The sequence below is a fragment of the Cricetulus griseus genome, chromosome X, assembly GCF_003668045.3.
Source record: "Cricetulus griseus strain 17A/GY chromosome X, alternate assembly CriGri-PICRH-1.0, whole genome shotgun sequence".
Classification (NCBI taxonomy): domain Eukaryota; kingdom Metazoa; phylum Chordata; class Mammalia; order Rodentia; family Cricetidae; genus Cricetulus; species Cricetulus griseus.
In genome coordinates, this window is record NC_048604.1 from 118,599,212 (window position 1) to 118,887,569 (window position 288,358).

The 288,358-nt window shown below is 41.6% G+C and overlaps 1 protein-coding gene, 1 long non-coding RNA gene, 1 other non-coding gene and 1 pseudogene across 7 annotated transcripts; 3 read left to right on the forward strand and 1 right to left on the reverse strand.

Annotated features, from left to right (window-relative positions):
• Nucleotides 1–38,342: 38,342 nt before the first annotated feature.
• LOC103159892 lies at nt 38,343–40,884 on the forward strand. Its single transcript, XR_004771411.1, has 3 exons — nt 38,343–38,710; nt 39,545–39,722; nt 40,820–40,884. It is a non-coding gene; the product is annotated as an uncharacterized LOC103159892 (long non-coding RNA).
• Nucleotides 40,885–67,672: 26,788 nt separating this feature from the next.
• Nucleotides 67,673–177,690, forward strand: Usp9x (ubiquitin specific peptidase 9 X-linked). Of its 5 annotated transcripts, none has more exons than XM_027433144.2 (46): nt 70,878–71,045; nt 72,021–72,131; nt 97,099–97,352; nt 100,511–100,656; nt 103,183–103,262; nt 106,559–106,671; nt 107,526–107,744; nt 109,687–109,802; nt 110,230–110,481; nt 110,557–110,695; nt 112,832–112,984; nt 114,067–114,171; nt 116,923–117,129; nt 117,793–117,929; nt 120,229–120,377; nt 124,408–124,495; nt 124,919–125,261; nt 126,465–126,560; nt 127,113–127,324; nt 129,630–129,870; nt 130,588–130,737; nt 131,695–131,815; nt 137,203–137,333; nt 137,533–137,811; nt 140,879–141,004; nt 142,670–142,795; nt 144,268–144,434; nt 146,379–146,487; nt 146,678–146,824; nt 147,789–147,935; nt 148,644–148,866; nt 152,293–152,513; nt 155,716–155,906; nt 159,454–159,627; nt 161,647–161,788; nt 162,689–163,439; nt 164,615–164,738; nt 166,139–166,364; nt 167,662–167,791; nt 170,196–170,381; nt 170,774–170,994; nt 171,082–171,170; nt 173,315–173,471; nt 174,067–174,279; nt 175,201–175,296; nt 177,157–177,690. In XM_027433144.2, the coding sequence occupies exons 3-46, from the start codon at nt 97,257–97,259 to the stop codon at nt 177,292–177,294; spliced, it is 7,677 nt and encodes a 2,558-aa protein (XP_027288945.1). In that variant the 5' UTR covers nt 70,878–71,045; nt 72,021–72,131; nt 97,099–97,256; the 3' UTR covers nt 177,295–177,690. The 5 variants fall into 5 exon arrangements, with proteins under 5 accessions (XP_027288946.1, XP_027288945.1, XP_027288944.1 ...); XM_027433143.2 differs by lacking the exon at nt 70,878–71,045 and adding an exon at nt 71,431–71,836 and having other exon boundaries at nt 177,157–177,530; XM_027433145.2 differs by lacking the exons at nt 70,878–71,045; nt 72,021–72,131 and adding an exon at nt 67,673–67,814.
• Nucleotides 177,691–203,747: 26,057 nt separating this feature from the next.
• Nucleotides 203,748–204,095, forward strand: LOC100764010 (annotated as a pseudogene).
• Nucleotides 204,096–208,667: 4,572 nt separating this feature from the next.
• On the reverse strand, nt 208,668–208,774 carry LOC113837773. The gene has a single exon (XR_003488486.1). It is a non-coding gene; the product is annotated as a U6 spliceosomal RNA (small nuclear RNA).
• Between the last annotated feature and the right edge of the window lie 79,584 nt (nt 208,775–288,358).

Consider the following 288,358-nt stretch of genomic DNA (forward strand, 5'->3'; position numbering starts at 1 on the left):
TCCCGCCTAGCTATTGGCTGTTCTGCTTTTTATTACACCAATCACAGAAATACACCTTCACGAAGTGTACATGTGCATACACAGAAAAGCAGAGGCAGTGTGTTCTAGCCAAACTGCTGACTCTAAATGAAAGTAGATGATATGACATCCTTAGGGGTCCTACTGAATCCCTCATCCTGTCCATAAGTGATTTTAGAATGGCACCAAAGTATAATGTGGATTTCAGCATTCTATTATTCGTTTTTGTCCTTATGTTTCTGGGTCATTCTAGCACCTTCTGGCTAAACATATCTGCCAGGAGACAGAGTTGACAGTGACTATGTAGGCAATTCTAGTTTGCTAACCTTATTTCTTTTCAAAAACATTTTCACCATTACCTTGAGTCTAGTTTGGTGGTATGGTTTTTGTTTGTTTGTTTCTTTGTTTTATGGTGATCTTACTAAAAACAAACATTTTATTCTTAGGGGAGAATGACAATGGAATAACAGAACAGGAGAAGGGGCAGCAACAGGCTTTAATGAAAGGCAATTATGTTTAGAGAGGGAGGGTCTACCCTTGGATACCAATTAAAGAAAACAGCTGAGCTTCTCTTGGATTTCTGTCTGGTACAACTTGATTAAATCAAGCAGTCCCTAGCAGGCAGCCAGAAAGTGTTTAATTGTTCTTATGCGGGAGAAAGATGAATGAAGAAACAGTATCCTTAAGTAGGTGTCCTGGTTTGCTTTCTATTGCTGCAATAAACACCATAACCAAAAGCAATTTGGGAAGGAAAGAGTTTATTATAGTCCCTCACCAAGGAAAGTCAGGGCAGGAACTTGGAGGCAGGAGCTGATGCAGAGGCCACGAAGGAGTCCTGCTTCCTGCCCTGCTCTCCATGGCTTGCTCAGTCTGCTTTCTCATAGGACCACCAGACCAAGAAAGGCACTACCCACAATGGGCTGGGCCCTCCCCCCATCAATCACTAATCAAGAAAATACCCCACAGATTGGCCTACTGATGGAGGGATTTTTTTCAATTGAGATTTCTTCTTCCCAGAGAACCCCAGTTTTGTCAAGTTGACAAAAAAACAAAAAACAAAAAACAAAAACCTAACTGCATCAGTGGGACTCACAGGTCCCATATATGTATAGCACTTCAGAATTTATTTGGGCCAAATTCTGCAGCCATATACAAGAGGTAACTTGATTTACCCACACTGCAGGTTAAAGACTTGACTTTGTGACTCATTTTTTGTACCTATTTCCTCTGATTGAAACATTTTCTCTTGGACAGAGGAGACAGACTCATATGACCCAGGAAGCTAAAGAAACTTACAAGGAAATTTAGAAAGTTCGAGGAGTCATGAGCCTGTACCCCCAGGTTCTAGAAGCAATCAACAATTGCTGGTAGAGCTACCTGTAGTTGTGTAGGGTGGACTCTAGCTTTCATGAGTCACCACCCATAATGTGGTGAGCTTTTTGGAGATACAGCTGCCCTCAAGTCACCTATAAGTTACCCTAATAAAACACATTCACTAAGCTAGACTGGGATGGGATCATTTCCTGGGTCTGTTGTCTGTCCACACTACCCAGACTGAATAGACGTCTGTTCACATTGCCCCAGGAAAAGTCCTAACAAAAGATAACGAATATATGGACTAAAAGACTTGTTGGGCAATAGAGTGCAAACACACTCTCAAGAATGCTAGCTGAAATCCCAGCACACAGGGGGCTGAATCAGGCAGAGCATGAATTTGAGGCTAGCTTGGGCTACATAGCAAAATCTTAGTTTAAAAAAAGAAAAGTGGGGGAGGAATGGAGGGAGGGGAGAGGAAGGAAGAGGGAGGGAGGGAAGGAGAGGGGGGAGGAAGGGAAAGAAAATAATAGAGAAGAAAAAGAAGAATGTGTTAGTCAGTGTCCCATTTCTGTGGCAAAATATCAGAGACAATCAACTTAGGAAAAGGAAAGGGTTTTTTTAGACCAGTCTGTTGTAATCAATTTATGGTTGCTTGGTCCTGTTGCTTTGGGCCTGGGGTGATAGAGGAGGCCTGTTTATCTCCCGGAAGAGAAACAGAGATCACCATCCCAATATTTCCTTCAAGGTCATGCTCCCAGTAACCTTTCTCCAATTGGGTCCTACTTCTTGAAGGTTCTGATGTGTGAATGGACAGTAGGGTTAAAAGGAATACTAGGGTTAAAATGGCCAGGTCAGGAACACTGCAGAGAAGAAACAAGAGGCCTTGTAGCTGGATAAGAGGAAGGAAAAGGCTATGGGAAGACAGTCAGTGTGGGCAGACTCCAGCTGACTCCAACTCTCTATATCCCTCATGCCCCAGGAAACACAGGCAGCTAATTGTAACAGATGTAACTATGGGTAAGAACACCTTGTAGGCCGGTTGGTGGTGGCACATGCCTTTAATCCCAACACTTGGGAGGCAGAGGCAGGCAAATCTCTGTGAGTTTGAGGCCAGCCTGGTCTACAAAGGGAGTCCCAGAGCAGGCTCCAAAGCTACATAGAGAAACTCTGTCTCGAAAAACCAAAAACAAACAAACAAACAAAAAAACATGTATCCCAAACTAAGAGGCCCACAAACAATGAGCTGGGTAAGAGCTAATCAAGAAAGACCGCAGCTATATATCTTGGTAGATATGACATGAGTTAGTTCTCCATCCTGGTCAAACTACAGGATGGCCAAGTAACCATGAGAACAAAGACAGCCCAGTCTAATTAACAGCTAGCAGACCCAGCCCAGCCAAGAGCTAACAGGAGCAACACCTGTGTGGTCAGAGTTGCAATGTCAGCCAGGAGTAAAGGTCAGCCAAGCTCAAAAGCTAACAGAGCAGAAGTCAGAGATGGCCAGAGGGGGCCCTTCAGCCACTGCCTAACTGAGCAAGCCGCACGTGTTCGATGTGTAATCATCTTCCTGGTTGGGCCAAGGAGACATACCCAGAATGTGTGGGCCCTCCATTGGCTTAGAGAATTAACCAGTCTCCCTATAAATTACGTTGATCTTTGTCCACTTTCTGCCATAAACTCCTATGAAAATCCCTAGACAAGTGTACCAGCATCGACCCACTCAGGTCCCTGAACTACAGAATCTGTGTGGGTTTTCTATCTCAGGATTCCTCCCAACACTCCTGGGACTTTCTCTCATCTTTCTTTTTGTTTGTTTGTTTGTTTGTTTTTTGAGACATGGTTTCTCTGTAGCTTTAGAGCCTGTCCTGTAACTCACTTTGTAGACCAGGCTGGCCTTGAACTCACAGAGATCCAGAGATCTGCTTGCCTCTGTCCCCCCTTCCCCCAGTACTGGGATTAAAGGCATAGGCCACCAGTTTCATCTAACTGTCAAGCTCCAGGGTCAGTGAGAAACCCCGTCTCAAAAAGCAAGGTTGAGAAAGATAGAGGAAGATATTCACCATCAACCTGTGACCTCTGCACTCATATACAGGCACATACAAGTACACACATACACACACACACACAAACACACACACTTAAGTCAGAACTAGTGGGAACATTTATTAATGCAAACAGGAAGGAAATTGCAAGGCAATCAAGAAGAGGTGGGTGAGATTTAGTTAAGAAGACATCACAGCCAGGCGTTAGTGGCACACGCCTTTAGTCCCAGCACTCGGGAGGCAGAGGCAGGCAGATCTCTGTGAGTTCGAGGCCAGCCTGGTCTCCAGAGCGAGTGTCAGGATAGGCTCTAAAGCTACACAGAGAAACCCTGTCTCGGAAAAAAAAAAAAAGAAGAAGAAGACATCACAAACACATGGACATTTTTGTGGACAAGTATGAGTGTTCAGCTCGCTGAAGCTGCCACCCCAGGTACAAGGTCACTAAAAGCTTAATTACAGTCTGGAACCAGTGCTCAAGGGGGTGGATTGTCTCAAGTCACCAGCTCTAAGAGTTAGGTTGCTTGAGGGAAAAATAGACCAGAAATGAAAAAACACTGATATAACATCTTAGTTGTTCAAAGTTCGTGCAATTCACAGATCAACAAGATGGATCTTATAACCCAGACTTCTTCACCATTTGGTACAACCAGTGTGCCAGTAACCGAAACACAGAAGCTGGAGTCCTGAATAGACTGTAGGGCCACAGCTGACCAGATTAGTCCTGAGTCAAGTGTGTGAGCCTGTTATCTCAACAAATGGAAGGCTGAGGCCAGAGGATCATGAGTTCAAGGGTATCCTGGGCTATACAGCAAAACCTTGTCTCAAAAACCAAAAGAAAAAAGAAAGAAAGAAAGAAAGAAAGAAAGAAAGAAAGAAAGAAAGAAAGAAAGAAAGAAAGAGAGTAAACATAGCTCTTTAATTCTTCAGGCCCTGTGATAGAAAAGAGGCTGCCACATCAGGCCTTTGTCTGAAATCCACACTCCTAAAAATATTCTTTTCTCAGATTCTCCATAATTTTATTGTGTTTTGAAATTGTAATTCATTAATTTAAATAGGAGGGAAAGCTGGAGGTAAATAGTTAGATGGTTTTCCTACAGGGCTCTTGTTTTGTTTCGTGTTTGCTTTGCCTTGTTCTTAAGACAGGATCCCATGTGTCCCAGGTTGCTCTCAAACTCCCATGTTGCCAAGGATGGCCTCAAATTCCATATCCTGTCTCTACCCTTGAATGCTTGTATTACATACAGGTGTGTGGTGCCTCCCTGGGTTTATGAGGTGCTGGGGATGGAACCCAGGGCCTCCTACAGGCTAGGCAAGCACTCCCCTAACTGAGCCACACCCCCAGCTCCTGTATGAGTTTAAAGTCATTTTCTCACCAACTAGGCTTCACAGTCAAGTAATCATAGTAAGAAACACTTTGCACTCACACATTATTATTTTGGTTTGTTTGATTGCTTGAAACAGGGTCTCACTATGTAGATCAGGCTGGCCTTGAACTCGCAGAGATCTACCTGCCTATGCCTCCCAAGTCCTAGGATTAAAAACCTGCACCACCATGACTGGATACTTTCTTTAAAAAAAAAAAAAAACAAGTAATTTATCTTAGGGTGTATGTGCCTGAGTATAAGTGCACCATGTGAGTGTAGGAGTTGGGAGAGTTGGAAGGTGTTGGGTACCCTGGGACTGGAGTTATAGATGGTTATGAACTGCCATGTGGATTCTGGGAACCAAACCCAGTCCTCTGCAAGAGCAGTAAACACTCTTAACTGCTGAACCATCTCTCCTGCTCTCCCTACTCCATACTGGTTTCTTTTTTTTTTCTGAATCTATACAGCATATCAAAGCAGAGCATTGTGGTTCATGTCTGCATTCCCAGCACTTGGGATGGTAGGAGGCTCAGGAGTTCAGTCAGGCCAGCCTGCCTACATGACACCCTGTCTCAAAGCAAGACAAACAGTATTACACTTGTTGGTTTCCTGAAGTCCTTGTAAGGAAGTGACCGCCTAACACAGAAAACTTGAAAAAGGAGCTCATCAAGAAGGGGTCCCTGGGGCTGGAGAGACAGTTCAGCAGTTAAGAGTACTGACTACTCTTCCAGAGTTCAATTCCCAGCACCACATGGCAGCTCATGACTGCCTGTAACTCCAGTTCTAGGGGACCCAACACCCTCACACAGATAAACATGCAGGCAAAACACCAATGTAAGTAAAAACAAAAAAATTATAAAAATAGAGGGGGTCCCTTTGGAAGTTCCCACTATGCACTTGGAACCCAGAAGAAAGTCCCCACTCAGTGGCCTCCTTGGGAAAAGTCACAACCTTCTCTTAACGGAAGACAACACACATGGGAGAGAAAAACCATGGAAACTTGCTTCTCTGTCATCTTTGGATGTGTTGCTGGGGGCTCACCTTTGGTCAAAGCCAAGTAGGAGTTCAACAGGAACCAGGGTGGAACAGAACAGAGAGGAGAATGGGCCTGGAGGGGCAGCACAAGGTATTCTGAAGCACTTGGGGATTTTCACCAATGGAACCTTCAGTACCAATATGTCGCCTGCTGAACTGTCACGAGCCTTGCAGGTAAGAGGAACTTCCCCTGCTTTAGAAGTGGGAAAAGTGATAACCAAGAGATTGATGATTTAGGAGTTTGCTCTCTTCACCACTACCCTGTACAGCCTCCCCCGGTATAACTGGATCTTCCTTTGATTGTAAGAGCCAAAGCGATATCCTTACATGATAGTGTTTCTCCTGCTGTCCATTATACCAGACATAGACAGGCTTTCTTCATAGACCACAGTGGATGTGGCTAGTGGCTTTGGGGAGAAGGAATGACAGAGGAAGGGAAGCTGAACCACACAAGGAAGAAGAACCAATGGCTAACCTGGGACACTGAGGAGAGGAATGAAAATGCTTTGAGGGCAGCTTTTGAAATAGCTAGAGGGAAAAAGACAGAGGTGGGAAAACCAGAAAAGGAGTGAGCCCTGGGATTGCCACAAGCAAGTTCCATCTCTGGCTTTGTCCAGACAGCCAGCTGATAACATGAACCTCCCTCCTCTCCCCTCCCTTCCCCTCCCCTCCCTTCCCATCTCCTCTCCTCCCCTCCCCTCTCTTTTCCCCCTCTCTTTTCCTGCCCTCCCCATCTCTCTTTCCTCCTCTTTACCCTCCTCCTTCTTTTAGACAACATTTCCTGTAGCACAGGATGGCCTCCACTTTGAGCTCCTAATCCTCCAGCCTCAGCCTCCCAAGTGGTGAGATTACAGGCAAGTGCAGGAATCTTTTCTCAAAGGTAGGCTTGAGCTAACAATACTACAAAGTCACTAACAGAGTCAGGGACATGACTGAGGTGCCCTAATAGGAAAGAGCTGCCTGCCAAGTGCTGGCGCACACCTTTAATCCCAATACTCAGGAAGCAGAGGTGGACAGATCCCAGTGAATTCCAAGCCAGCCTGGTGTACATAGAGAGTTACAGGCCACCCAGGGCTACATAGTGAGAGCCTGTCTCAAAAGCAAATAGGAAGGAAGGAAGGAAGGAAGGAAGGAAGGAAGGAAGGAAGGAAGGGTTGTAGCCCAGGGGGCTTCTGTCGGGTTCAGCTGACTTGTCTGGGGAGGGGGAGTGTGGATTGAGGAAAGGAATAGACAAGAGACAAGAGATGGAATCGGGAGGGTGCCTGGTGAATACTAAGATCAGCAGCCCCAAGTTTATTATTCAAAGCTCTTTTATACCCCAATCAAAAGAGGGGGCAGCAAAAGACTTTCTTACCAAGATACAAGGAACAAACTAGTGTAATTAACTTCTCAGTACACAAAACAAACATTAAGTAACCACACTCTAAACCAGGTATCTTGTTTTCAAGGCAAGACACCCATTAGGCCAAATATCCTGTCATTTAACCTTGAAAGAGCAAAAGTGGGTTTGACTTCTCTGACCTTAAGTCAAGATGAAGCCAAGCCATTTTTATGTGCCCCTACAAGGAAGGAAGGGAGGGAGGGAGGAAAGAAGGAGCTACCTGACCCTGAGGATGGTTCTAGCAAGCTGGGGACAAAAGTACTTGCTGTAGAGGACCAGTCCTCTCCTAGGCTCACATTCAAATTTGACCTCTTACTGATGGATGAAAGAGCTCAGCTATGCAATTTTATACTATTCTCCCACAGTGTCAAGAAAGGAAGGAGTGGGCTTCCATTTGTGCAGCCCAGAGAGATGTGTTTTACACAATGTTTATTTAAATATCTCATCAAGCTATTTGGTCCATCATGGTGGAACTACGGAACTGGAGTTAGAGATAGTGCCATGTGGGTGCTAAGAATCTGTGAGAGCACTCAGGGTGTGCTCTTAACTGACAATCCACCTCTCCAGTCCTGCCCAGCACTTAACTCTAAGCACTCAGGAGGCAGAGGCAGACGGATCTCTGCAAGTTTGAGACGAGTCTGGTCTACAAGAGTGAGTTTCAGGACAGTCTCCAAAGCCACAGAGAAACCCTGTCTCGAATAAATAAATAAATAAATAAATAAATAAAAATAAAGTGACTCCAGAGTAGTACTTGGGAGGTAGAAAGATCAGGCGTTCAAGGACAATCTGGATTAAAGAAGTCCCTGTCTCAAAAAAAAAAAAAAAAAAAAAGATAAATCAATAGACTCTAGAGCCAGAACACAGTGGAATGCATCTGGAGTCCCAGCTATTCAGAAAGGTGACATTGAATCACTTGAAACCAGGCATTTGAAACCATCCTGAATGACAGAGTGAGACACACCACACACACACACAATAAATGCATGCATGCATGCACACAATCAATCAAAAGTAATAAAAATAAATCTTAAAACCCAAAACATTGGCCTGATGTGATGGAGCAGGCCTTTAAATCCTAGCACTTGGGAGGCAGAAGCAGGTGGATCTCTGTGTGTTGGAGGCCTTCATGGTCTCCATATCAAGTTCCATAGGGCCAGCCAGGGATATATACATACTATCTTAAAACAATGAGAACAAAAACCGACCAAATACATACAAATTGATGCTAGTACACATCCTGTTTCTAAACTTCACAAAAGGAAGCTCAAGAAGGGAAGTTCCATCTTGGGAAGAAATGGAAACAAAGAGTTCCTAACAGCCTGGGGGGGCGCTCTGGAGGCTGCACAGGGGACCATCCAATCTGAGATCTTTGGGGAGCACTGCCCCTGAGCTACAAAATGTATCAAGGTAGCTAGCTTCGCAAGACAGGGCTGCTTTGTCTTTACTATTGTCACTGGAAACTATGACCCCATATTGCTACCCCTGCCAGGACAATGGTCCGATACCACTGTTCGTAACTTTTCAGGAGGTGGTGGGCTCCTTGGGGTACATCCATGGATCTCCTGGGACATTTGGATTCCAGGTTAGCAGCCCGGAGCTGGACGAGTACAGCACCCTGGACACCATGCTGAGCTACAAGAGGACAGTACTCTGGACACTACATGGAGATGTACTCACATTCAGTGCCCCTAACAAGTCCGGGCACCTTGCAGATCATGCCTGCTGCCATTGGCATCTCCTGTTAGACTTCTGCTAAGAGCCTCCTGGGTGGTTTACTTCCTCCATGCTTGCCCACCTGACCAGCCACCCTTGACCCAGGCAGCATGCAGACAACCTAACCCAGACCATGGCATTTACCTGTTTGAAACCCAGATTTCCAGAAAAACCCAAAGATCTGACTTCCAGGGCCCTAGCGCCTTCCCACACCTCCACAATCAGCACCTCCTTCTCATCTGCACTATTGTCCAGTCACCTTAGACTTCTAGCGATACCAAGCTGTTCCCTGCCCCCAGGTCCTTTGCACTTAGTGTTTCCCAAGCTCAAAAGTAAAAATTTGGAAGAACTTTCCAGCTTTTCTTCCATAAACAGCTATGTTCACTGGGCTCCTTTGAAAGGCAGCTTCCATGCCACCTATTCCCTGACCACAGAACTAAAGTACCGGCCACTCTCACTCCCACATATATCCTGACTCCCTACCACAATATCTCACTTCTTTTCTTCAGGGTAACTACCATAGCTGGAATGAGTCTTAAGGATTTGTTTGATGATCATCAAGACTCCCTAGCTGCTTAAACCCCTGTCTCTTTGCTTTTTATTGCTGTGATAAAACATCCAGAACAAAACCAATTTAGGAATTTAGGATTTGTTTGGCTTACACTTCCACTGAACAGTGCATCAGGGAGGAAAGTCAGGGCACGAATCTGGAGGGGGAAAACTAAAGCACCAACCGACAGTGAGAGAGTGCTGCTCACAGGCGTGCTTCTTCTGGCTTGTTCAGCTTGCTTTCTTTTACTACCCAGGACCACCTGCCCAGGGTCGGCACCACCCACATTGGGCTGGGCCCTCCCACATTAATGAAGACTATGCCTCCACAGACTTATCTATAGACTAAGTTTTGTTTTTTGGGGGGGAGGGATTGTGGGTTTTTTGTTTGTTTTGTTTTGTTTTGTTTTTCGAGACAGGGTTTCGCTGTGTAGTTTTGGAGCCTATCCTGGCACTCGGTCTGGAGACCAGGCTGGCCTCAACCTCAGATATCCGCCTGCCTCTGCCTCCCGAGTGCTGGGATTAAAGACGTGCGCTGGGCTCCTACAGGCCAATCTTATGGAGACATTTTCTCAACTGAAGTTCCCCTTCTCAGATGACCTGATCTTGTGTCAATTTGACAAAAAAAAAAAAAACAAACAACAAAAAAAACCTAACCAGCAAGAACCCCAGGCCTCCTGTACCACAGAATGGGCACACAATAACTGTTTTGCTTATTGCTAAATTTGTGTCCTGCAGTTAGACATAATCCATGTCACATGGTGAAGAATCTGAAAATGCAGATGGGGGGCACTGGGGAAAATAATCAAAGATAATGGACTCCCTCAGACACACAACAAAGAACACTCACATGGTCTCCGGATGTGCATATGACTGCCATCAATCAATCAATCATTCATTCATAACAAACACCTGCTGAGTGCCCACTGGGTACCAAAAATATGGTGCTCAGCCTTGGGACACACACTAGCAAGGAGGAGAGAATAAACACAGAGACACCATGGTTCCCAGAAAGGAAGGGGCCCTCTGAAGGGCAGGAGGAAAGGGCATTAGACAACAAGAGAGACAAAGAAATGGGTTCTGCTGAGGGGAAGTGGCAAAGGCTCCTCAGATGACCAAGTGTTCACCAAATGGCAGAGTGAGGCCAAGTGTTCCAAACAACAGGATCAGAAATCCATGCATCTCCTTTCTTTCTTCCTTTTCTTTGCAAAAAGAAACATAGGGTGTTCATCCTACTATTTGGCAGGGTTTGCTTGCCACATCCCATAGTGTCTTCAAATGGTCAGACACCATCGTATATGCCTTTTCAGGGGGTGGTGGGTTCCTTGGGGTGCCAACCCCCACATCCCATGTAAACTATAAGCTTTTAATTTTTATTTTGTTTATTTATATATTTTGGTTGTCAAGACTATTTCACAGGTGAGGTTGCCAACTTCTATTGGAAAGTGGAATGGTTGATCTTAATTGCTGACTGCATTTAGAATCATCTAGAAAACACACCTCTGGGCATGCCTGTGAAAGCACTTCTGGAGTTGTTTACTGGAGGAGGAAAGAACCACCCTAAGTATTTCATAAACATAAATACATCATCCTTATCTTAATTATCATTATTCAGGATCACAAAGAACTTTATTTACATTGGTTTTATCTATTATATACCATGTTTAATGCTGAAAGTGCAACACTTTAGAACTTACTAGTTTATTTTAATATTGCTGGGTGTAGTGGTAAATGTCTTTAATCACAGAATATAAGAGGCAGAAGCAAACAGATCTCTGTGAGCTCTAGGCCAACCTGAACTACATAGTTCCAATCCAGCCAGGACTACATATTAAAACCCCATCTGAAAAAAAAATTAAGGTCTAGGGGGGTACTTGGTTGGTAGAGTTCTTGCCTAGGATGTACACTAGGTTTGATTTGATTCCCAGCACTACATAAAAAAGACTTTGGCTGGGCGTTGGTGGCACACACCTTTAATCCCAGCACTCGGAAGGCAGAGGCAGTTGGATCTCTGTGAGTTCAAAGCCAGCCTTGTCTACAGAGCAAGTTCCAGGACAGCCTCCAAAGCAATACAGAGAAACCCTGTCTCAAAAAAACAAACAAAAAAAAACCAAACAAAAACAAAAAACAGACTTTGTAGCTGGCTAGTAGTGGTGTACGCCTTTAATTCAAGCACTCAGGAGACAGAGACAGGTGGATCTTTATGAGTTCAAGGCCAGCCTGATCTACAAAGTGAATTCCTAGACCCTAGGACTGTTACACAGAGAAACCCTATCTTGAAAAAAAAAAAAAAACTCAGATGTGGTGGTCCTGTAATCCCAGCCTTCAGGGAGGATCAGCAATTCAAGACCATCCTAGGATACATAAAGTATTTGAGGCCAGCTTGGGCTACATACACCTTGTCTCAAATAACAAAAATATACATTAAAAATAATAAGTATAGCGTGAGTAATATAGTTTATGATATTCCCCAAAACAAAACAAAAAGTCATGGAGAAAAATTGGGACTATAAATTTGTATAAATCTCTTTAATCTGTGGCTTAGAAGATGGGTGGATTCTCATGTCTTTTATATTCAGTCTATTGGATCCATTGCTTTAGTTGAAGCATTAATATTAATATCTAAGGGATATGCAGATTTATAAGTAGTTGGAAAAAAAGGAACATTGTTTAAATTTATTCATATAGTCCTACACTGCTGGAGATGGAAGCCATGGTCTTGTTTTTTTGATTTATTTATTTTATTTTATATGTATGAGTGTTTTGCCTGCATGTTTGTCTGTGCTCATACAAGCCAGAAGAGGATCTCCCGGAACAGGATTTATAGACCGTTGGGAGCTACCACGTGAGTGCTAAGAACTGAACCTAGGTTCTCTGCAAGAGCAAGGGCTCTTCAGCACTGAGCCATCTCTCCAGCTTGAAGCCATGGTCTTGGAAATGCATATGCTCTGCTTTGCACCCACAGCCCCCGTTCAGGGGAAACATTCGGGGCATTCTTTTTAGAAGGAAGTGAGAGCATTTGAAAGGTTAATTGCAAAGTGGAACTTGAAACCTCACCAAGATACTTTTATATTGCTCCATTAAAATCTATCTTGTACTTTGAACAGATCTTTTATTCATCTACAGTTTTGTAATATCATGCATGAGTCATTTCAAAAGCAATAGTTCAGGGTCTCCCCATGTAGCCCTGGCTGTCCTAGAACTCTCTATATAAACCAGACTGGCTTGTTCTGGACCTCACAGAGATCCACCTGCCTCTGCCTCCAAGTGCTGAGATTAAAGTCATGCCCCGCCATGCACAACTACACCAATTCTGGAAAACCACATTGTGAATATCTCATCATTGCCAATCTCATCAGAAACAGTATTTAAATACTGAGAGAATACTAAAGTCATGGGAGTGGATACAAGATTTCTAAAATTGCATTTTTCTCTTAAAAGCTTGAATTTTATCATTGGCAACAACTACTGTCAAATTATTTTCCTTAAAATGACAGGCTCACTTAATTTTCAAGAAAATGCCTGCTAAATACTGACATCTGAATAATTAGAGTTTGCCTGTCAGTGGTTATTACAAGTAAAAATCATGCTTGACAAGAAAAGAGGCTGGGGACTGGAGAGGTGGTTCAGTGGTTAAGAGGACCCATGTTCGATAATCAGCACCTACAGGGTAGCTCACAGTCATCTGTAATTCCAACTTCAGAAGATCTGAAGTCCTCTTCTGGCCTCTAAGGGCACCAGACATAGACATACATGCATACAAAATACCTATTCACATAAAAATGAATTAATTTTTTAAAAAGAAAGATTGGTTTAGCTCTCAGCTTTGATGACCCAGCATTGCTTCTCCTGCAGATAAGTCTTCATACCTCAGAATTCTCTAGCATATTTCCTATTTCATTATATCAACTTCTTGTGCTGAAGCGTTCAGAGAAACACATCATAGGTCTGGGGAGATGGTTCAGTGGGCAAAGAGCTTGCCCCACAAGTGTGAGGACAGGATTTCAGACCCCCAGAACCCATGTGGTAGCTGAACAAGCATGATGACAGCCTACGATCCCAACACCAGGGAGGCAGAGACAGAAACTGGCCCAAGGCAAGTTGACTGGTAAGACTAGCCAGAATTGGCAGACTCCAAGTTCAGTGAGAAACACTGCCTCAGTAAATACAATTGAAGGTGATGGGAAAAGACACCCAACATCAAGTTAGGGGCTCTAGAAACATGTGCACATATGTGAAAAAACACAAAACTCCATGCACATTTGGACATGTACATACAAATACACATACACAAAGAAAATATCATTCATCCTGGTACTGCCAATTTAAAGGATCAAAGAATTTAATTTTATATTTTTCTCCCCTATGTTAAAAATCTTAACATAATTATAAGCTTTATAATTGTGGATATAAGTCGGGCAGTGGTGGTGCATGCCTTTAGTCCCAGCACTCCGGAGGCAGAGGCAGGTGGATCTCTGTGAGTTTGAGACCAGCCTGCTCTACAAGAGCTAGTTCCAGGACAGCCTCTAAAGCCACAGAGAAACCCTGTCTTGAAAAAAAATGTGGATATAATTTGTAGATATAATTATAAACTTTATATCCACATTTGAATTATCACATTATATATGACCTGTTTATATTACCAGGAAAACAAAAAACAATATTGGATTTTCTTTTTATAGTTACAGCATATCTCATTTGAAACAATGAATCAAATAACTATCTTTTAAAGTTCACCGAGGGACTGGAGAAATGGCTCAGTAGTTAAGAACACTGGCTACTCTTCCAGAGGTCCAGGATTCGATTTTCAGCACATATATGGTAGCTCAAAACCATCGTACTCTAGATCCATGGGCTTTGATATCCCTCTCTGGTCCCCTCAGGGACCCAGGCACAGACACCAGGCATGGGAAACAGACATGTGCGTGATACAGACACACATGCAGGCAAAACACCCAAAACATAAAATATAAATATTTTTTAAAGATAAAAAGTTTATTTGAAAGAATTTCTATTTGGCTAAGCCAACAACTCATTGCAAAAATCTATTTGTTTCATTCTGCTTTTGATTTAAAAAAATTCTATTACATTCATTTATTGGTGTGTGTGTGTGTGTGTGTCTGTCTGTGTCTGTGTCTGTGTGTGTGCACCTGCATGGGTTTTATAGACTGCATGTGATAGTCGGTTTACAACTTGGGGAAGTCAATTGTCTCCTTCTACCACGTAAGTTCAAACTCAAACTCCAGTGGCCAGGCTTGGCAGTAAGATCTTTTATTCCAGACCAGCCTGGTCTACAAGAGCTAGTTCCAGGACAGCCTCCAAAGCCACAGAGAAACCAAAAATAAAATAAAAAAGAGCCTTTATTACCTGAACCATCTCAGCAGTCCCCTGCTTTTGACTTTTAAATATTGCACTTGAATCAGTTTTCTAGTTTTTGCTTCATTTTATTATCACTTTATTTTGGGACTATTTCATATATGTGTATAATATATATTTGGTTAAGTTCACTTTATTACCCTCTCCCAGCTCTTACTCCAGGCAGCTGAAACCCTTCTTTGAAATTAGTCCCATTGGGTTTCCCTGACTTCCAGTTTTTGTGTGTGACCCAGAGTTTACTCAGAATCGTTTGCACGAGCATGGGTAGGAGGTTAATTATCAGCACTCCAGCCACTTACCAGTGGCCATTCCATTGAAGAAAGTGCTTCCCTCTCCCCTAGGAACCATTGACTGTCAATAACTTCTCTGGGAGGGATTTAGCCTCATGAGCCTCCCCCCCCCAATTCATGATGGACTATTGTTGAACCCAGTCTTATGCAGGTTTTTATTAAACATTTTCTGAAATGAAATATATTTACATCATTTTCCCCTTTCCTACCCCAACTCCTCCCATATACCATCCCACTTTGCTCTCTCTCAAATTCATGGCCTCGAACCTCATTTTCTTACACACACACACACACACACACACACACAGAGAGAGAGAGAGAGAGAGAGAGAGAGAGAGAGAGAGAGAGAGAGAGAGATCTGCTTAGTCCATATAATGTTACATATGGGGGACTCTTTCCCCAGAGGGAGATTATTTTCTCCAGCTCTCAACATTCCTCAACTGCATATAACTCTTTGTCTAGGGTTGGTGCCTTGTTCAAGTCTTGTTTAGGCAGCCATGATGTTGAAACTTCATGGGTGTGGCTTCCCTGGCATTTTTAGGAGACAGAGTCTCACAAGAGACATCCTGTTCCTCTGTCTTTTATAATCTCCTGCCCTCTCAGTGATTGGGGTGGTTTCCTGAGCCTTAGATTGCAGGAATTATTATAACACAGTTTTTAAAAGTTGTTACTAAATCAACAGACAAAGTCAGCAGTGAGTTCGATGTTACCTGCATAATTCTTTTTCTTTAAAATTAGGAACCAGATGACCAAGATGCCCCAGATGAGCATGAAAAGCCTCCACCAGAAGATGCTCTTTCATCCTCCAATCCTCCTGGATCCCAGTTGTGTTGGAGATCTATCAGTTCTACATTTTGATTGGTTGTGGTGTTTCTGAAATGGTCTCTTTTGCGAACAGAAGTTTCTTTAATGAGGGGTGATAGCTACACTTCTCTGTGGGTATAAGGACAAATATTTAGAATGCAATTAGGAATGATGCTCGATTAGTAAAACCGAAGTTGTAGGTTCTCTTTCAAGATCCGTGGCCTCGTTAGCCCTGAAGAGTTGTCTAGGTATCCAGTGCCAGGCATGATTTCCATTGTTTAGTGGACCTTAAATGCATTTAGAGAGCTATTGGTTGTGCTCAAGATGTGAGTGACAAACGCTGTTGCACCTTTAGAGTTGGCCATTGTAGTTCATGTATCACAACTGAGTGGGACTATTTGTTGCTTCCCTCCCTTGGAAGCTTGCATGACACCTTTTGTGACCATGAAAGTTAGTCCTCCATCTGTTCAACCATGTTCATAGCAGCACTATTTGTAATAGCCAGAAACTGGAAGCAGCCTAGATGCCCCTCAACCGAAGAATGAATAGAGAAAATGTGGTACATTTACACAATGGAGTACTACTCAGCAGAAAAAAAAAAACAATGGAATCTTGAAATTTGCAGGAAAATGGATGGAACTCGAAGAAACCATTCTGAGCGAGGTAACCCAATCACAAAAGGACAAACATGATATGTACTCACTGATATGTGGATTTTAGACATAGAGTAAAGGATTACCAGCCTACAATCCACACTGCCAGAGATACTAGTAAACAAGGAGGACCCTAAGAGAGACAAACTTTGTCCCCTGGAGAAGGGGAAAGGGTCACAATCCCCTGAGCAAATTGAGAACATAGGAAGAGGGGGGAGGAAGCTACGAGAATGAGAAAGGAAGAAAAAGAAGGATGCAGAGGTCATGAGGGAGCAGAAATTTTGAGTCAGGTGTAGATTAGAAGAAAGGATATATGATAGGTAGGATTTTAGTTGGGGGGGTTGGTAGAGGAGGAAGGGAGGGAGAAGGGAACTGGGATTGTCATGTACTTCAATTTTGTTTGTAATTCAAATATATAAAAAATAAAAATAAAAAAATCAAAGATAAAAAAAAAAGAAAAAGAAAGCTAATCCTCAGGGAGGAGGCATTCAGGTCAGATCCTCAGGATCCTTCAAGGTCTGGGAGTCAATCAAGGGTAACAGCAATAGCTTATAATGATTGGAGTTTCTTGGACTCCCCTGACCAACAACTCATAAGGGCTTCTCATGCCTGGTGTTGGGTTTTTTGTTAGATAGTCTATGACTCTTGGGGGAAGGGAGCATTACCACCCCAGGTGGGAAATTTTTACTTAAACTCTATGTATATGTAATTTTAGGTACTTACATAATAATATGACACCTTATGACTTATTCAGACATCCTTACTGATATTTTTACCCTTCTCCCTTCCTTCCTTCTCCTCTGTTGATCTTCAAACAATTCGCATGCAACACTTCCCACTCCCAATTAACTCCCCCCACCCATTTTTCCCATTTTTCCCTTCAGATTACTTTTGCCTTACTCTTCTCTCTATTGACACTGACCTATATCGCAAGCTCTTGATGCTGGTGATGGGCTGGGACGGGGGGGGGGGGGCAACAAAGTCTCACAGATCCTCTGCCTCCACCTCCTTAATGCTGGGATAAAAATGTGCTACTATGTCTGCCTTATGTGTTCTTCCCTTCCTTAACTAAACTAGTAAATTCCACCTTTTTTTCTTCTGCCCTGATTTTTTGGTGTATGCTTAACATTCTAGCCCAGAGAATATTTACAGGGATGCACAGATATATTCTTTATCCTCCTTTAGACTTAAATGGAACCCCCATTGAATAGATGTATCAGAATGTGTTCAACTAAGCCCACAATAGGGAGGGATGTTATTTCCAGTCTTTTGCTTCTATGCTGAATGCTAGAATATGTAGATTTGTGTTTTTATGTTTTCAAAATGTACCCTTGGAATAAATTCCTAAGAGGAAGAAATACCAACAGAAAAAGCTCTGAAACTTTTCAAGTCTTCTAACCTGATAAAAGAAGCCTAAATTTGCAATTCTCTTCCTGTGAATAAGACTGAAGACTTTCTACATGGCTCGGAGCCATTTGCATTTCTTTTGCTTTGACTCACTTCTCCTATTACTAGACCATTTCCTGGGATTATCAGTCTTCTCAGTTTTTAAAAGTTTCTCATGTACTGGGGATAGTAACCTTTCACTATTTTTCTCATTTTGTTATTTCTTTTGATCCTTTTGCAGGCATTTCGGCATTCAGTGGGTTATTTGAGTGCAACCAGGTTTATCAAACATTTTTCCTTATTGCTTTTGCACTTTGAGTCTTGGCTGTAAAAGCTTTATCCTGTCCCAGGTTATAGGGCAGGCACCCTTGCCATCCACGTGTGGCCCTCAGATAAACGGCAAGGTACCCATCACCTCTAGTCTATTAGAAATGTGGACTGGCAAGCTCCACCTGGGCCCATTGCAGTAGAGTCTGCATTTTAAGGAGAACACACAGGGGCTTAATTTCCACTGCAAAACTTAGGTCTGCTCTTGGGATGTAACTCAGTACTAATGAGTCATTGGCCACCGGTATTGGGGGAAAAAAAACAAGGAGGAAATGAGATCAAGTATTGGGTGTGACATGGCCCACACCTGTAATCCCAGCACTTGGGAGGCAGAGGCAGGTGAATCTGTGAATTCAGGGTTATCCTTGTGTCTGAGAAAAACAAAAACAAGGGCTTGGGATGTATATAGGTCAGTGGTAGACTTCAATAGCCTGGGCTCCACCTCCAACTACTGGCAAAAAAAGAAATAAGGCAAATCTGCATATAAGATATGAAGAAAGACTGTCTAGATTACTAGTATTATTAAATACAGATGTGGAACATTCTATTAAGAAGACCTTTAACAATATATCTTGTGCAGTCCTAGGATTACATGACTGATATATTAATTAAACCATCCATTTTCAGAAACATCTGGAGGGGCAATCACTCATGAAAAATGGGCTCTGGTTATTTTCCAAATGAATAAATAGCACTATGTGCTGCTGTGAGGCTTTTCAACAGCCTCGTGACCATGGACTCTACAAAAAAGGAAAAAAGAAACCTCTTTTAGGCTTGCTGTAGTGCACAAGCAAATTCTGTTTCTCTCCCACAAGCTGCAAAGACAGACACGTGACCTATGCTAAATAAATGGGTGGGTAAAAAAAAAATTCCATAGAAAGATTCTTGTCATGCCTTTTCTTCAAGAACCATGTAGCTGTTTGTCAGTAATGTTCATTTCTGCCAGAGTGTGTTTGTTACCAATCTCCTTTGCTGATGGGGTCCATAGAGCTTAATACGAAGGAGCACACTGGAGGATTAAACCTGAACTCAGCTGCTCCTATCTGCATTTTGCATTTTGCATTGTCTTGGAATGTGAAGAGGTTCTGCAAGAATGATTAAAGCAGGAGTCAGTTCTGATAATAGGGTACTGCCATTCATTTTGAATACATGGGCTAGGACTGAAGAGCCACTTGGAGTTCCAAACACTATTAGAAAAATAGCTGCTGCGAAGTACAGAACTGCGCCTGCGGACATGAGAGACATGCTGTCACACTCTGATGATTTCTTACTCCTTCATGCTCACTTTGGATTTTCCTAGCATTTCTAAGATGACATTCTTCATATCCAACATGCCAATTTAATCCTAGATTTCTGATTTGGAGATCCAACATGCCATTTTAATCCTAGATTTCTGATTTGGAGAAAGGTATGTTTAAAATATCTTGAAATGGCACAGTGGGTAAAGTACTAGCTGCCAAACCTAACCACCTGAGTTTGATCCCCAGAACCCACATGGTAAAAAAAGAGACTCCAGTTCCACAAGTTGTCCTATGACCTCCACACACATGGTGTGACACTCGTGTGCCCCACCCCATACACACACTAATAAAAAATAAGATTTAAAATTTGTATTTTGTTGTTTTAAAGGGTGTGTGTGTGTGTGTGTGTGTGTGTGTGTGTGTGTGTGTGTGTAAGTGTGTGCATGCATGTATGTGCTCGTAAACTATGCTCTTGGAAGCTAAAGAGAACAAACTCCCCCTGCAGCTAGAGTTACAGGCTGTGATGAGCTTCCTAACCTATGTGCTGGGAATTGAACTCAGGTCCTCTACAAGATCAGTATGTACTTTTTTTTTTCTTTCCTTTTTTTGGTTTTGGTTTTTTGAGACAGGGTTTCTGTGTAGCTTTGGAGCCTATCCTTGCACTTGCTCTGTAGACCAGGTTGGCCTCTAACTCATGGAGATCCACCTGTCTCTGCCTCCTGAGTGCTGGGATTAAAGGCGTGCGCCACCACTGTCTGGCCAGTAGTACTCGAAAATGATGAGCCATCTCTCCATCCCCTAAGTAAGATATTTTAACACATAAAACAAAATCCATGCAGGGACTATGGATTTAGCAGTTCAGTGGTGAGGCCTGTATTAACAGCACAAGGTCCTGGACTCAATCCCCAGCACCATCCCCCAAGAAAACAAGTCAATCTATCATCAATAAAAATGTGTGGGAAAACATTTTACAGGCTATAAAACACAGTATTTATTTTGGACATCATCATGGGGTTAGAGATCACATTTCAGCTTTACAGGATACTGGAAATATATTCTAGGAAATATAATATTCCAAACTATAAAGATTATTTAATGAGCTTCCATAAATAAAGTTAACAGCTTCATACAACTTCAGGAGAGATATGATCTAGCTGCCTGGCTTTGGGTGACCTGGCAACCTATGCTGGCAGGAAACATTTCCATGATCTGATTTCCTGTCGTCACAGTGTCAACCTTCTGACACAGACTAAATGTAGTGAAAATATTCATTTGTTAGATATTCTCAAAATTTGCCTGCGGGAGTGTAAATTGGTAAACTCCAGAGGTTCATTTTGTAAAAGTTATCAAGAATACAGAGCTGGGGAGGTGGCTCAGTGTGTATGAGCTCTTGCTGAACAAGAACATCTGTGTAAAAAGCCAGGCATGGCCAAGGAAACTGTAATGCTGGCACTGAAAGAAGGGGTTAGAGACAGGAGGAGTTCCAGGTTCAGTGAGAGACCTTGTTTCGAGGAAATAAGGCAAGAAGAGAAAGGAGGACATTTGGTGTCCTCCTCTGGCCTTAGCACATGTATACACCTGTGTATACATAAGTTCACACACACATACACCACATAACCCCCAAGTCACCAAACTCATAAACACACAAACCTTTTGACAGAGGTACTGCAAATTTTTACACAAACATGAGGGGCTGGAGAGATGGTCCAGTGGTTAGGAGAACTAACTGTTCTTCCAGAGGACCTGGGTTCAATTCCCAGCACCCACATGGCAGCCTACAACTGCCTGTAATCCTACCTCCAGAGGATCCCATGCCTTTAAACAGACATATGTGCAAGTAAAACACCAATGCACAACTGGGATCGTCATGTAATTCAATCTTGTTTGTAATTCAAATATATAAAAATTAAAAAACTAAAAAAAAAAAAATTAAAAGCTGAAACAAGGGGCTTGAGAGATTACTCAGCGGTTAAGAGCACTGTCTGCTCTTCCAAAGGTCCTGAGTTCAATTCCCAGTAACTGCATGTTGGCTCACAACCATCTGTAATGAGATTTGGTGCCGAACACTGTACACATAATAAATAAATAAGTCTTAAAAAAAAAAGATGATGGCGCACGCCTTTAATCCCAGCACTCTGGAGGCAGAGGCAAGCGGATCTCTGTGAGTTCGAGGCCAGCCTGGTCTCCAGAGCGAGTGCCAGGATAGGCTCCAAAGCTACACAGAGAAACCCTGTCTTGAAAAACAAAACAAACAAACAAACAAAAAAGATGAAACAAGATGTGTGGTGATGGCACATGCCTTTAATCCCAGCACTGGGGAGGCAGAGACAAAAAAAACCCACCAATGCACAAAATAAATAAATTGGGGTATTTTGGGGGGAGGTGCAGTTGAGACAGAGTTTCTCTGTGGCTTTCAAGGCTGCCCTGAAACTAGCTCTTGTAGACCAGGCTGGTCTTGAACAGTGCTGAGATTAAAGGCATGTGCCACTATTGCCTGGCAATAAATCAGTTTTTAAAAAAGAAAACATTGAGCACTAAAGACTGGAAATGATCTGAATGTCCTTTAGTGGGGACACAATTACCTAAGTTATGATCTAGTCATTAAGTAATCATAACTGCAAGGTGGGGTGAGAAACACCTATATAGCAGCATGGAAATACATCCGACATAAATTATTAACAAGAAAAAGCAGTATTGTATATACTGACATTTATTTACCTTGTTTGTTTGTTTTGAGACAGGGTTGCATGTAGCCCAGGCTAGCATTGAATTCACTTTGTAGCCAAGAATGACCGTGGGCCTTTTTCTTTTACCTGTGTGTGTGCTTGCATGTGTTCATGTGGGAGCCAGAGTCTGATAGTAACTCTTCATTTACTGAAGCATGAGTTTGCTGTGCTCAAGGCTTCAGCTGGCCCTGGAGTCTTGGGAGTTATCTTCTGCCCTCTTAATGAGAAACCCCAATGTTTGGTTCCCATGTTTCATCTCCTCCATGCTGACCATTTTATTTGTTTTGCCCCACCAGACTCCTTAGTACTGCCGCTATGCTGACTTCCATATGAAGTCATACCTCCTGGAATGAGGTCTGCCTAGAGCAAGAGTACAAGGTACAAAGGGCAGCTCAGCCCTTTTTAGTCTATCCCATTCCATTGTTTAAAACCAGACACAGGCCAGAAAAAGCCTACTGTTAAAAGCCTGTATCTCAGGGCTGGGGATGTAGCTTGGCAGGACAATGCTTGCTTCCCATGCACAGGAGCCAAGATTTGATCCCCAGCACATAAAAGAAAAACAAAAGTAATGGGCATCTCTTCTTTTTTCTTTCATGTGCATTGATGTTTTTGCCTGCATGTATGTCTGTGTGAGGGTGTCAGATTCTGGGAATCAAACCTGGGTCCTCTGGAAGAATAGTCAGTGCTCCCAACAGCTGAGCCTTCTCTCTAGCCCTATGGGTATCTTTTATTGGAGGGCCAGCCTCCAACAAAAGTCTGCTTGAAATTTTGTTCAAATATTTATAATCTGTTCATTGTTACACATGGGCTTCATAGACATTTAAGAGAGGCTTAACATTTTTATGTTTTGGAAGCAGTTTCATGGAGCTCAGGCTAGGCTCCCATTATAGAGCCAAGGATGTCCTGGAATTCTTGAATCTTCTTCCTCAAATTTGTCTAAGAAATGCACTACCATGAGTGGCTTAAGATAGCAACTTTTCATCACACAGTGGTAGTGCATGTCTTTAGTCCCAACACTTGGGAGGCAGAGGCAGGCGGATCTTTGTAAGTTGGAAACCAGTCTGATCTATAGGGTGAGTTCCAGGACAGCCAAGACTACAGAAAAATCCTGTCTCAGTAAATAAATAAATAAAGATTTCAACTTTTCCCCATAGACATGGCAGGGAAAATGGAAAATGCACCTATGAACTATCAACCATATGGTTGTTTAAACAAGGCCAGAATAATGACAATGCCAGTTAACAAGTCAATGTGAAGAGGAAAAATTGCACATGGTCCCACCCTTAGATGAAGAGCTTCAGATAGTTAATGGCTACTGAGAAAGGGAAAATCATTTTTTTCCAGAAATAAGCTCCCACATAGGTTGTCAAGTTATGGGTTGTTGCAATGGTCTTTCAGAACCTAATAAAGTGATTCCTTTAATTTACATACTAAGAATCATTATGTTTTTAAGGCAGATGTTAAAAGCCGTTGCCTACCGGCTCTTGCTTACTTGGGGGTCCTGAAACAAATTAAGACTGATAATGGCCCTGCCTTTAATCCCAGCACTAGGGAGACAGAGGCAGGTGGATCTCTGAGTTGGAGGCCAGCCTCGTCTACAGAGTGAGTTCCAGGATAGTCAGGGCTACACAGAGAAACCCTATCTCAAAAAACAGAAAGAAAGAAAGAAAGAAAGAAAGAAAGAAAGAAAGAAAGAAAGAAAGAAAGGAAAGAAATTCCCCCACAGGCATATGCAGCTGCTTGGGTTTTAGTTAATTCCAGATGTAGTCAAGTTGGCCACCAAGAATAGCCATCACAGTTGCCATAGACTGGCAACTATGAAGAGCAGTAATCACAGAGAAAGAATGGCTCACAGGCACAAGGGTGTCATTGGTGAGGAGGAAGAACCTTTAGTATTCTTTATCATGATGGGCAGGATAACTGTGACAGCAATCAGTTGTGTATTTCAAAGTATTTTGCTAAGAGAGATTTTGATTGTTCCCAACACAAAGAGGAAGCCAATAACCCTGATCTGATCATTATACACTGACAGTGTATTGGTGAAACTTGCAGTAAAAAACATGCAGTTTTTATATAGTTGTGAAGAATTAAAAACATATGGTCACCAGGCAGTGGTGGCGCACACCTTTAGTCCCAGCACTCGGGAGGCAGAGGCAGGCAGATCTCTGTGAGTTCAAGACCAGCCTAGTCTACAAGAGCTAGTTCCAGGACAGCCTCCAAAGCCACAGAGAAATCCTGTCTCAAAAAACAAAACAAAACAAAAAACCCATAAGGTCAGGGGTGTGGCTGGGCGGTGGAACACTTTGCTTAGTGAGTGCAGCAAGGCCCTGAGTTTGATTACAAGCACCTCAAGGATGGTATGTAAGTTAGTCATCAATCTCATTATCAGGGGAGGGCATTTAAGGAAGCCTCTCCTCTGTTGCTTAGATCATTAGTTGGTGTCATCCTTGTAGATCTCTGGACATTTCCCTAGTGACTGATTTCTCTTTAAACCTATAATGTCTCTATTATGGTATCTCTTATCTTGCTCTCCTCTATTCTTCCCCCAACCCTCCTTCCTGCCCCCTCATGTCCTCCTCACCCCTCTTCTCACCTTCTCATTCTCCTACCTCCCTCTTCCCTCTCCCCATGCTCCCAATTTGTTCAGGAGATCTTGATCTTGTCCCTTTCCCCTTCTCCCGGGGACCATGTATGTCTCTCTCTCTCTCTCTCTCTCTCTTTCGAGACAGGGTTTCCTGTGGCTTTGGAACTAGCTCTTGTAGACCAGGCTGGTCTCGAACCATGTATGTCTCTTTTAGAGTCCTCCTTGTTGCCTAGCTTCTCTGGTGGTGTCGATTATAGGCTGGCAATCCTTTGCTCTATGTGTAAAATCCATATATGAGTGAGTGCATACCATGTTTGTCTTTTGGTGACTGGGTTACCTCACTCAGAATGGTTTCTTCTAGTTCCATCCATTTGCCTGCGAATTTCAAGATTCCATTGTTTTTTTTTCCACTGTAGTACTCCATTGTGTAAATGTACCACATTTTCTCTATCCATTCTTCAGTTGAGGGGCATCTAGGTTGCTTCCAGGTTCTGGCTATTACAAATAGTGCTGCTATGACCATGGTTGAACAGATGTCCTTGCTGTATGAATGTGCTTCTTTTGGGTATATGCCTAGGAGTGGAATTGCTGGATCTTGTGGTAGACTGATTCCCATTTTCTTGAGGAGTTGCCATACTGATTTCCAAAGTGGCTGTACAAGTTGGCACTCCCACCAGCAGTGGAGGAGTGTTCTTCTTTCTCCACATCCTCTCCAGCATAAACTGTCATTGGTATTTTTGATTTTAGCCATTCTGACTGGAGTAAGATGATATCTCAGAGTTGTTTTGATTTGCATTTCCCTGATGGCTAAGGATGTTGAACACTTTCTCATGTGTCTTTCAGCCATTTTAGATTCCTCTGTTGAGAATTCTCTATTTAGTTCTGTACCCCACTTTTTAATTGGATTATTAGGTATTTTGGAAACTAGCTTCTTGAGTTCTTTGTAAATTTTGGAGATCAGCCCTCTGTCGGATATAGGGTTGGTGAATATCTTTTTCCAATCTGTGGGCTGCAGTTTTTTCTTGTTGACTGTGTTCTTTGCCTTACAGAAGCTTCTCAGTTTCAGGAGGTCCCATTTATTAATTGCAGATCTCAGTGTCTGTGCTACAGGTGTAATGTTCAGGAAGCAGTCTCCTGTACCAATTCGTTCAAGGGTACTTCCCACTTTCTCTTCTAAGAGGTTCATTGTGGCTGGATTTATGTTGAGGTCTTTGATCCATTTGGACTTAAGTTTTGTGCATGGTGATAGACATGGATCTATCTGCAGTCTTCTACATGCCAGTATCCAGTTATGCTAGCACCATTTGTTGAAGATGCTTTCTTTATTCCATTGTATATCTTTAGCTTTTTTGTCAAAAATCAGCTGTTTGTAGGTATGTGGGTTAGTATCAGGGTTTTCAATTCAATTCCATTGGTCTACCTGTCTATTTTTGTGCCAATACCAAGCTGTTTTCAGGACTATAGCTCTATAATAGAGCTTGAAGTCAGGGATGGTGATGCCTCCGGAAGTTCCTTTATTGTACAAGGTTGTTTTGGCCATCCTGGGTCTTTTATTTCTCCATATAAAGTTGAGAATTGTTCTTTCAAGGTCTGTGAAGAATTGTGCTGGTATTTTGATGGGGATTGAATTGAATCTGTAGATTGCTTTTGACAAGATTGCCATTTTTACTATGTTGATCCTACCTATCCAAGAGCATGGGAGATCTTTCCATTTTCTGATATCTTCTTTAATTTCTTTCTTTCTTTTTTGGGGGGTGGGGGTTTCGAGACAGGGTTTGCCTGTGTATCTTTGGACCCTATCCTGGCACTCAATCTGGAGACCAGGCTGGCCTCGAACTCACAGAGATTCACCTGCCTCTGCCTCCCAAGTGCATGCGCCACCAACACCCAGCTAATTTCTTTCTTTAAAGACTCCAAGTTCTTGCTATACAGGTCTTTCACTTGTTTGGTTAGTGTTACCCCAAGATAGTTTATGTTGTTTGTGGTTATTGTAAAGGGTGATGTTTCTCTGATTTCTTTCTCAGCCCTCTTATCATCTGTATATAGTAGGGCTACTGATTTTTTTTTTTTTAGTTCCTAGAGCATTCATCCAGCAGCTGATGGAAGTAGAAGCAGATACCCACAGCTAAAAACTGAACTGAACTAGAATCCAGTTGCAGAGAAGGAGGAGTGATGACCAAAGGGGTCAAGACCATGCTGGTGAAACCCACAGAAACAGCTGAACTGAACAAGTGGGAGCTCTTAGCCCCCAGACTGATTAGTGGGAAACCAGCATGGAACTGATCCAGACCCCATAAATTTGAGTGTCAGTGAGGAGGCCTCAGAAATATATGGGGCCTCTTGTAGTAGATCAGTACTTATCCCTAGCGTAGGAATGGACTTTGAGATCCCATTTCATATAAAGGGATACTCCCTCAGCCTAGACACAAGGAGGAGGGCCTAGGCCCTATCTCAAAGGATACGACAGACTCTGAAGGATTCCCCCATGGAAGGCCTCACTCTCCCTGGGGAGCAGAAATGGTATTGGGTAGGTAGGGTGGGGGACGGGGGAGAAGGGGAGGGAGAAGGACCAGGAATTGATGTTAAAACCATCTTGTTTCTAATTTAAATTAAAAAAATTTTAAAAGCACCTCAAAAGAATTAATTAAAATTAAAACTTACATACATATATATGTTTTTAAAGTGAATATTCAAGCCAGTCAGTGGTGGCACATGCCTTTAATCCCAGCACTCAGGAGGCAGAGGCAGGCAGATCTCTGTGAGTTTAAGGCCAGCCTGGTCTACAGAGTAAAGTTCCAGGATAGTCAGGGCTACAGAGAAACCCTGTCGAGAGAGAGAGAGAGAGAGAGAGAGATTAGCAGGTTCATGAAAGGCATGACTTGACTGAGACCAGTGGTTCTCAAGTTTGCTTCAAAACAAGGTGGAGAGTAACAGAGGAAGACACATGTGTATACACCCATATATCACACACAATCAAACTTAAGTGTGGATCAGAAGACAGGACTTGTGAAACCCCAGCATGTGTGACCTGGCCCCAGAAGTTCTAATTTTGGTAGTTGAAACCAAGAATATACACTTTTAAAAAAATCTCTAGGCCCCAATGCTAGATCCAGTCACAGAGGTTAAGGTGAGTTAGGCAGATTATGCAGTTTCCCAAAGTCACATAGTTCATGAGTGTCGGGAACATAGTTTTGAACCCAGAACTTTGACTCTAGACCCACCACAATACCATTATACTGTTTTTGATAAAAGCATATAATCAAATTATAAACTTGAAATCTATCATTATATTAGAATAATTATTGTGAGTGAGCATGATTAAATATTTTAGTAACATCTATTTTTTCCCAGAAGCCTGAGTCTTCTTGAAGGTCTAATGTTATGACCCATTAAATGATTCCTTTAAATAGTTACAATTATTCTCCACCTCTCTATATAATAAATTTATTTACCATCTGAGTGATAGTCAAAGATGGTAATTGTCAAAACTACAAACAACTCGCTAAGGAAAAGCTTCTATTCCACACAGTAAAATGTCAAATAATTTTAAACTTTATAGCTGAATTTTTAATAGCTTAATGCAAAACCCTCATTTCATTGGCAATGAATCTTAAAATGTTCCATGGTACCTTGCAACCCTTTTCACAGTGAAGTCTTTATGCATTTGCAAAACTGGAAGTGAGAAATGCAGATAAGGTAGCAACAGTCTTCACTCATACGGCTATGCATCTTGCCAGCAACATATCCCAACAATTACATGATTAAGCATAGTGAAATATAATTTCATCCTTGAGAAATGTGTCAAAAGTTATGGCATTATCAAACAGGTAAAGCAAACGTTTCTAGAGTATCATTAAATTATACCAATAGGTAAAGGAGTCATTCATGCATACAAGACGGAAAAATAATCTTTTATGTTTTAACTCTATCCTTTATCTATTAGTATATGTTTTATAAAGTGCAATCCCAGATGACTTCCTCATACTTGCAGCCAAGGATTGGCCAATCATTAATTTGCCTCTGGCACAATGCTTTATCTTTACTCCATCAACAAAGGCTTCAGAGTCATTTAGACTAACAGGCAAGTTTAGAAAGGCTCTGGAAACCACACTAATGAGTTGTAGGTAAGCTCTCTCCACACACAGCTCTGTTCAATGACAACAAGCTGGGCGGCTGGTACATGTATAACAAGTGTGATCTTTGGTGAAATGGATATTATGAATAATTCTAGTTTTATCCATAATGTGACCAAATGTGATACATCATGTGTTTGTGTTTTGTTTTCCTTGTACTATGGAACTTTGTCTACTAGTACTTAGAACATGAGAGACCAAAATGGCACTCTAAAAGAAACAACACGTTATTATTACTGGATATGCCATTAAATAGATAGTATAGAACATTGACAGAATGTCACCCTCACTGTAGTTCAGGTCAATAACCTATGAAAGAAAATCTGTAGGTTAATATAATAAGATAAAAGATTCTAGGAGTTCCAGAAATTTCCCTTGGCCTTCACATCCACAGGGCACAACTCATCAAGCAAAGAACAGCCATTATAAATATTCTCAATGAAGTAAAAAAGAGGAAATATAGTAAAAGGATATGAACACATTCAAAAAACAATAGTTGCTATGCAAAAATAACCAAATGGAAATTCTAAGTAGGAAAACTATAATACCTGAATTTGCAGTGTCTCTGGATGAGATTGAGAGCAAATACCTGGCTCCTAATCTGCTACTAATATCATTTGGTTGTTTTTGCAATAGCAACCATTTCTGTTTTTGAGACAAGGTCTCTCATTACACCTGGAGTTCATCAATTTGCCTACAATGGCTAGCCAACAAACTCCAGAGATGGCCTGGTCTCTACCTTCCCAGTACTGCGGTTATGGGAAGGTAGAGACCACCATGCCTAGCTTTTACATGGATGCTGGGGGTCAATATCGGGTTCTCATACTTGCATGCCCAGCATGTTATTGATAGAGCCACCTCCCCAGCCCACAGCACCAGCAATCTTAAATAGAAAGTATCTAAAATAAAGCAGAATGAGGGAAAAGGCTATAAAACAATTTGCAGATCCTCTGTGATGGTATCAAGTTTTGTGCATGTGCAATTAGAATTCCAAGAAAGGAGAAAAGCTGGGCACACAAAACTATTTAAAGAAAGCTGGGCAGTGGTGGCACACGCCTTTAATCCCAGCACTTGGGAGGCAGAGGCAGGTGGATCTCCGGGAGTTCGAGGGCAGCCTGGTCTACTGATATACAAAGCGAGTTCCAGGACAGCTGGGGCTGTTCAACAGAGAACCCCTATCTTGAAAAAGTCAAAGAAGGAAAGAAGGAAGGAAGGAAGGAAGGAAGGAAGGAAGGAAGGAAGGAAGGAAGGAAGGAAGGACCCAAAGTACTCTGTAATGGTCAGAAAATGATCTATGGCATCTACTTCAAGTTTTTCGTTTGATTTTTATTTGTTTTTGGTTTTTCAAGACAGGGTTTCTCTGTGTAGCCCTAGGTGTCCTGGAGTTAGTTCTATAGACCAGGCTGACCACAAATTCATAGAGATCCGCCTGCCTCTGCCTCCCAAGTGCTGGGATTAAAGGTGTACACCACCACGGCCTGGTGCTACTTTTGAATGAGTGAGTTTATTAAGTATGTAGTAAGCCAAAGTAAAAAGAATAAAATTCTAGTGATAGATGCATTGATAGATACAGAATAATGCCAACCCAGGTACTCAAAACATTCACCAGTCAGCTAGAGTTCCAGATCGAAAGATTCCTGGGCAGAAGAGAGTGTCCGCCTGGGGTGAGGCTTTCAAGTGAGAACTAAAAGCAACATAGAGATAACATCATCCAATTGGGTGCTCACAACATACAGCATGAATCAACTGGGGAAGTTGAGACAGTGGGCTGGAGTTCCCAATTGAGCTTTCTCTCCATGGATGGGCTTCCCACCACTGAGCTTCTGGCTTCTCTTGCCCACTGCAGGCAATTTTATACCATAAAGAACAGGAACTTGTGTAGGAAATGTTTTACCTTCTAGCTGTTCTAAAGGGCATGTTGTTTTTTACTCCTTGGGCTGTTTTGCTATTCTCTTCCTTCCCCGTCACACACACAGTTAGGGAGGACAACCTGTGCTCAGACAATCAGCTTTGAGGACACTGAGATAAACAGGCTTGGATCTGAAATGGGGGATGGGGGCTGCTTCTAGAGCCAGCTTCTCAGTCAGCACATGACAATTTACCAATATAATGTACATTACACAAACTTTCCAAATTTGATTTTTAAAATCCCATAAAGCCACCCATCTGAATTGCACAATGAATAACAACATAAAACACAAAGAAAACCACATCTAGACACATCCAGGGCCAGTTGCTGAAAACCACCAATAAAAAAAAATCTGAAAAGGTACATGGAGAGAAAGGTACATTATGGACAGGTGACCAAACTAGGAGTCACTGTAGACTTCTCTAACTGTGAAAGGCATTAAAAGAAGCTCGTTAATGAGCTGAAGAGAGCAAAATGTTTCTCTCCTCAGAAAACATAGCCTTCAAATACACAGGAGTGTTGGGCTGGGGAGAAGGCTCCAAGGGTAAAGTGCTTGCTGTGCAAACATAAAGGTCTAAGTTCAGATCCTCAGCACCCAAATGAAAACAGTCAAAGCTGGACCTAACCAGTTTGCAACCTGAGGGATGAGCGGTGAAGACAGACCAAGCCAGAGGGCTCACTGGACATCCAGTTTAGCCTGAACAGCGAGACCCTGCCTCAAAAAAGAAGGATGTATCGGCCTTTAGTTTCAGCTGAGGCAGGAGGAGTTTTGGGTCAGCCTGACTTACATAGTGAGTTCTAGGCCAGCCAAGGCTACATAGTGAGAGACTGTCTTTCAATCAATCAACTGAATTGAATGAACAAGGTAGAGAAGTGATTGATGAAGGCATTCTCATATCAACCTCTGGCCTCTACACTTGCCCAATGGTACGCACACCAGTACTCATACATACCACAAATAAACACACACATATCCAATTGTGGGGCTATAACTAAAGCAAACAGGGGAAAACCCATGAGGCCTCAAGCCTATACAAAGAACTACAGGCAACTAGGGAATGCTGAGAGGGAGAATTAGTCTTCCCCAGGAAAGAGCACAGCAATTGGTTATCCCATACCAAATGGTCAGCCTTCAAAACATATGTACAAGTAGCATTATATAGACTGGGGAAGTTATATTTATATATTTAGGAATACACATACACGTAACAACAATTAAACAAAAGGAGGCCATAAATATATAAATATGAAAGAGCAGGGGTGGCAGAGTACATGGGAGTGATTGGAGGGAGAAAAGGGAAGAGAAATATATATATATATATATATATATATATTATTATATATATAAAGACATATTAAATCTGGAGTTTAGAAGTCAAGAAAAGTCGCCAAGCAGTGGTGGCACATGCCTTTAATCCCGTCACTCGGGAGGCAGAGTGAGGCAGGCAGATCTCTGTGAGTTCGAGACCAGCCTGGTCTACAAGAGCAAGTTCCAGGACAGCCTCCAGAGCAATACAGAGAAACCCTGTCTCGAAAAACAAGAAGAAAAAAAAGAAGAAGAAGAAGAAGAAGAAGAAGAAGAAGAAGAAGAAGAAGAAGAAGAAGAAGAAGAAGAAGAAGAAGAAGAAGCCAAGAAAAAGTAAGTATGGCAGCTGAAAGCAATAAAATAGAAAATGGGGCTGATAAGATGGGGAAAAGTGCTTTTGGCCTAAGTCTGAAAAGTGATAACCCTCTAGGTATACTGATCGAGGAGAAAATTGAAGAAGATAGAAACAATAAATATCAGGAATAAAGGACATCATATAGATTTTATAGAGACTATATTGTATTGGTGTATGTGCTTTGTTATGTGTGTGTACCAATGCATGAGAAAAAAATTATAACTACAGTCATAATAAAAGGCTGGATAGCTGCATGGCTGTGGTGCATGCCTTTAGTCCCAAAACCGGGGAGGCAAAGGCACGCAGATCTCTGTGAATTCGAGGCCAGCCTGGTCTAGAGTGAGTTCCAGGACACTCGGGACTGTTACACAGAGAAACCCTGTCTCAAAAAACCAACGAAAGAAGGAAAGAAGGAAAGAAAGGTTGGGTAATTGTAGATCTGATTTTAAATTGAACAGACAGACACACCTGCACTATGCAGCAAACAACCTGGTAAAGCTTTTAAAGATTTTCCTGATTCAGGTTACTAGCTCTTAGAGAATGCATCTTCCACAAAATTCCAGCACATAATATCAAAAATATGCAAAGCTCTAGAGGGCTGCCACCATGAGTCATCACGACACAGCCTGGAAAGATCTGGCAAAGACCGCCTTTTATTTTTATATAAAAGGATATGTTTATTTCAGAAATGCAGGACTGGTGAACAATTTGAAAATAAGGCTATTCACATTAATAAAATAAAGGCCTTAAATGATGACTTTTATAAGATTCATTAAAAGCATCTGATACATCCATTCATGATTAGAAAAACCGTTCTTTGAAAACTCCAAAAGAGAGATGGGCTTCCTTCAGATGACACCACAAGTATCATGCATTGTGGGGGAAAAAAAACCCAGAAGCTTTGAAAACAAAATCAGACAAGCTCATGGAATGTAGTTCCTAGCCAGCAGACAGGGCAAGAATGTATTAGTGACAATACTCTGCCTAGCAAGGAAATAATGATGGCCTGTATGGAAACTCTTGGATGCAAAAGATTGGCAAGGGCCAGGGGATAATAACAATATTCAAAATCAGTTATGTTTTATACTTTATCAAAAATAATCGAGAAATGAAATTCCGAGAGAAACCATTTTCTTTTTTCTTTTTTTGGTTTTTCATGACAGGGTTTCTCTGTGTAGCTTTGGAGCCTATCCTAGCACTCGCTCTGGAGACCGGGCTGGCCTCGAACTCAGAGATCCGCCTGCCTCTACCTCCCGAGTGCTGGGATTAAAGGCATGCACCACCAACGCCCGGTGAGAGAAACCATTTTCAATGACAACAACAAAAACACTAAATACTTAAAATGAAGTCTACTATAAGGGTGTAAAACCTCTACAGGAAAAGTTATAAAATGTTAATATTCCCAAAACAAATGTTAAGAAAGATGGACTGGAAAACTTTGTATTGGGAAAATAACAATTTTCCATGAATCTGCTCTATTTGGTCATTTCTATATTGTGTCTATAGAGAGAGATTAGCTATATTATTCTTTTGAATTGATTTACTTTTGTTTTGAGACAGTCTCTCCCTTTTTATATAACCATTGCTGGTCTGAAACTTTCTATATAGATTAGGCTGGTCTCTAATTTGTAGTAATCCTTCTGCCTACTGAGCGCTAGGTTTACAGGTGTGAGCCACCGCACCCAGTTGGATTCTTTTTTCTTTTACTGAAAGAGATCTCAATATTTGCAGATAACGGTAACACTATCAGAAGTTTTGAGGTGCTTTTATGTCCACCTGATAAAAATCGCATTTGGAATAATGAATGCTTGTCTTGTATTAATAGTCTGTCTGGCCACCTTTTCTTTTTCTTGTTTTTTAAAGACTGTTTTGGATTTGTTTATTTTGGCATGAATGAGGAAGATAGAGGACAACTTGTGAGAATCAGTTATTTCCTTCCACCACGTGGGTTTTGGGGATCCAACTCAGGTTTTCAGGCTCAGCAGCAAGTTCCATCTTAATTTTCCCTTTTTCAAAAGTATAAAAATTAGAAATAACTTTATGAAAATTCTTTAGAGGTGTTCTTCTGGGAGATCAAGGATTGGAGAAGCCAGAAACATAGGCTCAATAGGTCATAGAAGGTGGTCTACTACTAGATTTGGAGCTCACCTCTTAGTAGGAACTATCAGATACCCTGTCTTCAATAGCATGAACAGGTTGATTTCCTCCAGGGTTCAGTTCACATTTTCTTCTGAGTGGCTCCAAGAGTGAAGATGCCTGCTAAAATGGGTCTTTATATCTAGAAGCTAGAGTTTGCCAAGATTGCCTGATTTGGATCAGGGCAGAGCTCCAAATGTATTGAATTTGCCTCTAACCCTTGCCAAAGTTGTATCAGGCTCTTTTCAGAGCCATTTTCATTCCATTTTACCAGCACTGTAGGTCACACACACACATAGTGGTACTTTGGGCTTTTGTAATCAAAAAACAGCAGTGCCATGCTGCCCCGGCAGGGATCCCTTACGGTGCTGAAGTTAGATGAGCCCACGCCTTGGCAAGGAGCCCCTTATGGTGTGATGGAGGATTGGAGAAGAGCCCTTCCTTGAGTACTAGTGTAAACAGCCCTGCTGGGAACCAATTGGCCAATACACAGCTCTGTGGAAGAGGCTGGCAGGTTCTTTCTTTCCACATTTCTGATGTATACCAAAGACAAGATAGACTGTGCTCTAGTGGACAAAAGGGTTACCCTTGACCCTCTCCCTCACCTCCATCACCCTCTGGTTTGCTCCTTCACCTGCCTTCCTCATGTGTTACTTAAAGAAAATTTGCAATTCCATGTTGATTTAGCTATAGTGTTCTTTGGATATATTTTTTTTGTCCCTTTGTTTCAGATAGGGTTTTGTGTAGCCCAGGTTGGCATTGAATTCATGATGTATCCCAGGATGACCTTGAGTATCTTATTCCTGGCTCTACTTCCTGAGTGGGGGGTTACAGACATATACCACAATGCCTGGCATGTTTCTCTTGTTCTCATTCTTGCTCTATCTCTTTCTCTCAAGAAATGGGCGAGTCTCCTACACTCCCAAGTTCACATCATTCTCCTGATGCAGCTTCATGAACGGCTGGAACTACAAGTTCATGTCAATGTGCCCTGGGTATATTGTTGTATGGTGCTTTTAATGTCTAAGTATTGCATTATATATACACAAGTTAATCTACAGAAATGCCAATTTTAACAGTTTGAATCAAGTATAGAAATCTTAATTCTTTTTAGAACTCAACCTTCCTCCATTTATAATTGTGTTAAAGATTTTCTCTACATGTAAGAACTACAAAAGCCAGTGCTATAATTATTACTTTAACTGTCAAGCATGATTTTGAAAGGCCAAGAAGAGAAGAAAAAATGTCTACTGTATTCCCTTTTATTCCCTTTTATTCTGTCATTCTTCCTTCCTGATAAACTAAGACTTCTGTTGTCATTTATGTTTATTAAGATTATCATGAGACGTGTGGTAGTGGCACACGCCTTTGATTCCAGAACTTGGGAGGCAGAGACAGGCAGATCTCTGTGAGTTCAAGACCAGCCCTGATCTACAGAGTAAGTCCCAGGACAGCCTCCAAAGCTATAGAAAAACCCTGTCTCAACAAACAAACAAACAACAACAAAAAAGAGATTATCATGGTTAGTATTTGCTATTCTGGGAAATCAAACCCAGGGTCTTGTGCATGTGAGGCCAAGTTCTACCACTGAGCCCTACCTGGGTTTTTTGTTTGTTTGTTTGTTTGTTTGTTTTTTGTCAAAAAAGATTTCTTCAGACATTTATTAGGATCTGTATGTCAGCAAATTCTCTTCATTATTTTGGTTTTTGTTTTTGTCATAAGAGAATATATCTTGATTTCCCTTTCATTCCTGAAGAATATGTTTGCAAACTATATAATTCTACATAAAATACTGTTTTTGTTCTTGTTTTTATGCAGGGTCTCACTATGTAGCCCATGTTGGTTTCTTACTTGAGAGCTTCCTGCCTCAGACTGCCATGAGACTGACCATGCCTGACTAAATTTCTTTTCAGCACTTAAAGAACACGGCAGTCTTCTACTGTCTTTGCTTCCTGATATTTTTCCTCTATAGATACCATGTTTTCCTCTGGGTTAGACTATTTTGTCTTAAGTTTTAGAAGCGTGGCTCTGCTAAACCATGGATTTTTGTTGTTGTTTATCCTGGCTAATTTAATTTTTCTCAGGTGTGCCAGGCAGTGGTCCACACAGAGGCTGTCCAAACTCTGTGAGTTCAAGGCCTGCCTGATCTATACAGAGCAAGTTCCAGCCAAGGCTACAGAGAGAAACCCTGCCTCAAAAAAAATTCCCTCAGGTTCTCTTTGTTTTTCAGGACAGGGTTTCTCTGTGCAACAGCTTTGCCTGTCCTGGGACTTACTTTGAAGACCAGGCTGGCCTCAAACTCAGAGATCCACTTGCCTCTGCCTCCCAAGTGTGTAAAGACATGCACCACCACTGCCCTCAGGTTCTTGAATCTGTACATGTAAGCCTTTTGGCCAAATTTCAGAAAATTTTAGGCTTTAATTCTTTTACTACTATTTTGGTTCCATTTTCTTTCTCTCCTGAAACTCTCATGATCAAAAAATTGATTTTAAAAATATTGTATTCCATGTTCCTGGAGGTCTGTTCTTTTTTTCCCAGTCTATTTTCTCTCCTTGCTTAAACAGAGTAAATTATATTCTAACCTCCAATTCTCTCCCAGCCCTTTAGATTCAGCTATTAAGTCTAGTTATTTTTACCTGAATGCTATTGTAATTTTCAGTTCAAAAAATTGCATTTGAGTTTCCTTGAGATTTTCCTCCCCATTTGTTTCAAACAAGCATGCTTATTGTTTGCCAATGCATTTTTTTTAATGACAGCTGTTTTTAAATCCTGGTCAGTGAATTCTAACAATTCTGTCATCTTAATGAATTGTCAAGAGGAGAACTCCTCGATTCTTAGTTTGGAGAGCAATTTTTTTGGGGGGGGTGAAGACAGGGTTTCTCTGTGGCTTTGGAGGCTGTCCTGGAACTAGCTCTGAGAGTAAGTTTTTAATTGACGTTATTATTAGTCAAATATTATGCTTTAGCAAGTTCCCCCAGATGCTGCTCAAACTACCGGACTAAGGGCAGGGGAGGGTTAAGTTCCAGATTCTGCAATCAGCGTTTGCTGACGTGTGCGCACGCGTGCGCCTGCACCTGCGCCTGCGCTCCTGGAGTACGTGTGACTGCGGGGCGGGCCGGGGCGGGGCGAGCCGGGATGGGATGCTGGCTCCACACTAGGCCTCGGCCGCCAACCACCAGTAGTGGTGCTCTGAGGCGCCTCGGCTCTGCCTCCAGTTATGTGGTGCGAGCCGGGATCGCGTCAGCGCTGCGAGCCGGGTGAAAGTTCAGCCTCTGGGCTGGGTGACGTCAGCGAAGGGGGCGGGACGCCTCGCTAGTTCTCGGCCGAGGGGAAAGTCCGGGCTGTTTCAGTGGAAGCCAGGAATGGGAGGCTCCTTAGCCTCCCCTTGGGCCACAGCCTTGTGAATCCAGCCTTCCCCAGACCTCCCTGAGGCAAGGGGTGTTTGGGCCTTTCCTGCTAAGGGGTGGCCCCACACAGGCTTTGGGTTTTTTTCTCCCCCTGTAGTGTTTGGTTGATATAGAGCCATCATCGTGCAGTTTTCTGTCCAGATAGAAAGAGCAGACTTGTTTTGTTGTTGTTGTTTTGGGGGGTGGGATTTCTTTGGCTTTGTACTGTTTTTAATTTTTCTGGCTGTGCCTGCCTCTTCCGGGGTACTAGCCAGTCTGGAAACCCACAGCCAGGTCTAGTAGCCCTCTTTGCCACCTTATTTTATATTATATCTAAAACTAAGCATTCTGGGTGTTCTCGGTTCTGGGGACGGTACAGTCACTCCATTTTCCCAGAAGCACAGGGCCCTAACGCTGCTTTTTTTCATACGTCATCATAACAGAAAGGATGTGTACAGGCTTGCTAGGCCTTTTCTACTGTATGGAAAGCCATAAGTGAATAGGAAGGCATCTTAGAAAATCAGTTACTTATTTTTGTTTTGTTTTTTAAAACTTGAAAAGATACATCCCTGCCAACAATTTTCTGTTTCCCTTCTTTCAAGATGATGTAAGGAAAGAACCATGGCTTCAGAGAAAGGACAATAAAGACGGCTCTGGGAGTTTGTGTGTTTTTGCTAAGGTGTGATTAGGATAAGGATGTGCACATATTTAAAATATATGATTACTGAAAAAAATACAACATGATTACATACAACACACACATACCACTACAGGATTGCCACAATCAAAACTGAACAAATCTATCACCCTCAAAATTTCCTAGTGCTTCTATGAAACTCCTCTTCAGTCTTCCCTACGTAACCTTCACCTCAGGCAACCAGGGCTCAGGCTCTTGCTATGTAGCCCAAGCTGGCCTCCAACTCACCATCGTCAGGCTTCAGCCTCCAGGGTGTTGTGATTACAGGTTTGCCCTACCACACCTATCTCACTGGTCTACTTCCTCTCACAAAAACTAATTATGTATTGTTTAGAGTTTTGTATAACTGTACCAATTATTGACTGACTTCTTTCACATGTGATAACTCACTTGGAAGTCATCCATATTATTATATCTATTGATAGTTTTTCTCCGTGTGTGGCTGTATGACAATTTGGTTATCCTTTTATTTGCTGATGGATATTCCAGTTGTTCCCAATTTGGTGTTGTTTTAAATAAATTGGCTCTAAACATTCACATACAATGTGAATTTAGCCGGGTGTTGTTGGCGCACGCCTTTAATCCTAGGACTTGGGAGGTAGAGGCAGGTGGATCTCTGTGAGTTCGAAACCAGCCTGGTCTCCAGAGCAAGTGCTAGGATAGGCTCCAAAGCTACACAGAGAAACCCTGTCTCGAAAAACCAAAAAAAAAAATGTGAATTTATGTGTAGTTTATGCTTTCTTTGCATAGGAATAAAATGGCTGAATCACAACATAGGCACATGTTTAACATTTTTCTTTTTTCCTGTGTGTATAGGTCAGAGGTTAACATCGAGTGTTTCTCAATCGGTCTCCACCTTACATTGTAAGACATGATGTGTCACTGAACCTGGAGCTCACAGATTCGATTAGACTGGGTAGCCATCAAGCCACAGAGATCCTCCCATCTCTGCCTCCCCAGCAATGGTATTACAGGAATTTAACACCATGCTCAGGTTTGTTATTTTGCTTTGTTTTTTGATGAGGTCTCACTCTGTAGCACTGGATGTCCTGGAACTTGGTGTGTAGACCAGGACTATGCCTCCTGAGTGCTGACATTAAAAGCATATACCACTTACGGGCAGGTTTTTTACTTGGGTCCTTGGGAACAAACTTGGGTCCTCATGCTTACATAGCAAGCACTTTACCAACTGCTAAATACTTTACAGCATGATTATTTAATTTGACACTTGTACCAACAATGTAGGAGAGTTCACATTGTTTCTGTATCTTTCTTTGCCACACCCCACATAGTCCTTTGCATTTTTGCCATTATAAGTCACAGTGGTATCTTGTGCTTTTTACATTTCCCTAATGATTGTAATGATACCAAGCATTACAGTAGCCCAAAGGTAGATGCAATCTAAGTGCTTATAAATCCATAAATATCTAAAGAAAATGTGCTGTGACCATACAACACTTTTTCTTTTTTTAAGATACTGTATTTAACTTTATTTTATGTGCATTGGTGTAAGGATACCAGATCCCCTGAAACTGGAGTTACAGACAGTTGTGAGCTGCCATGTGGGTGCTGGGAATAGAACTCGGGTCCTCTGGAAGAGCAGCCACTGCTCTTAACTACTCAGCCATCTCTCCAGCCCCAACAACACTATTTCTGTTTTGTTTTGTTTTTTAAGGGAGTTCTGACACATGCTATAGCATAGATGAACCTTGAGGGCATTATGCCAAATGAAATAAGCCAGTGACAAAATGACAAATGTTATGATCACACTCAAGCGAGTTAACTAGTGTCGTCAAATTCTTAGAGACGAGGGGAGTGTAGGGAGGGAAGAATGGAGGAGAGTTGTTGTTTAATAGATGTAAAGTTTCAGTTTTGCAAAAGGAAAAGATGAGACTTGGAACAAAGCTCACTAAAATAACACTTGCTTAGCATGTCTGAAACCTGGGTTCAATGTCCAGCAGCTCATGCACATGAATACACACACACACACACACACACACACACACACACACACACACACACACACACACACACACAGAAGGAAGGAAAGGAAGTTACTTTTCAATAAAGATTAATTTATTTTTATTTTAGGTGTGTGTGCCTGAGTTGCAAGTGCCCACTGAGTCCAGAAGAAGGTGTTGGATCCCCTGGAACTGGAGTTACATGTGTTTGTGAGCCACCTGATATAGTTCTGAGAACTAGACTCAGGTCCTCTGCAAGAGCAGCAAGCGCTCTTAAATGCTAAGCCATTTCTCCAGCCCATTTTATGTGTTTTGGACCCTGAAATACATCATAATGACTTTTGTTTAGATATCCAACTATCTTTTTAAGATAGTTACACAAATAAAAGATATTTTGAAAATTCTTATGGGGCTCAGCTGTGGCTCAGTGGTAAAACACTTGACTAGCATACACAAAGCCATGGGTTTCATCCTCAGCATTGCAAAAATAAATAAATGATCTTATATTTAACATTTTTGTTAAACATTTCCGGCTTCATTCATTTCTATAGATCCAGACTTCCATCTGGTATAAATTTCCTTCTGCCTGAAGGAAACATGAACACTTCTTGAACTGTAAATACTCTGGTGATGAATTCTTCCAGCAATTTCAGATGTGGAAGAATGTGTTCATCTTGCCTGACATTATGAAACATTTTCCCATATATAAAATTCTAATTTTCTTTATGATTCTTGTGTTTGGAACTTGTTGAGTTCCTATGATATATTTATAATTTGCATCATATTTAATTGCTTTGGCATGATTTTGTCAATTTTTTTCTGTTCTCCTTCCCTTTCATGAGGGAAACTCAGTTTTACTTTGATACACTACCAGAAAACAATTACAAAGTAAAATATTTAAATAACATTTCAGGTCTAATATCATTAAAACCCTAAGTTATAGCAATTCAACCACTTGAAGTTGACATCTCATTGATGCTCAGAAATTTTTAAAAGATTCATTTATTTTTGTTTCATGTATATGAGTGTTTGCCTACATATATGTATATATACTACAAGAGTGCCTAGTACCTGAGGAGGCCATTGGAGTCCCTGAAACTGGAGCTGGGAAACAAACCCAAGACCTTTTCAAGAGCAGCCAGTGCTCTTAAACGCTGAGCCATCTCTCCATGCCCCACTCTTCATTTTTGTTTATTTGTTTTGTTTTTTGAGATAGGTTTCCTTCCTGGTTTTTGTGAAACTTGTTATATAGACCAGGCTGGCCTTGAACTCACAGAGATCCGTCTGCCTCTGCCTCTCAAGTGCTGGGATTAAAGGTGTGTGCCACCACTGTCATCACCACCACCACCACTGTCTAGCCTGCTCTTAATTTTTAATGCTCCTTTTCTTTTTTTCTCTTCTTTTCAAAAGACTATTATTTTTATTTTATGTATATAGGTGTTTTGCCTACATGAATGTCTGTACATGTGCTGGTATCGGCTGAAGACAGTGTCAGATCCCTTGGAACTGGAGTTACAGAATGGTGTTAGCAGCTATGAGGGTGCTGGGAATTGAACCACAGTCCTCTAGAAGAGCAGCCAGTGCTCTTAACAACAGAGCCATTTCTTCAGACCCGCTTTTTCTTTTCCTTTCTTTTGAGACCAGAGTCTCAGGCCTTGAAGTTGCTAGGTAGCTGTGGATAACTTTGAACGTCTGATCTTCTTCCCTCTACTGCTGAGTACTGAGATTACAGGCATGTATCACAGGGCTTATGTGGTGCTTCAGATGTAGCCAAGGGCCTTGTGCTTGCTAGATAAATACTCTGCCAGCTGAGCTATATGCTCAGCCCTAATTCTCATCTATTTTTGTGTTTCAATTTTGAAAGTTTATATCTTCAAGTACACTAATTTTGTCTTTCTCAAGACACCTACAAACACACACACACACACACACACACACACACACACACACACACACACACACACAAAGAAAGAAAGAAACAAAACCCTTATAGCTAGCATTAAGTTAATAGTGAAATATTGGACATTTTCTCCTTAATTTAGGAGTCTGGCAACAATGTCCATTCTTCCCATTTCTTTTCAACATAGTACTAGATGTTTTACTTTGAGGAAGAGTACAAGGGAATAAAAGCATGCAGATCAGAAAGGAAGTTTCTATTTGCATATGACATGACTGTTTCTTTAGAAAACCTTTACAGATATATCCAACAACTGCTGACTAAAATTTTAAAGTCACAGAATACAAAGTTCATGTTTTCAAAGTTCAGTTTTACTTTGACAGGCTACCAAAAACACAACTGAAAAATAAAAATTTTAAAATGACACTTCATGTATAATACCATCAAAACCATAAAAGGCAGATGTCTGTGAGTTCTCGACCAGCCTGGTCTACAAGAACTTGTTCCAGGACAGCTTCCAAAGCCATAGAGAAACCCTGTCTCGGAAAAACAAAAAACAAAACAAAACAAAACAAAAAACAACAACAACATAAAATGCTTAAATAAATTTAACATGTGTAAATCTCTATGTGACTTTTTTGTTTGTTTGTTCTTCAAGACAGGATTTCTCTGTGTAGTTTTGGAGTCTGTCCTGGAACTTACTCTGTAGACCAGGCTGGCCTCAAACTCACAGAGATTCACCCGCTTCTGCCTCCTTGAGTGCTGGGATTAAAGGCATGCACCACCATCACCTGGCTTGTTTTAATATTCTTGCCTTTTAAAACTTTTTTTGTTTTGTTTTTTTGAGACAGGGTTTCTCTGTGTAGCTTTGAAGGCTATCCTGGAACTAGCTCTTGTAGACCAGGCTGGTCTTGAACTCACAGAGATCCGCCTGCCTCTGCCTCCTGAGTGCTGGAATTAAAGGCGTGTGTGCCACCAATGCCTGGCTTTTAAAAAATTGTTTATTTATTTATTTTATTTTATGCATTTTATTATATGCATTGGTATTTTGCCTGCATGTGTGTCTATGTGAGGGTGTCAGGTCTTCTTGGAATTATAGTTATGAGCTGCCATGTGGGTGGTGGGAATTGAATCCAGGTCCTATGGAAGAGCAGTTGGTGCTCTTAACTACTGAGCCATCTCTCCAGCTTAGATAAAACACTTTCGAGAAACACCAAAGGAAAATGAAGTAGATAACAAGATAGTCTATACCTACAAATTGAAAGCCCCAACAATGTTAATATGCCAGTTCCCCCTAAATTGATCTCTAGAGTCAAGGTAATGCATATCCAGGTATCAACAGTTGTTTTGATAAATACTAAAAAATCTAGTTCTAAAGTTTATATGGAAATGTAAAGGACCTAGAATGTGCAAAAACTTCTTTTGAAAAAGAATACAGGCATATTTGTGGAGTAGTGGTACAATGGGGGATTGAACTGAGAGATGAAACAAACTCAGAAGGTCCCTTAAATGACCACCTCTCACCACAAGATCCCCTTAACATCCCTTTCAGAAACCATTGCTATCAATAGTTTGGTAGATTATCATTCAACAAAATTTTCTCTTGGATTTGCCTCTATGTATATATTGAAGTATGTGGTGATCACTTGAAAGTATAAATGGAAGTAGTAGACTGCTTCCCTGCTTAGATGAGGCCCTAGGTTCAATCCCCAGAACCTCTGAAAGAAAGGAAGGATAAATGGGATTATACTATGCACATGCTGAATAACTTGTTTTATTCTCTTGACATCTTTGTCAATTTTGCCAATCCATTCATGAGAGCACATGAACATTTTTTTTGTTAACTGATACATACTGCCCCATAGGACATGCTACAGTTCCTTCATTCTCCAATAGAAATTCAGTTGTTTAAATGTTTTTGCCATTAACAATTATTCTCAGCCAGGGAGATGGCTCAATGGGTAAAGGGGACAGCTGCCAAGCTGGATCCTGGGGCCCACATGGTAGAAAGGAAAGACAAGTTGTCTTCTGACTTCTATACACATTCATGGCATACTTATACATTGCACATGTTTTACACATACACACACCCCAAATAAATAAAATGTTATGCCGGGCAGTGATATTGCACACCTTAATCCCAGCACTTGGGAGGCAGAGGCAGAGACAGGCCCATCTCTGTGAGTTTGAGGCCAGCCTGATCTACAAAGTGAGTTGAGAAACCCCCATCTCAAAAAAGAAAATAATAATAATAATAATAATAATAATAATAATAATTTAAAATTACTCTCCAAACAAACTGGGTCAAATTATCTACTTTTTAAAAACTTTAAAATGTTACCTGATTCTCTACAGTCTCCGTAACTCTGGGTGTTATCAATATTTTATTCATCTGATGTTTGAAAAATGTTTTGAATTTTTCTGGTGAAGTTGAGAGTCTTAAAATATTTTATTAGCAATATGGTTATTTTCTTTTGTAAAATACTTTTTTATTGTAAAAATTCTATGCCTTTTCTTCTGACCTTAGTTTTTTTTTTTGCTAATTTATTCTTTAAATACTGTAGACTCAATCTTTTGTCAGTTCTGTTGAAGATACAAAACACTGGGCCTTAAAGGCTGGTTTCACAAGTAAAGACAAAAGATTGCTTTCAGAGGGTGGCTTAGGTTTTGCTTTGTTTGTTTGTTTGTTTGTTTTTGTTTTCTGATACAGTGGCTCACTGTGTAGCTCTAGCTGGCTTGAATCCCCCCCCCCCGCCCCCGCTTCCTGAGGTCACACCACCACATCCAGCTGAAGGTTTTGATTTTAAAGCATCCTGTGGTTAACATCATTTTTAAACCTAAATGTATAAATGTATAAGCCTCTCTGTATGGCTGCCACTTTTTAAGTCTTATTTAAGAAATTATCCCCTAACTGCCAGGCCTAGTGAAGCAGGTTTGTAATCCTAGAACTTTCAGGTGGAGATAGGGGTTCAAGGTCACTTGCTGCTCGTGGGGAGTTTAAGGTTGGCTTGAGCTGCATGAGACCCTGTCTCAAGAAAACAAAAATCCAAACCAGAAACGAAATCCCATGTCACAAGTCAAAAAGACATTCTTAGATTATCTCCTAAAATGTTTCCCAGATGTCTTTTCTGTGCAAATAGAGAAAAGACTGTATAAGACAAAAACAGGATGACATCATGCATATTGCCTTATAACCTGTTGTTATGTAGCAATATATTTTGAACATCTTTTCATTTGAATAAATGTATCGCTAGTGTTGTGGGTGGGGTTTCCCGGGAAACAGACTCTGGAGACAAGAGATTTGTGTGCAGGAAGCTTATCCGGGAGTGCTTACAAGAGGAACGCGCGCGCGACGTGGGGGAAGGGAGTGAAATAGGATTAGACAGGAGAGGACATTAGGCGGTGCTGCAGTCGTCACAAGGGCTAGAGCTTGGCGGTTTAGAATTCCCTTCATCATTGTCCCAGTTCGAAGAGAGAACGCTGGGGCGTTTGTTTGATGCGGGCTGCCCCTGGGGAAGAGCTGGGGGTGTCACTGGGCAGGGCAACTGCCTTCTTGTGAGTATCATTCCCAGAGCCAGCAATTGGCGGCTTAGGGCTGTTGAAGGCTGGTAACCCTCCTGATAGCTAAGGAGCCTTAAAGGAGGGGAATCTGAACAGCGTCTCACAGCGCACCACCATTAAGGACACTGTTTGCTCCAAATCGCAGAAAACACCCACCACTCACTTATCAGGTCTGTAATAAGTGATTGTTGGCAGAAAAGTATCCGTCCCTTTCATGAAGAAAGCAAAAACTTCTGGAGAGGTGCCTAGTAGGTTCTCACATTTCATTGACCTTAACTAAAATGTTAGGTGCAGGGGGAGCTGGGAAAGTGGGGTCAGGGTTGTCCTGATTTTGTGCCTTGAGCAGACAACACTGCTGCTGCTCAGAACAATACTTGAGCGTAGAAGAACATAAAGGATTTCTGACAGTATCTGCCACAAAATGGACTCCTATACACATCCTTTGAATAGTTACATCTGCTTTAATCAAACAGTTTTCACATTGACCGGCATTTGGGTGTCTATAACATTATGTTGTGGTCTGCTGTGTTGAAATTAACAGCCTAGTAATGCTTCCCTGCCCATATCTTCCATTGTTTCTTCAGAATTGTCTTAGTTTGCTTTCTGTTGCTGTGACAAACACTGTGAGCAAAATCAACTTGGATAGGAACTAATTATTTTATTTTATTTTTATTTCTGTGTTTTCCAGCCAGGGTTTCTTTGTGTAGCCCTGGCTGTCCTGGAACTCGATCAGGGAGGATTTATTTTTGATTTCAGGTTGTAGTCATTGAGAGAAACAGACAGGAACCCAGAAGCAGGAACTGAAGCTGAGGCCCTGTAGGAACACTGCTTTCTTATACCATCTAGGACCACCTGCTCCAGGGTGGTGCCACAATGGTGGGATCAGCCATCCCACCTCATTCACTAATCGAGAAAATGCCCCATAGACTTGCTTACCAGGCCAATCTGATGGAGGCAATTCCTCAGTTGAGGTTTCCTCTTCCCAAGTAGTTCAGTTTGTATCTGGTTGACAAAAAGTAATCAGGACAAGAATGAAATGTTAACTATCATTGGGAAGTGCACTTTTTTTGTTTTAGTTTTTTTGTTTGTTTGTTTTTGTTTTTCGAGACAGGATTTCTCTGTGTAGCTTTGGAGCCTATCCTGGAACTCGATCTGTAGACCAGGTTGGCCTGGAACTCATAGAGATCCACCTGCCTCTGCCTCCCAAGTGCTGGGATTAAAGGCATGCACCACCAATGCCCAGCTTTTTTTTCTTTTTTAAAGTATCCTGCCTTTACTCTCATTTTGGTTATTGGCTGTATGTGCTTGTTTTTGTTTGTTATTTTGTTGGCATTATGGTCCAAAAACGTGCCAGCTCTGGACAACTTTGAGACACCATCTACATTGTGTTCTTTGTGATACAAGGGTTAATTCCAGCTGGCCTGCCTGGTTTTAGTGGTCAGACATGAAACATGCTAATTAACAGTGCTTCTTTTTAATCATTGGACCAAGAAATTTCAGGGCATTTCGACCTAGTTTGTTATACTTGTTTATGGATAATAATGAGATTGATGATTAATTAATCCATGATCTTAGTGCTACAAGCCCCCATCCCCACAGGGCTCTAGTGTTCAGAAAAATAGCTAGATGCCAAAATACTAAGACCTAAATATATATTCTCAAGATTGATGGTAGTGGCAGCACAACTGTGTAGAAGTACTTTGCAACATGAGTAGTTCTTTTCTGACTTATAAGTTAGACTCTGAATAGCTAGCTAATGTGTGCTGGAGATATTTGGGAAACATCAGTCTGAAAAGTAAAAGGAGAAGTTATTCTGCTACTCCAGTGAAGAATGGGAACACATGAACTTAGAAACAGCCAGCCATAACTATCCCAATGGGGAACATGACAGTGCTGTTTCAAAAATAATTTACTGGATGTAAAGTTTATGAATAATAGGTCTTTAACCCTAGCTTGAATTTTCTTAGTAAGAAGGTATTAACAGCCATTATTATAATCAAAATAAAACCGTGATGCCATAAATCTAACAAGAAACTTCAGATATTTTCCTATCTATTAGCATACAACTATATCATATTACAATTATAGAAATAATTTGTATTGGATTTTATTTTTTCTTGCATAATCATTGCACTTCATAGTTTTTGCACACATTACAGTCTTGCATACAAATTCTAAATACTGGCTCAGAAAAATATTCTTGCTGGGTAGTGGTCGTGCACACCTTTAATTACAGCACTTAGGAGGCAAAGGCAGGTGGATCTCTGTTAGTTGGAAGTCAACCTGGTATACAGAGTGAGTTCCAAGACAGCCAAGGCTACAAAGAGAAACCCTGTCTCGAAAAACAAAAAGAAAAAATTTTGGAGTCCACATGCACTTTAGATTAAATGCATAGAAAAATAAATTAAATGGTATTTGCTATGTGTGTGTGAATTTGAAAAATAATGAATTATTGAAATGTGTAGTGATAAGGTAAACCCCGTATTAAAACATGGTGTGGAAATGTATGACCCTACAGGAATATACTTAGCTATCTCTGTCAAAAGTGTAAAGATTAACCCAGTGCAGATAAGAATGCAGACAAGACCAGCCTGGTCTACAGAGCTGGCTCCAGGACAGCCAGAACTACACAGAGATCCTATCTCGAAAAACAAAAATCAAATAAACAAAAGAGAATGCAGAGTCAGGTGGGTCTTTGAGTTTGAGGCCACCCTGGTTTACAGAGCAAGGTCCAGGACATCCAGAGCTACACAGAGAAACTGTCTCAAAAACCAACCCCCCCCCCAAAAAAAAGAAAAAAAAAACCAAACAAACAAAACAAAAAGAATGCAGACAAAATTGAACACTCTATTGTATGTAGAAACACCATGGGGGTGTAATGTAAGTAATGTTTAATGTGGATCAATTTGGCATTGCATAAGCGGGCACAAAGTAGACCTTGGACTTAATAAATCTGTACCTTTAAGTCAAGTTGTGTAAGATAATCTTATATCCAGAAAATCTTCCTACACAAGGATATTCACTGTAGCATTACTTATAATGACAAAAATTTATAAGCAATTGAGACACTCTGGATGAAGAATAATTGAGAAATGGTGAAAGCATTGAAACACTAAATTGTAGTGACTAAAGGACAGTATAGTTACACATCAGAATTGAATGAAGCTCCACAGTGGCCTGACAACATCTGTATGCTGCTGTTTTAAACGCATGGTGCTGAGAAAAAGCAAGGTGCACAAGTGTTCTGTAGCAAATCATCTTTGGGGGCTGTAAGTATGTGCCTATTTTTTGACATTTTTCAAAAAAATACTGGGAAGATAAAGGAAGAACTAATAAAAGTGCTTTCCTCCTCCTAAAGATGGATGAGGAAATTCAGAATGTACAAAGGCAGGAACTATATTTCTCTGAATGTATTTTGTTTCATACTTTCTGTTCTTTGTGTCTTAGTTTGGTATAAAATATAGCCTCCAATGATAACCATCTCTCAGTTTTCATACCCTTGTGATGTCCCACCACCAGGGTGGCATGGTTGGGCTGTGTGATCCCTTCCACAATTAGGTTTTAGACATACGTGGCTTCCATTTTACTCGTTCTCTTTCCTGGATAATTTGTTCTCTGGGAAATTCTTTGCCTGTTCAAGTGGTTCCATGTGAGGAGAATCTGAGGCCCAATGAGAGCCATGTGAGGGGGCCATCTTGGAAGCCACACCTGCAGCCCTGGACAAGCCTTGAGGTGCTTGCGACTTAAGAGTCTGCCTTGAGCGTCTCTAAACCAGAACTACTAACTAAGCTGCTCTGAGTTTCTGACCACCGAAAACTGTGAGAGACTACATATTTGTTATTTTATGGCACTGGTATTTTATATAAGCTGTTAAACAGCGGTTCATCACTAATTCGAGAACTGTAAAATTGGTTTTTAATAATTTAAAAACCGAATATAAACAAAAAAGAAAAAAGAGATAGTTCTTTAAAAATTAAAGATGAACGGGGAAAAAAGGAGCCCAACTATAAAGCTGGTGGCTAAAGTACATAGTAATTATTTCAAGTAACTTATATATAGACAGAGTATTTTTACGTATCCCCAGTGGCTGGGTCCCAAGGACAAAAACAACTAGATAAATCTTAAATGGCACTCAGTGATCTAATTGTCACTAATAACATTGATATTATTACCTTGGAACTGTATCTGTGTAGTGAAATAAATCAGATAAATTATTATGTTAGCATCAGTAAGAACTAAGATTTTACACATGAGAGGAAAGATACAAATCAAGAAAATAAACTTTTACTCCTTAGATTGGAAATAGCAGTACTTAGTCATAATTTCTTTTTCTAAAAGGAACAGCTTTCTTAGTCCTGTTCAATGAAGAGATGAGAAAGAAATTATACTAAAATGTCAGTCAAGACTGCATGCAGATTGGGATGATTAAAAGTCATTTAAAACAAACAAACGTTCAGAGCTCCTTGGAGAATGGCTAATTCCAGTTCTGAGGCAGAATGGATTCAAGACAAACCTGGAAGATTCTCTGACTAGAAATTAAGGATGAAATTAAGACTCTACACTTTCTACAGAGCTCTTACTGGCCTGGGATCGAACAAAGGATAACTGTTGTTAGTGTGGTTCAGTGGAAGAGAGCTTGCTTGCCTAGCTTGTGCAAGGCCAAGGTTCAAATTCTAGCACCCTTCCCCCCTAAAACAAAGCTTGTGACTGTGAGACACTCTACATATTTATACATCTTTTTCTTAACTCATGGGGTTCAAAATGATGCTAACTAACTAGGGTGCCAAGCTAGTAATTATAAGATTGGCAGATGAAGGGGAAGAAGACTGCATGTTACCTTCTTTTATAAACTCTAGGCGCATCCAGAATGATAGTTTTATTTTAAAAGAATTCACACTGAGAAAGAGTATCAGGGTTGGGAGATACCCAAAAGGTGTAATTGAGATATGCAAATGCTTCTGTCATCAGTGTGGGCAGTCCATGCCCATACAATACATAAACATTCATCCAGTCATTTTCTTAGTATTTATTATGTGTTTTATTGTAGATAAAGCAACCTGGCTTTTTGTTGTTACCATACAAAATAATGGGCTTCATTTGGACACTCTTGCATATATAACATTGTACTAAACACACCAGCCCTTGGTCCTCTCCTGTCCCTCTTGTTGGTCGCCTTCTTCCTTGAAAATAGTCTCCTTTCTACTTTTAGATAAAGTATAACTTAGTAATTTCACCTCATTTCTAAAAATTACAGACCTGTGTCACCATGCCCACTTTTGGGGGAAGAGAGCTGGAACCCGGGACCTCTCATTGGCTAGGCACACATGAGGCACTGCTATCATGGTGTGTTCCAGTGCCTGTAGTCTCAGTTTTGACTAGAAACACTGTAAGCCACATATCTGCCTTGCTGGTGGCTTCCCATTTGGCTCAAGTTACGAGGGGCAGAGGAGACTGACAGTCTGGAGAAGGGTGAAGGAACTTAAATGCTTTCTTTTCTTCCTTCCTGTCAGCTTCCTGTGCCTCTGAGCTACCCCAGAGACACTTCGCCTAGGTACCAGCTGTGCCTTCTCTGGGTCTCCAGCTGAGTGGCTTGCAGTTAACCAACCTGAGAGATGTCAGCATGAGGTGAGCAGCATCCCTTCATGGAGCCTGGTGCCCAGCCCCATGGACCCCTCCCCTCAGTTTTTAAGTTTTACTATTTCCATCCTTTTTGTGAACCTCCTTCCTGAGACAGTCATTGCTTCTTGTAGTCACTGCCTCCAGAATACCATAGAGTGCTTCTTTTACCCCTTGACTAATTACTTAAAGCTATGAATATGGCCTCCTGTCCTTGACTAGCTTTTGACTGACAGACACAGCCTCCCATTAGTCACTGGTGAGCTGCATTAACCCCGGAGAATTCCTACTAGCAGTTGCAAGTTGCACCAGTGTATGTTAAATTGATAAGGGAGAGGGACAATGTCTACAGCATAGCCAAATGGCTCTTATAAAAGAATTGATTCCTTTTTTAATTTTTTATTTGAATTAGAAACAAGATTGTTTTACACATCAATTCCAGTTCCCTCTCCCTCTCCTCCTCCCCTACCACCCCCCAACTAAAACCTTATTATCCCATACCCTTTCTGCTCCCCAGGGAGAGTGAGGCCCTCCATAGGGGGTCTTCAGAGTCTGTTATATCCTTTGGGATAGGGCCTAGGCCAACCCCCTTGTGTCTAGGCTCAGGGAGTATCCCTCCATGTGGGATGGGCTCCCAAAGTCCATTCCTATGCTAGGGATAAGTACTGATCTACTACAAGGGGCCCCCTTAGATTTCCAAGGTCTTCTCACTGACACCCACGTTCATGGGGTCTGGATCAGTTCCATGCTGGTTTCCCACTAATCAGTCTGGGAACCAAGAGTTCCCCCTTGTTCAGGTCAGCTGTTTCTGTGGGTTTCACCAGCTTGGTCTTGACCCCTTGGCTCATCACTCCTCCTTCTCTGCAACTGGATTCCTGTTCAGTTCAGTGTTTAGCTGTGGGTGTCTGTGTCTACTTCTACCAGCTGCTGGATGAAAGCTATAGGATGGGATATATGTTAGTCGTCAATCTCATTATCAGGGGAGGGTTTTGAAGGTAGCCTCTCCTCTGTTGCTTAGATCATTAGTTGGTGTCATCTTTATAGATATCTAGACATTTCCCTAGTGCCTGAATTCTCTTTAAGTCATTACATATAGTTCATTTCTTTTTAACTACTGAATAATAGTCTGCAGCATGGTTTATTTTGCTTTCTGCTCTGTTTTGATCATTACAAAGGCTCTATGATTTATACTAGTGTCATGGTTGTTTTTCTAGGGTAGATTCAGAGTAGTAGAAATGCTGGGTCATAAAGAATGCATATTTTAAAAATTTCATCACCTGGTATTGGTGGCTCATGCCTTTAATCCCAGCACTTGGGAGGCAGAGGCAGGCGATCTCTGTGAGTTCGAGGACAGCTTGGTCTACACATCGAGTTCCAGGACAACCTCCAAAACCATACAGAGAAACCCTGTCTCGAAAACAAAATTGCATTAAATGTTAACAAATATGTTCTCTTGCTGGATGGTGATGGCAGACACCTTTAATCCCAATACTTGGGAGGCAGAGGCATGCAGATCTTATTCAAGAATAGCCTGGTTTACAGAGCCAGTATCAGGACAGACAGGGCTACACAGAGAAACCCTGTCTTGAAAAACCACAGAACAAACCAACAAACAAAAGCCAAATATGTTCTCTTAAAATACAGTTCCAGAAGCCGGGGGTTGGTGGTGCATGCCTTTAGTCCCAGCACTCAAGAGGCAGAGGCAGGCGGATCTCTGTGAGTTCGAGACTAGCCTGGTCTACAAGAGCTAGTTCCAGGACAGCCTCCAAAGCCACAGAGAAACCCTGTCTCGAAAAACCAAAAAAATATAGTTTTAGGGGCTGGAGAAATGGCTCATCAGTTAAGAGCACTGACTGCTCTTCCAGAGGACCCAGGTTCAATTCTCAGCAAATACATGGCAGCTTGATAGTACTGTGTAACTTGAGTTCTGAGGGATCTGGCACCCTCCCACAGACATGCATGCAGGCAAAAACACCAATGCACACAAAATTTAAAAAGATACAGTTCCAGTTTTCAAGTATACCAAGAGACTGCCAAGTTCCTTCTTCTCAGGGGACTTCCATGGATGCTTACATTTCCCATCTAGCACTGCTCTGGGCATCTTTAGCTGACACATCTTTTATATCTTTAGTGAGGAGACAGCTGTTCATCATCATCATCATCAATCAGTAGGGTATTGAGCCCAGGGTACTGTATCAATGAGATACATCCCTAGCCCTCCTTTTCCTTTTTATTTGGAGACAGGGTCTTACTAAGATGTTCAGGTTGTCCTTGAATTCACTCTGTAACTCAAGCAGGCTTCTGATCCTTCTCTGCCAGCCTCCCAAGTAGCTAGGATTATAGGTCCATGTCAACAGACCTGGCTTTAAGCATTGTTTTAAACCTCACAGCTCTATGTTTCTTTGGTAGAGATTATTTTCTCCAAAATCACATAAAGTATCAAATTTGTTTTCTTCCGGACTCTTCTGTGATCTGTAATCATACCCAAAGTTCTTCTCTATGCATACTCATCTTTTTTTCTAGAGAAGTCCATGTGTAGTTACATACCAATTTTTTTTCTATACACAATCTGTTTGCCTCTATGTAGTTCCATATGCTGTAGCCATACCCAAACTTCTTGTCTAGACTTGCTTGGGAAGTCAGCTTTCTGTGTGTATTCACTTACTTGCTCCCAGGACTTTCTCCCTTACAAGTTAATGCTGGTACCCTGATGCCATTTCAGAAAGCGGGCTTTGATGGGAAGGTTATCACCTCCTATAATCTGACTTTTGCTTCAGGGCTGAATCCTTGGTTTACCAGAGGGGCCCCAATGGTAGTACTGGGGCTGGTCCTGCTACAGTTTTTAGGTTGGCTTGCTACCCTTCTACTGGCTTGGCTGGTACTACATAACAATCACAAATGGATAGGAATGACATTATATGTAAATGAGCTATGAAAGATCAACATGGTGTCAATGCTGTACACTGAATTCCACTGAATAGCACCTAACCTAAGGAGCCAAAGAACAAACCACCCGAGTGGTAGGTAGGTTATTCAGCCATGTAGAAGCCAGGTCTCAGTGCAGAATATCAGTGTCCTAGCTTGCCACAGAAGCCTGCAGTTGCTCTTGAGCTGGATGAGAAATGGCCTTGTGGCAGTCTCCCACAAGATAGGGACAAGAAACTCACTTGCAGCAGCTCCTGTCCTTATCTCTGCCTGTTCCAGGAGCAATCACAGGGCACTCTGCCAACCCACCCTTCAGACTGCAGTTAAACCTTGTTCATGGAACCTAGATGAAGATGTGCAAAGTCACCAGCATGTCACACAGGGGCCATTCCCCTACACTTGGTTACACAAAGCTCTTCTCAGACTTCTTTTGGGATTTTGGATGAAAGGGCAGGTCACTCTTTAAACCCAGTCCCAAAATTTCCCAACTCTGGCTTCTGACTTCTCCTTTTAACCAGCCAGTTCTTCCCTGGGCCTGCCCCACCTTTCTCTCTCTCTCCCCTTCCTTTGCTAAACACAACAAATAACCACCAATGCACACCTCACATTGTCTCCTGTCCATTTTCTATGAAGTTATTGGTGCAGGAGGCATTTTGTATGGCTTCCAATTTATCACAGGTGACATTTTAATCAAGAATTTTGCTGCTTTTTAACGTGGCTTTCCATCTTTCTGACCTCCAATATCAGTTCCCTCACTGCCCACTGCTCAGAAGCCTCACTTCAAAAATGTGATTGCTCATCTTATTGTACTGGGGAGGTGAGAAGGCCAAAGGGCAACTCTCCTCTAAACAGTCAGAAACACTGGCTGATGGGGTGGGGGATGTGGGGGGTGTGGGGGTGGTGGGTGGGTGGGTAGGGGGATGGGGGCGTGGGGGTGGGGAGGGGGGTGGGGTGGGAGTGGGAGTGGGGGTGGGGGGAGGAGGTTTAACACTGAACAACCAAAGTCATCACTGAGAGGAAGGTGCAGTCATAGCCATTGCAGCAAGCTGGAAGGGGAGAAAAGCTGCTAAGGGTATTGGAGTTTTATGGGAGCAGGGTCATGAGATTTCTTTTCATATTTTACCATTGATCATCTCATTATATGGGCTGGGGAATGTGACTTGGTTGGTAGAGTGCTTGCCTAGCATGCTTAAAGCTCTGGCTTCCATCCTGCAGTGCTTATATTGGAGCACTGTAATCTCAGTGCTTTGAGGGTGAAGGCAGGAGGATCAGACATTCACAGGTATCTTGATGTATATATCAAATTCCAAGCCAGACAGCCTGGGCTACATGAGACCCTTGTCTCAACACACACACAAAACAAAACCATAATTCCATCATGTGGCTTCATCTCCCTGCAAGGGAGGCTGGGAAATGTGTGCCCAGGAGGAAGAGGCAGGTATAGGCATTCTGAGCCGCTAGTGTCTCTGCTACAGGAGCGCTGGTGTATTGGCAATAATGGTGAAATGCCCAAACTATGCGATTATGCTGAAAGTGGGAGCATAAGAACCTGTTGACTCCAAGGTATCTAGTCTGCATAATTGGGAAGAATAGAGTTACCATTTAACAAGATAGTAGATAATGAAAACTCACTTTTTGGAATGGAATTTTTGAGATAGCTATAAATATGCACATCAGATAGGCAGTTAAATAAGCAAGTCTACCATTCAAAGGCACACTCAAAACTGAATATGTAGGACAGTGGTGACTTATGCCTTTAATCCCAGCACTCAGGAGGCAGAGGCAGGTGGATCTCTGTGAGTTCGAGACCAGCCTGGTCTACAAAAGTGAGTTCCAGGACAGCCTCCAAAGCCACAGAGAAACCCTGTTTTGAAAAAACAAAAACAAAAACAACAACAAAAAAAGAGTAGGGACTGTTGGAGAAGGACAGTTGTTAAAACCATTGCATTCTAAACAGGAACTTGTATTTCTTTTTCTTTATTTGGTTTTTCGAGACAGGGTTTCTCTTTTAACAGCTGTGTCTGTCCTGGAACTCACTCTGTAGACCAGGCTGGCCTCAAACTCATGGAGATCCACTTGCCTCTGCCTCCTGAGTACTGGGATTAAAGGTGTGCGTCACCACCACCTAGCTAAAAATTTAAAAACTTAATGAACAAAAAAAGATGGATAGATCCTGAGGAGCCACACTCAGGGCTGTACTCTGACTTCCATATGAAATACACACACACACACACACACACACACACACACACACACGGAACTTGTGATCCTCCTGTTTCCTCAGTGCTGGGGTTAGATGTAGGCCTCTGCCTTGCTCAGTTTCAGTTTTATAGGAATGCTTGGGATGGAACCTGGGCCTTTGTGTGTGCTAGGTAAACACTCTACGAACTGACTGAGCTATAACTACAACCCAAATTCTGTCTTCTAAATTAGAGCCAGAGAATTAGGATTACTAATATTCATTGAGACATTTTTGTTTGAAATGAATGTCGCAGATTTCTTTTTTTTAATTTTCAAGATTTATTTATTTTTATTTTATGTTCATTGGTGTTTTGCCTGCATGTATGTCTGTGTAAGGGTGTCAGGTCTCCTAGAACTGGAGTTACAGACAGCTATAAGCTGCCATGTGGGTGCTGGGAACTGAACCCCAGTCTTCTGGAAGAGTAGTCAGTGTTCTTCACTGCTGAGTCATCTCTCCAACCCTCAGGTTTCTTTTGATTAGTGTTAGGAAAACAAAAATGCCTCCTTTTATTTTTGTTGTTGTTTGTTTTGCTTTGCTTTTGAGACAAGGTTTTACTTTGTAGCTGTGGCTGGCCTGGAACACCCTTTTGTTCTTTGACCTTGCTCTTTGTTATCTTCAACTCTTTTCTACCCTTTCTGGTGTTAATTGAGCATTTTATATGATTCCATTTTCCCTCCTTTCTTAGCCTGTCAATTAGACTTAAAAGCATAATACCCTCGGGGCAGTGGTGGTGGTGCACACCTTTAATCCCAGATCTCCAGAGGCAGAGACAGGTGGATTTCTATGAGTTTGAGGCCAGCCTGATCTACTGAGTGAGTTCCAGGACAGCCTCCAAGGCTACAGAGAAACCCTATCTGGGGTGGGGGTACCTTATGGAGGAGCTCATGAGCCCCACCTCAACTGATGGCTTCTTGGGGAGGAAGAGAAGGTTTTTAAAAAGGGTGTGATTCCTGGTAGGTCAGCCATGCTCCAGTGGATGGCCCCACACCCAGGGTTATATAATTAGCACAAACTGGGCTTGATGGGTTATTTTTAAAAAAGGAAAAAAAGAGGTCAGAAAGTTGGGAGGGGGTGTCAAGGTGGAGTTGTGTATCTGGGAGGAGTTAGAAGGAGGAGCAGGGGTGATTATGATCAAAGTACTTTATATGAACTTCTCAAAGAATAAATAAAAATACCACATGTTAGGGGAGCAGAGGGGAGGAAATGGGAGGAGAGGAAGGAGGAGAAACTATGGTCAGGATGTTAAATAAATAAATAAATTTAATTAATACAATTTTAAAAAACATATATTTAAAAACATCCCCCAAACCCAAGATTGAAACATCCTATCCTGTAAGGAAGCTCTTTAAACAGAAAGGTAAAAAACTTCAGGAAGTCCTTGAAACTGACCAGATTCACTAGACACCCCTCTCTACCAGAGTAAGCAATAAAAGCAGAGAGTTGCTTCGATGGGCATCGGTGGTGCACGCCTTTAGTCCCAGCACTCGGGAGGCAGAGGCAGGGGGATCTCTGTGAGTTCGAGGCCAGCCTGGTCTACAGAGCGAGTTCCAGGACAGCATCCAAAGCCACCCAGAAACCCTGTCTCGAAAAAAAAAAACAAAAAAAGCAGAGAGTCCCCCTCAGACCAGGAAGCTGATCTCCAAAGAAGACTCTGTGAGCATACCAGCTGCCTAGAAGAACCAGAAACTGGACCAGGTGCTTAGAAGAAGCAGAAACCAGACCAGCTGCTTAGGAAAGGACACTCTTCAATCTGTTGATCTGCCCGCAAGCTGTGTAGTGTGCTCCAGGCTCCCAGCTTTGTGAGCTGTTATTCATGTTGGGGTGGGCTTTGGTGATGTAACTGTCTTTGAGTCATTTCTGTTCCTGTAAGTAACCCCTCACCCATATTCCTGTAGGTAACCCTGATAAAAACTCGTTGCTTTACCACACTGGACTTTGGTGGTATCGGTACTTGGATCTGTCATTTTTTCTAGATAATTCTACCAACTATAAATCTTTGTTTGAGAAAAATTCTTAATTGTCCTTCACATTTAAAGAGTAATTTGGCTGGACACAGAATTCTAGTTTGTGTGCCTACTCTAACACTTTAAATATTTCATTCCACTCTCATTTGCAAGGGTTCCAAAGAGAAGCTTAACACTATTTTTCCTCTTGTTCCTCTGCAACTAAGATGCTTTCTCTCCGTGATTTACTTAAAAATTTCTACAATGAAATTATATGATTGAATATGATACCCAGATGCTGATTTTTTTAGTATTTATTTTGCTTAGTGTTTTCTAATCATCTTGGATCTGTGGTTCTGTGTCTGTCGTTAATACTGGGGAATTCAGGGATAGAGAGATGGCTCAACAGTTAGGAGCACCGCTGCTCTTACAGAGGACCCCGGTATGGACCCAGTAACCACATGGCAGCTTACAACTCTTGTTTTCCTTACAAAGAAAGTATGGCTTCCATAACTCCTATTCCAGGGGATCTCATTCTTTCTTCTGGCCTCCGTTGGTACCAAGCACAGATGGGGTGTGTATACATGCATGCATAAATGAAGGTAGTCACATACATAAAATAAATATTTGTAAATACTTTTAAATTCTCAGCCGTTATTATGGTAAACCTTTTTTTCTGTTCTTTCTCTCCTTTTAGTTTCTTTCTTTCCTTTTTTTTTTTATACAGTGTTTCTCTATGGCTTTGGAGGCTGTCCTGAAACTAGCTCTTGTAGACCAGGCTGGTCTCCAACTCACAGAGATCCACCTTCCTCTGCCTCCCTAGTGCTGGGATCAAAGGCGTGTACCACCACCAGCCGGCTAGTTTCTTTTTAAAAAATGATTTATTTGTATATTATGTGCATTGGCATTTTGCTACATGTATATACTCTGTCTCCAAATATCTGAGTATAGTCCCAGCCAGCTGGAATGAACTATATGAAGAATATTAACTTTCAATTAACTGTAAACTGAGTCTGAGTGGTCAACCCTGGTCGGCTCCCCATAACAGTCCAACAAGAAGATGCTGACATTGAAGACGAATGATGCGTCACCACTCCAGGGCCTTTTTAGGTTGAGCTGTGCTTAGCCCACCGCCCAAGACGGCTTAGGTTTGCCATTGAAGATAAGGAAAAAGCATCATGCCTAGACACAGCACAGAGAGAATTCTTTTTTTTTTTTTTTTTTTTTTTTTTTTTTTGGTTTTTCGAGACAGGGTTTCTCTGTGTAGCTTTGGAGCCTATCCTGGCACTCGGTCTGGAGACCAGGCAAGAGAATTCTTATTTACAAAAAACTGGGGCTGCAGAGATGGCTCAGGGGTTAAGAGCACTGGCTGCTCTTTCAAAGGTCCCAGGTTCAATTCTCAGCACTCACATGGCAGCTCACAACTGCCTGTAACTCCAGAAAATCCTTTGATACCCTATCTGGCCTTTGAGGGCACCAGGCATGCATGAGGCATACATGTAGAAAAAGCATCCATACACATACATTTTCTCTTTAAAAATAATTTATTTAACTTTATTTTAAGGGTGTAAGGGTGTCAGATCTCCTGAAACTGGAGTTACAGACAGTAGTGAGCTGCCATGTGGGTTCTGGGAATTGAACCCCGGTCCTCTACAAGAGAACCCAGTGCTCTTAACTACTGAGCCATCTTTCTAGCCCCTCAATTTCTTTCTTTTTTTGCATTAATATCTTAGAGGTTTTATTGGTATACCTTCACATTCTCTGACATTTTCCTTGACTGCACACCCAGGCTTCAGTTGAGCTTGTCAAAGGTGTGCTTGATTTCTGCTACAGCTGTTTGGAGGGGGGAGGGGGAAGAGAGAGGAGGAGAGAGGAGGGAGGGGGAAAGGTAGAAGAAGGGACAGAGAGAGAGAAAGAGAGAGGGAGAGAGAGAAAGAGAGAGGGAGAGAGAGGGGGTAGAGAGAGAGAGAATGTGTATGTTTGTATGTACATGCTGGGTATTGAATATAGAGCTCTGTTCATGCTAAGTCTACAGTCTGACTGTCCTACATCTGTAGCCCCTGTTTTGATATCTAGCATTTTCTATTTTTCTTAGAGTTCCTGTCTGTTTTGAATGTGATCCAGTTTTTCATTAGCTCCCTTAGTATATTGTAGTGGTTTTAAATTCCTGCTGATATAACCAGTATCTCTCCAACATCTGAATGTGCTCCTGATGCTTAGCTCTTCAAACTGCTCATTTTTTTCAGTATGCTTTTAATGTTCTTATTGACAGACAGACATGATGTAAAGCGTAGAAGTTGCTGGAGTGAGTCTTCACTGATGTGGTTGCAGTGTTGGGGAGAAGGGAAGGGTGGTACACTCTTGTACATTAGGTGTTATTCTTTTAGTAGCTTCTGTAGCTGGATGGCTGGGTTAGGGATTTGGCATTTGCTTCTTCCCCTCCCCATCTGTGTTGACAGGCTGGAGAGGGCTGAGTCTGACATTCTTTTCCCCTGTGTCAAAGGTTAGAGAGCCCTCCAGTTTGGTTAGAGTGATAACACCCAAGGTGATTAGACTTGGGCAAAATCCTTTTCCTTGCAGGCATTCATTAAGGAGAACAAAATCCTCTAAGAATATTTCAGAATAGTTTCTTCTCCTATTTGACTGAGAAGCAGGTGGTACCCCTCTTGAAACATCCTCAAAGGCACACCCTCAGAACCTGGTAGGTTCCTATATAAAATTCAAAACAATTGTATAGAACCCCTCATCAGTTGGTGTTTTTTGCTCTGAAAGTTGTCTGCACACACTTTCAGCCATTCATCAATTACAGTTTAACCTTTCCTATTGTGGTTCTAGCTCTAGCTGGCAGGCTTCTAGTCCAAAGCTTCTGCTTTGGTAAGCTGTGATTTTTCTAAATTTGCCTGTGTCTCTGTAGTGTGTGGGGGGAGGGCGGGAGGGGAGGGAGAGTGGTGGTGGCAACAGTTAACCTTGTGACCTCAATTTTCTGATTGATCTAAAAGAAGTTGTTGACTTTAAGATTGTTTTGCTTTTCTGTTATTGTAAGGTCAGGAGTGATGACTTCCAAGGTCCTTCTGTGCTGGGTCAGAAACTGGAAGTCAGCATTTTCTTATCATAGCAAACAGATTAAATAACATGCCAAATATTTATCTGTAAAGGACTGGCTATCCAAGATGTACAGCATTCACCTAGTGGGGTACTATGGATCAAAAATAGTCAGTTCTAAATACCCTGATGTGAAATGATGTGCAATACATTTAAAAGTTTTTTTAAAATTAAGTGGGCAAAGCCACTCATCTTTAATTCTAGCACTCGGGAGGCAGAGGCAGGCAGATAGATCTCTGTGAGTTCGAGGCCAGCCTTATCCACAGAGCAACTTTCAGGATGGCCAGGGCTACACAGAGAAACCCTGTCTTGAAAACAAAACAAATAAGTGAAGAAAAATAAAGAGCTTGCTGACATTTGCTCAGCACTCTGTAAAGTAAATCAATGTTCCTTTAAAAATAGGTATTCATATATACCTACTGTTTCTCAAAATAAAGACAATTCAAAGATTAGTAAAAAAAATACATATATACCAAATCATAGCAGTTGTGTTTTGTAAAAAATATTTTTGTTTCTCAATTTTCCAAACTTAATCTAGATGTGCCAAGGCTTGCCTGTAATCTCAGCATTCAAGAGGTGAAGGCAGTAGGATTAATGGTTCAAGGTCCAGCCTCAGCTACATAGCAAATTTGAGGTCAGCCTGGGTTACATGTGACCTTATTTCAAAAACAAAACAAAATCCTTCCAAATGTTTTTAATTTTGTTATATTATTTCAAGAGCTAATTTTTAGAAATTTTTAGAAAAACTGCCCATTCAAATGAACATGAAAGGAGATATGTTAAAATGATAACAGTTGTTGATTTTGGTGGTAGAATATAAGACAATTTCTCCTCTAATAGCCAGACATTTTGTAATGCCGTCATATTCCAATAAATGCTGTTTGTGTGCGACACATAGAGATTTTGTTTGCTTTGAGCCTCCATTGCCCAGATGTTAAAGTAAATGGAAAACCCTTTTCCAGAACACTGCTTGGGCCAAGCTGCTTCTGTTGGCCATGCTACTTGTTCCATTGCCATTTGCAGCACACATTTAAAAGCTGTCGTACGTCACTCTTTCAATAAGTAGTTCCATGTTTGTTGAAGGACTTGACCAAGGAAAAAGGCTGGCTGAGTGCTTAAGCAAACTGAGAGTGAACAGGCAGCCTCCAACAGCAGCACCTCCTGTAAACACCATATGGGCTGGCAAAGCCAAGGGCAGAGGTGTCATGTCTGCTGTCCTGCCCCTCTCACTCCCCCAAAGAAGCAAGAGGTCCGGGAATGAACCGAAGAGTGAAAAGGAGACAATTTATGTTAAACAGCTGACAAAGTCGAAGCTTGTGTTTTTCCAAGAAGAAATCTTTATTTAAAAAAATAAAGGAGGAAAGATGCTTAAGAGCCACGAAAGAATGGTTGTTTTTAAGATAAAAACATACAATGTATCGAGGCAGTGGAGGCGCAAACCTTTAATCCCAGCACTTGGGAAGCAGAAGCAGGTGGATCTCAGAATTTGAGGTCTGCCTAGTCTACACAGTGAGACCTTGTCTCAAAAAAACAAAAAACAAAAACGCAGGGTTGGAGAGATGACTCAGTGGTTAAGAGCACTGGCTGCTCTTCCAGAGGACCTGAGTTCAATTCCCAGCACCCACATGGTGACTCACAACCATCTGTACCTCCAGTCCCAAGGATCCAACACAACGGGCACCAGGGAATGCATGTGGTATACAGACATACATGCAGGCAAAACATCTACAATGAAAACATTTTTAAATGCAATGCTTAGAATACAAACATAAACACACACCACAATCCTACTAGTGTTAATTGAAAGGGAAAAAGGGACCTCTTTGAATTAGCAAAAAGTTCTGAATTGCAGGATGCCTTTAATAAAATATCACTATATAAACACACTCTCAAACATATGGATTTAGTTAATGAATTCTGTCTTAGAAATTCTGAAATAAGTAGAACCACACTTTAGTAGCCTGCCATGGAATTATCTGGGAAATATCTCTTTTAATTGGATTCATGACACCACCAGTCTCAATTCTAGAAAGTTCTGTGGAAAACAGAGCATTTGGGTCATTGCTATGTTATTTCCAAAAGCTGTTAAAAAGTTGTTTCAATTACTAAGAATGATTTTGGATCTTAATGATTTAAAATAGTTAAATAAGTATGTAGTCATATGTTTCTAAAAATTTCAAACCAAGTCTATTAGGAAACCAGATTATAAAAAAATCCCTTATAATTTTGTTAATGCTATGAATTTCAAGAATGGTTTCTTTTTTTTAAAAAAGGTTTATTTTTATCTTATGTGTGCATTTTGCCTGCACGTATGTATGTGTACCATGTGCATGCCTGCTGCCCATGTTGGAAGATAGCATTGGATCCCCTGGGACTGGAACTACAGAGAGTGGTGAGCTGCCATGTGGGTGCTGGGAAGTAAACCTGGGTCCTCTGCAAGAGCAGCAAGTGCTCTAAACTGTTGAGCCAATTCTCAAGCCCAAATCTTTTTCTCTTTTCCCCAATGACAAGGCAAGCATAAAGATCAAAACAGTGGTCATGTACAAATCATATTTTGAGAGTGAAAATGAGAATCATGCTTTTTTCTGTGTATAATAAACTTAGGACGATTATATTTTCAACAGGGAAGACCTGGAAAATTCAGAGTATTCCAGATAATTATGTGAGCTATAACTCTGTGAGGAGCTAGGAGTTATTAGAACATGCTAGGGTCAGGAGCAAGGCATAATCTGTGCCACAATATGATACTCCCTTTCACACTAAAGAAATATGTACTTCTTAGAACCACACAGAATTATGTTATGCTTCCAAGAAAAACACAAAAGATCCAATTATTTTACATTGTAGTGGTTTACACAAAGTATATAAAATAGAACTCTTCAAATTTTAAGCAAGCATCCACAGATCCCCATAATCTAAAGTAAAAGGAGTGTCCTAACACTTTTAATGAAGACTAATAGACTCACTGGAGAAATATTAACTGATGCTTCCTGCTGGGAGTCGGGTGAGTCAGCTCTGGGATTCAGCCAGCCCTCTCCCGTCTCAATTTTCAAATCTTGAATGCCTACAAGCTGTCCAGTCTCTGGTGAGAACTGCATGCTAGCCAAATGCAGACAAATCTAACATACAGATCACAACTGAAAGTGTTCATTCCTAAAGGAAGAGATCCCTTCTTATTAACAATGGTAGGGCATTAATTAACCGAGGGCCCTGCTAAATAGTATCAACATTTTGAAAAGCTACTTCTGAGTGAAATAGGTGTCTGTCCCCTGTGCTTTTATGTGGCTTCTTACCTCTGGAGGTCTGGCCTGCTGCCTCGTGATTCCTCCGGGTTTGTTTGTTCATTGGGACCCTTCTTTGGGCATCCTGCAGAGCCATGCACCTCCCTGCACAGGCTCACAGCACTGGTCTTTCAAATCACCAGCTTTGAAAGTTCTTTTGAAATACCAAGATGAGGTGAATATAGTGTCCCATGCCTTTAATCCCAGTACTGGGGAGGCAGAGGATCTCTGTAAGTTTGAGACTAGTCTCGTGTACATAGTGAATTCCAGGACAGCCAGGGCTATGGAGAGAGACCCTGGCTCAAAACAAACAAGCAAACAAATAGAAAAGAAAAAAATAAAAGAAAGAAAATCAAAGTAAAAAAGTATTTCATATTGTTACACTTGTTTATGTTGTGTTTTTCTTGGCTTTTTTAAGGTTTCTAGGGACAGCTTTGCGTTTATTATCCAGAAGAAGCTATAGAAAAACATGCACAAGCTTTCTTTTACCACCGACACTGAGTTAGTTATATTTCGTGTTTGTTTGTTTTTTGTTTTTCGAGACAGGGTTTCTCTGTGTAACAGCCCTGGAACTTGCTCTGTAGTTCCAGATCTTGAACTCAGAGATCCACCTGCTTCTGCCTCCTGAGCACTTTGATTAAAGGCATTCGCCACCACAACTGGTTTGCTTTCTATTTTATGCAGTCCAGGAGCCCAGCCCAGGAAATGGTACCACCCCCACCCAGGTTGAGTTTTCCTTTTTGCATTAAACCTCTCTGGGAAATGCCCCTGTAGACACACCTAGAGAGGTTTGTCTCCTAAGTGATTCAGAATTCTCATCAAGTTGACAATCACAGACACCGTCATACTTTGGTCTTTTATTGCTATCAATTTGTTGTGATTTTTCTTACCTTTTTTTTTCTGAGACATGGTTTCTCTGTGTAGTGGTAGCTGTTCTGGAAACTTTGTAGATCATGCTGGCCTCCAACTCAGAGATCCGCCTGCCTCTGCCTCTCAAGTGCTGAGATTAAAGACATGTGCCACCATCACCCAGTTTCTCTTACCTCTTTTAATGTGGACAACTCTGGGCTTTGTGAAGTCTGACATACAATCTGGGAAGCTTTCTGAAAAAATTGTTTCAAATTAAAATATAAAATTAGATACAAAAGGTAATATTTACAATGAGAAAAAGAATCACTACAAATTGCAAGTTGTAAAATAGCACAAAATCCAGGAGAGTGGAAAATGTGGTTGATTAAAATGTCTTTATTTCTTATTAATAGTTTAGAAACCTTTTTTCAATCTCACAGCTTAATACTATCAATAACATTAAGGTTATTATGAAATTTGAGACAACTATCCAGTGTTATATATGAACTGTAAATTCCTAAAACTTATTTAATAGCTAATCTTAAATATTCTTTGATTTGATAATACTCATTAACTATTTTGTCCTTGATGTTCTCATTGTAATGACTATGATATTCATTGGTGACTCTGATGCAGATACCAAGATTAAAACATTTACTTTAGGCCAGGTGGTGGTGGCACATACCTTTAGTCCCAGCACTTGGGAGGCAGAGGTAGGTGGATCTCTGTGAGTTTGAGACCAGCCTGCTCTACAAGAGCTAGTTTCAGAACAGCCTCCAAAGCCACATAGAAACCCTGTCTTGAAAAACCAAAAAAAAAAAAAAAATTACTTTAACTCTCTCAAGTAGGTAAGTATCGGACAATTCTCCTTTGGAACTGTGTATATGCCCCTGAGACAAAAAGGTGATCCAAAGCCAGGGTTACTCTTGGTGTCCTTGCTGAACTTTGTATCCAAGTCCTTGACTGGAAATAGATTAGTTTCAGAGAAGCACCAACAGAGCAAAATGGACAGACCATTTTCTAACTTTTTGGTTTTGGTTTTGTTTTTTTGTTTGGATTTTATGTATGTATTTATTTATTTGAGACAAGGTTTCTCTGTAGTCTTAGCTGTCCTGGAACTCACTCTGTAAGACCAGAGTGGTCTTGAACTCAGAGATACTCCTTTCTCTGCCTCCTGAGTGCTGGGATTCAAGGCATGTACCACCACTTTTATAGGGAGAAGCATTTAACCCCTAACCTACAGAACTTCTTTGAAATTTGTCTTCAAGAAGTCCTATATTTTAAGATGTATGCTAGTAAGCAGTGAATATACTTAGCAAATATTTTTTGGGAAGAATGGAGAGGGACAGAGTGCAATGGGAAACTTTATGAGGAAATGAAATATAATAAGGTTCTGTTCTGATGGCAAAGAACCAGGAAGTTAAAAAAAAAAAAAAAAACTACAGTCCTCGGCCTGAAAGGACAACTGTTAGAAAAGAGAAACCAAAACAAAGGAAGTGAGAAGAGAGGGCTGGACTACAGTGAATTTTTATCTCAGTTGCACTGCGATGTTGAACTCACTCTCTTAACCCAGCACTCTTCATTTCCTGTCTCATGAACTGAATGGAAGATGTCTAAGTGGGCAGTTCTGTAGCCACACCCACCCTGGGAGCCAAGTGTACACTTACCTCTGAAGAGATGCTGGAGAAGAGTTAAAACTAGAACTGCTGGTAAGGGTGTAATATATAGATTCCCATAGGAAATTACCAGTATTTGATTGGAATTGTTTCCTCTTCGGATGGGGGTGGGAGAGCACTGAGGATTGACTCTGGAGCTTCATTTGTGCTAAGCATTACTGAGCTTTTACCCTTAAAAAATACATAGTAAAATATATGTAACATTTGCCATTGTAATTACCTTAAGTGTATTGTTCTGTGGCATTAAGTACATTAACAGTATTGCAGAGCCATCACTATTTCCCACTGCCCAAACTTTTTTTTGTCATATCCATTGAAATCCTGTTTCCCCTAAACCATCCCTCCCATCTTCCTCACCCAGCTCCAGCATCCTCTATCCTACTTTGTCTCTATAAACTTGTCTACTCTAGGTACCACACAGAAGTGAAATCAGATGGGAGCTTTTGTGTCTGGCTTATTTTACTTAGAAGGTTCCCAGGTTCATACATGTTTTAGTGTCTATCAAAAGTCTTATTCCTTTGTAAGGAAGAATAACATTCCATTGTGTATGTCTACCACATTTTCTTTATCTATTTATTAGGGTCATTTCCACATTTTGGCTATTGTGACTAATGCTGCTATGAACATTGGTATATAAGCATTTGTTTGGGTCCCTGCTTTCAATTCTTTAGGCTTTACCTAGGAGTGGAATTGGCTGGGTCATGTGATAATGTTTATCTTTTTAAGGACCAGCCCTATTGCTTTCAGTAGCAGCTGCATAATTTTACTTTTCTATCAGCAAGGTAGAATTTCAATTTCTCTGCATCCAGGCTTATACTTGTTATCCCCTTGCTTTTTCTGTAATAGTCTTCCTAACCACTATGAAGTGTTATCTCATTTGGCTTTGATTGCTTTTCTCTAATGAATGGTGATGTTAAGTATTTTTTCATGTATTTATTGGCCATTCATATATTTGATGAAAGAGTGTTCAAATCCTTTGCCTATTTTTATTTTAAAATATTATCATCATTATTATTATTATTTGAGATAGAGTCTGACTATATAGCCCAGGGTGGACTCAAACTGAAAATTCTCCTGACTGCCTCTGCCTCTAGAGTGCTGGGATTATAGGCAACTGCTGCCTAACTCCAGTTTCCTTTGCTTAGTTTTACATTTTTGTTTTGTTTTGTTTTTTCGAGACAGGGTTTCTCTGTGTAGCTTTGGAACCTATCCTGGCACTCTCTCAGGAGACCAGGCTGGCCTCGAACTCACAGAGATCCACCTGCCTCTGCCTCCGAGTGCTGGGATTAAAGGCATGCGCCACCAACGCCCGGCTTTTTTACATTTAAAAGTGTGTTTGTGTGTGTGTGTGTGTGTGTGTGTGTGTGTGTGTGTGTGTGTGTGTGTGTGTGTGAAGAGATCAGAGGACAACTTGCACAAGACCATTTACCCCTTCTACCACGTGGGTTCCAAGGATCAAACTCAGGTTGTCAGACTTGACAGTAAGCACTTTTACCCACAGAGACATCGCGGCATCTCACCATCCCCTTTTGCTTATTTTTATATTGAAGGGTTTTGTTTATTTGTTTTGCTGTTTGAGCTGAAGTTTTTTTATATATTGTGAATTTTAATTCATTTGATAAATGATTTACAGAAATTTTTGTTTTGTTTTGTTTTTCGAGACAGGGTTTCTCTGTGGCTTTGGAGAACTAGCTGTTCTACACCAGGCTGGTCTCGAACTCACAGAGATCTGCCTGCCTCTGTCTCCCGAGTGCTGGGACTAAAGGCATGTGCCTTTCTGGCCCCACTACAGAGATCTTTTAAAACATTCTGTAGGTTGCCTTTTTACTCTGTTGATTATTATTTTAAATTGACACATAATAATCATAAATATTTATGGGGTATAATGTGATTGAACTTTTTTTTAGAGGATTGGGAGAGGTAGACAGATTTCTGTCCTCGGTCTTACTAAAAGCATGTATTAGTTTTATTACATGTATTAGTATTATACAAACAATATTGTATGTGTTAAGAGTTATAAGGACTGTAACTGTGTTTGGGGGCACACTATTAGTTGTGAAAACTTTGTAAACAGTCTTGTGTCGCATAGAGAAAAATGGTTTTAAAAAATTACATCAGTCACCTAAATTCTTTGGGATTTCATTTAAAATGCTCCTTTATTAGAAACGAATGTATTTATAGCATAAGTTCAACAATCCTATACACGAAATAGAATAGATTTTATAGGACTTTGTTATGATTTTGCATTCGAGTTGTTGCCCACAGGCATTATGTCAAAATGAAATGTGATAGATCAGTAGTTGTATTTATAGCTTCTTCATTTGTACATTTTAGGTAAACCATAGAATTGTTTCAAACTCCCATTCCCCCGCTCCCCCTTCGCCGTTTGAGATTGCCCTGATAAATTTTTCCTCTGCAGCCTGCACTTTAGAGTCTCAATATGCAGAAAATAGTCCCTGATGTAGCGGATGGTTTCGTTAAGTCCCTTCCAGGTTCTCACCCTGAATGCTGCTGATACGGCAATATTGTGTTCATTTTGCTACATTTAGTATTACCGAGTAGCTATGCTGTGTGGTACGGTGTACAATTTTTGTCTTTACTGTTTTAAGAATTCCTGTGTCCAAAATGTCCTCGTTCCCAGTCTGTGTGCCTTTAAGGCTTACGAAATGCTTTCAGGTACTGATGCGGCAGGACCGTGTGAATGAGCTGCTTAAAGAGCCTGCCTCAAAGAGTGGGAAGGAGGCCCTGACTCTGAAGGAGTTCTAGCCACGCCTTCCCCCTATCGGCCTGGAGCAGGTGGCCAAACCCTGGGGACCTGGCACCACCGCTCGGTGGCCTGTCCCGTCCTCGTGCCACGTGACGCCGATCAGCTGCGCAGTCAGGACCCTCGAGCAAGGCGCCTGCAACCGCCTAGCACTGGGACCCAGGAATCTCGTTTTTTACTGTTCCCCCTCCCCCGCACCATCCCGGAAAAGGGGGAGGCCGGTGACGTCATCATCCGGGCACCAGGCGGCGGGGCCACAGTTCACAATGGAACAAAAACAAGCAGCCCCAGTCAAGCTCGGCGACGCGGCCGCAGCTCAGGCTTAACCCTCTCTTGTCCACATTCCCCGCACTCCAGAACCTCGGGCCTCTTTCCCTTCCCCCACCCCACCCTCCTCATTGGAGGCGAGCATCAGCTCTCGGTCGGGTCCTCAAGCTGAAGGGTATGGAAGAGTCTCTGGCCCTCGCGTGACCCCCTGCGGGGGCCGTCCGGAAGGCACGGTACGGCCGAACACTCCACTCTTTCCCTAGCATTGTCTTCCCCTCCCCCACCCAGTTCGCAGAGTTCCAGGCGGCCACCGCCTGGTCAGGCCCCCTAGCGGTGCGCGTCGTTCTTCCCGCTCCCCCACCAGCCCGAGGTGGACAGAGAGGGGAAGGGGCAGCTGGCCGAGAGGGGACTGGGCAGGGGGAGGAGCGGGCCGAGCGCTGAAGGGCGGAGCTTGGAAGGGGCGGGTCTTGACGGGGGCGGAGAAGCTGAGCCTTGGGCGGCGCTCGGACTAGTGGGAGTCTGCGCTGGCTGCCGTCGCTGCTGTTGCTGCCGCTGCTGCCGCCGCTGCCACTAGTCCCTGCCGTCGCCGGCACTAGCCGTGCGGGTTTTTTCTTTTTCTGTCTTTTTTTTCGTTTTTGACTTATTGAATCCGCCATATTGACGAGGCCGTGGTATCCAAGGCTGCGGAACCTATTCTCCGCCGGTGGCGGAGCCGCAACCTCTTGGTAGCCGGCCCGTTCGGGCCCTCCGCTGCCCCACCGAACCCCCTCCCTGCCTCGCACCGGCTCCCAGGCCTCGCGGGAGCCGGCCGCCGCCGTCTCTCCGTCACGGGAGGCGGCTGCCTCTAGCGCCCCGGGACTTGGGGTCGGTGACGGGGGTGAGGAGCGGAGCCGCAGCCAGCGAGCAGGCCCGAAGTGGGGGGACAGAGGCGGCGACTAGGGGAAGGTGAAACTGCCGCTGCAGGAGGAGGAGCAGGAGGAGGTGACGCAGGAGAAACGTACGGCCCGGAGCTTCAGTGAGCTCAGTGAGCGCCCCAGCCTAAGGGGAGAAGGGGGAAGAGGGCCGCCGCCGGCTAAGAGGGAGGAGGAGGCGGCCGCAGGCGTCGCTGCCCTAGGGCGGCTGGGGTGAGGAGCGGACCCTCGTGTGCACGCGGACAGCGCCGCGAGCCCGGCAGCCGCAGCCTCTTCTCACATTTTGTCCCTCGTCAGCCCCTAGCTTGGGATGCTCTCAGGTTAGGCCTGATCCCGGAATCGAGCTTTCGCATCGCGCCTCCCGCCTCCGCGTGTCCTGCTTCTTAGAAGACGCCAGTGTTGTGCTCGGTGAGTAGTCCGTCAGCTTGCCGGGCCGGGGCCGGAGCCGGGGCCGGGGGCCGGGCCACTCGCTTTTCTGGGGTCGACAGCTGGCTGGAGGGGTGGGGAGGAAGGAGCGAGGGGGTGTGCGTGTATGAGAGGTCCCTCCCTCGGGGGCCGCTGGCTGGCTGGCTGGGGGGGGCTTCCTTAGCGCCCGGGGCTGGACCAACGCAAACGCGCGCGACCGTCCGTCGTGCCCACAGCCGGTGTCCCGTGAGTGTGTGTGTGTGTGTGTGTGTATGTATGTGTGTGTGTGTGTGTGTTTTGGACTGGCAGGGAAAATGGCTGACGGCTCTGGCCCTCCCCTTCCCGTCCTGACTGGAGTGGAGAGGAGGAGGAGGAGGAGGAGGAAGAGTCCGGGCGCGGCGTGCCGCCCCTCCACCCGCGCGCTAGGTCGGCTCGGAGCCGCGGGGCGTGGGGGGGGCAGGTTCGCGCGCCCCTTAACCCCGCTGCGGACGCCCTCAGCCTGTTCCACTTGACACCAAACGCCATTACTGAGGTGGAGTGATTTGGAGCGGGAGAGCTAGGCCTTGGCGACGCCGGCTATCGGGCTTGCCTACTTGGCCACCTCCCCTCCGCCCTCCCGTGATAACCCGCAGTGCTCGGCGCCCCGTGCCCTGCAAAGTCCGAGCTGGTTATCTGTCTCCCACACCTCCCGCGCCCCCCTGCATTTGCTCACGGCCAAAGGCCAGGAAGGGTGTTTTGATGCCGAAATCGCATCCAAGGGAGAGTAGACCTACCGCCTTTCTATTTTTAACTGTTCCTGAAGAAGAAGAAGAAATATTAGCATGTGCGAGTTTGTGACTAATAAAACCTTCAGATGCTTGTGATGCGAGGCTTCAGGCTTGATAAATGGCTTGTTTTTCATTCATTGTGAAATATTTAACTTAAACATGGGGGAAGCCGGGGTTTTGTTATTGTTTGGGTTTCTTCAGCGACAGGAATTTTAAGATTTTTTAATACAACCTGCTTAAATTAAGCACGTTATTATTTTTGGAAGTTCTGTAGTTACACCGTTAATTGCATTTTCACGGGCGCAGTTTACAGGTGTGTGTAATTGCCGCAGAGTGTCGTTGAAAGTAAGTGAGGGAATTGTGGGTTTAGGTTAAATTTTCATGCTTCTGTTGGTAGAAGAGGAATTTAATTATTTTCACCTTAAAACCCACCAACCTTCCATATCTATCCTTTGTATAATTTCACTAACGAAAAAGAATTTTGGGTGTACTGATGTGGAAACTTTGCAGCCGGTATCTATTAGAGTTCATTAGCTCCCTTTATTATAAGGACTGGTTAACTATGACTAGGTTGCCTTTTTAACCCGTACATTTGAACTTAAAAATAGGGACTGTGAACTCTAATTTAGATCGTTTTAGTCTACTGAATCGCCAGGCTGCCATTTTGGCTTCAGTAAAATGCCTTCCAATTCCTTATAAGATTTAAGTATTAATAAATATACGGAGATACCAACATTTGTTTTTACAATGTTTAAACTTACCTGCTTTGCCATACTGTAACTTGAACCTTCTAAACTTTATTGTTCCAGTGTTTGGGTAGAGTGAAAGCCGCAAGTATTTGGAATTGATGTTCCAAGGCTGAGATTTTTTTTTAAAGTATGTTTTGCTTTCTCTCACTTAAATTCTGTGTTTTAAAACTATATGAATACCTTCGTGGTTTTTCTTACAGATACCTACCTGCCCCCGCCCCCGAAAATATGCTGTTACCTTATTGTTCTCATACTGTTTCTTTTATTTGCTGACCTTAGTAGATTTTAAGAGAATATCTGTAGGGATTAAGAACAAAAACAGTATGGTCAAGAACCTCAGTTTTTTTTTTTGAAAGTAACTTTAAAAAGTAGGTTTTTATCCTTAAATTATGAAGCATTTCATGAGGTCCTTCATTTTCCTCCTATCAGTGGAATGCTCAAGTATGATTTACTTTGGTTCTTTTGTCTACTAGGATTTGTTAATCTCTAGAATAATTTAGTGGAGTCTCTTTAGAAATTTTTTGACATAATATTAATAATGCTACTTAGGGATGTTTGTCAGAATCTCCCAGTCATTTAGTTATTAATTAGTTGGGCACAAGAAAACATCTATTCATTTACTTTTCTTATTTAATGGATCAATTTTTAAAGTTTTTATATTTCCTGAGTTTTATTATTGGGACCAGTCTTCGTTTAAAACAGGTGATAGGGCTGGAGAAATGGCTCGGTGGTTAAGAGTACATGTAGTTCTTGCAGAGGACCCAAGTTGGATTCCCAGCACCCACATTAGGCAAACCACAACTGTGTGAATCCAGTTCCAGGGGATCTGACACCCCTCTGACCTACACTCTCTCTCTCTCTCCCTCTCTCTCCCTCTCTCTCTCTCTCTCTCTCTCTCTCTCTCTCTCTCTCTCTCTCTCTCTCTCTCTCTCTCTCTCTCAATGTGTGCTAGTCTTTGACTTTGAGACCCCAAGCTGGGGAAGTGAGATATTCCTGTGGTTATTGAGCTTGAGTTTTGTTTTAGAATTTATAATTCTTTTTATTACTTTGCACATTATATTTTCTTTCTTGCTGGTATGTTTTCTCAATCTTTAAATGTTCTTCAAAAATGGACACTAGGTTTCCATTTCATTGTTTTAGGATCTGAATCTTTGAAAACCATCATTTGTTGCTAAGTGTCTTGTAGTTTTACGCATTATAATAGTGTTTGAGAAAGAGTTACTGCATTGATCCTCAACTCCAGATGTTAGAATTACTTGGGAGGGTTTTTGTTATATGTGATATGGGCCTGGATAAAAGGTATATTTTAAAGAGTACTGTGTATGATTCCTGTACAACATCAGATATAAAATCTTGGGGCTATTGTAGAACTTGTGAAGATGAATGAGAAGATGGATTTTTCTAACTGCTTTCCATTTTCAGCGTAATTAACACTAAACATTTATTATAAGTCAACACTGCTAAAAAACTTTCTCATTTATTACATTATATAGGTATTATTTTCCTTATACCAGTGGCCTTCCATCTGTCATACTCAGCTAGTGGTACTTTAACTTATGTGCCATAGTAGTGAAATGTTAGGGGTTTTTTTTTTGGTTGGGTGTTTTTTGTTTGTTTCTTTTGTTTTGAGACAGCCTCGAGAGTGCTGGGATTAAAGGAGTGTGCCACCACTGCCTGGCTACTATTTTTTTATTTTTAATTTAGAGCCTTTAGTTTGATGGGTGTACCAGAGTAGCTTTAGATTAGTTTTGTTTGTAATACTATCAAAATAGTCTGACATTTGAAAAATAACTTGTTAGCCATGGAAGATAGAGTAGGTATCTTTCATATGTCTAACAACATGTTCAGAGTGATAGGTTAGTTAATTTATGACTAGAATAATATGGGGCAATTTTTACATTCCTGAAATGAAATCAGAAATTTGTTTCCTGGAAATTCATATTATCTCATTAATGATCATACAGTGAAATTGTTACCTCAATTTGAGAATTCAGAATTTTATTTAATTGAAAATTTTATTTTCATTATAAATTTTAAGACTAAGGGTTTCATCTAGCACTTTATAGCCTTGGTTGATTATGGAATGAAAATGGCCAAAACAGACATACAGTGTATGTGCCCTGCTTCCTTAGGGCCTCATGCATGCTGGGATAGTAGAATGCTACCACCAGTTACATCTGTATCCCTTTGATCATTTTTTGTTTTGTTTTTTGAGACAGGGTTTCTCTGTGTCTCTGGCTGTCCTGGAACTTGCTTTGTAGACCAGGCTGACCTTGAACTCACAGAGGTGTGACTGCTTCTGCCTCCCAAGTGCTGAAATTTAAAAGGTATGCACTACCACCATCTGACCTCTGTAATCATTCATAATATGACACAAGAATCCTCAAATATCTTTAGTGAAATTTTAGAAAATGGGATTTAATGATCTTTAAAGTTATTTTGTATTATTTATGTTTCAGTGTTTTGAGACAGGAGCTCACAAATCTAGGCTGGACTCAAGATGGCAATATAGCCAAAGATGGTTTTAAACTCCCCATCCTTCTGCCTCTACCTTCCAAGTGCTGGGATTACAGGTACTTACTGCCACAGCATCTGGTTCTGAATTGTGTTATATAGACAAAACAAAAAAAAGACTGAAGTTTTCTGACATGTTATTGATGCAAAAATGATGACTACTATAGTATATTTTTAGAGAAAAGGAATGGGAAAGTATTGCATTGTTATATAATTTACTTAAAATTATACTTGATCATTGCCAAAAGGCTGAGAAGTGATTAAGATTTTTTTCAAACACACCTATGCTCAGTTCTGTGTCTTCATTATATGTATATGTGTACCTTACATGTGTATTCAACAAATGACTTTTGGTTGTTGTATAGTTTAGCATTTCAGACTGGGTCTCTGCACAGCACAGATGGGTCTCAGCCTCCTAAACACTTGAGACTACAGACCTGCCATGCCCCATCAAGAAGTTTCCAATTTTATTCTGGATGATTGCCTAACAGTTATTTATTTCTCTGTGTGTTAGAATCATTTATGGAACTTTTAAAAAGTATGTTTACTTTAGTCTTATTTTCTAATTGGAGCAGGAACTGGGCATTTAAAGGAAAAAAAGTAGGGCAGAGTAAAAAAGTACTTGAAGTACAAGCCTGATGACCAGAGTTCCCTCTCAAGAGCCCAGACAGGGAGGGGTTTTTTTTGCAGTTCATTTTAGGAAAAGGAAACATTTGTAGCCCTGTGCATTTTGTGTTTTGTTAGATAGCAGTACTCTTGAACCTAATTTTGTCAATCAAACCCAAACTTAGGGAGACGTTCAGGAATTAAATTGGTAGGTGTATGAGACAATTATTTCACAGGCATGACTCACTCACATACATACATACATACATACATACATACATACATACATACATACATGTTTCACACATCCATCAGTTCTGAGTACCTTCTCAAGAGTTAAGGTTTCTGGCTCCAGAATTAATGTTTTAAATATCTTTTAAGGCATCAATTTAATCTATCACAGATATTTATTTGGTATCTACTTTGTGCTAGGCATTGTTCTAGCAACTACTATTATGTGAAAGGAGAGGCACAGGATTAGTCGTCTCGAAAGTCCTTCCTAGACCTTAACTTGTTTTCTCTAGTGAAAGATATTATCAAGGATAGTGTAAATGAGTTTTTGTTTTTGAGACAGGGTGTCACTGTGTGTAGCCTTGACTGTCCTTGAACTTGCTGTGTAGACCAGGATGGTCTCAAACTCAGAGATCCACTTGCCTCTGCCTCTCAGTGCTAGGATACTACACCCTGCCAGAAATGGATTCTTGGCATATGGGCTTTAGGAATTGATTCTCTTTTTTCCTACACTATATGATTTTGTTTCATTAATTTAGTTGCTTTGATTATTCTTGTCTTCCCACAGCCCTGCCCATACCTGTAGTCACAGCCCTTGGGAACCTGAGACAGGAGTGGAAGAGATAGACCAATATAGGGAGGGCCTGTCTCAAAAACTGTTTTTTGTTTTGTTTGGTCCTTACAGGTTTTTTTTTAGATTGGTAGATTATATCTTTCCTAAGTCACTCACTCACTGATAGATCCTTAGCCCACAGAAAACATCTGGCAATGCATACTTAGTAACCATTTGGTGAACATAGTTCTCTGTATTCCATTACATTTATTTATGGGGAAGAGTACTTGTGAAGGAATCTTCTCTCCTACCATTTAGGTTCCTTGGATGAAACTCAAGATAGTCAGGCTTGGTGGCAAATAGCAAATACCTTTCTTTATCCACTGAACCATCTTACCAACCAACCCTCAACATGTTTGTTTCCCCCCCCCCCACACACACACAGGGTTTTTCCTGTATAACAGCCCTAGGCTGTCCTATAATTATCTTTGTAGATCAGGCTGGCCTTGAACTCAGACATCTGCCTGTCTCTGTCTCCCTAATGCTGGGATTAAAAAAAAAATTGGGGGGTGGGGGTGGTGGTGGTGGTGGTGGTGGTGGTGTGGTGGTGGTGGTGGTGGTGGTGGTGGGTGGTGGTGCACGCCTTTAATCCCAGAGTCAGATGTAGGTGGATCTCTGAGTTTGAGGCAAGCCATGTTTACAGAGCTGGTTCTAGGACAGCCAGGGCTACACAAACCCTTTCTTGGAAAAACAAAAAAAAGGTTATTTAGCTGCTTTCCCAGGGGACCTGGGTTCAGTTCCTTGTACCCACAAGGTGACTTACAACCATCCATAACTGTAGTTTCAGGGGATCCAATAGTGCTTTCTGTCCTGTGAGCACCAGGTGTGTACATGGTGAACATACATACATACACACGGGCAAAATCATGCACATTAATAAATCAATCTTTTAAAAATGTCTATTTTTGCCGGGTGGTGCTGGTGCACACCTTTAGTCCCAGCACTCGGGAGGCAGAGGCAGGCGGATCTCTGTGAGTTCAAGACCAGCCTAGTCTACAAGAGCTAGTTCCAGGACAGCTTCCAAAGCTACAGAGAAACCTGTCTCGAAAAAACAACAAAAAAAATTTTGCTGTTTTGATTTTTCTCTTTACTACTTAGAGGAATCATTTGACCTAATCATTTTTATTGTATGAGAGAGGGGGAGGGAGAGTGGTGTGTGTGTGGGGGTAACACTATGTAACTTTGGTTGGCCTGGAACTTGCTGCTGTGTATGCCACCAGGCTGGTCTTGAACTCACTGAGATCTGCCTCCTGGAGAGCTGGGATTAAAAGGCATGGTCACCACACTTGGGTTCCTTTTTTTTTTCTTCTTTAAGTTTTATGTATATAAGTGTTAAGTGCACACAGGGATTCAGTGCCCTTAGAACCAAAAGAAGGCTTACAAAAAAAAACAACCAAACCCAGGTCCTCTGCAAAAGCCAAGTACTTTTAACCACTGAGCCATCTCTCCAGCCCCAATAGTCCTTTTATGATGAATTTTTTAATGGATCTTGTCTATGTCTGTCTGTCTCTGTCTCCCCTCTCCTCCCCCTCTAGTTTCTCTGTGTGTACAGCCGTGGTTGTCCTGGGATTTGTTCTGTAGACCAGGTTATAGAGATCTGCCTCCCAAGTGCTGAGATTAAAAGTGGGCCACCACTGCCCTACTTAATCTAGTCATTTTTAGTGAAGAAAGTGGTCCAGTGAGATGAAGAAACATCCATAATTAACAAATCCTATCAGTTGTTTTCTAAACCATTACCTTTGCCATCATCAGTTAATGGATAATAAGATCAGGGATTTTGTCCTTTACCTTTGTGTATTTATAGAACACGTACAACAATGCTGTTTATATAACTACTTATTGATTACCTGAATGGCAAGATTGGGATACTATTTGATTTGCATAGCAGGGATTGTAAACAGGGCCTTGAACATGGTCTAACAAGTGTTCTCTCAGCCCCTAAACTCTCTGTGTGTGTGTGTGTGTGTGTGTGTGTGTGTGTGTGTGTGTGTGTGTGTGTGTGTCTGTATGCCACCCCTCCCTCCTTTGTTTACTTTTTATTTTGAGACGGTCTCACAGAGTTGCCCAGGCTGTCTTAAAGTAGCTGTGTAGCCCACACAGACCTTGAACTTCCTGCCTTAATTTCCAGAGTAGCTGGGATAACTGGGGTGGGGAAAGCACAACACCTGAAGGTTGTGTGAATTTTAAGTTTTTAAAAATTACTGTATTTTTTGCTGGGCAGTGGTGGTACATGCCTTTAATCCTAGCACTCTGGAGGCAGAGGCAGGCAGATCTCTTGAGTTTGAGGCCAGCCTGGTCCACAGAGCTAGTTCCAGGACAGCCAGGGCTACACAGAGAAACCCTGTCTTGAAAAACAAAATAGAAAAAAGAAAAATTGTTGTGCTTTATTATACAAAATGAGTTTCATTATGATTCCTAAATGTTTCTTATGTACTTTGAGCATTATTCACTTCTTTATATTATCCCTCCTTGCTTCCCTCTGCCCCCATCTTATCCTTTTCCCTAATAGTTGCCCTTCTACTTTCATGATTTTTTTATAATTTAGTTTTTCTTCTAAATGTCATGTTTGTGTTGGCTTCCCTATTGAAAGTATTTTAATTTTTAATATCAAAGCATCACTTGAGATTGTGGGGTAAGGGCTATTGTCATTACTTTTACAGCCTAAGAAACTGAGGCACTGAAGTGACTGATAGCCAGGATCACTGGGTCAGTACAATGCTTAGGAAGAGTAGGCACAGAGTAAGCCTTCAAGCTATGTCTGCTTGAAGCCCTGCTCCTTTAATTCAAATCCCACTTGTGGCCAAGTTGAAACTCTTCCCCCAACATCTCCCTCCATACAGATGCATCATTATTTTATGACATTTTACTTTATTTTTTTCTGTTACTTACCACTTATGTGAACTTTGAACATGTGAGATCCAGGTTAATCAAATGTTATGGAAGGAATTGTTTTCCTTGGGATGATTTTGAGCTGCTAGTTGGAATATTAGATCCCAATCTGTACATTATGACTATGGCAGGGAAAATAATGAGGAAAAAGGGAGAGAAGGGGAACACTCCTACTCCTGTCTTAGAGCCTCATGCTTTGCTGACTGGTGACTATTGAGAGTCGTATTTTTTTTTTTACAGGCTAACAATTTTATTTTATTTTATTTTTTCTCCCTCCCCCACCCCCAGCCTACCCCCCACCCCATCCACCCACCACTCCCCAGGCAGGGTAGGGCCCTCAACAGGGGCTCTGCAAAGTCCACCAAATCTTCCTGTGCTGGTCCTGGACCCTTCCCCATGTGTCCAGGGCCAGAGTGTAACCCTTCACGTGGGATGGGCTCTCAAAGTCCCTTCTTGCACCAGGGAAAAATAACTAATCCACCATCAGAGGCTCCCTGGAGTGCAGAGGCCTCCTTATTGGCATCCATGTTCAGGGGTCTGGATCAGTCTTGTACTGGTCTCCCCGACAGCATCTGGGGTCCATGTGCTCTCCCTTGTTCAGGTCAACTGTTCCCTGTGGGTTTCTCCAACCTGGTACAGACCCCTTCATTCCTCCCTCTCTTCAACTAAATTCCCGATTTCGGCTCAGTGTATATCTGTGGATATCTGTCTCTGCTTCCTTCAGCCACTGGGTGAGGGCTCTAGGATGGCATAAAGAGAAGTCATCAATCTCATTTTAGGGGAAGGGCTTTTGGTTTATCCTCTCCACCATTGCCTGGATTGTCAGATCGTGTCATCCTTGTAGGTCTCTGGAGATCTCCCTGGTTCCAGATCTCTTCTCGGACCTATAGAGAGTCGTAATTTTTAGTAGCTGGTCACAGGCCTCTCTTGATTTTCCTCTCACCTAATTATATGAGCTTCTTTTTTTGTGGGGGTGGTGGTGAGACAGGGTTTCTCTATAGGTTTGGAGATTGTCCTGGAACTCTCTTTGTAGACCAGGCTGGCCTCAAACTCACAGAGATCCGCCTGCCTCTGCCTCCTGAGTGCTGGGATTTAAAGGCATGCACCACCACCCCCCAGCTTATATGAGCTTCTTAATTCAAAGTTACTACTAACTGATACAGAGAACATGTCAATTCATGTTTAGACCCATATTCTAAACTTAACAGAGTTGTTTGTTTCTTAGCACAATCTCGTAAAAGCATTATGTTGCTCTCCTTGATAACTCGGGTCAAAGGAAAGATTAGCTAAACCTTTTCTGTAAAAAGCAAGTTATTAGCCAGGCAGTGGTGGCACACACCTTTAGTCCCAGCACTCGGAAGGCAGAGGCCAAGAGGCAAAATTGATGACATTGAAATTGTACATTGAAATAAAAATGTAACTAGACACAGTTAAGTAATTCAGGTCTAATGGGGGGGGGAATGGAATTTGGTTTGGGAGTATAGTACAGTATTTTGTATAATTGGAATTTAAAGTCTGTGTTCTCTCAATCGGTTGCAAGTATTTCTGTGTTAAGTCCATTCTTAGCTTGTAGGACAAACAAACAAAAACCCAGTAAAACAAAACAAAACAAAAACCCACAAACCCAGAGGTTGGATTTAGTTTGATCCTAGTTTGCCTGTCCTTGTTTAAAGAGAAGTAGTTCCCAAACCTGGAGGAGGACTTGTCAAAAGATTTCTCTGCTCACTTCCAGAGTTTAGTTCAGCTAGTCTGCAGTGGAGGTCTAGAGTATGTGCATCTAAATAATCCCCGGTAGGGAATTACCTCTAGATAACTGCTTAGTTAATTCTAGCATACCGTACTTCATCAGTCTATTAAGGTCTAAATTTGAATATTTTGCTTTGTGCTTAATTTAAAATTTGATTATATAGTAAATGCCTGCTATGTACTGGGTTGTGCTGTGTATTAGGTATTTCCAGGTAATAGGAATGCAAGGTTTAAAAAAACAGAATTGTCTCATTCTGTATTAAAATGAATTTAAAATTAGTCTCTGTATACACTTATCTTTGAGATCAAACGCCATTTTGAAAGCAGGCCAGTGAGTGGTATAAGCTAAATTGGAAAAGTGTATTGTCGAATACAGTAATACTTCATTTGGTATAAATGTTTAGAACATTAAAGCTCTCTTTCATTAAGCTGTAATTTAATATTTGATGGAAAGCTTTCAGGAGCATTATATATTTTATAATTTTATCTGGTTATGATATTAATATCTTATGGGGGGCTACAAATGGGCATCTGCCATCATTCTTTCCAGTCATTAGTTTTATCTCCACTTTTTCAGATACTATTTTGGTTCAAAACTTTAAGTTGATTTTAATATGACTATACAACTTTATTTCCCACTTTTTGTTTGTTTGAGATAGGGTGTCTGTCTCTGTGTAGCCCTGGCTGTCCTGTAACTCATTCTGTAGACCAGGCTGGCCTTGAACTCATAAAGACCCACCTTTAAATGCCCTATTTACTTTTTAAACACTTACTTTCCATATGCTCTGTTTTCCAGTACCTTTTTAAAGAGGTTGTAGTAGTAGTAGTAGTAGTTTGTTTTTTGAGACATAGTTTTATGTGGTCCATGCTAGGCTATAACTCACTTTGTACTTGAATATGACCTTAAACCTCCTCCTATTGTGTTAGCATTACAAGTGTGTGTTGCCATACAGGATTTATGCAGTGCTGGGTATCAAACTCAGGGCTTTACTAATACCAGGTACGTACTCCACTAACTGAGCTATATCCCCATCCCATGCTTCTATTTGGCAGGTGAAGGTAATTGGGAATTTTATAATTCCCTGCATTATGAGAGTAGGAAATTCTTTGAAAGAGGATAAAGTCTACTTGAGGAAGTTGTATTTTTTTTTATTAGTTTTATTTTTGTTGTTAACTGTTTGAGACAGGCTCTCTGGCCTCAGACTCTCCTGCCTCAGCTTCCCAAGTGCTGGTAAGGAATACAGGCTTGCACCACCATGCCTACCTGTTTTCATTTTTCTTTGGAGGAGTATCTGATTTATCTCAGCTGGCCTCCAGCTCCCTATGATCTTCTTGCTTCAGCATCAAGAGTGGTAGGATTACCATGAGCCACCAAATCTGACTGGGGAAAGTGATTGTGGTTGTGCAGCTGAATGAAGACCAATGACCCTTCCCATTATTTTCCTTTCACTGAGAGCTTCCCCTTCTTTTTGAACGTAAGCTAGGTGTTGTTTCAATGTCCTTATTCTTGTTCCCGCCCAGATACTGCTCAAAATGCTTAGTGTGCCAATTCCATGAAAACGGTTTGCAAGGTTCATTCTCATTTTCCCAGCTAACCAAATGGTCAATAGCTGGCATGGTACTCAGCCTTTCAAAACCCTCCCTGCCTCCTCACCCTTTCCTCTGTGTATCAGGCATTGTACCAGATAATAAGAATGTCTTTCTCACCTAACACCCCCCCCCCCACACACACAATTCCAAAGGCTTGGATTGTAGTTGTAACTGCTAAGTGGTGTGCAAGTATTTGAACTTGGTGAAATTGTAAAAAAGAAAAAAAATCAAACTTAAACCCTGATTACTGCTTTGCTGTGATGATGATTTAAATTCATTCACTTGACACCATTATAGGTGTAGGGGGATATAAAGATGGTTATTAATGTTTACCTTCAAGACTCTAGGATGTTGGGCCAGACAGTTACATGAGAACTGTATTTGGTGTAAGGAACTTGGGGGTGTGGCTAAGTGATAGTGTGCTTTGCATTTGCTAGCCATGAGGCTCTGAGATCAATCCTCCTGCACCAAACAAAACAAAACAAAAAACAAAAACCACAAAAAGTGTGGGAAATGTAGAGGTAGGAGAGATTGCTTAGTTTGGATTTGAATGAGGCTTGCAGATCTTCAGAGATGCCGCTTTGATGGCGCTGTGAATTAGAGCAGGGACCGTCAAGCATTGTTTCTCAACCTTTGTTATTGACCAAATACTATTTGGCCAGGCAATTCTTTGTGGCATGCTGTACTCCTAGTCATCTCTGACCTCCACCGATAAAATTCCAGTAGTACCCTTCTTCCTATTGTGACAACTAATAATGGCTTTAGGAATTGCAAAATGTGCACCAAATGCAAAGTTGAGAACCATTACTTGAAATGGTACAATGGCAGAATGAAGAGTGGTTTTAGAGGAAAAACTACTAGAGTGTAGAAGAAACAGTGGGGGAGAGTGAGTTATGGCAGGGTTATGGGAAATGAGACTTAAAAGTAGTTTAAGGCTAAGGTTACAAGGTACATGTCAGGGCACTTAAGTTTGGGTTTTAGAGTAACTGAGCCAGACAGTGGTGGCACATGCTTTTAATCCCAGCACTGAGGAGGCAGAGGCAGGGAGATCTCTGTGAGTTTGAGGCCAGCCTGGTCTACATAGCTAGCTCCCTGACAGCCAAGGCTATGTAAATCCTGTCTTGAAACAACTACAAAAGAATAATAAGCAAATGGTCTTTATGTGAAAGACAGTAGTTTTTGGGTTTTCTTTCTTTTTTGGTTTTTCGAGACAGGGTTTCTCTGTGTAGCTTTGGAGGCTGTCCTGGAGCTTGTAGACCAGGCTGGCATCAAACTCAGAGGTCTGTCTGCCTCTGCCTCCCTCCCGAGTGCTGGGACTAAAGGCATGTGCCACCACTGCTGGGCTGGGTTTTCTTTTTAAAGATAATTATGAGAAAACTGGGGAGGTAGGCCAATCATTAAAGCATGAAGACCTGAGTTAAATCCCCAGAAACCACATAAAAACGTCAGGCACAGCATGTATCTATTAATTTCAGCAATGAGGAAATGGAGATAGATGGATCCCTTGGGCTCACTAGGTAAGTAACAAACACCTAATGAACTATACACAACAAGATTGTCCTCTGGCCTACATATGCACTCACCTGCATGCATAAAAAAGATTCTGAGCATGTCATGGTGGACATAATTGAAATAAAGAGGGAACAGGGAATTGAGATTATAATAGCACTATTATAATAAAGATTTTGAGAATGAAGTAAAAGAATGGGGTTCACAAGACTCTTTGTCTCTTTATAGAGACTAGAGCAAAACACCTCTGTTTTAACTTCTCCTAGCTCCAATTCCTTCTCTCCCACTGGGAGCTGCTGTCTGCTGAGATGTGTTGAAAGGTCACAGAACAGAATATGACCACTCTTGGAATGGGTGCCTTTACATTAAAGGGTAGATTATCTAAATATGTTTATCGCCCTCATCTTCTACATGTAAGGGGGCCAGGATCTGGCACCAGAGAGCAATAACTGTAGGCTCTTCTTGTTTTGTGTAGGTGTCATTTTGCTACTTTAAAAATAATTGAATCAGTAAAAGTAGGTGAACCTGCATAAGGTAGCTGCAATTTTATTGCTTACTATTTTGTAGGGTTTGTTTTCCCAGACCTCTCTTTTCAATTTAAGTGAGAATGGGGGCAGTCAGTGGAAGTTAGTTGAACCAGTTAGGACTGTTTCACACATTCAGCTATCCTGATCTTTTTTGGTTTTTCGAGACAGGGTTTCTCTGTGTAGTTTTGGAGCCTATCCTGGCACTCGCTCTGGAGACCAGGCTGGCCTTGAACTCACAGAGATCCGCCTGCCTCTGCCTCCCGAGTGCTGGGACTAAAGGCATGCAGCCACCAACGCCCGACTGCTATCCTGATCTATTACAGATCATTATATGAACCTTTTGGGTCTTTTGACTTGTCTGTAAAGCCAAGGGTACTGTACAGAGATTGTTTTTTTGTTTGTAAGTTCTTGAATCTTTTTCTTCTTTTTTTTTTTCTTCTTCCCAAGACAGGGTTTCTCTGTAACAGCCCTAGCTGTCCTGGAACTAGCTTTGTAGACCAGGCTGGCCTCAAACTCACTGAGATCCTCCTGCCTTTTCCTCCCAAGTCCTGGGATCACAGGCTCGAGAGTCACCACTTGGCATTTTTTTTCTTTTCTTTTCTTTTTAGTTTTTTTTTTATTTTTTTGGTTTGTTTTTCCGAGATAGGGTTTCTCTGTATAGCACTGGCTGTCTTGGAATTCATGCTGGCCTCGAACTCAGAGATTCACTTGTTTCTGCCTCCAAAGTGCTGGGATCAAAGGTTTGCACCACCACACTACCACTGCCCAGCTAGCAGGTAATGTCTTACCGAGGAAAAAATTGTGACCTCTTGCAGGGAGGGGATCTTATATAAGCCAGGGAACCCTCCAGATCATGCTTGGAGAACCAGTAACTTATTAGACTGCTGTTTCCAAGAAAGTTTAGATGTTTAGAATGGCTTATCTAATCTAAAATTTTACTTTTTAACAGATAACTGACCTGTATATGAATCAAGTTATGATATAGAATGGTTTTAGTAGTCTAGAAGGTTCCTTTATTACTCCAAAAAACATATTTGACTTCTATTTTTCAATTAGAGTTGTTTTGCTTAATGCATGGTTCACTTATTTCTTTCATTACTGTGAAATGTGCATTTTATGAAATGTTTCTTGTTTCATTTGTCCATTCTGTTGGACACTCAGATTTCAGTGATCTCTTCTCCCTCCCTCCAAAAGTTGGCACAGAGCCTGGCATGGTGGGACGGACCTTTAATCCCAGCACTCAGGAGGCAGAGGTCAGACATAAGGTCACACATAAGGTCAGCGAGGCCTACACAGTGAGACTGTCTTAAAAAAGAGTACACAAACATTTTTGTGCATGTCTTTGGTAGTTAACTAAATTTACATGTAAGTATGTATATAATTTTATCATTATGATCTCCATTTTGTGAAATAAAACTCTTAACGAATTTTTTGTTGTGGTTCTACCTAGTCCTTTTCTTTGTTTCTTAATAATAGTGCTAGGAGTGTGGCAGTAAGCTGTGGCTTGATAGACTTAACTGGGGGGTGGGGTGGGGTGGGGTGGGGTGGGGATGTGTTTCAGATTAGACTGGGTAATATTGGGAGACTTTGTCTTATTTTAAATTCTGCACACTACATACACATTTTAAATTGTGAGTTCCCATGTTTTGCTTGAACATGGTATTCATTTTTGGTAACTTACAACTTCCATTTGGACTTTCCTTTTAAGAAATATTAATCTTTCCAGGTGGTTGTGGCTCACTCCTTTGCAGGCGGATCTGAGTTCGAGGCCAGCCTGGTCTACAGAATGAGTTGCCAGGAATCAGAGAAGCCCTGTCTCGAAAAACCAGAGAGAGATGGGGGGTGGGGGGGAGGAAGAGAGAGACGTAATTTGAAATTAGTTTCCTTTGTCAGATGCTTTACTCTTCTACTTTTGTGACTTTCCTTTACTCGTCTACTTTTGTGATTTGTTGAAAAGAGACCCAGAACTATATATACAATAAGTCCAAGTTTTTTTGGAGAAAGATGATGATGATGGCAGATAATGGTGAATATTTAGCTTTATGTTATGTTTTGGGAGGCAGAACTGTAACTAATAAACCCAGTGGCATAGGGAAATAGCTTTTTGACTGTTAAAAAAAAAAAAGAAAACTTTTTGCTGGCAGCAAGGAACATTGCAATGTTCAAAATGTCCAGGGGAAGAGTAGTAGGTGAATCTCTCTCATTATTAGCTGGTTATTTTCAAATCTTAAATGTACTTTGAGCCATTCCTCACTGATTGCTTACAAGGTTCTGGCTTTCTGTGTATTTCTTTGGCATCCTTTTCATTAAACAAAAGTAGTTAATCTGTTTTCATCCATTGATTTATGGAATAATAGGAATAGCTGGCGGACTTAATACATGAATGATGTGTTGGTACCAAGGGCAAAGATATCATAGCATACCATGTGTACAGAGTGGTGTGGTAATTGAAATAAAAGTGGGAAAACTGTCCCCCACATGGCATATGAAGGTTGTGGTATACCCATGCAAAATTCAAAGGAACTCAAGCCTAGCAGTCACAACTATTCTGACATCTGTTATGTTAATATTAATAGGTTTGTTTGTGCTTAATTAATACACATATTTTAGGTTTATAGCTATATATTTTTATTCACATAACCAAAATAAGTTTAATCCTAATTTTGTTTCTGTATATTTAAGTTTTATTTATTCATTTTGGGTTTTTCAGGACAAAGTTTCTCTGTGTAGTCCTGGTTGTCCTGAAACTTGCTTTGTAGACTGGGTTGGCCTTGAACTCCTCAAACTCTACTCTGTCTCATGTGGTGCTGAGATTAAAAGGATGTGCTATCATGCATGGCTCTCATAATTAACATTTGTAACAGGAAGTAATTAAAAGTTTCTCTTCATGTTGAACTAGAATTAGCAAATTTGAGCCAGTTTAGTATTGATACAGACCTAGTAGGTATAGTCACATGATCTGGGACCACAATTGCATACTTATTACTAAGTCATTTTTCTATTAGAGTTAGAACAAACTCTGATAGGAATATTATGACACTGTGAATTATATTGCAGAGGGTAAGCTTGCCTTTTTTTTTTACTTGAAATTCAGTTTTCACAAAGGACAGTGTTAACTATCAATATAGTAGAGTTTTGGGTTAATGCAGTATAATGTTAATAGCTATATTATGTCAAGCTTATTGAAGTTGTGTATTTCACAAATCATCCATAGCAATTGTGACAGTGTATATCAGAAGCAGAAAATCTTGGTGATGTGTATAGAGTTTGGAGACTTTTCCTTTGTCAGTCTAGAGATCATATTTTTTCTGGTTTTTTTTTTTATTTTTTATTCATTTTACATACCATCCACAGTCGTTGTCCCCCACCTCCTGAGATCATATACTTAAGGAACCTTTGAAGGCTTAAAAATAAGAATTGTTAAGGGTGAGTAATAATCTTAATCAGTATTTTGAGAAATGACCAGCACTTGCTAAATCACCCACTGTTTTCTGGGTCCCTTCTGTGTGTTCCTGGCACTTGCACATTCTCTTATTAAAGCTTTCTAATACTCTCTGGAGTTGTTAGCCACCTTGAGAGAGCAAGATGATACTTGGAGATAGAACTTTTTTGTGGACCTGTTGTTTTAACACTGTATACATTGCTGAAAAAAACCTATGTTCTGCAAAATCATCCTTGAAAAGGTAATGGGATTTGTGGAAAACAGTGCAGTTAAAAGCAATTTGATTACCTGAAAGTAACCATTAAAAATTCCAATACAACAAGCTGCGCATTTGAGAAGGTCCTAAATTCCTGAACCTATTGTAAATACAAGACTTTTTTTTTTTTTAAGGTAACATAATGGAAGTGAATGGGTATATGGAAGGGTTGAAGTTACTGAGTTAGGATACGAGATTAAAATGCATATAAAGATCAGGTAGAACTGCAAAAACAGCATGTGACTGGACATACCAAAAGAATGTGGGACAATAAGCTTGTGGCTACAAAATAGTATGATTGAAGAAGGCTGGCAATCACCACAATTCTACTTTTATGAATTTGATGAGTATATGTGCCTCATAAATGAAACCATACGTTGTTGTTGTTGTTGTTGTTGTTGTCGTCCTCCTTTTCTGGTTGGCTTAGTTGATAAAATAATGCAATCAAATCTTCATGCATGTTACAACTTACCAAAATTTACTTTAAAAAATTTACTTTTTCTTTTTTTTTCTTTTTCTGTTTTTTGAGACAGTGTTGTCTGGAACTTTGTTGTATGTAGACTAGGTTAGCCTCAAACTGATGACCTCTGCCTCCAGAGTGCTGGGATTAAAGGTGTGTGCCACCACACCTGGTAAAATTTCCTTCTTTAAAAGCAACACATAAAGGTTCCAATTTCTCCCTGTCCTTAACACCATTTCCCCCCCTATCTTTATTACAGCCATCCTGTGGGATATGTGATACACATTTGTGGTTTTGATATGTATTTCCCTTGTGACTAATGTTGGGTAATTTTTCATGTGCTTATCGACTATATATCTCTTAGAGAACTATTTCTAGATCTTTTGCTCATCTCTCAGCTAGGTTATCTATTGAGTTGGACAAATAATTGTCTGTTCTAAATACAAGTCCTAATTAGATAGATTATTTATCACTTTCTTCCTCTATTTAGTTGGTTTCCCCTTTGTCTTTTGGGTATCATTTAAACTCTGATTATTACATTTATTTAAGGGGTGTCTGTCTGTGGGCCATAGTGCTCAGTGTGGAGGTCAGAGGATAACTTACTGGGAGTCTCTCCTGTCTACCTTGTGAATGAGTTCCAGGCAGGGATTGAATTTAGGTTGTCAAGTGTGGTGGCCTTTGACCCACTCAGGCATCTTGCTGGCCCTTTAATTTTTTTTTTTTATTTTTGGTGCTGGAGATTGAGCTTAGTGCCTATTTACATACAGTGCTTGCATTCTCCCACTGTGCTACACCTCAAGCCTTCAAAGTTTGTCATTTTAGTTAAGTCTGTTTCTTTTGTTGCTTTTGCTGTTAGAAGAATCCATTGTCAAATCCTCAACCATTGAGATTTGCCTTTTTGCTTTAAATCAGTTAAGAAGAGGCAAAATAATATATATTCAAATATTATTATATTTATATAATAATATAAATTCACCAAATTTTCTGTTTCAGGATGCATTAGAATTTTGTCAGTTTGATTATTGAGATTTGATTATTGAGATTCCAAGTGGAATCTTTACATGTATTCCACTTGGAATTTGTTGAAAGACTTAGACGTTTTTCATTAATTTGGGGGTTAGGTTTTGACCATAATTTCATCACAGATCTTTTCTTTTTCATTAATCTATGTTGATGTGTGTCATATCACTCTGATAATCTGTTCATGTTTTTCTTGCTCTTTCAGATTGCTATCTAACAACCTGCAAGTTTGCTGATTGTTTCTTGTGACAGTGGATTTTTAATTTCACTTGTACTTTTCAAGTCCAGACCTTTTACTTTGCTCTTGGATTTTGTTTTTTTAATGTCTTTTTTGGCCTTTTTATTGATAGTTCATTTTTTAGGATATAAACATTCTTTCCTTTACTAGTAGCATGCTTTCCTTGAATTCTTTGTGAGAATACAAATAATAGCTGTTTTGAAAGCCTTCTAAGTTGTATATTTGGACTCTCTGAAAGCCAGTTTTTCCTGTAGGTGGCCCACACATTCCTGTTTTCATGTATTGTAATTTTTGATATAAAACTGGACCCTTCATACAACACAGTAAGTTGGGTAATAATTTTTACTTCACTGCCACCAGGACTTTTTTCTTATTTATGTAATAACTAGCTGAACAACTTTAATCTTTCTTGCCATTCCCTAATACATTGCCTATAGGACCCTATGTAGTCATGTACACAGTCACTTGGGGGTGACACACAGCAAGGCTTTCTGAGTCTCTCTGTCTCTGTTTAGTGTTTCAACAAGCACTGTGTGTGTCTTGTCTTTGCCTGCCCACTCTTCCACCCAACTATTAGCTTTTACTAATTAATTACCTACTGATTGTTCTGTTGTTTCACATGATATTTTGGGTTATAAAATTCCCCACAGCTTGATGCTTGATTCATAATCCAATTAAGTTCTCATTTTTCAGGGATTATCCTTTGTGCTGGTTCTTAAGGTTCTATTCTGACCCAGGGTGGTTGTTAGTAGCTTCATTTCCCTTGTTCTCTTTTATAAACTGCTAGCTGGGTAGTTTAATATACTGACTTTTATGGAACTACCAACATCTTAATCGAAATAAAGCCAGTTTATTATGAGAAAACTTAGGTTTCTGTTCTTTCTTTCCCGCTGGTGGAACCTTTACACAACTTTAGAACTGAAGCAGCAGACTGTAGCTAGCTAGCTAGCATCTGTCATAGTTAAAGCCCCTACTTCTCCTGAGCAGAGTGCTTCATGGAGGCAGCATCTACTCTTGTCACTGTCAGCCTGTCTCCTGCCTTGGAACCTTGACCCTTTGGATGAATTGGGGTGAGAGACATTAGGACTGTTGTATTCTTGGCTTGCTGTCCTTGAAATAGAACTGTGTCCCACAAGTGGGCCCTGAGTGGAACAAAAGAGCCCAGAGCTCTAAATTTCTTCCCTGCAGTAGTGCCTTTTGCTGGATTGATGAGAAATCTAGCTGCTTTCTTCTCCCCAGGAAATACCATTAACTCTAGAAGGGGAGAGCCCCCTATTTTTTGGTGTGCTCCTCTGGGACAAAATGGTGGTGGTTTGAATGCCAGGCTTTGTTCTTACCTTGATATGGTAGGTAGATTTTTCTTGATCAAAAGTTTTATAGTTTGTTATATGTCCTTATGGCAATTTACAGAGACTTATTTTTTTCCACCTGCTGTTGGTGGTTTTACTGAGGAAACTGCCAGACAGAACTTCTGATGTCAGCATTCTTGAAGTCACTTTTAGTTTAGAATTCATCAAATTAACAATAGCCACTCTAAAGTTGGTTTTGAAAATGCCTAGAAAAGGGCTGGAGAGATGGCTCAGAGGTTAAGAGCACTGACTGCTCTTCCAAAGGTCCTGAGTTCAATTCCCAGCAACCACATGGTGGCGCACAACCATCCGTTATGAGATCTGGTGCCATCTTCTGATATGCAGATATACATGGAAGCAGAATGTTGTACACATAATAAATAAATAAAATCTTTAAAAAAGGAAAGAAAATGCCTAGAAAGGATGCTAACATTTACTGAAGCTTTCAGTGCCATAATTGTATATGTAGAACTTGACAGACCTCACTATGGAGAAATCCTGAATAAGAGAATTTGGCTATTAAGCATTTCTAAGTTCAGTACATTTCTATTGCCATAAGGAATTTCAAGTGCGGGGTGCAGGTTTATTGCTATGACTTCTAGGAAGTTATCCTTAGGAAAGAGTCATAGATAGATGGCAGTGACTTAGTTAAAAAATATATGTGGAGGGCTTTAAATAGTGTTGAAAATAGAATGTGAATATTTAGTTGACACATACCAAAGAGTAATTGAACATCTTCATTTGCATTTTCTGAATTGATTGTGAAGTTGTCTAGAACTGGCTTCACACTTGGAACCTTGTTCTTAATGTTTTGAACCATAAGAATTCAGAATGATGAGGTCATATACTGATAACTACGGGGTACTGGGAGCTAGGACAATGAGATATTTTATTCTTGAGGAAAGGATGTTTAAAAGTTGCTTAGAGAGGGGCCAGTGAGATGACTCAGCAGATAAAGGTCCTTGCCTCCAAAACCTGACCACCCAAGTTCAATGCCCAAGACTTACATACATGGAGGAAGGTAAGACCTGAGTCTTAGCAATTGTCCCCTGAGGTTTGTTTATGCACAACATGCCCACCAAAGAAAATTAAAATGTAACTTAAGATTTTTTCCCTTTTTTGTTTTTTGTTGTTTTGTTTTTCTTCAGACAGGGTTTCCTCTGTGCCAGGCAACTTTAAAAATTTGTAAATAAAGCTAGGTGGTGGTGGTGGTGGTGCTGCTGCTGCAGCAGCACACCTTTAATCCCAGAACTCAGGATGAAGAGGTGGATGGATCTCTGAGTTCGAGGCCAGGCTGGTCTACAGAATGAGTTCCAGGACAGGCTCCAAAGCTACACAGAAACCCTGTCTTGGGGAAAAAAACATTTTAAAAATAAGATTGCTTAGAGATGTTTGTGTTAATGGCTATGGGCTAAATTGTTAATTCATAAATATACTGTCAAAACTCCATAGCATGACCTTTCATGTACCCATTGAATAATAATTTTTATAAATTTTTGTGTGTCTTTGTGGGTACCAGAGGTCAGTGTTGGCTTATCTTCCTTAATTACGCTCCACCTTATTAATGTTTTAAAATTTATTTTTAATTAAATTGTGTCTGGGTGTTTTGTCTGCATATGTATCTGTATATCACATGCATGCCTGGTTTTTGAGAAAGCCAGGGAAGGTTATCTGATCCCCCGGGAGTTACAGAGGATTATGAACTGCCTTGTGGATACTGGGAATCTAACCTGAATCCTCTACAAGAGCAACCAGTACTTTTAACTGGTTTTATCTCTCAATCCCCTTTAAATTTTTTCTTTTCTTTTTTGGTTTTTTGAGACAGGGTTTCGCTGTGGCTTTGGAGGCTGTCCTGGAGTAGCTCTTGTAGACCAGGCTGGTTTCAAACTCAGAGAGATCCACCTGCCTCTGCCTCCCAGTGCTGGGATTAAAGGCATGCACTTTCGGGGTTGGGAGGGGGGCTTTAAATTTCTTATTGCATGTGTGCCACAGCATGTGTGTGGAGGTAAGAGGACAGCCTGCAAAAATTGGATCGATCTTTCCACCATGTGGATCCCAGGGATCAAACTCAAGTTGTCAGGCTTGGTAGCAAGCACCTGCACTAACTGAACTATAACTCAAAGATTGAGCAAACCCCAGGGATTCTCCTACCTCTATCTCCCAGTACTGAGATCACAAGTATGTGCTGCTTTTCCTGGCTATTAGGGAGGTGCTAAGATTAAACTCAGGTCCTCCTGCTTGTGTAGCAGGTATTTTATGCACTGAGCTATCTCCCTAGTTTATTTTTGAATAATTTTAAAAATGTCATTTTTTATGAATATAACTAGCTAAGTTTTAGACAAATACTTAATATGAGGGAATAATTCATTGAAAAGTTCAATTTTATGAAGCATCTCTTTATCAAATTTTTTATTGATAGATCTATAGTTTTGCCCCTTGGTAATCTATGTGTGGTACTTTTTCTGGGATGATTTTCTCTTCACTTTTGCCAAATAGTTTTGGTTTGACTATAGGTTAGGACTTTGGAATACATACATAAGGAAGGAGGTATGTCTTCTCTGTGTGTCTGTGTGTATGATGGGCAAGAGAGATGACTTGATGTGGTTTACTGATCTTTCAGAGGTTCTGGTTCAATTCCCAGGACCCACATGAGAGATCACAACAGTTCCAGGAGATCAGAGAGAGCTTCCTGGGTGTTTCCTAGAACTCATTGTGGCTAAGTCTTAGCTCCAGTTTCAAGGGATCTGTCTCCCTCTTCTGGCCTCTGAGGTCATTTCTTGCACAGGCAAAAACAGCCTTACATATGAAATATTGAGGAATTTTTCTATCAGAGACTCATAACCAGTCACCATTTCATTTTCCTCATTAACCCACTGATAAAGGTACACGTTTTTCTTTTTTACTTTAAGAAGGTATAATGTAGAGACAGATACAAATTAGATTTGACTCTGAATAGGTTTGGATAAATTACAGCTCTTATTTTGACTCTGAAAGGGGGAGAACAATAAATACTTAACCTTCTGTAGTACACAGATGGGAGAAACAAATAAATGAGTGTATAAAGTGCTTGAAAGCCTGGCCTGGAAGTGGTGACACACACCTTTAGTCCCAGCACTCGGGAGGCAGAGGCAAGCAGATCTCTGAGTTTGAGACCAGCTTGGTCTACAAGAGTTACTTCCAGGACAGCTTCCAAAGCCACAGAGAAACCCTGTCTCAGAACTCCCCCCCCCCAAAAAAAAGAAAAGTGCTTGAAAGCCTCTTGTACTTTATAGCTATGATGCTGCAGCAAAGAGCCAATGAGTTAACTGGGTTAGGTGATACTTGAATTTTAGGGTACATGGACTGTTATGGGCAAAGTAAAAGGGGTGAAAATTAGACCCAAATACAGGTTAAGACTCAGTTTCTCAATCTGGAAGACTCAGTTTCTCAATCTGGTGGCACATTAGACTCAATCACAAGAGAGATTTTTGTTTTTAAAATGCAGTATAGGCCTTACTCCACCTGATGAGGAACCTGGACATCAGTGCCATTAAAAACACCTCTTGAAAAAACACCAGAGGTGCTTTTACTCTGCAGACCAAAAGAAACTTGGTGGTCTGATGAATATGGAATTAAAGTTTTGGTAGTATTCTGTGCACTCTTATTAGTTTGCAAAGAATGCTTATTTTTTTTTTTAAGTGGTTGGGACCTGTTGCCTTGATAGGATGCCAGGGGTGCTTGAGATGAGAACCTTATCAAAAGTTAAAAAACTAAGGTTACTTGATGAATTCAGTTGTATTAGGGTAGTACATTACAATTTACTCTAAAAGAAAAATCCCCCCCAAAAATGTGATGAGGTTTGAGGTCTTTTGGTTTGGGAACGAGGATGGGACATAAACCATAGAGCTTGGATTTCTCACAATACAGAATCTGAAATCCAAGGTCTAGGTGTTAATAGGTTCGTGTGCGTGCATGTGTGTCTCTGTGTATGGGTGTGTGTTGGAGAACTTGTTGCTAACTTTGTTATATGACTAGACTTTCTTAGAATTTACAAGTCAGTTTGTGCTTTATATCCCGAGTAGACATGATTTGGCAGTATACTTAAGGTATTAGCCAGGTAAGGACAGTTTACCATTCCATGATTTAACTGAGTGGCAACTAACTCTTGATACTATGCTGCCTTTGGAGTTAGTTCCAGGAAGAAATTGAAATATTACTTGATAAAGGTAGACTTGTATGGCTTTATGGTATAGTAGCTACGGAACCAATATTAAGTTGAATGTGGATTTTTCACTTTTCACCTATTCATTTGTATTTTTTAATTATTTTTATTTAAATTAGAAACAAGCCTGCTTCACATTCACCTATCAAATATAATTATGCTCTCTTGACCTGATTCACTGGTGATACTAAACTTGAATAGTTTTTTTAGTTCATTTTAATTATATCTAAAATAAAATGTTCTCTTTTCCCTTTTATTTATAGGTTATGCAATGGTCTCTGCAAGATGTTTTATTCTTGAATTGGAGCTTTTTAAGACTGACAAATGCTGGTACTTCATCTTCTATAAGTGGACTATAATTTCTTTTCTTAAGACAACTACATAAGCAGACAAAATTGCAAAGATCTGCCCTGTGTCGAGTATGACAGCCACGACTCGTGGCTCTCCAGTTGGAGGGAATGACAACCAGGGCCAAGCTCCTGATGGACAGTCTCAACCCCCCCTCCAACAGAATCAGGTAAGACATTAAAGATTCTAGCAAAGACACATTGGTATATCTCCTATACTCTTGAGTGTGGAAACATGATAGAAATGATTCTGAAGCAACCATAAAATGAATGTTTTGTTTAAGAAAAGTAAGTACAGGTCTTTGGCACTAACCAAAAAAAAAAAAAAAAAAAAAAACTCAAGCGCTAAAAGCAACATTGATTTTTTTTTCCTGTCTTTTTCAGATGTCTTACATTGTCAGTCTTCAATAAAATGAACGATTTTAAACCTTGTGTTGATTCTAGGAGACACCATTGTATTGTGTAGTATAGCCTATGGGACCAAGTAAATCATAGCTCCATTTTATATGCGATATACATAAAATCATAAATTGTTAATGGGCTAAAGTATTTTTTTGTTGTTGTTTTGTTATTCGAGACAAGGTTTCTCTGTGTAGCTTTGGAAGTAGCTCTTGTAGACCATGCTGGTCTGGAACTCACAGAGATCTGCTTGCTTCTGCCTCCCAAGTGCTAGGATTAAAGGCGTGTGCCATCACTGACCTGCTAAAGAGTATGGACTAAAGTCTTATTATGATGTTTAAATATCACCTTTACACTATACCAGCTTTATGACTGGGTAAATTATATAATTGCTAAGCCCTGGTTTCTTCATTTATGCGATAAGGATAACAATAATGGAGCTTCATGGCATTGTTTGAGTAGTAATGAGGCTTTTTTGTTTGGATTTTTTTTTTTTTTGGAGGCACAGGGTCTTTTCTATGCAAGCCCTGGCTGTCCTGGAACTTATAATGTAGACCCGGTTAGCCTCAAGCTTAGAGATCCACCTACTTTTGCTTCCCAAGTGCTGGGCTAAAGGTGTGCACCACTATGACCAGCCTAGATCCGTCTTTTTAAAGAAGGGTTTTCTAAAAAAATAAATAAAATTTGCCCAATTCATCTATAATGCCAACTTTATTCAGATGCAGTTGTTTATAATGCCTGCCTGTGCCCTTGTGTGCTGGGATAGAGCTAGGGTTCTTGCATATACTAAGTGTGTACTATATAACTTGAAACTGCTTCTCACCCCACATCCTGTAATACCCTTTTCACAATTCTTTTTAGTATATTCGGGGCTTGTGGCAGTGTGTCTTTGTTCATCTCTGATACTTACTGCTAATTTGTATTCTCTCTCCTTATCATTAATGCCCCCCCAATATTTTGGGACTTTTGATGACCCACCTAAAACCACATGCTTTTACCCCAGCTGATTGTTCTCTACTTTCCTTGGATTTGATTTTCTTGTTTTCATTTCCTGAGATTTATTTCAGCTCTTTCTAATCTATACAGTTTCATACTTTGGAGAATTAAATTAAATAATACAAAGAGTAATATTTGTGATAATGCAGCAACTGTAGTACTGTGATGAGTAAACTAGTTGACATTGTGTATACATAAGTAACAGACATACTGTTTACAGATGCACACATTTTGGGGGGTTTGTATGGGTAAGTTTTTAAAGCAAAAGTATTACTGGGCTGGGATTTTACTTTTCAGCTGTTGCAGGTTAGATATTCTATCATTAGTCTGATAGAAAAGAACTTTTTCTCTCTGCCTCCCCTTCCTCTGCCATTTGAGAGAAATGAGCAAGTCAGGTTCTCCCACCCAAATGTGCCAACTTTGTTAATTCATTTCCTTTTCCAGTTCCCATGTTTGATTCATAAAATGTAATATTGTGGTCACAAAACTTAACATAGTCTTTCCTGTCCCATAAATTTGAAGGGCCAGTATTTAAGTTTCTTTAAATATAGTCAAAGGGCTGTTGGATACCAATGATTACTATTTTTAAACTAGGAGCTAGTAGTTTATCTTTCTCTTTGCTGCTTTTATTACCTGTATATCGTGTGCGTGCGTGCCTGCGTATTCTAACCTCTTTTGGTTTTGCAGGGCTTTCAGTGAAAAGTCCTGTTTGTTAACATTACACTTGTTTTGAGACAGGGTGTCAGTCACTATGTAACTCTGGCTGGAACTCCCTATATAAACCAGGCTGGCCTTAAACCCAGAGATCCTTTGTCTTTGCCTCCCAAGTGCTGGAATTAAAAACATGTGTTGTGGGGCTAGAGAGGTGAGGTGGCTTAGAGGTTAAAAGCACTGGCTTTTCAATTCCCAGCAACCACATGGTGGCTCAAAAACCATCTATAATGAGATTTGGTCCTCTCTTAATGACCCATAAATTTTTAACTTTAAAATATGTGCCTATAGAATAAATTTTAAGACTTATTGTATGTCATAAAAAACAGTGACAAGTAGGATGAACATTTCTCAGATGTGTTATCTGAGACAGTTCTGGACAGTGTATATGACTAGTTTTTAAAAAGAAGTTGTCTATACTGTTGTAGCTAATATTTCTAGTGTCTTGTCCCAAAGAAAAAAATGTTTTCTATAAGTTTTTTGGTTTTTCAAGATAGGGTTTCTCCTTATTGCTTTGGACCCTGTTCTGGAACTGACTTTGTAGACCAGGCTGGCTTTGAACTCACAAGAGACCTGACTGCCTCTGCCTCCTGAGTGCTGGGATTAAAGGCATACGCCACCAAGGCCCAGCTTGTTTTCCACAAGATAACATGACAAAGACTCACTATATTACATTAGTTTTAATTTATGTAATGCTGAAAATTTTGACTACATAGTGAATGAAAAGGGACAGATATAGTCCCAATTTTATTCAAAATTTATACGTGGATATTTCCTTTTTAGCTCATAAAAAGATCACAAGAAGGCAATTATAATGTCATTCCTGATGTTTTATTTGTTGGTGTGGTATTAAAGATGTTTAAAATTGGTTTTGTCTGTATTTTCTGTGAGCATATAAATACAGGATAAACTGCTTGGTTTGTTGTTTAAAATAAAACAAGTTTCTAAAGTTACAGACTTCAAATGAGCTATTTGTATGGGGCTTCCAGCTCTTGAGTTCTCTACCTGGTGACTTAGCTATGTGGTAACCACAGTGTTCTCCATCTTAAGTGTAAAAGTCCTTCATTAGGTTGCTAATTCATCTTGTAATTCAGATCATATTATAAGCTTTCAATGATATTTTGTAAAATTTTTAAAAATAATGCTAATCTCTTAGTCTTTGGACTGTGTGTGTGTGTGTGTTACATAGAAACTTATGTGGAATGTTTAATTTTTAATCAAGACTTCGTCGCCTGATTCTTCCAATGAGAATTCCCCGGCAACTCCTCCTGATGAGCAAGGTCAAGGTGATGCCCCTCCCCAGATTGAAGATGAGGAACCTGCATTTCCACATACTGACTTGGCAAAGTTAGATGATATGATTAACAGGTCAGTTGGTTTTGTTTCTAGTGTGTATAATGCATAAGAAAAACAAGATTTTTAGCATTATTTTTGATGGGTAACACAAAGACAGTGAAGAGGAATCTGCTAGCTTAATCTTCCCATCATAGTCACTGCCAAGTACTTGATAACTCACGTTTCTTGGTGGGTATAATGAAAAAGAACAAAAACAACAGTGAAGTTTTTTAGGTTAACAACATGACTCTAGCTATTTGTTTCCAAAATAGAACTGTTTATGTAGTTTGCCTTTTTAAGAGTTGATGAGCTTCTTTTCAATTGGCATATTGGTTCTTAACTAACTATAGGGTAACCCTGATGGAAACCAGTTCATAAGGAGTTTCTCAGAGCATGCCCTTCTTGCTGACTCAAGAGAGTGACATTTTAGGGCTAGAGAGATGGCTCAGAGGTTAAGAGCACTGACTGCTCTTCCAGAGGTCCTGAGTTCAATTCCCAGCAACCACATGGTGGCTCACAACCATCTGTAATGAGATCTGGTGCCCTCTTCTGGCCTGCAGGGACACATGCAGACAAAACTATGTATATAATATTAAAAAAAGAGAGAGAGGGAGAATGAATGACATTTTAAAGATGTTCTTTAGCCGGGCGTTGGTGGCGCACGCCTTTAATCCCAGCACTCGGGAGGCAAAGGCAGGCGGATCTTTGTGAGTTCTGGGCCAGCCTGGTCTCCAGAGCAAGTGCCAGGATAGGCTCCAAAGCTACCAGAGAAACCCTGTCTCGGAAAAAAAAAATCAAAAAAAAAAAAAAAGAAGATGTTCTTCAGAGTAAGGAAAGGTTGTAAAGAAACAGAAGAGCATGTCAAAAAACCCTCTCTTAGTGTAGTCCTAACTGAGCTCAACAAGGGCCCCTCAGAAAGAATAGTGGGCATTGGAGCAATGGCTGAGCCTTTAAGCTCACTTGCTGCTTTTCCAGAGGACTCAGTTCTATTCCTGGCATCCACATGACAGCTCATAGCTGTCATCTGTTATTCCACACCCAGGAACTCCAGTGGCTTCTTCTGGCCTCCAACAGCACCAATCATACATGCAGACATAATACTCATACACAAAATAAACTATTTAAAAATGAACATTTTCAAAAGAATAATGAAAATGTACTCTCTTAGAGGCATTTTGCTTTACTTTTTGTTGTATTTTTACATAATAAAAGTCTAAACTATCAAATACATGTGTGGAGAAATAAAAATCCTTTGCATTTAAAGAGAAACTGAGCTGGGTGTGGTAGCACTTGAGAGGTGAAAGCAGGCAGATCTCTTCGTTCAAGGCCAGCCTGTTCAACATAGTAAGTTCTAGGACAGCCAGAGCCACATAGTGAGACCCTATCTGGAAAAAAAATCTCAATTCCTTTAGTAATAAGTATGCATTGTTAAGCATAGAAGTATGTTATGTAATATATACTAAATAGGTAAAATTTACCTAACTCCTCCCCAGCCTTACCCCCCACATATCCCAACCAACAGTTTCTTTTAATGTAAATCAGTACATTTTTCTATATTTGTGTTTACTATTATATATGTATTGATTTTTCTATAAATATAAATTTTTTTAATTTTTACTTGTTTGAAATATTCTCTCAATTGACTCGTTTAAAGGGAATGTTTAACAAAATATATATGCTTCTAGTGTAGCCTGTAACAATCATATGTAATGAATTATTGTCAAGTCAATGTTAAGAATATTTATAATGGTCCTTGATTGTTCTTAATTGTAGAGATGACATAACATGACATAACAGAAAGTTGCATTTATTGTTTGTTTGTTTTTTTAGTTTTTTAGTTTTGTCCAGTGGTTAGTAAAATATGCAGGCTAGATAACAAGGTTGCATAAAAACAATTCTTTATAGAAGAAAATACAAAGGATGTTTATATATAAATGATGGGTAGTTATTTATTTCTATAGACTGCTTTTATTAAATAAAGGGTCAAGAGCAGTTGGGAATTTTACTAGCTCTTAGAGATTTCAGTGGTTGGCTAGAAGAAGGTTTACTAACTCTTCTGGGGAACATTGGGTGAATTAAATGATGATGATTGGATGGCCAGATGGTTGGGTCAACACTGAAACTAGAGAGAAGGCTGCATCCTCCTTTGAGGGAGGGTCACCTGTGGATTCTGCAGCTCCTTTAGAAAAAGTTGATTGATTATGAGGCATAAATCAGTCTTGGCCTCCTGAAGTTTTTGTTTTTGCGAAGAAGTTCAAAACATGCCTCTTCTAATCTTAATTCTGAAAGCCCTGGGAAGATTTAATAATAGGCTTCTGTGATGCCTAATTGATACATTAGTTTCTTATTTTGTATTTTTTTAAAAGTCTGCTTGTAGAGACAACAAATGATACTCAATTTTTAAAAACCATTCACCCAGCCCCACTGTTTTAATATTTAATGTTATTTTAGTTAATCCTTAATATTTTCATAGTGAAATAAATGTACTTAGTAACTGACTATAGTACCTCTTTTATTTAGTGCATAACCTGTAAGCCTCTTTATTTTATAAATTCCTAGGCCTCGATGGGTCGTTCCAGTTTTGCCGAAAGGGGAATTAGAAGTGCTTTTAGAAGCTGCTATTGATCTTAGTAAGAAAGGTATGTCTCAGTGTCATGCTTTTCTAATTGCGTGCTACTAGATAACATTTTCACTTTTTTACTGAAAACTTTATTTTCCTGTTAAAACACAAGTGCATAGTAAGCTTACAGATAGAGCTCACATTTGTTTAAAAAGGACAGCCCTCAAGAATGCTAGACAGGGGCTGGAGAGATGGCTCAGAGGTTAAGAGCACTGACTGCTCTTCCAAAGGTCCTGAGTTCAATTCCCAGCAACCACATGATGGCTCACAACCATCCGTTATGAGATCTGGTGCCCTCTTCTGATGTGCAGATATACATGGAAGCAGAATGTTGTATACATAATAAATAAATGAAATCTTAAAAAGTTGCATATAACATTATCTAGTATTATTAAGAAACAAAGAATGCTAGACAGAAAATGTATTTGTTTTCATAGTTCTAAAGAAGCAAGTCCATTGTGTAGGTTTGCAATCACTCAAAGATTTATTCCTGTTTTGGGGATTCCATAATATGCACAAAAGTTTTTACAATTAAGTAGGAAATGCCTACTACAAATAAATATCATTTGGGTTTAAATAGCTGTGGAAGTGGGAGAAGGGAGATGTGTTGAGTAGCATAAGACACGTTTGGTCTTGAGATAAATAATGTGCAAACCTGCAAATTACTAACTTTCCTGAAGCAAAGGGTGCATGACTCTTAATATGTGATACTTTGAATAAAGAATTTTGGTGATTTCTTTTTATTTGTTGATTGTGTATGGGGTTGTGATATACGTGGCAATCAAGAACTTACAAGAGTTGATTCTTTTCCTCCCACCATATGGTTCCTAGAAACTGAATGGTTTTCAGCCTTGGTTTACTTTTTACAGGCGGAGACATATGACTGGCCCAGCAAAGTGTTTTTTTAAAGAGGGGGAGCTTTTTAATATTATTTATATATATTATAGACTTGTAAAGTGGTTCTATGTAAAAAGAAATAGTTAAAAATCTAGTAAGAGGAGTCTGGTGCTCAGTTGTCCAGAAGTAAAAAGGTTAATGTTAGAACTGAACAATATTAAATTATTCTGGTGTATTTCTGATATGGCTGATTTCTCTTAGTAGAGGACTATGGTTGTGGAACTCTTGTTTTTTAAGGCACTGGGATTTGGGGGAGGGGTTTCAAGACAGGGTTTTTCTTGAGTAGCCCTGTCTGTGTCCTGGAACTCACTCTGTAGACCAGGCCACCTGCCTCTGCCTCCCAAGTGCTGGGTACTGGAGTTAAAGATGTGTGCTGCCACTGCCTGGCTAAGGCACTAGAAATTAAAAGGAGCAATATTTGTTTTCTAAAATAGTCTTTTGTATTATTTTTATTACTGTGACAAATAATAAACAGCTTATAAATAGAAAAGATTTATTTTGGCTCACAGTTTTGGATATTTCATAGTGTTTGGGCCAAGGGAAAGTGTGGGTAGAGCAAAGCTGCTCATCTTTTGGTATCCCAGAAGTAAGAGAAAGATCTCACAATCACCTTTGAAGGCAAACCCCCTACTATTTTCAGATTTCTCACTAGATTCTATCTTTTACAAGGGTTTGCCAAGTCCCCATATCACCAGAGTGGTGACCAAACCTTTGGAGGACATGTACCTAAAACATAACCATCCTGAGTATATCATAACTAGCGATAAGCAGTTTATATTAATTATTATCAAAGTTAACATTTTTCCCTGGCCAGGGGAAATTTTATTTTACATCAGTTACTCCTCTGTTTAAAGAATGCTTGCTATGACTTAATCAATCTTGAAAAGCTATGAAAGTTAATCAGATTATGATTGTTTTTCACAATTTAAATGAACTTTGCTAGTTATAATCTAAACATTAACTATGTAATAAAAACATGGTATTTCATTTAATACTGTTGACATTTCAGTGGATTTGTATCCCTCTCCCATATGTATTGTGAGCACCATATTTTATTTTAGATGAGGCTTAATTTTTAAAGTTTAATGTCACTCATATTGTACAATCAACATCAATTTTTATGTACAAATTGAGATACTAAAGGTGTTCTTTGCATTTGGTGAGGCATGGCTTTGTTGTCTTTCTTAAATCAGATGAGATGAAGTAAAGATAAAATAGAGCTGGCAAAATGGCCTGGTGATCTGGATTCAATTCCTGGAGCCCACTTAAAGGTGGCAGGATCAAGCTGGGTGCTGGTGGCACAAGCCTTTAATAATCGCAGCACTCAGGAGGCAGAGGCAGTGAGTTTGAGGCCAGCCAGGTGTACAAAGCTACACAGAGAAACCCTGTCTCAAAAAATCCCAAAAAGGGGCGGGGGGGGGCGGGGAGGGGGTGTCAAGATCAAACTGGCTCCACAGAAGTTGTCCTCTGACTTCCATATGCACTCCATAGCACCACCCTCCAATTATGCATGTGTGCATGTAGACACACAAATGCATTTTTAAAAAAAAAGACAAAAGAAAAAAATATGTTCTTGGCTTGGAAGAAGAGAGATGTATAGATAGTGAAACAATTCATCTTACTTGGTTACTTGGTGAATAGTAAAGATATGACTGGGTGCTAAGTACATAGTTTGCAAACCAATATTTTAAAAATAATTGTGATGTAAAATTTAAGGCTTATTTTCAGGAAAAAATGCTATGAAATATTTAGCATTTTTAGCAGTCACATGGTAATGACCATCATTTTGGGGTTTAAGATAGTGTCATAATTTGCAGCATTTTTAATTAAATTTTTTATTTCCCTTTTTTTTTTTTTTTTACTTCATTGATGTTTTACATAAGATCCTTGTGCATGTTAGACTAGGTGCCCTTGCACTGAGCTCTAGCCCTGAGGTATTGTTAATATTGTCACATTGAATAAACTTTTGTATAATTATTTTAGAATTTGATTTGGAAGGCCTGAAGAGATAGCTTAGCAGCTATGAATGTTTGGTGCTCTTGGAGTGGGGACCCAGAATTTAGTTCCTAGCACCCATGACTGGTGGCCCATAACTAGCTGTAATGCCAGTTTCTGGGAATCAGACACTGCCTTCTGACCTCTTAATAGTACCTGCATGAAACATGATATACACTCAGGCCCCTCACATAGATTTGTGTGTGTTTCTATAAATGATAATCTTAAAAAATTTATTTCTGAATTAAGTTTCCTTTCTGACATGTAAAATCTTTGAAATAACAACAGTGTTATGATAATACTGTGGACTTTTTCTAGAAGTACTCTTCAACTTTAGCCTGTCATCTATGTTTCCAGTTACATCTTTCATCACATAGTTAGGCATTATGAAATAATGTTTATATTTTTTCTCCCTTTTCTTAGGTCTTGATGTTAAAAGTGAAGCATGTCAGCGATTTTTCAGAGATGGGCTAACAATCTCATTCACAAAAATCCTTACAGATGAAGCAGTGAGTGGTTGGAAGTTTGAGATTCATGTGAGTTTTTCATTTGACTTTTAAAAAGCACATTATATAATGATCCTTTGGGAGGACGTGTGTGTGTGTGTGTGTGTGTGTGTGTGTGTGTGTGTGTGTGTGTGTGTGTGTGTGTGTGTTTAAGTATTTAAGCCATGAGTTACTGTTTAAACAGTTCTATAGTCTGAATTCAGTTTACAATTTTCATCCCTTTTAAGTAGACTACTTAAAGTGATCTCAGGGCCCTGGTATGTCCAAACAATGAACAGAAGCAAATGCAAATACTTTAGTGCTTGTTAGGATGTGATCAGATTTTGCTTAAAGAGTGAAAAAAGTTGTATCTGGATTAATAAGATGTTATAAATGCTACATTACATACCTGTTACTTGTTTCATTTTGGAAATAGCCATAGAGCATATGATGCTTTTGTGGGTGGTCTGAACATTTTTTCAATTACAATGATGAGGTAAAAATCCCATAGTAACAATTTCTCAGATTTAGAAATACAGAGCTTGTCAGTATATAGTCTTCCATCTGGGGTAACTGATATTTCAATTTTAGAACTGTTGCTTCTAGTGTAAGAATTCCAAAGAGGGGGAAAAATTGGTGATTTGTATCTTGTCTGAAGACGAAGAGTAGAATTTGGCAACTCATACTACCTATTTCATTTTTAAGCAAGAAGCTTTTTGAAAGTGCAAACCATATAAATTATAAAGCAAATTAATTTGGTACTAGTGGAATAGATATAATTCAAGTAATCAGTATAAAAATGGGGAGTTCAGTTAATATTAAGGTAATGGTAATTAGGATTACAACTTCTGTTTGAAATTGGGATGTTTCACATTCTAAATCAACCTTTCTCCCATATATAACAGAGATGTATTATTAACAATACTCATCGCCTGGTGGAGCTGTGTGTGGCTAAGTTGGCCCAAGACTGGTTTCCACTTCTAGAACTTCTTGCCATGGCCTTAAATCCTCATTGCAAGTTCCATATCTACAATGGTACACGTCCATGTGAATCAGTGTCTGCAAGTGCCCAGGTGCCTGAAGATGAACTCTTCGCTCGTTCTCCAGACCCTCGATCACCAAAAGTATGTTGGTTTATTATTTTCAAAATTAAATATTAAGGTTGTTTGGTTCTACCACAGAACTTTTAAATAATTTCAATCTCATATTAACATTGAAAAACACTAATTTAATTGTACTCTGAAAGGGATTTTGCATTATGGTTTGAATTCTTTATACCAAAGCTATGTCTGTTTTATTGTATTCTATCTACTACTGTTAAGTTTTTCTGTGTAGTAATGGTTGAGATCTGACAACCAAATGGACTTTAAGACTTAAATGAGACTTAGGAGCCTTTTTGCATAGTCATAGTATTGTAGTTCAGAGTTTATGGATCTCTTCCCCCCCTTGTATAGTTAATCCCTATTATCTTCTACTCAATGTGGAAATTCATAATTTGGTTAATATAAAAATATGTTTCCTTTATAATAATAACAATATTAATGATAGAGCTATGACTGCTTAAAGACTTCAAGTATGGATCAGTAAGGCCATGGATGGTTTTTTTAAACTCCAAAATAGGTATATGTTATACATGCTTAGTAATACATCACAAAAGTAAAATAATAGAAATTATAAAATAGAAGCAGGATGGTAAATGTTACTAAAATATATACTTGAAAACAAATATACATTTCCTACAATAATATAAACAGACTATAGTTTCTTACTATATACTTGGGGTGGGAGGTGGGGTCCGAGGCAGAGTTCCCCTTGAAACAGTCTTGGCTGTCCTGGAACTCACTCTGGAGACCAGGCTGGCCTTAATCTCACAGAGATCTGCCTGCCTCTGCCTCCTGAGTGCTGGTATTAAAGGCGTGCACCACCACCGCATAGCTTACTATATACTTTTAAATTTATTTATACTTTTATAATTTTTATTTCCTTTAGTAAGTACTAGTAATACATAGTTCCTAAAGTTTAGACTTTAGGGAAATGTTAAGATTTGTTTATATTGCATGTGCATGAGTAATTTGCGTGTATATTTGTATACCATATGCACACCCGGTGCCCTTCAGAGGCCAGAAGAGGGCACTAGATCCCCTAGAACCAGAGTTACAGACACCATGTGGGTGCTTGGAATTGAACTTAATTTGCCTATAAAAGTATGCAGTGCATAACAGCAGTCACCTATCTAGTCCCTAGGAGATTTGGGGATTGTTTTCCCTTTTCCTAACCAGCCAAAAAAAAAAAAAATTGAAAGTCATATGAGAGCTTGAAATCACCAGCAATGTGTTGAACTTGGAACTGTTATTTTTCAAGTTCATATTGTTGTCACTAGATGGCTTAGTTTGCTTGAGTAGGATCCAGTTACCATCAAAGTAAAGATAATCTTTAAACAAGTTACATCTAGCCAGGCATGATGGTGCACACCTTTGATCCCAGAGACAGAGATAGACAGGTCTCAAGGTTTGAGTCTAGCTTGGTCTAGAAAGTGAATTACACAGAGAAACCGCATGTGTGTGATGATGGTGGCTTATGCCTTTAATCCTAGCACTCGGGAGGCAGAGGCAAGCAGATCCCTGTGAGTTCAAGGCCAGCCTAGTCTACAGGGTATATTCCAGGACAGCCAGGGCTACACCAAGAAACCCTGTCTTGGATATGAGAGGATTTACTCAGAATTTTTAATACTAGATTATTAAATAGCTTTTCCTTGATCTATTACTTGAGCCTTTTAACCTCATAAATTAATATAGGTGTTTTTAGGTGCTTAGGAAAGCCACATTCTCTTACAGTGTGATTGCTGAGACAGAAACATGGTTTTAATTCTTCATTAGCAGTGTTGATACAAGCAGTGTGTTTTGGTAATTTAATTTGTGCTTGCTACTTACGATTCATCACAGGTGGATTACTGAATGTTTTGAAGTCTTTTCATGAATGATTTGACATTAATTGGTTTTAATATATTAGTCAAAATTATTTTTCTTAAAGTCAAAAAACGTAAACTTTCTTCTTAATGTATTGCAGGGTTGGCTGGTAGATCTGCTCAACAAATTTGGCACTTTAAATGGATTCCAGATATTGCATGATCGTTTTATTAATGGATCAGCATTAAACGTTCAGATAATTGCAGCCCTTATTAAGTAAGTTATATTTTAAAATGAAATGTTCAGTGCTCTTAGTTTCTGATTTTATTGTGGTTCAATTAAGAAGTGGAGTAATTGGGGCTGGAGAGATGTCTCAGTGGTTAAGTGGCTGTTTTTCAAATGATATGAATTCTATTCCCAGAACCTACAGCAAGTGGCTCACAACTGTCTTTAACACCAACTCCCAGGGGATCTGATATCTCTGTCCTCTGAGGAACACACACACACACACACACACACACACACACACACACACACACACACACACACACACACAAAAAAAAAAAAAAAAACTAAAAACAGTTCAAATGGAGATTTTTTATCTCTTAACTAGATGTTTTTAAAAATAATACATGTACTGTGAGAATGAACTAAATTGATTTTAAGAAATTGGTATTTACAGAAGTTTCCCATCTCATTTCAGACCATTTGGACAGTGCTACGAGTTTCTCACTCTTCACACAGTGAAAAAGTACTTTCTTCCAATAATAGAAATGGTTCCACAGTTTTTAGAAAACTTAACTGATGAAGAACTGAAAAAGGAAGCAAAGAATGAAGCCAAAAATGATGCTCTTTCAATGATTATTAAATCTTTGAAGAATTTAGCTTCCCGGGTTCCTGGACAAGAAGAAACTGTAAAGAACTTAGAAATATTTAGATTAAAAATGATACTTAGGTAAGTTCCTTATCTTCGGAAATAATCATGCACATAAATTTTTAGATTCAATTTAAAACTGAATTTCTCTTACAGATTATTACAAATTTCTTCTTTCAATGGAAAAATGAATGCACTGAATGAAGTTAATAAAGTAATTTCTAGTGTGTCATACTATACCCATCGGCATGGCAATCCTGAGGAAGAAGAGTGGCTCACGGCAGAGAGGATGGCTGTGAGTCCTTTTACTTTATTTATTTTTTAAGTAAATACTTAAACCTAGAATGGCTGTCACTTAAATTATTAATGTTAGCATTCTAAATTAAAGTTGACAATTGAATGTTTTGATTAATTTACAAGATTGTTAATCTCAAACTTTCTTTTCTTGTTTTTGAGACGGGGTTTCTCTGTGGCTTTGGAGGCTGTCCTAGAACTAGCTCTTGTAGACCAGATTGGTCTTGAACTCATAGAGATGTGCCTGCCTCTGCCTCCTGAGTGGCTGGGACTAAAGGCATTCGTCACCAATGCCCAGCTAATCTAAAGTTTCTAAAGTAGCATAATTATTTGGTAGCTGAGCATGTGTTTAATAAATTAATTTATTGTTGAATGTAATGATTAGCTTATTGTAAGATTTGCTATAGACTGGGAAATTGATTAAAATGAGATAATATTTGAACAAAATTGAAGAAGGGTCCTGTTCATATGACTGATTCTAGTTAATGGCTTGAAAATAGGTGGGTGTGGTGGTACACAACTGGAATCTCAGCACTGGGGAAGCAGAGGCAGGAAGATTTGATATAAGCTTGAGGCTAGCAAGGGCTACATATGTCTCAATATGTAGACTAAGAGCTGCACAAATTACCCTATTATCTTGATTTTTGAGAATTTGTTTTTAAAGTGCTTAAGTTTGTATCATTTTTGCATTAAATACTTAGAAAACTGTTTCCTGTATATATTTTATGAATTGCAGCTTTAATGAATAAGTTACCATTGAAATTATAAAACCCATGTTACTTGAGTACATATCTTTACCTCCAAGGATCTCCCCTGTTAATAGGGGAAATCATTAAAATGTGATTTTAAAAAAAAAACTATGGACAGGTTAGAGATATATTCAGTGAGGCCTTAGGTTCAGTAGTCAACAAAAAGAAAAATATGAACATTTAGGATATTTAGATATTTAGACCTTGTCCCTGGGTGGGGAGGACAGGTGATGTCTAATTTTGTGTCTGTCATGTGCCTGTCTGCATTGGTAATGTTGGTCCTTGAGCGGTGTGACTCACCCTAGAACATACAGAAAATGGCATTAAATATCAAAAAATTTTTGTAGTAGTTTGACAATTAATATATATTATTATATCTTAGGGGAAAAATCCCTTTTACAAGTTGGGAAGTTTTAAAACTCCTTTACTAGCTAAAAACTCATTTATGGTGCATTTTGGTTCCACCTACCTTTATTCTCAGGAAGTTGAATACTGTAGAGTCAGAATGACAGTCAAGCTATAGCCTAGCCTAGCACCGTGTTATGGAAACAGACAATGAAAGCATGCAGACTTGATTCAGGTATCAGTGCCAGTATCTCTACAGTGTATATCTGACTTGGATTGTTTAAAAGACAAAAGAGGTGGTGGATCACATTAGGGTCCGGTACATGGCAATTAATTAATAAAAGTCTTTTTAAAAACTATGTTTTGACCTAAGTTTAAAACCATTCTGGGACAGAATTAGAATTTTTTTTTTTTTTTTGAAGATTTTAGTGTTCTGTCTGCATATATGTCTGCAGGCCAGAAGAGGGCACCAGATCTTGTTACAGATGGTTGTGAGCCACCATGTGGTTGGTGGGAATTGAACACAGACCTCTGGAAGAAAAGCCAGTGCTCTTAACCACTGAGCCATCATCTCTCCAGCCCCCAGGATTAGAATTCATGCAAGAAACCTAAACATATCAAAGTTGGCCTCATTATGCTCATTCTACCTAAACCTTAGTGTTTTATTGCATTTAAATGATATTTTTGTGAGCTAAAAGGAGTTATTTTAAATATTTTTAATGATTTGAGTATAATTTATGGAGATACTTACTGATAAATTACTATGTCAAATATGGTAGCTTGTACCTTTAAACCAGTTTAATCCCAGCACTTAGGATGGAGGTGGAGGCAAGAGGATATCAAATTTAAGATTAGTCTGTACTATACATCAAGATTACATTTCAGGGGTAAAAACTAGATTTTTAAAATAATTTTCTATTCTGAAAATGCATCCTTGCACATTATTTTGTAAATATGCTTTAGGATGCCTCCATATTGTTACATTATGGTACTTTCAAAAAGTCTTTGTGATTTAATTTGTTTTGAAATCTCTCTCTCTTTAGGAATGGATACAACAGAATAATATTTTATCCATAGTTTTAAGAGATAGTCTTCATCAACCACAGTATGTAGAGAAACTAGAAAAGATCCTTCGTTTTGTCATCAAAGAAAAAGCTCTCACCTTGGAAGACCTTGATAATATCTGGGCAGCACAGGTAAGAATTTTGAAACCTTTAAATACTTCTTATAGAAATTCTTCTAGAAACTTCTAAAATTGACAGTAATGCTTAAATATGCAACAATTCATACTTATTAAAAGTTAAAGAGGCAAAAAGTAAAATAATAGGGAAGTTGATTGTGCTTGTGTATATCTGCAGTCTCAGCACATGGGAAGTAGAAAAGGGGGAGAATCATGAATTGGAAATTAGCATAGGCTACAAAGCAAGATTCTGACCCAGAAAACAAGGGCTAGGGATCACAAAATAATCTATATCTGTTGGAAAAATGTATATCATTGACTTTAAGACTTAGAAAACCCTTTAGCATAGTTAAATCGCTCAATTATTCATTATTAAATGACTTTTCAGGAGGATTAGCAACCTTTTTGAAAAGTTTTTAAGAGCCAGAATCTACATAAATATTGCTGAGTTCTAATTTACAAAGCTTTAGTCTTTTTTAGCTTATAGAAATAGAGAAAATAGCCTTGCTATTTTAAGTATTTAAACTTCCAGTTTGGGAAAAAAATAATGTATTTTATTTATGGCATTAATATCTTAGTTCATTCAATAAGCTGTATTACAAAAATTAAGCTGGGCAGTGTTGGCGAACACCTAGTGCTCAGGGCAAAGGCCGGTGGATGGATCTCTTGAGTTGGAGGGCAGCCAGGGCTACACAGAGCAACCCTAACAAGTTGATAAAGAATTTCTAAAATACATATTAACTATGTGTATGCAGAAATGGAATTGTCAGGTTTTAGGTCTAAAGAATTAATGATGTGGGGCTGGAGAGATGGCTCAGAGGTTAAGAGCACTGGCTGCTCTTCCAGAGGTCCTGAATTCAATTCCCAGCAACCATATGGTGACTCACAACCATCTATAATGAGATCCTGATTTTTGTCCTGTTCTGACAAGTATATGCATAATAAATAATTTATTTAAAAATTAATAATGTTAAGAATTTTATGTAATAATGGAGATTGTAGTAACTTCCTGAGGGTCATCAGCAATCACTGTATATAATGTTTCTGTTATTCACAGCCTAGTGTGCAATAATCTTCTTTGTTTTTATTTTTCAATAGGCAGGGAAACATGAAGCCATTGTGAAGAATGTACATGATCTACTGGCCAAATTGGCTTGGGATTTTTCTCCTGAACAACTTGATCATCTTTTTGATTGCTTTAAGGTAATTATTAATACGGGGAGGCTATTACTATTTTAATTTTAGAAAGAATTGATTCATTAGAACTACAAATTGTTCTTAGCCAACAAATAATTAAAATCTCATAAGATAGTCTTTGAAGTGTGAAGGACTTTATCTGGTGTGAAGGATTTTGTTAGTGTTTTCTTTGCCTATAAGAACTTGATTTTGCTGGGCATTGGTTGTGCATGCCTTTAATCCCAGCACTTGAGGCAGAGGCAGGTGGATCTCTGAGTTCAAGACCAGCCTAGTCTACAAGAGCTAGTTTTAGGACAGCCTCCAAAGCCACAGAGAAACCCTGTCGAAAAAACAAAAAAAAAAAAAAAAAAAAAAACCAAAAAAAAACTCGATTTTGAGCTAAGTGGTGATGGCAGCGGCGCACACTTTTAATCCCAGCTCATGGGAGACAGAAGCAGGCAGATCTCTGAATTCGAGGCCGGCCTGGTCTATAGATCAAGTTCCAGGACAGCCTCCAAAGCTAAAGAGAAATTCTTGTCTCAAGAAAGCAAAAAAAAAAAAAACTTGATTTTTATAATAGTGCTAATAGCCCTGATAAGGAGTGTCATTCATTTTCAAAATTCATGTTATCATTTTGGATTTCTTTTCCCATATTGTATTTTGGAAATAGGTTGAAGTAAACTATAGAAAAGTAGGAAAGGATGATTATGAGAAACTCAAGAAATGACAGGAAAAAGGAATTTCTAATATCATGGTGTTCTGGGGACATGTGCTTATTATTAAAAGCATAACTTAATAGAAATGTAATAGTTTATAAGGTAGCGCCAAGATCATACAATTACATTTGTATTGGTCGAGTCATGTACCTTCCAAGTTATGTAGTATTAATAGTCTCTTGCATCAGTTGCTGAAACTCAGTGAATGCTTAATTGGTTAGTGAACTTGTGGATTAAGAATATAAGATTATGACTGTGTTCACAAAGGGAGGTCCTATTAACAGTTGGCATTAGATCAAGTATTACTACTAAAAATAATGGCTTCTGACTGGGAATATAAGTTGTTGCAACACTTTGGAAGGTTAAGGGGTGTTTTTGATGAAGTACAGTACTCTTGGGACTAGTAGTATAGCTCAGCAGTAGAATTGCAGGGTAGCGTTACAAGGCTCTCATTCATCCCCAAACATCACAAGATTCTTGCATATGTGCACCAGAGTGCATGTTCAAAACTACTTTAACTGAAGTGTTTTATATAATAGCTATAAACCGCTATGTAGAAAGGAAATGTAAGGGATGCCCATATAATGAATACTTCATGGCAAACTGGAATGATTTAGCAACATGGATGAATATTAATAATCTTATTGCCTTGATTAAATTAACATAAACTCCAGAAATAGTTCCAGATGGCTTCTTGGGTTCTGTTTACCACATATGGTTTTTAATGGTTATATTGATGTCTGTGATGTTTGTTTGTTTGTGACTCTTGATGAAATGTGTTTACATCTTTTTTTCCCCAGATAAAGACCAATTTAAACTTTATTGTTAATATGCTTACTCAATATGATTTCTCCTCAGAGAGAGGCTTTGATCTAGAACAATCATTACCAGAGTGAACAATGTATTCCATAATTTCACATTATGATTTCTATGTACATAGGATTTTCCCCCCTAGATAACAGGGATCTTTATATTTAGAAAATGTTTCTTCGTGTTTGAAAATATTCATTCACCTATTTACTATCTGGTGGTCTAGGTTTACATCTTCGTAAATGTATATTTCACAGTAGGGGGAACAAATTACCCTCTTTCCCAGGCATATTAAGTCAGTCACTAGGTTTTTTGAGATAGGGTTTCTCTGTGTATCCCTGGCTGTCCTGTCTTGGAACTTGCTCTATAACTAGGGTGGCCTTGAATGCAGAGATGCACCTGCCCCTGCTGAGATTAAAGGCATGCACCTCCTGTCTCTAGAAGTCCGTATTTTCAGTAAGCTTCTAGGTTGTAAATTGGTGTCTTGAAAATTTCACTGCTTTCAAGGGAACAAAGTATAAAATGTATGTTTTTTGTATTTTTAAGTATCATCTTACACATTTCACACATGCAAAGATAAGCTTGCTGTATACATTCTCCCCTTCTATTTGAAGTATGTAAAAGACAGCTGAGAAAATAATGTATGCCGGGCGTTGGTGGCTTACGCCTTTAATCCCAGCACTTGGGAGGCAGAGGCAGGAGGATCTCTGTGAGTTCGAGACCAGCCTGGTCTACAAGAGCTAGTTCCAGGACAGCCTCCAAAGCCACAGAGAAACCCTGCCTCGAAAAACCAAAAAAAAAAAAAAACTGAGAAAATATGTAATGTAATCAGTTACTGTGAATGCCCTAAAGTTAATAGTCATTCATCCTTGATCTTGCGATGACTCTTCAGATGTCAGTGATACATAACCAGTGACATACTTGTATGAAGGAAATAAATAGAACAATTGTTATATCTCTTGGGACCTCTTCCTCCCAGGATAATCTTTAGATAATTTCTTAATGATTGGTTCTCTAATGATTGTTTGATTCCCCATTTGGAGTAATAAATACTTATCAAGAAGTTACTAAATAATAAGTACTTTTGTATTGAGTTGGGGATAACGTGTCTCACTGTATCCCTGGCTGGCTTGGAACTCAATGTGTAGACCATGCTGAACCCAAATTCAGAGAGATCTTCAACTCTACCCACACAGACACTTAGAGAAGAAAACCAAATATGAATTTTCTTGTCACTTAAATGTCTTTCTAGGCCAGTTGGACAAATGCAAGTAAAAAACAACGTGAAAAGCTCCTTGAGCTGATTCGCCGTCTTGCAGAGGATGATAAAGATGGTGTAATGGCGCATAAAGTATTGAACCTTCTGTGGAATCTAGCCCATAGTGATGATGTTCCTGTAGATATCATGGACCTGGCTCTCAGTGCTCATATCAAAATACTAGATTATAGTTGCTCCCAGGTAAGAGGGTGCTGTATAGCTTAGTTTTATGGCTTTCCTGCACCTTCACTGTTAGGATGGCTTAAATATAGGAGAATTTTAAGTAATTCTGGCATTATCTTTTAAATGATATCAAGAACTGATTTCTCATGTAAGTCTGCCTTAACGTTTCTAAAATAACTTTTTATGAACTATCTGAGTCTCAGGGAGAAAGTACAAACTACATCATTTAGTGATAGTGTTGTCTAATATATGGTAAAGGAATGTTAGTTTCAAATAGATCATAGAGTATTAAAGCTGAGTTAGGGACTTTGGAGATAAAATGTTTTATTTGCTCATAAAAGATTAAGAATAATTAGTAGAATTTCCTAAATAGATCATTTCATCAGGGTGTTACATGACTCTGTAGTGAGGTAAAATCTCTTAATTTAAAACGTTAAACTCAAGCCTGGCAAGTTTTAACTCAAATTATACTGAATGTATGTAGTTAATTTCTGTTTTGCTTTTTAGAGTTTGGTAGTAAATATGAAGTTAAGACATACAGAATTTTTTTTAAAAAAACATTAAACTCTTTATGTACCATTTATCATGTTAATATAAGAAAAACTGATTATTGGAATTTAGCTTAATTTCACTGTAGTATACATTTATCATTGATCTATTTAAACATTGGAATTGTTTAAGGACCGGGACACACAAAAGATCCAGTGGATAGATCGCTTTATAGAAGAACTTCGCACAAATGACAAATGGGTCATTCCTGCACTGAAACAAATTAGAGAAATTTGTAGTTTGTTTGGTGAAGCGCCTCAAAATTTGAGGTAAGACTTTTAAAACTAAACAATATATTTTTATTTATATGTTTTGTCAATAAATTTCAGTTGGTAAAAGCAAACTTTAAAAAAAAATTAATGGGAGTTGGAGAGATGGCTCTTCCAAAGGTTCTGAGTTCAATTCCCAGCAATCACATGGTGGCTCACAACCATTTATATTGGGATTTGTTGCCCTTTTCTGGCATAAAGGTGTACATGCAAATAGAGAACCCATATACATAAAATAAATAAATCTTTAAAAAAAATTAGGGGCTGGAGAGATGGCTCAGAGGTTAAGAGCATTGGCTGCTCTTCCAGAGGTCCTGAGTTCAATTCCCAGCAACCACGTGGTGGGTCAGAACCATCTGTAATGAGTGCCCTCTTCTGGCCTGCAGGCATACATACAGACAGAACACTGTATACATAATAAATAAATAAATCTTTAAAAAGAAAATTAATGGAGTGATAGAAAACAGAGAAAATGGCTCATTTGGAACAAAAGAATCTTTGTCGTTCTTACCTCCTTTGTTTCATTGATGAGGAAAGTGATCAGTATCAGAAACAAGGTGAAACTGCTGTTTCAGGCTGTCATGTGATAGTTTTCAAAAGAATTTTTCTTAGTTGTCAATTTTTAAAGTTAGGAGATTGAATTACATGAAAATTTAAATAGTAGTAGATGGCATGATGGAGCACTAAACTTTTTTTTTTAAGATTTTATTTATTATGCATACAACATTCTGCTTCCATGTGTATCTGCACACCAGAAGAGGGCGCCAGATCTCATAATGGATGGTTGTGAGCCACTATGTGGTTGTTGGGAATTGAACTCAGGACCTCTGGAAGAGCAGGCAGTGCTCTGAACCTCTGAGCCATCTCTCCAGACCAAGCACTAAACTTTTTAATATCTGTCCTTAAGTATATTACCTTAGGCCAGTCATGGTGGTGCCCAACCATTCAGGAAACAGTGATAGATGGATTTCTGTGGGTCAAGGCCAGGCTGGTTTACACAGTGAGTTCCAGGCCAGCCAGGATGAAACAGTAAAACCTTATTTCAAATAAACAAAACTAGGGACTGGAGAGATGGTACAGTGGTTAAGAGTACGTCAGCACACAACCATCTGTAACTCCAGTTTCAAAGGATTCCATGCCCACTTCTTGCCTCAATAGGCACTGCACATACATTGGTGCGCAGACAAATATAGGCAAATACTCATACACATGTAATGAAAATAAATATTTTTAAAGGAAGAAACAAAGTAATTAGTGAGTGAGATAAATGCACTATCTTAGCTTCCAAAATCTGGTTACTGAAATAAATGTGGGAATGGAGTTAGAGTGGTTGGTATAGAAATAAAGAGCTGAATGTAGTGGAACTGATATTCATTAATCAAATGTGAACAATACAGTCAATTAATCTCCATTCTCTAGATCATAATTTCTCTGTGTAATAGATAATACAGATGGGGGGTGTTGATGTTTGTCAAAGTAGTCTATTTTGAGTGTATTTGGCCCAGTGTGCATAACACCACTTGACCTTTCTCAAATTCATTGATTCCAGGATGACATAGTAAATTAGCTACTCTCCTAGAAATTAATGACCTTCTCTATGCTAGAATAATAGTACCTCTGAAAGTTGGCTACTTTCAAAGAATGTGACAAAACAAATTGGAAAGGAATTATCTTTCTAGTGACAAGAACAACTGTTACAAACCAAATGTTCCCAGTGTAAAACTTAAATAGCTAATTTAAATTTTTTTTACACTTTTTATTTGAATGGGATGGGGACTCGTGCTTCATTGTTTGTGTGGCAGTTGAAGGGCAACCTGTGGGGGGTTCTTGCCTTCCATAGTGAGAGAGTGTAATGAGGATCAGACTCGGGTTTTCAAGCTGGTGTCGAGTGCCTTTTCCTGCTAAGCCATCTCTCTACCCTCTAATAAAAATTTATAAAATTGCCATTATTAGGTGGCAATTACAATTCTAATTATACAATGAAGTTTAGATTTTTGTAATTTTCAAATAACCCTTTGTTCTAACACAAATGCTTTGCTACTACCATATTATGAGAATAGACATAGTCATTGAAGTAGACTCCTTGTGAAGTAAATAGAAACAGATGCTTGATTCTCAAGTAATATAATCTTTTATTTTTGACACATTAATTTCTTTTAAATTGCTTAATATTACCATTAAAGAAAGTAAATGAGCAAAACTGCCTTTTGAGGTTTTTTTTTTTAATTAGTAGCTAAGAATTTAGTTGTGATAAACTCTTGATTGCAACAGAGTTTAATTGCCTAATTATATTGTTAAGTTCTTCTCGTTTCAGTCAAACTCAGCGAAGCCCCCATGTATTTTATCGTCATGACTTAATTAATCAACTTCAGCACAATCATGCCCTAGTTACTTTGGTAGCAGAAAACCTTGCAACTTACATGGAAAGCATGAGATTGTATGCCAGAGGTATGTATTGTAAGATAACTGAATGATGGAAAGTAACAGTGATTACTGTTTTCCATTGATTACCTTAGAAATGACAATTATATTTAAAAAATACAGTTGGTCTTATTAATTCTTATTTTGTGACGCCCAGATCTTTTTTGTTTGTTTGTTTTTGTTTTTTCAAGATAGGGTTTCTCTGTGGCTTTGGAGGCTGTCCTTGAGAGGCAGAGGCAGGCAGATCTCTTGAGTTCAAGGCCAGCCTGATCTACGGAGCAAGTTCTAGAACAGCTAGGGCTATTCCACAGAGAAACCCTGTCTCAAAAAACAAAAAAGAAAAGAAAGAAAACATGTTTTCTGTAAGTCTTTTTAAGTGTCTTCCATATGTGGAGCCTTTGTCAATATTTTGCCTTCTAAGTTAGCCATGTCAGAATCTCTTCACTAGTGTGCTTCTTAGTACACATTCTCCTCTGTTTTATATCAGATTTATGGTAAAGCACTCCCAAAAGAAAAGTCATCTTACAGGTTCTTATTTGGTTTCTATATATGCCATTCATTGGTATTTTATAGGCTCTTCAGTGGTGTATATTAAAAATGAAGCTAATTGTAACACTATTTCAGTAGAATGGACTTAGCATTGCATCAAATTCATGGCACTTAGAAATCACCAAACTTTTAACACTAAAAATTCAGATAAATGTATTTAATGAAGCAACTCTTAAGATAAGCCTACTGATTTTGTTGACTCTGCTCTTAAATTTTGGGCCAGGTAAGTCCTAGATGAGTGAGGTTCCATAAAAGCAGTTAAAGCATCAGTCAGCTGAGGAGCACCAAATAGTGATATTTCATCCTGTTAGTCTTAAGTTTCTTCTCATCACCACATTGAAAGCCATATAGGCATAAAACCATATGGTATAAATGTTCTATACCAAAGAAAACCAAATTCATTGAGAAATAAGACTGTCATAAGCACTATACACAGACATTTAAACTTTGGAATTTAATCCATCAGACTCTTTCTATGATCTCTTGGTTATATAGAGACATTGTAATTTTCCCTGCAGTCTTTGCCCCAAGGAAAGAGTCATACAGGTTATGTGTGCTTTGTTGCTGATTTTTATGTATTTCTTCACCATCACCTTTGTATTTCATTGTCAGAGGTTGGGAACTCTGCTTTTGGGTACTTAGGTGGTACATGTGTAGTTTGGTGTCTACTCTATTTGAATCAAATTTTACGTGAATTACTGCCTCATCTTAGTTTTATGATCACAAGAATGCTTGCATTCTTCACTTTTTTCTGATATTGTCTATTTCTGTGTTTGAATACATGTCAGTCTGCATATATATTATCCAGAATCTGAAATAATGACCCAAAAGTAGTATCTGTTATGACCTTGAACAAGTTATTCATGCTAAAACAATATCTGGCACACAGTAAGCACTGGAATTTTTTTCCCTCTAAATTCATTGGTATTACATACCTTCTCTTTGTCCTAATCAGTCTTCGGATCATTTCTTCTAACTCACAGCACTGTTAACTAGTCTGTAGATGTTTCAATATGAGTAACAGGTAATTTTTTTGTAACAGGTAATTTTTAAAGCTACTAAAATCCTATTTAACTCACATTAAGTTACTTTTGTGATATTATCTGCCAACATTTCTTAGGGTTGGGTATGGGGAGGAAAAGGAGATTTGTATAGGAGATGATTTGTATAGTCTTTGAGGTTGAAAAAAAATATAGTATACTACAAGACTGATGCTGATTACACAACTCTCCTAAAAACCTAAAAATTTAAGTTGGTAAGTTGATAATTGAAATATATTTCATTAAGTCTTTTTAACAGGAGAATTTGATTGTTTTGGGTGTATTTTATTATTTTATGTAAATGAATGTTTTGCCTGCATGTATGCCTGAAGAGGTCAGAAGAGTGCATCAGATCTCCCCCAAACTGGAGTTACAGGCAGTTTGAGCCACCATGCTGTGCTGGGAATTGAACCCAGCTCATATAAGAGCAACAAGTGATCTCATCCACTGAGCCAATTCTCTAGCTACAACTTAGTTTTTTATAATGCATTCTGAAGTGGCTCTCACAACTAGGTACTTAAAATAACAAGAACTGATTATGTTGGCTCCCAGCTGTGATTGATTTGTTTATTTGTTTGTTTTGGGGGGTGTTTGAGACAGGGTTTCTCTGTGTCTTTAGAGGCTGTCCTAGAACTAGCTCTTGTCCACCAGGCTAGTGTCTAACTTGCAGAGATCCACCCACCTCTGCCTCCCAAGTGCTGGGACTAAAGGCATGCCACCACGGCCCAGCTAAGAATATTTATTTTTATTCTATTAGTGTCTCCCCCGAGGGCCCGCCCCCCCCCCGCCCCTTTGTTAGTTCCCCCAACAGGGTTTCTCTGTAGGTTTTGAGCCTGTCCTGGAACTCTTTGAAGACCAGGCTGGCCTTGAACTCGCAGAGATCCACCTGCCTCTGCTTCCCAGTGCTGGGATTAAAGGCATGTGTCACTATCACCCAGCTAAAATATTTATTTATTTATTTATTTATTTATTTATTTATTTATTATGTATGCAGTGTTCTGCCCAGGCCAGAAGGGGGCACCAGGTGGCATTACAGATGGTTGTGAGTCACCTTGTGGTTGCTGGGAATTGAACTCAGGACCTCTGGAAGAGTAGCCAGTGCTCTTAACCTCTGTGCTTTCTCTCCAGCCCCCCAACTGTGATTTATTACCACTTCCCACCCATTTTCAAAGATACCTGAATTGATCATATATTTTCTCCACGGGATACCTGCCACATAGACAACACAAATCAGCAGTGGGTTGTCTTATTTATTTGCTAACAAATCAAGGAATTGTTAGGACTGAATATTTACAGTTCAAGTATAGACTTTTGTTTGTTTGGTGTTTTGTTTTTGAGACAGGAGCTCTGTATATATCCCTGCCTGGCCTGGAACTCAACTCTGTGGACCAACTGAACTAAAACTCTCAAAGATCTGCCTGCCTCTGCCTCCCCACTGCTGAGACTAAACATGTACACCACCATGCCATACTCAACTATGTTCTTTTTTTTTTTTTTCTTCCCCGAGACAGGGTTTCTCTGTGTAGCTTTGGAGCCTATTTTGGCACTCGCTCTGGAGACCAGGCTGACCTTGAACTCACAGAGATCCGCCTGCCTCTGCCTCCAGTGTGCTGGGACTAAAGGCGTGCGCCACCAATGCCCGGCTCAACTATGTTCTTAATAGGCTTCTCTGTAGAAGGCCTCTCTTACATGTAGCACTAAGCTACTGTCATATTTCTTAACTTTTCTTGATTATTTGGCTTTCATTGAATTTTTCCAGAGCTCTGTGTCCAAGGTATTAGGAATTAAACACAGAGTAGAGCAGGGCTGGTGCTAAAAAATTACTGGGGAAAAATAGATAGCATCTTGATAGTGGAAAAGCCTGGTGGAAACCGTTTCAACTATGTAATCAAATGAGGATTGACACAAAGTGACATGATCTGCCTTCTGATTGTAATACCAAGAGGATGTAGCTTAACTTTTCTAATATTCTTGGCCAGAATTTATAGTATATAAAAGAGGAAGAGGATTGTGCTAAAGAATTTTAATAGAATATTTAAGGATCATTTACTTTGGGTTATCTCAAAGGAAAATATATTTTGTTAGGATATTAGATGGGTTGGAAAGCCCCGACTATCAATGTACCAATTATTAGTAGATCTTCAGTTGCCTTCTATAATGATGATAGAAGATTAATGATTTGTTTTGGTTTGTGGGGGGTTCAATACAGGGTTTCTCTGTGTAGCCTTGGCTGTCTGGAACTCACTCTGTAGACTAGGTTGGCCTCAAACTCATAGAAATCAATCCACCTGCCTCTACTCTCAGAAATTTGCCTGCCTCTGCCTACTGAATGCTGGGATAAAGGTGTACACTACCACCACCCCAGCCAGATTAGTGTTTTTTTTTTTTTTAACTGAGAGACCATTGCTTGACCTATGGTGGTATGATTATCCATATGAATAATGCTTTATATTTTTCCTAATTTACAGATCATGAAGATTATGACCCACAAACTGTGAGACTGGGAAGTAGATATAGTCATGTTCAAGAAGTCCAAGAACGGCTTAACTTTCTTAGGTTTGTTTGATATTTGAATATACTGTCTTTGGTGGGATTTTTATTTCATTTATTTTGTTTTTGCTTTTGCCACATCTTATTTTCCCACATTAAAAAAAAATCCAATGTATTCCTGTGTTTCTGAATGCTTTAAGATTAGTCCCTGGGTTGTAACATTCACTTCATTATTTTAAGCTTTAGGGTAGACTTCTAATATTGGTTTATGCTAGAAATGCTTGCTCTTATTAAAGGACTTTTGTTTGTATTTGAGACAGTTTCTCTGTAACCCTGGCTGTCTTGGAACTCTCAGATAAAAACTGACAATTTCTTCTAAAAAACTGACATTTGTAATTAAAAATACAGTTGTGATAAGAGATATTATTTCATACATAAGCAAGTAGGTTGTGTTGTATCAAATGAATTAATTTTTAATTTTTTTCTAAGATTTTTATTGAAGGATGGCCAACTGTGGCTGTGTGCTCCTCAGGCAAAACAAATATGGAAGTGCTTAGCTGAAAATGCAGTTTACCTCTGTGATCGTGAAGCCTGTTTTAAGTGGTATTCCAAATTAATGGGGGACGAACCAGACTTAGATCCTGATATCAATAAGGACTTCTTTGAAAGTAATGTGCTTCAGCTTGATCCTTCCTTGTTAACTGAGAATGGGATGAAATGCTTTGAGAGATTCTTCAAAGCTGTGAATTGTCGAGAAGGAAAACTGGTAGCAAAAAGAAGAGCCTATATGATGGATGATTTGGAGTTGATAGGATTAGACTATCTTTGGAGGGTAAGTCAAATATAGGAGCTCTGTCAGCATTTGTAGCTGATGTTCTTGGAATAAGTAACTATAACTAAATGTGGAATATAAATTATGTGTATATATTATCTGATGCTTGTCCCAGGAGTCTGAGATTCATAGTTATCTTCTTGCATTTGTGTGTTTAACATTTTTTAAATCCAATAAAAGTATATAATGTTAATCTATTTAAGGCTAAATTGTCTTTTATGATGTTTAATATTCTGTCTTTAAAAATTAGGTTGGTTATATGTAATTGTTTCTGTTTCTCACTTAATGTTTTAAATATCTACATACATAGATGTTTAAATTCACATACATAGATAATGGTGTTTTGTGTGATATTTTAGTGCTTAACAACTTTTCAAATAAGTAAAGCTTTTTTTTTGTTTTGTTTTTGCTTTTTTGCTTATAAGCAATGGAAGGGCTTGAGAGGTAGTGCATACTTAACCATGGATTTAGCCTAGGGTTCAGTCTCCAGCATGTATTTAAATATTAGATACAGTGAGTGGGGTGGTTACAACAAGCTCTTCTGTTAATCCAAATTGGCACTTTAGATACAGGGAGTGGGGTAGTATATACTTGGAAGGTGGAATATTTTGAGTTCTAAGGTACCCTGAGGATACAGATGCATATTTGAGATCCTGATTTCCAAAGATAATAATAACAGTAATCAAACTTGACATAATAATCTAAAATTGTAAACATAGTTGAGTAGAGGAAGTCTGTGTTTTTTTGTTCATTGTCCCCAGGCTTCTTCATTTTGCCCTCTCCAAGTCTCTTTAACGGGTCAGCCCTGACACACTTCATCTAAACCCTACAGTTTGAAACAGAGTTTGAAAACCACCAGTGTAATAAGGTGTGAATTGTAAATATTATGGAACTGAGAGACAAAAGGGAAAATTTTTATACTAAACTATATGTAGCATCTTGTTTTCTTCTAACTACTTTGAATCCCTCCTTGAAAGTCTCAGTTTGGTCAAAGCATATTTTATTTGTAGTAAAATGTCATTTATTCTTAAATTTCTTTATTCAAAAAGTTGTATCTTTGTGTTGTCTGTATGTCTCAAGTTTACTTAGTCAACCATTACGTTGTTAGTGTATTTAAAATAACTAAGGATATGATTTGAATTTAAATGTTCAGCTAAAACATTTCTTGAGAAACATTAATAATCCTTTTTTTCTTTAATGCAGGTTGTAATTCAGAGTAATGATGATATTGCCAGCCGAGCTATAGATCTTCTTAAAGAGATATACACAAACCTTGGTCCAAGGCTGCAGGTCAATCAGGTGAGAATGGATCAGTTTGCATTAAAACTTCCACAAGCTAGAATTCCAGTTGATAGAACTGTAATGCTTGTAAGATTCTTTTAATTCAGAAATAACTGGAAATTGTTTTGTTTTAGCTCTTGAAAACATAAAAACTGGTTGTGGTGGTATATACCTGTAATGTTAGCATCTGAGAGTCTGAGGCAGGAGAATTACAGGTTTTAAGCCAGCTTGGACTATAGTGACACTTTTCCTCAAAATACGTACATTTGTAAAATACCAAGTTTTTATATCTCCTGTATCGAATACTAAGTGAATTTTGCCGTGAAAATGATCTTGAAATCGTTGGAATTTGAGTGTTGATTATTATATTGAAATAGTAAAGACTGTGCTGAGTTTATTTTCATAACCAGTATCATAATCCTCTAAATTTCTTTATATCTCATTTGTCTTTAACTTATTTGACACTAACTTCCTTTTAAAACAGACTATGCTTAAATATGATTTATTGTTTAGAGCAATGTTGTTAGATATTCTCATCTTGGTCTTTTATTTGTCCCATTATATTTGTAGGTGGTGATCCACGAAGACTTCATTCAGTCTTGCTTTGATCGTTTGAAAGCCTCTTATGACACGTTGTGTGTTTTGGATGGTGACAAAGACAGTATTAATTGTGCAAGACAGGAAGCTGTTCGAATGGTTCGAGTATTAACTGTTCTAAGAGAATATATAAATGAATGTGACAGTGATTATCATGAAGAAAGAACAATTTTGCCTATGTCAAGGTATGTGAATAACTGATCAATGGATTAATTTTTAGTTATTTGATATTTTCCTAACCATTCATTTTTTTAAATGTGTACAAGGAAAAGAGATTTATCTTCTTGAGAATGTCTTACCCCCTTTAAAAAAAATAAGTATCTTATGGAAACATTTGCTTATTTTTTGTGGTAGAACAGTTTATTAGGGAAGTAAGTACCCCCCAAAAGAGGAAGTGGGTCAAAGCTTATTTGGCTTTTTAAAGAAGTTTTGGGGATTGTTTGTTTCATTTAAACATGTTCTCACTGTGTAGCAAATTATTTTTGTATGTGTGGCCATGTGCATACAATGGTTTGAGTGTGAAGATCTGATTACCATTTAAAGGATTCAGTTTTGTCTTAACCATTTGGGTCCTTGGGTCCTAGGAACCAAATTTGGATCCTCAAGTTTGGTAGCAAGCCCCTTTACATGCTGAGCCACCTCATAGGCCCCAAATTTCAATATAATTGTGGGTTATATACACATGTATGTGTATAGATGCACCCACCATGCCTACTCATGGAAGCCAGAGGTGGATTTTGGATGTCCTGTTTGTCACTTTCTGCCTTATTATATTCCCTTCAGACAAGGTCTCTCACTGAACCTGGAGCTAGACTGGCAACAAACTCCTAATCTTTGCCATTCACATTTCTAGAGTTACAAGTGCTTCTAACTTTTTAATGTAGATGCTGGGAATTTGAGCTTGGATCCTCACGCTTGGTGCTTGTACATACATACACCAAGCACTCTTAAGAACTGAGCTATCCCTTTAGTCTCAGTTTGTTTTTAATAATTTTATATTTATTTTATTACATTGATGTGTTGTTTTCATGTATGTATGTGTGAGGGTGTCAGGTCCCCTGGAACGGGAGTTTAGAAAGACAGAGTTGTGAGCTGCCATGTGGGGTCTGGGAATTGAACCCAGCTCCTCTGGTAAAGCAGCTTGTGCTCTTTACTGCTGAGCCATTTCTCCAGCTCCCAGCCTCAGTTTTTATACTTGTTTATACTTTTAAACATTATAGCATAGCTGTTAGCCCAATGCTCAGGAGACAGGCAGGGGAGTTTGAGACTGACTTACCCTGGTCAATATAATAATGAGCTATAGACCAACCAATAGTGAGATTCTATTACTAAAAAAAGAAAAAGGAGAAAGAACATAGTTCGTAGTTACTTTCTTTCTTCTTTTTTCTTTTTCTTTTAATTTTCTGTGTATGAGTGTTTGCCTACAAATATGTATGTGTTCATGTGTGTACCTTGAAGGTAAGAAACAAGCATTAGATCTCCTGGGACTGGAGTTACATACACTTGAACCATGTGAGATGAGCTGTCATGCAGGTACTAGGACCCTAACCTGGTTGGTTCTTCTGTTCCCTGTGTCAAACAAACAGCAGCAAAATAGGATACTCAGATTGAAAAGTTGTTGTTGGTTTTTTTTTATTTTTCGAGACAAGGTTTCTCAATGTAGCTTTGAATCCTGTGCTGAAATTGTAAGACCAGCCTGGCTGAAAACTCACAGAAATCACCTGCCTCTGCCTCCCAAGTGCTGGGATTAAAGGTGTGGGCCACCACTGCCCGCCCTATTTCTTTTTAAGTTTTACCATTTAGTAATTCAAATGATATTTATGTAAAGTTGCTCCTTGATGAATATACTTTCCCTTTTTGGTATCATATCTTCAAGATAATATGCCAACATATTGTAGTTTGGAGTGAGTTGATAAAGAGTGGGGGGGGGCAATTCTGGGTAGTGGTGCATGCCTTTAATCCCAGCACTCAGAGGACAGCAGATCTCTGAGTTGAGGGCAACTTGGTCTAAATAGCAAGTTCCAGGCCAGCCAGAGCTACACAGTGAGACCCTGTCTCATACATAATAAAATTCAGGCAAAATGCATAACAACTTTATTGATGCTCTTTTAAGAATGAATTGAAATATTTCTGTCTGTGTCTTAATTTTGGCAGCTGGTTGGACAGAGTTACTTTGAATGCTCATTCTGGCCCTAAACTTGTAGTCCTTCTACTTCAGCAGTGGCTGAATTACTAGAATGAGGCACCATATCTGACATTTGTATAAATTTCTTATAGGTCAGTACATCATTTTATGCAGCCATGAGTATTATAAAAGTAATAACAATAAAATGTAGTCATTGTATATTGGGTATTGCAGTATTTATAAAATAATTTTTATTTTCCAGTTACTAAAAAGTCTTCTTCCTTTAGTAAGAAAATATTCAATGTTAAATTTCCATCTTTATTTTCTTGGCAGCTAAATAATTTTCCATTTCTTTTCCCCACCAGAGCTTTCCGTGGTAAACACCTCTCTTTTATAGTTCGATTTCCAAACCAGGGCAGACAAGTAGATGACTTGGAGGTCTGGTCTCATACAAATGATACAATTGGTTCAGTTCGACGATGTATTCTCAATCGCATTAAAGCTAATGTAGCTCATACAAAAATTGAACTCTTTGTGGGTGGTGAGCTGATTGATCCGGGAGATGACAGAAAATTGATTGGACAATTAAACCTAAAAGACAAATCAGTAAGTATATATATTTATATAGTTACAAAAGGAAAATTTTTAATAGAACTACAGCCTGATTTCATTGGCAGATATTTGTTATGTTAGATGTTAGTAGGGTTATAACTAACACTCAGATAAGTACTGGGATACTATGCTGGGCAGATACTATGCTGGATAGCACTGGGGCGGGGGTGGGGGGAGTGGAGGGGGTGGAGATGGGGCAGAGGCAGGTGGATCTCTTTGAGTTCTTGGCCAGCCTGGTCTACAGAGCAAGTTCCAGGGCAGGCTCCAAAGCTGCGGAGAAACCATGTCTGGAAAAACAAAAAAAGCATTGGGATATTTACAATATATCAAAACAAGTGATAATAATGAGAGTACTTTTAAATACACTTTATGAAAATAATAGCATCTAGTTTTTGTTTTATGTATATGAGTGTCTTACACATGTGTGTCTGTGTGCCATTTGTGTGCATGGTGCCCTTAAAGATCAGAAGAGAGGACATTGGATCCTCTGGAGTTGGAGTTACAGACAGTTGTGAACTGCTATGTGGGTGTTGGGAATTAAATCCAGGTCCCTGCAAAAGTAGACAGTGTTCTTAATCACTCAGGCAACTGTCCAGGTTCAGCATCTATAGTTTTTGGATTCACTTATTGGTATATCACTAGGTTCCATGTTTTCTGTTTTATGTGGCTTTTTTCTTTCTTGTCTTTGATTCTAATATGTATCATTTTCAGCTAATTACAGCCAAACTTACACAAATAAGCTCCAATATGCCTTCAAGTCCTGATAGCTCTTCTGATTCCTCAACTGGATCTCCTGGAAACCATGGTAATCATTACAGTGACGGCCCCAATCCAGAAGTGGAAAGCTGTTTGCCTGGAGTGGTAAGTAGATTCAGTTGTGTAAAGCCATTGTGCTAGAATTGTTGAATAGACAAGTACATAAAAAGGTTTTTTGGGGCGGGGGGGGTGGTTGTTGTTGTTTTTTGGTTTGGTTTGGTTTTTGCTGTTAAAACTTTTTTTTAATGAGGCAATCTACAAAATTATGCATATAAATTTCAGTCAAGCCCTCTGAAAGGTAATTAATTTTAAGTCAGTTGAAATTATAAACAAAAGCCGGGCGGTGGTGGTGCACGCCTTTTATCCCAGCACTTGGGAGGCAGAGAGACAGAGGCAGAGGATCTCTGTGAGTTCGAGACTAGCCTGGTCTACAAGAGCTAGTTCCAGGACAGCCTCCAAAGCCACAGGGAAACCCTGTCTTGGGATAAAAAAAAAAAATTAAAAAACAGAAATTATAAACAAAACTTCAATGAGGTACTTATTTTGTTATATTTGCATATAACTAATCTATTGGAGTTTGATTATAACATTTCAAAATACAGATTTAGAAAGCTACTACTGTCTTACACATTTGTCCTATAAAATGGATTCTTTAAAAGTTTTGTATGCAGCTGTAATCTTTCTCAGATGACAAAGACAGTGACATCTCCCATTCTTGACCTCTTCTTTCACCCCTCCTAAGAACTTGAATGTCTTCAATAACACCAGCCATTTGAGTGTAAGAACTAGCTGGTTAGGAATTTAGTAGTGGCATGGTGGCAGTTTTGCTATGCCCAGAGTCATCTTAAGTTATATGCAGGTGAGAAGAAACAGTTTAATAAAATAGAAAGCTATCACAAATGTGGCTCAGATGATGTGTTAGGTCTGCATCATGAAGAAATTGTAAAGGTAAGATAAGGAAGAATAACAGGAGCAAACTATGGAGTTTTCAAATTTTAGGGAGAGCTTTTTGAAGCCAAGGAATAATTTACAGGTAAATATTTTGTGTATTTTATATTCTAGATTATGTCACTGCATCCCAGATACATCTCTTTCCTTTGGCAAGTTGCAGACTTAGGGAGCAGCCTAAATATGCCACCTCTTAGAGATGGAGCAAGAGTGCTTATGAAACTTATGCCGCCAGGTAAGATGTTTTCAATGATGACATAATATATGCTAACCAATAAAAATGTATATTAACTCCCCCCCCAAGTGCTGGGATTAAAGGTATATGCCGCCAACACCCAGCAATAAAATTCTTTTTCTTTGAAAAATATTCAGTTAAGTTTGTGTTTGGTGTACACTTATATATGTGGATGTGCCATGGGCACACAAGTGGAGGTCGGAGAATAATTTGAAGAAATTTGTTCCTTCCTTCTACCCTTTACTGGTTTTTTTTTTTTTTTTTTTTACTATGTAGGTGAAAACTTAATTCTTACATCTTCCCAATATTTGCTTAAATTCATGTTCAGCATTTACATTTTCAAGATTCTGAAAAAATGTTTAAATTACTGATGAATTGTTCTGTGTTATTAATTGTTCACACATACATTTTAAGAATTTTAAGAATTTCTCAAAATGATTTTTCACTTTCTTACATAGTTTGTGAAGTTCAAATAGAGCACTAATAAAAGTATTATCTTCAAAGAATCTGGACATCCCAATAAAGTACCTGAGTGCGGCAGAGGTTGCCTGAAGAGAAAGTTAAAAGACATATATGTAACTAGTAGAGAGGAAGGGCTGGTTTGACAGTAATGAAGATGGCACAGATAGAATGGGACTCATAGGCTGCCATTTATTTAAGATAGGCACAAAAATAAGTAAATCCACCATTAATCAGGGTGGTCTTGTCATAGTCCACTTTCTATGATGAGACTGAGTTAGATACTCACTCTTCAGTTTTACTTAAAGAGTTGAGCAGGTTTCTCATAAGGCTAAAGGGGTTTTACTTGCTTGTTTTTGTTGCTGAAAAGTCTTGCCAGGGAGTGGTGGCCGTGGATCTCTGAGTTCGAGACCAGCATGGTCTGCAAAGTGAGTTCCAGGACAACCAGAGTGGTCACATAGAGAAACCCTGTCTCAAACAAAAAATAAGAAATATGTATACATAGTTCTTCCCTTGGTATTTTGGCTGCAGTTCCTGGATGAAATTACATACAAACAGAGTTACTTTCTGTGCTAATCTGAGTTGTATTTGCCAGTTAAATATGAGCTAGTTGTGATTATAGAAGTACATATTAACAGATTGTTTCGGTAGATTTTTTTTCTTCAGTTTCCAGTGTTCATTACTTTGAATTCCTTTATTATTCTTGATCTTAACTAAAAAAGCAGAGATAAAATCGAGTTCCTTTAAAAAGAAAATTAAAGCCTTTTTAATACTGAAATAAAATTTAACTCAGAAAAATCAATTTTCTTCATTGGATTGTTGCTCTGTGTGTATCAACTATGGCAAGCCCCATGTTTGCCAACACAAAATTAACTCCCATATGTTTTGATAGGCTTTTCCTTGGTTTGTTTTGTTTTGGCACCTTTTGTTTTACTGGTTTCTTTTTCTTTCTTTCTTTCTTTCTTTTTTTTTTTTTTTTTTTTTTTTTTTGTTAAGAGTTAGGGATGATGTGGGAGAAGTTGAAAAAATATGATCAAAGTATATTAGGTGTTTGGTTGGTTTAGTTTTTTCTTTTTTTTATCAGAATTAGAAACAAGATTGACAATCCCAGTTTCCTTCTCCCTCCCATCCTCCCCTACCACCTCCCCCCAACTAAAACCCTACCTATCACATACCTTTTCTTCTGAGCAAATTGAGAGCATGGGAAGAGGGGGGAGGGAGCTACGAGAATGAGAAAGGAAGAGGAGGAAGGATGCAGAGGTCATGAGGGAGCAAAACGGTTGGTTTACTTTTTTGGTTTTTCGAGACAGGGTTTCTCTGTGTAGCTTTGGAGCCTATCCTGGCACTCGCTCTGGAGACCAGGCTGGCCTCAACTCAGAGATCCGCCTGCCTCTGCCTCTGGAGTGCTGGGACTAAAGGCGTGCGCCACCAACGCCCGGCTTGGTTTACTTTTTTCACACAGGGTTTTTCTCTATAGCCCTTGACTGTCCTAGAATTAGGTGTATAGACCAGGCTGGCCTTAAACTCAACAGAGATCTGGCCATCTCTGCCTCCCAAGTGTTGGAATTAAAGGTGTGCCTCACCACTGCCTAAATAAAATATATTGTATTTAAAACAACAACAAAAATCCCCAAAATTGAATGATATTTACTGTAGTAGTAGTTCTCTGTCTGGTCTTTTTGTCCTGAGTGCATAAGTTGTAAACATTTTTTTGTTGTTGTTCATTCCCTCTACACCTTGGATAATTTGACAGCTCTACAGTGTTGGCTTCCTCTTGTTTGCACATTAGGTAAATATATCATAATTGGTCCACATAATTTTTTTAAAGATTTTATTTTATTATGTATAAAACATTCTGCTTCCATGTTTATCTGCACACCAGAAGAGGGCACCAGATCTCATAACTGATGGTTGTGAGCCACCATGAGGTTGCTGGGAATTGAACTCAGGACCTCTGGAAGAGCAGTGGTGCTCTTAACTTCTGAGCCATCTCTCCAGCTCCGGTCCACATAATTTTTGAAGCTATCTTGTGCTTCTCTTAACTCTTGTTTTCTAAAGTAAACACCGAGTTCTAAAGTAAGCACCTTGTTGTCTTTTTCATCTTGCTTTCTGGTTGCTATGGGACAGAGTAAATTCACATAATAGATTACTAGCCTGGACTCCTCAATTCAATTTAGTTCTGACCTGTCAATGACAGTTTTTACTTTATGTGTGCAGATTCAATCTTCACAACATAATTTAAAATTTAAAAACAAACCCACAGCAAAGCCTTGAGCTTGTGATTTGAACTTCCTGCCACCAGATGGAGACATTGAGCTCTTGCCAGGAATATTAAAGGTTACTTTTTCTTTCCTTCTTACAAAATCAAAATCTAGTACCTAAATTTGGGTCAGTAAGATACACAAGCCTGATGACCTGAATTACATCCCCAAAACGCACATAAAATGGAATCGAATAAACTGACTCCAAAAAATTGCACTCAGACTTCTACACATGAACGAACACACACACACACACACACACACACACACACACACACACACACACACACACACACACGAACGATTGACTTTTTAAAATCAAACTGTAGTGTCTAAATTTGAAACAGCCAACATTTGGTTAAAGTATGTATTGCTTTGCCAAGCACAATGAATTAATTGTATTTCCTAAGACCTACTTCCTTCACAGAATTTAATGTAAAGAATATTTTTAAGTATGCCAAAGTCTATTTTAAGCTTTTCATATTCTCTCTCTTCTTTGTGTGTGTGTCTCTCTCTCTCTCTCCCCTCCCCCTCCCTTTGTTTTTTGAGACAGGATCTTAACTATGTAGGTTTTGCTGGCCTATAATTCACAGAGATCCACTTCTGCCTCCTAGGTGCTTGGATTAAAAGCAACCACCACCATGCTTGGTTGAATTTACTTTTTTTAATGCATTGTTATAATTACATAATTAGTTGCATTTGGGTATTCATTAAAGAGGGGGGTCGGGCAATTAACCTAAGGTAGAAACTTACAGGCTGCAGGCAGGTACAGTTGGGAGCCTGCTTACTTTTCTGAATTGCTCCGAAAGCATAAGTTTTCCTTTACTTCTTTTCCAAGCATGCTTTCCCTAACATTTAGGCTTTCTTAATCTTTCTCTAAAGCTTCGTTCCCTGCCTTGTGGCTTCTTGTTTACCACATGTCTGACTTCCATGCCAGCTTAAATTGCATGACTTTTTTTCTTCATTTGCCTCCTCCAGGTAACTGCTGAGGTTTTACAGCTTGCCATCCCTGAGATTATAAGAAAATTGTCTTTCATCTTCCATAAAATAAGCAAGTGACCCAAGACCATAGCCATCTTTTGGTGGCAAGAATACGGGTGGATTAAGTTTTTCTCTCCATATTTTATAACAAGTTTGTGCATTATCAGAGACCTAAAATTATTTAGGTATACATATATGTACGAGCTGGAATGGCCACAAAGCAATCCTTTGGTTCAGACTCCTCAGATAGATGAACTAAAAGCCAACAGCATTAAATGATTCTTTTTAGCATTCATTGCTGCTTTTTGAGCTTTTTGTGACAGGGTGTTAATGTATATGTCTGGCTGACCTTTTACTTGCTATGTAGACTAGGCTAGCCTTGAACTCCGTTTGCCTGCCTCTGCCTCCTAAGTATTGGGACTTAAGGCATACACCACCATACTTGATCTTTAACTTTTTTTTTGTAGAATTTGTTGCATTTATGTACTCATTTTTTTGTGTAGCTACCACAATGTTTATGTGGAGGTCAGAGGATAACCTCAGAAATTAGTTTCCTCTTTCCACCATGTGGGTTTTAGGGATTGAAATCAGGTTATCCATCAGTTTGGCAAGGGCATTTACCTACTGAATCAGCTAGATTGAGCTTACTTCTTTCCTCCTACTTTTTTGTTTCCATCCTACATCCAAGGTTTTTGATTTGTGCTTTGTTTTGTTTTGTTTTTGTTTTTGTTTTGTTTTGTTTTGTTTTGTTTGAGACAGAGTATCCCTGTGTGTCTTTAGCTGTCCTCAAACTTGGAGATCTGCCTGCCTCTGTCTGCACTGAGATTAAAGGTATGCACCTGGTGCTGGGCTCCTCCTCCTCCTCCTCCTCTTCTTCCTCTTCTTCATCTTCAGTCAGTTTCTTGGGTACAGTCATGTCACTCAGTGAAACAAACTAGGTAGTATGTAATGTCATAAGGCAAGCAGTAAATTTGGAGGTAAGAACTGTTGCTGTAGTAGACTCATGTGGCCTGGGGGGGGTGTTTAATTCAATCAATTATCAACAATACTTAGGACATTCTCCTTCAGTTTTGTTTTTCTCCAGGGAAGAGACATTGGCTTCAGATCCTGTAAATATGAAGGTGTTGTGGAGAAATTGGCTGTGTGCTAGACAATGTCAAGGACACAATGATCTATTCTGGGGATGGAGATATATATATATATATATATATATGTTTCCATAGATACCAGAGTAAAAAGACTAATTATACAAACATCTCTTCCAAATGTATTTAAATTCCATCTCTGATTTGGTGAACCTCCCAACATCGTATTCAATTTCTTCATTTCTCTGTTAATAAAATGCAAATGCTTTACTAAAAAAAAAACTGTTGCTGTTGTTTATGCTTCCTTTGGAAGTGTTTTTTTAAATGGTCTCCTGCAGCTGAATAGAGCATGCTGACTGGAGGCTCCTGGATGACTCTTCCTTGAGTGATTAAAAACTTCTCCCTGGTTGGTGTTTTGTTTGTCTCACATTTGTTTGCTTTTAAATCAAGTCAAATATGGTTCTATATTACAGAAGCTCAGTTGAATGTATAGTTCAGCTGAATTGTTTGCTGTTCCATGCTCTTGAAAATGCTAGAAGTGATACAGATGTGAATTGTGTTTTATTTCAGACTATGCTTTCTCTCTCACTCTCCCTTACAGATAGTACAACGATAGAAAAATTAAGAGCTATTTGTTTGGACCATGCCAAACTTGGAGAAAGCAGCCTTAGTCCGTCTCTTGACTCACTTTTCTTTGGTCCTTCTGCCTCACAAGTGCTATACCTAACAGAGGTTGGTTTTTTTCCCTTATGAATTTGATTCTTGTTCTTTAAATTTGATCTTTGATGTATTATTGTGAAGAATGTGGATAAGATTATGAGATGGTTTAGAAATGGTCAAGAATGTCTTAGCAGTCTTTGAAATGGAGATTATGTGTTAAATCCCTTTTAATACAATCCTTCTCTTCTCCCCCTCCCCCTTTTATTTTCAGGTAGTCTATGCTTTGTTAATGCCTGCTGGTGCACCTCTGGCTGATGATTCCTCTGATTTTCAGTTTCACTTCTTGAAAAGTGGTGGTCTACCCCTTGTCTTGAGTATGCTAACCAGAAATAACTTCCTACCAAATGCAGATATGGAAACTCGAAGGGGTGCCTACCTCAATGCTCTTAAAATAGCCAAACTTTTACTAACTGCCATTGGCTATGGCCATGTTCGGGCTGTGGCAGAAGCTTGTCAGCCAGGTGTAGAAGGCGTGAATCCCATGACATCGGTAATATACAGACTGGTTTTCTTTCTTTTTTTTTCTTCTTTTTAATCTCTGATAGTAGATAGTAATTACTTTTAAGGTTAAATTTCTTAGCGATTCTAAAGTTCAACTGACTCAGTGTTGAAATTTTCTTTCCAGTGGTATTGAGTTGTAATTGATTTAGCCTTTTAGTACTTTTCTTTTGCACCTTCATTGGCCTAAACTCCAATTATGAAGTCGTTGTTAATTCTATTCTGTCTTTGCTTGGATGGCACCTTTAATCCATTTTGGTGAAGTTCTCAAGATATGTTAGAGCTTGATGCCTAGTTAAAGGTCAAACTGTGAATTTGATTTTTAATAATAGTTACTAAATTATTGCTATAAGACAAAAGTCTTTGGGGGATAGAGTCAAGAGATTGTTATATATTCAAGGCCAGCCTGGGCTACCAAATGAGATCCTCCCTTTACAAAAGTCTGAGAGTTTTTTTGTTTTTTAAAGAAATTATTTAGGGTGCCGGGCGTTGGTGGCGTACGCCTTTAATCCCAGTACTCGGGAAGCAGAGGCAGGCAGATCTCTGTGAGTTTGAGGCCAGCCTGGTCTCCAGAGCAAGTGCCAGGATAGGCTCCAAAGCTATACAGAGAAACCCTGTCTTGAAAAACCAAAAAAAAAAAAAATTACTTAGGTTATAATTGGGGAGGAATGGGATATTGGTGATTATTATGATATATGATTTTTATATTTGATAATACTGTGATTATTTAAAGGAAGAACCCTTTTATTTCTTTTCTTTTCTCTTTTTTTTTTTTTTTTTTTTAGGCTGTTCTGGTCTACAAGACCAGGATGGTCTCAAACTCACAGAGATCCATCTGCCTCCTGAGTGCTGAGACTAAAGGCATGCGCCACCACCGCTTGGCAAACCTTTTTATTTTGAAACAGTTTCCAAAGTAATTTATAAATGAAGTTTGGTTTGGTTTTTTATTTGTTTAGGGTTTTTTTTTTTTTCCGTCTTGTTTTAAGACATGGCTTCTCTGTGTGGCCCTGGCTGCCCTGGAATGTGCTCTGTATGCTAGGCTGCTCTTGAAGTCACAGACATTTACCTCTCTGTGTAGGTGGTGTGCCACTACCACCCAGCTATACATGAAGTTTTATAATATCCAAGATTTGCCTAACAGTAATCCTAGAGTAAGGAGCAATGGAATTGGAAAGTGAGAGGGAATTGATAAGTAAAAATGTCTCCCAGTAGTGGGTAACTCTGCTGTTACAATAAGCCATTCCAGCCAAATTAAAGTCCAGGTTTTAATCTGAGCAAAGCATTCCTAGGTGATCCAAGGGGAAGTCTGTGGGCCAGATCTTAAATACCCTCTGGGGGTATAACAGCTGCTTTCTTTGGGCAGGGTCTGGAGAGGGCTGCTCAAGGGTAGATCCCCAACCGGAGTAATTAAGTAATTGACAATGGTTTAAGCAGAATAATGAGCACCTTGGAAATAATTGTATTATTCTGACCACTTTCATATATCAGAAATTTTCTGTAAGCCAGCCAGGTGTGGTGGGAGATTGTAATCTCAGCATTTAAAATGCTAAATCAAAAGAATGGCTAGTTTAAGGTCATACTAGGCTACATAGTATCTATAAAAGATAAACAAAACAACAACAAAAAAAGAGGTGCTGGAGAGATAGCTCAGCGGGTAAGGCTGAGCTATAGAGGTCCTGAGTTTAATTCCCAACAACGACATGATGGGTCACAACCATCCACAATGAGATCTGGTGCACTCTTCTGGCCTACAGGCATATATGCAGACAGTACACTGTATACGCAATAAATATATAAATAAGTAAATAAGTCTTTTTTTAAAAAATACATTTTTTTCTTAGATTTTATTTATTTATTATGTATATAACATTCTGCTTCCATGTATATCTGCACACCAGAAGAGGGCAACAGATCTCATAAAGGATGGTTGTGCGCCACCATGTGGTTGCTGGGAATTGAACTCGGGACCTTTGGAAGAGCAGTCAGTGCTCTTAACCTCTGAGCCATCTCTCCAGCCCCTACAAAAAACATTTTAAAAAGATAAAAATGACTAAAATTATGTATATATATGTACATACATAGTATATTTATTTCAAAGTAATTCTTAATGGGTTAAAAGGAAAGACAGGTTCTTGTCAAGTGTGGTATTCTTACCTGTAATTCCAGCACTTGGAAGGAGGAAAGCCAAGAATTTAGAGACCCTGGGTTTTAATTGAGACACTGTATCTCACCCAATGAGGGAGAGCTCTCATTAGAATAAAAATAGATTCTTTAATCCATGACATAATTACTTAATGAAGTATACAATACACACAAAAGTCACTAACATGCTTCCTTTTCTATAATACTTATATAATATGCCATTATCCAGATGTAGATACTTTGGGCATTTGAAAAATGTAGGGATATCTTAAGACACTTACATAAGAAGACAGGCCGGGCATTGGTGGTGCACGCCTTTAATCCCAGCACTCGGGAGACAGAGGCAGACGGATCTCTGAGTTTGAGGCCAGCCTGGTCGCCAGAGTGAGTGCTAGGATAGGCTCCAAAACTACACAGAGAAACCCTGTCTCAGGAAAAAAAAAAAAAAAAAAAAGGAACCAAACAAACAAAAAAAGAATTGCTCAGTCCCTTCATCTGTTTCTCCTTGATTAAAAATCATAGTATACTGTTAAGTAAAAAACTGCTACCTTTTATATGTTTTAGTGTTTTGTTTTGTTTTGTTTTTTTGTCCTAATTTTTCTCATTTTCAAAGTAGAATTTGGTAACTGGAGATTATGAGCAGGCTCTGCCCAAAGGGTACACTTGTAAAAATTATGTCATGATTTACTGCATCTTTAGATGAAATTAGACTTGATCTGTTCTTACAGACAAGGTTAATATAGAATAAGAGATTGTAGAGAAATTGGTGCTACTTGGATGCCATGTGGCAGGGTAGAGTGCTTTGTGTATGAATTCAGAAAGAAAACATCTTCAGGGAATGTTGATGAGTAGAGTACAAATGTTTGGGTCAACTTATATACAGAATACTCAAATAAAATCGTTAATTTTTTTTTCAGGTCAACCAAGTAACTCATGATCAAGCAGTGGTGCTACAAAGTGCCCTTCAGAGCATTCCTAACCCATCATCTGAATGCATGCTTAGAAATGTATCTGTTCGTCTTGCTCAGCAGATTTCTGATGAGGTTAGTATTGTTAAGAGTAGTGTGTGTGTGAATGTTTGTATGTATGTATCTATGCATACACACATACATGTATATGTCATAAGTGTTATTACATGAAATTATATTGATATAAATATGTATTGTACATATTTTTATAGTATATATAATTTTGCATAGTAACAGTGGCATATATAATGTTTACATGTCATAAGTATCACTGCAAAAATTGTTAATTTTTATTTTATTATGTGTGCTTCACCTGTATGTTGTCTGTATACAACTTGGATGCCTTAATGCCCTTGGAGGCAAAAAGGAGAGTATTTAGATTCCCTAGAACTACTAGTACAGATGGTTATGAGCTGCCATTTGGATACTGGAAATTGAACACTGTATCATCTGGAAAAGCAGCCAGTGCTCCTAACCACAGAGCCATCTCTCTAATCACTCATTTTACTGATTCATTCTAGATGTTTTTCTAATGTCAGCTTAATATTATACATTATTTTTCACTAGCTTTTTATATAATAAATAGCATTCTTTCAAAGTGTGCATTCAATACATTTTTACATACATATAAACATTACACTGAATATTTTTTTTGGACTATTGGGACTCAAGATCAAATCCAGGATTTCACACCAATATTCCTAAGACAGAATATTTCTGTAATTCTTTTGCGTTTTTTTGCATTGCTTTCTTCCCAGACTCTAGTCCCAGTAATCAGTAATTTTTTTCCCCTATAAAAGAGGGTTGGAGGCTGGGCGTTGGTGGCACACGCCTTTAGTCCCAGTACTGGGAGCCAGAGGCAGGCGGATCTCTGAGCTCAAGACCAGCCTGGTCTACAAAAGCTAGTTCCAGGACAACTTCCAAAGCCTCAGAGAAACCCTGCCTCACTTCCCCCCTCCCAAAAAAAAAAGAGGGTTTTTGTTTTGTTTTTTTTGAGACAGGGTTTCTCTGTGTAACAGTCCTGGCGTCCTGGAACTCACTCTATAGACCAGGCTGACTTCATTCATAGAGATCCTCCTGCCTCTGCCTCCCGAGTGTGGAGATTAAAGGTGTGCACCACAATGCCCTACTAAAAGTTTTCATTTTCTTGAATTTTATTCAGTTGGATTGTGTTCCTATAATCCCAATACTTGGGAGGCTGAAGCAGAAGGATAACAAGGCTGGCAAACAAGATCAGGTCACAAGAAATAAATTTAAAATACAAGTTAATAATAGCTTTGTGACTTATTAATGTTCTACAGCTCCATAGTTCATTCCTTTTTGTTAAATAAAATCCCGTTATAAGCCAGTTGTGGTGGCACATAACATGCCTTTAGTCCTGCAGAGGCAGGTGGATCTCTTGAGTTTTAGGCCAGCCTTGTGTACGTAGTGACTTCTGGGACAGTCAGCTATATAGACTGTCTCAAAACAAACACACATACACACAATATGCATAGTCAGAAATACATCTTTTATATGTAAAATAAACTTAAAAATTTATATATCGTATTACGAATATGCCATAATTTTTATATATTCAGCAAAATATACTTGGTGGATTTTTTTTCCCTACCTTTTAGATATGAATAAAACTGCTTTTTTTCTCCTGTGGTAAACACCTGGGAGTGCAATGGTTGTCATTTTTGTGGTGATCAATACTAATAGCCTTAGCAACAATTTTAATTAATCATTATTTTATAGGCCTCAAGATATATGCCTGATATTTGTGTAATTAGAGCGATACAAAAAATTATTTGGACATCAGGATGTGGAGGATTGCAGCTGGTATTCAGCCCAAATGAAGAAATCACAAAAATTTATGAGAAGGTAAGAATTGTAAGAGAAATATATTCCTTATATTAAAGTGAATGTTAGTGAATTATGCATATGACTACACTTTTACTATGTTCATTTTTAAATGTCCAGTCACTTGCAGGCATAGTTGAATAAAGATTTACTTTGAAAATAAAGAGTTTAATCCTGCTGTGAGGCTGCTTTAAAATTAAAAAGGAGATTTTTCTGTTTGCACTGAAGTCAGGGTATCTCAAAGAATTTTCTTTTTCTCATTCCTTTTGATTTTTTTAATCTTTAAGTCCTATATAAATTAGGGTTCTGTCGCGTATACCTATCCCCTTGGATACTTCTACATTCTTAGGGTTTTTGTTTTGTTTTTTAGTTTTATTTTACTGTTTTATGTGTATGAGTATTTTGCCTACATGTGTCTATGTGTACCATGAATGCCTGGTCTCTCAGAGGTCAGAAGAGGATGTTGAATCCCCTGGCATTGGAGTTACTGACAATTAAAAGCCACCATGTAAATGCTATAAATTGAACCTGGTTCCTCTAGAAGTACAACAGTGCTCTTAACTGTTGAGCCAACTCCCCAGCCCACACTACTGGGAAAAAAAAGTTTTTGTTTTGTTTTGTTTTTTAAGAAAAACTTGTAGTAAGGACTCCCTAGCTCAGTAGAACTTCCCTTTATATCAAACACTCATTGTCCTTATTACTATTTCTGTGTTCCCTTATTTGTCTGATATAATCTTCAGTATTCATTCAGCAAAATAATTGAAAGCCTATAAAATCAGCATATTTGGGATTAGAAAAAAATTTTAAGCCCATACTGAGCAGTTATCCAAGGAGATTGATTTTTTTTAAATAAAATAGCACAATAAAAAAGCTAGATAGTGGATCTGTTTTAACATACCGTGGTTAATGGGGGTAGGAATGGCTGGTTCAAAGGTACATAATTGCCAGGCGATGGTGGCACACGCCTTTAGTCCCAGCACTCGGGAGGCAGAGGCAAGCGTATCTCTTGAGTTCGAGACAAACCTGGTATATAAGAGCTAGTTCCGGGACAGCCTCCAAAGCCACAGAGAAACGCTGCCTCGAAAAACAAAACAAAACAAATTACATAATTCAGGTCTCTAGGAGCTTATTACTACAAAGTGGTTAATGATACATGCTCAATATATGCCTTTTGGGTCATAACAAAATAATGATATTAGACTTCATTTTCTATTATAGTTGTTTCCAAACTGTTACAAAAGGCCTCAAGAGATGAGGGTAAAGAGAAGGACCATATAGTTTAACTGAGTAGATGAATTTTAAGCATGTTCTAAATTAATTTACAAATAATTAGATTTCTTTATTGCACTTTTTAAGCAAAATTTGTTTTTGTTGTTCCCTTGTTCTCTCTGTTCTGAAGCCCCCAGCCAGGAGTCTTCCTTTTTATGCTCTCATGTTATATATTATTTTTCTTTAAAAGATTCTTTAATTTGTTCCCAATTATAATTTTACAGACCAATGCAGGCAATGAGCCAGACCTGGAAGATGAGCAGGTTTGCTGTGAAGCGTTGGAAGTGATGACATTGTGTTTTGCCTTGATTCCAACAGCCTTAGATGCACTAAGTAAAGAAAAAGCTTGGCAGACATTCATTATTGACTTACTATTGCACTGTCAAAGCAAGTAAGTTTCTTTTTAATTTTAAACTTTATTCTGTTTTTGTAAGTAGAGTCAAATTTGTGTTAGCACAAGGTATCACTGAAGCCAAATACTCTTGGGATGTTTCAAGTTGCTTTTTATACAAATCATTTCAGCTTTAAGGCATTCAAATTGGTTTCCTTCCATTTATATCAGTCTTAGCCTGATCTTCACATATAAGGTAATTAAAAAAACTAATTCATCCAGGCATGTTGGCACACATCTTTAATCCTAGCACTCTGGAGGCAGAGGCATGGATACATTTGAGTTGCTTTATATATCAAGTTCCAGGACAACCAGAGCTACATAGTGAGGCTGTGTCTCAAAAAACTAATTGGTATTGCTGTTATATGTTAATGGCTCACATTCAACTTACTACTCCTAACTACACAATAATGTGATATAGTGGAATATCAAGGGAGAATTTCTTTCAGCACAGCTAGTGTGGCCAATTAAGAAACTTTTTCAGCCTGCTAGTGGTGGCAAATGCCTTTAATCAGTACTCAGGCAGGCAGTTCTCTGCAAGTTTGAGGCCAGCCTTATTTACAGAGTGAGTTTCAGGACTGCATGGAGAAACCTTGTCTTAAAAAAAAAAGAAGTCTTTCATGGGATCCAAACAGATGCAGAACAGGGAAAGCTTGCTGTCTCTTTGAGAAAACTTTACCATAGTTGAACCACTCTATACATTGAAAAGGAAAATAGGATGAAACTAGAATGCTAGTTCCATTTATAATTATGCATTTGGGTGCTTGTGGTGAAGGGAGGAAAGATGTTAAGTCAGTACTTTCAATGAGGTCAAACCTGGAGGTTGCAGATTTTTGTACCCTTGATTTTCTTTCCAAAATCCTTCAATTAGCAAGTTTTCCATGTTTAGGCTAAAGTGAATTTAGTGTAATAAGTTTTCTGCTTTTCTCCTGATAGAACTCCCACTAAGTTAAAAATATTTTGCCCCTCTTCACTTTTATTTGTGTAAGGTGGATGGCAAGATTTGTGTGGTACTATTGTTGAAACCCAGAGTTTTGGGGGTGACAAGGAAGCATTGTCTACCATTGAACTGTATCCACAGCCCCCATTTAACCCCTCTCTTTCTGAAACTTAGAGATAATGGGGCAAAGTACTGTAGGAAGCACTTCATTTCATTATTTTCTTAAGTTATCTGCACCAAGATTAGAATGCTTGTGAGATTCAGATGTCCAGTTTGCTCATTCATTCATTTATAAGTCATGTAATTTTCCCATTCTTTAATATAGAGAAAATCTCTCAGGTACCTACTACCATTTGCCTAGATTTTACCATTTGACCATTCCCTAATTTAAAAATCTTAAATTTAGGCCTCAGTCTGAAAGTTTTATTGTCATTGATTTAATTGTAACTGTTTTTTTGTTGGGTTATTTGGTTTCTAAGACAGTTTCCTATGTAGTCCTGGCTGTCCTGGAACTAGCTCTGTAGACCAGGCTGGCCTCATAGAGATCTGCCTGCCTCTGCCTCCCAAGTGCTAGAATTAAAGGCATGTGCCACTACTGCCCAGCTGTAACTGGATATTGAACACATACTCTGTCTCAAAACTCATTGAGGTTCAGAGATGTCTCTGTGCCTAGGAACATTTATTATAATGAAGTTTATGTAGTATATAAACCTTGGTGAAAGATTCATCCATAATAGTTATATAAAATTCCCATAATGTCATTAGTTCCCTTAGAGGACATATTGTATATAGTGGTTCTTTGTACTTAGAGAATATCAAAATCACTTGAAAGATTTGTTAGCACATTTTTGGCCAGGTCTACTACCATTTCTCATCAAATCTGAAAATTGACATTTCTAACAAATTTCCAGGTGAGAGTTTGTACCCTGTTTAGAGAAAGGTTAGAAGGCATGACTGCTTAAGTAGATGTTACTTTATGTTCTTAATTTCAATTTCCATTTCAGAACTGTTCGTCAAGTAGCACAAGAGCAATTCTTCTTAATGTGCACCAGATGTTGCATGGGACACAGGCCTCTACTTTTCTTCATTACTCTGCTCTTTACTGTTTTGGGGGTAAGACATTTAAAAATATGTTTAACAGCATAACTAATTCCATCAATAAGGATATTCAGAAATTTGTGAAATTAACTTGTGTCAATTAGGGTAATCTATACTTAATCAATGAAATATAAGTTAACTCAGTTTTGGGGAAAAAAATCCAACCATATACATACTGATTCATACTATATTTTATCATTTTCAGAGCACAGCCAGAGAGAGGGCTAAACATTCAGGCGACTACTTTACTCTTTTAAGGCACCTTCTTAATTATGCTTACAACAGTAACATTAATGTACCCAATGCTGAAGTTCTTCTCAATAATGAAATTGATTGGCTTAAAAGAATTAGGGTAAGTCACGGTTAATACTATGTTTGTTTATATCATTGTTGACTATGCTTCATTAATGGTTCATAGTTTAGAACATTTTGGTGAAGTGAGTAAACTCCAAACTTAAAGGGAAACAAAGAACATAGATTGTGTTGTTGGGGTGTGCTTTACAGAATGAATGTATTACTACTTCCAGAAAATGTGAGTTTAGGATTTAGAATACAGCTGGGAAGTGGTGGTGGCACTCGCCTTTAATCCCAGGTAGAGGCAGAGGCAGTCAGATCTCTGTGAATTCGAGGCTAGCCTTGTCTACAGAGCAAGTTCCAAGACAGGGTCCAGAGCTACATAGAGAAACCCTGTTTCGATAAATGAAAAAAAAAAAAAAGGAAAGAAAGAAAAGAAAATGCTGGTGCGCCACCACCACCACCGCCGCCACCACCACCACCACCCCCCAAAGTAAATACACTAATTTTGATCATAAGTCTTTTGAAGACTTGTATAAAGATTTATTCCTCAGAAGATCTATACTTTTCTGTTGCTATAATATATCCGAACAAGAGAAGGGAGGAGTTTTAAGAGTCCATCACATCAGGAAAGATACGGCAGCAGAAGCAGCTGACTAATCATTGAAACTGAAGAACCAGAGAGAGGCCAAAATTCAAAGCCAATAAACACTTCCTTCTAGTAACTAATGTATTTCCTCCAGCAGGATTCTACATCCTGAAGGTTTCTCAAGTGTCCCAAACAGCACTAAAAGCTATGGACCAGGTTTTAAAATTTAGAGTCCTAAGGGGGACATTTCACACCCAAACTGCAACAAATTTTAGTCTTTAAAATTAGCATTTCTTTAAGTCCGTAAAGACATTTCAAGATAATTTAATTTGTTTGAATGGAAAGGTTTAGAATAATCTCACATTCTTCTTGTTTTCTTATTTGGATTCCTCCATTTCATAAGTTAGTCGTTTAATTTTTTTCCCTTTGGCAGGATGATGTTAAAAGAACAGGTGAAACAGGTATTGAAGAGACAATCTTGGAAGGACACCTTGGGGTTACAAAAGAGCTACTGGCTTTTCAGACTCCTGAGAAAAAGTTTCATATTGGTTGTGAAAAGGGAGGTGCTAATCTCATTAAAGTAAGTTCTGTGTTCTTGATTTTAAACTACATATCAAGTGTTGTCATTGAATCTGATTGATAGTATAAGTCTTTGGTGTGTTAGTGTGACCTTTTATAAAACCTACCTTTTGGGGCTGGAGAGATGGCTCAGCAATTAAGAGCGAATTAAAGTAAATGTAAAATAGAATCTGGCACTAGGATCTCTTGAGATCAAGTTCAGCCAGTGCTACATAGATTCTGAGTGAGTATAAAATATAAGTTCTTCTCTGTGGCTTTGGAGGCTGTCCTGGAACTAGCTCTTGTAGACCAGGCTGGTCTTGAACTCACAGAGATCTGCCTGCCTCTGCCTCCTCCCAAGCGCTGGAACGAAATGCATGTGCCACCACTGCCTGGCTCAGTTCTGTCTTAATACCTAAAAGTAAATAAGAAAAAAATGTGGTATGTAAGCAAATAGTTTTTTAAAGTGGGCTATGTTTACTAGACATCCCACTATAAGTTTTCTGTGATATGAGGAAGTCCGAAGTAATCAATTAGTTTCTTAAAAGATAAATTTTGGCCAGGCAGAGCTCTGTGAATTTGAAGCCAGCCTGGTCTACAGAATGAGTTCTAGTATAGCCAGGGCTATACTGAGAAAGCCTGTCTTGAAAAACCAAAAGAAAAAAAAAGTCATTTTTTCCCTTTCCAGAATATGTCATTGTTAATTGTATCCTTTCTCTCAATTGTTTAGGAATTAATCGATGACTTCATCTTTCCTGCATCCAATGTTTACCTGCAGTATATGAGAAATGGAGAGCTCCCGGCTGAACAGGCTATTCCTGTCTGTGGTTCACCAGCTACGATTAATGCTGGTTTTGAGTTACTTGTAGCATTAGCTGTTGGCTGTGTGAGGAACCTCAAACAGATAGTAGATTCTTTGACTGAAATGTATTACATTGGTACAGCAATTACTAGTAAGTACTTTAAAATATAAGCTTGTGGTGATTCTGTTTTAAATTCATATTTTAGTTAGTAACTAGTCTAAGATTTTAACAATTAGATAGATATGGGAGCATAAGTGATAGTACAAGTGCAAGTATTTGGTAAATGTCATCTTTCAAATCTGAAATAAAACCTATCTCCATTGGAGTCAAGTAGCCACAATAAATGCAGCCAAAACCTAAATCTCATGACTCATAAAACCTTTCAGGCCCTCAGAGAAGTGATTTCACATTTTGTTTTTGTTCTTTTGTTTTTCAAGACAGGGTTTCTCTGTGTAGCCCTGTCTGTCCTGGAACTTGCTTTATAGACTAGACTGGCCTTGAATTCATTGAGATCCACCTGCCTCTGCCTTCTGAGTACTGGGATAAAAGGTATGTTCCACCACACCCATCAGAATTCATGGTTTTTTCCTTTTTTTAAGGCTCTCACTATGTAGCCCTGGTTGGTTGCAAACACATAAGAGATCTGCCTGCTTCTGCCTCCTAAGAGCTGGGGTTAAAAGCATGTTCCTTCACATACATACATACATACATACATACATACATACATACATACATACATACATACATACATACATTCCTCAGCTCTATATAAGTCTTTGAAAAGTGTAAAATGATTTTATTGTGTTTTAGAATAGAAATTTGACTGTTAAACAGCCTAATGAAGAGGTGTTTTCCTCTTGTAATACATTTGCCTGTTAAATTTAAGTACAAATTGGTTATGGCAATACACAGCTGTAATCCTAGTATCTGGAAGGGTTGCTGTGAGTTTGAAGCCAACCTGTTTGTATTAGTTACTTTTTAAAGATTTGTTTATTTATATTAATATAGTTTACTGCCTTCATGTACGCCTGCAAGCCAGAAGAGTATAACCAGAGTTAATAAAAACTCATCAGTAGAACATGAGACTCTTAATCTCAGAGTCACAAGTTCAGGCCCCATTTTGGGTGCCAATATATAACACGAATTAGTAAAAGACCCATAGACTCATATTCAGGTTCAAACTGCAAGTTAATATCAGAGAAGCAAAGCCGCTGGCCACTAGCTTCTTACCTCTACCTCAGATTTAATGGGCTGATTCTGTCTTCCACAAGTTCTCACTAAGCTTCAGACTGTAACCTCTCCTCAGCATGGCTTGAATGGAATGCCTCTACTGAGACCTTGTTTCTGTCTTAGATATTTCTCTGATGGCTGGGATTAAAGGTGTGAGCTATAATTCTCTTTTAGACTAATACACTCTTGTGTAGATCTGGATGGCCTAGGACTCACAGAGATCCATCTACCTCTTAATTCTGAGTACTGGAATTACAGGTGTGTGCCTGGCTTCTATAGTTTGTGGCTGACTTTGCTTTCTGAGTCTTCAGGCAAGCTTTATTAAATCATAAATAATATATCACTACAGAAGAGGGCACCAGATCTCATTGGTTGTGAGCCACCATGTGGTTGCTGGGAATTGAACTCATATCTCTGGAAGAGCAGCCAGTGTTCTTAACCACTGAACCATCTCTCCAGCCCATATTAGTTACTTTTCTATTAGTGTGGTAAAACACAGTGAACAAGGCAACTTATAGAAGGAAGAGTTTGTTTGAGCTAACATTTTCAGAGGGATAAAAGTCTGTCATGTTCTCAGCAAGAAAGCATGGCAGCAGGCGGGAACAGTAGAAGAGCTCACATCCTGGACCTGCAAGCGGTAACAGAATGAACTGGGAAGTGTACATAACTTTTGAAGCCTCAGAGCCTGCCCCAGCATATTCCTCTAATAATGCCACACCTAAACTTAACTCAAATAGTGCCCCAAACTAGGGACAAAGTTCAAATGCTCAAACTATGAGGTACACGTCATTCAAAAGGACCATAGTGACCTGCATAGCAAATTACAGAACACCCAGGACTGTATATTAAGGCTCTGTCTCTTAAAAATAAACATAAAATCAAACAGGTGCTAAAGAGAATATATACTGAAAGAGTACATTTCTACCCATCTGTTCCCCTGGTATTTTTGATAGCCATAATTATTATCATCATTCATATCTTCTCTGTATGTTTGGGTCCTCTAGAAGAGCAGCCAGTTTATTTAACTGCTGAGCCATCTCTCCAGCCACTTGATATTTATTCTTCACTTTGTGTTCCACTTAATATTGCTGTCATTATTCCTTGTCCAACACATAAAATGTTTTGCCTATTCATTTATTTGCTGTGCTCCTTTCACTTCAGCATATTGTCATTTTACTGTCCCCCTAGAAAATGATATTTATAGTTTCCAGCTTTATACTAAGTACAGAAACATGAGAATGTTAGTAAGTAGATCTACCAATCTCACAAAATTTTACATCCGCCATCTGGCTTGCTCCTCAAAATAGCACTGTGTGGATATAAGTAGAGCTAGTTTTAACTACATTTGCAAGTGTTGGGACTAGGACATAACCCTGACTTTTTGGGATTATTGAAACACAAACAAGAATGAATAAATTTCATTAAAGCTGAGAAAGCTACCATGTGTTATATATAAACTAAAAGTTAATAATGGGGTGGAAAGATAGCTCAGTGGTTAAGGAATGCTTGGTGTTATGGAAAGCTCAAGTTGGTTCCCAGAATCCACATTGGGTGGCTTACAAATACCTGTAACTCCTACTCCAAGGATTTTACGAAAACCTCTGACTTATGTATACACACACATGTATAAACTTATACAAACATACACATTAATAAAAATATTTTTCAAAAAGTAAATAATGACTAAATAGTACAGATTAAAACCAAGTTTAACAAGGAAATGTTACTTGTATGCCATCTTATGTGACTATATTAGAGACTGCCATAGAAGCAACACAAGATTAAAAATAATGGAGTTTGTTGGAGTAAGAAATGTAGCTCAGTTGGTAAAAAGCAGTGGTTTTAATTCCCCAGTACTAAATAAAGTAAGCATGGTGGTGCATACTTGTAATCCCATCACTTTGGGTTAGTAGTAAAAGCAGGAGAATCTTAAGTTCAAAATAACTAGTTTAGCTATATGAGACTGTGTCTCAAAAATACATAAACGGGTGTTGGTGGAGCACACCTTTAGTCCCAGCACTCGGGAGGCAGAGGCAGGTGGATCTCTGTGAGTTCGAGACCAGCCTGGTCTACAGAGCGAGTGCCAGGACAGCCTCCAAAGCCACAGAGAAACCCTGTCTCAACCAAAAAAAAAAAAAAAGAAGGATTTTAGATTGGTAGATGAAGGAGCATGCAGTGATCCATGTCGCTATCTGTCTGAAATGCATATATTAGTGGAGAAATGCCAAGTGAAGGCCCTTCCTCCCCAGTGGCTGTGCAAGTAGTAGTGTTACTGTTTTGTCAGCTTAACAGAGCTTTAAAAGGACAAAATGGTTTATGATCATGCTATATAACTCTATTTTTCAGCTTGTGAAGCACTTACTGAGTGGGAATACCTGCCACCTGTTGGACCCCGCCCACCAAAAGGATTTGTTGGGCTGAAAAATGCTGGTGCTACTTGTTACATGAATTCTGTGATTCAGCAGCTCTATATGATTCCCTCCATCAGGAATGGTATTCTTGCAATTGAAGGCACAGGTAGTGATGTAGATGATGATATGTCTGGGGATGAGAAGCAGGACAATGAGGTAAATTTTACTTCTATTACTTGTGATTTCTGTTTTGAAATTCTAATTACAGATACCATTCAATGGCTGCTGGGGGGTCAGTATAATATAGTCACCAATCAGTTTCCATAGAAGATTGGTCTCCAAAAATCCACCAACATGCAAGCAGTCTGAATAGAACCCACACAAATATGTTTTAGGTTATTTGTAGATTATATGTAATGCTTTATACAGTGTCAGTGCTGTATAGTTGTTGTATTACATAGAAAATAATTCTAAAAGTCTGTACATGTTTGGTGCAGAATCAATTTTTCTTCCAATATTTGCCTTCATGAATCCACAGATGCTGTCAGTGGCTATGAAAAGCAAATTGCTGTATTTTCCTCCCTCAGACTATTAAAAAACAATGTTTCAAAGTTGACATGGCCTCTCCCTCTTGGACTACTTCTTAGTGGAGTATGTCTCCAATACAAAAGTTAAAGTACCCATCTTTGTTTATGTAGTGTTTGATAGAAGTTGAACCTTGACTAGTTTAAATCAGAAGTGGACAATTTTGGGGGGGGGGGGTTCTCAGCCACATTAGACAAAGAATTGTCCTGGGCCACGCATCTTAAAATTGAATTGACTTTTCTTTTTTCCCATTTTTTCTGTGATTTGTTTGTTGTTGTTGTTGTTGTTGTTGTTGTTGTTGTTGTTGTTTGAGATACTCCTGTGCTGTTCAAGCTAGCCTCTGAAGGGTTTGCAGATGCAGATTATAGTATATACCACCACACTAGGCTATGTTTTAATACTTTTGTCTGTGTTTGCTTGCTTTTGCTTATAAATAAGACACACACACCACCCCGTTTTTAAGTCGGTACTTAAAAACAAAACTCTTTTATACTTCAAATATTGTTCACATGATCTTGAGACGAAATTTGAGCTTCCTTTAAAGTAGCCAAAGCAGAATAAAGCAATGAAAATCCTTAAGTGGTAGCTACAGGTAAACGTTTATAACTACAATGCAGCTTTTCAAAGAAGAGAATGTGGCAGTATTGAAGTTAGGTTATGTCTGTACCTACCCTGTGTGCCTTTGTTTTTAATTGTTTTATCTATCCCTGTTTGTAGTGTTAGTGGGAACTGAAGTGAGATGCCCAAGTATAGTATTCTCATTGTAAATATTTTCAGGTATTTCTTCCTTGCTTTCCTTCACTAAGCAAAATTGGATTTGTTCTGAAGAAGTAGTTTGCACTTCTGGGGCTTCTAAAACAATTCTTCCCCCCAGACCTATTGGACTGGACTTAAATGATCCAGGGGTGAGGACTGGGAATTTTAAAATTTTACCAAAGCTTCATAGGGAATGTTTACATCCAAATCTGGTTAGGATCTACATATTGTCTATTCCTATATCAAAAGTCAAACACAAGATGTCCATCAAACTATAAATTTTCTTCTGTAGCTCTTGTGCTTTTGAACATTGCTAATTTTCATATTATATCTTCTACCACTATTTGTTTGGTTTTGTTTAACTTTAGGATCTGGCTATGTTGCCCAGATTGCCCATTATTATTCCTTGGTTGGACTCAAGTGATCTGCCCAAGTAGCTGAGACTCCAGGCACATGCTGCATAGTACTCAATTCTATTTGTTTTCCAAGATTTTAAAACACACCTGATCGGGAGCTGGAGAGATGGCTCAGAGGTTAAGAGCACCGGCTGCTCTTCCAGAGGTCCTGAGTTCAATTCCCAGCAGCCACATGGTGGCTCATAACCATCCATAAGGAGATCTGGTGCCCTGTTCTGGTGTGCAGATATACATGGAAGCAGAATGTTGTATACATAATAAATAAAATACTTTTAAAGAAACAATCTGATCTTAACCATGTTTTGTTATACAGCTAAATAGTATTAAGTGCACTTATTATTGTGCATCATTACTGCCATATCCAAAACTATTTTTATCTTGGAAAAGTAAAAGTCAAGTATCCATTAAAGAACTAACTTTGACAAACACTTTCTTTCCTATCTATGAATTTGACTAGTCTAAGTGCCTAATATAAGCGGAATCATACAATATTTGCCCTTCTGTGACTGATGAGGTTTGCTTTTTTTTTTTTTTTTTTGAGAATAGTGCAGACTGACCCAGAACTTGTGAGCTTCCTCCTGCCAGCTGGATACTTCTTCACTGGCTATATGTAGCACCTTTTGTTTATCCTTTCATCTGTCACAGACAAGTCATTTTTGCTACTGCTGCTATGAACATGAATGGATTCACAGAAATCTTAGACCCTGATTTTAGTTCTTAACATAATGATATTCTACTTGAGTTTAAGGTAGAAAATCTTTGGAGAAAAGCTCCTTAATCTTTCTGCTTTTTAATTTTTTTTCTAAGCAGGTTTTCATTATATGTAGTTCTGGCTGGACTGCAACTTGCTATGTAGATCAGATTGGCCTCATACTCAAAGAAGTCTGCCTACTTCTGCCTCCTAAGTGCTGGGATTAATGACTTGCCAGCTTTTTGCATTTTAAATTTTGAATTGTGAGTTTAAGGAGTCCTCTATGTATTCTGGATTCTACTTCCTCATCAAATAAGTGATTTTCTATTTTATTCACACACTAAATTAGTTGCCCTTTTACTCTCTTCGCAGTGTATTTACACAAAAGTTTTTCGTTTTCCTGATATACAACTTGTCAATTTTCATATGTTCCTTGTACCTTTGTTGTCATAATAAGAAATCATTACCACTACAATGTCTTGATTTTTTCCTTCAAGAATTTTGTTTTTAGCCAACAGGCGGTGGTGGTGCACACCTTTAGTCCCAGCACTCATGAGCACTCATGAGGCAGAGGCAGGTGGATCTCTGTGAGTTCGAGGCCAGCCTGGTCTCCAGAGCAAGTGCCAAGATAGGCTCCAAAGCTACACAGAGAAACCCTGTCTCGAAAAACCAAAAAAAAAAAAAAAAGAAGAAGAAGAATTTTGTTTTTAGCTCTAACTTTTAGTACTTTGGTGCAGATTGAGTGGTTTGTTTTGTTCTATGTAATATTAAGAAAGGCTTAAGCTTCTTTTTTTTAAACTAATATTCTCACTCAATGTGAAATGGCAGGAGTAAGACTAATACTATAAATTAAATTGTGAAAGTTAAGTGTTTTTGGAAACAAAAGTGTATGTTCACTAACTGGAATTTATCTCAACATATTTTACTATACTTCTGATTAGATCATTAATGATATATTTTTGGTTTCTAGAGCAATGTTGATCCCAGGGATGATGTGTTTGGATATCCTCAACAGTTTGAAGATAAACCAGCACTGAGTAAAACAGAAGATAGAAAAGAGTACAATATCGGTGTTCTAAGACACCTTCAGGTTATCTTTGGGCATTTAGCTGCTTCTCGACTACAGTACTATGTGCCCAGAGGATTTTGGAAACAGTTCAGGTAAACTATGGGTGGATAGTAATAAAACACATCATAAAACTTGATGAATAGCTCATATTCCTAAAATATATATCTTCAGATACCTTTATGTTCAGATTTTAAACAATAGTAATATTCCAATTATCCTTAGATTTTCTTCTTTGTTTTGCTCATAAGAGTCCATAGTTTATTCCCATGACTGTTATAATGAAGGATAATTGTTCTGTTAATATTTGACATGTTAAAAATCAAACAGATTTATGGCATAGTATGTGATATTTTAATTCATATAGGGACAGCATTCTTTAGCTAGTCTCTTCCTTTTTTGATGTGTTAGTTACTACTATTCTATTGCTGTGAGGAGATTTCCATGACCAAGGCAGCTCTTACAAAAGAAAGCATTTAGTTGAACTTGCTCAGTTTCAGAGGGACAGTCCATTGTCATGGTGGGGAGCAGACAAGCTTGGTGCTAGCTGAGAGCTTTACAGCCTGATCTACGGGGGGGGGGGGGGGGGGCATTCATTGACCCTGGATAGTATTGATTTTTTTTTAAACCTCAAAGCCCAACCACTGTGAGACTTCTCCAACAAGGGCATACCTCCTAACCCAGTGGTTCTCAACCATCCTAATGATTCAGGCCTTTAATACAGTTCATGTTCTGGTGACCCCAGCTATAAAATTATTCTGTTGCTATTTCACAACTGAAATTTTGTTGTATGTTGTCATGTAAATATCTGATATATGACCCCTGTGGGGAGTCACAATCCACATTTTGAGAACTGTCATAATTCTTCCAAATGGCTTATCGACTGGGGACTAAGCATACAAATATATGAGCCTATGGGGGGGGCATTCTCATTCAAACCACTGTACTCTGAAGACATAAAACTTGTTTGTGAAAATGTCTGATGCATAGGCAATAGAATCATAGGGACTCATACATACTTACCACTCATCTTGACCAGTAGTCAATTCAGACAATTTTTTAAATTGTTTTTGAGATAGAGTTTCTCTGCCTCCTGGGTGCTAGGATTAAACACGTGTGCCACCACCACCCAGCTCAAACAATCTTTTTTTTTTTTTTTTTTTTTTGCAATACCCCCCCACACTTGATATTAGGAAATCAGGCATGGATGATTTAACATAGGGGAAGGGAAAGAATTTTCTCTCTATCCTGCTTTGGTTTTAGTCACATGGGGTCCCTAATAACAAAAATCAGTCAACCACAGAAAAAGAACCAGGATTAATAACACAAACACCTGGTGTACAAATGGAAGATAGCCAGATACGGGTAAATCTTTTTTTCTTAAATTCTTTAATTACTACTCATTTACATATCTATTCCCATTCCCTCACCCTCCTATCCTCCCATGTTCCCCACCAATCCCCCCCAATCCATCCCCTAACTCCTCCCCAGGGATAGTGAGGCCCTCCACCAGGGACCTTCAAAGTCTGTCATATCATTTGGTGGGGGGCCTAGGCCCTCCTTGCTGTATCTGGGCTGCAATAGTATCCTTCCATAGGAAATAAGCTCCCAAAATCCATTTGTGCTCTAGGGTTAAAGACTGGCTCCCACATTCAGAGGGCTTGGTTTGGTCCAATGCTGTTTCCCCAGCTTTATGACTAGGGTCTCCATGCTCTCACTAGATCAGGTCAGCTGTTTCTGCAGGTTTCTGCAGCACGGTCTTAGCTCCTTTACTCATCCCTCTTCCCTCTCCACAATTGGATTCCAGGAATATGCCCTTCCCCTATAATGAGATTGGTGTCTACCTTGGATACCATTCCTAGAGTCTTCATCCAGTAGCTGTTTGAAGCAGAAACAAGCACTGAATCAAACAATCTTAAGTAATATTCCTTTCTACTGCTTTTCATCCCCAGCAATGGAAAGCACAGCTGCTCCAAGAGACCTTTAGGCAGCTGACAGAAGGGACTAGAAGGTTGCCTGTCCTCCCTTACTTTTGACAGTGTGGTTCCCCTCATATTTTTTTCCCTATAAGGAATCCTTTATTTTTGGCACTCTCAGCAACAATAACAATTAAAGTTACTAACATTTCCCAAATTAAGCCCCTACTCAGGCAATACTGGGGGTTTATATATATCACCACTCTACTGGGCTATTCATTCTGTTTTCCCTCTGCTTTAATTCATCTGCCTCTATAAGGCTTTTATAAATCCAAAATTTCTGTTACTGTTATTCCAAGAATTAACCCACTTTCTCACCTTTTTTGTTGTTTTTTGTTGTTTTGGTTTTGGTTTTTCAAGACAGGGTTTCTCTGTATTGCTTTGGAGGCTGTCCTGGAACTCACTCTGTAGACCAAGCTGGCCTCAGACTCACAGAGATCCACCTGCCTCTGCCTCTGGAGTGCTGGGACTAAAGGCGTGCACCACCAACACCAGCCACATTCTCACCTTTTATGCTGAAACTTGCCAGTTGATTATAGGTTTTCCCTCTCTTTTTTTGTGACTTCTCATTTTGGTGTTTTGATTTTTGTTGTCATTTGAGATTGGTATATAGTTCAACTTAGCCTAGAAATCAGGATCCTCTTGCCTTGGCCACTGAATACTGAGATTATAGGTGTGTGCCACAATGCTGGGTATTTTCCCTCTTTGTTTTCTTGATGTTTTCTACTCTCTATATTCTAATGATTGTTTCCTTGTGATTAGATTCAGATTAAACTTGAAAGAGAACAAAAGGCTATATTGATAATGATGTAGGCTTCTCATTGCACATATATGAGCATTTGTTCATTACCATAAAGTGCTGGTAATAACTCATGGTAATAACTGGTACCTTGATATCTTAACAGATAATCTGTTAAAGGACATACATGTTTGGAAGTGTGGGGAGAGCTGTATTGCACCTTGAAAGTAAATAGAATAGATTAATATTGTTTCAAATAATGTAATGTACAAATGGTAGATCTGATAATAAAGTTGCCATGTATAGTGGTTTTTGTCTAAATTAAGTTTGTCAAACAGTGCTCTGGTATATATAAAGTACACTTGTCATCTCTTTTGCTTGGAAAGAATATTCTTGTATTCTGTGTGTATCACTATGAATACAGTGGCAGTTCTCATTCTAGAAGTGATAGTTGGTTTTCAGGATTAGTTTGTGTAACCTAAGTCCTCAGATAATTGAAAAGAGATTAACTGTAGAACTAATAAAACCTTTCTTTTTCAAGTTGGAAAAATCAGTTTAATGAAGGTTGACACACAATTCTTTTGTGTGTAATCCAAAATTTAACAAAATGCTTAGTGAAAAATTTCCTGTTAAATCCACCTCCTCATTTTAATAACAACTATAGCTGGATTCAAAATGTATGTGTAAATCACATTATCTGAAACAACCGCCCTTCTTAAAACCATAATGTCTATCATCCATACCAGTAGTTCTGTGGCAATTATTTGTCACTGGAGGACCACTTTTACCATAAAGTGCTGGACTTTTGTGGTGTTTCCTACTTCCTCATGTAGTTGTAATTGCGTTACTGACAACCCTAGAAAATAAAATTTTTGTATTGTTGTGAATGTCACATGTTACATGTCATATATTCTATTCATTTTGCAGGCTTTGGGGTGAGCCTGTTAATCTTCGTGAACAACATGATGCTTTAGAGTTCTTTAATTCACTGGTGGATAGTTTGGATGAAGCTTTAAAAGCCTTAGGGCATCCAGCTATGCTAAGTAAAGTCTTGGGAGGTTCCTTTGCTGATCAGAAGATTTGCCAAGGCTGCCCACATAGGTAAGCGCTAATATATAATATATAATATATAATATGCTAACAAGAATAAAATTCTTACTAGCTCTAATATAAAAATAGAATATACCACTATTTATTAAACTTCCATGACTAAATAAATTAAGTACTATGAATATCTGAGTACTGTGGGGTAGTTTTTGGTTTTGTTGAGTAACTTGATTCCTTTTCTTGTGTTTTCTTGTGCTTATTATTTAACTATTGCATACTTTTAATTCTTTTATATGTTCCTAAGGAACTAAGCTGACAATTTGCATATGACTAGAAATGTTACTTTTAAGTGTGTCTTTTATCTTAGAATTTTATTAAATAATACAAATACACTGAGTTTAGAATATGACTGGCTAGAGGTGCTATTTTCTTTTCAAAACAGCAAAATAGTTCTCCCTATTATCATTTTTACCAACACCTGTTATCATTCCTAAGGTATGTGTACATACAAAATATAAAAGTTGCGTGGAAAATTGCATGTGTTTTTTTCGTTGCTCTGGTTTTTAACTTTAAAGGGGAATTAAGATCTGGCCGTAGTAGCTCTTGCCTGTAATTAATCCCAGTGCTTGGGAGGCTGAGACAGGAGGATTATATAAAAGTTTAAGGTGCTAAATGGGCCTGGAGGAGGTGGCTTGTCAATTAAGAACACTGGCTGCTCTTGCGGAGGACTGGTTTCAGTTCAGAGCACCTACATATTGGCTAACAGCCATCAATGAGGACTCTGATGCCCTACTCCTCAGGCAGTAGGCATTCATAGGGTGCAAGTACATAATATGATAAGTAAATAAAACTTTTTTTAAAAAAAACTAACAAAATCACACCAAAGTTTTAACCTGTTTCTCTGTGTGCTAATTTTAAAATGGGGGTGCCTGAGAGCCAGCTCATTGTTTATAAAGGTGGCTATTGTTACAGAGGACCCAGGTTCAATTCCTAGCACCCACCTGGTGACCTAAAACTGGAACTTCATTTACAGAGGATCTGACGCCTCCTTCTGGCTTCTTCAGGCTCCAGGCATGTACAGTGTACACATTCATACATGTCGGCAAAACACCCATACACATGAAAATTTTTTTTAATAATAAAATAAACTGGGGGCTGGAGGGATAACGGATGTTAACAAGTACTTGCTGCTCTTCCATCGGCCAGTTCATAACTGTAACTCTAATTCCAGGGGATCCAACACCCTTTTCTGGCCTCTGTGGGCACACAACACAATATATGACAGACATACAAACTTAAGCATAAATTTTAAAAACAAAAAAAAAAGTATTTTTTTATTGGGGGCAGCAAGTTGGTTCATCTGGTAAAGTCACTTGGAGACTCAAGTTTGGCAAAATATGAAAGAGAACCAACCTCACAAAGTTGTCCTGATATGCACACTGCATACGCATTGTAAATAATACTTTTTATTTGGTTGGTTGGTTTGGTTTGGTTTTTCGAGACAGGGTTTCTCTGTGGCTTTGGAGGCTGTCCTGGAACTCACTCTGTAGACCAGGTCTTGAACTCAACAGAGATCACCTGCCTCTGCTTCTGCCTCCTAAGTGCTGGAACTAAAGGTATGCCAGCCTCCAAGAGAATATTTTAAGAGAGCATACTCTTTAGGTCGGATCCATAATGCTTAACCAATAACTGAACTAGTCTTGATTTTGTTATATCCAGTGGCCTCAAATTCAGAGTGCTGAAATTAAAGGCAGACCCCACCGCCACCACCTGGCTACCTTTTGACTTATGTTAACCTTTCAGAACCCACTTCATTCAAGTGTGGGTGGTAATAGTTCTCCACCAATTTTGTTTTCGAGGCAAAGAACTTAGCATACAGAGTGTATAGTCAACCTAATGTTGTGACCAACACAATCTAGTCAGGAAATGCCATTGGTATTGGTAACATTCTGTGACTTAGGAGTTTTATAGTCTTAAGTATTACAAATTTAGTTTTCATTAAATATATAAATAATGAAATATTTTGAGAACTAAAAAGTACATCCCTTTCTTACAATGTCTTAATATCTTTAGGTACGAATGTGAAGAATCTTTTACGACTCTGAATGTAGACATTAGAAACCATCAAAATCTTCTTGATTCTTTGGAACAGTATGTCAAAGGAGATTTATTAGAAGGGGCAAATGCTTATCATTGTGAAAAATGCAATAAAAAGGTATGAATGTCTGTTAATATAACTTTGATATTTATAACTAAGGAGCTAGGGATAGTTAATTGATCGCTCCTGGTGAGGGAAAGACAGTTTTAAGTCCTGGTAAGTGGACTACAATCCAGTGAATGGCCTTACACCATCCAGAAGAATATGGACAGCACAAATTATATTTGCTAGGTTATTTATAAAAAGAAAAAAAGACATGGAGTTTGGACATGAATCTTGAAGCTCACACTTTTTTTTTCTATCTTCCTTTGTTTTGATAATAAAAAGCTGTGTGTGTGTGTGTGTGTGTGTGTGTGTGTGTGTGTGTGTGTGTGTGTGTGTGTGTGTGTGTGTGTGTGTGTGTGTGTGTGTATCAGAGGAAGGAAGTTAAAGTAGTGCCAGAAAAGGCTAGGAAGTGTAAAATTGTAATAGCTTAATATCATCTTTGTTCTGTGGTTGGTATATTTTTAAAAAATCACCTTTGTTGTATGAGTTAACAAATGCAGAGCTGATGGAGGAAACCATTTTTCCTCTTATGTCCAGGATTGTTGCTGTAAACTTAATTTTTTAAAATTAAAAAAAAATTTTTTTTACTACCTAATTAGATCGTATCTACAGGAAGTTTGTTAAAACAAACAAAAAATCCAAGAGGAAAAAGTTTGCATGGTCTAGTCTTGATGGTACAATCCTGTGACCTTAACTACTTTAGGCTGCTAAAGCAAGTGGATAACACATTAACACCAGTCTGGGCTACAAAGCAAGTTCAAAATGAGTTTGGGTAAAAGAGAATTGGAGGTATAGCTAAAGGATGTGTGCTTCCTTAGTTCACTTTCTGATTTGGGAGTGGTGGTGGTGGTTGCTTGGATTTTGGTTTGCTTTTATAGTGGATTGTATATTAATTTTCTCTATTGGTTTTAGGTTGATACCGTAAAGCGTTTGCTCATTAAAAAGTTACCTCCTGTTCTTGCTATCCAACTAAAACGATTCGATTATGACTGGGAAAGAGAATGTGCAATCAAGTTCAATGATTACTTTGAATTTCCCCGAGAGTTAGACATGGAACCTTACACAGTTGCAGGTGTTGCTAAGCTGGAGGGGGATAATGTAAACCCAGAAAGTCAACTGATACAACAGAATGAGCAGTCTGAAGAGAAAGCAGGAAGCACAAAATACAGACTTGTGGGTGTGCTTGTGCACAGTGGTCAAGCAAGTGGAGGACATTACTATTCTTACATCATTCAGAGGAATGGAGGAGATGGTGAAAAGAATCGCTGGTATAAATTTGATGATGGAGATGTAACAGAGTGCAAAATGGACGACGATGAAGAAATGAAAAACCAGTGTTTTGGTGGCGAGTACATGGGAGAAGTATTCGATCACATGATGAAGCGCATGTCATACAGGCGCCAAAAAAGGTGGTGGAATGCTTATATACTTTTCTATGAACGAATGGACACAATAGGTCACGATGATGAATTGTTAAAATACATATCAGAGATTGCCATCACTACAAGGCCTCATCAGATTGTTATGCCATCAGCCATTGAGAGAAGTGTTCGGAAGCAGAATGTGCAGTTCATGCACAATCGCATGCAGTACAGTTTGGAATACTTTCAGTTTATGAAAAAACTGCTTACGTGTAATGGTGTTTACTTAAACCCGCCTCCAGGTAAGTGTCGGTTTTGCTTCTTACAACATACAATACTTTGTGTGTGTGTGTGTGTGTGTGTGTGTGTGTGTGTGTGTGTGTGTGTGTGTGTGTGTGTGTGTGTGTGTGTGTGTGTTTTCTTCCAGAAGACAGGGTTTCTCTGTGTGGCTTTGGAGGTTGTCTTGGAACTTGCTCTGCAGACTCTCACAGAGATCCGCCTGCCTCTGCCTCCTGAGTGCTGGGATTAAAGGTGTGTGCCACCACCGCCCGGCTGCATAGAGTAATTGTTAGTTATTAGTAGGCATAAGCCTTGCTTTTCCTTTTTGAGTTTATCCATTTTATATGTATGAATATTTTGCCTTTGATGTCCTGGAATTCACTCTGTAGACCAGGCTTGCTTCAAAATAAGATCTTACTGCCTCTTCCTCCCAAGTGATTGTATTAAAAAGAGGTTGGTGGTTTTTTTTTTTTTTTCTTTAGTACTTTTTTTTTTTTTTTAAATGTGTACTGGGATTTGAACCCATGGCCTTATGCATGGTAGATAACACTGCCACTGAGCTATATTCTCAGCCTTGATTTTGTTTGTTTGCTTTGTTTAGGGTTTTTGTTTGTTTGTTTTAAAGATTTATTTATCATGTATACAGTGTTCTCCCTACATGTATGCCTGCAGGCCAGAAGAAGGCACCAGATCTCATAACGGATGGTTGTGAGCCACCATGTGGTTGCTGGGAATTGAACTCAGTACCTCTGGAAGAGCAGCCAGTGCTCTTAACCTCTGAGCCATCTCTCCAGCCCCTGTTCAGGGGTTTTTTTGTTTTTGTTTTTTTAGTTGGTTTTAAGTTGTGTGGGGTTGTTTGGTTGGTTTTGATTTTGGTTTTTTAGAGACAGAGTTTCTCTGTGTAACAGTCCTGGCTCTTGTGGAACTCACTTTGTAGATCAGACTGTCCTCAAACTCACATAGATCACCTGCCTCTACCTCCTGAGTGCTGGGAATAAAGTGGTGCACTACCATGGCTGGCTCTTTGTGTCAAGTGCTAAATTCAGGAATGAGAATTTTATAAGTTATGTAAGAAGAGTTCTATTTATTATTTTAACAAATTGAGACTACAAAGTACAAACTTGTTTGAAAATGCAGCTTGAACAGAAATTTAAATTGTTTTTTAAATACGTGTATGTGTTTATTTGCTTGTTTTTAGGGCAAGATCACCTGTCTCCTGAAGCAGAAGAAATCACTATGATTAGTATTCAGCTTGCTGCCAGGTTCCTCTTTACTACAGGATTTCACACAAAGAAAATAGTTCGTGGCTCTGCCAGTGATTGGTACCTTGTTTTTGGATTTTTATTCCTATTTAAAATTTGGTGGGGTTCTTTAGTAGAGTACTTTACTTTTTCAGAGCCCTGAAGAACCCGGGAGGTCGTGGAGCTTTGTATAAATTTATTGATTTAGTTGTATCTTTTAATGGCACTAAAGAAGTCTTAGTGGGGGGGGGGGTGGCATACACCTTTAATCCCAGCACTCAGGAGGCAGAGGCAGGCAGATCTCTGTGAGTTTGAGGCCAGCCTGGTCTACAAGAGCTAGTTCCAGGACAGCCAGGGCTGTTTGTTACACAGAGAAAAAAAAAATTGTCTTGAAAAAAAAAAAAACTTGCCAAAAAGTATAGAGACCATCATAATGCCTTTTTGTTTGTTTTGGTTGTGGTTTTTGGTTTTTCTGCCTCCCAAGTTCTGGACTAAAGGTGTGTGCCACCATGCCCAGCTATAATGTCTTTTTCACAATTGTTACTTATTAAGGGCCAATGAGATGTGTTCATTGGGTGAAAGCTCTTACCACAAAGCCTGACAAAACTGAATTTGATCCCAGAAACCCACATAGTAGAAGGAGAGAACCTACTATTTATTGCAAATAGTCCTTTTAGCTACGTGCACGCACCCACCCACCCCCCCCCCACACACACACACAGAGTAGAAACTTTTTTTGCTTATCCATAAGATACTCCAATAAGGAAAGAAGGTATTTTGTCATCTTTTGGGTTTTTGAGACAGGATTTCTCTGTGTAGCTTTGAAACCTATCCTGGCACTTGCTCTGGAGATCAGGCTGGTCTCAACTCAGAGATCCGCCTGCCTCCTGAGTGCTGGGATTAAAGGCGTGCACCATTTTGTCATTTAATAATGTATTTTGGTTTTTAGGGTTTTGGTTTTTTTTTTTTTTTCTTTGAAATAGGGTTTGTCTTTATAGCCCTGATTATTCTGGAACTCTGTAAACCAGGCATTGTGCCACCTGGCTAATAATGGTTTTTTAGGAACCAATGCAAGCTTTCATCTATTTTATAATTCCTTAAGATTGGGCCAGTACTCGGGAGGCAGAGGCAGGCAGATCTCTGAGTTCGAGACCAGCCTGGTCTATAAGAGCTAGGTCCAGGACAGCCTCCAAAGCCACAGAGAAACCCTGTCTCAAAAAAAAAAAAAAGAACAAAGGTTGGGCCAAGTCATATAGTATTATCTGTCTCCCAACCCCCATGAGGTTTCTCTGTATAGACTTTGCTATCCTGGAACTTTGTGTAGACAAAGCTAGCCTAGAACAACTCAGATCCACTCATGATTAAAGGTGTGTGTTAATACTAGAAGTGGTCATTATTGTTGCTGCCTTAGATGTTTGCCTTGTTTTGTTTCCCAGAGAGCCAGTGAACTGAACTGATAGTTGTGGTTTGTTTTGTTTTAGGTATGATGCATTGTGTATTCTCCTTCGTCACAGCAAGAATGTTCGGTTTTGGTTTGCTCACAATGTCCTTTTTAATGTTTCAAACCGATTCTCTGAATACCTTTTGGAATGCCCTAGTGCAGAAGTGAGAGGTGCATTTGCTAAACTTATAGTTTTCATTGCACATTTTTCCTTGCAAGATGGACCATGTCCTTCACCTTTTGCATCTCCTGGACCTTCTAGTCAGGTAATTGTACCATTGTTTATAATTATTTGTGTATTTACAAAAAAAAAAAAAGCCACACAGGTGTTTTCCTGAAGTTGAGAGAAACCTGAATTTAGTGTGTGTGTGTGTGTGTGTGTGTGTGTGTGTGTGTGTGTGTGTGTGTGTTTACTGCAATAACAAGGCCTGAAGCCTGAGTTCCATTAAAATTACTAGATAAAAAGCAGCAATGATTATTTGCCCTTTAAAAATGTGTTGGTGGGCTGGAGTATGATTCAATGGTAGAGAACATTCCTAAAATGTACTGAGGCTATGGTTTCCATTCCTAGCACAGAAGGGAATTTATTTTGTAGGTGGTATTGTGCCACAGCACAAGTGGAGAGATTGAATGGCAACTTTTGGGAGTCAGTTCTCTTTCTATCATGTGGGTCCTAGGGATGAAACTCCAGTCCTCTGGGTGGTAAGCCTCTTTACCCATTAAGCCAGCACTTCTTTTTGTTTTGTTTTGTTTTTCAAGACAGGGTTTCTCTGTAGCTTTGGATCCTATCCTGGCACTTGCTCTGGAGACCAGGCTGGCCTCGAACTCACAGAGATCCGCCTGCCTCTGCCTCCTGAGTGCTGGGGTTAAAGGCGCATGCCACCCACGCCCGGCCCAACCCTATTTTTTAATTAGCTTACAAAATAGTATTTCCATGTGGATTTTTCATATCAACTTCATTTGGTGGGGTTTTTTTAATGAACATTTTTGGTTTTGATTGCATCAAAGTGAAAAATATCTAAGTCAATAGCTGAGTGTGGTGGTACATGCCTGTAACTCTACTACTTGGGAAGCTGAGGTAGTGGGGTTAAGCGTTCAAAGCTAACCTGGGTTCTGTATATAGAGACCCTGTCTCAAACAAAATTAATAAAGGAAACGGGGAAAAAATAGGAAATCTACTTGAGATCATCATTCCTTTTTCCAAGAATCAATTCCTTTTAATAGTTTGTAGCACGGGCCTATAATCTCAACCTCTTCAGAAGCTAAGGCTGGAGAATTGCAAATTCAAAACCAGCTTGGGCCAACTTAGTTGAGACCTTTCTCTATTAGTAAGAGATCTTGGGATATAGCTCAGTGGCAAAGCTCTTGTCTAGTTCTCTAGCATTAGCATACACAGGCCTTGGATCAATTTACTGATAGTAGGCGGGGTGAATAGAGTTCATGTGATCGGTCATTCCAGAACAGTATTCTTCTGTTCAACATATACATACATGTCCCCTTTTTACAGGAATATAATTATCTTTGCACCTTGTTAAGAATTAGCTAGTGTTTTCTCCTTTACAGGCTTATGACAACTTAAGCTTGAGTGATCACTTACTAAGAGCAGTACTGAATCTCTTGAGGAGGGAAGTTTCAGAGCATGGACGTCATTTGCAGCAGTATTTCAACTTGTTTGTAATGTATGCCAATTTAGGTAAGACTTACAATTTTCATAATCTCTGTCACAGTATTATGTTAAATGATAAGGTCATTCAGAAGGTCAAATATGAAATACAAAGATTTTTTTTTCTTTGCATCAAACCTCTAGATACAGAATTTTTCCCCTGTGTGCTTTGTAATATTTTATGTATTTCTCTGGTAAACACAAGTGAAATTCTATTAAATTTTGTCTCCTTAAGCAATGATGCTGCATCTTTCTGCTTTATTATTTTTTATACATTGGTGTTTTACCTCCATATATGTCTGTATTAGGGTGTTGAATCCCTTGGAACAGGGCTACATCTGTTTGACATCTTCTCTTCTCAAAGTAGCTTGCTCTTTCTAATATCACCTGCTCATTCCTGTTCAGTTACTACTAGAACTGTACCTAATTGTCATACTCTAGTCTTCCATTGTTTTATTTTGTTGCAGAAGATTGGATTGGGGGAGAACACTTGTCTACCATGAACATGGGCATTTCCAGCACTAAAGTGTGGGGTTACACCTTTAATTTTAGCACTAGGGAGACAGACTGATGATCTGTTAGTTTGAGACCAGACTGTCTAATTGTGAGTTTCAGACCAGCCAGAGTGACAAAGTGATTGTATCTCAAAAAAAGTAACAGATAATTCTTGCATTATCTTGGACAGGAGATACATGTCCTATAATAATAGAAATTACAAAAATTGCGAGCTGGGTAATGATGGCACATGCCTTTAATCCCAGCACTCCAGAGGCAGAGGCAGGTGGATTTCTGAGTTCCAGGACAGCCAAGGCTACACAGAAAAACCCTGTGTTGTATGTGTGTCTGTGTCCATATCCAATAAGGTATTAGTGTTACTGACCTTAAAATAACCATTGACAAATTTTGTAATAGTGATAGTTCTATTTGGCCATATTCAGAACTGGTTCAGAAACTTAGAGAATTGTTGGGGTTTTTTTTATAACTTATTTAAAAGTTAAATCACACACAATTTTTACATTGAAATTTGAGTTCTATGCCCAAGTAATAATTGATTCATGGCCCTCTTTACTTCTCTTATGTTTTTGGTTGTGAGCCTAGCCTTTAATGGCTGAGCTATCCCTCCAGCCCTCTTTACTTCTCATTTATCTCTGGTTGGTAGTGATCTCCACCATGCTGCTGATCTCCGTATTTCTCACTTAGTCACTCTTTTGGTTTTTCAAGACAGGGTTTCTCTGTAGCTTTGGAGGCTATCCTGGAACTTGCTCTTGTAGACCAGGCTGGTCTCGAACTCTCAGAGATCCACCTGACTCTGCCTCTGGAGTGTTGGGATTAAAGGCGTGCACCACCACCGCCCTGCTTCACTTAGTCACTCTTACAATTAAGAGCTACAGTCTAATTCTCATCTAGACTTGAAATTTTCCAGGCTATAGAGTCTTCCTTGTCCTGTCTAGATACTCAGAGTTAGATAGTCAATGTTTTGAATAGAATTAATATTGAAACTGTTGAAGTGTGGTAAATTTTTTATCCTAGTTAAATAAGTCTGAATCCAAGTAAAACAATGTGTTCCTGATTATAAAGTGATAGGCAAGGGTAAGCCATAATCCCAGCTCTTGGGAGACAGAAGCAAGTAGATCGCTGAATTTGAGGCTGGCCTGGTCTACATAATGAGTTCTAGAACAGCCAGGACTATATAGGGAAGCCCTATCTCAAAAAAGAAAGGAAGGAAGGTGTCTCAGCTGTTAAAGTTCTTGTGCAATAATTCAAATCCTCAGAACTCATGTAAATACTCAGTGGAATATGATGGTTTGCCTGTGATTCCAGCCTGAAAAGATTGAGACAAGGAATCTGCAGAGCAATCTGGCTAGTAAGGTGAACTCTGTCTGCAAGCTCTAAGTCTGAGGATAAGGTAGAAGAGCTTTTTTTGTTTGTTTCTTTGTGTCAGAAGAGGGCACTAGATCTCATAATGGATGGTTGTGAACCATCATGTGGTTGCTGGGAGTTGAACTCAGGACCTCTGGAAGAGCAGTCCATGCCCTTAACCGCTAAGCCATCTCTCCAGCCCTTTTTGTGGGTTTTGTTTGTTTTTTCCCGAGACAGGGTTTCTCTGTGGCTTTGGAGGCTGTCCTGGAACTCACTCTTGTAGACCAGGCTGGTCTCAAATTCACAGAGATCCACCTGCCTCTGCCTTCTGAGTGCTAGGACTAAAGGTGTGGGCCACCTCTGCCCAGGTAAGGTAGAAGAGCTTTTGAGGAAGATTCTCAACATAACTGGTCTCCACAGACATGTGCACGATGAATATACGTAAGAAGATCGAAGAAATGATAGACAAATATTTTTAATAACTGCTGGTTTTGTTCACAAAGTTCTTTCCATCCTAATGTTTTCCTTCCCCATTTTTCTCCTTCTCTGCCCGTTTCCTGTCTTTTGACTACAGGAGTGGCAGAAAAGACACAGCTGCTGAAACTGAGTGTACCTGCTACCTTTATGCTTGTGTCCTTAGATGAAGGTCCTGGTCCTCCAATTAAATATCAGTATGCTGAATTAGGCAAATTATACTCAGTAGTGTCACAGCTAATCCGCTGTTGCAATGTCTCCTCAAGAATGCAGTCTTCAATCAATGGTAATGTATTCTTGGCAGTAGTTTTGAATACTCTGGGTCAGATCAGAACTAAATTAAATATAATACTGGAAGATAGTTAAATACAAAGTAAGGGCGTTAAAGAAAGTCCATGTTTGCAACATTTTACAATATTTGAAGTCCTGTACCTTTTTCACATGATTAATATGAGTCTTTTCCTCCTTTCTACTGGGTTATGTTTGTGAAATTTTTCATGATTAGTATACCTAATCATTGTAATATGTAGTGCTACTTTTCTTCATTATGCTTAGGAAACTTGACCTCTACAGCTTATTTTTCTAGGACACATTTCATGAGGCTATTTTCTTAGAAGTCTGCATTGTTATTGTGGAGACGCTTATTGGTTGTTCATTGGTGACAAATCTGTATTGTAGGTAATCCTTCTCTTCCAAATCCTTTCGGTGATCCTAATTTATCACAACCTATAATGCCAATTCAACAAAATGTGGTAGACATTTTATTTGTGAGAACAAGTTATGTGAAGAAAATTATCGAAGACTGCAGTAACTCTGATGAGACCGTCAAATTGCTTCGCTTTTGCTGCTGGGAGAATCCTCAGTTCTCATCTACCGTCCTCAGTGAACTTCTTTGGCAGGTTAAGAAAACATAACCATTGCTAAATCTCTATGACTTGATTTGTTTCCCATTTATCCATTATTCAATGTGTCTTACCTATTTTTAGGTTGCGTATTCCTATACTTATGAACTTCGTCCCTATTTGGATCTGCTTTTACAAATCTTACTGATTGAAGACTCCTGGCAGACTCACAGGTAAATACTCTTTTAACATTCACCTGAATTGGTTTTTAATTAAAACAAACCATCAATAGACTTAGTATACATAGGAATAGGAATTCATTTAAGCACAAGGGTTATTTTACATTTAGATTGCATTAGTTTTAGAACTAATGGCACAAACACGTAGTTACCTAAAGGTAGTCCTTAGGTGAGCAGGACATAAAGATTGACATCTTTAATCCCAGCCACTTGGGAGGCAGAGACAGGTGGATCTCTGAGTTCCAGGCTATCCAAGGCTTGCAGAGAGGCTTTGTCTCAAAAAGAAAGAAAAAAACCAACCTTAGGTGGGCCAGCAAGATGACTCAATAGGTAAGGGTACACACACAGTAATGTGTTTGGTGATCTTAATAAATATGTAGTACTAACTCATTAACATTGAATGTACAACACCCACATAGTGGCTTAAAACCCCTGTAACTCCAGTTTTCTGACACCTTCTACCTGCTAAAAACACCAGGTACATATGTGACACATATATTTACATAAAATAATTTAAGCCTTATTAAAAATACTAAAGTTTAGTCTTAGTGGAGATTGCAAATGCCAAAATTTATAAATTCGTACTATCAAATTATCTTTTAGCATTGTGTGTTTCAAATTACTGTTATTAAAATAGCAGTAAGCAAGCATCAGGTTTCTTGAATGCAAAATGTTTCTTGAATGCAAGCTGTCACCATTGACACTTTACTCCTGAGAAGATTTTAATGTAGTCTACCTTCTAGTAGTTTCCTTTTCAAAACTGAGCATGTATAGCTTTTAGAGAGTGATGACATATATGGATCCCAGCACTCCAATGCAGAATCAGGCAGAACACTTTGAGTTCAGAGCCAACAAAGCCTACATAGTAAAACCCTTTCTCAAAAAGAATGTATACCTTTATGATTAGACATGTGCAAATTCTCTTTTTTAGCATATATAATATGATGAAAACATAGGTTGGACTATCTGTGAGAATTAATGTAGTCATTTTAACTCAAGCTTGAAAATAATCTCATAGAGAACAGATGAATCTCTCTGAGTTCAAGGCCAGCCTGGTCTACAAAGTGAGTTCCAGGACAGGTTCCAAAGCCACAGAGAAACCCTGTCTTGGGGGCAAAAAAACAAAACAAAAAAAAACAGGAAGAAGGAAGGGAAAGAAATCTCATAGTGTAAGGGATTTTTGTTTTTTTGTTTTTAAAGATGGTATTTGGGAAACTATATTAGTGGAAAGAAAGCATGATATGGCAAAAGTAATATTTTAGCACTTTATATCAGTTGGCAAAAATGAAGGTAAAGGTGGGGGCTGGCTTAGTGACAGCACTTATCTAATATGGGTTAGGCTGGCCCTCACCCTCAGCATTACTCTCCCTCAAAAAGAAAAGTAGAATTTATGTGTGGTACCTTAGATCAAACAACAAGAAGCCTATACCCATTTAGATACTCTTGGTCCTTTCCCATCCCGGCAACCATTAATCTTCTTTCTTCTATGAGTTTGCGTATTATCATTTTGCCAAAATGGAATTTCAGCATTTAGCATTTTATGTCTAATTGCTTTCCTTCAGTGTAATGCTTGCAAGGTTAATTTATATTATAGCATATTGATATTTTACTTCCTTTTTATGGCTTAATGATAGTCTTACAGGTATGTCATATTTTGTTTATTGGCAGGTAATGTCTAACAAAATAAGCAGGCACTGGGCATGGTAGCTGTGACAGTCAGATTGAGAGGTCAAAGCCATTCTGTGCTGTATAATGAGACCCTTTCTCAAAAACAAAAGACTGAAAATAAAGCTAACTCCTCAACTATGGTATTTGTGGACTTGTTTGTTAATTTTTTTTAAGTTTGTATTACTCTTTGAGTGTCCTGACTTTGCTTCTGGTAAAGTATGTAAACTTCATAACAAAAGCAATTTGAACAAGTAAAGTTAGTAAGGGCACAGACTTGAGTCAGACTGGTAGGCAGCTGTATGATCCTAGGCAAGTTGTTTATTTTGTCATCTTCTCCAAGGTTTATTAGTAGTACTTACTGTCCAGTATGAAACAACTGAACTGAAATATTTACTGGGTGGCATGTAATAGACAATAAAAATTAGCTTCTATTAGAGTTTAGAAGTTTTTATCTTCTGATTGTTTTCCAGAATTCATAATGCCCTTAAAGGAATTCCAGATGACCGAGATGGGCTGTTTGACACAATCCAGCGTTCTAAGAATCACTATCAAAAAAGAGCATACCAATGTATAAAATGTATGGTAGCTCTCTTTAGCAGTTGTCCTGTTGCTTACCAGATCCTTCAGGTGAGAGTGGTTTTCTTAGAATTTCATACAAATTTGAATCAAGAGTTTAAGATCCTGTTTTAAAGGGTTAAGGCTATAGTTCTGTGTGGTATACTGCTTACCCAGAATGTACAAAGCCTTGGCATTAAATCCCTAACACCACATACAATAAGAAAGGAAAAATGAGCTGGGTGATGGTGGCACACACCTTTAATCCCAGCACTTGGGAGGCAGAGTCAGTTGGATCTCTGTGAGTTTGAGACCAGCCTGGTCTACAAGAGCAAGTTGCAGGACAACCTCCAAAGCCACAGAGAAATCCTGTCTCGAAAAACCAAAAGAAAAAAAGAAAGAAATGAAAAATGACATTAAGATCCTCTTTTAATCCAGGTATGGTGGGTGTACATCTACAATCCTAACATTCAAGGCTAAGACAGGAGGACAACAGGTTCAACAACAGCCTGAACTACATAACAGTTACTAGACAGCCAGGGCTACAAGACTCTATTTCAAGAAAAAAAGAACACAATCCTGAGTTTGTGGGGTGGTTACCATTTTAAATTTTCTTTGAGATACTCCAAATCCTCTTACGTGCGTGTATATGGTTTTACTTTTGAAGGGCAATGGAGATCTTAAAAGGAAATGGACCTGGGCGGTGGAATGGCTTGGAGATGAACTCGAAAGAAGACCATACACTGGCAATCCTCAATACACTTACAACAATTGGTCTCCCCCAGTGCAAAGCAATGAAACATCAAATGGCTATTTCTTGGAGAGATCACATAGTGCTAGAATGACACTTGCAAAAGCTTGTGAACTCTGTCCTGAGGAGGTAAAAAAAGCCACCAGTCTACAAGAGATAGAAATGGAAGAAAGCAAAGTAATTCTTTATTAGGCCACTGGTTGTGCATTAATAGTGTTATTTCTTAAAGGCTCTTGCTAGAGTTGTATTTGCTTTAATATTTAGTGATATGTTGAGGATGCCTCTTTCTGGAGACATTACTGTGCTATAACCTCAGAAATGCATTTCTAACAGAATCCAAATTCGGAATCTTTAATTGTTTGGTTTTTTTTTAAGCCTTTATGTGTATGGGTGTTTTGTCTGCATGTACCATAGCACATGTGAAGGTCGATTTTTTCAAATTAAAATATGACCACATTATTTTCCCCCCTTTTAGTTACTCCTACATATCCCCTTGCTCTGTCTCAGATTTAAGGTTTTTTTTCTTTAAATGTTGAGATATTTTTTCCTAAATCTACAAATAACCTGCTCAGTGTGTATAAAGTTACTTACATGTGGAATACTTTAGGACTCACCATTTGGTATTGGATAAGTAATTGGGGGACTCTTCCCTGTCTGGGGGATATAATTTTCCTGCTTTCAGCATTCCTTCTTTACCTGTAGTTCTCTGCCTAGGCTTGAACTCTCATGAATTTTTCTCCTTCCATGTCAGCAAATATATTGGTGTCCCTGTTTAGGTGGCCATGATATTGAAACTTAGTGGGTGTGGCTTCCTTGGCATTTCTAGGAGACAGAGTCTCACAAGAGACATTCTGTTCCTCTGTCTTTTATAATCTCCTGCCCCCTCAGTGATTGGAGAGGTTTCCTGAACCTTAGATTGCAGGAATTATTATAATATTGTGATATTATAATATTATATATACACAGTTTTTAAAAGTTGTTACTAAATCAACAGGCAAAGTCAGCAGAGAGTTCGATGTTACCTGCATAATTCTTTTTCTTTAAAATTAGGAACCAGATGACCAAGATGCCCCAGATGAGCATGAGTCACCTCCACCGGAAGATGCCCCATTATACCCCCATTCTCCTGGATCTCAATATCAACAGGTAAACAGGAGTCGGATAGTGAGGTTAACCTCTACAGTAGTTCTCAACCATGCTAATGTTTCAGCCATTTTATATATATATATATATATATATATATATATATATATATATATATATATATATATATGTTCCTCATGTTGTGCTGACCCCCACCAGAAAATTATTTTTGTTGCCACTTCATAACTGTAATTTTGCTACTGTTATGAATCGTAATACAAGTATCTGATATATGACCCTGTGAATCAATTGAACCACCCCCAGGGGTTGGAACCCACAGATTGAGAACCACTGCTCTAGAACCAATTTCATGCTTAATTGTAAAGGATGGCTTTTTACCATGTCTGAACTCAGATTATCTGAGCTAACTCTGGGTACATGATCAGAAGATTGGTGGCAGTGGGGTCATGGTGCAAATTTAACTTGCACCAGTGATGTGGTTCCCTTACCAGATAGGTATGTCTTATATAGAGAGTGAGTAAAACTGCATGATTTCATGTCAGGGTTAAATCGGGTTTATCCTGTGAAAGAGTCAGCATTCATGTAGGCTAGCCCTCACATCATTCTTTGTGAAAACTAAACCAAGAATAGTAATGGGATTTTTTTTCTCTTTTTTTTTTTTTTGTTTTTTTGTTTTTTTGTTTTTTTTGTTTTGTTTTGTTTTTTGTTTTTCGAGACAGGGTTTCTCTGGCTTTGGTGGCTGTCCTGGAACTAGCTCTTGTAGACCAGGCTTGTCTCGAACTCACAGATCCGCCTGCCTCTGCCTTCTGAATGCTGGGACCAAAGGCATGTGCCACCAACACCCGGCTGGGAAATTTTAATTTGTCAGGCTTATACCTTTTTTTGGGGGGGGGTGGTGGTGTTTGTTTGTTTGTTTTGAGATTTATTATGTATATAGTGTTCTGTCTGCATTTGTGCCTGCAGGCCAGAAGAGGGCACCAGATCTCATTACAGATGTTTGTTAGCCACCTTGTGGTTGCTGGGAATTGAACTCAGGTCCTCTGGAAGAGCAGTCAGTGCTCTTAATCTCTGAGCCATCTCTCCAGCCCCTTACACCTAAATTTTTGGCACTATGCTAGTAAAATGGGTCAGTGGGTAAAGACTTGCCATACAAGCCCCATCTGAGCTCAGTCTCTAGGACCATTATAGTAGAAGGAGATGACTCCTTCAAGCTGTCTTCTGACCTTCACATACCTACTATGATATACATACCTACACATATACTAATAAACAAAATTTATATTTTTTTATGTGTATTAGTGTTTTGTCTGCATGTATAAAGTGAGCTGGAAGCCCTGGAACTGGAGTTAAAGATGGTTGTGAGTCTTGGAAATCAAATCTAGTTTCTTTATAAGAACAGTAGGTGCTCTTAACCACTGAGCTGTCTCTAGTCTCTAAATTTACATATTTGACACTAAAAATCATGTTGGACAAAGATTTATGCAGACCTACCCAGTCTTTAGAGTTCCGAAGTTTGTATTTACCTGTAAGATTTTTCTTTTTCAACCAGTTTTCATCATTAGGCAAGTGTGTTTAAAGGTAAATCCTAAGAATAAAACAAATGTTTACATTCCCACCAATTTCAACTCAAGGTTTTAAGGTGTGCTTGCTGTTGGAAAGGTTTTTTCCTAGATTTATTTTGCCGTTTTTAATTATGGTATTTTGTGTATATTCAAGTGAGTGTCAGTTGCAGAAGCTTGGGTGTCAGACCCTGTAGCTGGAGTTATGTATATTATAAGCCACCTGACATGGGTGCTGGGAACCAGACTCTGGCCCTCTGTATGACCAGTACACAGACTTAATCTCTAATCATTTCTCCAACCGTGGAAAAATTGTAATGCACAGATTTCTTTTGTCTTTCAGAATAACCATGTGCATGGACAGCCATATACAGGCCCAGCAGCACATCACATGAATAACCCTCAGAGAACTGGCCAACGAGCACAAGAAAATTATGAAGGCAGTGAAGAAGTGTCCCCACCTCAAACTAAGGATCAGTGAAATGCACATATTAACTGGTTCCATCAAGACTGTGCACCCAGGCCTTACAGTCCAACTTTTTTCTGTGTCTGGCTAATATTTAAAACTAGAAAAACTATTCCTAATCAACATGGAGTGTGGAGAGTTTATTCACTGTCTTATCTGCAGAAATATGCTGTCAATATATAACCAGCCTGCAGTGGAAAGTGTATAGTGTTTTGTAATAAATGGCCTGATGCTAAAGTGTAAATGGCAAAGGTGTATATAGTATATTAATGTTTGACTGTTAATTCTTAAGCAAGAAACTTTTTTTCCTTGAGACTCACAGATCTACAAAAACTACATACATTAATTTTCTTACACCCACTGCACTGCAGCCAGTGTTGCCTACCTTGTGGCAGTTGGATCACCTCCTTTACAAAAACAAAAAGTAAACCAACAGCAACAAAACAGCCCATTCATGTCACACCAATAGTTTCGTGTTCGTTCTTTGCCACTGGAGTCAATTTTATTATGAGCAATGTAAGGCTGGTTACCTTTTAATTATTTGGTTGATGTGGAAAATTGGTGATGTACTATGTTTCTAGATCTTTTTCCATTGCCTTTTTATTCTGATGTTAGGTTAATCACTTTGAAGCTATAGATATGCTGTAACATTTAGCATGGCTTCACACAAGTTAGTGTAGCCAACGAGGAAATATTACCATAATGACTGCAGTTGTCCTGACATGGGGGCTGCATTGCTCGGAGCTTTCCTTCTTAAACCCTAGACTATAAAATACAGGTTGAGGGGAGAACTGTGGCAAGCAGGCAGTTCTCAATTGCACACATGTTCCTTTGTGTTTGACAGTGCAGATCTCTGGGTGGAATAAAGAACACTTAAATTTACTGATTTAGTGGTGGGAATTTTGAAAGATTTAAAACATCTGCAAAAATTTGTTATGCCAGGATGCTGACTGGAGCCTAGTAGAAGACTGTATTTGGTGTGCTTGTTTTGTTCTTTGGTAGAGCTTACTAAGTGACTCTTCTCAAACTGTCCTTCTGGACCCCAGTGATGGGGAAGTCAGAACCCCACAGTCTTTGGAGTACCTCTGCACCAAGGTGTCTGACTGATTCTCTGCTCAGTATCATTTCACTTGAAAGCAACAATTGTCCTAGCTCCTTTTCCATTCCAAAAATTTTAACGTTCAAAGCCGGGTTGAATTTAAAAATAAAAAATTATTGATAGTTAATATAATTGAGGTATCACAATTTTAGAATAAACAAATTGAATGAAGATAAAGGAATTCATCAGTTAATACTGTATTTCAAAGAGAATTGGTGACTTGAATGTGTGTAATTTTTGGAAACTGTCTAAAACCAAATACCCCTTCAAACAGATACAACCCACTCTATTTAAATATTTTGCTGTTTTATTTTATAGAAATTATTTTGCTGAATTCGCAAATAGATTTTGATTTAAGAACTTTTTGTCCTGTGGTGTGTTTGGGGGTTTTGGTACCTTCTGTTTCGTTTTTTTTTTTTTTTTTTTTTTTTTTTTTTTTTTTTTAAGACTGCATATTTTGTGCACAGAAAGATTGGCTCTTTACTAAAGACTTGGAGAACAGGCTGTTGATGCTGTTAAAGTTCCCCTAACAATCAATCTTGTACTTTTTGTATTTTTTTTATATACATGTGTATTTAATGAGCACAAGCTTGGTTGTATTTTTTACATTTCAGTTGATAGGAAAATGTTGAAAGGCTGTAGTTGGCACTGGTCAAAGCAGAAGCAAAATTGAGCATTTATGTTATTTTGTATTTAAGAAAGCTTTGGGTATATTATTTGCAGTATTCCACAGTCATGCTTCTAGGCTTCCTGTAATTTTAGCAACTTTTGACACCAGATAGATTCTGTTTACATCAGAATTTGCTTTTATTTTGGTTTCTGTGGAGCTGGGGATTCAGGGCCTCAAGCACTCCAGGCAAGTGCACTATCGCTGAGCTTCACCTCCAGCCTGAATTGAAGTTTGAGCAAAGGTTGTACAGTGTTTGCCTTTTCAACTGGAAGTTTTCAAAGTTCCTCAAGTAGTGAAGTAGGTTAGCTTTGTTTGGATGAGTAACTGGTACTAGTTACATTATCTTACCATCTGACAGACAACTTGATATTTTCTGCTCCTTAACGAAATTATGAAATACATAAAACTTAGTGACTTCCTAGATAAGAGAAAACTTGACATTTTCAAAGGCTGTGAATTTTTTGTCATGGAGGGATTCCCCCCTCCCTATTAAGTTGCTTTGAGTGTATAAGCCCACCAGTTCCTAATGAGGGCTTATGAGTCATGTTTCCCTCCATTTGAGGAAGAGCCGGTCTGTGTTGTGACCATGAGTGAGGGAAAATGAACAGAGTTATTTTTGTTTGTTTGTGCAAATTATTTTCTATATTTAACTCTTTAAGCATTAATGTATAACCAGAAATTTTAAGATGCATGTTATTGTAAGAGCAACATAGTGGTGATTTTGAGGTCTTTCTCTAAAACAAATGGCACGTTTTAAATTTCAAGTCTTAAAGTGCCTAAAAATTATTTGATTCTCTCAACTAATTCTTTTGAGCCATATGTTTCCTCTCTTAAATGTTTGTTGCAGAATCACTAGTCTTCCTTTGAAAAACTCCCACGTTTCTAAATGGCATGATTACTCTATTGAAGACAGTAGAATCTGTTAACATAAGGACTGAAGAGATTTTAGTTGTGAAACTGTATGAACTGGGGCTTTGCCCAGTCAGATCTAAGTATTTCCATGTACAACTTGGTAAACACCATATTGCTGCTGTTTCTAAGCCCTCCACCAAACAAATTCTCATGTTCAGCATCACAGAGGCAGAAATACAAACATAATCATATTTGGGCTTTGTTTCTTTTCATTGATTTTTCTCAGTGATGATCTCCCAGCTTTTTTGTCTCAGCTATAATTATACAGACCTAGAATTATTAAAATGTTTTCTATTTTCATGATTAACATTTATTAGTGAACAATAACAACTTAAGTCTTTAATCCTCATATTGGTTAAAAATATGAGGAGCCTTTTTTATTTGAATTACTTTTATAAAGGAACGTAACAGTCTGAATATTCAGGTGACTACTTTGGAATAGTTCTTCGGGTTTTTATTAGTATTTTTCCAGGTTATGTTCTCCCATGGACTATTTTACTTTGTCGATTTTTGTGGTTAATTTGGTGGCTATATCCTGCCTTATTTAGAATTTTAGAAAATTGCCTTTTGGGGGATAAGTGCCCAGTTTTGATTTCTAGTTTGAAGGTACGAGGACATACAGACTGCTGATAAAGAAAAACAGCACCCCTTTGCCCCAGCTTTTGTGTTACCAACAAAACCATTCTCAGTACTGGTTTTATCGTAGGGCCCAACCAGAACTGGTCCTGCACCTACCTGAGTGTTGCATATTGAAAATAAGGTTTTTGGGTGTGATAAGTCACTACAGAAGTGCTGAATGTATTAAGAACTTGCTGCCGATTGTATTTCTAACTTATTTTGTGTTTGCAGAAGTATGTAGCACTTGTCCTCCAAACTTACAGGTGTAAGGGGGGAAGGTGAACCACATTTTAAAGTCACTTAATGAGTGCAATTTTTTTATTTTGGAATTGGGGTTCCCAAAAGGAAATTTCACCACCCAAATCTCACATACTTCTTAGCCTTTTACAAGCCAACAGACTGACATAAAAGATTGTCTGCAGTTCGTAAGATCTAGCACATATACAAAAATAAAACTTTATAAATTAAATTTTGGTTTTTCTTTTATTTATTAAAGTAGGGTTTCTAAGCCGGGCGTTGGTGGCGCACGCCTTTAATTCCAGCACTCAGGAGGCAGAGGCAGGCAGATCTCTTGAGTTCAAGGCCAGCCTGGTCTCCAGAGTGAGTGCCAGGATAGGCTCCAAAGCTACACAGAGAAACCCTGTCTCGAAAAACCAAAAAAAAAAAAAAATAGGGTTTCTAAGATTTAAAGCCCACCCCACCTCCTGTATTGCTAGTGGTAGAATGTAGGGCCTCAAATATATAGGCAAGTGCTGTATCACTGAGCCACATTCCTGGCCCTTGAATTGGAAATGTTTATAATGGGTCATTCATAGATCCACCCAGCATGTGTTCATGTCTGAGCAGCTGAACATTGGATCTTGATTTTAAATCTGAAAAGTCCCCAGCATTTCATCTGTTCCTTTACAATATCTGAAAAAGTACGTTTGACTTCTGCAGAGCCTATTGATGCTTTCCCAAAGTTGGAAAACTTCAAGGATAGCTGCTAGAAAAGGCATTTCAAATAGCCCTCACATTTGATTTTTACTGAAACACAGCCTATAGCTCTGGCTGATCTGGAATTCCCTCTGTAACCAAGGTGACCTCAAAATAAGTGCCAGGTAGCCAGGTAGATAGGATTTTCTGGTTCTATCCTTCCTGCCCCCCTTTTTTTTGTTTTGTTTTTGTTTTTTTTTTTTGTTTGTTTTGCTTTTTGTCTGTTTTTGTTTTTAAGAATTAGGGCGAATTATGTATGTGCCTGTGAATCTGCCACTTGGGAGAATCCAGAGTTCAAGGTCATCTTCAACTACCAAATTTCAGGCCAGCCTGGACTAAAAGACCCTACCTCAAAACTATATAAAACCAAATCCAATATAAAATTCTTGCCTTTTGGGAAACTGACCATTTCTATTTGAATTTTAATATCCCTTAGCTAAATATTTAGGACAAGAAGTGCTCAACATCAGGGGCTAGGGAATTAACTTGAATATGTTAGAATCTTGGGAATGAGACCCTAGTGTAAACACATCAATGCACAGTTTTACAGCATTGAATAACCAACTTAGGAGCTCAAGAGAGATTTTAGATGAATGTTCTAGCTTGTGCCCAGAGAAAGGAGATTCTAGATTCATAAAGGTACATAACTGCAGGCTGGAAAAATGGCTCAGCACAGTGCTGATTGCAAGCACTAGAACTTGAGCTGAATTGTAGAACCCACACTTGTAATCACAACGCTAGGTAGGTAAAGATAAGCATACCCCTGGAGCTCCCGTCAGCCAGAGATCCTGTTTTAATAAAAGGATGATAGAAGCCTTCATGTTGGTATACACCTTTAATCCCAGCACTCAGGAGGTACAAGTAGGTATGATGTTGAAGCCAACCTAGTCTACAAAGTGGTCCAGGAAAGCCAGAGCTATTAAATAGACCCTGTCTCAAGATTTAACAACAAAAAAGATGGTGTTTCAAGTACAGAATTGACAAAAAGCTGGGTAGACTGGGCAGTGGTGACACCTTGAGTCCCAGCACTTTGGAGATAGGACAGGTAGGTTTCTCTGAGTTCAAGGCCAGACTGTTCTACACAGTGAGTTCCATGTCAGCCAGAACTGTTACAGAGAGAAACCCTATCTTGAAAAAAACATAACACAGCAGGGTGGGTGTGGTGGCTCACATATCTAGTTCTACCACTTGGGAAGCTAAGGCAGGAGGAAGATAATCAGGGTGAGTTCTAGGCCAGCGTGGGCCAGAGTGTTGAGATAATATCACAAAAAGTTGTAAGTACACACAAAGCTGGAATCCAAAGAACACATAATGTCACATCAAATCACCAAATACTGAGGGTCTGACATGAAGTTAGTTTAAAAACAGCTAAAGATGAGAGCTGAGTGGTGGTGGCGCACGCCCTTAATCCCAGCACTCAGGAGACAGAGGCAGGTGGATCTCTGTGAGTTTGAGACCAGGCTGGTCTACAAGAATAAGGCACAGTTGTATCACCGTGGTATTTGTTTGATCAGGGAGGGGAGCTGGAAAGCCTGTCAGTTACACAAGCAAACAATGCAGGTTACCAAAAATTCCTAAGTGTCATACATGCTTGTGGGTCAGGCTGGCCTCAGTTTTAGCCCAAGACTGGGTCAGGATTTAGCAAATGTTTTTTTCTCACTTCATACGCACAACCATCCATAACTCCATGAGCACCAGGCACATACATTCATTATACACATACATGCATGCAAGCAAAACACTCATACACATAAATAAATCTAAAAACATTTTTAAAAGCAAAAGTTAAAGGCCAGAAAGATGACTCCACAGGTAAAATTGCTTGCTTTCTGTTCCCAGGACCCACAGGGTTAAATGAGAACCAACTTTCCCCAAGAAGTTATCTCTGGCCTCCACATACATGCTTCCACACACATAATAAATGATAATTGATTCAATTTTTTTCTGAAATAGGGTCTTGACTAGACACTGGTGGAGCATGCCTTTAGTCTCAACACTCAGGAGGCAGAGGCAAGCAGATCTCTAAGTTTGAGACCAGCCTGGTCTACAGAACAAGTTCCAAGACAGGCTCCAATACAGAGAAATGCTGTCTCGAAAAACCAAAATAGAAAAAGAAAAAAAAGAAAGGAAGGAAGGAAGGAAGGAAGGAAGGAAGGAAGGAAGGAAGGAAGGAAGGAAGGAAGGGTCTTACTATGTAGACCAGGCTAGCCTTGAACAATAAATTTTGTGAGTTAATTTTTTTTTCTGGGATTAAAGGTGTGTGTGCTGCTGCCACCACCCAGCTAGCAAGGTTTGTTTTTAGTGTTCTGAATTTGTTTCTGAATTCTGAAATCTGACATTGTGACTAGATTAAAAAGGAAACCCAGGTCTACACCCTGCCCTCTGTCCTGCAGCGGGTGCCCTATCCTCAGAGCCTTCATCCAGTGGCTGATGGAGGCAGAGGCAGACATCCACAGATATACACTGAACTGAACTCTGGAGCTTAGTTGCAGAAAGGGAGGAATGAAGATCGAAGGGGTTGGTACTGGGCTGGTGAAGCCCACAGAGGCAGCTGGCCTGAACAAGGGGGAGCACATGACCCCAGACTGCTGTCTGGGAGACCAGTACCGGATGGGACTGATCAGACCCCTGGACGTGGATGTCAGTGAGGGGGCCTTTGCCCTCTAGGGGGCCCCTGGTAGTGGATTAGTATTTTTCACTGGGTGGGGGGGACTTTGAGAGCCCATTCCACGTGAAGGGATGCGTTCTTGCCCTGGACATCCTGGGGCCAGCCCAGGATGATGTGGTGGACTTTGCGGAGCCCTTGTTGAGGGCCCTACATTGCCTGGGGAATGGAGGGTGGATGGGATGGGGGGTAGGTCGGGGTGAGGTAGGAGAGGTGAAGGGTAGGGAAGGGAGAGGGAGAAGGGATTGACATGTGAAACAAGCTTGTTCCTAATTTGAACTAATAAAAAAATAATTAGTCAAAAAAATAAAATAAAAAACAAACAAAAAAAGGAAACCCAGCCTAGCCTGAGGGTCATGTCTGGATCCATGTCCCCACCACAGCTGGGGTCTGTGTTGATGTCCATAGCCCCTGGTGGGAATGGGAATGGGAATGCTGCCCCCTCCTCTGCTTTCAGGCCAATACAAAGGGAGAGCTGGCCCCACCCCTCACCATACACACAGGAGAGTTGGCATGACAGGGGCAGTCCAATGGAGGCCTCTCAGAATAATATACTCCATTCTCTTAAATTATACTGTGCCTTGCCGGGAGGTGGTGGCGCACGACTTTAGTCCCAGCACCCAGGAAGCAGAGGCAGGCGGATCTCTGTGGGTTCGAGACCAGCCTGGTCTACAGAGCAAGTTCCAGGACAGTCTCCAAAGCCACAGAGAAACCCTGTCTCAAAAAACCAAAAAAAAAAAAAAAAAAAAATTATACTATGCCTCAAGTTCAGGCACAGCAGCCCATAACTTTAGTCTCAGCATGTACAAATTCAAGGCAAGTTTGGAAGTTTGGTCTATGTTGTGAATCCAGACTAGCTAGAGCTATTTAGCAAGACCCACTGTGTGTGTACGTGGGTGGGTGGGTGGGTGTGGATGGATGTGTACATTAATCGATATCAATAATTCCTTATATTTAGTGTGAACTTTCATTGAAGTAGAAATTTGATGTGACAACTTTGAAAACAGACCACTTCCTGTTTCACAGCTCTTGAACTTCAGCCTCATTTGAAAATAAGCACTCTGGGGCCTGGAGAAATGCCTCAGCTGTTTGAGAGCACTGACTGCTCTTCTAGAGAACTGGGGTTCAAATCCCAGCATCCACATGGTAGCTCACAAGTGTCTGTAACTTCATGATCTAACACCCTCACACAGACACACACACACACACACACACACACACAGAGAGAGAGAGAGAGAGAGAGAGAGAGAGAGAGAGAGAGAGAAGTGGTATCTGAGTTTATATGTAGTTCCAGCACTTGGAGGGAAACGAGAAAGAGAACCCCTGGGGCTGGAGAGATGGCTCAGAGGTTAAGAGCACTGACTGCTCTTCCAAAGGTCCTGAGTTCAATTCCCAGCAACCACATGGTGGCTCACAACCATCCGTAATGAGATCTGGTGCCCTCTTCTGGCGTGCAGGCATATGTAGAGGCAGAATGTTGTATACATAATAAATAAAATCTTTTTAATATATATATATATATATATATAATATATATATATATATATATATATAGAGAGAGAGAGAGAGAGAGAGAGAATCCCTGGATTTGTTGGCTAGCCAATCCAGCAGCCTCTGATTGCATCTACAACTTTGAGACTGCAGGGCAATAGACCTACAGATGGTATCTTCTACCCCAAGAGTTCCCTTTCAGGCCCCTGTGCCAGGGTGCACAGTCTCCATTCCCCTGGAGAGACTTCTGCCCTACATTGTTCTAATGAAAAGACAAAACGTTACTAGCTGTAGGTGTCTTTATTTTCATGCTGTGGCCTGTCACCTCGATCAATACGGATTGTACAGCTACAGCAGTGCCTCTATGGAGGACAGCCGCTCATGCCTGCTTCTTGGGTCTGCTTGCCTCAGAATATGTCCCCCAGGACAAAATACAAAGCTTGCTTATTATTAACTCCTCTGGCAGTGACCGTCATGAAACATGCACAGGTCTTTGCTGTGAGGAGCAATAGAGGAACTTGCTCTAGTACTCGCTGGGGAGTAACCCTGGCAGTCTGCTCATGAGGACTGGCCTTTCTGTTTGGTTGTGTTGTTGAGACAGTTTCGTGGAGTTCAGGGTGGCCTTGAGCTTCTTTCCTCCTGCCCTTCTCCCCTTCCCAGTCCACGGATGAGACGCTTCTGCCTGAAGATCCATCAAATGGCTACTGAGGCAGATATGTGCCTGTAACCCCAGCAACAGGGAAGTAGAGACAGAGAGATCCCAGGAGCTCCTGAATCAGCCAGTCTAGACATTTGATGAACTCAGGGTCCTAGATAGACACTGCCAAAGTGTAAGGTGGAGAGGTGGAGAGAAGGCTCAGTTGAGCCCTTTGCGACTCTCACAGATCCCAGCATCCTCATGGGGAGGCTGACAAATGCCTGGCCTCTGTAGGCATACACACACACACACACACACACACACACACACACACACACACACACAGGCATACAGGCACAGGCAGACAAAGGCATATATGCCAACTAAAATTAAAACTTTGAAAGTCAGCTGGGAGTTATGGCTTAGTAGCAGAGTATTGGCCTAGCATGCAGGAATCCTGGCTTCCATCCTGGTACTGCACAGAAATAATGATGCTGAGAAACAACTGGGAGAAGGTGGCAAGTTCTGGTTGCCTGCTTCCAGGAAATAATTGCTACAAACCTAGTGGTTTGTTGTATTGTTAGCTTGTTTTGTTTTGTTTTGTTTTGTTTTGTTTTGTTTTGTTTTTCGAGACAGGGTTTCTCTGTGACTTTGGAGGCTGTCCTGGAACTAGCTCTTGTAGACCAGGCTGGTCTCGAACTCACAAGAGATCCGCCTGCCTTTGCCTCCCTAGTGCTGGGACTAAAGGTGTGCGCCACCACTGCCTGGCATATTGTTAGCTTTTTAATTACTTGTCTTCACTTTCGTTGCTGTGGTGTTGTTTGGCTTGCTTGCTTGAGACAGACTTTCACTTTGTACACCAGGCTGACCTCAAACTCACAGCATTTCTTCAGCTTCAGCCTCCTAAATGCTGGGATTATAAATATAAGCCAACACACCTAGGCTGTTTACTCTTTTGTTTGTTTGCTTTTGAGATACAGTCTCACTATGTAGCCTTGGTCTACAAAGTGAGTTCCAGGACAGCCAGGACTGTTACACAGAGAAACCTGTATACAAAAACAACAAACAAACAAAAAAATAAAATAAATAAAGATTTTGAGCATGCATATTTGAACACATACGTGTTCAAATTTTATTACTTTTTGTATTTGTCAGTATTAATTTTCATTGAAAAGTACTTGCACTTGCTTAGAAAGAGGAACCAAAAAAAAAAAAAAGAAAGAAAGAAAGAAAGAAAGAGGAACAAGCAGAAACCAGGGCAATTGACAGTCTGAAGGCTGCCTGGACCCTGTCTGAAAAATAAATAAATAAATAAATAAATAAATAAATAAAGGTTAAATAAGCTAGAGAGGCATAAAAGAAAAAATAATGAGGCAAATTACAAGGAGGCAGGAGGTTTATGGAGTAGTGCAGTGTGTGGCAAAAAATAAGTAAAATCTATGGACAACGCCATGCCAAGTTTGAATGAGACTGGCCCCCAGAAGGTCATAGATTTGAACACTTGTTCGCCAGTTGGTGGAATGATTTGGGAAGGATTAGGAGGTATGGTCTTGTTGGAAGACATGTATCACTGGGGGTGGATTCTGAGGTTTTGAAAGGTGTGCTGATGGATAGAACTAGAAGAAAAGAACATGCTGAGTGAGGTAACCCAGAACCAGAAAGACAAACATAGTATGCACTCACTCATAAGTGGATACCAGACATAAAGCAAAAGATTCCCAGCCTACAATCCATAACCCCAGAGAAGCTAGAACCCTTTTCCAGAAGCAGATGGAAGCAGATGCAGAAATGCACAACTAACCAATGGGCCAAGCTCCTGGAGTACAATCAAAGTGAGGGAGGAGCAAAAATATGAACAAAGGAGTCAAGACCATGATGGGGAAACCACAGAATTAGCTGACAAATGGGGAACCTGCATAAGACCAAACTAGACTCCCTTAATATAGGTGACGATGGTGTGACTGGGACAATATATGAGGCCACTGACAGTGGGTCCAAGATCTAATACTAATACACAAACTGACTTTGTGGAGTCCATTCTACCATTCTATATGGGCTCAGATGTCCTCCTCATGGCAAGGAACCAATCAGAAGTTAGCTGGTGGGGCTGTGCTTTACCTACAAGTACACAACAGTGGCATACATAGCATAGCAACTGCCCTGGGAGGGCCTATAGGCCATAACAACCAGTTGACCAATCAACACAGGGCAGGTCCTTCAAGCCTGGAAGTGCACCAATCCTGAGCCTGTGCGTACCCCTAGACACTCCCCTTACACTGCCCTATAAGATCCCTGTCTCATGGTTTCTTGGGGTCTTTCTCCAACCATCCACCTTGGTAGATGGATGAAGGGCCCCAGCTAATGGAGTTAGCTCGTTAAACAACTGCAATAAAAGACTCATTGCTTTTGCATCGAAATGGGTCTCTTGGTGATTTTGGGGTTCAGAATTTGGGCACAACACTAGGTGAAACGTTCAGGAATCATGCTGGCCTGTCCTGGTTACCTGGAAGAATCCACTCAGGCAGTACCCTGTCAGCCTAGGGTTCCATGGTAACTAAGTCTGAATGCAGGTGTAAAGGACCCCTTTAAAAGACAGACCCCCACCCATTTAGGCTCTCTTACTCTTACACTGTCTCTCTTACCTCTTTGCTCTCTCCCCTTCCTCTTCTCTTACTCACCGTCTCTTGCCTTCCGGTCTCTTACCCTCTCACTCTTACTGTGCATTCCTCTTACTCTCTCTCCTCTCTTCCTTTCTGCTTTTCTCTCTCTCCTCTTGTTATGTTCTCGTCTCGTCTCGTTCCCCCCCACACACGCCACAACCTTTAATAAACTATGGTTAATGTACTCTACGGTTCGTGTTCCATCGAGCAGTTCCATCTTGTGGTCCTTGTCTAATTTTTAAACTTTTACAAAATAACACTAAGGGAGGTCTTACCCTCTCTGTGGAGCAAATGGGAGGAGGGGGGATGTGGGGGGAGCAGGAGGAGAAGAGGGAGGGAGAACTGGGATTGGAATGTAAAAAATAAATTATAAAAAAAAAATTAGCTGTGTTGTACACCTTTAAATCCCAGCACTCTGGAGGCAGAGGCAGGCGGATCTCTGTGAGTTCGAGGCCAGCCTGGTCTCCAGAGCAAGTGCCAGGACAGCCTCCAAAGCTACACAGAGAAACCCTGTCTCGAAAAAAAAAAAAATTAGCTGTGTCACCTGGACACAGTCTAGAGTAGTCTGAGAGTAGGGAACACCAATTGAGAAAATGCCCCATGAGATCTGCCTGTTGGATATTTTCTTAATTAGTGACTGAGGAGGGAGACCCAGCACATTGTGGGTAGTGTAATCCCTGGGCTGGTGGTCCTGGATTCTATAAGAAAGCAGGCTAAGCCAGGCAGTGATGGCGCACGCCTTTAATCCCAGCACTTGGGAGGCAGAGGTAGGCAGATCTCTGTGAGTTCAAGGCCAGCCTGGTCTACAAAGCTACATAGAAAAGCGCTGTCCGGAAAGACCAAAAAAGAAGACAGGCTGAGAAAGCATGGGGAGGGGAGCAAGCCAGTAAACCCTTTTGGGAAGCTCCACCCAGCCCCCTCCTTCCATTCCAGACTCTGCCCCTGAGAAAGCCCACTATTGGCGGCTCCTCCCCTGAGATGCTTAAGAGCAGATCTACAGGCTATTTAAGGCTTGGTTCAAAAGTGAAAGATTTATACAATCTGAAGATAAACCACAGTAATCCCAGCACTCAGGAGGTAGAGGTGGGTGGATCTCTGTGAGGCCAGCCTGGTGTACAGAGTGAGTTCCAGAACACCGTCCAAAGCTACACAGAGAAACCTGTTCTCAAAAAATTGAAAGACCCCCGCCCTTAGCTTTCTCTTTTAAGTTTTCCCGCATGCAGCTGGCGAATACATCCTCCCCTGCACCCCCTGACCCTTGATCCCCACAGCTGCCGGCACTTCCCCGCCGCCGCGCAAGGCCGGCCCCGGCCCCCGCCGGATCGCTCCGTCCCAAGGTCAGCCATCTGGACCGGCAAAAGATAAAGGCCATTTCGCCTGACTATTACGGTGCCTTTTTCCCCTATAAAAGGACTCCCCTTCTGGGGCTCAGGGCTTAGCCTAACAAAAAGCTAAGTCCCCGGGTGCCCGGCGCCATCAATAAACCCTCTTGTTCTTGCATCCAGAGTTCGTGGTTTCGCTGATTCCTGGGTGCGGGTCTCTTCTGAGGTCTTTCATTTGGGGGCTCGGTCCGGGATTGAGACCCGCCCAGGGACCACCGACCCACGTCTGGGAGGTAAGCGTTGTGCGGATCCGCTGTCTTGTCTCGTCTTGTGTCTTGTCTGTCTGAATCCGTCTTATGAACTGCGCCTGCGTTTGCAGTACCCAGCTGAGTACATTTCGTATTTGGCGGCTCGGAGGAGGAACTCCCCGCCGCGGCTCCAGGAGACGTCCTGGCAGCGTTGGAGCATCAGTGAGCTCATTTGTTTTCTGGCTAGGGTAGATGCCTTAGCGCTTGGAGCTTCAGTGGGCTCATTTGTTTTCTGGAGTTTTACTTTCGACTCTGTCGAAACTGCGCTGCGAAAGCCTGTTCTGTGTTGTTCGGTCTTTGTTTTGTAGTTGATGTGCATAAACGCAAATGGATTACTCTTTGTTCCTCAGAATGGCCAGCCTTTGACGTGGGCTGGCCGCGGGATGATACCTTTAACCCCCAAACTATATTTCAGGTAAAAGACACCCCAAGGGCCCCCCCTTCCTTTCCCCCTCTAACCGCCCGCCGCCGCCCCCGCCAGAGGCAGAAGCGGCCGCCGCCGCCTAGGTCCCCTTAACCTCGGAGGAGAAACAGCTGCCCAATGAAATTGATGCAGCTTGCCCTCTTAAAAGACCTGAATGGGATTTTACCACTGAAGCAGGTAGGACGTCTCTATCACCGGGTGTTCGCAGCGGGTCTGGGGGGGGGGCAAGACACCGACCCACCAATTTGGCCCAGGTGAAGCAGATGATGCAGAGGGCGGAGGAATCACCTGCCGCTTTTCTAGAGAGACTAAAAGAAATATATAGGATGCATACTCCCTATGATCCGGAAGATCCAGGGCAGGCCACCAGCGACCTGGACAGGGATCAATGTGCTTTTTGCTATACTTCATGAAAAGGGGACTTTGACAAAATTTTTATATTGACTAAAAAATGAGAAAAAAATATAAAAAAACTTAAATAATAAAAAAAAAATTTGTCTAGAAATGTCTAAGAGAGTCAGAGAAATGAACTAAAAGGTTATAGAAAATTAAAGCAAGCAAGTCATAGCAGAGAAGATTGTTACAGAAAGTTATGGAGGGTCAAAGCAAGTTATAAAAGGTCAGAGGAAAGTTGTTAAAAATCAAAAAAAGGTTATTATAAGTCAGAGAAAAATGTAAACTGTGCTATGGTTTCTCATGTCTAAAATTTTAACCATATTAAGCTAATTCTGTTTTATATATACTTGTTTTAAAATGTTCATATGACTTGACTGGTCGCCATTTTGCTAAAATTAAAAAAAAAAAAAAAAGAATACTTAAACCGCCATCTTGACTAAAGATGACCGCATGGAAATTAGAGGTACCATCTTAGAAACAAGTTTTTCAATTGAGATTTACAATGTTAATGCTTCTATATATTACAGAAAGACCTTAAGGGAATTTAAATTTCTTTTTAAAACCAGTTTTTTTATGTTTGTTTTTATTAATGTTTGTACTTAAAGAGCTTCAATTTAAAATTATTTTTGAGCAAAGCCTGACAATGTAAAGTTTTTGTTTTATGAAAGATGCTGATCTATTATATGATATTACAGTTTATATTTTAGAAATAAGTTTAGGATGTTGATAACACACACCTTTAAGCTCAGGATGTTGGTAACACACGCCTTAAGTTTAGAACATTGGTGACACATGCCTTTAATCCCACCACTCGGGAATAAGAGGCAGATAGATCTTTATGAGTTCAAGGCCTGCCAGGTCCGGCAGATCGAATTGCAGGACAGGCTCCAAGGTCACAGAAAAACCCTGCCTAAGAAAGAAGTTAAGCTACTGTTTAAGGAATATAAGGTAGCTCTATGCAGTTTTAAGTTCAGCTGTGCTGTTTCAAACATCTTACTAAGTTAAAACCAGTTACAGTCAGACTAAAAATTATTTACAGAAATAAGACCTTACCTAGCCACCTGTATACTTAATGTGTGCTTAAGGCAAGTAATTAAAACAGACAAACAGACCTCTAATGCTTCAGAGATCTTCAGAATATGGCATTTAAATTGTTATCTTTAAAGTTTATAATGTCAGACAGACTGCCAGATCCTGACAATGACTCGAAGATTACAGGCACCTCAGTTCCTGCACCTGGACCAATGAGCAGATGCTCAGATATGAAACCTGCCGCCTGCCAGAACCTGGCCGAGACTGTGGACAAAGCTGCTGGGCACTGGAAAATTGATTGTACCCCTTTGCCTAGACAAAACAAGACATCTGAGTACCAGTTGCTGACTTCAGACTGTTCTAAGTAGACTGCGAACCCTAGACTTGCTATGGATGTGAACCAGTCTGCTGATATGGACACCCCCTATCTCTGCAACAATGTCTGCTAACCAGAAGCCCCTGATGGATTCCCCATTGCCTAAATTCCTTTTTGTTTTTGACTAGCATTTCAACCTTCTGGGGTCCCTAACTTCGTCCCAAAGTCAGCAGGAAGCAGTTTGGAAAAGAATTTCGCCGTCCATTCTCCCTGGTTGAAGTGCTAAGTCAAAGGGAACTCCCTTGTGTGGGGATGCCAGTACCTATCACTCCCTGATGGGGACACTAGAGACTGGGCCCTCCTACTCCCCCTAGCATACCCCTAGGCCATATGGGCTCACACCTTTTTTAAAAAAAAAAAAAAAAAAACTTATAAAGACCAGAGGGACCATCCTACCATTCCCCATTCCTACCAGATCGGGGACACTGTCTGGGTCCGGCGTCACCAGACCTCAGCGCCTACCAGTTGTGAAACTGCCATGCAGCACAAGCTCACATTGTCTGAGGTCTCAGGAAAGGGGCTATGCATAGGCAGGATTCCTCCCTCACATCAAGAATTATGTAACCAAGTAGAGCCATTATCTCAGGACAGCCGATACCTTGTTGCCCCTTATGGAACTTATTGGGCTTGCAGTACTGGGTTGACTCCCTGTGTCTCTACCACTGTTCTCAACACCACCATTGACTTTTGTATATTGATAGAACTTTGGCCCAAAGTCACATACCACCAACCTGAATATGTTTACAGCGTACTAGAGAATTCAACCCGATATAAGAGGGAGCCAATATCCTTTACCGTGGCCCTATTATTAGGAGGAATTACAGTGGGGGGCATAGCAGCCGGCATAGGGACCGGAACCGTTGCCCTACAGGGAATTAATCATTTTAAGCTTCTACAACAAGCCATGCACACGGATATCCAGGTCCTAGAAGAGTCAGTCAGTGCACTCGAGAAATCCTTAACATCACTCTCTGAGGTGGTCCTGCAGAACAGACGAGGATTAGATTTATTATTTTTACAGGAAGGGGGGCTATGTGCTGCCCTCAAGGAAGAATGCTGCTTTTATGCAGATCATACAGGAATAGTTAGGGACAGCATGGCCAAACTTAGGGAGAGGCTAAAACAGAGGCAACAGCTATTTGAGTCTCAACAAGGATGGTTCGAAGGATGGTTCGCTAAGTCCCCCTGGTTGACTACCCTTATATCCACGCTCATGGGACCTCTGGTTATTCTATTTTTGATCCTCATATTTGGTCCCTGCATTCTGAACAAACTGACTCAATTCATCAGAGAACGACTATCTGTTGTACAGGCCTTAGTCTTAACTCAACAATATCATCAGCTAAAGCAAATAGATCCAGAGTATCCAGAGACCTCTGAATGAAAGATTCCATTCAGTTACAAGAGAAATGGGGGAATGAAAGACCCCCGCCCTTAGCTTTCTCTTTTAAGTTTTCCCGCATGCAGCTGGCGAATACATCCTCCCCTGCACCCCCTGACCCTTGATCCCCACAGCTGCCGGCACTTCCCCGCCGCCGCGCAAGGCCCCGGCCCCCGCCGGATCGCTCCGTCCCAAGGTCAGCCATCTGGACCGGCAAAAGATAAAGGCCATTTCGCCTGACTATTACGGTGCCTTTTTCCCCTATAAAAGGACTCCCCTTCTGGGGCTCAGGGCTTAGCCTAACAAAAAGCTAAGTCCCCGGGTGCCCGGCGCCATCAATAAACCCTCTTGTTCTTGCATCCAGAGTTCGTGGTTTCGCTGATTCCTGGGTGCGGGTCTCTTCTGAGGTCTTTCAAAATAAAAATAAATAAATAAAAATTAAAAAGATACATTAATTTTAGCCGGGTGGTGGTGGTGCTCTCCTGTAATCCCAACACTCAGGAGGCAGAGGCAGGCAGATCTCTGTGAGTTCGAGGTCAGCCTACGTTGTGCCAGGTTCTCAGAGTCCCACAAACTAACCCAAAGAGTTGACACTCTGATGCAAAAGCAAAAGGTTTCTTTTTATTGTTCAAGTTGGCCAACTTGGATCTCACTGCATGGTGGGCAAATGAGATGCCAACCAGCCAAAAAGAGAAGCTTTTAAAGGGACAGACCATAAGGTTGAAGGCCACAAATTTCAGTTTCCTTGGTTACTTAAGGTCATACAAAGTACAGAGTAAAGCAGTAACTATATATTTTAAACCAGATACATTTGAGTGAGATAAGACAGGGCGTAGGGTTGCAGAGTCACAGGGTCTGTCAGTTATCCTCTGTGCTGGGGATCTTTACAACCTAGCAATTAGCAGATAGGAATGTTGACCCAAGTGGTGGAGGGTCACCTCCCCTTCTCTGAGAGCCCAGCTCAGGCGCCAGTCACCACATTCCCAGTCATTAGAAGTTCCCTCTTCGCTGGGCATTGGTGGCACATGCCTTTAATCCCAGCACTCGGGAGGCAGAAGCAGGCAGATCTCTGTGAGTTCGAGGTCAGCCTGGTCTACAGAGCGAGTTCCAGGACAACCTCCAAAGCCAAAAAAGAAAGAAAGAAAGAAAGAAAGAAAGAAAGAAAGAAAGAAAGAAAGAAAGAAAGAAAGAAAGAAGTTCCCTCTTCAGGGCCTAAGTTTTTAAACTTTTAATAATTTTAATTTCTGGTCCTTCACCTGGTTTACTGAGCAAGTCCCAGGACAGCCTCCAAAGCTACAGAGCAACCCTGTCTCGGGGAAAAAAGGCTTGGTTGCCCCCCCAATCTGCCACTTTGTTCTTCCTTGTGGTTTCTCTTCTTCCCCTGGACTAACAGGTAATACATTTCTCATATTAAACCTGGACATATTAATTCGGCCTGATGTGATTTATTGCATCAGTGGAGAGACTCAATACTGGGTTATAGTAACCTTTCAAGCAGCTCCCTCCATGGCTTCTGCATCAGCTGCTGCCTCCAGGTTGCTGCCCTGCTCAAGTTCCTGTCTTGACTTCCTTCAGTGATAAACAGTAGTATGGAAAAGTAAACCAAATAAGCCCTTTCCTCCTCAAGTTACTTTCATCAGAGTGTTTCATCACAGCGATAGAAAGGCTAAGACAAAAGCCCAAGCCATTCTTGTACTTCTCTTTTTCTCTGCCTTGTGGTTGTCTCAAAATGTATGCTCCAGCACCATGTCTGCTGCCTGCTGCCAAGCTCCCTGAATGATGATGGTCATGGACTCATCTTCTGAAACTGAAGGACCAAAAATTCAAATTAATAAAAGTTTAAAAACTTAGGTAACGGGGGCTAGAGAAATGGCTCGGCAGTTAAGAGCACTGACTACTCTTCCAGAGGTCCTGAGTTCAGTTCCCAGCAACCACATGGTGGCTCACAACCATCCGTTATAAGATCTGGTGCCCTCTTCTGATGTGCAGATATACATGGAAGCAGAATGCTGTATACAAATAAACAAAATCTTTGAAAAAAAAAACTTAGGGAACCTCTAATGATAATGGAAAATTTAACTCCTTAAATCAGGAGTGTCATGACTAGCAGCTGATCCCCTGCTCTCAGAGAAGGAGAGGTAACTGTCCACCACTGCTGTTAACATTCCTTTGCTAATTGCTGGTCATAATGTCAGAGCCCCAGAAAACTCAGGTATCCGGGGTCCCAGGCCATGACCGTGGTCACCCCAATCACCAGGCGGATTCGAGAGCTTGCTGCAAACTGCATGAGGCTTTATTGTTTTTAACGAGCTAACCCCATGTTAGCTCGGGTCTTTCACCCACCCACCCACCATGGCAGATGGCTAGAAAAGACAGCTTGAACCTGCTGCTTACAGATCTTTATAGGGCAGCGTAAGGGGAGTGTCTAGAGGTATGCACAGGCTCAGGATTGGTGTGCCTCCAGGCTTGGAGGGTTTGCCCTGTGTTGATTGGCCAACTGGTTGTTATGGCCCATAGGCCCTCCCAGGGTGGTTGCTATGCTCTGTGGGTCATTGCTGTGCACTTATCCATAAAGCACACCCAGGGTCGTAAAGCATAGCGCCATCAGCTAACTTCTGATTGGTTCATTGTCACGAGGCAGGCACCTAACCTCTAGTGACTAAGACAAGGTCATAGAGCACGTGTTACTGTCATGGCTGCCGAAATGGGGAGCTGGTCCCTTCAATAGATTCCCCAGCCCGGGGGATAACTGACAGACTCTGTAACTCTGTAACCCTGCAAGCCCATGCCCTGTCTTATCTCAGTCAAATGTATCTCCCTTGAAATGTATAGTTACTGACTAACTCTGTACTTTATATGACCTTAAGTAATCATAGAAACTCTGTAATTTGTGGCCTTCAACTGAAAGACCCCAGCCTAAGATGTTTTCTTTGCAGATACATAAGAATCTAAACTTATGACCTTAACAGGAAAGGGCTGAGGAATTCCACCCTGACAAATGATTCCCGGAGATAGGGAAGTCACCACCCTGAACATTCCATGACCCCATGGGCCCAGTCACCTGGAGCGAGCCCATCAGAACTGTTTACCCTTGCATTCCCCACATTTCCCCAGCCCCACCTGGTTGTGGGTTTTGCCTTTAAGAATCCCTTAGACCTTTGTTCAAGTCCTGACTCCTTGACCCCTTTGTGAGCTGGAGTTCAGACCCCAGCGTGCTGGTTGAATAAAGCCTCTTGCTGTTAGCATCAAACTTTCGCCTCTGCCTGATGATTGGGTTGCAGCGATCCTGGTCTGAAATCCTGGGGGCCTGAGCCACCGGGGGAATCTTTCATTTGGGGGCTCGTCCAGGACTTGTGACCACCACTCACTTGAGTCGATCTTGAAGGTAAGCGGGTACCCTAGTCTGTCTCATCTACTGTCTGCTGGCTCTGTCTATTCTGTAAAAGTGCTTTCGGTTTTCGTTTTGCAGTTGTCCCAGCAGTAATGAGACTGCCTGGACTGTGATCGGTAGAAGAGCCAGGAGGATCAAAGACTGCTGCCCTGGGCAGATGCCCCACAGGAGGATTGGAGACCCAAGGATGTTTGGGACTCCTCAGATAGCGGCAATTGCAGCCGCCTGGTTCAGCCACCTGGTTCTGCTGCCTGTCTACCTGGTGCCATTGCCTTATAAGCGGCACGGTTGGATTGGGTTGGCATCTGTTCTTTTCTGTCTATTCTGTCTCTGTGTGTTTTTACCATTGGTTTTCAATTCAGGATCCACCACAACACCCGGTTTCGTTGAGTCATGTGGTGCCACACAAGGTACTTTCTTTTTCTGTCTTTGTTTCTGTACAGTTTCTATGAAGCCTGGAGGATCGAAACAACCTGTGTGACGGGCCAGCTAAGCGGGTTTTTTTTTAATCTGATCTGTTGCAATCCACAGTCTGCCTGCCTGCTTTTCTGTGCTGGCTTGGCAGATCCTGAGCTGTATGTTCTGTGTCAGTTTGTGTTTTCTTTTTTTTTTAATTATTTGGTTTTTCGAGACAGGGTTTCTCTGTGGCTTTGGAGAAACTGTTTTTGTTAATTGTGTAAATGTAAAGGTCCTATGTTGGGTTCACTAGCGAAATCTGTAAGTAGGCCTTCAAGGAAGAAGACGAGGATTGAGGGGACACCCAAATCCCTTTGTGGGGGACCAAAATAGTTCCGCTATGGAATATTTTGGGGCCCAGCCTCCAGCTTCAGAAAACATGGAACACCTGAAAGCTCCAGCCCACTATTGTATTGTTAATGCCAGTAAGGCTACTATTGTTTACCATGGCCTCAGGGTAATATGCCTCTGATTTGCATCTCTGTAGGCCTAATCATCTGAATAGGCCTGCACCTAGGTGGAGGTGCGAGGTGTGTGAGTGACTAGGGAGGACAGAGGTTAGGAGCCAGCAACCAGAGAGGAGAGAGGAGAACAAGGAGAGATATGGTTCCCTCCTGGTAATGGCAGGATGGTTAAGAAACAGCAGAAAAGATGGCTAATAAAGAAATGACTCTAGTTCTACAACATGGAACTGAGAGCTCTCTGAAGATGACAAGATGCCTGTGTTTGGTCTTTATCGCTGCTGGGTTGTTAGGAGTTTCCAGGTCCACACACCCCCACTCAGGCTGAACCTCATGGGTTAAGGCTGAGACATGCCTCGTCCTGACAGCCCTTGTTTAGTGTGGAGTTCGGGCAGCAGCTTCTGCAGTCTGTAAGAGGGGGCCAGGGGCCCAAGGTCACCCAAACTGTAGGGGGTGACTTGGTTGTGGACCAAGTTGTTCCCCATGTAGCTAGCCATCTGAAATTCTGAATAGGACCCTAGTCTAGTCTGTGCTGTGTGTTTGTTAAGCCTGTCTTTGTCTTTTGTCCTAACTCTGGGGGTCTTTCAGAACAGCTGCCGCTCTAGACTCCAGGAGCATGTGTCTCTCTGTCTCTCTGTCCTTACTGCCCATGCATGTGGCATGCGTGGGTCAGGGGTCTTTTCTTGCTACCCTGAGCACTTGGCGTGAGGGACAGAAGTTCCTCTGCCACGTGCCATGAGTTAGAGTGTGCTGCGGTGGGGCCTCCTGTCTCCGAACACATGGTGAGGCTGCTCTGAACTCCAACCACTGCTAGGTCCTAGCATGCAGCAGGAGTTTCCTTGCCCTGGGCATCTGGATTGCAAGGCCACCATTTGCCCGGCCTTCTCTGTGCTCCACACACATGGTGTGCATAATGTTGGAGCAGGGAAACCTCCGGGTCTCTTTCCCACCCCTGCATTGGCAGAGGGTCTGGGATTACCAGAAGCAAACCCCCCCCAGGTCTCTGCCCTGAGCACATGGAGCTGGGGCAGGTGAACCATCTGGCATGATCTGGACGTTCTAAAGAAACGGCCTTAAAGTTACTAAAAACTACAAGAAGGACTTTGATAAGAGTTTTTATGTTGACTGAGAAATGAGAGAAAATGTAGGCGACTAAAGTAATAAAGAGGGAAAGGGAAAGAGAAGTTTGTCTAAGAATGTCTAAGGGAATCAGAGGAATGATCTAAAGGTATATAGAAAGTTATAGAGGGTCAAAGAAAGTCATAGACGGTCAGAGGAAAATTGTCAAAGGTCAGAGAAAAGGTTGATAAAAGTCAGAGAAAAATGTAAACTGTTTACTATAGGTTTTCATGTCTACAAATGGTAAATTTCAAAAATTGGTAATATAAGTTAAAATTTTAACCATATTAATTCTATTTTAAAAGTTCTGTTTATTTCTCAAGCAATTTATGTATGTTTTAAAATGTTCTATCTGTTTCCTGGCATAACCTAAGTTCTGTTACACGCATACAGCTAAAACAAATGGTGCAGGTTACCACCATTTTGCAGTCAGCCACATGGCAAGCTGGTCACATGGCTGGCTGGTAGCCATTTTGCTGAAATTGAAAAAGATACTTGGACTGCCATCTTGACTAAAGGTGATCACATGGAAATTAGGAGGAACCATCTTATAAACAAGTTTTTCAATTAAGATTTAAAATGTTAATGCTTCTATATATTACAGAAAGACATTGCTGTTTGTGTTTTAAAAATGCTTTTATTAATGTTTCAGTTTAGAATTATTTTTAAGCAAAGCCTGACAATGTAAAGTTCTGTTAGACCCCCTGAAAACTCAGGTATCCAGGATCCCAGCCCAGGACCAAGGTCACCCCAATCACCAGGCAGTTTCGAAAACTTGCTGCAAACTGCACAAGGCTTTATTGTTGTTTAACGAGCTAACCCCATGTTAGCTCAGGTCTTTCACCCACCAGCCATGGCGGATGGCTAGAAAAGACACTTCGAAGTGTCTACATAGAGATCTTATTGGGCAGTGCAAGGGGAGTGTCTAGGGGTACCCACAGGCTCAGGATTGGTGTGCCTCCAGGGTTGGAGGGCTTGTCCTGTGTTGATTGGCCAACTGGTTGTTATGGCACATAGGCCCTCCCAGGGTGGATGCTATGCTCTGCATGTCATTGCTGTGCACTTGTCTGTAAAGTACACCCAGAGTCGTAAAGCATAGCACCACCAGCTAACTTCTGATTGGTTCCTTGTCAGGAGGCAGGCATCTGATCTCTAGTGACTAAGGCAAGGTCAGAAAAGCACGTGTCTGGCTGTTATGGCTGCTGAAATGGGGAGCTGGTCCCTTCAGTTCTTGTTTTATAAAAGCTGCTAATCTAAGATGTTAAAAATATAGATTAATATAGTTTATGTTTTCAGAAGTTAAGCTTAAGCAAGCACCTAAAATGTGTACATATAGCTACTGTTTAAAGAATATAAGGTAACTACATACAATTTAAATTCAACTGTGCTAAGTTCCAACAATTTTACTAAGTTAAAACCTGTTACAGTCAGGCTAAAAATTAATTACAGAAATAAGACCTTACCTAGCCACCTATGTGCTTAAGGCCACTAACTAAAGCAGATAGACAGACCTAATGCTTCAGAGACCTGCAGAATATGCCATTTAAAACATTGTTTTAAAAGTTTATAATATCAGAAAGACTGCCAGATCCTGACAGTGACCCAAAGTCTCCAAAGAAGATTATGAGGCACCCCAGTTCCTGCAACTGGATGATGATGATGCTGACCAGTGAGCAAGATGCTCAAATGTGACACCTGCTGCCTGCCAGGACCTGGCTCAGACTGGGCAAAGCTGCTGGACACTGGAAAATTGATTGCACCCCCTTTGCCTAGACAAAACAAAGTCAGTCTTTTCCATTTTCCTCTTCCACAGAGAGAAAAAATTCCCACCTTATAGGCCTGGTGAAGACTGCTGTTCTTTGAGACTCCTGCCCCAATGCTGGTGGAGACTTTGGTACAGCTAACTGTATATGGACTGGCCCCTGTCACTTTTTAATAGATTTGGAAACTGTATAAAATATACCCTTCTCAGATCTCTGAAATATTAATGGTTGTCAGCTTGGCAGCATCAGGCAGTCATATCCACTATAGACTATAGTCAGCTTGGTAGCTGTAAAGTAGTGACTATCTACTGTTCAGTCACAAGCTCAAGGTTTTTAGGTTTATTTTGGTTGTCATCTAAGTATAAACTTAAAGGGCTTTTCATCAGGCCAAAGGCACCACTGTCCAATTCATACCTGGCTCTCTGGACAGAAGAAAAATGTGCATGCTTCTAGCCCAAATCTGTAGTTTTTGCTACGACTCAAAGTTATAAATATGTTCCTGCTATTTAAACAGATATCCAGATATCTGCTTTTTCTGTACTCTGGGTTTCAATAAATAAGTTTTAACATCTGTTCCCAGTTTAAACATGTCTTAAACAGGTTTGTGCTTCTGGCAGACACATTCGACTATTACACAAACAGTAAAAGTTGCTGACTACAGGCTGTTCCTAAAGAATTGCGAGCCCTGGATGTGCTGTGGATGTAAACCAGTCCACCTGATGTGGACACCCCCTGTCTCTTCAACAGAGGTTGCAAACCAGATGCTTCCCCATTGCCTGAATTCCCTTTATGCTTTTGACTAGCATTTCAGCCTTCTTGAATCCCTAACTATGTCCCAAAGTCAGCAGGAAGTAGCATGGGAAAGAATATGTCGCCCATTTTCCCTGGTTGAAATGCTAAGTCAAAATAAACTCCCTTATTTAGGGGATGCCAATATCTCTCACTCCCTGATGGGGATGCTGGAGAGACAGCAATTCCATGATTGGAATCTCCAAAAAGAAAATGAGGGAATGAAGGGACCAGCTCCCCATTTCAGCAGCCATGACAGTCTAACACGTGCTTGCCTGACCTTGCCTTGGTCACTAGGAGGTCAGATGCCTGCCTCGTGGCAAGGAACCAATCAGAAGCTATCTGGTAGTGCTATGCTTTACGACCCTGGGTGTGCTTTACAGACAAGCGCACAGCAATGACAAGTAGAGCATAGCAACCGCCCTGGGAGGGCCTATGGGCCATAGGAGGGCCATAACAACCAGTTGACCAATCAACACAGGGCAAGCCCTCCAAGCCTGGAGGCACACCAATCCTGAGCCTGTGGGTACCCCTAGACACTCCCCTTATGCTGCCCTATAAGATCTCTATGCAGAGGCTTTGAGCTGTCTTTCCTAGCCATCTGCCATGGTGGGTGGGTAAAAGACCCGAGCTAACGAGCTCCTTAAACAACTGCAATAAAGCTTTGTGCTGTTTGCATCAAGTTTTTGCCTCTGTCTGGTGATTGGGGTCCTGGGAAGAGATCCTGGGGGCCTGAGCCACCAGAGGTCTTTCAGAGCAGCAAGTGTTCTTAACCACTGAGCCATCCCTCCAGCCCCTAAATATTATTTTCATTGAAGAAGTCTGTTAGTACGCTTGAACCCTGTTTCCCTCTTCATCAGTCCCATTTAATTGGATAGATCAGAAGCTACCAGAGCCCTGCTCCAGGCACAGTGTTGGTATTTTTTTTTAATTGAATTTTTTTTTCTTTTTTGCGGGCGCTGATGGTGCATGCCTTTAATTCCAGCACTCAGGACACAGCGTCAGGTGGATCTCTGTGAGTTCAAGGTCAGCCTGGTCTACAGAGCGAGTTCCAGGCCAGGCTCCAAAGCAATACAGAGAAACCCTGTCTTGAAAAACCAAAAAATAAATATTTTTTTCATACAATATATTCTGATTACAGTTTCCCCTCCCCAAATTCTTCCCAGAGCCTCCCTACTTTCCCACTCATCCAAATCCACACTTTCTCTTTCTCTCATTAGAATCCAGTCATCTAAAAATAGTCATAATAATAAGATAAAATAAAAACAAACCAGGGTGATGGAGAGATGGCTCAGAGGTTAAGAGCACCAGCTGCTCTTCTAGAGGTCCTGAGTTCAATTCCCAGCAACCACATGGTGGCTCACAACCATCTGTTATGAGATCTGGTGCCCTCTTCTGGTGTGCAGATATACATGGAAGCAGAATGTTGTATACATAATAAATAAATAAATAAATAAAATCTTAAATAAATAAAAAAAACAGAATAGGACAAAACAAACAGAAAAAATACAAGGGCTGGTTGTTAGTTTGTTTCCAAAATGGTGGCAGCGATGGATGTGGATACCCCCAGCAGCACCGCCAAGAACTGCTTTGAAGTGAAAAAGTGGAATGCAGTGGCCCTCTGGGCCTGAGATATTTTGGTTGATAAGTATGCCATCTGCAGGAACCACATTATGGATCTTTGCATTGAATGTCAGGCCAACCAGGCATCTGCTACTTCTGAAGAGTGTATTGTTGCAGGGGGAGTCTGTAATCATGCTTTTCATTTCCATTGCAACTCTCTATGGCTCAAAACAAGGCAGGTGTGTCCCTTGGACAACAGAGAGTAGGAATTCCCAAAGTATGGACACTAGAAATGACTCTCCCTAAAGCTCACCCATTTGTTACACATGTAGTAACTCACCTTCCTCTTAATTATAAATTAGATAGAACCGTGGTTTTTTTTCTTTCTTTTGTTTTTGGAGTTTGCTGTTCCCACAGCCATGTTTTGTGTCAAATAAAGGCGTTAAGTTTGAGAAAAAAAAAGTACAAGACCCTGTCTCGAAAAACCAAAAAAAAAAAAAAAAAAAAGAAAAAGAAAAAAGATACAGGAAATACAGACAGACACAGATTTGTACACACTGAAAATCCATAAAAACAAATCAGAAACCATAATATTCAAAGAACAGATCTTCAAGGAAAAAAACGAAAAGCAGACAAAACATTATGGAACAAAACCTCTCCAAATTTCTAGAGTTTGTTTTGTGTTGGTCATCTACTGCTGGGGATAGGGCCTGCCCTAGAGTGTGGATTGTATACCCATTGAGACTCTGATGGAGAGAACCAAATCTTCCTTTGTGAGCAGTTATCTATAGGAGACAGCTTCTGGCTTAGGGATGGGGGTGTCTGTCCACTTCTCCCTATCTGATGTAGGCCTTGTTCATGCTCTGTGAGTTCACACATGTGGCAGACCTATTGCAGGCCCAAGTTTTTTCCTGATATTTGTGAATTTAAGGTAGGGGAAAGGTCATGGAGATAGATGAATGAGCAACTTAAGACAGCACAGGCCTTTATTTGGGAGAAGATTCTACTGAGGGGGTCTCTGTAAAAATCAAAGGCAGTTAAAAAAAAAGGCTTTGGCCCTCCTGATATATACCTATCCCAAATTGAGCCGTGGGATGGCCAAGTCTGGTCTGTTTCCCTTTGCTTGATATAGGAGAAACTGGGAGTAATAAATTGATTATATTAAGGGCCTACTAACAAACTTGCTGAAGAAATATTAAATTACACAAAGTGGAATTCAGCTAAAGAGCACAGTGGGAACAGAAATCTGTTCACCAAGATGCTGCCAATTAGGCTGCATTGCCATAACAAAAGGAGACAACCCTATTTACAAGTGGCCCTTAGGTCCATCCCCATATCAAAGAAGAAGAGTCCACAGCCTCCAATTAGAGGGGTTGGCACTTGGTAACAGCCTTTGCTAAATCCTGCTCTGCTATCAAGTCTCACTTCTCTTATCAGGACAAGCAGGATCCTGCTAGATGGACAGGGTGGCCCTAGATAACAACCACTGGGGGTGGGGGACAAGACTAGTATATGTAAAATGTAATCTTCACACTATCTATGCTGTGTAAATCTCCCTTTTTTCAAATGGCCAGACTTGAGCCTCCTGTCTCTGTTTAAATTGCTCAAAGTGTGACTTGGGTTCCAGACGGAAAAGAGATTTAAAGGTGTCAGCTTCTGTGAGATGCTTAAGCCCAAGGCTAATTTAAACTGCTAATGTTTCTGGTGGAGGCCATTTGTCTGGGCATCAGCCAGAACTGGAGGAGTGCTTTGCAATGGTCTTTTCCTCACTCCCTGCATGTTTGGAGTGAATTTTATTTTATTTTATTTTTGATTTTTAAAGATGTATTTATTTATTATGTATACAGCATTCTGCCTCCACATACGCCTGCAGGCCAGAAGAGGGCACCAGATCTCATTACAGATGGTTGTGAGCCACCATGTGGTTGCTGGGAGTTGAACTCAGGACCTCTGGAAGAGCAGCCAGTGCTCTTAAACCCTGAGCCATCTCTCCAGCCCCGAGAATTTTAATTATTAAAACATTTTACATTTACTTACTATTAGATTTCTGCTTAAATTAAAGACTCGCTCTATGGAGCATGAACCATGGAGGGCGCATTTAACAAAGTTTACTCCAGGTGGGAGAGAAATGGAAGAACAGAGCAGGGCAGAGAGTAAGAGAGGAGAGAGAAAGAGAGAGGTCGGCTGCCGGAAAGACAGAGAGTAAGAGAGGAGTTTAAGAGAAGAGAGCATAAGTCGGCGTTGGTGGCGCATGCCTTTAATCCCAGCACTTGGGAGGCAGAGGCAGGCGGATCTCCGTGAGTTCAAGGCTAGCCTGGTCTCCAGAGCGAGTGCCAGGATAGGCTCCAAAGCTACTCAGAGAAACCCTGTCTCGAAACCCCCCCCCCAAAAAAAAGAGAAGAGAGCATAAGCGGGCAGGGGTTTGTCTTTTAAAGGGGTCCTTTACACCTGTGTGCAGACTCAGTTCCCATGGAACCCTGGGCTGACCAGGGTACTGTCTGAGTGGATTCTGCCAAGTAACAGGGGCAGGACAGCATTATGCTTGTGTGTGTGTGTGTGTGTGTGTGTGTGTGTGTGTGTGTGTGTGTGTACGTGCATGCTATATTCAATCCTCAGGACTGTTTAAAAGTAAAATAAAATAAATGATGGGAGGGCTGGGGAAATGGATGGTTCAGTGGATAAGAATGCTTGCAGCACAAGCATTAGAAGCTGATTTCATATCCCCAGCACTGACAAGAAAGCTGGGTGTGAGCTGGGCATTGGTGGCTCATGCCTTTAATCCCAGCACTAGGGATGCAGAGTAAGGCAGATCACTGTGAGTTCAAGTCTGGTCTATGGAGCGAGTTCCAGGAAAGGCTCCAAAACAATACAGAGAAACCCTGTATCGAAAAACAAAACAAAACAAAAAAAAAGCATGCAAAAAACTGGGTGTGGCTAGAAACACTATGAGTCCCATGCTGGAGTAAGGGGGAAACAGAAGAACAGAGACAGGATTGCTGAAACTTTCAGGGTACCAGTCTAGTTGGAAAAATAGCAACCTGTAAGTTCAGTGAATGTCTTAGGGTTTCTATTGCTATGATAAACACTATGTTAAGGTTTCAAGGTGGAAGAGAACCTTGGTGAACCAGGATCAAGACATGCTGCAAACATGCAAAGATCACATCAGGCAAAAGACCTCATTTGAGAGATTTAGGGGAGTGGGACATTCGAAAAGCTGCCCCTGAGTAGGACAAGAGAGATAGGTGTATGGGGGGCATTGTTATGTTTTTGTTTAAATTAAAGATAAAGAAGAAAAGAGGCAGATGAGACATAAGACTAAGAGACATATTAGACATACTAAGCAGTTTACTATAGGCCCGGTAGAGTAGGAAGACTAAGAGAGAAGAGAAACAGGCAGTCGTGAGAGAGAGAGAGAGAGAGAGAGAGAGAGAGAGAGAGAGAGAGAGAGAGAAGCAGAAGCAAACAGAGAGAGGAGAAGAGTAAGAAAGAGAGTAAAGAAGAAGCAGAGAGAGCGCAGCAGGGAAGTTGGAACTTTTAAAGGGAAGACTGCCCATGCACACTGAGGTTCCACGTATGCCCAGAGTCCTCACGCAGGCTGTAAATTCATGGTGGGTGATGTGGTGATGGCACGTCCCTGTGAGTGCCCTGACTGTTGTCAGGGGGCGAGGTCTGTCTCTTAAAGAGGTAGAGCAGATCAGCATTAAAGCCTGAACCTTTCAGCCATAATGGCTGGGACTTTATAAAGGGCACTTGTGGTGACAGTGGAAATATGACAAATTTGGTGGATGGTGATGACATAGCTCATAGCCAACAACTTTCTCTGCCAATGCAGTAAGTCAGATCAACCCTAATTGAAAAGGTATAAATGTTGTTCCTGAGTCACAAGGATCCCCAAAGATACTAGGGAGACAGACCACCAATGCAAATACACAAGGTTTATTAAATTGTTTATCCTACGAGGGAGAGACCCCGTCAAGCAAGCTGATGCAGCAGCCTCCAGAGAGGGTGAAATTCCCTGTCTACTGTTAGCTTTGTTTTTGTTTGGTTGGGTTTTTTTGTTTGTTTTGGTTTTGGTTTTGGTTTTTTTTTGGTTTTTTAGACAGGGTTTCTCTGTGACTTTGTACACTGTCCTGGAACTAGCTGTTGTAGACTAGCCTAGTCTCGAACTCACAGAGATCCTGCCTGCCTCTGCCCCCCGAGTGCTGAGATTAAAGGTGTGCACCACCACGGTGGAGTCTACTGCTAGGTTTTAAAGACAAAAGTTACAGGATTACATCAGTAGGTACCGGTTGGTTTCTGATTGGTTGACATTTGGGAGCAATCAGAATTTCTCAAAGTCATATTTTGGCATGAAATACTTGTGTACCAGGTATTCTCATTGGTCATTGCTAAGAGGAAACATTCTGTGATTTCTATGGTTTTGTTTTGTTACTTGCGGGTGGCCTGTTGTACATTGATACCAATTCTTTTTAGAACGGTATCCTGGAGACTACAGGGGAGGTTTTCGTCTCCCCTGGAGTTTCTTTTATGGCCAAACAGTTCCCAGGAACCAAGTACCTAGGAGGCTAGGGGAGGGGGGGGTCTGGAGTTTCTTTGTGTTCAGTTTTGGCCCTAGGCTCCGGGAGGCCAGAGGATCTGGAGTTTCCTTGTGTCAGAGGCCTATGTGTCTTTTTTGTTTGTTTGCTTTTCGAGACAGGGTTTCTCTGTATAGCTTTGAGCCTATCCTGGCACTCGCTCTAGAGACCAGGCTGGCCTCGAACTCACAGACATCTGCCTTCCTCTGCCTCCTGAGTGCTGGGATTAAAGGCGTGTGCCACCAACACCCGGCAGGCGTATGTGTCTTTTCTGTAGCCTGTCATGGCTCCTTCTTTTTTTTTTTTTTTAATATGGAACGCTTTGCGAATTTACATGTCATCCTTGTGCAGGGGCCATGCTAATCTTCTCTGTATTGTTCCAATTTTAGTATATGTGCTGCCGAAGCGAGCACTGTCATGGCTGCTTAAAGCAGGGGCTGAGTGAGGGTCTGGTCCCTTCATTCCTTTAAGTGAAGCCTTTTAGTTTAGTTTACCCCTTTCAATAACAACAGGTATATTTGAACAATGCAACTCCCAGGAGGGTTCTCCAGTCCCAGAGATTGAGGCTAGAGAAGTCACACCCCCAAATGAAGGCTGGGAGACTTTATATAGGTTGTAAGCAAGGAGTGATGTCATGTCTGCCACAAGCTGGGTTTGTGCCCAAGTATGGCCAAAAGGGACTTGGGCAGCAGAAAACTTCAGGAGAGAACTGGGTACCTTTCTTTTGTTCTGAGACTCTTTCAGCCAGCTGCAGTTTGGAGAGAGGAAGAGGGAAATGGCGCTTCCCAGACCTTGAAAGGGGCGAGCTGGAGGTTCTATCTGAACAGTTGCTGCCCTGATCCACAGGGCACCATGAGAGCTCACACCTGGACGTGCTGCAGTCACCAAAGAACCTAGAACAATAGGGTCAGGGGAGAACAAAGAACAGACAGCAAGACAGGTTTCTGATCAAGCTGCAATTTTTTATTTTTCAAGGGACCTTATATAGGGGTGCCAAGCGGGGAGATTGGCAGGCAGGAAGTGGTTATCTGAGGCCATTTGCCTGATAACCAGACTGAGGAATGTCCCTGTGCGTGAGTCCTTGAAGGCAAGCAAAAAGTGCAGGATGCTACCAAAGTCGGACAGTGCAGGTGTTAGTCAGAGGACAAAAGGCTTGTTTAGATTAAAGAATGCATGGGGGGGGCGAGGGTTGCTAGGAAAAATAACTGTGAAATGTATCTTTCTTTCTACAAGCTACTACAGAGGGCCCAAATTCTATTTGGGGAGGGAAGAACTGAAAGCAGCTATTCTTTTAACATAATGGGTTATTTTAGCTGGCAACTTTCTCTGAAGCAGCCCAAGTCTCTTATAGGTCTAAGGTTATTTCTGCCGTGGCTCCCGACAAGTTGCTGCTGGTTCTGTAATATGGACAGTTCCTAACTGAAAAGTTTGTGCACCCCGATAAGCCTCTCCGCTAACACAGCAATCCAAATCAGACCAAATCAAACCAAATTAGAAAAAGCCCAAGTTAGCTGGGCGGTGGTGGCACATGCCTTTGGTCCCAGCACTCCAGAGGCAGAAGCAGGCGGATCTCTGAGTTCTCGACCAGCCTGGTCTCCAAGAGCAAGTTCCAGGACAGCTTCCAAAGCCACAGAGAAACCCTGTCTTGAAAAACCAAAAAGAAAAAAAGAGAAAGTCCACGTTTAATGAACAATGCTCCTGGATGACCTTCCAGTTTCCCAGAGGGACAGGAAAAAGAGACCAGAAAACCATTTTCTGGGATGCAGGGTCATCATTTGGCAGTGTTTCTGAGATGCAGCAGAGTTTGGAGGGAGGAGGACTGGGTGGAACTTCCACTGTAACATCCCAGACTCTTTGGGTATATGGATGCCACAGTGAAGCTTCCACCACAACATTAACAATGGCCGGCAGTGATGGCACATGCTTTTAATCGCACTAAGGAGGCAGAGGCAGGCGGATCTCTATGAGTTCGAGACCAGCCTGGTCTACAAGAGCGGATTCCAGGACAGCCTCCAAAGCTACACAGAGAAACCCTGTCTCGAAAAAACAAAAAAACAAAACAAAACAAAATCCACTAACGATGACCAAAGGCAACTTGGGGAGGAAATGCATCTTACAGTCCATCATGAAGGGAAGTCAGGGCAGGAGCTGCTTACTGACTTGCTCCCCATGGCTTACTCAGCCTGCTTTCTTATAGAACCCAGGACCACCAGCCCAGGGATGGCACCACCCACAGTGGCCTGGCCCTCCCACATCAATCACTAAGAAAGTGAGAAAATGCCCTATGTGGTATCGAGGAGCCATTTCCTCAATGGAGTTTCCCCTTCCCAAATGTCTAGGTTTGTGGCAAGTGAGCAAAAATCAGCACACACAAACAGAGAGAGAGAGAAGAGAGGAGAGAGGAGAGAGGAGAGAGTGAAGGAACCAGCTTCCCTTTCGGCAGCCATAACAGCCGAACATGTGCTTCTATGACCTTGACCTAGTCACTAGAAAGTCAGATGCCTGTCTCGTGACAAGGAACCAATCAGAAGTTAGCTGGTGGCGCTATGCTTTACGACCCTGGGTGTGCTTTACGGACTAGTGCACAGCAATGACAAGCAGAGCATAGCAACCACCCTGGGAGGGCCTATGGGCCATAACAACCAGTTGACCAATCAACACAGGGCAAGCCCTCCAAGCCTGGAGGCATACCAATCGTGAGCCTGTGCGTACCCCTAGACACTCCCCTTATGCTGCCCTATAAAGATCTATGCGCAGCAGCTTCAAGCCGTCTTTTCTAGCCTTCCGCCATGGCGGGTGGGTGAAAGACCCGAGCTAACATGGGGTTAGCTCGTTAAATTACAATAAAGCCTTGTGCAGTTTGCAGCAAGCTCTCGAATCCGCCTGGTGATTGGGGTGACCGCGAACGTGGCCTGGGACCCCGGAAACTTGAGTTTTTGGGGGTCTAACAAGAGGAGAGAGAGAGATTCCAAGCTAGCACTATCCAATACATTCAAACACTTGCCCTGGGCTTCCTTAAGGACTCTAAAGAAAGCCCTTACTTCCTAGGGGCAACATCTGTTCAGAGCTCTGGCATTTACAAAGAAACCCTCCAGACCATCTGAGTGCTAACGGAGATGTGCAAGTTACAACATCTTCATAACAAGACTCCTGCATTAGTTGGCTTCTCTATTAGATCAAGGGATCAGAGATGAAGCCTACTGCAGGGACTAAGTGCTTTGTCATAGGAGTAACTCCAGAGCCTTCCATAGCCCATTTCTAACTAGCATAAATCCAGAGGCCTGAGCAGGCTTTCTGTAGGGGGGAGGGGATGTATTCCCTGATTGATTACCCTGCCCCTGTGGAATGAAAATAAGAGAAGTCCCTAAGTAGTGGTCTCCTTACACTAGCTTGCCCCTGCACTAGCTGTCACCTGGGAAGCCAAGCTTGCCCCTGCCCCAGATGGGCAAAACAGGCTCCGATGTGGAGGCACAGTATGAAGACAGGAAAAACTATGGGTGGGACACAGGAAGTGGGAAGTAAAGGACACCTTGGGATCTAGTTTGCCATTCCTGCTGCCTAAGACTCAAAAATACACAACTGAGGGCTAGCGAGTTGGCTCAGCTGGCAAAGGCGCTGGCCACTAAACTTGATGGCCCACATTCAAGCCCCAGGACACACATGATGGAAAGACAGAATGCAGACTCCCACAAGACGTTTTCTCAACTCTGAAAGGTTCAGGCATTATGCTGGCCTGCCCCTGTTACCTGGAGGAACAGGCAGTACCTTGGTCAGCTCAGGGTTCCATGGGAACTAAGTCTGCACGCAGGTGCAGAGGACCCCCTTAAAAGACAGATCCCTGCCCATTTATGCTCTCTCTACACTTCTCTCTATATGCTCTCTACTCTTCTCCTCTTCTCTGTCTGCTTCTGCTTCTCCTCTCTCTCTCTATGGTGACCAGCCACGGCGGTCAGCCATTAACTGTTTCTCTTCTCCTTTAGTCTCTCTACTCTGTCGGGCCTATAATAAACCAGTTAATATGTCTAATATGTTTCATCTTGCGCCCCTTCTTTTTCTTTGTATCTAATTTAAACAAAAATTTAACAACCTCCACACACATTCAATGCCACATACTCTCCAATACATGTGTGAACACCCCCCCACACCCACACACACAAAATAAATGTAAAAAAAAAAAATTAAAAACCGGGCTGGAGAGATGGCTCAGAGGTTAAGAGCACCGACTGCTCTTCCAAAGGTCCTGAGTTCAATTCCCAGCAACCGCATGGTGGCTCACAACCATCCGTTATGAGATCTGGTGCCCTCTTCTGATATGCAGATATACATGGAAGCAGAATGTTATATACATAATAAATAAATAAAATCTTAAAAAAAAACCAAACCAAAATAAAACAAAACAAACCCCCAAACACACTTGATGAAGCTAAAATTGCCTATAGAAACACTGAATGTTTTCCTAAGGACATCTCAAAGATGCTAAAAATAACAAATGAGGGGCTGGAGAGATGGCTCAGAGGTTGAGAGCATTGATTACTCTTCCAGAGGACCCAGGTTCAATTCCAGCACTCACATGGCAGCTCACAACTGCTGGGCTTTTGCATCAATAGTAAGATAAAGTTTGAGGGGGTCCTGTGTTGGGGACCATGGCAGATTCTATAGTAGGCAAGGGAACAAACACTACGCCAGGCAGACAGAGCTTGAGTGAGAAGTTTTATTAGAAAGGGGAGGGAGTAGGGGAGAGGGGAGGAGAGACTGATTTCTATTTTGAATACTGCAATATTAGCATCTGAGTTCATAGTGTAACTTTTGAATTAAGTGTTTCTGTAAATTCTGAAAACCACTAGTTCTTGAATAAACAAAGAGCACTGCGGGGGAGGGGGAAAGAAAGGGGAGGGAGGAGAAGGAAAGTGAAAAGAGGTAAAGAGACACAGAGAGAGGACAGAAGAGAAGAGGGAGACAGGAGCAGAAAGACAGGAGAGCAGAGAGAGAGAGAGAGAGAAGAGCCGGAAAGAGCAGAAAGAGAGGAGAGCCAGAAAGAGCAGAGAGCAAGAGATCGTAAGTGGGCAAGGGTCTGTCTTTTATTTTATTTTTTGTTTTTATTCTTTTGGTTTTTTGACACAGGGTTTCTCTGTATTGCTTTGGAGCCTGTGCTGGAATTCACTCTGTAGACTGTTGTGCCCAAATTCTGAATCCCCAAATCACCAAGAGGCCCATATCGATGCAAAAGCAATGAGTCTTTTATTGCAGTTGTTTAACCAGCTAACCCCATGTTAGCTCAGGCCTTTCATCCACCCACCATGGCAGATGGCGGGGAAAAGACACCGAGAAGCCACCAGGTAGAGATCTTATAGGGCAGCGTAAGGGGAGTGTCTAGAGGTACGTACAGGCTCAGAATTGGTATGCCTCCAGGCTTGGAGGGTTTGCCCTGTGTTGATTGGTCAACTGGTTATTATGGCCCATAGGCCCTCCCAGGGCAGTTGCTATGCTCTGCTTGTCATTGCTTTGCACTTGTCCGTAAAGCACACCCAGAGCCGTAAAGCATAGCACCACCAGCTAACTTCTGATTGGTTCCTTGCCACAAGGCAGGCATCTGACCTCCTAGTGACCAAGGCAAGGTCAGGCAAGCACGTGCTAGGCTGTTATGGCTGCTGAAATGGGGAGCTGGTCTCTTCATTGCCCCATTTTCTTTTTTTGGAGATTCCAATCATGGAATTGCTGTCTCTCTGGTGTCCCCATCAGGGAGTGAGAGATATTGGCATCCCCTATGTAAGGGAGTTTTTTTTGTTTGTCTGTGTTTTGTTTTGTTTTGTTTCCAGACAGGATTTCTCTGTGGCTTTGGAGGTTGTCCTGGAACTAGCTCTTGTAGACTGGGGTGGGGGGGTCTGTCTTTTAAAGGGGTCCTTTGCACCTGCGTGCAGACCAGGAAACCATGGGCCTGAGCTGACCAGGGTACTGCCTGACTCCATTCTGCCAGGTGACAGGGGCAGACTAGTATAATGCCTGAATTCTTACAATGACCATCTGTAACTCCTGTTCCAGGGGGTCTGACACCCTCATAACAAAGCACATGAAATAAAGTTAAATAAATTTTAAAAGAAAAAAATGAACTATGTTTACTTAGGTAAAACTTTGAGTTTTATTATAACAGCATTCCTTTCTCATCCCTAAATTCAAGCCACACCAAAGCACAATAAAATCACCTTACAATTTCATTTATTTTATTTTATTTTTTAAAAGATTTTATTTATTTATCATGTACACAGTCTTCTGCCTGCATGACAGCAGAGGGCACCAGATCTCGTTACAGATGGTTGTGAGCCACCATGTGGTTGCTGGGAATTGAACTCAGGATCTCTGGAAGAGCAGGCAGTGCTTTTAACCACTGAGCCTACAATTTCATTTATAAAAGGAGCTTTTTTTCTTAGGTGCTGTCTCATATACAGCCTGGCTTCCACCTTGCTATACTTCAGAGGATGACCTTGAACTTCTGATCCTGCTGCCTCCACCTTCAGCCTTCATTACCACATCTGCTTTTATTGGGTGCTGGGATCAAACCCAAGGCTTGTACATGGTAGGCAAGCATTCCATTAAGTGAGCTACATCTCCAGCCTTGAAAATGATTCTTTTTAAAAAATATTTATTACTTTTTGTTTTTTTCAAGACAGGGTCTCACTATATAATTGTGGTTGTCCTGGAACTTGTTCTGTAGATCAGGCTGGCCCCAACCTCATGGAAATCCACCTGCTACTGCCTCCTGAGTTTACTTTTTAAAAAAATTTCATTTTTAATTATGTGTATGTGTGCCTTGGTGGGGGTATGTGCATGAGTGCAGTTGCCCTTGGAGGCCAGAAGAGGGCGTTGGAGCCCCTGGAACTGGAATTACAGGCTCTTGGGAGTGGCCTGACATGGGTACTGACAAACAACCTAGCGCCTCCAAAAGAGCAGCAAGATCTCAAACTGCCAGGCCATCTCTCTAGTCCCATTTATTGTTTTCTTGAATTCCCAGGGCTCGGGCGTTGGTGGCACACGCTTTTAGTCCCAGCACTCGGGAAGGAGGCAGAGGCAGGCAGATCTCTGTGAGTTTGAGATCAGCCTGGTCTACAGAGCGAGTTTCAGGACAGTCTCCAAAGTCACAGAGAAACCCTGTCTCAAAAAAGTAAAAAAGTAAAAAAGAAAGAAAGTGTTAGACCCCCGAAAACTCAAGTATCCGGGGTCTCAGGCCAGGTTCGCGGTCACCCCAATCACCAGGCGGATTCGAGAGCTTGCTGCAAACTGCATGAGGCTTTATTGTAATTTAACGAACTAACCCCATGTTAGCTCGGGTCTTTCACCCACCCGCCATGGCTGATGGCTAGAAAAGACGGCTCCTTGGGTCTCCCAAAAGATCTTATAGGGCAGCGTAAGGGGAGTGTCTAGGGGTACGCACAGGCTCATGATTGGTGTGCCTCCAGGCTTGGAGGGCTTGCCCTGTGTTGATTGGTCAACTGGTTGTTATGGCCCATAGGCCCTCCCAGGGTGGTTGCTATGCTCTCTACGTCATTGCTGTGCGCTTGTCTGTAAAGCACACCCAGGGTCGTAAAGCATAGCACCACCAGCTAACTTCTGATTGGTTCCTTGTCACGAGACAGGCATCTGACTTCTACGTGACCAAGGTAGGTTTATGGCAAGCACGTGTTCGGCTGTTATGGCTGCCAAAAGGGAAGCCGGTTCCTTCAAAAGAAAGAAAGAAAGAAAGAAAGAAAGAAAGAAAGAAAGAAAGAAAGAAAGAAAGAAATTCCAGGGCTAGTTGGGCAGTGGTGGCTCATGCCTTTAGTCCCAGCACAGAGGCAGGTGGATCTCTGAGTTCAAGGCCAACCTGGTCTAAAACGTGAGTTCTAGGCTTACAGCCAGGGATACATAGAGAAACCCTGATTCCAAAAAACAGAAACAAAAAAAAAAAAAAAAGAAAGAAAGAAAAGAGTAAATCAGCGTATATTTTTAACATAAATTTAAGAAATATTTATTTATTTTGGTTTATCGAGGCAGGGTTTCTCTGTGACTTTGGACGCTGTCCTGGAACTAGCTCTTGTAGACCAGGCTGGTCTCGAACTCTGAGAGATCTGCCTGTCTCTGCCTCCCAAGAGTTGAGACTAAAGGTGTGCGCCACCACCACCGGGCTGAAATATTTATTTTTATTTTTATTATTTTTAAGTGTATGAGTGTACTCGAGTGCACATACGCATGAGTTCAGGTGCCCATGGAGAGCAGACGACAGATGGTTGTGAGCCACCTGATATGAATGCTGGGAACTGAATTTGGGTCCTTTGCAAGAGTAGCAAACATTCTTAACCTCTGAGCCATTTCTCCAGCCCTTCCATAACTTAAATGTCACTTATATATTGTTAGACCCCCGGAAAACTCAGGTATCCGGGGTCCCAGGCCACGACCACGGTCACCCCAATCACCAGGCGGATTCGAGAGCTTGCTGCAAGCTGCATGAGGCTTTATTGTAATTTAAGGAGCTAACCCCATGTTAGCTCGGTTCTTTCACCCACCCACCATGGCGGATGGCTCGCAAAAGACCGCTCCTAGGGCCTCCCAAGAGACCTTATAGGACAGCGTAAGGGGAGTGTCTAGGGATGTGCTCTTAACCTCTGAGCCAGCCTTCCAGCCTTCAAAATCAATCAAATCTTAAATCGATAACTCAGCATTGAAACAGATTTCTTTCTGGGCTAAAGACACAGCTCAGTGGCAGGGAGCTTTTCTAGCAGGCTCAAAGGTCTAAATTCCACCCCCACTCCCTAGGCTGTGGAAAGAGAAAGGGAGGGGGGAGTAAGAGGGGGAGAGAGAGAGAGAGAGAGAGAGAGAGAGAGAGAGAGAGAGAGAGAGAGAGAGAGAGAGAGAGAGAGAGAGAGAGGACAGAGAAACAGAACTAATAGCACAGGCCTGTAATCCTAGCCCTGAAGGATTAGTCCAAGGCCGGTATGGGCTCCGTAGTTATAGGCCAATTTGGGCTCATAGGACTCTGTTTCAACACACACACACACACACACACACACACACACACACACACACACACACACACACACACACACACACACACACACAACCCAAATAACAAAAAGGAATAAAAAAATAAAATAAACAGCTTTTTTTGGTGGGGGGTGCACTATTCCGACTTTAGAGAGATAAAGTGAAGCTCTGGCAAGCAGGGTTTAGGGATTGGGCTTCCGGGGCCTGAAGAAGGAAAGAGAAAGCTGTCTGGAGCAGGCCCGGGTTGCCTTGTGATGCAGATGGACTCTCTCAGGAAACTGCCACCTGTGCTCCTTAGGTCGGCGCCAAATGTCAGACCCCCCACCTCCTTTTTAGAGCAGAGAAGAAAAGTCCCTGGGGCTTTGGCTCATCGCCTTGCGGATGCAGATACTTGCAGATTTCTTTTACAAAAGGCAGCCTTTCAGACGCACCCCCTGCCGCCAGCTTTGCAATGTCTCTGAATAGGCAACTGGAAATTCGGTGACGAACAGACACCTCTGAGTGCACAATGTTTTGTGTATGTGCTCAATGGTGACTATTGGTTGTGGATACAAGGTGGCTGTGACATCTGCCAGCTCTGAGCTACTTCCTTCAGGAGCCTGGCCCCACAGCCACGCAGACCTTTGCCCATCGGGGCGGCAAGTAAGCGACACTTTCTTGTGAACCTGATCTTTAACAGAGAAGCATCCGTCAGGACTCCGCGGATCTGTGCTAGGCCAAGCGGGTACACTTTCTGTTGTTACAGATGGATGGTGTCACCGGAAATCCACGTGAGTGAGGTTCGGAAGTCCCTTTGGCAACCCAGAGAATGAGCTTTGCCTCTCCAGACGTGAGGCTCTGCTGCCCTCTGGTGGCCCTAGGGTGACATGAACCACGATGGAGGAGGGGTCTGCTCAAGGGCGCGCCGAGTGGGGGAGGGGAGCTGAGGCGGCTGCGCAGATGCAAGCACTTTGTACCGCGACCTCTCAAATTCTACTGCCCCCCTCCCCCCTCCGGTTTCCCTGCTCTTTGTTAATCAGAAGTCAAAAAACGACCAAGCCTTTCTCTCATGCATGCCCAGAACAAGAATCCCGAGCTAATGCTCAAGCAGCAGGCTCCTTATTTGCTGGAAATCCTTGCAGTGACCCCAGAAATGAGTGCTATTGTCATCCAGTTGTGTAAAATTGGAGAAAGGGGATGGTATGATGGATAAGTGGTGGCTAGTGCACATCTGTAATCCCAACACTTAAAGGGCAGGAGGTTCACCCTGGGTTCGAGGCCAGCCTGGACAACATAGCTAGACCTAGTTAAAAACAAAAACCCTGCCATCTCTTATGATCCTCTTTTGTCCCACTCCCCCAGGCTAAGGGACTTCTGAATCTGGAGAAGTTAAGTTGGAGATACAGTTAGTATGACTTTAATGGGCCATTATATTTCCATATATAGGAATTACTGGCCATCCTGGGACAGGAATGACTTCCAGGAATAATCTTCCTGCCCACCTGGTAGCACCACACTACAGCAGTTGGGAAGTGGGTGGTGGAAGAGAAAAAAATGTTTCAAGCATGCAAAGCCAAAAGATAGTCGGTGGAAAATTGTCGCAGCTATTAGCTATGAAACTGTCTGAGCAGGGACTGGAGAGATAGATGGCTGGGTGGTTTAGAGTACTAATTGCTCTTCCAGAGGACTTGGTTCGATTCCTGGCCCCCACATGGTGGCTTACAACTGTCTGTAACTCCAGTTCCAGGGGATCCAGTGCCCTCTTCTGACCTCCTCAAAATCTGCATGCACAGAGTGCACAGATACACATACAGGCAAAACAGCCATCCACATAAGAAGAAAGGGCGGTGGTGGTGCATGCCTTTAATCCCAGCACTCGGGAGGCAGAGGCAGGTGGATCTCTGTGAGTTCAAGGCCAGCCTTCTTTACAGAGTGAGTTCCAGGACAGTCAGGGTGACACAGAGAAACCCTGTCTCGAAAAACCAAAATAAATAAATAAATAGTCCAAGCAGCTCCAAATGAAAGTTATTCCTGTCAAGAATATAATCAAAGCAATCCCAGCCCTCAGAAGCCCCTGAGGTAAGACAATGGTGAAATGAAATCCAGGCTATCTTGGGTTGCATAATGAGACGTAATCTCAAAAAAAAAAAAAAAATTAAAAGAAAGGAAGGCTGTAGAGATCATGTTAACCCTAAAGATTCCAGAAGAAGGACCACCAACCCAAATCATCATGGCCGAATCAGTTCAAGCAAGCTTTTCTTAAAAATTATTTATTTATTTATGTACACAGTATTCTGCTTACATGTATGCTTGGATGCCAGAAGAAGGCACCAGATCTCACAGATGGTTGTGAGCCACCATGTGGTTGCTGGGAATCAAACTCAGGACCTTTGGAAGAGCAAGCAGTGCTCTTAACCTCTGAGCCATCTCTCCAGCCCCTCATGCAAGCTTTTTGTTTTGTTTTTTGAGACAGGGTTTTTCTGTACAGCCCTGGGTGTCCTGGAACTCACTGTGTAGACCAGGCTAGCCTTGAACTCACAGAGATCCACCTGCCTTTGCCTCCTGAGTGCTGGGATTAAAGGCATGCGCCACCACTGCCCAGCAGAAAGCTTTTTTTTTTTTTTTTAATTTGTGTACAAGGGCTGCCTCCTTCTAAGGCAGGTTTCATAAGGTCAGCCTTAGATGTGAGGAAGACAAGATTTTTATAGCTCAAGGGAAGGAGTTTCCAAATTGAGCATTTAACAGGCAGATAGGTGGGATTACATGAGTAGAACAAAAGTATAACAAGTTAGTCATAAGTGTTAGACCCCCGAAAACCTCAAGTATCCGGGGTCTCAGGCCACGTTCGCGTCACCCCAATCACCAGGCGGATTCGAGAGCTTGCTGCAAACTGCACGAGGCTTTATTGTAATTTAACGAGTTAACCCCATGTTAGCTCGGGTCTTTCAACCATCCGCCATGGCGGACGGCTAGAAAAGACGGCTTGAAGCTGCGGCGCATAGATCTTTATAGGGCAGCGTAAGGGGAGTGTCTAGGGGTACTCACAGGCTCACGATTGGTGTGCCTCCAGGCTTGGAGGGCTTGCCCTGTGTTGATTGGTCAACTGGTTGTTATGGCTCATAGGCCCTCCCAGGGTGGTTGCTATGCTCTCTACGTCATTGCTGTGCGCTTGTCTGTAAAGCACACCCAGGGTCGTAAAGCATAGCGCCACCAGCTAACCTCTGATTGGTTCCTTGTCACGAGACAGGCATCTGAGTTTCTAGTGACTAACTTCTGATTGTTTCCTTGTCACGAGGTAGGCATCTGACTTTCTAGTGACTAGGTCAAGGTCATAGAAGCACATGTTCGACCATTATGGCTGCCAAAAGGGAAGCCTGTTCCTTCAATAAGGACCTCCTGAAACAGACATGATTGCAAGGTGGTCATAACAAGGTTGTCATGACCACAGGTGGTCATAATTACCTTTCGAAACAAAGGTAGGGTTGCAACCTGGTCATAACAACCTTTTGGAACAAAAGCATAGTTGCCATTTCCTGGCACAGGCAGTACAGAACCATTTGTAGCTAAGGTTACAAGTAGGGCATAGCTCAATCCTTGAGAAACAGAGGTTTAATCATAAACAGTAATGCACCTAGTTTCTTTTTACTATAAGATGGTTTTCAGGCCTGAGATGGAGGCAGGCTGGTATATCAATGGTTCAGCAGTTAAGAGCACTGACTGCTCTTGCAGAAGACCCAGGTTTAATTCCCAGCACCCACATGGCAACTTTTGTTTCAGTTTCAGGGAATCCATTGGTAGCAGGGACACACAGACACGCAGGCAAAACACTCATACACGCAGGCAAAACATTCATACATCTAAAATAAAAATTAAACAAATCCCAAACTAACAAAAAGGGTTGGGAAACATTCCTTCCAGAAGGAGTGGGAAACTCAGAAGGTGAACACACAGTGCATGCTGAAAAAGCTGAAACTTGCAAGGCTCTAAAAGGCCGTCCCGCCTCAGCTTTTAGAAGCAGTCAACTGCTGTGGGCTGTATAACCAGTTGCCAAAAGACAATCTCTCAGACCTATCCAGTTGTCCAGTTGTGCAGAGAACTTCAGGAGTTGTCATCTGAGTTAGGGTGTGCTTTTCCATAATGTAGCTACTTTTGAGTCATCCTTGCTTCTGTAAGTAACCCATTACCCTCCTGTTATCCCCCAGTAAAAGTCTTTATTTCATCAAGCTGGACTCTGGTGCAATAGTTACTTTGGTCTTTCATGGGTTCCCTGTCTAGGGTAAGTAGAGAGGTGTGTGTGTGTGTGTTTGTGTGTGTGCACACGCATGTGCGTGCGTGCACGTGCTTTCCCCAGGAAAAGTCTAGCACACAACAGAAATCAGCAATACAATAGATGCTGGGCGTTGGTGGCGTACCCCTTTGATCTCAGCACTTGGGAGGAGAGGCAGGTGGATCACTGTGAGTTCGAGGCCAGCCTGGTCTCCAGAGCGAGTGCAGGATAGGCTCCAAAGCTACACAGAGAAACCCTGTCTCGAAAAACCAAAAAAAAGTCTTGCTATGTAGTGAACTTGCAGCAGTCCTGCCTCTACCTCCCTACTGTGTTTACACCAAACATTTTTTCGTTCTTTCTTGAATTTAAGTTTTTCCTCTCTTTTTATTTTCTTTCTTTTTTAAAAATTACATCTATTTCCTTTGGTGTATGTGCATCATGCCATAGAGCAAGCTTGTAGAAGTCAGAGGACAACTTTGGCAAATGGTTCTCACCTTCTACTATGTGGCTCTTGGGCATTGAACTCAGGTTGTCTGACCTGCTGAGCCATCTTGCCAGCCTCATACATTTTTTCCCCCACACACAAGATCTTGCTGCTTAACCAAGACTGGCCTGCTGCCAGAGATCTTCCTGCTTCACACCCCTACATTTGGGGACTTTCAAAATATTTCTGTCACTTGTCCAAAGAGAGTATATATTTAAAAAATGAATTGTGACATTTGGGGTTTTTTTTTTCTTTTATTGCACCAAAACAAGGTGTGGGGGAGAGAGAGAGAGAGAGAGAGAGAGAGAGAGAGAGAGAGGGTCTCCCTATGTAGTCACCTTGAACTCCAAGAGATCCACCTACCTCTGAGAATTAAAGGCATACACCACCACTCCCTGCAAAGAACAGAAACTAGAGGTGATATATATAGACCCTTTGGGTTATTTAATAGTTTAGCTGATAGAACAATGGGAAAATTTTAATTTCATAGTGATTTGATTAAAATATTGACATTGACAAAAATAACCGAACTCTCATGACACACCTCTACAGTGTCAAGTCAAACTGGTTAAGGAATACTGATAATTTGGTCCCTGGGGTGTGGTTCTAGTTTAGTGGTGGAATGCTAGACTGTTATGCAGGAGGCAGAGTCCATCCCCAATACGCAAAAGATCAGTCCTTGAATTCGGACCTTGTTTTGTTTTGTTTCAAACAGAGTCTCCTGCAGTTTAAGCTGGCCTTGGTGTCCTGATCCTCTACTTTCAGAGTGCTGGTGTCATAGGCATGCACCACCATGCACTGTTTGCCGCGGTGTGTGGATGGAACCAGGCACTCTACCAACTGAGTCAGATAAGCAGCCTTTTCAGCTATTTTTTAAGACATGTATCTGTTCTTGCCCAACCCCCCCATCTCTCTGTGGGCATATGTAAACCTTTAAACGCACAAACATGCCACAGCAGGAATCAGTCTTTTCTTTCCACGAGGTGGATTCCAGGGAGCAAACTCAGGTTGTCAGGCTTGGCAGAAAGTACCTGACCCACAGAGTCTCCCTCATATTTTCAGCTTTTTAAAAGAAACATGATAGAAGTCTCCATAAATTTTAAAAACACCCCCCAAATATACACAGAGCTACTAATAATAGACCATAGTGCTAAAATTGTCAGTAATGAAAAGTACATTCCTGTCAGCTGTATTAGAAGAAAAACCGGGGGCTGGAGAGAAGGCTCAGCAGTTAAGAGCACTGACTGCTCTTCCAGAGGTCCTGAGTTCAATTCCCAGTACCCACATGGTGGCTCACAACCATCTGTAATGAAATCTGGTGCCCTCTTCTGGCCTGCAGACATACATGCAGGCAGAACACTGTATACATAATAAATAAATCTTTAGAAGAAAAACCGACTTTCTGTGCTCCCACTAGAAGAAAGCTGATTAAGTGCAGCCAAGAACTGCAGGAAAAGGAGCCAGAGAGGTTTGGTAGGTAGTTGACCAAATTTTGTTAGTTTTCTGAAGTATTTGAAAATTTGAAGCTTTTCCTTCCTTCCTTCCCTTCCTTCCCTTCCTTCCCTTCCTTCCTTCCTTCCTTCCTTCCTTCCTTCCTTCCTTCCTTCCTTCCTTCCTTCCTTCCTTCCTTCCTTTCTTTCTTTCTTTCTTTCTTTCTTTCTTTCTTTCTTTCTTTCTGCAAGTTCTAAGACAGGGTTTCTCTGTGTATCCTTGGCTGTCCTGGAACTCACTCTGTAGACCAGGCTGGGCTTGAACTCACTGAGATCCACCTGCCTCTGCCTCCTGAGTGCTGGGATTAAAGGTGTGAGCCACCACCAACTGGCACAGTTCTTAGCTTTTTTTTTTTTTTTTTTTTTTTTTTTTTTTTTTTTTTTAAAGATTTTAGCCAGGCGTTGGTGGCGCACACCTTTAGTCCCCGCACTCAGGAGGCAGAGGCAGGTGGATCTCTGTGAGTTCAAGACCAGCCTGGTCTACAAGAGCAAGTTCCAGGGCAGCTTCTAAAAGCCATAGAGAAACCCTGTCTCGAAAAACAAACAAAAAATATTTTATTTATTTATTATGTATACAACATTCTGCTTCCATGTATATCTGCACACCAGAAGAGGGCACCGGATCTCATAACAGATGGTTGTGAGCTACCATGTGGTTGCTGGGAATTGAACTCAGGACCTCCGGAAGAGCAGCCAGTGCTCTTAACCTCTGAGCCATCTCTCCAGCCCCCAGTTCTTAGCTTTTAATTTTTGTGAATTGTGTTTTCTGTGTGATCCTAAGTAAACATGTATTTGAGTCAGTAGTTCATATTCTTTTTCATTTCATTTTGCCTTATTCTTTTTTTTTTTTTTTTGGTTTTTCGAGACAGGGTTTCTCTGTGTAGCTTTGGAGCCTATGCTGGCACTCGCTCTGGAGACCAGGCTGGCCTGGAACTCACAAAGACCCTCCTGCCTCTGCCTCTGGAGTGCTGGGATTAAAGGCGTGCGCCATCAAAGCCCGGCTGCGCCACCATCGCCCGGCTAAGGGCTTTCTTTAGAGTCCTTAAGGAAGCCCAGGGCAAGTGTCTGAATGTACTGGATAGTGCTTGCTTGGAATCTCTCTCTCTCTCTCTCTCTCTCTCTCTCTCTCTCTCTTCTCTCTCTCTCTCTCTGTTGATTTTTGCTCACTTGCCACAAACCTAGACATTTGGGAAGGGGAAACTCCATTGAGGAAATGGCTCCTCGATACCACATAGGGCATTTTCTCACTTTCTTAGTGATTGATGTGGGAGGGCCAGGCCACTGTGGGTGGTGCCATCCCTGGGCTGGTGGTCCTGGGTTCTATAAGAAAGCAGGCTGAGTAAGCCATGGGGAGCAAGTCAGTAAGCAGCTCCTGCCCTGACTTCCCTTCATGATGGACTGTAAGATGCATTTCCTCCCCAAGTTGCCTTTGGTCATCATTAGTGGATTTTTTTTTTTTCGAGGCAGGGTTTCTCTGTATAGCTTTGGAGGCTGTCCTGGTACTCACTCTAGAGACCAGGCTGGCCTTGAACTCACAGCGATCCTCCTATCTCTGCCTCCCGAGTGCTGGGATTAAAGGCATGCACCACCAATGCCCGACCATTTTGCCTTATTCTTGCTTGCAGTGCTGGGAATGGAACCCAGGGCTTCACGAATGTTAGGCACTGATCCATCTCCCCCAGGCCAGTCTTCATTTTTACTAAAGGGTCCTCTAGGCTGTAGGATCCTCAAGCACTACAATACCTGGATCCATGCACATGCAAACACACATGCCCGCACCCTCTCACAAGCACATACTCCAGACTGCAATTCAACACATACTTAGTACTTTTTACCAGAAGCTTGTTTGAAGAGAACTGTTTTCATTGTTGAAACTCATTTTAGTAATGAGCTCATTTTCCTGTTGGTTTCCACATTACTTTCTGTTTCTTTATTGTTACTCCCAAGGAAATTGGAAGGGACAGCTTTGGGTCACCATTGTCTCTGACAGACTGAGTCATTTTTGTCTTTTCCTTTTTAGTCTTTTGAGTATTTTAGAATAGTAACCATCTGTTATGAAAAATAAATTTCACTTTCACTTTTTATGCTATATTTATATGCTACCTTGTTTTGTTCTATAGACATTTATAAAAGGTGCATGTGCTGTGTATGTGTCTCTGTGTGTGTGTGTTTTCTAACATTTTTCTCAAAGTTAAACAAGTACAACCTGAAAAGAGACCCCTTGTCCTTCTGAAGACTTAAGCGTATCCACGACAGTGGGGTGGTTATAGTGTGATGGCTCTTTTCAGTCACATTGTCCTAGAAGAAGAAACATATGAGCCACAGGGTATACCAGATGGAAACAAAGAGGTTTCTTGCACAAAAACAGTGCTATCTTTATTAAAAACTCAGCTAGTATTAAATATCAGAGGAAGACAAGAAAACCAGCTCTGAGCAAGAATGTCTACATTTAGCTTCCATCTTGGCACCTGCTCCTTCCACAGGATAAAGCACAGTGGACCACCAGCCTGCCTGGAGGACTTGATGAAGGCTTGGTAAGGTGGCCATCATGCCTAGACCTACTGGCCTGCACCTCAGGAGGCCAGCTTTTTTGTTTGCTTGTTTTTGTTTCCAGACAGGGTATTTCAGTGTAACAGCCCTGGCTGTCCTGGCACTCACTCTATAGATCAGGCTGGCTTCAAACTCACAAAGATCCACCTGCCTCTGCCTCCTGAGTGTTGGTATTAAAGGCATGCACCACCACTGCCTGGCTGATCTATCCTTTCTTTAAACATACCCCTCTCCAAAACCCATCAGAAGTTCTCAGCCTATAACCCTCTCACTCACCTGCATCCCTTGGACTGGATTCTAACATGAAAATACTAGAATGATGACACCTCCAAGGTTTCTCAGGCTTCTCCAGAATCCTTGCTGGCAATATCCATGTTTGAGAGTTACCTCCTGAGTTGGGGCTGGTTAAGAGAGCTTTCTGATTTTCCAGGACCTGAGTTCAGTTCCCAGCACCCATATCAAGTGTCTCACAACCTCCTGCCTAGAGCTCCATTTCCAAGGGATCAGATGACCTCTTCTGTCCTTTACAGGGACCTACATGCTGGGAGGAAGAAAGGCAGAGTTTCGGGAGTTTTGGGAAAGCCAGAGATGAATGTGCCACGTTGAAAGAAGGTACAGCCATGTGGCAGAAGGTAGATAAGAAATAGGGGTTAATTTTTTAAAAAAATGTATTTATTTATTGTGTTATGCCTGCATGTACTCCTGCAGGCCAGAAGAGGGCACCAGATATCATTACAGATGGTTGTGAGCCACCATGGGGTTACTGGGGATCAAACTCAGGACCTTTGGAAGAGCAGGCAGTGCTCTATAACCACTGAGCATCTCTCCAAGCCCAAATACAGGTAAATTTAAAAGAGTTAGCTAGGGGCTGGAGAGATGGCTCTGAGGTTAAGAGCACCAGCTGCTCTTCCAGAGGTCCTGAGTTCTATTCCCAGCAACCATATGGTGGCTCACAACCATCCATTATGAGATCTGGTGCCCTATTCTAGTGTGCAGATATACATAGAAGCAGAATGTTGTATACATAATAAATAAACAAAATCTTTCTGAATCCACTAAATATGTAGACCAGGCTGGACTTGAACTTAGAGATTTGCCTGCCTCTGCCTTCTGATTGCTGGGATTAAAGGCATGTGCCACCACTGAAGGGACCAGCTCCCCATTTCAGCAGCCATAACAGCCTTGTCTGACCTTGCCTTGGTCACTAGGAGGTCAGATGCCTGCCTCGTGGCAAGGAACCAATCAGAAGTCAGCTGGTGGTGCTATGCTTTACGACTCTGGGTGTGCTTTAAGGACAAGTGCACGGGAATAACAACAGAGCATAGCAATCACCCTGGGAGGGCCTATGGGCCATAACCAACAGTTGACCAATCAACACAGGGCAAGCCTGGAGGCACACCAATCCTGAGCCTGTGTGTACCCCTAGACACTCCCCTTACGCTACCCTATAAGATCTCTATGCACTGGCTTCTCGCTGTCTTTTCTAGCCATCCGCCATGGTAGATGGATGAAAGGCCAGAGCTAACATGGGGTTAGCTCGTTAAACAACTATAATAAAGCCTCGTGCTGTTTGCATCAAGCTTTCGACTCCGCCCGGTGATTGGGGTCATGGTGGTCCTGGACCGAGATCCTGGGGGCCTGAGCCTCCGGGGGTCTTTCATTACCACCTGGCTTTTAATTTTATTTATTTATTATTTTATTTTATTTTTGGTTTTTCGAGACAGGGTTTCTCTGTGTAGCTTTGGAGCCTATCCTGGCACTCGCTCTGGAGACCAGGCTGGCCTCGAACTCATAGAGATCCGCCTGCCTCTGCCTCCCAAGTGCTGGGATTAAAGGCATGTGCCACCAACGCCCAGCCTAATTTTATTTTTTTAAGACTTATTTTTACAGCTGGGCATGGTGATATACACTTTTGGTCCCAGCCCTCAGGAGGCAGAGGCAGACAGATCTCTGTGAGTTCTTGGCCAGCCTGGTCTTTAGAGTGAGTTCCAGGACAGCCAGGGCTACACAGAGAAACCCTGTAAAGATTTATTTGATGTGTGCTTTGCCTGGATATATGTCAGTGCACCGTGTGTGCATGGTTCCCTGTGAAGGACAGAAGAGGGCATCAGATTCCCAGTAGCTGGAGGGGAACTGTAGTCCCAGATGACTGATTATGAGCTGCCACGTGAGTCCTGGGAATCAACCTCATGTTCTAACCACTGCCCTGGTCAGCAGGGCTGCAATGAGAACCCGAACCTTGAAGGACCTGGAATGAATAGGAACAAGAAACACAAGGACGACAGCAAGACAGGATTTCTGATAAAGCTGTAAAAATTTATTTTTCTCAGAGACCTTACATAGTGGTTGAAGCGGGAAGCTTGGTGGGGTGGGGACTTGGCAGGGAGAGGCCGTTTGCCTGATAACCAAACTGCAGAATGTCCCTGTGCATGAGTCCTTGAAGGCAAGCAGAGTGTAGGTGCAGATAAGGCAGGAGGCTAGTTAGGCTGGAGAGTAGTGGGAGGAAAGTAGAATGTTTCTTCTTGCTTTATTATTCGTTACTTCTGTAAGCCCAGACGCTATTTATCAGGAAGCTGGGGAGGGAAGGATTGATTGGGACTGAAGGTAGCTATTCTTTTAACAAAATGGGTTACTCCAAAACTGCTGGCAATCTTCACAAGAGGTCCTATACAGCAATGATTGTTCCTGGCAAACCACTGTGCTATCTCTTCAGCTCTTATTATTATTATTATTATTATTATTATTATTATTATTATTATTATTTTGAATTTTACTTATTTATATTTTATATATGGGTGCTCTGCATGCATACTTGCATGCCAGAAGAGGGCATCAGGTCCTATGGTGTGAGCCACCATGTGGGTGCTGAGAATTGAACTCAGGACAACCAAGTTGTCAGCACTATTTTTTTTTTCCATCTTGAGGGTTGTTAGCATTTCTTCTCTGAGGGACACAAAAATATCTACCCTTTCTCCAAGGTTCCCAAGTACACACTGATGTGGGATTCTACCAAAGTTCATCCTGGCAATCAATGAGTTTATTAGGCTTCCTTACTGAGTAGTCGGTGAGGGGTTACAGACAACCACAATGCAAGGGCTGCATCCTATATGGATGATGACTCCATCATGGGCTGTAGATGGAGGCCCCTCCTTTAGTCCTTCCCTACCTACATCCTCTACCCCCTCCCTGAGGCCACCGTGCAATTAGGGTAGAATTGCATATAACTGGTTAGGAGGAGTGGATACCAGCATGAGGGCCCTATAGCCCTACCTGCCCTTCCTGTGAGGGAACTGCAACAGTTGTCAGTAAGCCCAGATGATCTGATGAAGATGGTGGTAGTTTGTCTCAGAAGATAACCCTGTACAACGCAAAGACAGGATCCTACTATATAGTCCTGGCTGGACTAGAACTCGCTATGTAGAACAGGCTAGCTTCAAACCTGTAGTTATCCTTTCTGCCTCCACCTCCTGAGTGCTGCCTAATTATGTTGCATTGGGGAGCCACTCAGGCAAACACACTATCCACCGAGCCACATCCTTGGGCCCCTCAATGCTTTATCATTTACTTCTGTCCTATACTTAGAATATAGCCGTTCTCGAGCCAGGTGTTGGTGGCGCATGCCTTTAATTCCAGCACTCAGGAGGCAGAGGCAGGCAGATCTCTGTGAGTTTGAGACCAGCCTGGTCTATAAGAGCTAGTTCCAGGACAGCCTCTAAAGCCACAGAGAAACTCTGTCTTGAAAAAACTATATATATATATATATATATTATATATATATATATATATATATGCATTCCCTCAGGCTCAACAATTTCTCAGATGCCTGTGTGTGCTGGAGGGAGCTCTCACCATGCCTGAGGCCTGAGGAGTAGGCACAGCCAGTGTCACAGGCACTGTCACACTCCTGTTTAGCCAGCATCTGTGCCTACAGCTCAGTTCCCTGGCCCTTCTGGGAGCAATCAGTTCCTTTGACACACCCTGACTGGGTACCATCCAGGTCTTCAAGGGCCCACTGGCTGCCTCCATTAATGGCACCCTCCTGTGCTGCTCACTGGGATTTGTGGGCTGATGGCCACATGAGCCAATAGCTTTGAGGTTGGCCTTTACTATGAAGACCTTGTCCAGGAACTTCTAAGGAGTCCATTCCTTTATTGACACTGAAGCCCTGCCTCCATAATGATAGAGGCTTGGAGAAGGCTAGGGAGAGATAGGACAGTGGGGGATTCATAGTAGGGATATTTGCCCAACACTTGGGAGGCTGAGGTAAGAGTTTGAGATAGATAGACCCTGTGTCACAAACATAAACCAAAGCAACAAACAAAAGAAAGAAACTTGCTCAAAGTGAAGAGAGTCCTTGGTGGATGGCTCCTCATAGGTGGTTTCTAAACTTTTTTTTTTTTTTTTGGTTTTTCGAGACAGTGTTTCTCTGTGTAGCTTTGGAGCCTGTCCTGGCACTCGATCTGGAGACCAGGTTGGCCTCGAACTCACCAAGACCCACCTGCCTCTGCCTCCCGAGTGGTTTCTAAACTCTTATGAGATGGGGCCCAGTAAAGGGGGATTCATTCTGTAGGCCTCAGGCCATGCCAGAGAGTCTAGCCATCACATTCACTTATGGGGAGGACATTGTATTATATTGGGTGTCAGTTCAGCCGCCACTGGGTGAGCAGCACATCATGTCTGGAGGTGTTGGCCCAGGTACTACACTTTGCAGAATGGGGCCTGCTCCTATGTCTATAAATACAGTATCAGAGACCCTGTAGCCAACTTGGGCTATAAGAGATCCTGTCTGTCTCAAAAAAAAAAAAAATCACCTTGCTGTACTTGTCAGAGTTCTCTAGAGGAACAGAACCAATAGAATGAATCTATACATACAAATAAAAAGAGGTTATGTTAGACTGAATGACTTACAGGCTATGGTCCGGCTGGTACAACAGTGGCTGTCTCCGGACTTAAAGGCCAAGAATCCAGTAGTTGACTGTACATCTCAGCCGGTCTTTACTATATTCCAGAATCTGGAAGAAGGAGGTTCTGAAGCTAGGAAAGAAATACCGTAGCATCAGGACAAATGAACGTGCCAGCAAATGTGAGAGCAAGTGTCGTCGCCCGGCCTGTCTCAGCTCCAAGCCACGGTAGCCATGAGGTTCGGCCTGTGTGGGGGAGCGTGGACTTGAAAGCTCCTAGCAGCCCAACGGCGATAAAGACCAAACACAGGCATCTCGTCATCTTTAGAGAGCTCTCAGTTCCATGTTGCAAAACTGGAATCTCTTGTTTATTTAGCATCTTTGTGGCTGTTTCTTAACCATGCTTCCATGGCATGAGGAGGCCATTTCTGTCCTTCTGACCCCTCTCTCTGCTCCCTGGCTCCTAACTTTCTCTCCTCACTTGTAACTTACACACCTCACCTCCCGCCCAGGTGCAGGCCTATTCAAATACTTAGTCCTGTAGAGATGCAAACTAGGAGGCATAGCTGACTTGCTCCCATTAGCAGTACAATAGTGGGCTGGAGCTCCCGTTTACTGAAACCCGAGGCTGGACCTTAAGACATTCCATAATGGAACTATTTTGGTCCCCAACAAGCAAGCAGGAAAAAAGCAAAAGCTTCCTTTTTCCATGTGCTTTCATATGACCCGCCACCAGCTGCTGTCTGACCTCCACACACATGGTGTATATGTGCCCTCCCTCCAAATCGAGTACACACAAATAATAACAATGATAATAACAATAATAATACATTTTAAATAATCAGAAGGAAAGAAATCAATGTGTGCATTTGTCAACAAAAGGACTCTGTGAGTCCTGGGTTCAAATTCAGGTTGTCACGTTTGGTGGCAAGTGTCTTCTTACCAGCCCTATTATTTTTTCCCAATTTTTTTGAGAATTTCATACATGTATACAATGAAATATGATCATATCTAACCCCATTTCCTCTCTCCAAGTTTGTTCCCCCACCTTGTCTTCCCAACTTCACGTCTTCCTTTTGGTTTTTGCTAACACACTAAGACCAGTTAGCACTGCCCATAGCACTGCCCATGGGTGTAGGGTTGTCCACTGGAGTGAGGACCACTTATCAGTGGTCACATCCTCCATAAAGCATGACTCAGAGCTGAAGAGATGGCTCTAGTGTTCTAGAGCACTTGCTCTTGCAGGGGACTTGGGTTCCATTTCTGCCACCACATAGCAGCTCACAACCATCGCTAAGTCCAGTTGCTGAAGGTCCAACACCATCTTCTAGCCTCTGTGGGCATAAATATACATGCAGAAAAAACACTAAAACACGCACACATTCAAAATAAATTATTTATTTGTTTGGGGTTTTTTTGTTTTTGTTTTTCAAGACAGGGTTTCTCTGTGTATCTTTTTTTTTTTTTTTTGGTTTTTTGAGACAGGGTTTCTGTGTATCTTTGGCTGTCCTGGAACTCATTCTGTAGACCAGGCTGGCCTCAAACTCACAGAGATCTGCCTGTCTCTGCCTCCCATGTGCCTGGCAAATTTTGTTTTGTTTCTGAAGAGGAGGCTAAAAATAATGTACACAAGAACCCTGGAGTAGGCATGTCCACCCTTTTCAGAGGTCACAGCAGAGAAACCAAAACCACCAACAACAACAAAAAAAAAAAAAAAAGAAAAGAAAGGAAAAAGAAAAAAGAAAGAAAGAGCCTGGCGTTTGGTGGCACACGCCTTTAATCCCAGCACCCAGGAGGCAGAGGCAGGCGTATCTCTGTGAGTTCGAGGCCAGCCTGGTGTCCAAAGCGAGTGCCAGGATAGGCTCCAAAGCTACACAGAGAAACCCTGTCTCGAACCCCCCCCCAAAAAAAACCCCAAGTTTCCTAACTGTTCAATTGTCTTCATATGATTACACAATACGAAGAAAATGAAATACATTTTCCCCCATGAGGACCATTTTCTTACACCCCCAGTACTCTTCAGGTCTCCCCAGAGTTCATACCAATATCTTAGTTTTCAGAGTGACTGTTTTAGCTTCTTTTCTATTGCTGTCATAAACATCTTGACTGAAAGCAACTTTGGGAAGAAAGGTTTTATTTCAAAACCGTATGGCTTACAGTCAGTACATAACTGAGGGAGACCAGGAGCCTGGAGGCAGAAACTGAAGCAGAGAACATGGAGGATGCTGCCTACTGTCTTGGTTTTCATATTATGCTAAGTTTGCTTGCTTATACCACCCAGACCCACCTGTCCATGGGTGGCAACACACACAATGGGCTGTGCCCTTGCACATCAACCATTAATCAGGAAAAGGCCCTCACAGACTTGCCTACAGGCCAGACTGATGGAGACAATTCTATAATGAGAGTCTCTCTTCTCAGATGCCTCCAACTTATGTTGGCTTATCAAAAAATTAACCAACAGAGTGACCTAAGGCTAACCATGGAGCGCTCCCTCTGCCTTCTATCTCTGAAAACATGACGTAGTTCCACACCCAGGTCAGGCAGTTTCCCAACAGGGAAGGAACTTCCAGTCTCCAGTTACAGGTGTCCATGGCTAGGCTGAGGTACGTATGTGTTAAAATGTCTGGTCTTATAAAACAAAACAAAACAAAAACCTTGCCTTGGGGCCTGGGTGGTTCAGCAGTTGAGAACACTGACTGAGGCACGGCGTTGGTGGTGCACGCCTTTAATCTCAGCACTCGGGATGCAGAGACAGGCAGATCTCTGTGAGTTTGAGGCCAGCCTGGTCTATAAGAGCTAGTTCCAGGACAGCCTCCAAAGCCACAGAGAAACCCTGTCTTAAAAAACTGTAAAAAAAAAAAAAAAAAAAAAAAAGAACACTGACTGAATGCCCAGGGGGGGGGGAGGGGGGATGGGAGGTGCACACCTTTAATCCCAGCACTCCGGAGGCAGAGGCAGGTGGATCTCAGTGAGGCCAATCTGGTCTGCAGAATGAGTTCCAGGTCAGCCAGAGCTGACACACAGAGAAACACTGTCTTGTCTCGACAAACCAAACCAACCAACCAAAACAAAACAAAACATTGGCTGCTCTTCCATAGGATCCAGGTTCAATTCCCAGCACCCACATGGCAGCTCACTGTAAGATCCCCAGAAGCTCAGGCCTCCAGAATCTTTTCCCAGGACTGCGGCCACCCCAACCACCAGGTAGGAGGCAGAAACTTGATGCAAACAGCAAGAGGCTTTAATGAAAGGTAGACGTTTGTACAAATGGGCTCTCTCAGCATGCAGGCTAGAGAGCAGCCCTGACGCCAGGCACAGGCATTTTTAAAGGCAAAAACCATAAGCTTAGGGAGGGGCCTTGACTCTCTGTCTGTTGAATATGTGAACAGAGTCATGGGTTCCTAGGAAGCCCTTTGTCTTGAGGGGAGGCCTGGGAATTAGATAGCCTCCTGACCCCACCAGTTGTAAAACCTGCAGACCTCAGGATGTGCTAACTAATGGTAGCTATCTCTTTGTTTCACAGGAACCCTTAATTGTTAATGATTGACACATTGGCCAGTGGGGCAATCTGTTTCCTTCATGAGCCCCTTGGGGAGGGTGGCCATCTGGGAATTCTTGGTACCTAGTTATCTTATGGCCTTGTAAGGGAGTAATTGCTGGTGGCTGGTAAATTCCAGGCACTAAGTCATAGTAGTAGCCTTGGTCAGTTTCTGGGCTGTATTTCTTTGCTAATTTTTAAGTCTTTCACTCACAACTGTCTGTAATTCCAGTTCCATGGAAAAACACCAATGCACATAAAAAATAAAAAAATATATATTTTTTTGGTTTTTCGAGACAGGGTTTCTCTGTGGCTTTGGAGGCTGTCCTAGAACTAGATCTTGTAGACCAGGCTGGCCTCAAACTCATAGAGATCTACCTGCCTCTGCCTCCTGAGTGCTGGAATTAAAGGCAGGTGCCACCAACGCCCGGCTATGTGGTCTCATTTTACCATGGGCCTGCTCTAGTTGCTCACTGTGCAAATCCCAGGTCTGCCTGAAGGTTGACCATGGTGTTCTACTTGAAAGACAAGACCTTTCTCATGGGGACCACAGACAAAGTGTGTACCTGAATCACAAACTCTACCTCAGTCCTCAGGTGCGGGGTGGGGTGGGGGGTGGGGGGGATGGGATTCCAGATCAGATCATCTTGGGACATCTCTGTATTCTTCCCACAGTGATATCCTCTGCCCCTCCCAGTTGCCTCTGGGTTTCCATCACCGCTGACTGTAAATGGCACACAGTGGATATGGGGATGCCCCGTGTGCACCTATGAACTGAAGGACACTTTTCAAAGAGGCCTCAGCCAAGGGTACCCCTATCCCCTCCACAAGAACCGCATGTAGAACCTGAGTATCAATAGCGGGTAGATCCCTTCTCCTCTTTGGAGTGTGTGCAAAGGCTGGATTCGAGTTTTCAGGCCTAGGAGCCACTGTCAATCAGGAAATCCTTGCCTTACAGAAGCCTGAAGTGGAGGAGAGAGGGGCGGGGGCACGCTGGAAGAGGAAGGGGAGGAGAAGAACAGAGTAGGCCTGGTAAACTAGGAAGGAACATCCTGGTCTGCCCTCTGTCACAAAAGATGCCTCTCCACAGGGGCACATGTTCTTGTTCTGAAGTTCGCGTGCAGGCAGACCAAGCAGAAATACAGTCAGGGAAATAAGGAAATAAACTGCTGCAAGGTGGCCAGGGGAGAAGGGAGTCTCTGGCTATAAGAGTGAGCAGGGAGGCCAGCTGGCCACTAGCTTTCTGGGCTCCTGGGTCCTAGGAGAGAAGAGATGGGAGAATGCAGGCTGCAAGCCCAGCAGGGCAGAGTTTGGCCTGCAGCTACCCTGTGGCACCCGCAAGTCCCCAGTACCCTACCGGCCAGGGATGTTCACTTCCCTGGGTCCCTGGCCTCAGCTCTGACCTCTCCCCTCAGTGGAAGCAGAGACAGGTCATTATCTTAAAGCTTAGGGCCACTGATGTCGCCTTGCTCAGGATTTGGGACTGGGAGAGGGGAAGAAAAGATGTTGTCTGGTAAGAGCGAGATCTGATGTGTGAAGGGGGAAGACTGAGGCCGAAGTGGCAAACTGATCAGGGCTGATGCAGGGGCAGGGGCAGGGGCAGAAGGAAAGAAAGGGGCAGGCCCCACCATAGCCTGTAGCCTCCTCCCATTGTCCTGAACAATTCACAGATACCCCAACCCAGACCTGTGACCTCCTTCCCTGCTTCCAATTCCTGCCTACCATGTGTCCTCCAAGCCAAGCTGGCTTCCTCATCTTCCTGCAGATTGCTTTTAGAGTAAATTTGTGTTTGCAAGGAAAGTAAGCCTGAGGTAGAGATTTCAATCAGCTCCCTGCAGGGCAGCAGCCTCACAACAGAGGGACTTTTGTTCCTTCAGTTTGACCCATATTGTCATTTCACAGTCACTCAAATTCAGCTCTTCCAATGGGGTCCCTATTGGTGGTGTATTTGTGTGTATGCAGACAAATTTGTGTCATGCTTTCCTCATGATGTAGAGTAAGAGCCCTGCTACTCTATATTGGCCCTGTATTCTGCTTTATTCAAACAGTGATCTCTCTCTCTCTCTCTCTCTCTCTCTCTCTCTCTCTCTCTCTCTGTGTGTGTGTGTGTGTGTGTGTGTGTATGTTGTGCCAGGTTCTTGGAGCCCAGAGACTAACCCAAGGAGTCGACACTCTGATGCAAAAGCAAAAGGTTTCTTTTTATTTCAAGCAGGCCAGCTAGGATCTCACTGCATGGTGGGCAAATGAGATGCCAACCAGCCAAAAAGAGAAGCTTTTAAAGGGGCAGACCGTAAGGTTGAAGGCCACAAATTTCAGAGTTCCCATGGTTACTTAAGGTCTTACAAAGTACAGAGTAAAGCAGTAACTATATATTTTAAGTGAGATACATTTGAGTGAGATAAGGCAGGGCTTGGGCTTGCAGGGTTACAGGGTCACAGGATCTGTCAGTGATCCCCGGGGCTGGGGGATCTTTATGACCAGCAATTACTAAAGGAATGTTAACTGGAGTGGTGGGCAGTTACTTCTCCTTCTCTGAGAGCAGGGGATCAGGCACCAGCCATGACACTCCTGATTTAAGGAGTTAAATTTTCCTTTACCATTAGACGTTCCCTTTTCAGGGCCTAAGTTTTTAAACCTTTTTTAAATTTTTGGTTCCGTGTGTGTGTGTGTGTGTGTGTGTGTGTGTGTGTGTGTGTGTGTGTGTTTTCCAAGACAGAGTTTCTCTGTGTAGCCCTGCCTGTCCTGGAACTCACTCTGTAGAACAGACTGGCCTTGAACCCACAGAGATCCATCTACCTCTGCCTCCCGATTGCTGGGATTAAAGATGTGTGTCACATGCCAGACTCTGTGTGTGTGTGTGTGTGTGTGTGTGTGTGTGTGTGTGTGTGTGTGTGTGGTGTTTGAGGTAGGTTCTCACTATGCAAACCAGGCCTCCTTCAAATTTACTATGTCATCAGGGATGACCTTGATTTCCAATGCCTCCTGTCTCTGCCTCCCAACACTGGGATTCTAGGCATGCAGCCTCGCTCACACTCAGCCCTTTATCCTTTTTGTCACTATAGTCTTGCTATTTCTAGAATGTCCTGTATTTGGGCTTATTATGTAGCTTTTCTGACTTGGCTGTTTTCACTTTGCAGCTCATTTCACTTTTATGGAAAACATTTCCTGTTTATATTCTTCCAACCTTTCTCTCATTTAATATACACAATGAATAACAGCTTCCAATTAAGGGAAAAGCTTACTTCAGTCTTGGGAGTAAATGGAATCAAATGTTTACCCTTGAGGACAAAGAGAAAGTAGTATTTACTGACAGTAGTGGGACAGCTCTCTGGCATTGCTGAGATTTGGGGTCCAGTCTGTGGAATGATTCAGTCCCTGCATTTTTTTTCTGGAGGGATTCTGAAATCCCATGCAGGGTGCCAAGGAGTGGCTGCTCAGTCTCCCCCAACTACTCCCACTCCTGCCCCGCCTCCAATTAGCAGTGTGGCCCATCTGCAGTCCGAGGTATTCAGTGGTACTGTGGGGCAGAGGCAAAACCATTCCAAGGCTCCTGCCAATATTTGTGGCCTTCTTATTTCCGAAGAGGTCATCAATATTGCACTGCTGGTAGGCACTGAAGAAGAGGTAATCAATATTGCACTGCTGGTAGGCACTGAAGCCTGGCGCTCTCGAAGGCATCTGCCATCAGCCCTAAGAGTAACAAGAGTGGCACTTGAAATGAGAGTTGTCACTCTGTAATCACGGGGTTTAGTTTAAGGACCCCTGCAGATACCAGAGCCTCAGATGCTCACTCCTTAGTAATTGCAGAGAACACACACGTCTCTTCGCATGTGCTCTGTGAGACAGGGTTTGACCTAGAACTTATTGTGTAGCCAAGGCTAGCCTTGAACTCCGGATCTTCCTGCCTCTGACTCGGGGAGCTGAGATTACAGGCGTGCACCACCAGAATCTGCTTCTGCTGCACACTGTAAATGTGTCATCTCTAGAAGACTTCAGCTATCCAGTGCAATGAAAGCATTGTGGAGGGGCTGCAGAGATGATCTCATGTAGCCCAGGCTGGCCTTGAATGCCAGATCTTCCTGGTTCTATACCTCCCGAGTACCAAGCTGAGAGGTATGTGCCGCCTGCCACCAAGCCTGGCAATCTTCTAAGTGTTTTTTTATTTATTTATTTATTTATTTATTTTATTTATTTATTTATTTATTTTTCTTTCCTTGGAGACAGGGTTTCTCTGTCCTGGCTGTCCTGGCACTTGCTCTGTAGACCAGGCTGGCCTTGAACTCATAGATCTGCCTGCCTCTGCCTCCCGAGTGCTAAGATTAAAGATGTGTACCAGCTTTCTAAGTGTTTTTTGTCTGAGGTTCATTGAGTCTGTGGCTTTGGAAATTGTGGTCCACAGGGTGGCTGCTGCTCTCAGCCCTCTCTAAGCACTTTGAATACATTTAGCTAACCTTCACAAGTTAATGAGACAGGCAGTAATATTAGTCCACTTTATGTGTATGTCTGTGCCTGTTCCAGTGTGTGTGTGGGTACACGTGTGTGCTGGTCAAACCTTCTTAGGCACCATTCACCTTTTCTTGTGTGTGTGAGTGTGTGTGTGTGTGTGTGTGTGTGTGTGTGTGTGTGTGTGTGTGTATGTGTATGAGAGAGAGAGAGAGAGAGAGAGAGAGAGAGAGAGAGAGAGAGAGAATGAAAATGAGTGGGGGCGAACGTGTGTATCGATCAGAGGACAACTCCAAGTTCAGGCCATCATCTTTTACTTTGCTGTTTGGCACTGTGTGCACAGGCCATTCAGCAAGCTCCTGGGGATGTTTGTCTCTAACCTCTGTCTTGCTGTAGGAGTGCTGGGATTACAGATATGTGCTAACATGCTACATGCCTGGCTTTTTTTGTTTGTTTGTTTGTTTTTTTGTTTTTCGAGACAGGGTTTCTCTGTGTAGCTTTGGTGCCTGTCCTGGCACTCACTCTGTAGACCAGGCTGGCTTCGACCTCACAGAGATCCGCCTGCCTCTGCCTCCCGAGTGCTGGGATTAAAGGCATGCGCCACCAATGCCAGGCTACATGCCTGGCTTTATGTGAGCTCTGGGAATTCAAATTCAGCTCCTCATGGTCTGCAAATCAAATGATTCACCCATTGGGTCATGACCTGAGTGGGGGATGCCATCCTATTTGTTTGGGTCAGGGTCTCTCTCTGGTAGGCTAGGCTGGCCAGCAAGCCCTGGGGATTCCTGTCTGTTCCTCAGCCCCCTGGCTTATTCTCTTCATTAATGCAGCCAACATGCAGCAGGAGGTGACCTCACAAGCAGAGGTCACAGGAAGCTATCCTATTTAATACAGTTGAGATAATTTAAAATAGCAAGTTGCTCTGTTTCTAAGACAAGCAAAGACATCATCCCTTTCTTTGGTATCAATCAATTAAAAATATTCCTGGAAGCACAACAACCATACGGTAGTTAAGAAATGGAAATAGTTTCAATAGAGCTCATTTCTAGATGAGTCTACATCTCTCCACAGTGCCTGGTACACTGTGTCAGATGCAGGGCAGGGGCCTGCTGAGCAGTGAGAATCATTTGCAAAGACGTGAATAGTTTTTTTTTGTTTATTATTACTCTTTATTATTTTGTTGTCCCCTCTAGAGTAGATTGGAGAAGTTTCCTGCGGGGCCAGGTCCTCTTCTGTCTAGCTTCTCTTCAGGTCTATGGTAACTAGCCTCCAAAATGGCCCCCAGTGACCCCTGCCTGAGTCATCTCTCCAGCCCTAGTTCTCTCCTTTTACCTTTACTTGGATTCCAGATCAAATTCAGGTCATCTGGCATATCTGGCAAGAGCTTTTATGGGTTGAGCTATCTCTCCAGTCCCAGAGTATGTATGTATGTATGTATGTATGTATGTATGTATGTATGTATGTGTCCATCTATCTATCATCCATCCATCCATTTTTAATGGATATGTATGTTGTAGCCCAGGGTAGCCTCCAACTTGGTGTATAGTTGCTGAGCTGAGAATGGCTTCAAACTTTGAACCCTCCAGTTTAGCCAGGACAGCCAGGACTGTTTCACAGAGAAACCCTGTCTCGAAAACCAAAACCAAAACCAAACAAAAGGTTATTTATGTATTGATTTGTCTGCGTCTATCCCTGTACACCAGAAGAGGGCACCAGATCTCATTACAGATGGCTGTGGTTTCTGGGTATTGAACTCAGGACCTCTAGAAGAGCAGAGCACCCAGTGCTCTTAACACCTGGGACATCTCTACAGCTCTAGCTTCACCATTTTTTTTTTTTCGAGACAGGATCTCTCTGTGTAGCTTTGACTGTCCTGGAACTTGCTCTGTAGACCAGGCTGGTCTCGAACTCACAGAGATCCACCTGCCTCTGCCTCCTGAGGGCTGAGATTGTTTAGCCTTTTTATTAAAAAGTCTATTTTTTAAAGATAACTCATTATTTTTATTTTTTTTATTTTTCTCAGATTTTTTATTTGAATTAGAAACAATATTGTTTTACATGACAATCCCGGTTCCCTCTCCCTCCCCTCCTCCCCTACCACCCCCCTCCCCACTAAAATCCTACCAATCACATATCCTTTCTGCTCCCCCTGGATGGTGAGGCCTTCCGAGGCCTTCCATAGGGTGTCATCAGAGTCTATCGTATCCTTTGGGATAGGGCCTAGGCCCCACCCCCGTGTGACTTGGTTCAGGGAGTATCCCTCTATGTGGATTGGACTCCCAAAGTCTACACCTATGCCAGGGATAAGTACTGAACTACTACAGGAGGTCCCGTAGATTTCCGAGGTTTCCTCACTGAAACCCATATTCCTGAGGTCTGGATCAGTCCCAGATATCAGTCTGGGGACCAAGAGCTCCACGATGTTCAGGTCAGCTGTTTCTGTGAGTTTCACCAGCATGGTCTGGACCCCTTTGCTCTTCACTTGTCCTTCTCTGCAACTGGATTCCAGTTCAGTTCAGTGATTAGTTGTGGGTGTCTGCTTCTACTTCCACCAGCTGCTGGATGAGGGCTATCAGGTGGCATATAAGACAGTCATCAATCTCATTATTAGGGGAGGGCATTTAAGGTAGCCTCTCCTCTGTTACTTAGATTGTTAGCTGGTGTCATCTTTGTAGATCTCCAGACATTTCCCTAGTGCCTGATTTCTCTGTAAACCTAAAATGTATCCCTCTATTATGGTATCTCCATTCTTTTTCTTTTTCTTTTCTTTTCTTTCTTCTTCTTCTTTTTTTTTTTTTTGGTGTTTTGAGACAGGGTTTCTCTGTGTAGCTTTGGAGCCTATCCTGGCACTCACTCTGGAGACCAAGCTGGTCTCAAACTCACAGAGATCCTCCTGCCTCTGCCTCCCAAATGCTGGGATTAAAGGCGTGCGCCACCAACGCCTGGCGGTATCTCCATTCCTGTTATTTTCTATTCTTCCCCTGACTCTTTTCTGCCCCCTCATGTCCTCAGCACCCCTCCTCTTCTCCGCTTCTCATTCTCCTAGCTCCCTCCACCCTCATTATTTTTATTTTATGTGTATTGGTATGAATGTGTCATATCACCTGGAACCAGAGTTACAGTTTTAAATTGCCATGTGGGTGCTGGGAATTGAACCCAGGTCCTCTGGAAGAGCAGTCAGTGCTCTTAACCACTGAGCCATCTCTCTAGCCCCATGACTCCATTTAGCGGCTTGATTCCATCTTGACTTAGAACCAGAGAGTTCAAGCTTGTTTTTGCTCCTTCAAGGTCAAATAACAGGATGTTTGGCCTATAGTGTGGCAAATAGATGTTTTGCTCCTGAAGACCTAATAACAGGATGTTTGACTTAAGGCATAGCTGTTAGATGTTTTGAGTATTGAGGTAGTAATTGTTCTTAATACCATGGAAAAGAAGTCTTTTGCCCTCCCCCTTTGCTTGCGGTATATAAGGGCTTGTTGTGGAGCCTCTTTGGACTAGAGGAAAGTGGACCCAGCTTAAGGGTGTGATATCTGGTCTTAAGGCCTTGAGTCATGTAGGCCTTGAGTCATGTGGACCTTTGTTTAACCTTGTCTGTTGGGCTGCCTTTTGGGAACTCAGAGAAGCTTAAGATTTTTCCTATTTGGGCTTTGGAATCACAAGTTTTAGACTTTTATTAATTTTTCCCTTTCAGGCTATGAAAAATAAACTTAGGCAGATTCAGTATTCAGTGGGATTCCTTTCTGACTCTGATCCAGTCTCTTGTCTAGTCCCCCCCCCACCCTCAATCCATAATCCTCCTGTGAAGCAGGGACCAGAATGGAACCGACGCATCTATCGTCCCAGTACTTAGTAGGTGGAGGCAGGAGAATTGAGTGCTGGAGTCCAGCCTGCTATGGTTTTGTTTTAAAAAAGCAAACAAGCCAGACAAAGGTTGCACACACCTTTAATCTCAGCACTTGTGAAGCAGAGGCAGGCAGATCCCGGTAGCCTGGTCTACAGAACGAGGAGTCCCCATCTTAGAAATAAGCAAGCAAGCAAACCAACAAACAAAAAACCAAACACCAAGCAAACAAAAAAGAGCTCCCAGAATTCCAGACTGTCTGTGAGGAAGCCAGAGGAAAGTAGGTATTGGCTGACAGGTATATTGTGACAGTTAGCCTTGGCTCAGGATTTCTGCAGAAGTCTCATCAAAGGTCTTGCCATTTGACAGGTTGACTTGCTCGTGAATGGGGGGTCATTTGTGTTTGGCTGGCAGAAAGATGGTAGAAGGGCTTCTCACTGACATGGCAGGAAGATCATTTAGTAATCTGAGCTGAGCATTTGGAAACTGTGCCGGAAAGTCTGTTTGCAGTTGTTTCTTTGCAGTACAGGGAACTGAACGTGACCCCCAAGTACCCTACTAACACCTCCTTTGCAACCTCTGAATGAAGCAGGCAGGCAGCAAGACCTGCCTCTCACTAAAGATGGAAGCGCTGGAAAATTAGGCCTTTTAAAAAGTTTAATGTCTCAAAAGTTGGGTACATTTCATTATCTCAGTAATAAATTGTGACAACACATGTGTGACATTGTCTACCAGAGCTCATTACTCAGTGTCCAGAGTCCTCACTCTCTGCCCAGTAGAAAGCCGACGTTTGACTTTATTTTTGAAATGGGTCCTAGAAATGGCAGGAATCCTCTCCAAATGCAAATTTGCAAACACAAGTCAGGGCCCTTTGTGTGACTTGTCCTAGGGAGACATGAGCAAACATCTGTTCAGCCCACAGAGGGCACCAGGGAAGACCTTTGTCAATGTCAGTGGATGAAAAACCTTTCTCTTGGAGTAGTTTAGACCAAGAGTGAGTCCAAATTTGAATTCTCTTCGCCCCCTATGTCTTCAGTCTGTGGTTTGTGACCTGCAGCCTGACATCTTTTGGGTCTGCCCTTACTAACAACGGGCATTGCTCTGTATGAACTGAGCAGCACAGAAAACATGGTGTGGGACAGCAAGGAATGAGGAATTGTTTTTACAGAGATCTCCTACAGATTATAAGGGAAGAAATCACTTTACTGTCCCCGACTAGAACTCAGAAGCCACAGATGTTACCAACCTGTGCACAAGCTGCTTCTAATGTTTATGGTGAATACTTACTTTGTTAAATGTGGTCGGTGGTAGCACATGCCTTTAGTCCCAGCACTCAGGAGGCAGAGGCAGAGGCAGAGGCAGGTGGATCTCTGTGAGTTTGAGACCAGCCTGGTCTACAGAGGGAGTTCTAGGACAGCCAGGGTTACACAGAGAAACCCTCTCTTGAAAAACAAAAACAAACAAAAAAGTCGCTTTCAATCCATTGGCTGCTTTCAGCAAATCACTAGCACAACACACACAAACACTATTTTCTGGGTCAGGGCCATGGAAGTGCATAGTACAAGTTAAAAGCTATGAATTTAACTTAGGCTGATTAGTGGGAAGTGGAAAGCATGGAATGGTTGGTTATGTTATTTCCTTTCTTTCTTTCTTTCTTTCTTTTTTTTTTTTTTTTTTTTTTTTTTGGTTTTTTGAGACAGGGTTTCTCTGTGTAACTTTGGAGCCTATCCTGGCACTCACTCTGGAGACCAGGCTGGCCTCGAACTCACAGAGATCCTCCTGCCTCTGCCTCCCAAGTGCTGGGATTAAAGGCGTGCGCCACCAATACCTGGCTGTTCTGGAACTCTTACCTGAAGAACACTATAGCCTTGAAGTCAGAGTTCTATCTGTCCCTGCCTGGCTATTTTTTTTTAAAGATTTTAAAAAAATTTTACTCTCTATGCAAGAGTGTTTTGCTTGCATGTATGTATGTGCACCAGGGCATACCTGGTGCCAGCAGAGGATAGAAGAGGTTGTCAGATTCCCTGGAAGTGGAATTATAGATCATTGTTAGCTGCCAAGTGGCGGCTGGGAATTGAAACTGGGTCCTCTGGAAGAGCAGCCAGTTTTATTAATTGCTGAACCATCTCATCAACACCTATACTGTTTTCTTTTTTGGTTTTTTGAGACAGGGTTTCTCTGTGTAGCTTTGGAGCCTGTCCTGGAACTTATTCTGTAGACCAAGCTGGCCTTGAACTCAGAGATTCAACTACCTCTTGCCTTGGGAGTGCTGGGATTAAAGGTATGCGCCACCACTTCCTGGCCTACACTGTTTTCTTAAAGGAAAATTATTTATCTTCCCCCACCCCAAGCTAAGAATCTTGGGCTTGCTAGACAGGCTCTCTGCTACTCAGCTAAATCCCCAACCCTTATACAGTTTCCTTTTCTTTTAAATTATTTTTAAAAATTCATTTGCATTGTTATTTTGCCTGCATGTGTGTCTATGTGAGGGTGTCACATCTTGGAGTTACAGACAGGTGTGAGCTGTAACCATGTGGGTCCTGGGAATTGAACCCCGGGCCCTCTGGAAGAGCAGCTAGTGCTCTTATCCGATGAGTCATTTCTCCACTCCCACCACCCCATACAGTTTTCTTAAAGCCAAGTTAAGCTGAAACAGGCTGAGTTTACAGTAGAGTAGCAGATCGACTGCATAGTTTTGTTTTTTGTTTGGGTTTTTCAAGGTAGGGTTTCTCTGTGGCCTTAGAGGCTGTCCTGGAAATAGATCTTGTAGACCAGGCTGGTCTTGAACTCACAGAGATCCTACTGCCTCTACCTCCGGAGTGCTGGGATTAAAGGTGTGTGCCACCAACACCCCACTGACTACATAGTTTTAAATGGTCTCAAGGTACATTATTAATTTGGTTGCAATGTCTGGCAAAAGTGCAGTTTCTGAGGGCAAGAGGAATTTTTGGAATAAGTTGTTCCCCACAAAGACTGAAAAAAGAAAAAACGAAAGAAAACCACCCAAGTCTAGCTTAGTGAACCAGTGAATTGGTTTGGCTTTCTTAGAGCAATATGGGTCAGGAGTTACTTGCAGGAGCAGGGGTGACTCGAAGGCAGCTGGATTACCAAAATGCCCAACCTAACACAGATGATGATAACTCGAGAAAACTGCATCCTGAAGCTCCCTTCATGACTGGCTAGCAGCTTAGCTAGCTGGACAATGTCCTCTCCCAGCAACTGTTACTACCTGTATACCTGTGGGGTCTTGTGGATCCTGTAAATTTCAAGAGTTTTCTGAGTCTTGTAAGCTTTTAATCTTAAGAGCATCCTTCTTCACCTCTTGGGGAATGTTCCAACTCAGGTGTGTAGCGAGATATTACTACACATCATGGGCCAACCTAATAGGCAGGACCTACCCAGGCTGACAGCTAGGCCTGCTGTGCAGATGGTTTCTGTATAGCCTGCATCCCATGGTCCATGGTCCATAAGATGCTTCCTGCAGTGTTGTTTATAGTGGCAGGGGTCTGTAACACATATGGGTTTCCTTGGGGTTCAGTATAGTGAGTGCCTATCCTGGAATGTCCTGGAACTAGGAGAAAGTGTGGATTATATGCCCAGGTATAAATGGGATACACCTGATGAACAGTCCTTGGTGAAGAAGAGGTTAGAAAAGGGATGAAATTTAGACCTCAATACCATGAATGTAAATTTAAAGTACACACACACACACACCGTTTGTGTATATCTCAAAAATCAGAAAAGTAATCTATATTGTTCATACTGAGTCCAGGTACAAGTGGCCACCAGGGAGGTGGTGTTCCAGAGGGTACAGGAATCTCTTTGCCAGTCATGGTTTCTGTTGTTCATATGAGACAGGATCTCAGTATGTAACGAAAGCTGGTCTGCAGCTTAATATTAAGCTGGCTCAAACTCACAGTAATTCTCCAGCCTCAGCCTCCCCGACTTTGGGATTCCAGGTGTGCACCATCCTGCTCAGATATGTTCTCTTTCTTGAGCTGGGCCCTGGCTTCACAAACATAGCACTTTGTGAAATAAATATTCAGCCACACGTGTATAAGTCTTTTTCATATGTATATTACATGCTTATCACATTTACATCAAAGTTAAAAAAGAGAAAGGGATAGGGCATTAATCTAGCACGTACAGGGCTCTAGGTTCCACCCCAAGCACACCACAGAAAAAGCTTCCCCTTTCAAGCACAACACAAAAAAACAGCAGAAGAAAATTCACACAAAGCGGCAACATCGTTTTTGCAAGCACACATATGAAGAACTTCATATATAATCTACCCTCCGTAGCCCTGAGCTATGCATCCGGATTTGTTAGCAGGCACTTCCAAGGGCGACCCCAGTATTAATGTGCTTTCATTGTGTCCTTTTTTCTTTCTTTTCAGCTAAAACTTCATGGTGTAAACTGAGCATGCTCAGAGGCATTCGTGTCTATCTCTTTAAATCTTTTAAGCATCCGTTTCCATAACCTTAAACTGAGCATGCCCACTGAGCACGCCTGAGCGTGTACTTCTTAACTGAGCATGCTCAGAAAGTGGCCTCCTTCATTGAGCATGCTCAGGGGTGTAGCCACAACTGCGCACGCTCAGAATTGTAACTAGGCCAACCCCTATATGAATATGCATAGACTCCCTGAGTAAAGTCTCCACGCTTCCTTTGTGCTTCCTTTGTTCGCGAGGGCCTTGCTTTGCCGTAACCCCCCTCCCCCACCTCTTTGTCTGCAGTGGGTAATAAATCTTTCTCCTTTCTTTCAGGCTGAGCTTGTTTGGATTTTGTCCTCACCACGATGTGAGCCCGTGGCCTTTGGTTCCAGGTTCAAGCCGTTGTCAATTGAAAATACTCTGGCGGGGGGGATTTCATCTCTGCTGAACATTATCTCTTCCTGAACAGTATAATAGAACATCTGTCCACGTGTGCACTCACCATGCATTCGTATTTCTAGAGACAAGCCGGTCTATAGGGAAGGATAGTCACAGGTTGTTGGCAAATATCATGCTAGTTTCTTTTCTTTAGTCGTTCACTTATTTATTTAGAGACAGGGCAGCATGTATCCCAGGCTGGCCTTGAAAACCTGAGCTTCCTGCGTCCACTTATGTGTGGTGATTGGCTGTGTGTACAATCGCTCTCGGTTTCTCCTACCGTTTCCTATGAGATGCTTCAGCACCCGTGGGCTTGGTGCCTCTGAAACTGAGTCCCTTGCCTGGGACACAGAGGGCCCACTGTATATCCAACGGATCGCCTGTGAGGCCAAAGGTCAGCAGTAAAGGGCTCACCTATCATGGGGTAGCCCTGAGTTTAATCCCACCCAGCATCTCAAAATAATCACCAAATTGGGGGGCGAGGAGTGTAGCTCAGTGATAAAGTGCTTGCCGAGCATACAAGGGGCCTGGGTCTGATCCTCAGCCCTCCCAATAAATGCCTGTGGGGAGAAATCGCAGTGGAGAGTAATGGTGGAGCAAAGGCTCAGTTAGGGGATGGCGGGGCACACTTGTAATCCCAGCCCTTGAGAGGTGGAGGGTGCGAGCAAGGATTAGATTCAATGTTACCATTTTCAAAATAGTTCAAGGTCAACCAGGGTTCTATGAGATCCTGTCTCAAAATAAGGACGGGACTTTAAGCAGACCAATGCTGCTAAAGCATCATATAAGCACAGGAATGTAGTTAAGCTGAGCTCATCCCTGGACTCAAGCAAAAAGTTCTACTTGTGATCACACTATTCAGAGGGACCTACTGCTGTATTCATTTCTTTGTGCTATTGGTCTATTGCTCCACTTTCCAAAGGGTCTGTAACTCCTTGTTCAAGCAAGCTGGCTTAAAGGGAGTTCCGGGGTTACCTCGGGTTGAGCTTGAAGAAGGCCCAAACTAGCCTACTGCAGGGGTTGCTCGGCTCTGCTGCCACTGGCTGAGCTGTTGAGTGAAAATGCACTGTAAGCCATCGCGTAAATGGGTTTACAGAACAGTGCCAATTCTCACACTGTATGCCTCAGAATGCCCTGGAGGACGGCTCTCTGAAGCAGACCCCTAGAGTTTCTGATTGAGTAGGCTGAAGTGGGGCCTGAGGATTTGTCACTTATTTCGATTTTAATTTGCAGTGTGTGTATGTCATGTGTATGGATTCACCTTTTTGTAAGAGTGCATGTGTATTCATGAGTTTGTGTGTGTGTGTGTCACAGTGAATGTATACAATGGATGTATACAGACATTTTGGAACTGGTTCTGGCCTTCCACCATGTGGGTCCCAGGGTTGGAATTCAGGTCACCAGCTTTTGTAGCAAGTACCTCTACCTGCTGAGCCATTTCAGAAGCCAAACCTGACATTTCTACCTAGCTCTACTGCTGTCCCCCAGAACCAGAGATGTTGTAATGGAAAATTGCAGCTGTGGGCCACTTCTGATTGGCAAGCTCTCCTCCCTGGCTTCACTGTGGTTTCTCAGACAAGTGTCAGCCCTGGCTGCCAGACAACCTGATAGTGTGGGCATAGAAGGGGAGCTAATTCCCACAGGCAGTGCAGGAAGGGTTTCAAAGCCAAACTGTGTTGACTTTGCCCTGTGAAACTCAGTACCATCCACATCCAGCTTCTGTGTTGGCTCTGCCCTCCATCCATCCAGCCCGAGATCTGATGGTCTCTGCTTTCAGTTGAGAAGTTGGGGTCATAGTCGACCTCACTATGCTAATGATCTCAGAGAAATAAGAGTTCATGACCAAGAATTCCATCATGAGTGAGCTGGAAGAATGACACAAGAGGGAATAGCCTGGGGAGGGGGTGTCTAGACCAGTGCTCCCTTGTCTAGACCAGTGCTCCCTCTCATATGAACCACATGATGATACTGTAGGGTTTATTTGGTAGTGTCTAGATGAAGCCATCTTGGAAGTGGCTCCTTGAGCCTCTGTGGATATGGATGGATATATATATATTCTCCCAAGCTTGACTACAACCTGGGCAAGACCTCCAGCTGGGATTACCCGATGACTGTTTACAGATTCTTGACTCACAGATGATAAGAGTAGACTGTTAGTTTGTTGTTTATTTTGTTTTTCGAGACAGGGTTTCTCTGGGTAACATCCCTGGCTGTTCTGGAGCTTGTTCTGTAGATCAAGCTGGCCTTGAACTCATAGAGATTCACCTGTTGCTGCCTCTTGAGTGCTGGGATTAAAGGTGTACACCACCACTGCTTGGCACACAGCTATTTCTTTATAGAAGAAAAGTTTAGAGACTAGTGGACAAAGGCCTAGGTTTTCTCTCTCTCTCTCTCTCTCTCTCTCTCTCTCTCTCTGCATGGTGTGTGTGTGTGTGTGTGTGTGACTTCCCTGGGTGGCCTGGTACTCACTATGTAGCATAGGGTGTCCTTGAACTTGAGATTGTCCTCTTGTCTCAGTCTTGCCAGGGCTAGAATTACAGGTATGCATATCAAGGTGACACTATCTCACTCATTCTAGGTGGGAAAGCCTAGGGTGTTCTATATGATTCAGAGAAAGACTTATAGAAGTCATGCTTTTGGGTTTTTGTTTGTTTTGTTTTTTCAAGACAGGATTTCTCTGTGTAGCCCTGGATGTCCTGGAACTCTGTAGACCAGACTGACCATGAACTCAGACTGACCATCCACTCACCTCTGCCTCTGGAGTTGTGGGATTAAAGGCATGGGTGACCACCGCCTGGCTAATACTTTTGGTTTTGAATGAGTTTATGAAGTGCATTGCAAGCCAAAGTAAAAGAATAAATAGCAAGTGCTAGGTGATTGATTGACAGACAGCAAAATAGCATTAAATTGGGTAATCAAAACATTTAGCAAAGCAAGTGGTAGTGCATGCCTTTAACTGGCACTCGGGAGGCACAGGCAGATGGTGGCTCTCTGTGAGTTCCATGCCAGCTTGTTCTCCTAAGAGAGTTCCAAGCCAGTCAGAGCTCTACAGCGAGACCCTCCCTACAAATAAACCCCAGCAGAAATCAACATCAAGGTGTAGTCAGCTGGAGTTCCTGGTCACACTAGCTCTTCAGGATGTGATTTCCATGACTTCTTGCTTCTCTCCTGCTAGAGGCATTTTCATACCAGGGGGCAAGCCTCCACTAGGAATGGCTTACTTCACTAGCTGTCTTCAAGGACATGCTGGCTTTACTCTTGGCCTATTTTTCTGTTCTCTTTCCTCCTCCTCACAGATGTAGGGGGATAGCTTATCCCCAGACAATGGGTCTTGAAGGACACTTGATGTAACCTTACTTGGTCTGAAATGGGGGATTCCACTCCACTCCCACAGTCAGCAGCTCAGGGAGCTCCAACAGTACGTGACAATCAGTTACTTCTCTATTGTTGTGATAAGATGCAGTGACGAACATTGAGCTCAGGGAGACTTTGTAGCTCGTGACTTTAATCTTAGCATTGAGGAGGCATTGGCAGGCTGATCTCTGGGAATTCAAGGTCTAGGGAGCTTTCAGGACAGCCAAGGTTACATAGTAACACTGTCTCAAAACAAGAAAGCAAAAAAAAAAATGAGAAGGGTTTATTTAGGACTTCTGATTTCAGGATGGATGGCAGAGTAAAGGGAGCAACAGCTCAGAGTCACAAGCTGGAGGCAGAGAGTATTGTAGGAACCGCTGGAGTCTTTCTTTCTTTCTTTCTTTCTTTCTTTCTTTCTTTCTTTCTTTCTTTCTTTCTTTCCTTCCTTCCTTCCTTCCTTCCTTCCTTCCTTCCTTCCTTCCTCTTTTTTTTCCAACTCAGTGTTTCTCTGTTTACTTAGTTGTACTAGAATTCACTCTATAGATCAGGCTGGCTTCGAACTCACAGAGATCCACCTGCCTCTGCTTATGGAGTGCTGGGATTAAAGGAGTGCACCAGCACTGCCCAACATCGCTTGAGTCTTTTGAAGCCTCAAAGCCTGCCCCAGTGGCACAACTCCTCCAACAAGGCCACACCTCCTAATCCTTCTCAAAGGGTTTCACCAAGTAGGAACCAAGTATTCAAACACATGAGCCTGTACCGGGCATTCTCATCACACCACCACATCAATTTACCAAGTTAATGTAACTGGCACATGGCAAAAGGCCTGTCCTAGACGGCGCATTCAACAACTTTCACCAACATGACAGTGGTCATCCCCGACTGCCAGGAGGCTGGGAAACACCATTTTCTCTCTGAATACAGCTGGTGGTGAGGAAGGAAGAGAGGAAGGGGAAAATGTAGGCATATCTTTCACTTTTTGTTTTGTTTTAGTTTGGTTTTTCGAGACAGGGTTTCTCTGTATTATTTTGGAGCCTGTCCAGGAACTCGATCTGTAGACTAGGCTGGCCTCAAACTCACAGAGATCTGCCTGCCTCTGCCTCCTGAGTGCTGGGATTAAAGGTGTCGTCTTTCACTTTTATTAGTCAAAACTTCCACAATATCTTTTGGGCTCGTAGGCTAGGGATATGCCTCAGTGGTGGAGTGCTTGTCTAACATGCTCAAGGCCCTAGGTTCTATTCTTAGCATCCCACATACACACACACACAAAAGTCATTTGGTCTCCCATGTTCCTTTAGTCGGAGCATGAGGGCTCTTAACAGGACAAGGTGGGCCTACATTGTGGCCTGTGGAAGCATATATTTAATGTACAGGAACATGGTCTTGTTTTTCCGTTGATGTCCCAGCACCCGGGCTCCATTATCAGTTCAGAAGCCTGATATTCCCAGACAGAGCTCTGATCAGTTGCATGGTGGGAAACTTATTCTGGCTGGGAGGCTGGGAACTACCCTTGAGTCTGCAGGCTTATCAGCCTCTGTCCCTGGGATTCTTTTGCTCTCTCGTTTTACCTCTGCCCTTGTGACCTAGCAGCCACCTCTTCGGCTAGCCCATTCTTAAAGATTAGAAAGTGGTTGGGTATGGGGTACTCGTGTCCCTCCTTACCTCAGCCTCCCAAGTGCTAGGATTACTGAAACCAACAATGGACCAAACAAAAAAAATCATCAAAATTAGAACCAGACCATACCACGCCCCCCAAAAAAACCCATATTCATCAAAATATATATTTAAAAATTGGCTCATTTGAAGCAGTGGTTTTCAACTTCACAATATGTTTTTTTGAGGTGCTCTCCCGCTCATCTTGAATGAGGGTGCTTTCAGTTCTTTGCCCTTGCAGGAACTCTCAGCCTTGCTTTTCCCTCTGTGGGCTGACAGTACAGTGCAGCAGCCAACACACAAGACTGCCCTTGTGCATGGCTGAAGACAGGGATTTTATGGCACCCTGGGCATTTTGCATCTGTAAGGAGAAGTTGGGTTTCTGCACCAGGCGCCACTTATATTTCCTTTTTTAGTCTCGAGAGGGATGAAGGAGATACTTTGCAACAGGCATGTCCTCATAGGTCTGGAAGGAAGTAATGCATTTCCTAATAAAATTAGCTTTTGAAACACAATACACGTGAGGGACTGAAGAGACATATCAGCTATGAAGAGCACTTACAGCTCTTGCAGAAGACCCAGGTTCTATTCCCAGCACCCAAATGGCAGCTCACGGCTGCCTGTAACTGCAGTTCCAGGGGACCTGGTGCCCTTATCTGATCTCTGCCTGATCCTGCACACACATGGTACACATACATACATCCAAGCACACACACATATCCATAAAAAATAAAGTCAAACAATAGATTGCTTGCTTCACATGTGCAAAGCTCTAGGTTTAATCCCAAGCACCCAAATCAAAACAAAACAGGCCAAGTTGTGCCATGTGGCACATGCCTATAATCCAGGCACTGGAGAATCTGAGGCAGGAGAATAGCCATGATTTTGAGGCCAGCCTGGGCTTCATGGTGAGCACTCAGCCAGTGTTTCATGGATAGCCAATACGGATTGCAGTCTTTGGAGACGAATCTTGTGAAGAAGAGAGAAAAAGCATGAGAGATCTGGGAAATCTAGAAAGGCCTAAGGGGGCTAAGACTGTACTAGGGTTAGTAGAGTGCTTGAGTAGCATGTCAGAGGCCCTGGGTTCGAGCCCCAGTATCTCATAAACTGGGTGAAATAGTGCACCCCTTTAATCCTAGAACTCAAGAGGTAGAGGCAGGGCTGTTACAAGTGTAGATATTTTGTTATGAGACCAGCCCTGAGCTATATGAGACCATCTCAAAAAAAAAAAATAAATAAAACAACAGAAAACTTACAAATCAACATGAAAACCAACAACAAAACCAGAAGAGCCAAATCAAATGAAACATCAGAAAGGCCAATGGAATGGAGACTCAAAGGTCTGACCCCAGCACGCACACTGCCACTCAGATAGTCCACTTCTGGAAGGACCTATACTTGGGTGGAGTCACATGCGACCTCAGAGAGCTGAGTGACAAGTCCAGGCTAGTTCACCAGGCCAGAGGAGAGGAAAAGGCCCCCATTAGCCACTTTGTAGAGGGAACAAGGGGTGGGGTAGGGCTGAGAGCTATGAACCGTCTGTTAGGAGGAACAGGGAAACCGCCTGGGTCTGGTCCAAGGATTGTCAAGCAAAAGCTGGCTCTCATTAATCAGTAATGAAGTGCGGAAGCCAGGCGTTGTGTTTATGGGTTTTACCCTAGCAACATGGGTGCAAAGCAGAGGAACAAACATTTCAGATGCCAGTTGCCTCCCAGCCCCCTGCATCATGCTGGCTTTCCCCAACTGGCACACTGTCTAGATGGGTCATCACAGTTGGGTTGGGAAGCTACCATGCCTCCCCGGGCTCGGCTGACTGTCCTTACCCTCTGTCAGGTGTCCCTGCTTGTGTGAGTCTTAGCTGCGGTGCTCTCGGCCACCTCAGTATCCTGATTCAGGCTGGAGGGGTGGGGATAAGGGTTAGGGAGTGTGGCTCTGGTGCCTGCTAGTCCCAAATTCCCTTTGCTAGAGACTCCTGGGAGTCAGCATCCCAGAGCCGTGCTCTTCCCTCTGCTCCACATTCACCCTTAGTTATCTGGGGGGGGGGGGTGGCAGAAGGGAAAGCAGATTCCCTCCTTCCTGTAAGGAAGGAAAACGCTCCAGCCAGAACCAGAGGACTTCTCATCTAATCCATTGCCTGCCATTCCCTGCTTGTTTTTTTCCATCTCTAATGATTTTATGGTTATGAGATTACATGCTTATTACCTGACATCCTAGGAATGTGGAAATATACAATCTGAAATATTCTCTGTGCTCCCACTACCTGGAAATGACCATTGCTCACTCTCAATAAAAATGCAGTTCTTAAATGTTTTTCTTTTCCTTTTCTTTGTGTGTGTATGTGTGTTGAAATGAAACTTAGGGCCTCACACATGCCTGGCAAGCATTCTGCCACTGGATTATAGTCACAGCCCTAAATTTTGTCTCTTATTGTGTTAAAATATACATAATTAAAAAAACTTTTATCACTATTAAAATGTGAAAATTTCCATTTTAGTATTTGTGTATATAGTACTGGGGATTGAATCTAGTTTTTTAAATAATTTATTTATTTTGATTTCACGTACATTTATGTATGTTTTGTGTAAAGGTGTCAGATCACCTAGAACTGGAGTTACAGACAATTGTGAGCTGCCATGTGGGTGCTGGGAATTGAACCCTAGTCCTCTGGAAAAGCAGCCAGTGCTCTTAACTACTGAGCCATCTCTCCAGCCCCTGAATCTAGTTCTTTATTCTTGCTAGGCAAGTGGTTTACAACTGAGCCACATACCATGTCCCCCTTCTGTTTGGTCTTACTAAATTGCATAAGTTGGCTTTTAATTTTCTGTTTAACCCTGCCATTCCTTGAATGTGCAATTCTCCCATTCTTTCTTAGCCTCCTAGATAGCTAGTATTTTGGGCCTCTATCACTTTATCTATTGTGGTAGTTTGAAGGAAAATGGCCAACAAAGGGAGTGGCACTAATAAGAGGTGTGGCTTTGTTGGATGTGGTCTTATTGGAGGAAGTGTATCACTGTAGTGGTGGGCTTTGAAGTCTCTTATGTTCAAGCTACTCCCAGTGAAACATACTACTTCCTGTTGCCTATGATGCAACCTCTCCAGCACGTCTGCCTGCATGCTACCATGTACCACCATGATAATAATGAACTAAACCTCTGAAAGTATAAGCCAATACCTCAATTAAATCCTTTCCTTTGTAAGAGTTGCCGTGGTCATGGTATCTCTTCACATCAATAGAAACTCTAAGACATCTACCTAATCTTTTTTTGTTGTTGTTTTTCGAGACAGAGTTTCTCTGTAGCTTTTGGAGCCTGTCCTGGAATTCTCTCTGTAAACCAGGCTGGCCTCCAACTCATAGAAATTCACCTGCCTCTGCCTCTGCCTCCAGAGTGGTGGGATTAAAGGCGTGTGCCACTCACTGCTTGACTTAATCTCTCTCTCTCTCTCTCTCTCTCTCTCTCTCTCTCTCTCTCTCTCTCTCTTTTGAGGTCTTTTGTAGCACAAGCTGGTCTCAAACTCATTATGTAGCTGGAGGCTGATCTTGTCCTGCTCTCCAGTTTCCAAGTGTCCATACTATATCCAATTATGAGGTGCTACATAGAGAACCCAAAACTTGGTGCATGCTAAGCACATGCTCTACAAACTGAACAACATTTCCAGTCCTTTAAATAATCTTATTTTATTTTTAGTTACTTAATTAGTCTTTTTGAGATGAGGTTTCTCTGTGTAACCTTGCTCTGTAGACCAGGCTGGCCTCAAATTCATAGAAATTCTCCTGCCTCTGCCTCCTGAATGTTGAGATTACAGGTGTGTGTCACCACTGCCTGGCTATTATTTTATTTTTATTTTCATCTTATTTATTTATTGAGACAAATTCTCACTCTGTAGTCCCGGTTGGCCTGGAATTCACTATGTAGACGAGGCTAGCCTAAAACTGATAGATATCCACCTGCCTCTACCTTCTGACACCTAGGATCAAAGGCATGGCATGCACCTCCTGCCTATCCTTTTTTGTTTGTTTGTTTGTTTGTTTGTTTTTCGAGACAGGGTTTCTCTGTGTAGCTTTGGAGCCTATCCTGGCACTTGCTCTGGAGACCAGGCTGGCCTCGAACTCACAGCGATCCGCCTGCCTCTGCCTCCTGAGTGCTGGGATTAAAGGTGTGTGCCACCAACACCAGGCTGAGGTGCCTAGTCTTACTGCAACTAGATATGCCATGTTTGTTGCTATCCCTGGGAGGCTTGTCCTTTTCTGGAGAGAAAAGGAGGAGTAGTGAATGCAGTAGGAGGTGGGGGGAGACTGAGGGGAGATGGGAAGAGAAGAGAGAGGGGAAACTGTGGTCAGGATGTAAAAATAACAATGTTTCATATAAGAACACATTCTTGGAGCTAGGGGTATAGCTCAGTGGTAGAGAGCTTGATTAGTGTGTGTGAGACCCTGTGATTGACTCACTGATAGGCAGCACCACTAAACAAAAGAAAATATGCACAGCTCTGCCCCTGGGCTACATCTTCAGCCCCCAAGAATGTATTTTTATGTGAAAGACCATCAGTTAATTTTGTAGAATCTCCGGTTTACTTCTGATGTGTTTAGCTCCTATTAGGCAGAAGGGACCAGCAGACATATCCCCTCTCCTTCCGAGTCTCTTGGAAGAGAATGGCTTCTCGGATGGTCCCCTCCCATTCTGGATCCTGCTGTGCTGCTATCCTCAGAGCCTTTGTGTAGCCATGTTTGCATTTCACCTAGCAGTTTCTGTCGCCCAAAACTCTCTGTCCTCTGCCATCCTTTCCTGGCCCCTGGAATTGCTCTAACTGCTCTTTCTTCCTCTACAGTGGTTCCCCGCTTATTAACACTGCAACCCTTTAATACAGTTCCTCAGGTTGTGGTGACCCCCAAACATAAAATTATTTTCGTTGCTACTTCATAACTGCAATTTTGCGACTGTTATAAATTGTAACGTAAATATCTGTGTTTTCCAATTGTCTTAGGTGACCCCTATGGGAGAAGGATCCCTGGTTGAGAATTGCTTTGAGGGCTTTCCTGCTGTTTGTATCTGCAGCTGTGCTTTGCAGATTAGCATGCCATTCACCCCTCTTGGCTAATTCTCACTTTGAAGCTCACTGGAGGCTCCGTTCCGTGAAGGGCGCCCTTCCCTTCAGAATTCTTGCTAGCTCTAAATTCCACACCGGATAGTGATTTATGGAGGGCCGATTCCTTAGGATCCTGAGAGTCTGGCCAAGTAATTTGGATTCAGTACTAGGGGGACATTATAAGCCAGGCGATGACAAAACCAAGCAGTATTTTTTGCAGACTTATGTTTCCTGTCGGAGAAAGAACTAAATGAAATGTCCTTTACAAGCCGTGAGAACTGTGGCTTCCTCCCTGTATGTGGTAAACCCTTCCCCGTCTTATCAATAAACGGACAACATGCTCGTTCAGGCTGGAGTTCTCAAGCATGGCCATGAAGTCATTCCTGCAGATCTAGTCTCATAAGATGGATGGGAGTCAGCACCACGGAAAAGAAAGCGCTGTAAGAGATTGGAAAAGCACATGTGATAGTTGTGAACAATCTGCTGGTGAATTTGAAAAACTAGACAAAAGAGATAATCTTCTGGGTATAAAATAACAGCAGTAAGAAAAGGAGTATCAAGGGCTGGATAGATAGCTCAGTGTGTAAAACGCTCACTGTGCGAGCATGACGACCTGGGTCCCATCTTTGGAACCCACACAAAGGAGAGAACCGATTGCACAAAGCTGTGTTCTTTGATCTCCATATGCCCTCCCCCACCCCACCCCCACATCACATACGCGCTTTTTTTTTTTTAAAGAAAGAAATGGAGTAACAAAGGCATGGCGGTACATGCCTGTAATTCCAGCACTGGAGAAACAAAGGCAGGCAGGAGGAACACGAATTTGAGGCTAGCCTGGGCTATATAGTGAGCTCTTTTAGCCTTCCCATCATCCCGTCCAGCTTTGTCTTCAGCCAAGGTCTCCTTGACTTTGCTACCCACTACTTCTCTCGCACAGCTTCCGCTGCAACTCGGTGTGGCGTGGCACGGCAGAACGATATCCTGGGGCACCTCTCCTGTCCAATTCCTTTTGATGGAGCTATTAGAACCCACATATGCAAACGAGACAAGTACAATAACAAACAAGATTAGAAAGAAAGAAACTGGTTGAACTTCCTTATGAGCACAAAGCCCAAAATCCTAAGTACACCAGGAAGTTGCGTGCAGGAGCGGCCAAAAAATGGAGCGCAAGGTCCAGTCCTGAGCTCCTGGTGGGACCAGGTTGAGTCTGGACTCAGAAACCATGTCCCTGCCTGGCTTCTCCCGCCTCCAACAGCCTGCTGAGAGCCCACCCTCAGTCATTCAGGCAGAACTCAGTTTAGGGCTGTGCTGTGGGGGAGGCGTTTGTGTCCCCTTGGGGGGGATGTTGGGGGCAGGGGTGGCGCTGCGCACATGCGCACACGCATGCCCTTTGTTCCTCTCGATCATCAAGTCTCAGAACACAGAGTAGTGATTATGGGTTTATTTCTCCCCAAGGCGGAGACCAAATCTCATAAATATTTCTTTCCTCTCCCCAACCTGGAACGGATGAAGCCAAAACGATTCTGGCTTGAAGGAACTCCTGGAGAGGATTTGCAACTGCTGGAGCTACTGGGTACAAAGAAAGCCTTTTGGAATCTTGGTTTAAGCTGTGGAGAAAAACGAAAAACATGACCTAGTTCCCGTGGGTTGTCACATGCCAGCTAAGCCACTAAAATGCAGCCCGGGACCTCTCTGATTGCTGTTTGAATGTTAAAGCGATCACCAGGCTGTTTAAGGAGAGGATGTTGCCACTCTCAGCCACAGGGAGAGAGTTAGTGTTGCTTGAGCTGACACCAAGGCCATCCAGAGTCATACAGTTATGAGTATGGAGGCATTGCTCTAGGGCTTCGTGTAGTTAGAGGGCAGAACCCCAGACAGAGAGCTGGGAAGACACTAACCAAGTGTCAAAACAGAAAAGGAAGCTGGGTGTGGTGGTGCACACTTCTAATCCTAGCACTAGGATGCTGAGGCTGGAGAATTGTGAGACCTATGTTAGCCAGGCCTATAAAAACACACCACTAAAGAAGACAAAGGCATGCTCACAGTGAAAGTTAAGGGTAGGATGGGCAAGGGTAAAAGTGCTAGTTTTAAAGGTAACTGGATGCTGCCTATGCTTGACTTGTATAGAATGAAGACAGGACTTCATTGTTCGTATTAAAGTCCATTCAGTCGGCTGGCAAGATGGCCCAGCAGGTAAAGGTACTTGCTGCTGCCAAGCTTGACAACTTCCCTTGGATTCCCAGAGCTCACAAGGTGGAAGGAGAGAACCAATTGTCCGGATCTCCCTCCGGGAGGGAGACTTCCACCCTCCCTCGCCCCCCCCCTCACACACACAGTGTGTTATAAAAATAAAATCCATTCAGTGGACTTAAATTGGATGTAATAATTTTGGCTGAGCCATGGAGTACTCAGATATTTGGCCCAACATTATCCTAAGTGTTTCTCTGAAGGCATTTTTTGATACTATTATCATTTAAATTAATAGACTAAATTAAGCAAATTGGCTTCCTCAATGTGGGTAGACCTCATCCAATCAGTTGAAAGCTTGACTACACCAAAAAGGCTGACATGCCCCATATGACAAAAGGCAACTCCTCCTCTCCGACTTTGAGCTGGGAGTATATTTGTTTCATTTTGCTTCTGATTTCAGACTCACACTGAAGCATCGGCTCTCCCTGGGTCTCTAGCCTGCTGTTAATTGGACTGGCACTGTGCTATTTGCTCCTCAGGTCTCAGACCTTTGGACCTGCGACTGGAACCAGACAACTGACTTTCTTGTAGCTCAGACCTTTGGACTTGGGTTAGAACTATGTCACTGACTGTCCCACAACGAACAGTACTAATCTTGGGGCTTGTGAGACTGCACAGTTGTGTGTGTGAGTCAATTCACACATGCACACACATTCTAATGCCTCTATTTCTCCGAGGAACCTTGGCTTCTACATTGGATGAATAATCCCCATTCCTCAATAACTACTCCGACAGATACTATGCCTTTTCAGTTTGGTCTTAGGCAAGGGGTAAGGTATACTTTATTTTGTGGTTCTGGGGATGGAAGCCAAGTGCTGATAGCTACATCCCTAGCCCCATGAAACACTCTAACAGGGCCCTGAAAGTCTCAAACACAGCCTCTTCCACAATAAAACAGCCCGTCCAAGAGATTCTTCCTAACTTTTCACCTCTCTGGCTCAGGTCCACTTGGGTTTGGTATCCTCCAGCAGGAAGTGGGTGTGGCTAGCTTTCTATCTATTTCTACAACTTGTACTTCCTGCTCCCCAAGTTCTTGAGCGAGAGGTGGGTGGAGGATGGGCCAGTCAGGCCAGGCCTCTTTTACTGTGGTTCTCTTTGCAGGTGTCGGAAGCTGAACCTGGGAGTTTCCATGGGTTCTTCAGAGATTCCTATTCCTGGGGTTCCCCCCAAAGTCTCAGCTACAAAGGCATGGGCGTGGCCTCTCTCGTCTCTGAGGACTGGGCAGTGAATGCCTGTCAGCCTTATATTTGGGTCTCTTCCTCATCCACCACTGTAAGTCCTTTTGGACAGCTTCTAAGAAGGCCCTAAGGGGGCTGTCTCCTGTGGAGACTGAGGAAGCATTCAGACATCTTTTCTCTTATGCCTTCTGAGTTAGCCTGGTTCCAGTATAGCGCACTCTGTCTTGGCTATCGTGGTAATTAGCCATCTGCCTTTTCCCTTTAGAAGCTCCATCTTGGACTGGGTGGTGGTGGCGCACGCCTTTAATTCCAGAACTGGGAGGCAGAGGCAGGCGGATCTCTGTGAGTTCAAGGCCAGCCTGGTCTACAAAGCGAGTTCCAGTACAGTCTGGGGTATTACACAGAGAAACCCTGTCTTGGAAAAACAAAAGCAGCAGCTCCATCTTGGAGCAGACCTCAGAGCACAGCTGGTTTTACTTTCTCTAGTGTGGGTCTGAAGGAGCTGGGGACTACAGTGCTCCCCTCAGTCAAGTGAACATCTCTCTGGCTAGCCTGGGGCCTCTTTGTGGGCGAGGCCTGGGGTGCGGGAACACTTGGACACTTGTGCAAACACCTTGAGGGCAATCTTTGAAGGATCTGTTGTCAGAGCCTTGGGTAAACATCATTCTTTCCCCTACAGAGGGTAATTATGTTTTCTTCGCTGGATCTCTGTGTTCTCAGCATTTGTTCTGCTGTCAGCTTCATTCCTAACCTAGGCGAACAATTCCAAAACACATTTCTATGGTGCCTCAGAATATCCTAGGTGACGCCAAGCCCCAGTAACCTACAATAACGATGCACCGGGATCAGCTTGCCCTCCTGCTCTGTCCCTCCCGCTGATTTCTTCAAGGAAACCTTTTCCTCAGGTTCTGCTTTGAGGACCAGGGTGGGCCTTGACCCCAAATCCCTTATTATTACCTCCCCACATAGGGGTGCAACCCCTTCACTCCAAGTCTCTTCACCTCCGTTTCCCTGCTTACACTCGGACTTTGATCTGCTGAGACCTTACACACCACTTTTGCAAGTCTGATGTAGCGAACATACTTGGCACCTGACTTTGAAATGTCACATTCACTGTGGCTTGTTGTCTCTATAGACACTGTGTGTGCGTGTGTGTGTGTGTGTGTGTGTGTGTGTGTGTGTGTGTGTGTTACATATGTGTTCATGTGTGTGCATGTGGAGGCCAGATGTCAATGTCAGGTATATTCATTTGCTGGTCTCTAACTCAATTTGGAGATCATCGATTCAGCTACGTTGGACAGCAAATGAATTCCAGGAATCTTCCTGTCTCAGCTTCTTCACCCTCTTTCTGTATCACTCAGAGGCTTTACATGGGTACTGAAGATCTGAACAGAGGCCCTCATTCTTACACAGCAAAAACTTCACTGACTAAGACATCTCCCCATGCCCTCTGGCTTCCATTTTTTTGTATCTTGTAACACACAGTTCATTCAGCCCTGAATTCTGTCTGGGAAACGCTAACAAACAGTGTTTTTGTTTGTTTGTCTTTTAAAAAGTATTTATAGCATGATTTCCAGTTCCCCTGCTATCTTCACTAATCCTTCTGGGCCCATTGAGCTTAGTTATTAGCATCAGCCTCAAAATGTGTCCATGCTAGTGAGACCAATGAGGTATAAATAGATAACCCTGGTGAAATATTAGGCAGCTATGAACGAATCTTGTGCTCACATCATCTGTCAACCAGATGGCTAGTTAGTTGCTTCTCATCCCTGTTTTCCAACACTTGCTGGACTTTCTCACTGGCATGTCTTCATGCTCCTCAGGTTAATAAGTTCATGATAGCTTATTATGTCCTCCCACAAAGTTCTGCCTCATCCATTTGTGGTCTTGGTGAATGGAGTCATCCAAATAGTCTCAGGCTGGCCACCTTCTGGAAGACTCAGGCTCCTCTACCCTTCCCACTCTCTCCCATCTCTCTCCAGATTTCCTGTCCTACCATGCAACCACTACCTTTGTTCTCGGCCCATCACTCCAGTAGCCCTGCAACTTTCAGGACTCCCCACCTCTAGTCACTGCCTCCCACAGCAACTCAGCATCACTTATTTTTTTTTCCCGTGCTGGATCTAGAACCCAGGGTCTTCTGTACGTCAAGCAAGCACTCTACCACTGAGCTACTTCCCCAGCCCAGGTCTTACCACTTTTCAGTTTAGTAACACTGGTGGTCCTCCCTTCGATCATGTGATCCAGTAGTTCTCAATGCATGACCAAGAGCCACAGATCTTCACAGACGGGCCCCAACTCCCTCTCCCAGGCTCAGTCTCTGCACATGAAAGATGTCCAGGACCTCCCTGAAGTTCAGCCTCTTGCACCCAGTAGAACTATGGTTTGAAGCTGTACATCCTTCATTTCCTCTCCCAGACCGTGCGCTCTGGTCTCTGACACTGACCTGGTGAGTGAGGCTTTGCCATCCCCAGTTATTAGTTTCTGCCCTTATCACATCGCTTCATTCCTACAATGAGTCAAGTTTCTCAGTGATGACTACCTATTAATTTTCAGTCTCAAGGGTCATGCTAGCCACATTCAAATAGCAGCCATCTGAACATATCTGCCCTGTCCCCTGTAGAGCAGCAAGTGGTCAGAGCCATCGGGAAGCTATGGAAGTGGCCTGTGTGCTCAGTTCTTAGTAGCTTGGCTTTGAAGAGAGCATCCCGGAACACTGTGATCTTCCTCTGCTACAACTCTCAGTTGGTGATGTTCTGAGAATCCAAACTGAGACACATTTAAAGTTCCTGCTTGGGTCCATTGGTCCACTGGGAATAAATAATCCTTGTCTGTTCTGAGAGTGGTCCAAGGGCCAGAAGAGAAGGTTGGAGGTCCTCAGTGCCACAGAGCATATGCAAGGAACTGATGAAGTTCACAGGGCAGAAACCACCCAGACTAGGGGTGATGACTTCTTTACTCAGGGTCTCTGCACATGTCAACATGTTGACACTATCCCTTCATCATATGTTATGTGCAAATGCTCGCACATGATCCCTCGAAACCTGCAGACAATGCTCCCTTGTGATCTGTTTCTTTTTACTTAAGAAACCACAGGCATTTTCCTGAGGCAATGAACAGCTTTCTTCCATTTTAATGACTTCATAGTATTCAATCATTTATTTGTTTATTTATTTATTTAATTTTATTTTTTGTTTTTCGAGGCAGGGTTTATCTGTGGCTTTGGAGGCTGTCCTGGAACTAGCTCTTGCAGACCAGGCTGGTCTCGAACTCACAGAGGTCTGCCTGCCTCTGCCTCCCGAGTGCTGGGACCAAAGGCATGCACCACCACCACCCGGCGTATTCAATCATTTAAATGCTTATTTTCCTTTTTGTTTTTGCTACTATAGTTTTATTTATTTATTTTTAAACAGGATCTCACTACATAACCCTGGAACTTGCCATGTAGACCAGGCTGACCTGGTAATCACAGAGATCCACCTGCCTCTGCCTAGGATTGCTGGGATTAAAGGTTGCTCCCACATCAACTTCAACCATGAAAAGAAAGAAAAAGAAAAGAGAGCCTGAGCCAGGGGTGGTGGTGCACACCTTTGACCCAGCACCCAGGGGGCAGAGGTAGGCGGATCACTAGAGTTTGAAGTCAGACTGGTTTACAAATCAAGTTCCAGAACAGCCAGGACTATGAAGAGAAACCCTGTCTCAAAAACAAACAAACAAACAAAAAGAAAAGAAAAAAGAAAAGAGCCTGTGAGATGGCTCAGCAGGTAAAGGCATTTGGTCTGCAGGCCTAATGATGTGACTTTGGAAGAAAAAAAAACTGACTCCGTAAAGTTGTCCTCTGATCTCAATACACACACGCTCTCTCTCTCTCTCTTTCTCTCTCTCCAATAATAATAACTATAATAAAGAAAAGAAAAAGGAGGCTGGTGGTGCAGTGCTTGCCTAGCATATGTGAGGCTCCAGATTCTGTTCCAGCATCAGGGAAAAAAAGGGAAGGGAGAGGGAAGAAAGATGAGGACTAGAGTGGTTTTCTCTGAACAGTTACTGAATAACCTGTGTTGCCAGATCCCATTTCCCCAGCTGGAATGCTACAATCACTTACTAATTAATTCACTTCTCTAATATTGTTACCTCACATAGGGTGTGTAACATGCTAGGAGCCAAGGGAGGGATGTTTGCTTTTCATCAGGGTGGGGGTAGGGAGTCTCAGTCCCTCTGGGCTTTACTGAGGAGTGTGGCAGAGGCCCTGGTTGCTGCTATGATGCTAGCTAGGGCTGTGGAGTAATGGGTACCACAGGCTGGTCCTATTCGCCTTCCTTCCTACTGCTGCTATCACAAGTATCCTACTGTCTTGTCTGCCTTTGGGTACCACCTTCTGAAAGGACAGGACAGAATGGAAGCAGATATGTAGACAATGACTCCAGAAGTCACCAACTCAGTCAGCAGTATTGCTAAACTGGCCATTGATGTGGATCAGTTCGATTTTTTTTTTTTTTTTTTTGAGACAGGGTTTCCCTGTAGCTTTGGAGGCTGTCCTGGAACTCACTCACTCAGTAGAGCAGGCTGGTCTCGAACTCACTGAGATCTGCCTGTCTCTGCCTCTTGAGTGCTGAGATTAAAGGCATACGCCACCACTGTCTGCCCCCCCCTTTTTATCGTTGTTTCGTTTGTTTGTTTTGGACAGGGTTTCTCTGTGTAGCTTTGGGTGTCGAGGAACTTGCTCTGTAAATCAGGCTAGGCCTGAATTTAGATCAGAGATCTGCCTGCCTCTGTGTCCAGTGCTGGGATAAAAGTCATGCACCACCTCCCCCAGCTGGGATCAGTCAGTGGTTTTGTTTTTTAAGTAGGAAATTTCTTGCAGGGAAATTCTCACCTTGTCTGGCTGACCCTCCGGCTACAGGTTGCAACTATTGTAGTCAGCCTACGGAGAGCTGCACAATCCTGAACCCATACAGAACATTATGGAAAGCCCCACACCAACATCAATATTTCAGTGTCACCTAACACAATTCAAGCTTGATATAATTCAATAAAAAGATGCCAATGAAGGGTTTAAGAGATGGCTCAATGGTTAAGAGCATGGGCTGCTCTTCCAGAGGACCCGAGTTCCAGTCCCAATACCCATGTGACAGGTAACAGTTCTCTGTAACTCCAGTTCTAGAGGACCCAACACCCTTGTTCGACCTCTGCAGGCACTAGGCATGCATGTTGTGCACAGACATACACCCAGGCAAAATAGACATGCACATAAAAAAATTAGAAACAAACAGAAAAAGAAGCCAACGAACAGGCAAGAGTCAGATACATACTGGGTATGTCTGTAAATATCATTTTGGAGCTTAGATTGTTTTGTTTCTTTCCCTTGGAGAAAACCAGAATAATGTTGCATTTCTGAGCTAGCTCTTAAAATTCTCTATAATTCATATTTATAATTTATAAAATGGATAATTTTCTCTCTCTCTTTTAAGTCAGGGTCTCACTATATAGAGCTGGATAACCTTGAACTCCCAGTAACCCTCCAGTCCCAGTCAGCTTCTCAGCAGCAGAGATTATAGACATCCATCCACCACCGCGTCTAGCTCTCCTTCTCTTTAAATCTTTTAAAAAATACATGTATTTATTTACTTGTGTGTGGTAGGTTCATGTGTAGAAGTCAGAGAAGAATTTTTTGGGGTCAGTTTTTCCCTTCCACTTTGTGGATCCCAGGGACTGATTCAGGTAACAGTGCTTTTAAAAATATGCTGTACCAAGCCGGGCGTTGGTGACACACACCTTTAATCCCAGTACTCAGGAGGCAGAGGCAGGAGGGTCTCTGTGAGTTCGAGGCCAGCCTGGTCTCCAGAGTGAGTGCCAGGATAGGCTCCAAAGCTACACAGAGAAACCCTGTCTCGAAAAAACCAAAAAAAAAAAAAAAAAAAAAAAAAAATCTGCTGTGCCACCTTGCTGTCCCATCTGTCTCTCTCTCTTTGAGACAGGGTGTTGGTAGCCCAGGCTGGTCTCAAACTTGATTATATAGTCAAGGGTGACCTTGAACTTTTGATGCATGCATCTTGTTTATACTGTGCTGGGGATGGAACCTAAGCCTTTGTGTGTGCCAGGTAAGCACTGTACCAACTGTGCTATAGCCCCAGTCTTGCCATCATGTTCCTACTAACTCTTTAATAAAAGAGAGCTATTATTTTGCAATAATGATTTAAAAAAAATAGAGGCTAGAGAGATGGCTCAGCATTTAAGAGCACTTGTTCTAGCAGAGGACCTGGGTTCAATTCCCAACACCCACATGGTGGCTCACAGCTATCCATTTCCATAACTCCAGTTCTAGGTGATCCAATGGCCTCTCCGGAACTCTGAGGACATCAGGCTCACATGTTGTGCATAGATGTACATACATGCAAAATGCTCATACACATAAAATAAATTTAAATAAATAAAACAATTTTAGGACAGCAAGTAGGACTAGGGATAATGTTTTGTGTAGCTCAGCCTGGCCTGGAATTTGCACTCCTGCTCCAGCCTTCCAAGTGCTCTCAGCAGAGGCATGGTTGCCACGCAGCTGATTTGGGAAGATTTTGGTAGGCATTACAGGGAGTACTCAAGGTTCAGTGCTGGCAGTCAATGGTTCTTTTTTGTTTACCTCACAATCTGTGACCTTGTTAATGACAGCTACGGCACTAACATCACATCACTGTGCCTTGAGACGACGGTAGGCTGGGATTTGGCTTATCCATGGATTTAAACAAAGAAGAAAGTTTTGTGAAGAACTATAGGCTGGCTAGGAAGAATTTCTCAACCCACAAATGGTGTCTCACCCCTGAAACCACTCTAAACTGAGGCAGGATTGTTATGCGTTGGGGACCAGCCTGGTGAGATCTTGCCTGAAAAAACGAAACAAAAAAATCAAAACTGAGACTGAGAGGGGAGAAGTAAGATGGGGCAGGTTGGGGAGAAACATGAGTACTCAATACTTAGTGTACAAGGCGTCCTACAGGGGTTTTCAGCCAGTCCAGCTTAGGTGACAGAAGATTCCCACAGAGTCCAGCCTTATCCTCCATCTGACTGCAGGCAAATTTAGGACCTCAGCTGGGCCTGATAGCATCCCTAAACTGTGACCATAGTAAATAATTTGTTTTAAATCATTACTGTTTGGAGGCTGTGGTGGTTTGCATGAGATGCCCCCCATAGTCTTAGGCATTTGAACTCTTTGTTCTCAGTTAGGAGGGTTAGGGGAAGTTTCTGACAGGGAGCTGGCTTGGAGGTTTTAAAAGCCATGTGCCAGCTGGCAGTGGTGGTGCACACCCTTAATCCCAGCACTCTGGAGCCAGAGGCAGGCAGATGTCTGTGAGTTCAAGGCCAGCCTGATCTACAGAGCTAGGTCCAGAACAGCCTCCAAAGCTAAAGAGAAACCCTGTCTCGAACCCTCCCCCCACAAAAGCCAACAGCATGTGCCATTCCTAGTCAGCTCTCTGTTTTGAGCTTGTGATTTAAGATTGGAGCTCTCAGCTTGCTGCTCCAGCCACCACACCTGCCCTCTGGAACCACATGCTCAAAACCTTCCTTCTGTAAGCCACCTGGGTCAGGATGTTTTATCCCAGTGGTAGAAACAGAACTACTACAAAGGAATTTTTACCTAGAACTAGATTAACTGGAACCCAATGAAATCCCAAATGTGCTTACTTCCAAACACTCCACTACTTTAGTTCCAAGCAAACATCTGCTTCATGAGGATGTGCTCATCTGTCTCAAGCTGCTCAGCCCAAAGGAGCATCAGGACTGTCTGAACAGAGGCCAGGAATAGTGACATGCTTTTAATTTCAGCTATCAGGAGATGGAGACAGGGAGATCTCTTAGTTCCAGGTCAGTCAAGTCTACATAGTAAGATCCTGTCTCAAAACAAAACAAACCCCAAAAGCCTTGAACATGCTCAGCTTTTAGAACTCGAGGCCTGTATTGTCACATCTTCTATTGTTGTAATAAAAATACTATAACCGTTGCCACTTATAAAAGAAAGTGCAGGGCCGGGTGTTGGTGGCACACACCTTTAATCCCAGCACTCAGGAGGCAGAGGCAGGCGAATCTCTGTGAGTTCAAGGCCAGCCTGGTCTCCAGAGCGAGTGCTAGGATAGGTCCAAAGCTACAGAGAAACCCTGTCTCAAAAAACCAGAAGCAGGTGGATCTCCAAGTTCCAGGCCAGTGTGGTCTACAAAGAGGGTGCATGATGGCAGAATAAAGGCATGGTGTCAGGGACAGCTGAGAGCTTACATCTGCATCTGCATCTGCATCTGCATTTGCATCTGCATCTGCAAGCAGAAGGCAGAGAGAGATTCTGGGAATGGTGCCAGTCTTTTGAAACCTCAAAGTCCATTTCCAGTGACATATCTCTGCCAAGACCATACTTTCTAATCTTCCCCAAACAGTTCTACCAACTGGGGGGTCAAGTATTCAAACATATGAGCCCATGGGGCCATTCTCATTCAACCACCACACGGTCTTTGGCTACAAGTCCAGAGACTACTATTAAAGCAGTAGTAAAGAAAGAAGTGATAAGGAGCATGACCTTTGAAAAAGAGTGGTCCTTTAAGTTAACCAAGGTAGCAATTAGCACCTTGTAGCGTTCCAGAAGGCAGCTCTGATGGAACCTCAGAAGTAGTTCCCAGCTGACATTTTGCAGTGTTTTGTGTGTCCACAGTTTACCTGCTCTTAGTTAAAATCTCTTAGATGTTTCTCTATAATCCCTTTCCAAGAAGCAGTTGCTTCTAGAGGCCTACAGCAGTCACAGGTGTTTTCAGAGACTCACTTATGGAATTGTGCAAAGAGACCTTCTGGCTTGTTGCCTAAGATTCCTTGAGCTACAAAGGTGACTGGAACAGAGCCATCACGTACTTGGTGAGTTTTCAGTGCACCAGTGTTGTTTCTTATGACAACGCTGGAAGGCTTGTGGCTGAGCAATCACACAGGTTAAATGAGTCAGGGACACACAGTCATACACACACACACACAAATCCAACAGAGGCATTCCAGAGAGTCCCATTTATTCCTGCTTTCTCAGAAGAGACGAGCAGGTGATTTCTTAGAAGGGCTGACAAAATACACAGAATTTGTCCAGGGGGAAGGTTTCCTAAGAGACTGATAACGGGATGTTTTCCTCACTTACCTGGACTGCTTGAGCAAAGGTCCTCACACAGTTTACCTGATGAGTGAGTGAGGCTAGGATTCTGAAGCCTTAAATGGAGTGGCCTGTAGTCAGGTAGCCCATGGGGCTCTTATAAATAGTGAGATTGAAAACAGCTCCACTCATGCTGTGATGAGTTCCGCCCTAGCTAACTAGATAGGGTGCCCCATCCTGTCTGGCAAAAGGCAATATATATATATATATATATATATATATATATATATATATATATATATAAAATGCCATCAGGACCATCTTGGTGTATATATATAATGCCATCAGGACCATCTTGGTGGCTGTGGGGGTGGGGAACAGATGGACCGATGGACATGCACACTACAGCATATGTACCTCCAGGCTTTACAGATGTCCTTGATGTTAACATCAGGTATTCCTGATCTGTGTCCAGCCAGTCTCAGAGGATATAACAAATTGTTTTTGTTAGGCAGGTGTGATGGCACAGGCCTGTCATCCCGGCACTCTGGAGGATGGAGTAGATGATCAGGAATCTCAGGCCAGCAGGACCACACTGTGAGACACTGTCACAAAGCAAACAGATTAAATACACAATCAAATAAACTGCCTGGCTGAGTGTATTGGCACATATGTCTTATGCCACCACCCAGAAGGTAGAATCAGGGAGAACAGGAGTTCAAGACCAGCCTGGGCTAAGGGAGACCCTGTTTCAAAAACACCCTCCCCCACCGCTGGGCGGTGGTGGAGCACACCTTTAGTCCCAGCACTCGGGAGGCAGAAGCAGGCAGAGTCCTGTGAGTTCGAGGCCAGCCTGGTCTACAAGAGGGAGTTCCAGGACAGCCTCCAAAATAATACAGAGAAATTCTGTCTTGAAAAACCAAAAACCAAACCAAACCAAACCAAACAAAAAAAACCCCAAAAAACAAAAACCAACCCCCCCAAGGCCTTCTGTAAAATCATGTATAATATCAACTCTATTGTCAGTGCTGCCCAGGGGCTCCACATGGGAGGAACTTAGAGGGGATGAAGGTGCTTACAGCTATCCTGTCTCCATTATCTCAAACTGAAGGACCTTGGAGAAATTTTTCTTTTGAGAAATGTTTTCTACGTGTCCTTGCAAAAGAAATAAGACAAGGAGGTTGTGATAGTCAATTTACTACCAAGCAAGGAGCCTTTCCTGCCATCAATGGCAGGTTAACAAAGAATATAATTGCCCAAAACCCTTTGAGGGGCACACCAAAAGGGAAGTTGCTACCTACAGTGTTGAGGAGCTTACACTCTGAATACCCTAATGTTCCAGGAGCTCATCATCCCAACATATGTCAGAAGTGTGTATTAGTCAGGGTTCTCTAGAGGAACAGACCTGATAGAATGAATCTGTCTATCTATGTATCTACCTACCTACCTATAAAGGGGATTTATTAGAATGGCTTAAAGGCTGTGGTTCATTGGTTGTCTACCAATGGAAAGTCCAAGAATCCAGTAGTTTAGTCCATGAGGCTGGATGTCTCAGTTGGTCTTCAGTATACACAGGCATCCCAAAGAAGTAGTGTCTAATGCCAGCGAAGGAATGGACTTGCTAGTGAGAACAAGAGCAAGCAGGCAGGGAGCAAGCTTGTTTCTTCCATGTCCTTTACATAAACTGACAGCAGAAGGTGTGGCCCAGATTACAGGTGGATCTTCCCGCCTCAGAAGATCTGGGTTAAGGTGGGTCTTTCCTCCTCAAAAAATACAGATTAAAGGTGGATCGTCCCACCTCAAAAATCTGAATTAAAAGTGGGTCTTTTCAAGCCGGATGGTGGTGGTGCACACCTTTAATCCCAGCACTCAGGAGGCAGAGGCAGGTGGATTTCTGTGAGTTCGAGGCCAGCCTGGTCTACAGAGGGAGTTCCAGGACAGCCAGGACTGTTACACAGAGAAACCCTGTCTCGAAAAACCAAAACAAAAAGTGGGCCATCTCACTTCAAATGATATAATTACCAAAAATTCCCTCACAGGTGTGTACCCTCTGCTTGGTTTTAGCTAATTCCAGATATAGTCAAGTTGAGAACCAAGAAGAGTCACTATCACATGTGTTTTGTTTGTTTGTTTGGTGCTGGGGATTGAACCCAGGACCTGATGACAGTTAGAAGGTAGTGATGATTTCCATACCAAAGGAAGGAAGGACAGGAGGAAGGGAGGGATGAATGGATGCATGGATGGATGGATGAATGAATGAACGAATTAGAATTGAGCCTTTAAAAGAAATCTAGGGGCTGGGTGCATAGCTCAGTTGGTAAACTGCTTGCAGTCTAAGAATAAAGTCCTGAGTTCAGTCCCCAGCACACACGTAAAAAGCTGGGTTTGGTGGTGTGGGTTTGTAACTCCAGAGCTGGGATGGTGGGTCAGGCAGACTCCTACCGCTCACTGCCAGGCAGTCTACTACAATTGGTGAGCTCCAGGTCCAACTGAGAGTCCCTATCTCAAGAAACAACATGGGTGGTTTCCTGAGGAACACCAGAGGTTCACCTCTATACTCCACACCAAACTAAAACAGAGCCAGTGAGACGGCTCAAGTGCACAGAGGTGCTTGTTGCCAAGCCTGACCACCTAAATTCAGTTCCAAAGACACAAATACTGGAAGGAGAGATCCAACTTGCAAAAGTTGTCCTCTAATCTCTACACTGCCATGATGGCATGAGCATGACCCTGTCCCCAATAAGTGGATAAATACAAAAACTTTTAGCTGCTCAGTGGTGGCACACACCTTTAATCCCAGTACTGGGGGGGGGGCAGAGGCAGGTGAATCTTTGTGAATTTGAAGCCATCCTGGTCTCCAAGAGCTAGTTCCAGGACAGCCTCCAAAGCTACACAGAGAAATCCTGCCTCGAAAAACAAAACAAAAAAAAATTTTTTTTTAAAAAAAAACATAGTTGCAAGTCAGAAATGTTGAGTGGTTTTATGTTTTCAAAGTTCAGTTTTTAAAAAAAGTGTGTCACATCTTCCCAGGAAGTTACACACACACACACACACACACAGAGAGAGAGAGAGAGAGAGAGAGAGAGAGAGAGAGAGAGAGAGAGAGAGAGAGAGAGAGAGAGAGAGAGAAAGAGAGAGAGAGAGAACTACCAGAAAGAGAACTCAGAACAGACCAAAGTAACAGTTGTACAATTTGGAGAAGTAGTGAAATTTTACTAGAATTACCACAGGAGTTGGGTGGGGGTAAAGGAGCATGTGCCTGCATCACTGAAAAGTCTGTTCACCAGAGACGACTCGTGACAGCAGTGTCCCTAGTGAGCTCTACACAGCTTACAGGCATCTATCACACAGGTCTGGTCTGAGTGACCTGTGCTTTGCAGCTCCCCTGGTCACACTCTCCTCCCCCAGTAGTTGTTTGCTGTTTCTAGAAAGCTGGGAAGGGGCCTTTCAGAATCTTAAACCCAGCCTTCTCAGACAGGTGAGGTTTATCTACTGCATCTCAAGACACACACACCCCCTACAACTGGGGAGTGTTTCAATTCAGAGGAAACCCTACACAGCTCTGGGGGAGGGGGAGCGGGTGGAAGGGGGAGATAAGAATTTCACCAGGTCATTTTGTCAAGTGTAGCTTGAAGCATATTAAAAGCTGGAATTCTGTCACAAGGCTTCCTCAGGCCATCCCTCTGTGACTGCTCTCTCCCCATTACTAATCCTAGGCCTTATGAATCTGGTCTCCATCTCCAGAACTATGCTCATCGGTGAACCTTACAGAAGTGGGATGGTATGATGGGTGTCCCTTGGAGACTGGTTGGCCTCGGTTTCCCCACTCTGCATGACCCCTTGGGGATGCGTACATATTGTTGTATTTACTAATAGCAATGAGGACCAGAGAGATGGTTCCATGGTTAAGAAGCGCTTGTTCTCACAGAGAATGTAGGTTCAGTTCCTAGAACCCACCTGGTACTTCACAGCCATCTAAAACTTCAGTCCCAGGGATCCAGTGCCCTCTTCTGACCTCTACAGGTGCCCATACAAGGTACCCATACAAGGTACCCATACAGACATTCAGGCAAAATGACCATGCACATGAAATAAAAAAAGTAGATAAATCTAAAAAGAGTTTGAAATTCTTACATTAAAGTGTGTATGGGTGTGGGAGTGCACTCCATGAGCATAAGTGCAGAGGACGGAGGGTAACTTTGTGGAAGTTGCTTCTCCCCTCCTACCACATGTGTTCTGGGGCTCATGCTGCCAGGATTGTCCTCAAGCTGGCCTCAAACTCACAGAGATCTTCCTGCCTCTGCCTCTGGAGTGCTGGGATTAAAGGTGACTGCTTTTTTTTTTTTTTTTTTTTTTAAAGCCTGGATCTCATTTTCCCTCTGTATCCCAGTCTGGTCTTGAACTTGGGGCAATCCTCCTACCTCAGTGTTCACATTGCAGACATACTCAGCACTCCCAATTACACAGTTCTCTGCTTTTTATCCATGATATGGATGTGCCAAGTAGGTGGTAGGAGGTGGGCTGGGGTGTAACCGTTTGTCCATTGAAGGACATTATAAGGGCACTTACAGTTTCTGGCTACTACAGATAATGCTGTTACAAACATTTGTGTAAGAGGATCTGTGTGAAAATAAGTTTTATTTCTCTGGGATAAATGCCCAAAAGTACAGATGCTGGGTCATAGCACAAATCTATTTTCAGTCTTAAACGGAACTGCCAAATTTTTCTAAAGTGTCAGTATCGTTTTACAGCCCTCCAGAAAATGACCCAGTTTCTCTACAGTTTCTCCAGCATTTAGTGTTGTCAGTATTTTTCATTCTTGTCAATCTGATAGGTTGACTTCGTGATATTGCATTGTAGTTGTTTTCTTTGATTTTGAAACACAGTCTCTCACAACTGAGGCTGGCCTCAAATTACTGATCTTCCTGTGTTTGCATCCCAGGTGCTTGAATTACAAGTGTTACCATCTCTTTGCTTTTTAAATTTTAAGCAGGGTCTCACTATGTAGTCCTGGCTGCTTGGAACTCACTATGTAGAGGGGGTTGGCCTAGAACTCTTAGATCTGCTTACATCTGCCTCCTGATTGCTAGGATTAAAGGAGGGCACCACCATATCTGGCACACCTTTTTTTTTTAAAGATGTATTATTTATGTATTTTATGTATATGAGTGCTCTATTTTCATGTATGCCTTCTTGACAGAAAAGGGCATCAGAGAGAAGAAGCCATCAGACCCAACTATAGATGGTTTGTGAACCACCATGTGGTGCTGGGAACTGAACTCAGGACCTCTGGAAGAGCAGCCAGTGCTCTTAACCACTGAGCCATCTCTCCAGCCCCTGGCACACCTTCTTATTCCTTCCTTCTCCTTCCTCTTTTCCACTTCACAATCCTTTTAATTTCACATCTTTTTTTTTACCCCCCTAGTTTCCGTGCATGTCTGAAAACATGTGATGCTTACCTTTGTGAGATTAACTTAACATGGTGACTTTAGATTCATGTAACAGTGTTCTCCAATTTCATCTCTTTTCCTGGAAGCAACATAATGTCATTCTTTATGGTCAAGTAAAATTCATGTGCATGTATATCATATTTTCTTTATCCATTCATCTGTTGATGGGTATCTAGGCCCTCTATACCAGGCTGGTCTCAAATTCACAGAGATCCACCTGCCTCTGCTTCCTGAGTGCTGGGCTGGCTGGCCAATTTCCATTCAGGGAGTTTATTACTGTTGAGTTTGGAGCTTTTCTTCCCTTCCGTGGTGCTGGGGGTAGAGCCCTGGGCCTTGTGCATGCCTGGCAGATGAGCTACCTAGAGCTACAGTCCTAACTTGAGAGTTCTTTATATTTTCTAGGTATCAGTCCTTTGTCAACTATTTTCCCCAGTTTTTATTTTTCATCCTTCTAAAGGAGCCTTTGACAGCAAACTTTGATTTAGATAGGAAGTATCCCCCCAAAGAGTCATGTGTTGAAGGTCTCCATGCAGCAATGTTCAGAGATAAAGCTTTGGGGAAGTGATGATATCCAAGGTGCCCAGGTGTCAAGGCATTCACTCATTGGTGAGTTCACAGATGAATGGGCTATTGGAAAGTATGGACTTGCTGGAGGAAGTAAGTCACTGGCCCCATGCCTTTGAAGGGTGTGTTTTGTTCTGTCTCCTTCCCCCTTGCACACTCTGTTCCTGGCTGTCACAGGCAAGCAGCTTTTATCCACATGCTCCCTGCTATGATGTTCTGCCTCACCATGGCCTAGAAACAATGAAGCCAAAATAAAATCTTTCCTCCTTTAAGTGTTTATCTCAGGTGTTTTGTCATGTGATGGAAAGCTAACCAAAAGAATATGGTTCAATCTTAAATTGTTTTTAAAAAGTGATCTTCTACCGTGTCCTGAAATCCATGCACTGTCATGACATGTACGTATTCCATCCATCCATCCATCCATCCATCCATCCATCTGTCCACCCATTCATCCACTTAATTTGTTGACTACGGCCCAGATTTAGTATCAGATGCTAGTGATCTGGAAATGAATATACTACAGTTGCATTCAGAATATGTACAGTCTTGTAGGAACAGGGATGTGTAAGCATATGCCTCCTATTGGAGTACAGTAAAGGATGTAAATCAGGCTCAGAATAGAGCACCTGCAGTGGCTGGGATTGCTGTTGAAGGTTGTTCATTCTCAGTTACGAATCAGTTGAAACCCTAGTAGTATTCTAGCTAGATATAGGTAAGAGTATATTTTAAGAGACTTTTTCATGTGAGTATTCACTGTTTGTTGAGACAACATCTCACTATGTAGCCAGGTTGGTCTGGAACTAGCAATCTTCCTGCCTCTTCCTGGACCATGGTAGGATTACAGGTGTGTGTGGGTGTGCATGTGTGTGCATGCTCTGTGTGTGAACACATATGGTGTGGTATATTCTATAAAAATATTTCCATCTATTCTTTTCATCTTAATTATAATATTCTTTCCCTACATCCCCAGATAGCAATTACCAAAATGGAGATCCTATGAGAGTAAAGTAGAACTCACCCATTTTTAGAAATGATCATTCTTTTAAAAACTACAATGAAACCTGGCATGAAGGAAAGGTGTAGCTAGGTCTCATTGCATAACAGTCCTTGGTCCTAATATAGCAATGTTCATCTGGGCCTCCTGAAGGACTTGCCTCACATGACAAGCTGCCTCATTTTCACTCTGACTCTTTGAGGAAAGCAAGATGAGATTTAATATGCAGTGGCTTATATTCCAAGTAGAGTAGGCTGCCCCTTATCCAGGCACCTAGAAAAGTCCATCAAGTGACACATTTGGGAGGAGCCCATGGATTAATAACTGAGAAGATGGGACAGAACCTTTGACTTAGACCACTATGGTCTTCTAAGAAATTTTGAAAGTGTAAGGCCTGATCATGCTTATACAGAAGGCTGTTTAAAGGTTTGGGTTGGGTCTGGCAAGATGGCTCAGTGGGTAAAAGTGCTTGCTGTCAAGCCTGGAGACCTGAGTTCAATTCCTAGGAGGAAGGAGAGAACTGACTCCTGTAAACTCTAATCTCCACATGTATTAAATAATTTATAAAGGTTGGAGGTGTACCTCAGTGGTAGAGTGCTTGCTTAGCATGTATGAAGTCCTAGGTTCCATGGTTAGCACAATACAAAATATTGTTTTCAAAATACTTTAATATTTGAGCTTCAAAATGTAAGAATGCTCCCCCCCCATGCTGGGGGTAGAATTTAGGGCCTTGTACATGGTAGGTAATCTATGTACCAAGCCCCTTTTAAACTTCCAGACAGGGTCTGGCTAAGTTGCCTAGGCTGGCGTTGACCTAGCTCTGCAGCCCAAGTACGACTTGAAACTGTGATCCTCTTGGTCTCATCTTCCTGGAACAATGAGATTACAAGCCCACACACAAGCTCAGCATGACTATGCTTTTTCTTCCTGTGTCTAATGAAGATACTCCTTTGTTGTCCTGGGGGAATGTCTGTCCATCCACTGTTGCCTTTAGGGAATGCCTGTCTGCTCCTCACTTTCTGTTGTTTCCAAAATAAAGCCCAAATACTTCATTCCCATAGGTCAGCCTCAATTTATCACACATTCTAAATACTACAGCCAGTAGACCCAGTGTCACTACCTGTAGTCCCAGCTACTAGTGAGGCTGAGGTAGGAAGATTTCTTGTGCCTAGGCAACATAATGCGAGTGTATTTCAATAAATAAATATAAAATAAACACTATGGCCAATGAACAGTCATTCCTATGAGATAAAGACATGTGCCTTCTTCATCACTGTCTTAGTTACTTTTCTATTGCCATGATAAGATATTATGACCAAGGCAACTTATAAAATGTTTATTGGGGCTCATGGTTCCAGAGGGTTAAAGTCCATAATCATCCTGGAGCAGAGCATGGCAACAGGCAGGCGAGTGTGGTGCTGGAGAAGTAGCTGAGAGCTTACATCCTGATTCAGTCATGAGGCAGAGAGAGAGAGACAGAGACAGACAGACAGACAGACAGACACACACACACACACAGAAAGAGAGAGAGAGAGAGAGAGAGAGAGAGAGAGAGAGAGAGAGAGAGAGAGAGAGAAAGCACTAACTGGGAATGGTTTGGACTTTTCAAACCTCCAAAGCCACACCTTCTAATCCTTCTCAAATAGTTTCACAGACTGGAGACCAAGCATTCAAATCTATGAGCTATTGGAGGGCACTCTCACTCTCATTCACACCACCACAGGAATGTATTCCCAACTATAAATTAAGGCACTATTTTGTGGGGTTTGCTAAGTGAAGGAATGACTCATTCCCTTCAACCACTTTCTCCTGAAGTCACTGCTTCCCTGAGCTCCACAGCCTTTCCTATCTCCCAGACCATCAGGGTTCTGCACAGGAAGTATCTTTCTCCTCATTTCCATAGTTACTCTTCCAAGAAATAGCCTTTCCCCTTCTTTCCTGTCTAAATCCTGTCCATATTTCCAGCCTTAACTTTGTGTGTGTGTGTGTGCTTGAATGTATGTACGTGTACCACAGGAGTACAGGAATCTACAGAGGTCAGAAGAGAATATCATATCCCTTGGAACTGGAATTACAGACAGTTGTGAGCCTAGGAACTGAACTCAGATTATCTGAGTTATCAAAAGTAGCAAGTGCTTTTAAACTGCTGAGCCATTGCTCCAGGCCCAGCTTCCTGAACTTCTAATCTCACTATGTCTGTTCCTCCTCAGAACAGCTATTGCATTTTTGGTATCATTCATTCATTCATTTTCTCCACATTTATAAACATGAGCTTTCCAGGAGCTCATGATCTAGGTGGAAAATATCACATGCTGTGTTGTGATCTTTGTGTATATATGTATGTCTTATCTCTCTACTTCTGTGGCAGCAAAAATCATCTTTTAAGTTTATCTGTCTTTCTTTTGACCCCGACTTAGTATGTTGTTCAACTAATGTCTCTTGACTTCAATGGGATCTCATTTTATTTATTTACTTATATACTTAGCTATTATATTATGTTTTTTTTTTTAAAATAATCATCCTGGTCTACAAGAGCTAGTTCCAGGACAGCCTCCAAAGCCACAGAGAAACCCTGTCTCAAAAAATAAAAAAAAATCACTATTATTACCATTACATATTTTTTTTTTTGAAACACGGTCTCACTTTGTACCTGTCCTGGAACTAGCTCTTGTAGACCAGGCTGGACTCAAACTCACAGAGATCCACTTGCCTCTGCTTCCTGAGTGCTGGGATTAAAGATGTCCACCACTGCTCCTAGCTAATGTTTCGTTTTAAGACAGAGCCTCATGTAGTCCAGACTTGTCTGGAACTCAGTATGTGGCCAAGGCTGATCTTGAGCTCCTAAAATCTTCCTTCCTTTTGTCACCTGAGTGCTAGTACATCTATTTTGTTTTGTTTGTTTTTTTCAAGATAGGATCTCACTATAAAGGCCAGGCTAACTTTCGACTTTCAGTAGTGCTGTTTCAACAACTTGAGTGCTGGGATCACAGGCATGTACCACCACATATGCTTTTTACTTTATAAATTAAAAACAGAGGCACAGAATGGTGAAATAACCTGTTTTAGACTGCAAGTGAATCATGATTTAGTCATCCAAGACATAGAAGAGGGTGGGTGTGGTGGTGTGCTTGTAATCCCAGCACTTGGGAAGTGGAGGCAGAAGAATCAGGAGTGTAAGCCCAGCCTGGCTACATGAGATCTGTTTTAAAAATGTGTGTGTGTGTGTGTGTGTGTGTGTGTGTGTGTGTGTGTGTGTGTGTGTGTGTGTATGTGTGTGTGTGTGTGCAGAACAGCTTTAGACCAAAGACTACTTTGTGTTCATGGTGCCAACACTTGTAGATCTCTCTTAGGTACAAACCATGCCCTAGTATAACTGTTTTGTGTTGCTATACCAAAATACCTGAGACTGGGTAATTCTAATTCATAAGAAGTAGAAAAATGTTGGCTCACAGTTGTAGAGTCTGGGAAGTCCAAGGACAAGGTGGCCCCATCTGTCAGGCCTCTGGCAGGTCCTTCTGCTTCTACCATTGTTAAATGGTAGAGGCATCTCATGCCGAAACAGAACAAATGTGCTAGTTCTCTTCTTATAAAGCCACAGTGCCATCAATGGAGGGCCCTGTCACCTTTGTGACCTTGTCTAACACCAATTGCCCTCCAAAGGCCTCACCTCCAGATATCATTAATATCGTGATTGTAGGGATTAAGCTTCCAACACACAAGCTACTGTATATGGATGACCAAAACTTTGAAGCGGAGCATAAACATTTGAAGTACAAATTTTGGTTCTCACAGTAAGTAACATTTCTTATTATATTCAAGGTCAAGCTGTGTGAAAGGCAACTTAAAATAGACTGGAAAACATTTCAGACAAGAAAGAGTGGGTGGCAGTTGGTGAGCTGCAGCATTTTTCCTTTCATAAAACAATTCTTGTGGAAGAAATAGCATTGCTAACTTTTTCTATTTTTGCATAAAGTAACACTTAACTAATCTAATTATTATTCAAGTGAAAGTGTAAAGTGTACAGCCACAAGCTTTCATTTATTCTGCAAGAACCATAAAGTAGACTTGAACTCATAAAGGGTCTAAAGTTTTTTCCATCTTAATGTTGAATCCACATGTCAAAGAATTGAAAGTTAAAACATTGAAAAGGTTTTTAAAATTTAAAGGTGTTATATCCCATTATCCATCAAGCATCAAGGTCTGTCAACCAATGACAGCAATAATCTCTAAGGCGGAAGAAGGGGAAAGAGTGAATTAGTTTTACCAAAGGACAGACTATGTAATTCCAATGTAAGACTGGCAGTCCAGCTGGGCGGTGATTGTGCACACCTTTATTCCCAGCACTCAGGAGGCAGAGGCAGGTGGATCTCTGAGTTCAAGGTCAGCCTGGTCTACAGAGCGAGTTCTAGGACAGGCTTCAAAGCTACACAGAGAAACCCTTCCTGGAAAAAAAAAAAGAAAACAAAAACAAAAACAGGATTGGCAGTCCAGGCACAGCCAGTTTTCAAGTTCTACAACGTCCGTGAAGATCTGCTAAAAAAGCCCTGTGACTTAATAAGCAACATTGCATCCTCCAGGCAGGTGAGTCCCTGAGCTATATTCCAAGTTTCCCAGGCTACTCTTTGCTTCCAGTTGAGAGCTGCTGCCCATGACTTCTCTATTGTTACCCTTCAGACTGCACAGTCATTTTACATGATGGAAGGAAGAAGTCACTGGGTTATTCTACTAGTCTGAAAATATTTTTAGCAGTTTAAATGGCAGAGAAGATACCCTTCAATCTAATTTTGTTTTGGCTTTGCCAAGTTTGCAGAAGGAAGGCAGGTTTCAGGTTAGAATTTTAGGAATTGCCTATAACGTTCCTGGTTCTATATGTGTCAGCCCTCACACTTGAATAGGAAGGAGGAAGGGCTCATCTATACTGAGTTCAGGACCTTCCCCCTAATTTATTATTATTATTATTATTGTTGTTGTTGTTGTTGTTGTTGCTGTTGTTGTTGTTGGTGGTGGTGGTGGTGGTGTGTGTGTGTGTGTGTGTGTGTGTGTGTGTGTGTGACACAAGAGGGGCAAGCATGCCATGGACATCATGTGGAGGTCAGAGGGCAGTTTTGGAGAGTTGGTTCTCCCCTTTTACCTTGGGTTCCATGGATTAAACTGAGGTTGACAGGTTTCTGGGGCAAGAGCTTTGTTAGTTGAGACCTTTCGCCCCATCAGTCTCATCATGTAGCCCAGGCTGGCCCCAAACTCAAAATCCTTCTTCCTTAGCCTCCCAAGGGCTAGGATTACAGGTCTGTACCATAATTGCTGACCCTAAAATCTCCTTTCTCCTTTACTGTTAGCAGCCTCCGAATCACATTCTCCTAAGTATTGTAACTCAGTATTGGAAATAAATCTGTTTTTCTTGAAGCTCCAATCAACGAAAAATCCAATTTTAAAACATAAGAGGAGGGCTAGGCATGGTGGTACATGTCTTTAATCCCAGTACTTGAGAGGCTGAGGCAGGTAGATCTCTGTGAGTTTGAGGCCAGCCTGGTCTATAGAGTGAGACCCTGATTCTAAAACCTAAAAACAAAACAAAGCAACAACAAAAACCAATAAAGAGGAGAACCAGGTTGGCATGGTGTTCTTCACTGGAATCCCAGTACTTGGCAGGCAGAGGCAGGTCCCCTGAAGTTCAAGACCAGCCTCAGCTACATTAAGACCTTGTCACAAACACATAAAAAGGTACTCCATAGGTAACTACTTTTACCTCCATACTTTTTTGTTCTTTCTTTCTTTCTTTCTTTCTTTTTTTTGAGATAGGGTTTCTCTGTAGCTTTGGAGCCTGTCTTGGAACTTGCTCAGGCTGGCCTCGAACTCACAGAGCTCCCTCTGTCTCTGCCCCCGAATGCTGAGATTAAAGACATCTGCCACGACCACCCAGCACCTCTATACTTCTAATTATCCCTCTGAGTCAGGGGTGGTAGCTCAGGCCTGTAATCTTAGCACTTGGGAGACTGATGGAGGCTTACCTCAAGTTTGAGGCTTGCTTGGGCTACACAGAACCTGTCTCAAAACAGACAGACAAACAAACAAACAAACAAAGCAAAACAAAAAAGGGGCTGGGGAAGTAACTAAGTGGTAGTTACTAACTACCTTGTACATGCCTAGCATGTACAAGGCTCTGGATTTGATCCTTGGCAACACACACACACACACACACACACACACACACACACACTCTCTCTCTCTCTCTCTCTCTCTCTCTCTCTCTCTCTCTCTCTCTCTCCTTTAATTATAGGCATGTTGTACTTTCCTGGAACTTAATCCCCAATCCAAGCTAAAATGAAGTGTGACTGCTCATGAAAGGCCCTGAAGTGTCCAGTTCTGGAAATCCCTTGATTACTGCTTAACTAACTTCCAGCTGCGCAACAGTCCAGTTAGTTCTGCCCTGGGTTTTAGGTTACTTGAGTGCAAAGAATGGCAATAAAGTTTAAGCCATCTGTGGAAGCCAAACAATGGATGTATGTCTCTCCCCATGTCCTACATTATGACTGGCCCAGGACAGGTACTTGCACTGTCTAACCACCATTCAACATGTGTTAGGAATCTGAGTGTTGAACCTTGCACAGGGAGATGTAACAACTTCCAACCTGTCTCTGTCTTCACAAAGAATGGTCATGCCAGGTGGTGTTACAGTGGAGGTTTTACCAGTGAGATTGTGTGTGTACTGCCCACAACAACCCATCCTGCTGGGGAAGCCAGTTACAGGGGTGGTTTTATACAGCTACCACAGACCAAGCTTTGTCTCCTTCTCTCCATGAGACTGTGAATCTCGACCATTGCTTGAGGTAGAAACTGCTTTTTAAAAAGTATTTATTCCAGCCAGGCGGTGGTAGCGCAGGCCTTTGATGCCAGCAGAGGCAGGCAGATCTCTGTGAGTTCAAGACCAGCCTGGTCAACAAGAACTAGTTCCAGGACAGCCTCCAAAGCCACAGAGAAACCCTGTCTCGAACCCCCCCCAAAAAAAAAATAAGTATTTACTTCAGGGGCTGGAGAAATGGCTCAGTGGTTAAGAGCACTGGCTGTCCTTCCAAAGGACCCAGGTTCAATTCCCAGCAACCCCATGGCAGCTCACAACTGTCTGTAACTCCAGTTCCAGGGGATCTGAAACCCTTACACCAATGCACATAAAAATATTTATTTCTATTTATGTATATGTGTGTATTTCTGGGTGATTATATGGTGTGTGTGTGTGTGTGTGTGTGTGTGTGTGTGTGTGTGTGTGTGTGTGTGTGTGTGTGTGTGTGTGTTTGTGTGTCTGCACAGGCCAGAAGAGGGCATTTGATCCCCTGTAGCAGGAATTACAGGTGATTGTGAGTCACCCAATGTAGGTGCTAAGAACCACCCATGTTCCTCTGGAAAGACAGCAAGCACTTTTGACTGTTGAACCATCTTTCCAGCCCCTAGAAACTGCTTTTACTCCAACTCTGTAGATACTCCCAAAACAGAGATGTCAAATGAGTTGCCCCCACTCACAAGGCTTAGAAACCCTACAACAGGGAGGTAATTGCTTATTCTAGAACCATATTTTCAGGCTCTCTCCCCTTCCTCCCTCAAAGGGTATCTTCAGGTCTGGGTTTCTGGGGTGTGGTACAGATAATATATTTGCTTCAATACAGGCTGTTAACTTAAAATGCCTGTGAATGTAGGAAAGTGAGTAGGAAAAGTCTCTGGTTTCAGTGATTTCTGACCCTTTTAGGCTATTGTAGTGGCTTGAATAAGAATGGCCCTAGAGGCTCATATATTTGAGTGTTTAGTCACCAGGGAGTGGAACAACTTGATAGGATTAGAAGGATTAGGAGGTGTGGCCTTGTTGGGAGAAGTGTGTCACTTGGGGTGGGCTTTGAGGGTTCAAAAGTCTATGCCAAGCCCAGTTCCCTTCTTGCTGCCTGTAGGTCAAGATGTAGAACTCTCAGCTTCTTCTTTCTCCAGCACCATGTCTGCCTGCATGCTGCCATGGGTCCTGCCATGATGATAATGAACTAAACCTCTGTAAGCCAGCCCCAATTAAGGGTTTTCCTTTATAAAAGTTGCTGTGGTCATGGTGTCTCTTCACAGCAATAGGACACTATAATAGCTACTGACTGTATACTTTGTAAATCACTCCTTAATGAAGACAGTCATTTGGGTCAGGGAAAGGCCCCAAATTTAGCTGTTGTAAGCCTGTATGCCACTCCTTTTCAGAGTGAATATGTTTGAAGACAAATGTTTGTGTTTCCCCATTTCTTGTACATTTAAAATAGATTATTTATTTATTTGTTTATGTGTGCATGTATGTTTACGTGCACATTCGTGGAGGTGCTTACAGAGGCCAGAACGGACCATGGGATCCACTGGGGCTGCAGTTACTGGAGGTTGGGAGCAGCCTGAGGTGGGTGCAGGAAATCTGTCTTTCGTCCTTAAAGGACAGCACATGCTCTTAACCACTAAGCCATTCCTCTAGCACCCCATTTCCTATATATTTGATACTCCAACAATAACTTATTAACAAACCACCCTAGTAGTTTGAACTGAGAATTCCTCTGAGTCAGGGCTAATTGAAAATAGGAAACTGCTGTATATTTGATTGGGGGGGGGTGTTTCCATGGCAGTGCCCGGTACGTGTATTCTACACAAGTAAAACAAAGCCCAGAAACAGGTTAGCCAATCTCACTAGGTTACATGCAGTATGAATAACTCTCAGAATTACAGCTTTTGAATAGTGAACTCCTATTTGTCTAGATCTATGTGAAAAGGAATTTGAAGCAAAACTTACAACAAATCTCAGTAATGTGTTTTGTGAATTATCAAATCTCATAGCAGAAAGTGACCCATCTTAGTTTCTTTCTATTGCTGTGATAAAACACCATGACCAAGGCAACTTGTGAAAGAAAGCATTTATAACTGGGCTTATGCTTTCAGAGGGTTAGAGTACACGATGACAGAGCAAATGCATGGTGGCAGGGACAACTGAGAATTTACATGTTGAACCACACACAGGCAGAAGGCAGACACACACACACACACACACACACACACACACACACAGAGAGAGAGAGAGAGAGAGAGAGAGAGAAAGAGAGAGAGAGAGAGAGAGAGAGAGAGAGAGAGAGAGAGAGAGACTGGCAACAAGGAAACCTCTAAGCCCACTGCCAGTGACATACCTCCTCAACAAGGCCATCCCTCCTAATCCTTCCCAAACAGTTCTACCAACTGGGGACCAAGCATTCAAACATGAACCTATGGGGGTCATTCTCATTCACTACAGGACCATAGGAATCACTAAGCCTAATAGTTTTCAAAGAGGTAGAAATGTGTGTATTTTGGAGTTGATGAAACTACTGGCAAAGGCTACTGGTATGAGGTCAGCAGAGCCAGACATGCTAGATGCAAGCTAATCAGTCCCATACAAGAGAGAATTGAACCAATGGATATCCATGTAAATACAAAACTATATCATCATCTAAGTGCTGTTTCCATATACACCAAACTGTTGTTAACTGCAGCTGCTGTCATTAATTGAAGGAAGAGGGTGCTGTTTTGTTTAGAATATTACTAAGAACTCACTTTTTGAGAAAATGCCACTGTTCATGGTACTTTAGTAGTGGAAGCAACACAATTGCCTAGTTTGCATTTGTAGCTGCACAGTAGTTGGGGAGAATTTACAGTTTAATTTATTTTCATTTTCATTTAGGTACATGTGTGTGTGTGCCTTGTCTGTACATATACTACATGCACGTTGTGCTCTTGGAAGCCAAAAAAAAAAAAAAAAAAAAACCCCACAGAACCCCGTGTAAATAAAGTTATACACAGTTGTGAGCAGTAAGATGTGGTTGCTGGGATCCCAACTTGGGACCTCTGCAAGAGCAGTAAGTGCTCTTAACTGCTGAGCCATCTTACCACTACCAAATGTATTTATTTAATTTTTTGAGTCTGGATCTGACTACGTAGACCAGGCTGGACTTGAACTCATAGATATCTCCTGGCCTGTGCCTCGGGAGTGCTGGGATTAAAGGCGTTCACTACCACAACTGGCTTTCAAATAAAAAAAAAAAATTATGATTGTTTTGCCTGCATGTCTGACGACTATGTGCATACCTGTTGTCTGAGGAGGTCAGAAAAGGGCAGTGCATCTCCTGGGACTAGAGTTATGGATGGTTGTGAGCCACCACGTGGGTGCTGGAAGTTGAACCCAGGTTCTCTGCAAGAGCATCCAGTTCTCTTAACCTCGGAGCCATCTCTCCAGTATGCCTCTGGTTTTGCATATGTCATTTAAATTCTGTGTGCGCCTGGTCCTGTGGGGGTAAGTGCATGAGGGTGTGGGTACCCAGGAGGCCAGAAGGCATCAGAATGGTGGAGCTGGAGTTGCAAGGGTGGGAATGGAAGGTCTGCTCTTTTTTTTTTTTTTAAGATTTTATTTATTTATTTATTTATTATGTATACAACATTCTGCTTCCATGTGTATCTGCACACCAGAAGAGGGCACCAGATCTCATAATGGATGGTTGTGAGCCACTATGTGGTTGCTGGGAATGGAACTCAGGACCTCTGGAAGAGCACTCTTAACCTCTGAGCCATCTCTCCAGCCCGGAAGGTCTGCTCTTAACCCTTGAACGTCTCTCTGCCTCTTCATATGTAACTTAATTTATTTATTTACTGTTTTTGCTTTTCCAGACGGGGTTTCTCTGTGTCTCCCTGGCTGTCCTGGAACCCACTATAGACCAGCTGCTCTAAAACTCGAGGGATCCACCTGCCTCTGCCTCTTGAGTCCTGAGATTAAAGGTGTGCACCACCACCATCCTACTTTAATTACATTGTTTTATTTCATAAATTTGGTTTGGATATTAGTTAAGTCATGCTTTTCCAAACTGTGTAATGAATTAGTTGCATTACCTATGATTTTTTTAAGTATTAAAAAATACTTGTTATAAGTTTCTGGTTTTTTGTTGTTGTTGTTTTTGGAGACAGGG

Coding starts and splice junctions, on each gene's coding strand:
- Usp9x (XM_027433145.2), top strand. CDS start 97,257: ATGACAGCCACGACTCGTGGCTCTCCAGTTGGAGGGAATGACAACCAG. Junction 103,263..106,558: donor TATTGATCTTAGTAAGAAAG/GTATGTCTCAGT, acceptor CCCTTTTCTTAG/GTCTTGATGTTAAAAGTGAA. Junction 170,382..170,773: donor AATGCAGTCTTCAATCAATG/GTAATGTATTCT, acceptor TCTGTATTGTAG/GTAATCCTTCTCTTCCAAAT.